At 47.2% G+C, this 221,385-nt stretch overlaps 2 protein-coding genes across 2 annotated transcripts; one reads left to right on the top strand and one right to left on the bottom strand.

Moving 5' to 3' along the window:
- Window positions 1–42,512: 42,512 nt before the first annotated feature.
- Window positions 42,513–45,137, top strand: MIEN1 (migration and invasion enhancer 1). Its single transcript, XM_075347667.1, has 4 exons — window positions 42,513–42,619; window positions 42,948–43,045; window positions 43,230–43,306; window positions 44,403–45,137. Exons 1-4 carry the CDS (start codon window positions 42,585–42,587, stop codon window positions 44,484–44,486), a joined length of 294 nt encoding a protein of 97 aa, XP_075203782.1. The 5' UTR covers window positions 42,513–42,584; the 3' UTR covers window positions 44,487–45,137.
- A 9,736-nt stretch (window positions 45,138–54,873) lies between these two features.
- Window positions 54,874–202,814, bottom strand: ERBB2 (erb-b2 receptor tyrosine kinase 2). The gene is made up of 27 exons (XM_075350132.1): window positions 202,542–202,814; window positions 108,333–108,484; window positions 100,273–100,459; window positions 97,233–97,367; window positions 95,310–95,396; window positions 89,976–90,088; window positions 88,073–88,214; window positions 87,688–87,801; window positions 83,426–83,552; window positions 82,676–82,746; window positions 80,364–80,454; window positions 79,774–79,973; window positions 79,414–79,546; window positions 79,242–79,332; window positions 78,984–79,141; window positions 78,792–78,839; window positions 78,568–78,706; window positions 78,356–78,478; window positions 78,178–78,276; window positions 74,038–74,223; window positions 69,859–70,014; window positions 69,414–69,489; window positions 69,182–69,328; window positions 68,999–69,096; window positions 68,736–68,912; window positions 67,360–67,636; window positions 54,874–62,525 (listed from the first exon to the last, which is right to left on the bottom strand). Exons 1-27 carry the CDS (start codon window positions 202,606–202,608, stop codon window positions 62,167–62,169), a joined length of 3,753 nt encoding a protein of 1,250 aa, XP_075206247.1. The 5' UTR covers window positions 202,609–202,814; the 3' UTR covers window positions 54,874–62,166.
- Window positions 202,815–221,385: the final 18,571 nt, after the last annotated feature.

Raw genomic sequence — 221,385 nt, 5'->3', positions numbered from 1 at the left:
CGACGCTTTTGCGCTCGTTAATCGTATCAAAAATGCTTTACACACTACGATATCGCTTGCGACGCCGGATGTGCGTCACTTCCAATTTGACCCCACCGATATCGCACCTGCGATGTTGTAGTGTGCAAACTGCATCTAACGCTGTGTCCGCACTTTGTGTTTTCACCTGCTTTTTACCTGCTTTTCAGCAGCGTTTTGAACTGCAGCGTTTTCATGCCAAAATGCATGCGTTTTGATTTTCCAGCAAAGTGTATGGGAATTGGTGATTTCTTGTCCGCACTTTGCGTTTGCAAACGCAGCGTTTAATTTGCAAAATTTTGGGCAAAAACTCAGCGTTCAAAGAAGCAGCATGTCAATTGTTTTTGCCATTTGGGCTGCGTTTTGCTAACATTGAAGTCAATGAGAATTTGTAAAAAGCAAGAAATATCAAAATTCTAGCATTTTACCTGCTGCTTTTTAATTGCAGAAAGCATGCGTTTTGGACTACATAAACGCATGCATTTCAGACATCAAAATAATGAAATATGTCCCTTTACACACACACATAGTCCGACAATTAAATTAATGAAAAATATTAATTTATTGCTATTTTAGCGATAAATAGTATAAAACCGCTATAATTATATGAAATATAACTATTTTCGTTATTATTTCAATAATTATATATATTATATCCATCCTGCTCATATACCCCCATCCATCCTGCTCATATACCAGCATCCTGCTCATATACCCCCATCTTGCTCATATACCCCTATCCATCCTGCTCATATACCCCCCATCCTGCTATATACCCCCCATCCTGCTCATATACCCCATCCTGCCTGCTCATATAACCCCATCCTGCTCATATACCCCCATTCATCCTGCTCATATACCCCCATTCATCCTGCTATATACCCCCCATCTTGCTCATATACCCCATCCTGCTCATAATATACCCCCATCCTGCTCATAAAATACCCCCATCCTGGTATATGGCCTGTATCCTATGACACAGAAAGAAAAATAAACATTTATACTCACCTTTCCTCACTCCCTGCAGTATCGATCATCTTCCTCTCTGTCTCAGCTGCAGCGCCGCTGAGTGGAGCCGTCACCATTGTCTGCAGTATCGCGATGTCTTCCTGTCTGTGTCGGTCAGCTGATCTGTGTGGACACTAGCAGCGCGCACAGCGATGACATCATCGCTGTGCTCACCGCTCTCTACACAGATCAGCTGACCGGCACAGACAAGAAGACAACGCGATGCTGCAGGGGGATGGCCCCACACATGGTTACGGGTGAGTACACTGATTCACTGCACCCCGCGCTGATAATGATGCACGGGGACAGTGAATACAGCCGCACATGATCACTCCAGGCTGCAGTTGCCAGGGGTGATCATGCGTGCCGGCTGTTAATTATTCGCGCACCCCCCCTCCATCCCCGCTGATCCCCCCGCCCATCTGTCAGCGCCGGCTTCACCGCTGAGAGATGGTCGGGAGGATGGGCGTGCATATGTAATGAGCGGGCCCACGTGGTCACGGCAGGCTGCTACAGCCTGCTCGTGCCCCCAATGACCCGCTCCACCGCAGCACCCTCATTCCCTGCAGCCACATTCAGACCATAAGACTCACCCCCCACTTTCCCCCAACATTTGGGGGGAAAAAAAGTGCGTCTTATGGTCCGAAAAATACGGTACTTACATACGAGTGCTATATCTGCCATTTTCATGCCAGGGGAATAATTCTATACATAGTGCACATTTTGTACTAACTTTATATGTTATTCTGTGATCTATTTGGTTTAATGGTGTGACCTAACATGTGACTAGTGGTTGAATCGGGAGCACATGAAAATGTGAGGAAAGCGTCACCGGGTCAATGTCTAGTCAGGTTATAATTAGCGGGCTGCATTTTAATCTTTATATTGCAGATTTTCTGCAGGTGATCTAATAAACGTGCAATATTATGTAAATCTGATGTCATGAGAATAAAATTTCCTGAATACCTTTCTGTTGATGTGTGCATTGATGGACATATTTTCTACATATATTTAGCAACAGACACTAAAGGGTGCTTTACACGCTGTGACATCGCTAACGATATATCGTCGGGGTCACTGTGTTTGTGACGCACATCCGGCGTCGTTAGCGACATCGCAGCGTGTGACAGCTAGGAGCAACAATCAACGATCGCAAAAACGTCAAAAATCGTTGACACATCGCTCCATTTCATAATATCGTTGGTGGTGCATGCCGCTGGTTGTTCGTCGTTCCTGCGACATCACACCGCTATGTGTGACACTGCAGGAACGACGAATATCTCCTTACCTGAGTCCACCAGCAATGAGGAAGGAAGGAGGTGGGCGGCATGTTCCGGCCGCTCAGCTCCTCCCCTCCTCTTCTATCGGGCGGCCGTTTTGTGACGTCGCTGTGACGCCGAACGCACCTCCCCCTTGAAGTAGGGATTGCTCGGCACTAACAGCGACGTCGCTGAACAGGTATGTGCGTTTGACGCTGCAGTAGAGATATTATTCGCTACGGCAGCGATCACCACATATTGCACAAATGATGGGGGGCGGGTGCTATCGCTAGCGATGTCGCAGCGTGTAACGCACCCATAAGTCTTTAAAGAAATTGTCCAGTTACCAAAACTGATTTTTTTTTCCTCATAAATCTTGCTAATATGTGCCTCTCCACACATCTATTATGTTATTTCAGCAATATTACCTTATATTGTACTCTAGCAGCACATCCTCATTTCTGGCTCTAGCTCTGATGGGGTTAATTTCTCTCCTGACTTCCTGGGTTCAGTTACTACAACTCCCATAATTCTTAGGACTGTATCTAACACACCCACTCAGCTCTCCACCCAAAGGCTCCATCCTGCCTCTTCCCTGTGGATGCACTGACAGAAATCACAACAGAGACAGCAAGGACAGATCCGTTGTGCTACTGAGCATGCTCAGTAGAAAAAAACGGAATTAGTCGCTGTATGCCGCATTACAATGGATCCGGTGCCCATAGGCTTTCATTGTACATGACGCCAGACGGTCCTTTTTTTGCCGCTGACAAAAAACGTTGCATGCTGCCTCCTTTCTGGCAGCTGGACACACAAATTTCACTGGATCCGTGCACGACGAATGCAATGCAAGAACATCAGGCACAATCCGGCGCTAATACAATTCAATGAGGAAAAAAACGGATCCGACTTTATCCATTTTTTGCTGGATTGTGCCTAATGGCAAAAAACTGATGTATGAAAGCAGCTTGCCGGTGCAACATGTGAAAAAAAAAATATTTGGAGATAAAAAATAATGATGGGGTCATGAGATTGCTTTTTTCCCTCTTGCCTAGTCTCTGTGTCGTCCGTATCATCCGTGTGACATGCATTTTGCAGGCTACTTACACATCAGCATATAACCGTATCCTGTGGATTAAATGTGCAACGCATGCAACCGCAATTGTTATTTTACTGGATCCTTCTGCAGCGGGACACAGAATTTATCAGCCAATGGATGCAGGTTAACAGCAGTCACTGCATGCTGCCGATCACATACAGTGCCTACAAGTAATATTCAACCCCCTGCAGATTTAGCAGGTTTGATAAGATGCAAATAAGTTAGAGCCTGCAAACTTCAAACAAGAGCAGGATTTATTAACAGATGCATAAATCTTACAAACCAACAAGTTATGTTGCTCAGTTAAATTTTAATAAATTTTCAACATAAAAGTGTGGGTCAATTATTATTCAACCCCTAGGTTTAATATTTTGTGGAATAACCCTTGTTTGCAATTACAGCTAATAATCGTCTTTTATAAGACCTGATCAGGCCGGCACAGGTCTCTGGAGTTATCTTGGCCCACTCCTCCATGCAGATCTTCTCCAAGTTATCTAGGTTCTTTGGGTGTCTCATGTGGACTTTAATCTTGAGCTCCTTCCACAAGTTTTCAATTGGGTTAAGGTCAGGAGACTGACTAGGCCACTGCAACACCTTGATTTTTTCCCTCTTGAACCAGGCCTTGGTTTTCTTGGCTGTGTGCTTTGGGTCGTTGTTTTGTTGGAAGATGAAATGACGACCCATCTTAAGATCCTTGATGGAGGAGCGGAGGTTCTTGGCCAAAATCTCCAGGTAGGCTGTGCTATCCATCTTCCCATGGATGCGGACCAGATGGCCAGGCCCCTTGGCTGAGAAAAAGCACCACAGCATGATGCTGCCACCACCATGCTTGACTGTAGGGATGGTATTCTTGGGGTCGTATGCAGTACCATCCAGTCTCCAAACGTCACGTGTGTGGTTGGCACCAAAGATCTTGATCTTGGTCTCATCAGACCAGAGAACCTTGAACCAGTCTGTCTCAGAGTCCTCCAAGTGATCATGAGCAAACTGTAGACGAGCCTTGACATGACGCTTTGAAAGTAAAGGTACCTTACGGGCTCGTCTGGAACGGAGACCATTGCGGTGGAGTACGTTACTTATGGTATTGACTGAAACCAATGTCCCCACTGCCATGAGATCTTCCCGGAGCTCCTTCCTTGTTGTCCTTGGGTTAGCCTTGACTCTTCGGAAGATAGAGATAATTAAAGAGATAATTAATCCAAACATGTGAAGTTTATTGTTCTTTGTGCCTGAAATACTTCTTAATACTTTAGGGGAACCAAACAGAATTCTTGTGGTTTGAGGGGTTGAATAATAAATGACCCTCTGAATAAACTTTTCACAATTTAAAAAAAAAATTAAAAAAGAAATAACATTCTTTTTTGCTGCAGTGCATTTCACACTTCCAGGCTGATCTACAGTCCAAATGTCACAATGCCAAGTTAATTCCGAATGTGTAAACCAGCTAAATCTGCAGGGGGTTGAATACTACTTGTAGGCACTGTATGATCATGTGTTCAGATCAGCTGACTCCAGTGTCGGCCGATTACTTGTACTGTGTCCCGCTGCATCCAACGCAGCGTGTGCGGGCTGGAGTTCAGATCAGCTGACTCCAGTGCCGGACTGAACTGAGATGACCTTACAGCCCGCACACGCTGCAATGGATGCAGGGGGACACAGAACAAGTAATCGGCCAACACTGGAGTCATCTGATTACTTGTTCTGCTGGCTCTGTGGTCAGGAGTAGGGATGAGTGAGTAGTAAAATGCTCTGGAGCTCGATGCGCGAAGCCCATGTCGATTTTTTTTTTTAAATTCATTAAAAAATTAAAAGAAAACCCAAACGTATAACCCCAACCCTAGGGTTGGGGGTAAAAAAAATGTGTGGTCTCCTGCTGCATTTTCTATTGGTAAGGGTAACCCAAGCAGCTACTGGCTGCTAACCCCCACTGCTTGGTGTTACCTTCACTGGCAATGGAAAATCCAGGGAAGCCCTTTTTTAAAAAATGTTTTGCCTAAAAACTAAATATAAAAAAAATGACGTGGGCTTCGCCATATTTTTGTATGCTAGCCAGGTACAGCAGCCAGGTACGAGCTACCAGCAACCCCCAGCTGCCTATTTGTACCCGGCTGGGAACTACAAATATAGGGAAGCCCTTTTTTTACTTAATTCATGAATTTTATTAAATAATTAAAAAAAAAATCAAACGACGTGAGCTTCGCCCCATTTTTGTGTCCAACCAGATACAACTAGGCAGCTGGGGATTGGAATCCGCAATGCAGGGTGGCCTAAGCTTTCTGGGCCCTCCAGCTGCAAATTTTCAGTCCACAGCCGCCCCAGAAAATGGCGCTTTCAAAGACTCGCCATCTTCTAGCGCTGTATCCAACTCTTCAGTGGCCCTGGTGCCAGGTGGCATGCTGGGTAATAAGGGGTTAATACCAGGTTTGTTTTACCAGCTGGTATAAAGCCCGAGCTTCTTAATGTCAGGTAAAGTTTGACCCGGCCATTAAGAATCTCCAATAAAGGGTTAAAAAAAGACATTACACAGAGAAAAATACTTTATTAGAAATAAATACACAGACACATTAGGGACTCCTTGTTTATTACTCTCTCTCACACCTCTACGATAGAGAGAGAGATTTCTGTACTGACCATGCCAGTAGAGAGGGAAAAGAGAGGAAAAAGAAAGAGAGGTGCTCTGTCTCATGCTGTGCTGCTTGTCACCAACTTGCTCCACTCTGTGACTTGTTGTGCAGGTGACAGAGTGAAGAAAGTTGGTCCCATGCAGCACAAGTCCCAGTGTGCAGTAACTAACTTGGTGACATGCAGCACGCTAGGTGACAGAGCAGAGCATGTGCTGCATGTCACCAAGTTGTCAGTCTCTAGCTGCCTCCGGTCACCTGTACTGCAAGTGGGAGTACAGTGGGATCACACTGCCTGACACCGCACGCTCTCTTGACAGATGAGCAGAGCGGGCGGCTGGATAGTGAGATCAGATATTTACCTGACAGGGGGGGTTTCAGCTGAAGAAACCCCCCTGTACTCCACACTGGCGCCCTGTACCTCACAAATCTGCCGGATGGTAAGCGCTCTTCACTGATCCACACTGGCGCCTTCCGGATCCTCCCCTCGATGCTGGGCTGTGACGTGTGGTAGTCACTGCCCACAGCCCAATCAGTGTGAGTGGCGCTGACAAAACCCTGATGTAACGTCAAGTCTGAGAGCTCGGAACTTGACGTGACGTCAGAGGATATTAGCGGCCACAGCACCAGGGAGTCATGTGACAGGCACTGAGCGTGCAGGATAGCGCCGCTCAGTGCCAGAACTGCAAATAGAAGCCAATGAGGAAAACACCTAAAATAGTAAGTTGCACTCATATAGAAAATTAAAAAAATAGGTGAACCACCCCTTTAATCCGTAAAGAGAACCAGCAGCTAATATACTGGTGCATCCCAATAAAATAGAAGATCATCAAAAAGGGAAACACATACTGTATATTATATAGAGTCATTACACACAGTAATCTATTTCAAGTGTTTATCTCTGTTAATGTTGATGATTATGGCTTACAGCCGATAAAAACTCAAAAGTCATTATCTCCGACAAGTAGAATAACTACTACAAAACATTTGCAAAAGCGACCTAAGCGTTTAAAATAGTCCCTTAGTCTGGTTCAGGCCACACAATCATGGTGAAGACTGCTGACTTGACAGATGTCCAGAAGGCAGTCATTGACACACTCCACAAGGAGGGTAAGCCACAAAAGGTCATTGCTAAAGAAGCTGGCTGTTCACAGAGTGGTATATCAAAGTATATTAATGGAAGGTTGAGTGGAAGGAAAAAGTGTGGTAGAAAAAGTTGCACAAGCAACCGGGATAACCGCAGTCTTGCATATGGTCTGTGTATATACATGGGACATTGTAACCTAAGGTATACCCACCACCAGTACTGACCGCACTAAGGTATAACCACCACCAGTACTGACCAAATTAGGGTAAAACCACCACCAGTACTGACCGCACTAAGATATAACTGTGGCGCCCTGGACAAGCCAGGGGCCACAGGTAACAACACCCCCCCCCCCACCCCCAGCAGTTCACAGCAGACATCCCCAGTGAGACCTGGTTTCTTCCTCAGGTTCAGACAGACACACCAGGTGGGCGGAGTCAGGCAGATGGGCACGCCCACTGAGGAGTTTAGCTGGCCTGAGGCAGGAAGCAGGTCCAGACAAGTCCAGGCAGAGAAAGAGAGAGGAGGTCTGCAGAGAGGCAGACGCAGACTGGGGCCTAGGTTGGAGCCTAGGACCCTCGTGCAGCAGTCAGGCAGACGGTAGTGGCCGTCTGCGAGAGCCGGGAAGACAATCTGGTGGAACCGTAGGTAGCCGGGGCTGGGCGGTGGCCCACCGGTACCGAACCGGGGAGCCAGCTGGAAACCGGAGCGCAGGAGGAGCGTACGGAAGGTGCAGGAAAGGACTTACAGTACCAACCTGGGGTCAGGGGAAAAACACCGCAGCCATCTGTGGGACCCGCCCATCCAGCCGTTTGTTTGACCAGAGACTCTGTGTGAATTACTGGCTGAGTGAGTACCACCGTGCCGTGCGGCACAGCGCTGCCCCCACGACCCTGCACCTCACCAGGCCCCGTAACCCGCCTGCCATCCATCCCTACCCCATCACCGGGCCCCGGAACAACCGACCCCCTACCCACGGAAGGGAGAACTAACATCCAAGCTGCTCCCTGTCATCGCTCCCGGGATCCCCGTCCAGAGCAGCGGTGGTGTCACCAATCTCACCACAACCGTGGGTGGCGTCACGGACAATCACCCAAATCCCCCACCATCCAATCAATCTCCCTTTTCACTCACGGGCGAGGAACGCCGCTCGAGTCCCCGGGATCCGGCCCACCGCTCGAGCCACCACCGAGCAGCAGCAGCCGCAGCAGCAGCGGCGGCTGGACCCGAGCAGTGGGAGAGCGCAGCGTCCCCTCCTCCGCCCGCGACATAACCACCACCAGTATGGACTGTACTAAGGTATAACCACCAGTACTGACCGCACTAAGGCATAACCACCACCAATGCTGACTGCACTAAGGCATAACCACCACCAATGCTGACTTCACTAAGGTATAACCACCACCAATGCTGATTGCACTAAGTTATAGCTGCCACCAATGCTGACCACACTAAGGTATAACCACCACCAGTGCTGACCGCCCTAAAGTATAACCACCACCAGTTCTGACCAAACTAAGGTATAACCACCACCAATGCTGACTGCACTAAGTTATAGCTACCACCAATGCTGACCGCACTAAGGTATAACCACCACCAATGCTGACCGCTCTAAGGTATAATATGATACCCCAAGGCTGTGGGGTACTCAGTTCCGGGCGCGTGTTGCGCAGTCGGGGACAGTCGTGGTCGTGGCCGATGCCAGGTTCCATGACCCTGGGGGTCGGTCCGATAAAAAAGGGGTGAAAAATGGGAGAAAAATAAAAGAAAATAAAAGAGTTTTTGAACTACGCCACTTGCGGTTTGCGGCCAGGTTATTGAAGCCGCCGCTGCAGGGTCCTGCTAGGGCTGGTGGAGTAATGCAGCTTAGGTGTTTTGGGCCCTCCGCAAGCAGGGTTAGGCCCCAGCAGTAGTTGATGTGGATTATAGTAAGAAACAGTCAGCTTATGTGTACGGAGACGAGAAGGAAACAGTCCACACTGGTATTGCAGTTTCAACTTGCCTTTTACTTTGGGCTTTGTGGCCCACTGGTGCCGGTTTCAGATTGGGTGGTAACTAGCCAATAAGCACCCATCCCTTTTACCTGTTGTTAGGCAGTCCTCCAGTGTGGAATTGGGGTTATGTATGTGGCCTGAGGGTGCTGGTGTGTTGACTGGCACGGATATTCCGGGGTTTGAGTTTCCACGTGCACATTTTGTGGCACCTGATACCGCAGGGGTGTTACATTCTCCCTTGGTTAACACCAACATGTCCGTGGGATGTAGAGATGACAAGGTACATTTTTTTTAAAGTTTTATAAACAATAAGCATTAAAGATATTAACATTCTTCCCACGCAGGGGAGGCAGTTCCTTAAACCACCACCCAAAGGTCCTGGTCCCAAAACCCCTAGGAGGAAGGTCACCGGTTTCCATGGTGACCGGGTCTCGGCCGCCTCTGCCGCAGACCCTTCCTGCAACCATCCTCTCCTTGGTGGCGGTGTCAATTAGGGGCCTTTGGTAAGGTTGTACTCTGGTATTGGCACAACAGTGCAACTATATACAAGGCCATTTCTTGTCACAACCAGTCCTGTGACTGTGGTCCATGTTTATCAAACTGGCAGTATTATGCAAACATTATTAACTGAACAACAACAAAACTGGGTAGCCTGGTTCAGCTACCACAGAGTAGGGGGACTGGAAAATGGGGCAGGAGTGGAGGAAGCGGGGGCTGGCAGTACGGCAACCTTCTGCATATCCGAGGCATACCAGCCCCGCTCCCCATGATGCCGAGTATATGTGACCATGTCACCCGGGTGCAGATCACGGTCGGGATGTCCCTTCTGCAGGTAGTCCAGCACATCCCAGCAGGAGACAAAGACCCCAGCATGCAATCTGGGCTCAGAGATGAACCCCCACCCCCGTTTCTGGTCAAACCGGTCCACGGTACCCTGGTACCCGACCCCGTGGGCCACTCAGTTGGCTTGGGCCACCCGGTTGGCTCAGCGCAGGCTTTGCTTCTCTTGGAGATTGTGGGCCTCTACCTGCTTTCTCCGGGTCGCCCGCTCCTTCTGCTCCCGAGCCAGCTGACAAATGGTGGCTTGGCAGGCTTCGTGGACCTCCTCATCCACGACAGCCCGTTGCCCAGCTGTTGCCGCGCCCCATGCCGGCTCAAAGATTAGGCTCGCCGAACCCGAACATTCCGCTTCCGGATCCCCGTCCATGGGTGCACACCCAGCCTGGTCACCGGCAACTCCTCTGTAGGTCGTCGGGTCTCCCAGGGCTGAATCTGGTGACACGGCTTGGTCTGGTTGAGCTTGGTCCTTCTCCTCCGGAGAAGATGATGCAGCCTGGTTCGATCTGGCCTTGGACGGAGGCGTTGTGGCCTGGTCTGGTCGGGATGGATGAGACGCTTGGATCCTTCTCCTCCAGAGAAGGTGATGCGGCCTGGTTCGGTCTGGCCATGGACGGAGGTGTTGTGGCCTGGTCCGCAGATGGGGAAGGAACTGGTGGTGCTGCTGTACCACCCCGCGGCCTTGGCCGTGGCCGCCGAGCCGCTCGGATCCGTTCTCGCGTTCTATGGATGGTGGCTCGAGCCTCTCACGGACCCGGGGGTCACGTCGCTCTGCAAGGGGGGGTAGCGTTACACATGGGGGATGCGGGTATTTGGTTTGGGGATGATCGTTCGTGACACCACCCACGGGTTGTGGTGATGGAGGACATCACCGCTGCGGTGAAGGTACGGGGACTCCCGGGAGCAGTGTAGTGGCGCAGCTAGGTGTTGACCCCTCCGTGGGTAGGGGATGTTGGTCCCGGGGCCCGGTCGGGCTATGGTCAGGGGTGCAGGGCGCGGTGTTGCTGTGCAGCGCGGTGCGGTGCCTGATGGCACTGTTGTACTCACAATTAAACCACACAGAGTCACTGGTAAACCAAACGGAGGAATGAACGGGGCCCGCAGCCAGCTGCAGTTTCCTAGTCGGGTTGGCAATGTCCGCCTTTCTCCTGCAGCTGTGTTTGTAGTGTGACCACTGTTCCTGGGCACTGGTAGTCTGCTCCCTGGCGTGTATGTGTCATAGGAGCCCCTGTTGCCCGCAGACGCTGGCCCTTGGATCTCTGACCTCTGGCGGTGGCTACTATCCGGACGGGTTGGGCTGTTGCCTTCAAATGGGACTTTGGTAGGAATGAACCCCTGAGGTCCAGACCGCAATCAGTTAATCTGACTATGGTGGTGGCATATAGCCTAGTCGGGGTCTGAGTACCCTGCCTGGTGCTCCGGTATCCATTTAGCTCCCCGGTTTGGTTCCGGCGGGCCACTACCCTGTCCCGGTCCCTTACGGTTCCGCTGGTCGTATTCCCGGTCTCCTGCAGGCGGCCACTGCCATCTGCCTGCCTGACTGTTTGAACCGTCTGTCTGCACTGACTGTCTGAACTAAGTGTGTAGCTGTCTTCCTGCCTCAGGCCAGCAGACTCCTCGGGGGGCGTGTCTTTCTGCCTGACTCTGCCCACCTGCTGCGCCTGTCTAACACTGAGGGAGGCAATCAGGTCTTTGTGGTTGACTGATGGTACCTTTCTAGTGTGGGGGTGTATGTGGTGAGTGTTGTGACCTGTGACCCCTGGGGTGTCCAGGGCGTCGCACTGCCTGGTCAGCGCCCGGGGATGGAGGTGGTATCGCGGCCCGGTCAGCGGCCGGGGATGGTACAAGTTCTGCTACCGGGGGAGTTGGTGGGGCCATGGAGGTTTATGCCCCTGGCGCTGCTCCTCATGCAAGGCCTGCTTTTCTTGGGCCTGCACTGCCGCTACCATCCTTCACATCTCATCTCTCCATTCAGCCGTTTGACAGAGGAACTGGGCCCGCATCCGGATACAGAGTAGGTCCAGCTCTTCCTACAGCTAGGCAGCAGTCCCCACTTCTGGACGGTCTGGTGCTCTGTTCCCTGGGGAAGCCATGTTGTTGCTCTGCTGTCCCGGGAACTTTCTGCAGCAGGGTTCCGGTGTCCCTGCATTGGTTTCGTTTTACATGGTTCAGGCACTCCCAGGTGGCGGGGTCTCTGTTTTTCGCGCCCTTTGCAGCTTGTGGCACATTTATTTTTAAAATCCAAAATGGCGTAAATTTTGGAAGTTTTAGTCACAGTTCAGTTTGTAAGGCACGCTTGTCACCCAGTTTTATGGGTCTAGTCAGAATCCTGCCGACTACGCCAAGTTCGGGGTCTGACGCCCCAGGGCTGTGGGGTACTCGGTCTCGGGTGTGTGGTGCGCAGTGGGGGACAGTCATTCTCGCGGGTGTTGCATGGTTCCATGACCCTGGCGGTCGGTCCGATGAAAAGGGGGTGAAAAGTGGGGGAAAAATAAAAGAAAATAAAATAAAAGCGTTTTTCGACTACGAAAGGTCCTGCTAGGGCTGGTGGAATAATGCAGCTTAGGTATTTTGGGCCCTCCACAAGCAGGGCTAGGCCGCAACAGTGGATGATGGGGGTTATAGTAATAAACAGTCAGCAAATGTGTACAGAGGCGAGAAGGAAACAGTCTACACCGGTTTTGCAGTTTCAATTTGCCTTTTACTTTGGGCTTTGTACCTTGACCCGCTGGTACCGGTTTCAGGTGTTCCCGCTCCCCTTGTTCTCCATGCCAGCTGAGACCTGTGGCAGCTGTCCTCCATGCACTCTCATTGGTATTGGGCACCCGTGGCTTAGAACTTCTGGGGGAGCCCCTCTGTTTCAGTCTTGGTCCTATTTAAGGGGTTCAATCCCCGGTCCACTCTTTGCTGCTGATGCTTCAGACTCTTTGGTTGGTGAGGGACCCTGGAGATCCCCTCACCTGGCAGATTTAACAGTTGACCATAAAGTGTCCTGCTGTCCTAGGGTCTGCACCCCACCTCGTGCTGAGTCCTGTGAGCCTTCCACAGGCACCCCGCGGTTCCTGGAGTATTACACTTTCACAGGTAACCCACGGTTCCTGGAGTCTTGGTTCCTTACTCCACAGTCCCTCACTCCTGTTACAGCATTCCATTGTTACTTCAGGTCTTTACACTTTTCCTTTCTTTACTTCACTCCTCACTCTTTCACTTCCAACTCTATCCTTTCCTCCCTTCTTTCACCGACTACTTCCTCCCGCCAACTTCCTACTGACCACTCGCCCCTCCCCTTGCTGGGTCTCTCCCTACAGATTGGGTGGTAACTAGCTAATAAGCGTCCATCCCTTTTACCTGTTGCTAGGCAGTCTCCCAGTCTGGAATTGGGGTTATGTATGTGGCCTGAGGGTGCTGGTGTGTTGCCTGGCACAGGTATTCCGGTGCTTGGGTTTCCACGTTTACATTTTGTGGCACCTGATACCTCAGGGGTGCTACAATAACTACCACCAGTGTTGACCGCACTAAGGAAAAAACATCACCAGTGCTGACCGCACTAAGATATAACCACCACCAGTGCTGACTGCACTAAGATATAACCACCACCAATACTGACCGCACTAAGGTATAACCACCACCAGTTCTGACTACACTGAGGTATAACCACCACCAGTACTGACCACATGTGACGCCCCTGACCCTATCAGGGTGTCACAGGGAACTGCACTCCTTTCTCTTATGCTGCAGAACTCATCCTCCCTGGTTCTGGGATCCTAACTCTGGAATTGTTTTCCATCAGCACACAAATCCTAAACACATCTCACACCACACCCTGTCAGGCACACCAGTGGGTAGTCTAGTTGGAATAGGGCCACTGGCCTAGGGGTCAGACAGATTGGTGGGAGGGAGGAAGTCAAAACAGTAGTAGCCCTCAGAGAGTGAGGAGCTGAGGGAGTTGTAGCTCCCTGGTAGACTTTGGTTAGGTCGAAGATGGTGATCTGGGACCGGAGGAGTCGGAGACCCGGTCGTAGGGTATTGGAGAAGGGTGCCCAGACTTAGTTTTGGAGAACGGTCAGCACCGGGAAGTCCAGTAACCAGACTGGTACCGAGCACGGCGGGGTACAGGACCCTAGATAAGGGAGTAGCTTCACGCAACCTGTTAATTCACCTGTGGGGTATAGTCTCTTTATGAACTTCCCCAAGAGCTCAGAGATCGAAGGCATCAACACAACGAGGGGGATAGGGCTTTCCAGCCTATGCAGCCCACTGAAATCCCAAGTGTCAGCCATCGAGAGCACAGCTTCCCTATTTAAATATAGGGAGCGGGACCCCGACCGCTTCAGGCAGAGGGGTCACTGAGAAAAATCTATCTACATGTGCATGGAGGCAGGCTTCAGACCACTAATCAATACCAGCAGGGACGGATTCCCGGACGAGCTCCCCAGAGTGGCAGCGGCACCCAGAGACTTGGTTTACTTCTGTGTCAGAGTCTGCTAAATGGTCGCACCAACATCCACACAGCCTGAGTGATTACACTGCTCTCCCTGCGTCCTGTCTGTCCACACAGCCCGCACCACATTATCCTCCACCTATTCTCTAGAGTCCCGGGGTCTCCCCTACCCGTAGAGGGAACATCATCTGGCTGCCCCGCTTCATCTCCCCCGGGTACTCCCATCGGCAGCGGCGGTACTCCCCTTACCGAGAACCACGGGTGGCGTCACGAACTCTCCCTTGTAAATATTCCCCTCCTTTACATTTCGAAGTGGCCGCAAGCCCCTGGGTCCAAAGACCCTCAAGCCACAGCGACCCCGGATCCGAGCAGTTTAACTGCTGCAGGGGTGCCACACCTCGAAAACTTTGGCGTCACGAATAGGATCGGACTGGACCCACTAACCTGGGTGACGTGCGCCTTGAAAAATACGAACTGCAGTGCTGAAAGACTGTTCCCGCCATTTTCCGCCATTTTGGCGCCTAAAAAGGACAACTATGCCATCTTCCCTGCCAAAAGAGCGTGAAACTGAAGCTCTGCCCCTCGTCAAGAGAGCGCAGCCGGAAGCTGGAGAGCTGGCTGCCGAAAACCAAGGGGGCATAACGGGATGTAACAGCGGAAGTGGCGCAGGGACACCAGGACTCTGCCCATAAAGTTCCTGGAACCCGCAGAGACGAGATGTCGGAGCAACGTGACTGGTTGACAGAAGGTGCTGCACCCGGGACGGCTGCCTGGATTGAGATGAGGAGCATTGCCGCAGCGGTGCGGGCCCGCAAAATGGAAGCCCTGCGTGTGGAGCGGGTAAGCAGAAGCCTAGTTCCGGTTGACCCGGCCTACTCGGCCGTGGAACCCTGTCTGCCCCTGGCCATCGCCACAATCATACCACCTCTGTCCTCGACTGCAGCTGCCACCGAGACACTGCCCGCAACACCAGCACCGGACCCCTCGGCTCCTGCGGAGAATGACCAGGCCGCGGACGCAGATCAAGTTGTTCCGGTTCCTATAGCATCAGATATGGAGGAGATGGAGAAAGAGATGGATTTGGGTTCCGGTACACCGGAAGCCGCCTGGGTTCCGCGCTTTGGGGGAAACGGCTACCGAGTCTCCCTGTCAGCATGGTCGGTGCCGGAGATACTGGTGATGGAGGTGGACGAGGAATCCACCTCAGATGACGAGACCCCGGCTGATACTATTGATGTTGTGGTGCCCATATGTCGCCGCTGCAGCCTGCCAGGGCACCTTGCTAGAGTGTGCCCGGGAGATGCCCGACACTAAGGAACCGGTTCTCAAGAGCAGCAGTGGTAGCTGAACCGGGATAGCTACCCACAAGTTTGTTTAAAAGTTTGAAGAATGACTGTGTGGACCTGTCCCCTTTGTTGAACAATCTCCAGTGTTAAGTTTGAGTGGAGAAGGCCGTCGGGGATTGGTTGAGGGGTCCTTGGTGGAAGGTGACAGGAGAGTTAACGCTCCAGTATAGACTGTGTCATCCTTGTTGAACCTTTTTCCCATGCGCCGGTGAATGTAAAAAGGCCATCAGGGTCTTGAACAGTGTGGTGCTGGTAGACGGCACTAGGGCCCTTGATGGAGGTTGGCGCAAAGGGTAACGGCTACCAGGTTACTCAGGACGGTTACCAGAGTCCTCTTTTACACCTTCAGGACTTCAATGCTGTTGCCAGGGACTGCCAAGGTGCCTAGAAAAAGGGGTGCCCACCAGGATTAGAGGTGGCAGCAAGGATCCAGGTTGTTTGGGTGGTGGGTTGAAGGGAGAGGGACAATGGAAATGGACTGTGGCAGGAAGGGGCTGCAGCAGAGTAGGCTGAGCCACCGACTACCGCTACAACCGATGGCATTCCACGGTGTTCTAGTAAATTAACTCTGAGAGTTTAGTAACGTTTAAGAATATTGCCTCCCCTATGTGGGATAAATATTTATGTTTAACCTGTTATTCTTTTTCAGTTAAAACAAAAATAAATCCTCTGGGTGTCCTGTAGCTTGGGGACGAGCTATGTTTAACCAAGGGGGAATGTGATGCCCCTGACCCTATCAGGGTGTCACACGGAACTGCACTCCTTTCTCTTATGGTGCAGAACTCATCCTCCATGGTTCTGGGATCCTAACTCTGGTGTTGTTTTCCATCAGAACACAAATCCTAACCACACCTCACACCACACCCTGTCAGGCACACCAGTGGGTGGTCTAGCTGGAATAGGGCCACCCACCTAGGGGTCAGACAGATTGGTGGGAGGGAGGAAGTCAGAACAGTAGTAACCCTCAGAGAGTGAGGAGCTGAGGGAGTTGTAACTCCCTGGGAGACTTTGGTTAGGTCGCAGACGGTGGTCTGGGACCGGAGGAGTCGGAGACCCGGTCGTAGGGTATTGGAGAAGGGTGTTAGTTAGTGAAGGACTTAGTTTTGGAGACCGGTCGGCACCGGAAAGTCCAGTACCGAGCACGGCGGCGTACAAGATCCTAGATCAGGGAGTAGCTTTGCGCAACCTGTTAATTCCTAACTCCCCAAGAGCTCAGAGATTGAAGGCATCAACACAACGAGGGGGATAGGGCTTTCCAGTCTATGCGGCCCACTGAAATCCCAAGTGTCAGCCATCGAGAGCACAGCTTCCCTATTTAAATATAGGGAGTGGGATTCCGACCGCTTCAGGCCGCGGGGTCACTCAGAAACATCTATCTACATGTGCATGGAGGCAGGCTCCAGTCCACCAAACAATACCAGCGGGGATGGATTCTTGGACGAGCTCCCCAGAGTGGCAGCTGCACCCAAAGACTTGGTTTACTTCTGTGTCAGAGTCTGTTTAATGGTCGCACCAACTTCCACACCGCCTGAGTGAGTACACTGCTCTCCCTGCGTCCTGCCTGCCCACGCAGCCTGCACCACATTATCCTCCACCTATTCTCTAGAGTCCCGGGGTCTCCCCTACCCGTGGAGGGAACATCATCTGGCTGCCCCACTCCATCTCCCCCGGGTACTCCCATTGGCAGCGGCAGTACTCCCCTTACCGCAAACCACGGGTGGCATCACAAACTCTCCCTTGTAAATATTCCCCTTCTTTACATTTCGAAGTGGCCGCAAGCCCCCGGGTCTGGAGACCCTCAAGACACAACGACCCTGGATAAGAACATTTTGAATGCTGCAGGGGCGGCACACACATACCAGTGCTGACCACACTAAGGTATGACCACCACTGATACTGACCGCACTAAGTTATAACCACCACCAGTGCTGACCCCACTAAGGTATAACCACCACCAATGCTGACCGCACTAAGGTATAACCATAGCTCCCAACTTTTTAAGAAGGAAAGAGGGACAAAGTATAAGGTGCGCCGCGGCAAATTTTGGCCACGCCCCTAGCCACACCCCTAGCCACACCCATTTGCAGTAAGGGTCATTCAGCAGATGCACTGGACTGTTCATTCATATTCCTAGCAGTCAGAATTTTCTTATATTTCTATGTGTCACTATTAGTGATGAGCGAGTACTAAAAAGCTCGGGTGCTCGAAGCTCGGGCCGAGCCTCCCAAGATACTCGTGTACTCGGCCCGAGCACCGAGCCCAATGTTATCCTATGGGAGACCCGAGTATTTTTGTGAAATGACCCCCCGGCAGCATGGAGAAACCCTAAAAATGTCACAAAAGTCTCAGAAGAGTGCTCAAATGACATGGCAACAGCATGGGGAAGACCCCTTGAAGCATTTATCACTCAAAAGTCACAGCTGTGAACAATTTTGTCCGCGTTTCACGCCATTTTTACGGACTCACCAGAAAACCTTCCAAAATGACACCAAAATGAATTTTCATGGCGGAAATGTTAAGGGCACATACTCAATAGTGAGATAGAGCTGGTGTATGTTACTTTTTGAGATTAATACATGAAAGATTTTACATGAAAACCTTGTGTGGCACTCCGATGTCCAAAACGCACGTTTTGTGCTTTTTACTAGCGATGTCGGTCATTTTTTTTTTTTTATTCTATCTCCCTCAGTCCGTCGGTCTGTCTCTCTCTGTCTTGTCTGTCCCCCTCTCACAGTCTGTCGGTCAGTTCCCCCCCCTCTCTCTTACTTACCGTTCCCCGATCACTGCCGCGGCGCTGCACAGCTGTTCAAACTCCGGTGGCTTTTCCTCTTTTGAAAAAGCCGGCCGCTCATTAATCAATCTCCTATTCCCTGCTGTCCTGCTTTTCGGCGCCTATGATTGGTTGCAGTGAGACACGCTCCCACACTGAGTGACAGCTGTCTCACTGCAACCAATCACAGCAGCCGGTGTGTGTATACTGTGCAGTGAAATAAATAATTAAATAATTAAAAAAAACGGCGTGCGGTCCCCCCAATTTTAATACCAGCCAGATAAAGCCATACGGCTGAAGGCTGGTATTCTCAGGATGGGGAGCTCCACGTTATGGGGAGCCCCCCACCCTAACAATATCAGTCAGCAGCCGCCCAGAATTGCCGCATACATTAGATGCGACAGTTCTGGGGCTGTACCCGGCTCTTCCCGATTTACCCTGGTGCGTTGGCAAATCGGGGTAATAAGGAGTTAATGGCAGCCCATAGCTGCCACTAAATCCTAGATTAATCATGTCAGGCGTCTCCCCGAGATTCCTTCCATGATTAATCTGTAAATTACAGTTAAAAAACACACACACCCGAAAAATCCTTTATTAGAAATAAAAAACACTAACAAAGTCCCTCATTACCAATTTATTAACCCCGACAAACCCTCCATGTCCGGCGTACTCCACAGTCCTCCAGCGTCGCGTCCAGCTCTGCTGCATGGAAGTGACAGGAGCTGCAGAAGACACCGCCGCTCCGGTCACCTCCACGCAGCTAATGAGATGAGTATAGCGATCAGCTGAGCTGTCACTGAGGTTACCTGGATCCAGCGGTGGATGCAGCGGTGGCCGCGGGTAACCTCAGTGACAGCTCAGCTGATCGCGCTACTCACCGCCGCTCCAGTCAGCTCCATGCACCAACTGAGGTGAGTAGAGCGATCAGCTGCTGTCACTGAGGTTACCTGGATCCAGCGGTGGATGCAGCGGTGGCCGCGGGTAACCTCAGTGACAGCTCAGCTGATCGCGCTACTCACCGCCGCTCCAGTCAGCTCCATGCAGCAACTGAGGTGAGTAGAGCGATCAGCTGCTGTCACTGAGGTTAATCGCGGCACCGCTGGATCCAGCGGTGGCCGGGAGTTACCTGACTGACAGCAGCTGATCGCGCTATTCCCTTCATTAGCTGCGTGGAGGTGACCGGCGGCTTTTACTATTTTGAAAAAGCCGGCCGCTCATTAAACAATCTCCTATTCCCTGCTTTCCCCGCCCACCGGTGCCTATGATTGGTTGCAGTGAGACACGCCCCCACGCTGAGTGACAGGTGTCACACTGCACCCAATCACAGCAGCCGGTGGGCGTGTCTATACTGTGCAGTAAAATAAATTAATAAATAATTAAAAAAAAACGGCGTGCGGTCCCCCCCATTTTAATGCCAGCCAGATAAAGCCATACGGCTGAAGGCTGGTATTCTCAGGATGGGGAGCTCCACGTTATGGGGAGCCCCCCAGCCTAACAATATCAGTCAGCAGCCGCCCAGAATTGCCGCATACATTATATGCGACAGTTCTGGGGCTGTACCCGGCTCTTCCCGATTTGCCCTGGTGCTTTGGCAAATCGGGGTAATAAGGAGTTAATGGCAGCCCATAGCTGCCACTAAATCCTAGATTAATCATGTCAGGCGTCTATGAGACACCCTCCATGATTAATCTGTAAGTTACAGTAAATAAACACACACACCCGAAAAATCCTTTATTAGAAATAAAAAACACACACACATTCCCTGGTTCACCACTTTAATCAGCCCCAAAAAGCCCTCCATGTCCGGCGTCATCCAGGATGTTCCAGCGTCGCATCCTGCGCTGCTGCATAGAGGTGACCGGAGCTGCAGAAGACACCGCCGCTCCGGTCACTTCCACGCAGCAAATGAGGTGAGTAGCGCGATCAGCTGAGCTGTCACTGAGGTTACCCGCCGTCACTGGATCCAGTGACAGCGGGTAACCTCAGTGACAGCTCAGCTGATCGCACGGCTGTCTTCATTAGCTGCGTGGAGGTGACCGGAGCGGCGGTGTCTTCTGCAGCTCCTGTCACTTCCATGCAGCAGAGCTGGACGCGACGCCGGAGTCCGTGGAGTACGCCGGACATGGAGGGTTTGTCGGGGTTAATAAATTGGTAATGAGGGACTTTGTTAGTGTTTTTTATTTCTAATAAAGGATTTTTCGGGTGTGTGTGTTTTTTAACTGTAATTTACAGATTAATCATGGAAGGAATCTCGGGGAGACGCCTGACATGATTAATCTAGGATTTAGTGGCAGCTATGGGCTGCCATTAACTCCTTATTACCCCGATTTGCCAACGCACCAGGGTAAATCGGGAAGAGCCGGGTACAGTCCCAGAACTGTCGCATATAATGTATGCGGCAATTCTGGGCAGCTGTTGGCTGATATTGTTAGGGTGGGGGGCTCCCCATAACGTGGAGCTCCCCATCCTGAGAATACCAGCCTTCAGCCGTATGGCTTTATCTGGCTGGTTTTAAAAATGGGGGGAACCGCACGCCTTTTTTTTAATTATTTAATAAATAATTAAAATTAATAATTAAAATTAATAAATAATTAAAAAAAACGGCGTGCGGTTCCCCCCATTTTTAAAACCAGCCAGATAAAGCCATACGGCTGAAGGCTGGTATTCTCAGGATGGGGAGCTCCACGTTATGGGGAGCCCCCCACCCTAACAATATCAGCCAACAGCCGCCCAGAATTGCCGCATACATTATATGCGACAGTTCTGGGACTGTACCCGGCTCTTCCCGATTTGCCCTGGTGCGTTGGCAAATCGGGGTAATAAGGAGTTATTGGCAGCCCATAGCTGCCAATAAGTCCTAGATTAATCATGTCAGGCGTCTATGAGACACCCTCCATGATTAATCTGTAAGTTACAGTAAATAAACACACACACACACCAGAAAAAATCCTTTATTAGAAATAAAAACACACACATATACCCTGGTTCACCACTTTAATCAGCCCGAAAAAGCCCTCCATGTCCGGCGTAATCCAGGATGATCCAGCGTCGCATCCAGCGCTGCTGCATGGAGGTGACCGGAGCCGCAGCACACACAGCCGCTCCGGTCACCTCCACACAGCAAATGAACACAGCCGCGCGATCAGCTGCTGTCACTGAGGTTACCCGCGGCCACCGGTGGATGCAGCGGTGACAGCGGGTAACCTCAGTGACAGCAGCTGATCGCGCGGCTGTGTTCATTTGCTGTGTGGAGGTGACCGGAGCGGCTGTGTCTGCTGCAGCTCCGGTCACCTCCATGCAGCAGCGCTGGATGCGACGCTGGATCATCCTGGATTACGCCGGACAAGGAGGGCTTTTTCGGGCTGATTAAAGTGGGGAACCAGGGTATATGTGTGTGTTTTTTATTTCTAATAAAGGATTTTTTCTGGTGTGTGTGTTTATTTACTGTAACTTACAGATTAATCATGGAGGGTGTCTCATAGACGCATGACATGATTAATCTAGGACTTATTGGCAGCTATGGGCTGCCAATAACTCCTTATTACCCCGATTTGCCAACGCACCAGGGTAAATCGGGAAGAGCCGGGTACAGTCCCAGAACTGTCGCATCTAATGTATGCGGCAATTCTGGCCAGCTGCTGACTGATATTGTTAGGGTGGGGGGCTCCCCATAACGTGGGGCTCCCCATCCTGAGAATACCAGCCTTCAGCTGTATGGCTTTATCTGGCTGGTATTAAAATTGGGGGGAACCGCACGCCGTTTTTTTAATTATTTATTTATTTATTTTACTGCACAGTATAGACACGCCCACCGGCTGCTGTGATTGGGTGCAGTGTGACACCTGTCACTCAGCGTGGGGGTGTGTCTCACTGCAACCAATCATAGGCGCCTGTGGGCGTGGAAAGCAGGGAATATGAGATGGCTGTGTACAGAGCACAGCGCGCCGGCCGGTATAAAGGCTCGGTCACGCTGTGCAGGCCGGCCAATCACTGCAATTCCACAACTAACAGGGCTGTGGCATTGCAGTGGTCTGCCAGCCAATCCCTGCATGAGGGCTGGCTCTCAAAAGAGCGCCAACATGCAGAAATGAAGACCACGAGTAAAGCACGAGTATTGCAAAATTACTCGGTACCCGCCGAGTAGCCCGAGTACAGTGATACTCGTGCGAGTACCGAGTAGTTACAAGCATGCTCGCTCATCACTAGTCACTATATGACATGTTGCTTATTTGTGCCTATAAGGCCGTGTTCACACGTTGCATAAATTCTGTGTCCTTTTGTTTCTGCCGCTGTCTGCACCAAACTACACAATAACAATCTTCTCCGATTGTTCCATTTTTGCTTCATTTTTTCTGCCTTTTCTTCATTATTTAATGTGTTTTTGGTTCAGATGTGAATCTGCGTTTTTAAGTGTTTTTATTTTACAGAGAAGCTTTTTCCTGCATTTTTTTAAGCTCCACATAGAAATCTCTAAAGAAAAAAAAAACGAAAACCGCAGATTTCGGCGGCGTTTTCTCATGGAATCACATCCACTTTGCTTGGATAATTATTAAACACAGCAAAATATATGTGCAAAAAACAGCAGAAAAAAATGCAGCCTTTACACTACATGTGAACACGGACTAATTGTCCAAGCAAAGTGGATGAGATGATATGAAATCTCCGCCCCTGGTGAGTCTAAAGATGCCGCTGAACTGTGCGGATTTGGTGTTGTTTTTTTTCCTTTATAAGCTTCAGGATTCACATCTGTAACAAACGTATCAAATAAGGGGACAATGCATAAAAAATACCGCAAACACGCAATAATCAGAGAAGAATGTTATTGCACTTGTGCGAATCCTGCAGGAAAAACGCAGCATTTACGCTCCGTGTGAACACGGCCTCAGTGATACATTTTTATTACATTTTTTATGGGTTTTAATAAAGAAAAATAATATAAATTGCGCAATTTTTTTCCCGCCATTTACCAATCCCCATAAATAATCTGATGGCTGTGTTGTTCAGGTCATTACGATTACAGGGACACCAAATATGTTCATGTTATTTGCTGATTTGTGATGTTTATTATTTTATAAAAAAAAGTGTCATAAAATTACATTATTCTATTTTTTTTATTAATTTTAGTAATTTTATTAGAAGAAAAAAAAACAAAACTTTTTCTCTCCCTCTAGAATACAGGAGATAGAGATGCTGCTCTGTACAATGGAGCTCTGTGTCCTGTGTAATCAGGGCTTCATTGTAGGTTCATTTATGTAAAATCCTCCCTCTGACAGCATCAATTCCCAGTAGCTCGACAGCTTAGATCAGGTAGAAAGTCTAGGAGGCTGCTGGACACAAGTTTTGAAAGTTGCCAGTTTGAATCCAAGGTGGTGAAGATAAAAAAAAAAATAAATTGTATTTGTATTTTTTTTTCCTCATTTCTTTATAGTAGTTTTATGGGAACAAATGAATCTGACTCTTCACCTACAAAGAGATGCAGTATTTATCTATCTATATATCTATCTGTCTGTCTGTCTGTCTGTCTCTGTCTGTCTGTCTGTCTCTCTATGGGGTGCTTCACACATAGCGAGATCGCTGCTGAGTCACGTTTTTTGTGACCTCATTAGCGATCTCGCTGTGTGTGACACTGAGCAGCGATATGGCCCCTGCTGTGAGATCGCTGCTCTTTACACACAGCCCTGGTTCGTTTTTTTATTGTTGCTCTCCCGCTGTGACGCACACATCGCTGTGTGTGATAGCGAGAGAGCGACAAAATGAAGCGAGCAGGGAGCAGGAGCCGGCATCTGGCAGCTGTGGTAAGCTGTAACCAGGGTAAACAACGGGTAACCAAGGTGGTTACCCGATATTTACCTTCGTTACCAGCCTCCGCCGCTCTCATGCTGCCAGTGCCGGCTCCTGCTCTCTGCACATGTAGCTGCAGTACACATCGGGTTAATTAACCCGATGTGTACTGTAGCTAGGAGTGCAGGGAGCCAGCGCAAAGCAGTGTGCGCTGCTCCCTGCTCTCTACACATGTAGCGACGTTATTGTGTCGCCCGGGGACCAGGGGTACTCAGATCCGGGCCACAGAGTCACTTCTGTGGGTATCACGGTGGCGTGACCCGGTCTGTGATCCCAGGCTCCACAGTAAAAGGGGATTTGGTAAGGGAGATTGTCTGTGACGCCACCTACGGTTGTGGTGAGGTTGGAACACCACCGCTGCTCTGGACGGGGATCCCGGGAGCGATGGTATGTAGCAGCTAGATGTTATTTCTCCCCTCCGTGGGTAGGGGGTTGGCTGTCCCGGGGCCCGGTGATGGGGTAAGCAGGGAGCAGGGCGCAGTGCTGCGGTGCGGTGCCTGAGGGCACGGGCGTACTCACAAGTATTGCACACAGAGTCACTGGTAAACTAGGATTGCCGGTGTCCGCAGCCTTCGGTACGGGGCTGTTAAGTGTCCCACACACGGTGCAGCAGCTCCTGTTGTTCTTTCCCTGCAGCCAAGTGCCTTTCTCCCCACTCTCTTCCTCTTTCTCCTCAGCCGGGAACGGGGAATACACTCCCCTGCAGTGATCCGGGTCACCCAGGTACCGGGGGGCCACTACCCTGCCCGGCTACCTCTGGCCCCTTCCTCACTCGCAGCCTGTCCCGGCCCTCTCGGAGCATGCTTCACCATCAGCCTGGGAGCTACAACTCCAGACTTCTCTTCTCTCTGTCTCTCCAAACACTCTCCTCCAGCCCCTCCCCTCTGCTCTCCTTTTCTCTTACACTGGGGGCTGTGGTTTGTCTTGCTGCACCGGTGTGGGATCAGATTACCAAGGAGGATTAACTCTTTCTGTGACAACCTGGCTTTGCCAGGGCATCACACACCCCCTTGGTAAAACACGGCCCGTCCTCGGGCCGTCTAGGCACCAACATTTATTAAAACTGGAAAAAGGAAAAATAAACACATTACAATCATACATCTTCCCACATCGGGAGGTACGTTTTCTAAAACTTTAAACCGTTCTGCCACCCCACACCTGCGGAGCAGATGGCCTCCTCCTGAACTTGAGGGCGTTCAACAGGGGTGACAGTCCATAAAACAGTCAACTTTTTAACTTGTGGGTAGCCGTCCATGCTCCACTACCGCTGCCGCCACTCCCAGTACGGGGCACGGGTTCCGTGCTCTGCCTCCTGCTCAGAAGCCAGGCCCACTTGGATGCCCTCGGCGCCGGCTACAACCGGCCTCGCTAACTGCCGAGGGCTCCATCTCTCACTGGCCTGCTCCTCCTCTCTGCAGGTGCACTCCGGCTGCTCCACAGCCGTGACGGGGTACCTGGGAGCGGCTGGCGCCACATCTGGGGCAGACTTCCAATCGGGTGCCATTGCGGTCGGGCGGACTGCCGGAGCCGACGTCATCACCGTGGCGGCTGGGCGGACTGCCGGAGGCGGGTAAGATGTCATCGGGGTTGCGGCTACTGCTTGTCCAGGAACGGAATTAGGCAAAGTCCTGGCGTCCCTGCCTTTACAGTCCCGGTCACATGAACTGCGGTTCCTTCTTCCTGCTCCCCCTTGGTACTCGGGAGCAGTCCTTCTAGCAACTTTTAAAGTTTCCCTTTCGCTTCCGGTCCTCCGGAGCTCCACTTCCGCCCGCGTTCTCAGGGGGAGGAGCCTCTTTTTCGCGCCCACCGCTTGGGGAAGAAGGTGCTGGGCGGGAGATTTTCGCGCCCAAAATGGTGGCAAAGATGGCGACTTTCAAAATTTTTGCAACGGATCACCGCTGACAGTCCAGAATAAGGCGCACTTCCTCCAGGTAACTGGATGGGTTCGATCCTGTTCGTGACGCCAAATGTGTCGCCCGGGGACCAGGGGGTACTCAGATCCGGGCCACGAGGTCACTTCTGTGGGTATCACGGTGGCGTGACCCGGTCTGTGATCCCAGGCTCCACAGTAAAAGGGGTTTATTAAGGGAGATTGTCCGTGACGCCACCCACGGTTGTGGTGATTGTGGACACCACCGCTGCTCTTTATGGGGATCCCGAGCGGTGACAGGGAGCAGCTTGGTTGTTATTTCTCCCCTCCGTGGGTAGGGGGGTTGGTTGTCCCGGGGCCCGGTGATGAGGTGGGAGATGCAGGGCTTGGTGGGCGCAGGGACGCAGGGGCAGCGCTGTGCCTTGCGGCACTGTGGTACTCACTCAGCCTGAGACGATGACACAGTTCTCAGTAAAACACACGGCTGGAAAGACGGTTCCCACGGACGGCTGCACTTGCTTTCCCCAGTAGGTGACGGTGATGTCCCTTTTCCTGCACCTAATGTTGTTGATGGTCTCGATGGGTTCCCACCGGTAACCCGCTCCCCGGCTTCAAGCTGGACCGGAGGAGCTCTACTCTTTGCCCGCAGGCGCTGGCCCCCAGAAACTGGTGCCCTGGCGGTGGCGGTGTCTCTACTTTACTGGTTGGACTGTTGCCTTCAATCGGGACCCGGCTGTTGGGAGACAGACGTCCCCTTCACTGACGGATTTGGCAAATTATGGCGACTCCTAGCCTTGCCGGGGTCCGAGAGGCCCCTGCCCTGGTGCTGACTGTTCTTTGTACACTGCTCCAGACCGCCGGGTCACCACCCGTCCGCGGTCCTTCCAGGAACTCTCGAGCAGTCACCCCTGCGGACAATCACCGCCGTCTGCTGACCTTGCTGTCTCAGTCCGGGGCACACACCCGGACCAGCTTCAGGCTTTCTTACTGTCACTTTTACTCCTTTACTCCAGTTTTCTCCTTTGCTCCTCTACCACTTCACTTCCTTCTACTTCCACTTCCTTAACTCATCTTCGCTGTTTACTCCTTCACTTCCCTAGCTTATCTGCCTGGTTCTTCCCGCCTCCAGAGCTGTGAACTCCTCGGTGGGCGGAGCCAACCGCCTGGCCCACCCCCTGGTGTGAATATCACCCTCTGGAGGAAGGCAACAAGGATCTTTGGGTTAGCTGGTGTGCCTAGCTGGGGTGTAGGGTGTGGTGGTGTGATGACCTGTGATCCCTGGCTTGCCCAGGGCTTCACATTATGATCGCTGCTGCGTCGCTGTGTTTGACAGCTAAGCAGCGATCATAACAGCGACATACAAGGTCGCTGTTGCGTCACAGAAAATGGTGACGTAACAGCGACGTCGTTGTCGCTGTCACTATGTGTGAACCCAGCCTATCTCTATGATTCTATCTATCTATCCCTCTATCTATCTATCTATCTATCTAGCTATGATTCTATCTATTCATCTATCTATCCTATATATGATTCTATCTATGATTCTATCTATCTATCTATCTATCTATCTATGATTCTATCTATGAATCTATCTATCTATCTATGATTCTACCTATCTATCTATCTATCTATCTATGATTCTACCTATCTATCTATCTATCCCGCTATCTATCTATCTATCCCTCTATGATTCTATCTATCTATCATGTATGTATCCAGGGCCAGATTAAGGTTGGTGGGGGCCCCTGGGCAGAAAATCTGGTGGGGGCCCCATAACGTTAACATTTTTAGCCGTAACAGTAGAGCGTGAACTGTAGCATTTAGATATAAATCCACTGAGCATGGATCGTATCCTGTTCTGCCACATTCAGATTTACACTTATACACAGAAAATAAAGTTACTCACATTTTTTTATTGATCCCAATGTTAAGACAGCCAAGTAATAGTAAAGATAAAGAAAGGGAAAGTTCTCACTGGCAGCAATGGTTGCTGAAAATCACAATGTGCTCTCTATTGTATTGTCTCCGGAGTAGTACATAGCAGCTGATGTCTGTACACGGTATGCCATACACTGTATCAGAGGTGGATCTAGGTTTTCCTGTCCATGGAGTAGGAGTTCAGTTTGGCGCTCCCTTCTATACACGGCTTATGCGGTTTGAGTAGTTGTCATGTAACCGCTCATACGCCATTTTCACACGTGCCGATGAGCTGCTCTTCCTAATTCTCTCGATGTTCAGTGAAATACTACAGCCCATAAAGAGAAGCAGGAAGAGAAGCTAATTGTGACTCAAAGTATTAAAATGACCTGGAAGTGTTCATGTGACCACTTCTAAAATTAGCAAGCAGAGCTGAATCCTTACATTGAGTATATTACAGGTTGTTGGATTGGGCATGCTACGGGGCTTACTTTTATTATTAAAGGGGTTGTCCAGCTCGACAAGGAAAATTTGTAGTTATATGACTGCAGACTTCTGAATTCTCACAGCTTGCGGACTGCACACTGTCATGATTTTCCCGTGCCATAAGCAAGTAGTCATGGGACTGCAAGTATGCGATTTGCTTACTTCCGGCCACATTCAAATTAGACGTCTGCAGCCTCACTCAATAGTTACATGCCCTCAAGCTCTCACTGCTGGCATCGGAGAGTCCTGACAGTGTGCAGTGTGCACACTGAGGATTCAGAAGTCTGCAGTCACATAGAAACTTTCATCACAAACCTGGACAACCCCTTTAATGCTACTAACATAATGTAGAAACCCTTGCGGTCATGTAATTTTACAAATCATGGCTTGCTACATGTGTACAGGATCAGAATCAGTAAAATGTACATAAATACACTGTGTGCAGAATTATTAGACAAATGAGTATTTTGCTCACATGATACTTTTATACATGTTGTCCTACTCCAAGCTGTATAGGCTGAGAGCCAACTACCAATTAAGTAAATCCGGTGATGTGCATCTCTGTAATGAGGAGGGGTGCGGTGTAATGACATCAACACCCTATATAAGGTGTGCTTAATTATTAGGCAACTTCTTTTTCCTTTGGCAGAATGGGTCAAAAGAGAGATGTGACGGGCTCTGAAAAGTCCAAAATTGTGCGATGTCTTGCAGAGGGATGCAGCAGTCTTGAAATTGCCAAACTTTTGAAGCATGATCACCGAACAATCAAGCATTTCATGGCAAATAGCCAACAGGGTCGCAAGAAGTGTGTTGGGCAAAAAAGGCGCAAAATAACTGCCCATAAACTGAGAAAAATCAAGCATGAAGCTGCCAAGATGCCATTTGCCACCAGTTTGGCCATATTTCAGAGCTGCAACATTACTAGAGTATCAAAAAGCACAAGGTGTGCCATACTCAGGGACATGGCCAAGGTAAGGAAGGCGGAAAACCACCACCTCTGACAAAGAAACATAAGATAAAACCTCAAGACTGGGCCAAGAAATATCTGAAGACTGATGTTTCAAAGGTTTTATGGACTGATGAAATGAGAGTGACTCTTGATGGGCCAGATGGATGGGCCAGAGGCTGGATCAGTAAAGGGCAGAGAGCTCCACTCCGACTCAGATGCCAGCAAGGTGGAGGTGGGCACTGGTATGGGCTGGGATCAGCAAAGATCAACTTGTGGGACCTTTTCTGGTTGAGGATGGAGTGAAGCTCAACTCCCAGACCTACTTCCAGTTTCTGGAAGACAACTTCTTCAAGCAGTGGTACAGGAAGAAGTCGGTATCGTTCAAGAAAAACATGATTTTCATGCAGGACAATGCTCCATCACATTAATCCAACTACTCCACAGCGTGGCTGGCCAGTAAAGGTCTAAAAGATGAAAAAATAATCACATGGCCCCCTTGTTCACCTGATCTGAACCCCATAGAGAACCTGTGGTCCCTCATAAAATGTGAGATCTACAGGGAAGGAAAACAGTCCACCTCTGGGAGCAGTGTCTGGAGGCTGCGGTGGCTGCTGCACGCAATGTGGATCGTAAACAGATCAAGCACTGACAGAATCTATGGATGGTCGGCTGCTGAGTGTCATCAGAAAGAAAGGGGGCGATATTGGGCACTCATTTTTTGGGGTTTTGTTTTTGCATGTCAGAAATGTTTATTTCTAAATTTTGTGCAGTTATATTGGTTTACCTGGTGAAAATAAACAAGTGAGATGGGAATATATTTGCTTTTTATTAAGTTGCCTAATAATTCTGCACAGTAATAGTTACCTGCACAGACAGATATCCTCCTAAGATAGCCAAATCTAAAAAAAACCCACTCCAGCTTCCAAAAATATTAAGATTTGATATTTATGAGTCTTTTGGGCTAATTGAGAACATAGTTGTTGATCAATAATAAAAAAAATCCTCTAAAATACAAAATGCCTAATAATTCTGCACACGGTGTACAGCACCAGAACCAAAAGCAATACCAAAATACATCACTAGCACCCTCATCAGTAAACGAATATATCATCAGAACCACCAATACATGACTACAGTACCAAATTTACTACAACAATATATTGTAATGTCACATCCCCATATACATTTGTATCACATGAATTAACAACTCCCAGTATGTCCTTAACAATTGTAAGAAAATGCTAGGAATTGTTATCAGTATTCATCAGACTTTGAACCATACAGGAACCACAGTCCTGATGAGAAGCTTTGAGTATCACACACATACAGTTACATCCAGGTACCTTGTAGGTGACATCTTCCCTGATCGGAGTCATCTTATTCTTTCTTCTCCATCTTGTCCAGACGTCATGATGACTATTCACATCCACAGCTCCTCTCTGCAGACCTCCCGGGCCTTCTGCAGCACATCTCGACATTATGCCCTTAAAATAAATAGCAGAATGATTATAATGCTCCTAAATATAAATATATGACCTACGCTGTGCACCTGAATAAATAATTGCCCCTCACTGTGCTCCCTGCACAAAATGACCCACACAATGTCATTCTTATGGTACATGGCCTCTTCTTTCAGTACTGGGCCCCCTCTTCACACCGTCCTCTACATTGTGTACCCACTATACTTCCAAATGTCTATACTGTGCCCCCTCCTCACACTCCCCCTCCTGAGCTGTGCCCTCACAATGTCCCCCATGCTATCTCCTTTCTATACTGCCCTCACCCTCAGTACCAAAATCACTGAAAGTGCAACTCAATCTCACATTACCCCTCTTCAGCATACTGTGCCCTCCATACTGTGCCCTCACACTGGCCACCGTGCTGCCCCTTCTCTATACTGCCTACCTCCTTCACTATACAGTCACTATACTGCACCTCAGTCTCACATTCCCTCTCCTCAGCATACTGTGCCTCCATACTGTGCCCTCACACTGGCCACCATGCCGCCCCTTCTCTATACTGCCTACCTCCTTCACTATACAGTCACTATACCGCACCTCAGTCTCACATTCCCCCTCCTCAGCATACTGTGCCCTCCATACTGTGCCCTCACACTGGCCACCATGCTGACCCTTCTCTATACTGCCTACCTCCTTCACTATACAGTCACTATACCGCACCTCAGTCTCACATTCCCCCTCTTCAGCATACTGTGCCCTCCATACTGTGCCCTCACACTGGCCACCATGCTGACCCTTCTCTATACTGCCTACCTCCTTCACTATACAGTCACTATACCGCACCTCAGTCTCACATTCCCCCTCCTCAGCATACTGTGTCCTCACACTGGCCACCATGCTGCCCCTTCTCTATACTGCTTATGTTCCCCACTACCCAGGCTCTATACTATGCCCCTCACACTTTTCTCCACCAATACTGTCCACTTACAATTTTCTCTCACCATACTGCTGCCTCACACTTTTTAATGGTGCCCCCCTGATTGCCGTGCAGGGGAACATATGCCGCATGCCCCCCAAAGGTACACCCCTGTACAGTGTACAGGAGAATACATGACTGTTACACAATATACTGTGATACAGACATCAGAGGTTATACAATATACACATTATTATATACCATCTGATGTGTGTACACAGTGTATCACACTACTCTCTCTGTACGCTGGATGTGGTATACCATGTGCACAGATATACAATCCCCTGCACTGATCATGTGGCGCCCCAGGACCTGGTCGCCACAACAGCATTGCCCTCCCAAAGGGTTAATGCTGAGCCTGGAGGTAATGGGGAGGTCCATTGGCCAGCAAGTTTAACATCCAACACAGTTCTCCCTCCGGCCAGCAGGGGGAGCTCTGAACCTGGAATTCCAGGGAGCCTTCCTCAAGTCTGACCTGAGGGAGGAAGTAGCAGTCAGTCTGTAGAGAGAAGTGATAGTGAGCAGACGCAGAGTGTGCTGTCCTGTGGATTTGGGGCCTAGAGCTAGAGTAGGTTGGCCCAGGGAAGCAGGAGTAGCAGAGAGGCAGCGAAGAGACTCGGACATCGGAGTCTGTGGCCACCAGGGCTTAAAATACTCCCTGGTAGCCGAATCCGAAGGGCAGGAGAGCTGCAAGCACCTGGCCCATAAACATCCCGAACGTACAGCTGCAGCATCAGGGCCCGGTGTGGACTCCAGCAGAGAAGCACCAGAGAGGGCCTGCGCAGCCTGCTACAGAGAGAAAGGGACGTACCATCGGTCCCAGCAGCAAAGAGGGCCATTGCTGGATTCAGAGAAGCAGGGTCCTATCATAACAAAGAAAAGCACAGGAGTAGGCCTCATACTCAGCTGGCCAGAAAGATCACCCCAAGTACTTCCAGGCCGACCGGATCCCCATCACCACCTGTAACGGTCTCCCAGGACTGGACTGTTCCCAAAGTAAAAGAGGAAAAGGTAAAGAGACTGTTGTTTGTGCCTGGTTCTTTCATTGCCTGTCGGCCCTGCACCGTGTTAGCCACACAACACCATAGACTTTCACGAGCACTAACAGTGTCCCCGGGGCTCCGCCTGACACCCACCAGGGCCACGGAGCCGGGCCCAGCCACCACTGACTATCACCGGACTAGTCCGGCCCGGCACTGGGTGTCCCATAGCCCTGGGGTGGGCGAGTCAACTTTGGCGTCACAAACAGGATTTCGTGCCCGGTCCCACCGGGTACTGTGCGCCTGCAGAAACTGTGCTTAAAAGACTGTGTTACTGTTTGCAAACTGCCGCCGCCATTAGCCTCGCCGAGCGCAGGAAGAAGGGGGGCGTGCCTGACAAAGAGCGCGAAGGGAGCGCGCCATCAGAGTAGAGCGCTGTTAACCCCGCGCGACCCAGAAGGGAATTTGAAAAGTGAACAGAGCCTGGTAAGGTTCACTAGGGGGGAGGAAGATGTCCGACTCGGAGGGAGCGCAGGTGGCTGCCATAGCCCGAGACGCCGCGGCACCAGCCGAAGCAATCCCAGTCGCCGTTGCCCCAGCCCCCGCTGTAGCGCCGGTAATGCCGATCACAATGCCGTACATCCCGGGAGCGGAATGGCTGCCGCAGTACTCCGGGGAGTCCCATACCTTGAGCGACTTCAGAGAAAGTCTGCACAGCTTGTTCCGGGTGTATCCGCTGGCTGAGAGCCAGAAGGTGGGCATATTAATGGGGCAGCTAGCCGGCGCGGCCCAGCGTGAAGTGAAGTCCTGGCCTGATACAGATAAAGGGACAGCAACCCAGATACTGGCCAAGCTAAAGAGTACTTTTGACACCCGCACCGCAGCAGAAATAAAGATGAGATTCTTTGGGTGCAAACAACGGGCCACAGACAGCATACGGGACTATGCCTTAAACTTGCAGGAGGCCCTGAAAGCAGTTAAACAGGTGGACCCAGAGAGTGTACGTGAAGAAGACAAACTCCTAACTGAGCAGTTCATAGAGGGGCTCCTGTCAGATGCCCACAGGACCCAGCTGCGTATCATGGTCCTGCAGAACCCTGCTCTGGACTTTGCAAAGTTTAAGGACCAGGCCATCCGGGTACTGAGAGAATCTACACCAAATGACCCAGTACCCCTCCGGCCTCTTGCTATCACGTACCCCGGGGTGGTGCCTGCAACACGAGCCGCTGCAGGGGCTGAGGCGCAGTCCCTGGATAAGGATCCCACTGCAGAGCTCAGACAGCAGGTCCAGGAGCTCACCAAGACTGTAGCTGCCCTTGCCAAGACCGTGCAGTCTCTACAAGTGACCCCATCGCCTGCAAGAATCGAGTTGGCCTCCAGCCCAGATGACGTCCCATGGATGCGACAGAGGAGGATTCCGCCGACCCGAGGAAAAGATACAGACCGGTATGATTCAACAGGACAACCGATCTGCCGCCGCTGCAGCCAGGCGGGCCACATTGCACGACACTGTCCTTTAAATGGGCCGAGCCTGGGGCCAGGAGCCAACCCCCAGGTGTAAGGAAGCCCGGCTCAACCCCCAGCCGCAGCAAGTATGTGGGAGGACGACCGGTCCTTCCAATTGTGCTGGATGGGATCCCTTTGAATGCCCTCCTGGATACGGGGTCCCAGGTAACAACCATCCCTTATAAACTGTACAAAAGATATTGGGCTGATTCAGACATTGACCATGGCCCAGATGATGATTTAACAATTGTGGCCAGTAATGGTCAGCCCTTACCTCAAATTGGGTATAAAGAAGTAACCATTAAAGTGGGGCGGGTAGAATTGCCATGTCAGGGGATGATAATTGTAGATATTGATCGCAAAGAATCTGACCCACTGCTAACCATTGGTACAAATGTGATAAAAAATTGTATTGCCGAAGTGATAATTTTGTTGCAACAGGCGTCTGAAACTGCCAGCTCCGGGCAGCAGCGTGCTCTACAGAGGGAGATCAGAGCCCTGATGAGGAGGCAGCAAGTAGAGCTGGCCGGAGTAGAAATTGGCAGTGTGAGGGTAAGTGACCCCCTCCCCATTGCAATACCCCCAAGAAGTGAAATGTTGATATGGTGTCGGGCAGCAATAGGCCTCAAGGGTCAGGATTACCAGGCCCTGGTGGAACCTGTGTATTCAGAAAGTAGGCCTGGTGTCCTGATAGCCAGAGGGGTAGCAGACGTTCACAAGGGGAGAGTGCCCGTCCGTGTCCTGAATTGTGGGGAGGAGGAAGCCAAATTGCCCCGGTACGCCACTGTAGCAAAACTGTACACTGTCAGCAACAATACCATCAAAGCAGTGGAACCCTTGATCCCGTCCGACCAGGCGAAAGACAATGGCTCCAAGGGGCAGCTGGAAGACTGGTGCCAAAAATTACATGTGGGCACCGACTCCACCCCCTCACACCAAAAGCATGGGGTTTACCGGGTGGTACAGGAGTACGAGCGGGTCTTCAGCAAACACCCCCTAGATTTTGGGCAGGTGAAAGGGGTTAAACATCAAATCCCCACGGGTGATCATCATCCCATCAAAGAGAGATGCCGCCCTGTACCCCCCGCACAGTATCAGCGTGCCAAAGAGATGTTACGGGAAATGAAGGAGGCTGGGGTTATCAGAGATAGTTGTAGCCCCTGGGCAGCTCCACTGGTGCTCGTAAAGAAAAAAGATGGTACAATGAGAATGTGCGTAGATTACAGGCAAATTAACCGCATTACACATAAAGATGCTTATCCACTACCCAGAATAGAGGAGTCGCTAACAGCCTTAAAGTCAGCTAAATATTTCTCCACCTTGGATCTCACCAGTGGGTATTGGCAGGTTCCCGTGGCAGAGGCGGACAAGGAGAAGACTGCATTCACGACACCAATGGGCCTCTGCGAGTTCAACTGTATGCCATTCGGGCTCTGCAACGCCCCAGGGACATTCCAAAGGTTGATGGAGTGCTGCTTGGGCTACCACAACTTTGAAACCGTGCTGTTGTACCTGGATGACGTCATAGTCTACTCCAAGACTTATGAAGACCACGTGAGGCACTTAGCAGAAGTGTTTGAGTCCTTGTCGAAATATGGCCTGAAGATAAAGCCGTCCAAATGTCACCTCTTGAAGCCAAAGGTACAGTACCTGGGTCATGTGGTCAGCGCAGAAGGTGTGGCACCTGATCCGGAGAAAGTCACCGTAATCAAGGACTGGCTAAGACCCACCATGGTAAAGGAGGTCCGGCAGTTCCTTGGGCTGGTGGGCTACTACCGAAGGTTCATTGATGGTTTCACAAAGATAGCAGCGCCCCTTCAAGATCTCCTGGTGGGCCAGCCAAAGCAGGCTAAGAAGCAGAGCCCTCCATTTGAATGGAGCAGCCAAATAGAAACATCCTTTGTCCGGCTGAAAGGGGCTCTCACGGGAGAAGAAATTCTGGCCTACCCTGACTACAGCCAGCCGTTTGTACTGTATACAGACGCCAGCAACGTGGGACTGGGAGCAGTTCTGTCCCAGGTGCAGGGAGTCAGAGAGAAGGTGATAGCTTACGCCAGTAGGAAGCTTCGGCCCACAGAAAGGAATCCAGAAAACTACAGTTCCTTCAAGCTGGAGTTCCTCGCTATTGTTTGGGCAGTGACTGAACGCTTAAAGCACTATCTGGCATCGGCCAAGTTCACCATCTTCTCGGACAACAATCCGTTGACACATCTGGCAACAGCCAAGTTAGGTGCGTTGGAACAGCGATGGATGGCCCGGCTGTCTAACTTTGACTTTACCATCAAGTACAGGGCTGGCAAGAAGAATAACAATGCTGATGCGCTGTCCAGAATGCCTCACTTACCCGAGTCTGGAGAAGACCTGGATGAACTCGAAGAGATAGAGTTACCGGCTTTCCATCACCAAGGTGTTTCCCAGTGTGAGCATGCTGTAGGAGTGAAGCGCTCGAGCCAGCACGAGGTCTCGGTCAACCCATTACTCCACCATAATTGGGAAGAGACACAGAACGGTGACCCGGCCGTGCGATTGGTCAAAGAAAAGCTAGCACAAGCTGAGACCCATCTTGGCCCAGATGCTCCAGAAGAAGCCCAGCAGCTGTGGAAGGAGAGGGGATGACTGTTCACATACCAAGGCAAGCTCTGCAAGAGATATGTCAACTGGCGAACGAATGAACTCGTCTGGCAGATAGTGGTCCCACAGAGAGATGCTCCAATGGTCCTAGCAGCTTATCATGATAACGCAGGACACTTCGGGTGGAAGAAGTTGGAGACCCTACTCCGTGATCGGTTCTACTGGGTGCACATGAGAAAGACAGTCGAGAAGTGGTGCCGAGACTGTGGTCCGTGTAACCTGAGGCGGAAAGATGATGCCAGCCAGAGGTCTCCCCTACAGCCAATTGTCACGAAGCAGCCCCTGGAGTTGGTGGCCCTGGACCACGTGAAGTTAACACCAAGCCGGTCAGGCTATGTGTACGCCCTCACCATTGTGGACCATTACTCTTGTTTCCTGGTAGTAGTGCCCGTGAAGGACCAGACAGCCAGAACAGCCGCTAGAGCATTTCAGGCATACTTTTGTCGACCTCACGGTTACCCTGAAAGGGTACTGACTGATCAAGGTCCTGCATTCGAGGCAGAAGTGTTCCAAGAGTTCTGTAACATGTACGGCTGTAAGAAAATCAGAACCACACCGTACCACCCCCAAACCAATGGATTGTGCGAGAAGATGAACCATGTGGTTATTGATATGCTCAAGACTCTACCTCTGGAAGAAAGAAACCAATGGCCAGAGAAGTTACCAGATCTGGTAGACCTGTACAACCATATCCCAGTAAATTCGACCAACTGCAGCCCTGCTTACCTGATGCGAGCAAGACCTGGCAAGTTACCTGTAGACTTTGAGATGGGGACTGTGTCACCTGAAGCGGTTCAGGAGATAGAAGATTGGGATACAGAGCGACAACAGCAGTACCGCAAGGTCCAGGAATGCGTAGAAAGGAGCCTGTCTCAAGCAAGAACGAGACAAGAGCAGCATTACAATCAAACAGCTCCAGCAACTCCCTTAGCACCTGGAGAACAGGTCCTCAAGAAAAAGCGGAGGGCGCATAAATTAGATGATCAGTGGGAGAATGAACCCTACACCATTATCCCCTCCAACTTTGACAATAGTAAGGTATGCCTCATAAGCAAAGATGAAGGCAAGACCTATCAAGCAGTTTCTCGAGACCGCCTGAAAGCATGCCCCGAACGGTGCAGAATCCAAAAAGAAGTAGAAGAAGTACAAGAAAGTCCCCAAAGTCCAGAAAAAAAGGAAGAGATGATCCAAACAATCCTTTGAAAATTCCCCAAAACTTGGACCCGAATAAACAATGCCATAGTGGTACCAGTGTTGACGTTCCCGCAGTTGGGCGAGCCAGAAACAGAAGAGGTTCCAGATCCACTTAAAGAACCGTCCGCTCCAACACGAGATGACACGCCAGCAGTGGAACAGGAGAATCAACCCCCTGTCAGTGGTGAACCTGTCATACCCTTGGCAACTCTTAGACCACATAGGCAATCATCACGCTTACCTATCAGGGTTAGACCTACCTGTAGTGCTGAGGTAGAAGACACACCAAGTAGTCAGGGACAAACACCAGAGCTACGCAGGTCTCAACGCAGCACTCGGGGACAGCCCCCTCCAAGGTATAGAGAGTAAAAAGAAAGAGTACTTATTAGAATGTAAATAGTTATGTGAAAAGTCTGTAATGTTTATAAAATGTTTTTCTTTTTTGATTGAGAAAATAGACAATTGGGCCACTGGACTATGGGTGGCCAACACCTAGCTGTACATAGTTAGCACCAGTGTGCTCAGCACCCCTGAAGAAAAACCCGTCCGGCGTGCATAGAGTGGGGTCATCAATGCTCTGACGCACGCCCAGAGCCTACGTTGGGTGTTTTATCGCGGCGGGTCCCCCATGGAGCAGTGTAATGGACACCCGGCAGGGAGCCACACTGGACTCTTATAGTTGTTTAAGGTTGTAACATGTATGTCTTGTTTTGTTTTCTACAGTCCGGGAGTACTGAATTTAACTAAGGGGGAGTGTGGCGCCCCAGGACCTGGTCGCCACAACAGCATTGCCCTCCCAAAGGGTTAATGCTGAGCCTGGAGGTAATTGGGAGGTCCATTGGCCAGCAAGTTTAACATCCAACGCAGTTCTCCCTCCGGCCAGCAGGGGGAGCTCTGAACCTGGAATTCCAGGGAGCCTTCCTCAAGTCTGACATGAGGGAGGAAGTAGCAGTCAGTCTGTAGAGAGAAGTGATAGTGAGCAGACGCAGAGTGTGCTGTCCTGTGGATCTGGGGCCTAGAGCTAGAGTAGCTTGGCCCAGGGAAGCAGGAGTAGCAGAGAGGCAGCGAAGAGACTCGGACATCGGAGTCTGTGGCCACCAGGGCTTAAAATACTCCCTGGTAGCCGAATCCGAAGGGCAGGAGAGCTGCAAGCACCTGGCCCATAAACATCCCGAAGGTACAGCTGCAGCATCAGGGCCCGGTGTGGACTCCAGCAGAGAAGCACCAGAGAGGGCCTGCGCAGCCTGCTACAGAGGGAAAGGGACGTACCATCTGTCCCAGCAGCAAAGAGGACCATTGCTGGATTCAGAGAAGCAGGGTCCTATCATAACAAAGAAAAGCACAGGAGTAGGCCTCATACTCAGCTGGCCAGAAAGATCACCCCAAGTACTTCCAGGCCGACCGGATCCCCATCACTACCTGTAACGGTCTCCCAGGACTGGACTGTTCCCAAAGTAAAAGAGGAAAAGGTAAAGAGACTGTTGTTTGTGCCTGGTTCTTTCATTGCCTGTCGGCCCTGCACCGTGTTAGCCACACAACACCATAGACTTTCACGAGCACTAACAGTGTCCCCGGGGCTCCGCTCCACCTGTGGGGAGCAGTACCACCATTGCTGCTATATCATCACCCCGGAGGCCTCACACAGCAGCGGCGGCTTAATAGCCACAGACCACAGGTGGCGTCACGAACACAAACTTTATTCATCAAGCCACATATTCTACTGACACCCACCAGGGCCACGGAGCCGGGCCCAGCCACCACTGACTACCACCGGACTAGTCCGGCCCGGCACCGGGTGTCCCATAGCCCTGGGGTGGGCGAGTCAATCACACCTGGGCCTACAGGACAGGATGTAACATATTCTATATGTAATATGGGCCATATAGTGTAATGTGTGCTGCAGGCTCAGATGTGATCAGTGCAGGATTCTGTGTAGTGATGTTTGTGCTGGAGATCAGTGTGTGTTACTGCAGGGGAGGGATGAGGCCGATGACCCGGCACTGACAGCCCGACCTGATCTGCAGCACCTCACACTCCCGCAATAACTCACACTGATAGCAGAGTGGCCGCTGACACTATGGAACCGGTCTGGAGTTATCAGCGGCGTGCTGCTCCCTCCTCACTGCAGTCTCCTGCCCGGCCGGCACCATGATTAATGACCTCATACTTACCGGGATAAACTGAGACCTCCGGTCCTCCCACAAGCTCCTCTACGGCAGGAAGAAACAGCAGCGCGGTGACGTCATCCTGGCAGACGCAGCCCACACAGCGTGCAGTGGGCGTGTCTGCAGTACAGTGATGGCCGGGATTGAAATACCTTAAAGGTTCAGTGCGGACTTGAACCACTGCGACATTAATAAAATGGCGGACACACAGATGGTGGTGGGGGCCCCCTCAGAGGCTCTTGTGGTGGGGGCCCCTGGGCTGAAGCCCCGTCTGCCCCGCCTTTAATCCGGCCCTGTATGTATCTATCTATTATCTGTCATGTATCTATCTATCCCTCTATCATCCATCCATCCCACTATCATCCATCCATCCCTCTATCATCCATTCATCCCTCTATCATTCATCCATCCCTCTATCATCCATCCATCTGTAACGGGGTGCCAGGGGCGCCTCCGGGCTTGTAGTCGTGGCCCTTACTATCAGGCTTACCCCTGGCTCCGCCGTCACTATCGGGACAGGAGATGTCATGGTGGGGCAGAGTGTGGTGGTGCAGATGTCGTCCGACGTATAAACACTCCAGGCGTGCTTTGGTACAAATAAAAGACATTCTTTATTTTCCAAAATAAACCGGCAGTTGCAGATGACATTCACGTTTTTCCTTAGCTGGGGGAAGCCTGCCCTGACGTCCTCTCCAGTGGGGATGTGCCCGGCTACTCTGCTTCACCCGGCTCCCACTATGGCTACCCACAAACCGGACCCACACCGGTCTGCTTCGCTCTTGAGATTCCGCCCGCTCCTGTTCTCTCCGGCTTCCCTATTCTTCCAGCTCCCACACTCTGCCCCGGCTCTGCTTTCTTTCTCCCGTCCCGGACACACTGTCTTCTAACTCGCACTTTTTCTAACAACTGTACTCCTCCCTCCCCTTTCTGCTGCCGGCTCCTCCTCTCCACTGTGGGGACAGCCGTCCCACCCGGCCACTAGGGGGACCCACTAACACAATACAATAATAATAAAAACATTTTTATTAATAACAGCATTCCGGGTAGACTATGCTTCCTTTGTAAGGGGTCTGCCCACCCCTTACACATCCCTCCCTCTATCCATCCCTCCCTCCATCCATCCCTCTATCCATCCCTCCCTCCATCCATCACTCTATCCATCCCTCCCTCCATCCATCCCTCTATCCCTCCCTCCATCTATCCCTCCCTCCATCCATCCCTCCCTCCATCCATCCCTCCCTCCATTCATCCATCCCTCCATTCATCCATCCCTCCATCCATTTTTGCAGCTGAATAATCTGCTTCTGATTTCTCACCAGCAATATAGAGGTCAAGATAACCAAATCTTCCTATCCTTTTCAATACAGGTAGTGGCTCAGTGGTAGTGCTGCTGCCTATGGAATCAATAAGGTTCACGGGACCCGGCCGCCCCGATAATCCAGACCTGATGAGAATTTAATTTAATTTATTCACTGCACTGAGGGGTAATCCAGACCTGATGAGAATTTAATTTATTCACTGCACTGAGGGGAGGAGCTGGGACATCAGCTGTGAGCCGCGGGACAGACCTTTAACACTGGAACTACTGAGGTAGTCATTTTGACTACTTTGCACCATGTATTTCTATATAGGTGTCACGAGTCCAGTAGTTCTAGTGTTAAAATCGGGGCAGTATACCGCACTAAGGTATAACCACCACTGCCTTACTGCACTATGGTATAACCCACACCTTGTGGCCAGCCGAAACCACAATCTCATATGCAATATACAGGTGTTGGAGTGCACATACTTTTAGTCACATGCTACTGTATGACACGATGCAGTCTTTTCATGCTGCTGATAATTTTATAGGTGCTTCTTGTATTTAAGCAACTGCTGTCTGCAGTATATGAACGGCCAGCAGGGGGAGCAGCGTCCTCACTTTCACTATGTACAGTAATTAGCTTCTGCAGTGACGGCGGAATGTCCCCGGAAGTCATCTGCAGTGAGAGAGGACGTATGTAAATATGTTACCGGAAGTCATCTGCTGTAAGGGCGGAAGTTGGTCATCATGTCACCAGTAGTCATCTGCAGTGAGGGCGGAAGTTAACTATATAGAGAAGGTACAGAGCCTGTATTGAAGGCAAGCGATGACGGTCCCTGTGAGCATTGTGGTGGAGTACTGGTGAGGAGCAGCTGCTGGACAGTTATGATTACTGGTATTAGATTGGGATCTGTGGAGCAACAGGTTGCAGCTGGCACTGGTGCCCCCATAGCATGTGGACCCTGGTGGGCTGCAGTCTGCTCTGGGCAGGGTTGTAGAAGATAAACGTTGCAGTCAGACTTTTATTCTAATTTTGTGTCCTCAGGTTGTGTCTGTTACTGCTCTAATTGATTGCAGTGAATAGGACTGCAGTACCAGACACAGCCTGGGGATGGGTGGGGCATGATTTTGGGATGAGAGCAGCCATGATTAGTGTCTGTATTACCTGTCCGGTTTGTGTCCCATTTAGTGAGCCCTGTGGCTTTAAGTCTCACTATGAGGAGCTGGCCAGCGCTGTGCTGGAGGAGTTTCCTAACGTCAGCATGGACTCCCGTCCGGGGGGCACAGGTAAGAGCCTATTCCTCCTTTATATCACTGGTATCAAACCTACTGCTCTCCAGCAGGTGTGAAATGACAACTTCAGGCTTGCTGGGAGTTGGAGTTGCTCCTAGCTGGAGAGTCACCGGTTGGAGAACATTACTGTACAGGCTTCTTGTCACTATTAATCTCAGCTGTTCTTGGGTTTTTTTAGGAGCATTTGAGATTGAAATAAATGAAAAACTAGTGTTCTCCAAGCTGGAACTTGGCGGATTTCCCTGCGATAAGGATGTAAGTATTCCTGCTGCAAATCTGTAATGCTCATTATTCAGAGCTATAGAAGATCACTACAGAATGGGTGTGCTCAGCCAGAAATGGCTGACAACAGAAAACAATAAAATTTAGTGAATGGGGGGAAGCTAGATTTTAGGCTGAGGCTACAGTGATATGTCTCGCATGTCAGCAGTTCTCACAAGTCACATGACCAAAAACATTTGTGCTACTTATAGGCTATGTTCATACACTGCATCTTTTCATAAAATGTGTGTTTTAAAGCATTTTGCCCAACGTGTGTGGGTTTTTTTTTTTCTAAGTCAAATCTATTGACTGGAAGGGCTCAAAAACTCAAAGAATTGATATGTGGCATCTTCAAAAACGCAGCCAAGATGCAGTGAAAAAAAGATGCACAGTGTGGACATCAAAATGGAAATCTCATAGACTTTGCTGGGGAAAGGAAATGCATGCAATTAGGTGTATCTTTGTGACCTGAAAAACGCAGTAAAAGATGCAGTGTGTGAACATACCCATAGAGTTTAGGGCAGACAACTTGTATGGAGTGGCCATTAAAGTCTGGGACTGCTGTTTTCTGCCCTGTATATGGCTTAGGGCTGTTTCTCGCAGTAGAGCAATGCGAGAAACTCGCATTGGAATCGGACACATGTTAGTGAATGATTCAGCTCTCATCTGCTTTTTTTTTATATATATATATATATATATATATATATATATATATATATATATATATTATATATTTTACATTTTACACACGCACATATATATGTATGTATTCTCACCAATATCTATCACCTATCTAACGTGTATGAATGACACACACACACACACACACACACACACACACACACACACACACAATCACCCAAATGAAGGTTCTGTGTTCCCATGTCAATGATGGAGCTGTGATACATGCGCGCGCGCACATAGAAAATACACAGCAGAACAAATTCTCATAATCCAAGGGGGCTCAAGTGTTAGGATCCCCACAAATCATACATTTAACATCAATTCTATGGCGTTGTGATTAATGTTGATCATTGGATAGCCCCGTACTGTCAGTCATGCAGTAACATTATTTTCCTTTTCTGTTTAGTTGAAAGAAGCCATCCGAAAAGCTATGAATGGTGAACCAGTGGAGAAGATCACCAACAGCCGAGCACCTTGTGTCATCTTATAGGAGCTCCAATATCTTTACGTTCTGTGATCACCGTCTTGAGGGTGGGAGCCTTGTTCTAATTCATATTGAGCCCAATATTGGTGTCTCTGTATAACCACAATGCCGATAACAGTAACTGACTACTAGTAGGTGCTACAATAGTGGCTACTTCTATGCTAAGCACCATGCTAATATTTTAGTGCATTTTACTGGAAATAGCGTTCTCAGCGATTCTCTGTACTCCTCCTATCTGCGCCCAACACATCACTTGGGTACAAGATGGCACATCCTAATTTCTACTTGTGATGTTGAGAACTGAACATATGGATTTCATATGTAGCAATGTGAAGTGTACTTATATGGTTGAGCTCTATCTATATACTTGGGTAGTGCAGTACCAATAGTGCATCCTTTTATCAACCTACTGTTTGCAATTCCCAATAGCATGTACCTTCCCCCAACCCCCCCCAGGGATTTTATGAGATTAGAGAATAGTGCCATCCTCGTTCACCCGTATCAGACTAGAACTGTGCAGCAATGGCATATACATCCTATGAATAGGGCTATTTCTTGAAGGCTTGGAAGAAGATCTTGTTTTCTAATCTGATATGAACAATTTGTAGAAGGTCTCCCACTTTGTTACAGATTTCTGCCAATAAATGGATAGAATAACGTTGTTTTGGTTTTTTTTTTCTGTCTACTCTTGAAGCTGAAAGCGGTTTTCACTATGATGATAGTGATGACCTATCCTTGGGAGCAGAACTCTACAGCTCATTACACAGATTAATGGCCACTGCCAGGTTTTGCTGATAAGTTCTTATTAATGGCCAATCCCTATTCAAATAATATCACATTAGAAGAGAACTCCTTTCTAAGGATGTATGGCAACAGCTTTGGCTCTGCTGAAGTGTCGGCAGCACTAGATAGGACGGTATGCGGAGCAATTTATGGGGTTTTCTTCCATGATAGATACTGATTGCTGTGGATTTGCCTAATAGGACCCCCAGGGATCTCTAAAAGCAGGGTTCTGCAGAGTCCCATCTGAATGGAGTAAAGGTCCAACTTGAGCACCTTTGCACCATTTATGGTGTATAAGAGAGCAGAAGATGCTTTTTCTGGCAGTCCCATAAACAATGAATTACCGAAATATGCTGGGGAATAAAAAGCACATTAGGGTTTTAAGTTGGAGACTGACAGGTTCACTTTAAGGGCTGGTTCACACTAAGCGACAACGAGGTCGCTGTTACGTCACCATTTTTTGTGACGTAACAGCGCCCTTGTAAGTCGCTGTTATGATCGCTGCTTAGCTGTCAAACACAGCAGCCGAAGCAGCGATCATAACCGCGAGAGCAGGGAGCCGCGCACACTGCTTAGCGCTGGCTCCTTGCTCTCCTAGCTACAGTACACATCGGGTTAATTATGTGTGAAGCACCCCTTACCACCTCGCTATGTGTGAAGCAGCCCTTAGTCCGGTCCAATATGCACCCAGAACAATGAAGAGTTCTGGGTGCATATTGCTAATCCCTGCCTAATCATCCCTGTATATATTAGCATAGATAAAGAGCTCTTTCGAAAAAGTATTTCTAAAGATCTTATATTGTATGCTAATGAGCGAGGGCTCTAGTCCCCTTGGCTAGTCGGCCCCCTTAGCATGTTAGTACGTCCCTGTGGGTGTGCTAACATGCTAATGAATGTGCAGCGTCACAGGATTGCTGCCTGACAGTTTCGATCATGCGCATGATGAAGGCAGGTGTACGAGTCCTGGCTTCAAACTGAAGAAGTATGCATGACTGGATGTCCGGGGTAATGTGCACTACAAAAAAAACAACAAAACGTCACAGCATGTTCTATTGTGGTAGGATGTGCCGACATCTCTCTGAGCACATGGAACCACTCACAATCTCAACTTGCAGCCATGATTGGACCATTTTTTTTTTTTTCCATATGGCTCTCTCAGCCTGGCCTTTGGGATTGGCCTAGTCGCTCTTACAAGAGGTAAATAAACCACAAGACATAACATTTTCACATTCATGCTGCTTCAATGACAAAATCTATTTCTAATTGCCTCTCCTGTCAAGTGCAAGGTTAAAATTGCTAACACATTCCCTTTAATAGTTCCTTGACTACAGACTGTCTAAACTCTAAAGGGTACTTTACACCGTGTGATATCGCTAACAATTTATCGTCGGGGTCACTGTGTTTGTGCCGCACATCTGGCGTCGTTCGAGACATCGCAGCGTGTGACGAACGTACGAGCGACCTTAAACGATCACAAGAGACAAAAATCGTTGGTCTTAGAGAGGTCGTCCAAAAATCGTCTCGTACGTAGCGATGTTGTTCCTGCGGCATCACACATCGCTATGTATGACACCGCAGGAGCGACGAACATCTCCTTCCTTCCTCATTGCCGGTGGACGGAGGTAAGGAGGTGGGCGGCATGTTCTGGCTGCTCATCTCCGCCCCTCGGCTTCTATTGGCCGGCCGCTTAGTGACGTCGCTATGACGCCGAACGCACCTCCCCCTTGAAGGAGAGATTGTTCGGCGGTCACAGCGACGTCGCTGACAAGGTACGTGCGTGTGACGCTGCTGTAGCGATAATGTTCACTATGGCAGCGATCACCAAATGTCGCACGTACGATGGGGGCGGGTGCTATCGCGCTCGACATCGCTAGCAATTGTTAGCGATGTCTCAGCGTGTAAAGCACCCTTTAGTCTTTTATTTTTCCTGCATTATTGCATTTCCCTTGTCAATACAGCGTGTCCTTACACACTCTAACCCTATAGAGCCCAAGCAGGCTACATTATAGGTTGCTAAAACTGACATTTTCTGTGGGACCTGCCAGCTATCTAAGGGCATATCCACACTACAGTAGTTCTTGTTTTAAAAATGTACAGGGTTTGAGTCAATATACTATAAAAGAACTATTCACACTTTCTTTTTTACTAATCTGTATGTCTATTCCATTATATTCCTTATACTTTCTATCATTTTGGTTAATCAAGGCTTGGAATCTCTTAATAAAGGTTACATAGAAAAGCCATTTGTTTCTAAAGATGGAAAACCGAAGACGTCTTTGTTTCCTAACGTGTATTAATGCTTCCATAAGTCTGTTGAAAACACATGAAAGATCAGCCAGCTCAAACAGTCCTGTACATAGTGAACTCTCCCATCTAGATTATATGGGCACCCTATACTGGCAGTGTCAGTGGCTTATTAAAGGCTAGGGCATATCCTATCATAGTGCTGACAAGTTACAACCAACACCACTTGCAGCTTTAAAGGGAACCTGTCATCAGAAATTTACCTGTAAACCTAAAAGTTCCCCCTCTGCAGCTCCTGGGCTGCATTCTAGCAAGCTTCCTATAGTTTTTGTGGCCCCTTTTATACCAAAATAAATACTTTATAAACTTGTACCTTTTCGTATGCAAATTTTGAAAATTATCCATGGGGGTGGGCTGCCTGATGTCCGTTGTTGTCCTCCTGCCGATTTACGCCTCTCCCGAACGCTGAATTTCAAACCTCAGGACGCCGCCCCTGGGCGCCCGTGGTCCCGCGCATGCGCTGTGCGACTGTAACGGTGCCGTGCACTGTGTGCACGTGTGACCGCTGGTGACGCTTTGCGCGGGCACGAGGTTATGGGCGGCGCTGTGAGTGTCATCAGCAAGTGCCGCCCATAACCTCGTGACCGCACTTTCCCCTTTGCCTCCTGCGTTCTGCGCAAGCGTCTCCTCGTAACCTGTGGTGGCCTGATCCGCTCCTCCCATCTATTTCTTGCTGCAGGGCAAGATGGGAAAGGTGACGTCGGATCATTTGGCCAGCGCTTGCGCAGAACGCAGGAGGCAAAGGGGAGAGCGCGGCCACGGTATTATGGGCGGGCACTTGTGATGCATTCACAGCGCCGCCCATAATATCGTGCCTGCGACCACGTCACCAGCAGTCCTCGCGTGCACGGGACCTCGGGCGCAGTGGGCGGCGTCCTGATCTATGAAATGAAGCAAAGGGGGACTGCGTAAACCAGAAGGAGGGACAGTAACGGACGCAACAGAGACCGCCCCCATGGACAATTTACAAGAATTGCAGACAAAAAAAATACAACTTTATAAAGTGTTTAATTTGGTTTAAAAGGGGCCACAAGAAGTACAGGAACCTTGCTAGAATGCAGCCCAGGAGCTGCAGAGGGGGAAACTTTTAGGTTTAAAGCTCAATTTCTGATGACAGGTTCCCTTTAAATGTAAATAGGGAGGACAATATGATGTCAGGTCCATACAAGTTAGCACAAAGATTAAAATCAGTATGATTTAAAGAGAGAAGGGAATAAGTTACCCATCAGACAGGGGCCAGGATCCTGTGGGATCAAAGGGTCCGATACATACTGTATATTTCTGACTATAAGATGCGCTTTTTATCAAGATAAGTTTAACGCTTTGCAAAAACTGTATGTGCATCTTATAGTCTGCAGTCAGTAAGGACAGCAGGGCCAGATGACCTTGACTTCTTCCTTAACACTAGAACTACTGAGGTAGTCATTTTGACTTCTTTGCACCATGTGTTTCTATATAGGTGTCACGAGTCCAGTAGTTCTAGTGTTAAATCACAGGATAGAGCATTCATAAGAATTGTGCTTGTTTTGCTGAGATAACGACCGTATTTTTTTGTCTTATAAGACGCACTGGATTATAAGACGCACCCCAAATTTAGAGGATAATAGGAAAAAACACATTTTTAATGTTAAAAAGAGGGTCTGTCTGATATTTCTAGTGTGTCTTATATTAGCTCACCAGGGGGGAGTGGCGATGGTGGAGCAGCTCAGGAGGGTCACAGAAGGCAGGGTCGGCGATGCTGCGGGGGTTTGTGGACACCATTGATCTGCTTGCAGGCTCCATTGAACTTCCTGCAGTTTATGCGATGGACTTCAAGAAAATGGCCGCGGCGTGTGCACAAATTAGCCTCCGTGGCCATCTTCTTGAAGTTCATCAAGTCAACTGCCGTCAGTTTAATGGAGCATGCCACCGCGACACCCCGAAGCCTGCAGTATCTCTGACCCTCCATCCATGGACCCTCCTGAGCCACTCCACAGCAGTGACGATGTGAAGCCCCACAGGTGTTGTGTCGGTGCATTACCTTCAGGGACTCCACTCGGCTGGATCTGTCACAGGTAGGAGATCTTCTTCTTGTCGTGACGCCACTCTCAGTATTGCGGTCAGTGGGGGGGACCGCCACTGCAGGTTGAGGGGCGCCTGGGGCTGATGGTGAGTGCAGTTAGTTGGAATAGCCCCCTGAGAGTGAGGCAAGCCCCAGGGCCCTGTGTAGATGTGTAGAACTACAAGGCGCAGAATGACTCAACACAGGCAGGATGTCTTTCAGGGTTTTTACTCACAGTTGATGGCAGGGTGAGTGACCCGGGCGTAGCTAGGATGAACCAAGTGGGAACCAGGTGTCCTTCAGGCTGACTTGTGAGGGTGACTACTAACTCGCCTTCCTTAGCCCTTGGTGGTTTGGGGTAACCCCGACTTTGAGTCCCTATGGGGGTCACCCAGGGAAGATGCTGAAGCCTCTCTCCCCTTCGTTTGCCGTGTGCTTGTCGCCTGGGCCAGGCCACTCCAGCTGCTTGCCTCCTGTGACCTGTGGGCCCTAACTGTGGCTACGTGGCTGCGGCTTTTTGTGGTGTTGTGGCGTGGGCTTTGAGAGCCCCACACCGGCAGGTTTAGCAAAAGAAAGCTGGATCTATCTCCGCTTCGGGATCTGCCGCCCGTTTGGGCCTGGTACTCTCTAGCAGTCTCCTTACTTCCCACTCCGTGCTCTCTCTTTAGCTGAAGATGGATTTCGGGTAGCCCTCCTAGTTGACCGTTCTCCCCCGTCAGTAGCCACTGCGCGGGCGCTGTCAGACTGCACAGCCCCAGGGATCTGCTCCTCACTCGAGCTCCCTGGACTCTACACTGCTCTGGCTCACTGCCCCTCCTCTCCTGTTCTTGCCTACGCCACCTAGCAACCAGACTCTCTTACCACACCCTTTGAGAGGAGATGGAGGCTTTTGGCCCCCTCCACTATTCCAGTGAAGGTGAAGGCTTTTCCCCCTCCTGGGATCCCCAGGGGTCCTCTCATGGGTACATGTGTGAGACCTGATCACTATGCGCCTGTGTTCCACACCCCGGTCAGCCTTCTGGATTACCTGTGTTGTACTGTCCCCAGCATGGGTGCAGTACTCAGTGGTGCCTGACCAGGTCAGGGGCGCCACATTCCCCCTTAGTTATCACCAGCACGTCCTCGGGCTGCAAGACAACAATTTAAAATGCATAAAACATTAAAACATGTAAAACATTTTTAAAAGCACCAGGTACCATACATCACCACCCTCCACCCACAAGTCCGTTAACCCACCCAAAACCCTTTCACGTTGGCCGCGACTTCAGCCACTTCTGGCAGGATGTAGAGGCGGCTTTCATGGGCTGGTGGTTTCAGGGTATACCTGGCCTGGTGGATCCGCGCCTTCAGCCTCTTCTGGCAGGATGCAGAGGCGGCCTCCACAGTTGGTGCTGACCAGGTACCCTCTTTGTGGTGGAGAGCCAGGCCCCATAAACAGGCATGCTCTCTGGTCGCAGGCGAGCCAAGGCCCTATATACGGACGGGCTCCTCCTGGTTGCAGACGAGCCAAGCCCCTAAACAGGCTGACTCTGGTGGTGGTGGTGCCCTTTTGGTGTAACTATTTACACTGCGAGAGTTTGTGGCTATAGCCAGTTCATAGCCTTAAGGTTTATTTCTCACAATAGTTTATGTGGGCACATACTTGAACTTTAAAACGTTGCAAAACAAACTTTCCAAACTGGTCAAAACTTGCTGTACTTTACTTAACTTATGCAGACTCCTCTTCACCAGGGCTTGGGCCTGTAGGGCTGCGGCACCTGTTGGTTTCTTGACCTTTTTCCTCATCTGTAGTGGTCTCATCATTAGGTCTTTGGTCTTTTCTTTCTTCTTCTTTGGGACATGGCACTACATCTAGCGCATACCACCCTCTTTCGCCTTGATGCAGGGTAAACTGTACGGAGTCTCCCATTTTTAAGTTTCTGCCAGGGTGTCCTCTGGGCAGATTAGCTCTGACGTCTCTCCTATTGACAAAAATGCCTTCTTTGATACCAGGTGCTACGATGAACCCGTATCCTGACTTGAGGCTAAAGTCCTCCACTACTCCTCTGCAAAGGGGTCCTCGGACCTGTGCTTTGGCTCTTCTCAGGAACCTTTTTTCTTGTAGGTCTCTGGCCGTGATGTCATCTCTCTGCTCTGGGGATGGCGGTGCAGGGGAAAACTGAGTTCTGCTGCGGCGCTGTGTCTTGCGGGCTGGATTCTGCGAAGTGCAGCTTACAAGCTCCCAGGTAGGGCGGTTGGGCAGGTCTTCTTCAGCAGGAGGTGTCAGGTCTTCCTCGTCCCAGCGGGAATATGGCAGCATCTCCGGCTCTGGGACTAGCACTGCTGCTGGCTCCGGGGGCAACTCCTCAGCTTCTTGCCCTCCTCTCCCCCTTAGTTCTTCGCTGCACTCTGGTCGTGGCAGCGCCGGGGATGAGTGTTCCTCAGCTGGCCCAGGCGGTGGACTCTTCAGCGTGGTTGCTGCAGGGGTTGCCTTAGGGGTGTGCGGAGGGAGCATGTATCGGTCCACCATCTCCTGTGGGAACTTGGCCTCCAGGTCAGCCTTCAGCTGCCAGTATGCGGAGTCTTCACCTATCAGGGATTTCCTAGTAGGGACTTCCTTAGGCTGGGGAGCGGTGTCTGCTCTGGCCTTGCAGGCCGGGGTAAGTGGTGATGCAATCTCTTGGCGGGCCGCGCCCTGTATGGCGGCGGCCTGGTCTTGGCGGGCCGCGCCCTGTATGGCGGCGGCCTGGATCGGCGTCGCAGCTGCGATGGGATCTGTGCAGGCTGGGCTGGGCGTCGCTGCAGGGACCGGGTCTTGGTGGGCCGAGCAGGGCATCGCTGCGGCGGCCGCGGTCTGAATTGGCGTCGCATCCTCGATGGGGTCCGTGCAGGTGGAGCTGGGCATCGCTGCAGTGATCGGGGCTTGACGGGCCGCACCTGGCGGGGCTGCGGCCTGGTTCAGCATCTCACTTGCGGCTCGGACGAGCGTCGCTGCTGCGGTGGGGTCTTGGCGGACTGGGCTCAGCAGGGTGGCAGCCTGGGTCAGCGTCACACCTGCGGCACGGATGAGTATCGCCGTGGCAGTCGGACCTTTGCGGGCCAGGCGGGGTGTCGCTGCGGCAGCCTGGATTTGGCGGGCCGCACCTAGCGTGGCTGCGGCCTCGCTCAGCGTCGCCGCGCCAGGCGCCTCTTCTGGGACCGCGGTCGTAGCAGCAGGGGTCGGAGCACTTGCGCTGGCCGGGGCAACTCTGGACTCACCCATCGGTGGCACCATCGGGATCTGAGTCGTCGCCGCTCGATCTGGCAGACGTCGCGCGGCTCCCTCCTCGTAGGTCCGAACCGCCGCAGCCATCTCCAGAAGCTCCATGCGTTCCTCTCTGAGCTGTCGCATAATCCTGGCCTCCAGCTGATCGCAGAAGATAGCAAGCTCCCGGCACCACCAGGCAGCAGAGCCTGGTTCTGGGTATCCACGTCCGGACTCCATTTCTTCTCTCTGCAGCAGCAGGCTTGTGGCTCTCTTTCCTTCCCGCCGTCTCTGGACGCTTCCGCTCTCTTCACAAGCGAGGTCAGAACTCTGCAGGGGATCTCTGGGTAGCCACACCTCTTCGTGGGCGGTAACTTCTCCCAGCGCGGGCTGCTGTTGTTTTTCAGCGCGCTTTTCATGGTGGCAATATGGCGGCGCTTCCAATTTTTCAAGCGGACCGCCCAGGCACATGGTCACCTGTCTGAACAGGTCTAGTCCTTATCCTGTTCGTGACGCCAGATGTGAAGCCCCACAGGTGTTGTGTCGGTGCATTACCTTCAGGGACTCCACTCGGCTGGATCTGTCACAGGTAGGAGATCTTCTTCTTGTCGTGACGCCACTCTCAGTATTGCGGTCAGTGGGGGGGACCGCCACTGCAGGTTGAGGGGCGCCTGGGGCTGATGGTGAGTGCAGTTAGTTGGAATAGCCCCCTGAGAGTGAGGCAAGCCCCAGGGCCCTGTGTAGATGTGTAGAACTACAAGGCGCAGAATGACTCAACACAGGCAGGATGTCTTTCAGGGTTTTTACTCACAGTTGATGGCAGGGTGAGTGACCCGGGCGTAGCTAGGATGAACCAAGTGGGAACCAGGTGTCCTTCAGGCTGACTTGTGAGGGTGACTACTAACTCGCCTTCCTTAGCCCTTGGTGGTTTGGGGTAACCCCGACTTTGAGTCCCTATGGGGGTCACCCAGGGAAGATGCTGAAGCCTCTCTCCCCTTCGTTTGCCGTGTGCTTGTCGCCTGGGCCAGGCCACTCCAGCTGCTTGCCTCCTGTGACCTGTGGGCCCTAACTGTGGCTACGTGGCTGCGGCTTTTTGTGGTGTTGTGGCGTGGGCTTTGAGAGCCCCACACCGGCAGGTTTAGCAAAAGAAAGCTGGATCTATCTCCGCTTCGGGATCTGCCGCCCGTTTGGGCCTGGTACTCTCTAGCAGTCTCCTTACTTCCCACTCCGTGCTCTCTCTTTAGCTGAAGATGGATTTCGGGTAGCCCTCCTAGTTGACCGTTCTCCCCCGTCAGTAGCCACTGCGCGGGCGCTGTCAGACTGCACAGCCCCAGGGATCTGCTCCTCACTCGAGCTCCCTGGACTCTACACTGCTCTGGCTCACTGCCCCTCCTCTCCTGTTCTTGCCTACGCCACCTAGCAACCAGACTCTCTTACCACACCCCTTGAGAGGAGATGGAGGCTTTTGGCCCCCTCCACTATTCCAGTGAAGGTGAAGGCTTTTCCCCCTCCTGGGATCCCCAGGGGTCCTCTCATGGGTACATGTGTGAGACCTGATCACTATGCGCCTGTGTTCCACACCCCGGTCAGCCTTCTGGATTACCTGTGTTGTACTGTCCCCAGCATGGGTGCAGTACTCAGTGGTGCCTGACCAGGTCAGGGGCGCCACAACACCCCCTCCTCCGAGCCCTCAGTATCACCAACCCTGCCTCCTTTGACCCCGCTCCACCACCGTGGCCCCAGTTAGCCATATCCAGATTACAAGAAGCACCCCCATTTCCCCCCCAGTTTTTGGGGAAAAAAGTGCGTTTTATATTCCAGAAAATACAGTATAGTAAAATGGATGTTTGGTGTACCAGCTGAAGAAAAATAAATCTGTCACATGTAGATAACAAGTTGATTTATACTTAGCAGTCTCCCAAACAAAAGACGATCTCCTGCATTTCCTTTCTCTGTCTGTACAACATATAGAATTTACAGGAGTTTAAGTGGCAACAATGAACGACAGTAAACATGGAACACACCAGGCACGTGGCCGATTCCACAATAAATGGACTTCTGCTCTTTATGAAGTTTAGTACAAAACAAAGTAGTGTATTGGGACCTTGTTATATCACTGCTGGAGACAGTATATAATGCCCTTTATTTGTTGGTACAACCCTCTTAATATACTTTTACCACTTTAAGAATAAATCATTACCCCCTTCCTAGATTACCAACAAACGAGCACAACTGTAGATGACCAATATTATTCCCTCCAGATCCTTATATCACCTGAGTAGTTTTATTAACTTTTTTTCCTATTTTCTGTTGTCCAAACCTGTTTGCATCTTATAGTCAGGTGCGTCTTATAGTCCCAAAAATACTGTATTTGTATTATTTCTGAATATCTTTCTTAATATGTACCTGTCCTTTAAAAACATATATGCCATAGATTGCATGACGGATTCTGTATCTCCATGGAGCGTGGGGTTAGCGGTATACTTTCTATAACCCATGCCTAAAGAATAGTCTGACGGGAGACAAAAATGCAGATAGGAGCCTGTCAATAAGGGTCTGAGAATCTAGATCAGGGGTATCAAACTTGGCTGAGTATAAGGGCCACACATAGAAAAAAAAATTATTTGGGGGGACGCATTCTTTGCTGGACCCAGTGACATTTTTAGTGATCACTTATTTTTTTCTATACACCTTTTGGATCACGTTTTTTGAACATTTTTCACTCGTTTTATTATAACAAATGTGCACTTTTTATTTCAGTTTATATATAAAAGTGTTTTTAATGGGAAAAAAAATCATTCTTTATTTTTTAAAATATATTTTTTTTTTACATTTTATCCCCTTCATATAAGTAATATTGTTTTACAATTACCACCATATAGTAATTTTGGACAACATTTTGAAGTAACATTTTCATCCTGGTCCTCATCTTTTAGTAATGTCCCCATTCTGTAATAATGTGCCCCAACCTTGGCCTCATCCTGTGGTAATGTTCCCATATTGCCTCCTTGTGGTACTGTGCCCATATTGTCCCCTTGTAGTATTGTGCCCATTTTGTCCCCCTTTGGTAATGTGCCCATATTGCCCCATTGTAGTAATGTGCCCATATTGTCCCCTGTGGTAATGTGCCCATATTGCCCCCTTGAGGTAATGTGCCCATATTTCCCCTTGTGCTAATGTGCCCATACTGCCCCCTTGTAGTAATGTGCCCATATTGCTCCCTGTGGTAATGTGCCCATATTGTCCCCTTGTAGTAAAGTGCCAATATTATCACCTGTGGTAAAGTGCCAATATTGTCACCTGTGGTAATGTGTCCATATTGTCCCCTGTAGTAATGTGCCCATGTTGTCCCCTGTGGTAATGCACCCATATTGTCCCCTTGTAATATTGTGCCCATATTGTCCCCTTGTAGTAATGTGCCCACATTGTCCCCTTGAAGTAATGTGCCCATATTGCCTCCTTGTAGTAATGTGCCCATATTGTCCCCTGTGGTATTGTGCCCATATTGTCACATGTGGTAATGTGGCCATATTGTCTCCTTGTACCGTGTTTTTCCAAAAATAAGACACTGTCTTATATTTTTTTTGCCCCCCAAAAAAGCACTAGGCTTATTTTTGGAGGAGGTCTTATTCTTGGAGAAACACGGTTGGGGGTAAGTTTACCCCCCAAAAAAGCAGACACCCCCCCCACTTCCCAGTAGACTTATACTCACCAGACCAGGACGTCTGCGTGGTTCCAAGGTCCTCCTGTGATCTCTGGTTGGTGCTGCACGCCGTTCTCCCCTGCTGCTAACTGACACGCATACACACACACAGCAGATCGCAGGCACACAGCAGATCACACACACAGCAGATCACTCACACACACACACACAGCAGATCGCAGATATACACAGCAGATCACACACAGGAGATCACAGGCACACACAGCAGATTGCAGGCACACACAGCCGATCACTCACACACACACACACACACACACACACACAGACAGCAGATCGCAGATATACACAGCAGATCACACACATAGCAGATCTCAGGCACACACAGCAGATCGCAGGCACACACAGCCGATCACAGATACACACAGCCGATCACAGACACACACACACACACACACACACACAGCAGATCACAGGCACACACAGCCATCACAGATACACACATCCGATCGTAGGCACACACAGCCGATCACAGATACACACATCCGATCGCAGGCACACACAGCCGATCACAGATACACACATTCGATCGCAGACACACACAGCCGATCACAGATACACACCTCCGATCACAGGCACACACAGCCGATCACAGATACACACATCCGATCACAGGCATACACAGCCGATCACAGATACACACATCCGATCACAGATACACACAACCGATCACAGGCACACACAGCCGATCACAGATACACACATCCGATCACAGGCATACACAGCCGGTCACAGATACACACAGCCGAACGAACGCACACACACTCAGCCGATCGCAGACACACACACAGCCGATTGCAGACACACACAGCAGATCACACACATCACATCCAGCACTTACGGCAGCAGGGAATAAAGCAAGTCACGTGTCCGGCCGCAGGTCCTGTTCGTCGCGCTGCACTGCACTGCCTCTCAGGATTTTCCCGGCAAGAAGAGATCGGTGTCGCTGGATGAGGTGAGTGTGTATGCGATCCGATGTGTGTGCGATCCGATGTTTGTGTGTGTGTGTGATTTGATGTTTGCGTGTGATCCGATGTTTGTGTGTGCGATCTGTGTGTGAGATCTGGGGTGTGTGTGAGATCTGATTGTGTGTGTGTGTGTGTGTGTGTGTGAGATCTGATGAGTGCGGGTGTGTGATCACTGCAGGTCCTGCCGCTCAGTGTCGGGTGAGTGTAATTGCCGGGTGCCGCTGTGTATAATGAAGTGTCCTGCAGTATCTGTATCTTTTTTAGCTGCACGGACACTTCATTATAGATCCACGACTAGGGCTTATTTTCGGGGGAGGGCTTATATTTAAGCCTTTCTCCGAAAATGCTGAAAATCCCTGCTAGGGCTTATTTTTGGGGGAGGTCTTATTTTTGGAAAAACACGGTAGTATTATGCCCATATAGTCCCTTGTGGTAATGTGTCCATATTGTCCCCTTGTAGTAATGTGCTCATATTGTCCCCCTTCTAGTAATATGCTCATATTGTTCCCTGTAGTAATGTGCCCATATTGTTCCCTGCAGTAATATGCCCATATTGTTCTCTTCTAGTAATGTGCCCATATTGTTCTCTTGTAGTAATGTGCCCATATTGTTCCCTTGAAGTAATGTGCCCATATTGCCTCCTTGTAGTAATGTACCCATATTGTCCCCTGTGGTATTGTGCCCATATTGTCCCCTGTGGTAATGTGCCCATATTGTCCCCTGTGGTAATGTGCCCATATTGTCCCCTTGTAGTAATGTGCCAATATTGCCCCCCTTGTAGTATTGTGTCCACATTGTTCCCTGCAGTAATGTGCCCATATTGTCCCCTTGTAGTAATGTGCCCATATTGCCCCCTTGTAGTAATATGCACATATTGCCCCCTGTGGTAATGTGCCCATATTGTCTCCTTGTAGTAATGTGCATATATTGTCCCCTTGTAGTAATGTGCCCATATTGTTCCCTTGTAGTGCCCATCCTGTAGTAATATCCCCTGTTATGATGTTGTTCACTTACAACAAAAAAAAAGATTCTTGTCACCTTTCCTCTGTTCCCTCGGTGTCCTCTAACGTTCATATTGCAGGTACCTAGACCCCATGACGATTGCTGTCCGGTACACGGGGCCATCAGCGATTTCCTTCTGGTGAACAATTTGCAGCACTGCTCTCCTCACATCCTTACTAACGGCAGCTGCCGGGCAATCAGAACACACCCACGTTAACTGCTGGCCTCTGATTTGCCGGCAGCTTTGAAGTAGTAAAGATGTGTAGAGACGTGCTTCTCTGCGCAGTGCCGCAAATTATGTTCACCTGGAGGAAAGTGCTGACCGGACCGTAATCGTCACGGGGTCTAGGTGTGTGCAGGCCGCAAGAAGCAGCCTCAAGAGCCGCTCTGATCTAGACCACCATAAGACTTTAAAAAAAAAATAGTAGGTACAATTTAAGGTCACCTGATGAGATGTGCATCCGATATAGCAGAAAAACCCCTACACAACATTAAGCTATAGGTCTCTTTAGTGTTTTAAAAGCATTTACAAAAGTTGTGGTAGTCGCCTTACATGAAATTTCAAATGTGCCACGGTGAGGAAACTAGAACTTTTCTACAAAGCAGAGCAGACGTATAAAACACATTCTCCAAATATAAAATCTAAAATATACAAACTTCATACAAAACAATACACTTCACATAGTAAAAGTTCAAAAAACATCTCATGGTATTTTGAAACAGGGTTGAATTTAAAGTGATTGTGGGTAAAGGAGGGGCTGTGCCCAAAGTTTCTACTGCAGTGGGCAGAGTCAATGTGATGGGCAGGAATAAGGATGGTGGTGAAAATGTGACAGACTGTTGATGACAAGTTTTAAGGCATCAATTCCATTGCCATTTCTGATTCCTGGATTTACTCATATATATTTGCCAACAGTCCAGAAAAACAGATTTTTACAGGAGAAAGGAAACCTTCCACAAACTTGGGATCCATCTTGACGTTTGGCAGAAAAACTATCTAAGGTAACTTTGTCCTTAAGTATGGCTGTGGTATTGAGCTCATAGAGTGGTACCTGCTTACCAAATTAATTTCATCCAGTGATATATTGTTGGCTATTAACGGAGTTGTAGAAGGCTAGAACAATATGGTGGCTTTCTCCTAAGAACGGAGCTGCTGCTTAGTTTTCGTGTGTGGCATTGAAGTTTAGTCTAAGGTCGACATCACCACTCTACAATTTGTGGTCTGGAAATGATCGCGAGTTTCCGGACATAAAATAATAGCCTCCTATATTCCTATGCAGCTATTAGCTCCGATCGGGAGATCCGCGATCGGTTGAGAAATTGCCGTCCATACACGACTCTGAAATGTTGATGTGTGAGCCTGGTCTAATTTAATGGAGCGGAGCTGCAATATGAAACATGAGCCATGAACAAGTATGGTGCCTTCACTTCAAAAAAGCAGTCATATTTTTCTAATCCTAGCCATGCCCTTTAATTCAGATCACTTGTCACTGTTGACTGAACTATCCTCCTAGTTGTAATCTAAAATCTTTTTAAAGTTTTTATACCATGACTTGTTTTTTATTGGTGACATGCCTACTAAACACAACAACCTAAAGCTTAGGCTGGTTAGAGGCATCTGGGTTGATGGCCGGGTCTCCAGACATGGGATAACTGGCCCATAGTCATATATGAAGCAGTTAGATTAGGTCATGAGACCCGGGGTTGGCTTGGGTCTTCCAATCAGAGTATGGTCGTTTGTCCTAGACATGTGAAATTGGCCTTACTACACAGCGGAATGCAAGCAACACATATAGAGTTAACTTGTGCAAATAAAAAAACATTGAAAAGAGGTTCTTATCATTTGGAAAAATCTGATTAATACTGCAGGGTTGTCAGAAACAAATGGGTTGCTCAAGATACAGCAACCGATACTACAATCCCTGGCAAATAGTTGTCTGATATCTCAATTTACACTCCTTGCTTCTCTTCCTGTACTATTATTCAGATTTTTTATATAAAAATATACAAATATATATAAAATAGTGGTGGAGATCCTGTATAAAAGTTGTTCCAAGGAAATTTCCATAACCATTGCGCATTAGAATTTCTACTTTGTGTCAACAATATATAATTCTGACCCATGTGTCTAATGCAGGATCCACAAATGCAGCCTTATCCTGTGCTCTGGCCTCCTATTATTGGCTTGCATTCAGAAAAATGGTCGATTTGTAACTGGTTGTGACTGTCACTGGTTTTATCTTGCCATGCAGATTTCTAGTGTAGACAAAAAAAAGCAATCTTTGAAAATTTTGTAAGAGTGATGCAGTGAGGAGGCTACAGAATTAGTAAGACAATCATTGTCATAATGAAGATTATAGCCATGTTAATAGATGTCCTCTCGAAAATATGTCATCACCCAGATCATGAAGTTCCAGTACAGTGACAGAAAACTCAAACAATTAGTTCCCTGACACTAGATGTGTACAACACAGGGCTCCATTGGAGCAGTTTGTCGTGAAAACACCGGGACAGGAAGGAGCTATGAGATGTCTCCCCTGCCTTTCCCTATATACAGATCACTGGTAACAGTGATTATATGAACAGCTACCTTACCCACTCTCCTTCCTTGGAAAGATCACACATGTATATGTGACATAAATTTTACCTTCCAAATTATTTTTTTGTTATCACTAAATATAGAATTTGATCTTTGTGAAAAAAACATAGCTCTGACATTCTTGTGTGAGTGTGAACCTTTAGGAATTTCTGAAGGCCATGAATTTGCAGATCCGTCTTTTGGACCCCTTAGCCTTCTACGGGCTGTCATATGGGGCGTGTGATGTTTTCTGCACTGAATGCAATGTTGTAAGAATAGACCTTCTGTGCCCACAAAGGTATTATATTGGCTAGAAGCAATGGACCCCTGCTACATGGATCCAAAGGCGCATGTATGCCCCTAAGGGCTGTAATGCTGACATTGATCCCAGTGCTCTAAATGTTTAGATGGCCGATTTTGGCACTGTTTAGTCCATGACACCAGAGTACTGGACAGCGTCTAAGGTGCTAATCTTGACTATTCTTCTATGAGAAATACTGTGTAATTAGCTAACCAAGGCTGCACAACAGCTTACTGTATACTTACAAGGACGGTTCAGGTTAACAATTGTTTAGCTTGCTACAGATCTATCTCCATTAGTGCTCTTAACATGGATATACAACATTAGGATTTAGTAAAAAAAATATAGTTGTCGAAGTTGTTTAACAAGTTACGTCCTACTTTGGAACCTCTTAAACATCAACCGAATTTAGTTCATTTTAATATATTCATCCTGTAAGTGTCTCTGGTGTATTCACAGTTCATTTCTTAGTTGCCTTGCATTAAACACCTCTCCAGATCTGTTCAATCTCCAGATTAGGTGCTGCATGTAGTGTAATGTACAGTTTATTAAATTGTTGAAACAATCCAACAGTGGGCTTCTACCAACCCACCAATGGCATCAACGTTCTCATGTGCCTAAATTCAGTCTGTTGATGATCACCCCAAAACACATATGTCATCCATGATTGTGCAGACCACAGCAGGTGCTGAATTGTACGTTGTTTTTTTATGATTGTTCCTTGAAAAACAGCTGCCTCGATCTGGGTAACGTAAGCCAACTCATTTATGCAGTCACATCCCAAGGCCTTATCATTGCCTCATCTAGTCCCAGGTACTCTGGGTTTTCTGCAGTTGGTGTGGTAAATCCATTTTGTGTAGGGTTAGGTTCACTTTCTGCTTTGAGTTCGTGATTCCAGTAATAAGGATTGTCAAAGGCTTGAGGGAAAGAGTTTGGCAAGTGCATTCCCGGAGGGGGAAGATAGTCTGGGTTTTCCACAGCAGCCATTGCTGTAGGACTTCTGGGATCCCTTATCATACCATTTCGGCACAGCTGTCCCTTCTGCCTCTCCAGAGTGGACACTGATGTTCTCGGTGTCTTCACAGGTGAACGACTTCTGCTTGGTTCTTTCTGGTTTACATATTCTGCATGAAAAAAATAATTTTGATGAGAAAAGACAAAGTTAGGTAGAATAAAGGATTCTATACTAATAATTATTACAGATGGTTTCTCAGATCAGGATTTTCACATGCTGATCTGAGTAGAGTGGTTCCAAAGAGCATCTCTCATTATGAAGGACCTGTCCTGTACAGCAGTGTACTAAAAGCCCATTGATTCAGATAGATATTGTTTAATACTTAAAAGGGGTGGTCCGAAAGCAAAGCATTTTTCTCCTAACTTCCTATTTATTTAGTCCCATAATAGAAGCCATTGTCTAATACACTTGCTTTAAAAATTTCTCATGTTTCATATTGTTAAAAAAAAAAAATTCAATAAAACATTTTGAAACTAAAACTTCCCCACTTTTCCCTAACTACAACCCCTGGCAAAAATTATGGACTCACCTGGCTGTTCATTCAGTTGTTTACTTTTGTTTAAAAAAAGCAGATCACAGACATGGAACCAAACTAAAGTCATTTCAAATGGCAACTTTCTGGCTTTAAGAAACACTAAAAAAAAATCATGAAAACATAATGTGCAGCCAATAACGGCTACTTTTCAAGACCAAACACGGGGAAAAATTATTGAATCAGTTAATTATGAGGTAAAAATTATGGAATCACTCTGTAAATTTTCATTCCCAAAACTAAACCCTGCATCAAATAAGATCTGCTCATTAGTCTGCATCTAAAAAGGAGTGATCACACCTTGGAGGGCTGTTGCACCAAGTGGACTGACATGAATCATAGCTCCAACACGAGAGATGTCAATTGAAACAAAAGAGATGATTACAGTATCAAACTCTTAAAAAAGGGTAAATCATCACGCAATGTTGCAAAAGATGTTGGTTGTTAACAGCAGGGCTGTCAGCACCCGGCAAACACGGTCAAATGCTCGGGCCCTGGGCTTCCGGGGGGCCCACTCGCATTGGCAAGACAAGTCACCGCTACTCAGGGGGGCCTTCCCCCCCCCGCCGAGGATCGCACTTTCAATTGTATCGGCATCTTAGTTGCCAATACAATTGAAAGCAATAATGATGATATGGAGCGGCGCGCTCCCTCTCTCATCATTCTCCCTCTGGGTCTGTCGGCGCTCTGACAGCTCAGCGGCGGAGCGCGATGATGTCAACACTGCGTGCTTGCAGTGGACGCGCTGAGGAGACCAGAGCAGTGGGGGAAAGAGGAGGAGTGAGTATGTATTCAATCACTGTGGCCAGAAAACTATGGGGGCTGTATAATTATGAAGGTGCCTAATGCTATCTGGGTCTGCATTGAGCGATATACGGGCTGTATACTACATGAAGGTGCCTAATGCTATCTGGGTCTGCACTGTGCTATATATGGGCTGTACACTACATGAGGATGCCTAATGCTATCTAGGTCTGCACTGTGCTATATGGGGCCTGTATACTACATGAAGATGCCTAATGCTAGCTGGATCTGCATTGCGCGATATACGGGCTGTATACTACATGAAGGTGCCTTATGCTACCTGGGTCTTCATTGTGTTATATACCGACTGTATACTACATGAAGATGCCTAATGCTATATGGGTCTGCATTGTGCTATATGGGGGCTGTATACTACATGAGGGTGCCTAATGCTATATGGGTCTGCATTGTGCTATATGGGGGCTGTATACTACATGAGGGTACCTAATGTTATATGGGTCTGCATTGTGCTTGTATACTACATGAGGGTGCCTAATGCTATCTGGGTCTGCATTGTGCTATATGGGGGGCTGCATAGTGCCATATGGGGGGCTGCATAGTGCCATATGGGGGCTGCATAACACTATATGGAGGACTATGGAGGCTTCATAACACTATATGGAGGAATATGGAGGCTGTATACTACTATACCCCCAGAGTTGTATGTCACCCCCCACCCCAGAGCTGTATACCACCAGAGCTGCATGTCACCCACCACCTCAGAGCTGTTTGTCCCCTCCACCCCAGAGCCACTGCCCCCCTCTAGAGCTGTATGCCCCACTATGGAGCTGTATGCCCCCCGCATTGCTGTATACTTCTTTCCTCAGTGATATGTATGCCCCAAGTAATGTATATGTCCCCAGCCTCTCTTGTGATGTATATACAGCAGTGTCAGCGTGCTCTATGTGTGGCCATGTCTGTTAGTGACGGCCACCAATCAGCGTGGCACTGACACATGCCCAGGAGGAGCTGGATGGAGACAAGTGGGGGATGTGAATAAGGCTGTTGCCGGCTTCCCAATATTAGAAATATCTCTAATGTGTCTGTGTGTGCATGTATGATGTGTATCTATGTATGTCAGTGTATATAACTGTGTCTAGATTTATGTCTATTTATATGTGTTTTTGTGAATTCTCTTTAAATATGTATGTGTACGTATGCATGTACGTGTATATATCTGTGCATGTCTATGTGTGGATGGGGCCCACTGAGACTCATTCGCCCAGGGCCCACAAAAACCTGGAGCCGGCCCTGGTTAACAGTCAGCTGTGTTTAAAATCTGGACCAAATACAAACAACATGGGAAGGTTGTTAAAGGAAAACATACTGGTAGACCAAGGAAGACATCAAATCGTCAAACTAGGAAAGTTAAAGCAATATGTCTCCAAAACAGGAAATGCACAACAAAACCAATGAGAAACAAATGAGAGGAAACTGGAGTTAATGTCTGTTACCGAACTGTAAGAAACCGCCTAAAGGAAATGGGATTTACATACAGAAAAGCTAAATAATAAAAAGATGACTGCCCAAAGAGAAAATGTAAATTTCCACAGTCATTGATGATATGGGGCTGCATGTCAGGTAAAGGCACTGGGGAGATGGCTGTCATTACATCTTCAATAAATGCCCAAGTTTACCTTGAAATTTTGGACAGTTTTCTTATCCCATCAATTGAAAGGATGTTTGGGGATCATGAAATCATTTATCAAGATGATAATGCATCCTGCCACAGAGCAAAAACTGTGAAAATATTCCTTGAAAGAAGACACATAAGGTCAATGTCTTGGCCTGCAAATAGTCCGGATTTCAATCCAATTGAAAATCTTTGGTGGAAGTTGAAGAAAATGGTCCATGACAAAGAAAGCTCCAACCTGCAAAGTTGATCTGGCAACAGCAATCAGAGAAAGTTGGAGCCAGATTGATGAAGAGTACAGTTTGTCACTCATTCATTAAGTCCATGCCTCAGAGACTGCAAGCTGTTATTGAAGCCAAAGGTGGTGCAACAAAATACTAGCTATGTATTTGAGTGTTCTTTTGTTTGTTTTTCATGATTCAATAATTTTTACCTAAGAATTGAGTGATTCCATAATTTGTCACCCTGTGTGGTCTAGTTACTGGCTAGCACATTATGTTTTCATGAATTTTTTTTAGTGTTTCTTAAAGCCAGAAAGTTGCCATTTGAAATTACTTCAGTTTTGTGCCATGTCTATGATTGCTTTTTTTAAACAAAAGTAAACAACTGAATGAATATCCTCAGAGCCAGGTGAGTCCATAATTTTTGCCAGGGGTTGTATACTAACAGTCACTGTGTTTTATTTTTTATTTCCTGCCTGATGACGATTTGTTTGAGTACCCCAGTGCATGCTGGGATATACAAATTATCAACAGGGGGCAGGGGCTGCAATCACTGTCACAGCTTCTGCCCCTCCCTGAAATGAAACATCAGTGACGCTCTTTTCAGTTGTCACTGTTGCGTCCCTGAGTGTCTTCCTAGTACAGTGTCTCAATCCTCATCCATGTGCACTGTTGTCCCGCACTCCATAAAGAAAATGCGCTGTCTTCACCCTATCCCTTCCTTGTGCAGTATCTCCCTCCAAGACAACACATGGGGATTGAGACATTCAGACACAGCAGTGACAGTATCGCCCCTGAAACGACCGTCCCCAATGACGCTTCGTTTCCAGGAGTGGCAGAGGCTGTGACTCTGAATATCCCAGCATGCACTGGGATACTCAAACTGTTAGATAATATAGTTAGGTAATATGGTAGGGAATTTTTAAATTGGTATATTAGAAAATAGCTTAGATTATGAGACTAAATAGGAAGTTAGGAGAAAATGCTTTGCTTTCAAACCACTCCTTTAATTTCTCCTATGCTTTCACTGTAGGCCTTTCCAGAGATTACTGCTGATCGGTGGGGTACCTGCAGGGGAGCACTTTGTAATCATCTTCCTGTCAAGGCAGAAGTAGGGTTTTCTTCCTGTTGTATACACATGCATGTCTCTGAGATGGCTGTGCATATTTGACTAAATGTTTAGTAGATACATATACACAAGGATTCCTTGGGCTCACCATGGAAAATATATTCGAAGACGCATCCTGCACCTATCCTTATCCATCATTAATAAAATCTTCTAGGTTGCTTGTGATAAATTCATTAAAAATAGACTATAGTGGTAAGAGGCTATCTCCGAATTCAGTTCCAAATTACATTTTCATCTACTGGATCTTTGGGGTCTATTAATGTATCAGAATCTGAGCCCAGCAGAGGATCATCTTCTTTCTGGTAGGTTAATCTGAACATAATTCTGGTATTAAAAAAGTCGTATATCAAGACCATATCTCTTACCACTTAGATCCACTTAAAATACTTAAAATGTATTATAACTTTGATATTCAATATATTCATTCATTGGGAATGAATGCTCCACTATTTATGCATGACTGACATAAAGGTAGCCCTTAAAGAGGTAGTCAAGATAAAGAAAAGGCTTAGTTTTTTTTCCCAAAATAGAGCCACTTCTGTGAGTCTTGAAAAAGTATTTCTAGAGGAAGCAATAGCCCTGAAAGTTACTGTTAATATTCTGGAAGTACTTTACAGTTCTTACCTGGAGGGTATGCAGAATATCCTGGTGAGATGAGGCCATCTGTCTCCAGTCCCCTTCCATCCACTGTGTCTCTTACTCCAGGAAATGTGGGGTCTTCACAATACCTGTGCCTAAGGCTGTTTTCTTTGGGGTGTGGAGGATCAAACACATAGTCCCCTTCGCTTAGATCATCAGACTCGCTGGCATCTGACGTGTGTGATAAAGTTTGAGACAAAAGAGTTTCCGCATGGCCGGGATCAGCCATCAATATCTGGTCTATCTGTGTCTCTGCTTGACTCTAATGAGAAAAATGTGTAACACAGAGTGAAGAACATTCATTTACCAGACGCAGAATTTCATTAACAGCTTTTTTTTTACTTTTGACCACTATATTTAAAGGGCTTTTCAGCTTTTGAAATCACATGCCCCAATGCTTGTCATTGAAAGAAGTTTACAGCCGAGAATTATGTTCCTCAATGGGAACAGATAACAATCTGATGTGCAAGAAGTGACCCTGTTGAAGGATCAATCATTTTAAAGGGGCTGTCCCACAATGTAAATTTTAATTAATAGATCTTGGAATTAAAAAAATTCAACAATTGGATGTGTTGAAAAAAAAATTGTTCCTGTGCTGACATAGTCTTCTAAATGTGCCCCTACTGTGGACTGTATAATAGCTCTATCTGATGGTGCAGGAACATGGTCTGAACATACCACATCACATGGGCCGGGGAAAAAGCAAAAGAGTATACAGACAAGACAGTATGGGATTGCAGTTGATTCTGTCTGTGAGGTAACACATTTTTAAAGAGTGAAATGTTTTACATCACAGAAAGCAGGATCTGTGATCCAATGCTGTGCTATCCGTATACTCTTTTTTGCTTTCTCCCATGTCCAGAAGCTGTTGTACAATCAGACCATGTCTCTGTACGGCCAGGAAAGGCCATTACACAATACAAAGCAAAAGCACATTTATAAGATTATCTCAGCACAGAATTTCTTTTTTTTTAACACATGCAAGTGTGGAAGTTATTTTTATTCTAAAATCTATAGGTAAATGCCCAATCCTTTTGTTCTTAGTGGTGATGAACCGGTGTCATAGCTTTCACCCCTCTCCCCACTGAAAACACATAAAGGCTCTGTCATTATGGAGTAGTTGCGGACCTGTTGGATAAATGCTCAACTATCTTTTGTATGGCCACCACATACATTGTATAACTGAGTATTCATCATCTCATGTTTATTTTAACGGCCAACACATAAAACTGACCAACTTTAATAACCAGCTTTAGTTGGTTACTACTATTTGTACAGTAATTGATTTTATCAGCAGGTGACTGTTACACTGAAAGAAAGGATTTGCACACTTATATGAAGGTTAAAAAGTGCCCTCATACCTGGGTAGATGATATTCGACTGCGACGTTCCATTGTTGCATCATCACATCCAAAAAATCCCTGGTGAGGAACCAGATACTCCTCAGCATCCACCAAATTCTCCATGGCTGCATCTTGCAACAGACTACTGTAGAACTGAGTAGTCAGAGGGCTGGACTGGGCCATGAGCTCTTCATCCTGCAAGTCACTATAGGTTAGAAGGCTCTAGTTGACATAGCTTAAGCTTAATATATAGCACTTTAAGCACATCTTCATGTATATACCTCAATGACCACAAAGCGGCTCGGATCTCGAGCCATGCGGGAAAATTCTGTGACTAGCTCCCGAAACTTGGGTCGGAACTCTGAATCAATCATCCAGCCTGGTGAGAAAGGACAGAGGGTGTAAGGATAGAATTGTATTATTTGGAATGAAGAGATTGCAAGCTGGAGACCACCATAACTTACATTTCACCATGATCATATATACATCTATGGTACACACAGGAGGTTGAGGGAGTCTTTCTCCTTTCTCCAGGAGATCTGGAATCTCTCGTGCTGGGATCCCATCATAAGGCTTAGCCCCAAAGGTCATCAGTTCCCACACAGTAACTCCTATAATGTAAAAGAGACAGATGATGATGTGCTTGTAACCTTGCTTGTAAGGCTCCTGAATATGGATTATAATGACTCTGCTCACCATAGCTCCATACATCACTCTGATGGGTGAACTTCCGATGCAGAATGGATTCCAAGGCCATCCATTTAATGGGAACCTAGAGAACCGAAAGATACAGAAATAAGTCCATTGATGGTTTTAAGAATGGAAGATATTGAAAGGTGCCGAAGAAAAGTCAAATGCGACCAATGTGCATAGAATACTAAAGGGGTGTATCAAATTAAAAATACATCTTTGTCCTAGAAATAGCCCCACTCTTGTCCATGGGAAGAGGGTGAAATGTGTTGCAAAAAATTAACAAAATCTCCATGTAACACATGCTATGTGTACTACGTGAGGCCTTTACTGGGTATGTTGATCAATTATGTTCTTTGGAGCCTGGAGCATACAGTTTTTGGGTGACTGTGCTCCAAGCCCAATTCTCAGAACACGTGTCATTAAGCTTTGAGACATCACGACTTGTTACCTTTCCTCCATCTGCATGATACTCCGTTTCATCCACGTCCAGCAATCTTGCAAGTCCAAAGTCTGTGATTTTCACATGAGTTGGGTTTCTCACCAGAACATTCCTTGCAGCCAGATCCCTGTGCACTAAGCGGATGTCCTCTAGATATGTCATGCCCTGAGATGAGTAAACATAAATTTTTTAATCCAGTCATTTTTATTGTTTTTCAACAAGAAGAAAAAGTAAACTATAAAACCCTGTCATTTAACCCCTTTAGGCCTCTTTCACACGTTCGTGAAAAACCAAGCACGTTTTTCACGGATGTGTCAGAGGTGCGTATTGCCCTCCGCGAGCTGTGTTTATGGCCTACGTGTGTTCTCCGTGTGTTATCTGTGATAACACACGGAGAACGGGAAGTTTCTGCTCACTTGTCCCTGGCGTCGCTGTCCGTGGTGCTGATCTTCGTTCTCCGGTCCTGCCGCCTCCCCGCTGCTTCCGCCGCAGTGAAGTGAATATGCAATGAGCATAATGAGCGGCAGTCGGGAGCAAGTGACAGCAACGGCAGAGACAGGAGGGCTGGAGAAGGTGAGTAATGTTTTTTTTTAATTTTCTAAAACACGTGTGTTTTCTCCAGCGCGTGTCACACGGAACACCTCCGTGTGGTCCGTTTACGTTCCGTGTGACACCCGTGATGCCGGAGAAAAACGGACATGTTAACGTGTGGAGCACACGGACACATGGTCCATGGCAGAACACGCACGTGAGCGCAGACCCATTGATTTTAATGGGTCTACGTGTGCCCGTGTCTCCGGTACGTGAGGAAAAGAACCAAACACGTACCGGAGACACGGACGTGTGAAAGAGGCCTTAAAGAGAACCTGTCACTTTCCATAAATATATTTTTTTTTACTTGGCGTAAATGTAGCTGTTTTCATGAATCTAGAGCTGTTGTTTGGTTCCTGAGCCTCTTTATTCCTGATATGCCACTCTCTTCCCTGTATGGATATTGAGTCTTTATAAACAAGTGGGCATGTCTTCCCTATTGGTGTCTTATTGTAAACCACACCCACTTGGCTAAAATAGAGAGATGAGATTTATATACAGGGAAGAGAAATGGAGAGGCACAGAAACAAAAAATATACACCAGATTTAGAAAAAAAGCAGCACTTACACCAGAAAATTACTTATTAATGGCAAATGGCAGGTCGTCTTTTAAGGGGCTATCCAAGCTTGGGGTGGACTTCTGATTCCTCACAGTGCATAGTGTGCACACTGTTAGGATTGTCAGGTGTCAGCGCCGGGAGCAGGCGGGTGCATGATTGCAAGTATGCAATTTGCCAATTAGACTTGTGCGGTCTCACTCAATACAAGTGAATTGAGCTAGACTGGAAACGCCTAGTCAAATTGTGGCTGTAAGTATGCAAATCTCATACTTACGATCACATGATTGCCCGCTCCATACACCGGTGAATCCTGACACTGCGCTGTGAGGATTCACATGACTGCAGTCACAGTCACATAGAGTAAAGCGGGCTTTCCACGCAAGCGATCGTACCCGCCCCCATCGGTTGTGCGTCACGGGCAAATCGCTGCCCGTGCCGCACAACCTCGCTTAACCCCATCACACGGACTTACCTGCCCTGTGACGTCGCTCTGGTCGGCGAACCGCCTCCTTTCTAAAGGGGCGGTTCATGCAGCGTCACAGCGACGTCACAGCAGGCGTCCAATAGAAGCGGAGGGGCGGAGATAAGCGGCTGGAACATCCCGCCTACCTCCTTCCTTCCGCATTGCCAGTGGAGGCAGGTAAGGAGATGTTCGTCGCTCCTGCGGTGTCTCACACAGCAATGTGTGGTGCCGCAGGAACGAGGAACAACATCGCTAATAAGCAGAAAACGATTTTTGGTTACAGGACGACCTCTCCGCAGCAAACGATTTTGACCGCTTTTGCGATCGTTTAAGGTCGCTCATAAGTGTCACACACTGAGATATCGTTAATGACGCTGGATGTGTGTCACAAACACCGTGACCCCGACGATAATTCATTAACGATATTGTAGTCTGTAAAGCCCGCTCAAGTGTAGACTTTCCCTGGACAAACCCTTTAAGCTCTCCCAGATAGCCATTTCAGTTGTATTTTTACACAACAATTTAACAATAAAAGTATATAATGAGATTTTGATGCGTTTTGTTTGCCAGAAGATGCAGATTTGGTGCAGACAATTTCTGCACCAAATACTCAAGGTGCGCACATACCCTTACTGTGAAAAAGAGTTCACATATTCAGATCCAAAGTTCATTTTATAGAACAAGAGTTGATGCTTTTTCCAGTAATATAACCATGCTATATAAAATATAGTATTCATTAAATAACCGTCATCAGCTGTTACAAGGCGCGCAGATACCGCACAAGGCCTTTTATAATGTTTGAGGTCTGCTTGTTGGCAGTGCCCTATCTAATTAATAGTCGGTCTCTAATTAGGTATAGTGGTGCCACACTGGGAAAGCTCAGCCCGCTGTTCCAGATCTTTTCATATTTATGTATTGAGTTTCTTTTCTTATATACCAGAATACAATTTTCCAGAGTATTCTAGGTATCTTGGGTATGTATTCCCTAAATATAGTGGGGATGACTTCATTAAGCCACAGTTGTTGAGTTTAATAGCCATTTATAGCATCCGGCTACTGCTAACTTATTATACAGATATCTTCGGTGAGGAGTTGCATTGTGAGAATAATATCTAGTACCTCCGAACAGAATTTCTCCAGAATCAGACATGGGCACAGACAGAATGGGATACACAATGAAGGCATAAGGGAGAATCAGAAACCCCAGTTTTGTAGAGGAATTCCGGAGTCCTAAGTGTTCTGTGCAACATGAATATATATGTATATGATGTTTGTGGACTTAGTTATAGTGTTTGCAACCATTGATCAGCTTCAGTGCGTCCCATGTCTGCTTCCCACTTATATTTTAGATCCAAAGGAAATTTCTCCATGTACAGCATATGATAAGTAGTTGCATACGGTAGATATGATCCCTTTTGTCGAATCTCCCTTAATATATCAAATATTGGGAATATTGTAATATTCATAGGTGTTCATTATGTGTATTACAGCACCATTCTGGCAGGGTGGGGGGGGGTTTCAGCGCTGGATTGGTGCTTCAAAGTCCCCTGCCCCTGGTCTTAAGGCCGCTTTACACGCTGCGACATCGCTCAAACGATCTTGTTGGGGTCACAGAATTTGTGACGTACATCCGGCCACTTTAGAGATGTTGTTGCGTGTGACACCTAAGAGCGATTTTAAATCGTCGCAAAAACGTTCAAAGTCGCTCATCGTGACATGCCCCCGTATTAGATTATCGCTGCTGCAGCTAGCGATGTAGTTCCTCGTTGCTGCGTGTGACACCGCAGGAACGAGGAACCCCACCTTCCCTGTGCCCGCTGGCAATGAGGAAGGAAGGAGGTGGGCGGGATGTTATGTCCCACTCATCTTCGCCCCTCCGCTTCTATTGGGTGGCCGCTTAGTGACGTCGCTGTGACGCCGAACGAACCGCCCCCTTACAAAGGAGGCGGTTCGCTGGTCACAGCGAAGTCGCTAGGCAGGTAAGTAGTGTGACGGGACTGAGCGATGTTGTGCGCCACTGGCAGCGATTTGCCCGTGTCACACAACCGATGGGGGTGGGTACGCACGCTAGCGATATCGGTTACGATATCGCAGCGTGTAAAGCGGCCTTTATACACCCTTCAAGGTTTTAATCTTTTTTCTGCATCGCTTTGGTCCCACAACACCATCTTGTGCCTGTAACTTCTGAATGGCCAGAAATCAGAGGATACATCTCAAGGACTCAATATAGATCTATGAGAGCCAGAACGAGATCAGAACAAGGCTATCATAGACCTGTATTGCATTGTGATCTCCGGCACGCTCCATGAAAAACTGGTGCTGTCGGCAGATCGCAAACTGACAGACACAGAAAGGAGCGAAACGGAAAACAGATGAAGATGCCGGAGGGTGAGTATAAAACAAGGGGCAGGGGACATAGACTTGAAGCACTGCTCCAGTTATAAAATAAAAAAATTAATGCTGGAGTGGGGCTTTAAACATATTAAATAGTCAGTGGTACATTTGTGTTACACTACGACATATTAAAACTGTAATCCTCTGCAATGCTTTAGCTTACAGCTTCTTATAGCATACCTTGGCAATTTGGACACACCAGTTGAGAAGATCTCTGGAGTGAATACGATCCTTGTTCTCCCGTACATATTCCAGCAGACAGCCATATGGCATTAGCTGAGTAACCAGTTGTACCGTGGTGGTCAGACAGATCCCCAGCAGGCGGCACACATAAGGGCTGGCCACCCCTGCCATTACATATGCTTCCTGGAACAAGCCAAAGAGAAAAGTATTTTGATTTATATTTTTTGTGAGCATATACACGTTGTAGGGATACATTTGTTATCTGATTTTTTTTTTTAATTATACAGATATGGTACTTTTTCCAGTCTCGTGCTAACATACTGTAAATTTGAAGATCTCTGCTTTTTGTCAGCGATGGAGAAATAGTGTATGAGGGGCTGTTGATAAGTGTTTGCTTTTACCCAGAAAGAAACGAGATAGGATGATGAAACTACATTTATTCCACATACTCTCCACAGATGTCAACACACTTCTTACATCGGTATTCCAAGTTCTGTAAGCCTAGCAAAAAGAAGGATTTTTGTTGTGCCTCAAACCAGGCATCCGTAGCTGCCATGGCATCAGAAATGGTGGGAAATTTAGTACCCTTGAGATGTTTCTTCAGGTTTGGAAACAGATGATAGTTGGAGGAAGCTAGATCTGGTGAATAAGATGGGTAGTCAACCAGCTGGAAGCCCAGCTCTGCCAGTTTTGATGTGCTCACATGTGCAATGTAAGCGAAGGCGTTGTCTTGCAGGAACAAAATTCCTTTGGACAGCTTGACGCTCCTTTTGGCCTTCACAGCTGCCCTCAATTGGTTCAAAAGTTCAATGTAATACCTTGCATTGATGGTGGAGCATTTTTTTAGGTAGTCCACTAGCAGCACACCCTCCTTATCCCAGAACACAGACGCCATCACCTTGGTGGCTGATTTTTGCACCCTGAACTTCTTTGGATGAGGAGAACCACTGTGCCTCCACTATTTAGACTGCTCCTTGTTTTCAGGGTCATACAAAGAAATCCAGGTCTCATCTATAGTGACTAGTCAATGCAGGAAGTTCTTATCAGTCAGAAAATGCTGACAAATGGACCGGGAAGTTTTCCCTCGCATGCTTCTCTGATCTGTTGTCAAACATTTGGGGACCCACTTTGCAGATAGCTTCCTCATGTCCAAATGTTCATGGATAATGACACAAACACGTTCACGGGAAATCCCCATGATGTCTGCTATTGCTTTAGCTGAAATTTGTCAATTCTCCAGAATGAGGTTGTGCCCAGCATCGACGATCTCACAACAGCAACCACTCTCGGTCGTCCAGGACATTCCTCATCATTGGTGCTGAAGTGGCCTTTTTTAAATTTGGCAACCCAGTTCCTAACTGTGGAATATGAAGGATATTGATCCCCCAATGTCTGCGATATATAACCATGAATATCCTTTGCGGACTTTCTTACAAGAATTTTATCACTCCTCTGCTCTCAGTTGCTGGGAATATCGCATTAGACTCTGCCATTTTGTTTTCCCGCGTGCATAGAACACTGTTGCCATAAGCAACAAACACAAAATTTTGAAAACATATACAGTTAGGTCCAGAAATATTTGGACAGTGACACAATTTACGCGAGTTGGGCTCTGCATGCCACCACATTGGATTTGAAATGAAACCTCTACAACATAATTCAAGTGAAGATTGTAACGTTTAATTTGAAGGTTTGAACAAAAATATCTGATAGAAATTGTAGGAATTGTACACATTTCTTTACAAACACTCCACATTTTAGGAGGTCAAAAGTAATTGGACAAATAAACCAAACCCAAAAAAAAAATTTTTATTTTCAATATTTTGTTGCCAATCCTTTGGAGGCAATCACTGGAACCCATGGACATCACCAAACGCTGGGTTTCCTCCTTCTTAATGCTTTGCCAGGCCTTTACAACCGCAGCCTTCAGGTCTTGCTTGTTTGTGGGTCTTTCCGTCTTAAGTCTGGATTTGAGCAAGTGAAATGCATGCTCAATTGGGTTAAGATCTGGTGATTGACTTGGCCATTGCAGAATGTTCCACTTTTTTGCACTCATGAACTCCTGGGTAGCTTTGGCTGTATGCTTGGGGTCATTGTCCATCTGTACTATGAAGCGCCGTCCGATCAACTTTGCGGCATTTAGCTGAATCTGGGCTGAAAGTATATCCCGGTACACTTCAGAATTCATCCGGCTACTCTTGTCTGCTGTTATGTCATCAATAAACACAAGTGACCCAGTGCCATTGAAAGCCATGCATGCCCATGCCATCACGTTGCCTCCACCATGTTTTACAGAGGATGTGGTGTGCCTTGGATCATGTGCCGTTCCCTTTCTTCTCCAAACTTTTTTCTTCCCATCATTCTGGTACAGGTTGATCTTGGTCTCATCTGTCCATAGAATACTTTTCCAGAACTGAGCTGGCTTCATGAGGTGTTTTTCAGCAAATTTAACTCTGGCCTGTCTATTTTTGGAATTGATGAATGGTTTGCATCTAGATGTGAACCCTTTGTATTTACTTTCATGGAGTCTTCTCTTTACTGTTGACTTAGAGACAGTTACACCTACTTCACTGAGAGTGTTCTGGACTTCAGTTGATGTTGTGAACGGGTTCTTCTTCACCAAAGAAAGTATGCGGCGATCATCCACCACTGTTGTCATCCGTGGACGCCCAGGCCTTTTTGAGTTCCCAAGCTCATCAGTCAATTCCTTTTTTCTCAGAATGTACCCGACTGTTGATTTTGCTACTCCAAGCATGTCTGCTATCTCTCTGATGGATTTTTTCTTTTTTTTCAGCCTCAGGATGTTCTGCTTCACCTCAATTGAGAGTTCCTTAGACCACATGTTGTCTGGTCACAGCAACAGCTTCCAAATGCAAAACCACACACCTGTAATCAACCCCAGACCTTTTAACTACTTCATTGATTACAGGTTAACGAGGGAGACGCCTTCAGAGTTAATTGCAGCCCTTAGAGTCCCTTGTCCAATTACTTTTGGTCCCTTGAAAAAGAGGAGGCTATGCATTACAGAGCTATGATTCCTAAACCCTTTCTCTGATTTGGATGTGAAAACTCTCATATTGCAGCTGGGAGTGTGCACTTTCAGCCCATATTATATATATAATTGTATTTCTGAACATGTTTTTGTAAACAGCTAAAATAACAAAACTTGTGTCACTGTCCAAATATTTCTGGACCTAACTGTATTAGACACATAAGGCTTTCATGTGATCTAACATTCGTTACCATAGAAACAAAAAAACATCTCAAAGACTTATCAGCAGCCCCTCGTACACTGAAGAGAATAACAAAAGTGTTTATAGTCAGTGTTTTTAAATACATCATGTTACACCAATATAAAGTGCATATTTATCCATATATGTCAAGGACTATATTAGGGCAAAAATCGCATAACTAAGAGGCAAAAAAGAAGAAAAAAAGCGATCAAAAGAGCCTATTATGCAACAACTATTATGCATCATAATTATGATGCATAATAGTTGTCCCTTAACAAATTCTTGTAATAAATATATGTGCAAATAAAATTAATTTTTGATACAATTTATCTCTTCATGATTGGGCTCTTTTGATCGCTTTTTTTCTTCTTTTTTGCCACTGAAGAGAATAAGTAAAGTTTATCAGCATTGGGGCTACTTAGCTGACATAGATTATCCAGCCTGGGTTGAAGTAAACTTCTGAGGATTGAATGTGGTAATCCATGTCCTCAAATTAAATAAGCTGCCAGTCCCTCCACTGAGCAGCCACCCCACTGAGGTCATGATCAAGGTCCAGGAGGACTGAAACATTGGCCACCTTGTAAAGGAAGGTACCCTTGACATGATGATAGATCTATAAAACGGTCACTGCAACTAAAGAGTGCCATGGTCTCTTGTACTTTATTATTTAAATCATTTTGTAATGGGGATAAAATTGTCTCATCTGGGACAAAAATTCCCTGTATTGCAGATGGGTGCATGTAACAGATGTGAGACACCCTTTGGTCAGCAAGTTATCGGTTATCCTGTGGATAGAAGAGAACATGTGTTCACTGGACAACCCCATTAAAGTATAACTGGAATTAAGGAGTAACAGATCAATGGAAATTACGGCCATCCATATATACCAGCTAGTATTACTCACATCCAGGATTTCCTTGTTAGCCTTTGGAGATGTGTTCTCTCGCAAAACCTTGATTGCCACCTGGATTTTTACATTCTCGCCATCTGGGATCCATATGCCCTGAAAAAATTGTAGTTTGACATTCAAAAGTGTGTTTCTAGAAGGGGTGAAAAATGTTTTTCAATGTAACCATCCCTACCTTATACACTGTGCCAAATGCACCGGACCCCAAAATCTTCATCTTCTTCAACTCTGTTTCCTTGAGGATCCTCATTTGAGCCTGGTTCGGCACTGCTCCACTGGGAGTCAAAGGTTCCACCAGCTAGATCAAAAGCAAAATGAGTGAGAAGGCAGACATGGCTAACATATATCAGTATTATTCCAGACCACATCGAGACCTAACCCTTGTACCTCATGTTCCTGGAGTATGCGCTTTAAGGTATGTTTTTTCTTCAATTGCTTCCTTCTCCTGATGACCAATATAAAGACGACTGCTGCTGTCAGTAGGAGTAAGACGCTGCCAACCACTGCTACTATCATATAGGTTTGACTGTGGGGAAAGCAATATATGATAAGAGAGTAGGAAACAGTGACCCAAAGAAATCTCCTAAACAATGCCCTACAAAGGATCTCACCTGTTATTCACATTGATGGGGCATCCCTTGTCGTCTAGGTTATCACACCTATGACAAAAAAATGAAACCTTAGTAAGTAACCTGGTGGAAAATGTATCAAAATTGGGGCAAAGGGTAGTAGAGGAGAAATGTAAAGTTTAAATCATAGTTTTTCATGTGGTTATTGCAAATGTAGACTAAAGCTTTACTTACACATTGGAGCAGTTAACAGGGCACATCTGGCAGATGCCATCTTTATCTGCATATTTCCAAATGGGCACAAAGGAGTCTACTTTTTTCCCACTTGGACATTGGTTAACACAAGTGTCTCCATCCTTGTAATGTGCACATTCCATACAATGATCTGCCTCCTGCAAGGAAATGTCAGGGCTTAGGGTATAATGTCTAAAATATCTAACAATGTCACTGTGCTGTAAAACATAGGTGACTTATACAATAGGTTGCACTCACCGGGCCAATACATGAAATAGATGCATTTTGCGGCATGCATTCGGTGTGACATGTTATACATCGGTTGCCATTGTTCATTTCTCTTGGCTCCCTACAAAGATAAACAGTGAATGTAATAAATGCAGCTATTATGAATATAATTTCAGTGTGATCTCGAGCAGATCACACTTACCCCTCCTCAATATTGCAAGACTTCACACAGTCAAGCCCACGCAGCAGACCATCACACTGGATACACTGGGAGGCTTCACTACCCCAGCATTCAGCATTGGCGCAAAGATGAAAACATACATGTCCATCTGCCTCTGGGAAGTACAAAGAGATAATACATCAACAACACATTCCACATTAAGGTCTAGGAAACTTAAGAAAATGTGGTGGCACTCAAGACTAGAAGTACTGTACTACTTAGTGCTTCTTGACTCCACTCCCACGAATGGCGTGAAGTCATGTAGATTCAATAGGCACTGTAATGTTAGAATTATGTCCCCTGCAATGAATGAATGGTCCTCTTGGGTGTAAAAAGACTTACCACATGTAGACTGTGGTTTGTTGGCAGTCATCAGAATAGTCTGTCTCGAATTCCTAAACAAAGTTGACCATGGGACAGTGTCCAAAAAGCATAGCTTAGGGTTTCCCTCAATCAGAGCAAGTCCACTATTGATCACTTTCAAGGACCGCAGGCCAAGAGATGAGATGGAAAGATTGCGGATAACCAGGGAATATGCTCCACTGCAAAGGAATATGAGTTATATTACTAACAGGAGCATTCGCATATAAGGATGGTTGACAATAGGATATATCACAATGCTATCAACATCCATAACATAAATCAAAATCTCACCACCATTCTTCTTCTTGCCTATACTTCAAAAACTAATTGTGGGACAGGGCAATCAACATTTATTTGCCCTTCTTCTTTAAACCACATAGATCCTAAACTCTGCTTCATTCGCAAAGTTAGTTCCCTTCCACTTTCCTTGTCAAACATGTAGTGCGTTCAAGAGGTTGGGTGGTGAAGTGGTTCTCACAAGCTTTTAGAAAAGGGTGACTGTGCCAAAGAATGCTTGAATCCACTCAGTCAAACACACATTCATTAAGAATTCAATGTAGTGTACTTACTTATATTGCTGCCTTCCCCAAATTACTCGCAAGTTCTCAAACACTTGTAGACTATCCAGTGCATCTGACCATGTGTCGATGTATATATATCCTGAAGCACAAAGAAGTGGAATGGAGGAATAACTTTACAACATCCTATGGTTACAGCTTATCACATATAATGGAGATAATGGGTGAAATGATAATTGTGAGCGAAATCTGGTTCAATTGGTGCAAAGACTTATCATAATTGTTTGAAAAAGTTAAGATACATTTTCTCTTAATTTTTTTTCTTATCATAGGAGATACGTTTTTGGCATATATACTATATGAACAAAAGTATTGTTCCCTCTCCATATTATATCTCTAGGAGCTTTAATGACCTCCCATTCTATATGCATGGTCTTTAATCTTGCGTATAATCACCCTAATACAGCTTCCACTCTCCTGGGAAGGCTTTCTATTCATCCAGAACAGCATTTGTGAAGTCAGACACTGATGTTGGACGATGGGGGGTCTCTCTTGTGATCTTCAATTTAGTTCATCCTTAAGAATTCGATGGGGCCACCCAACCATGTGTTTATTGACCTTACTTTGTGCACTTGGGCACAGTCATACTAGAACGGAAAAGGACGTTCCAAAAACTGTTCCTGGAAGGTTTGAAGCTACAATTGTTCAAATTGTCTTGTATGCTAAAACATGAAGATTCCTCATCATGTGAACCAGGTTTATGCATTCCTATATGAAGGCTTTATAAAGTAGTGACAGAGAGCCTGATTTTATTGCTCCATCACTTACTTTTTTTTTGCGGTACTTTTATTAAACCACTTTTTATTAGCTGCAGTGTGAGCTTGAGTCCTCCCTAAGGCTATGTGCACATGTTGCGTATCTGCATGCATCCTGCGTCCCAAACACAATCTATGAAGATTGTAAATAATCCATGTGCACGTTGTGTTTTAGAATGCAGCGATTTACATGCTGCAAAATCACTGCATTCTAAAAAGCAACATGTCACTTATTCCATGCGCTTTGGATGCAGCCCCCGCTCTGTCTATGGTAAAGGCTGCATCCAGAGCGCATGAAATCGGCTTTTCATTACGCAGTGTTTCTGCAGCGATTTGAAGCGCATGTTCAAATCGCTGCAGAAATTTCTGCAGGGACAACGCAACGTGGGCACATAGCCTTACATGCGCATCACGATATTCATGAGCTGCTGGCTCATTTGCCCACCCACCACTAATTGACAGCCTTATAACTATACATAATAAAGGGAGAAAGCTGTCAATCAGCAAGAAAAGAGTGGAGCTAGCCCCATCAGTGTACATATAAATCCCAGGACCCCATTGCAAAGGTCTGAAAAGGTATCCCCACGGGGTGCACAGCTTTCATGACAACAAAACTGAGGGTGACAGAAAGGGCCTTCTCTGCCGAACCATTGACTGTAGATGCTATAGTCACATCTAAGTGGATAAATTGCTAGCTTCAATTGCAGTAGTTAACAATTGGCATCTGCTGTGTAAATGTCACGCTTGGACAAGGGGAGAGTCCGGTGTGAGGCCAAAAACACAACTAAACGAGAAATACAACGACAAACAAGGGGTACACTGGGGACACTTTAACAAAGGTGGGCCCTAGCGCTAGTGAGAGGGAAGATGGACACCTCCTCAGTTACGTACCATTGTACCCTGCACTCCTAGCCAGTCCCTATACAGTTTGCTCACCTGTCGCCGAGTAGCAACCTGAAGCCCTGAGATGACTATAGAATAGTCCCTGACTAAGGTATGGGCAGGTGATGGATGCTAGCCTCACTGCTTCACTGAAACAACACTCTGGGAGAGGAATACAGACAGGGGGAAACCACTACAACAGACTGCTGCAGTCAGCACCAGGACTGCAGCCACACCAGCAACTCCAAGACAGGTTTCAGCAGCTCCTTCTTCCTCCAAGACCAGAATCCAAATGAATCAAGAATAACCGGCACCCTCTGCTGGTAGCAAAGAGTATAAAGGGGACTGGGAGTGGTGCAAACCAAAAACACCTGATCAAGAGTCTGGGGCTGCTGCAAATCAAACTGACATTAACCCTCTCTAACGGCATTGGGCTCCAGTAAATTATGCCTGCCATAGTGATTGCATGATCTGGCACCATCTGTGGTACCTCACTGGCTAGACTAATGTTCATGAATAGGAGAACTCGCCTCCTGCTGCAGCTAATAAACAATGATTTCATGAAGGGTACTGCAAGAAAATGTGACCCTGCAACAGAATCAGGGTCTCTGTCACTACTTTATGCTTTTATGGTGACAGATTCAATTTGAAGACATTCAAAGGTACCTGTAATTTCTTCAAGAGATCTGAACACATCCAAGTCTTCCAAAGTCAGCTGGGTACTGTTATCTGATCCCCTGCAAAATCAGTGAATTACATGAATTAAAATAGTCCTTAACAGAATGGCTAAATCTCCAAATTTCAAAGCAGGGCTGTTATCGTATAGCAAAACTACTCCAGCACCCATTGAACTTCAATGTCAATGTCATCTTTAACAACTTTTAATGGGGGGGGGTCTGTTGGATTCCACCAAGGTGATCATCAAATTTGATGGAATCTGTGGAGGGTACGTAAGGAGTACCGATTCTTAGTTTAATACATATACAGTACAGAACTATAAGTAATTCATATTATTAGGCACTATGCAGTCCTGTTCCTGATACTTTTTTAAAGTGAACTAATTTTAAGATTAAATAAATATCTAGGAACAAGACTGTTTAGTACTTTACTGAGGGCCAGAGTGATTATTGAACCACAATATATGCCACATACCAGACGATTGGTTGAAGTGTAGCTGAGAAGTTAGACTATCTACATAAAGAAGCCTGTCTATTGTGACCCAAGGTTTATAACCCAAATGTAAAGTGTGTATAGAATACCTATGATGTGTAGATAACAATTAACTGCTGGTAGTTCCAGCCTTATTACGACATGTACACCTTACATCTATGAAACATAGCCCTTCCATAGTTTGGGATTGCCTATCATATGTATATATACTCCATAGTATGTATCATTAGCAAGGTTTCCACAAACCTCTGGAAGGATTCAGAAAGGAAAACGAGGTTCCCAACTATTTTCTTGCATCCTCGAAAATGCTGGATATTGGTAGAATTAATGGCTTGGGTTGTCTTCAAGAAGTCCACACCAAGTCCATAACAAACTGAAGGAAAAAAGAGTCAGAAAAATTGGTGCACACCTAAGAAATGTTTCTTATTAAAGCTTTTATAACAAGCCTATCTCATGGAGAGGCTGCACAATCATGCTCATCACATCATTACAATGCCCAGACATTCACAGCATTTGGAGCTCATGGACTCCCATCACTGCTACTATCTGCCGTGTAGGAATACGATGATTGAAGATACTATATCGGAAAGTCCTCTTCAAGTATGTTAACCTAATCCACATGTTGGGTCAGCCATATTTACATGAGTACTGACGAGTGACTCTACTTAGCCTAGACGCCCCAAGTATATATGTAGACTTTAGGCTATGTTGACACCTATGTTTCTTAGTTCCATTAGAGCAGAACAAAATTAATGGTTTTGCCGGACTTCAGTTGTGCTCAGTGAACTTGGGTGACTAAAATGCCATCCATCAGGTTTTTGCCATGGTGTTCTTCATTTCACAAGACAAAATACCACAGCATGGTATGATACTTTGACATTTTTTATGGAATTTGCGATTTATATTCACAACATTGTATGTTTGTATAAATATTGGCAGGGCATATAATTAGTAAAAACTAAGCTACTAAGCTAAGTTATGGTTAGGTAGAAAATCAGTTCATTGTAAAAGTACATGCACCTAGGATGTGCTAGGACCCAGAACAGCAGCACAAAGAGACCCTACTGGTCCATATTACCATATTATGAGCCTATAGTCTACATTCCTGTCCTATGATGTGAATGGGAGGTACCAAATTTTACAAATAAAGCAGTGACATTTGTTTTACCATAGATGCATTTGGAAACTATTGTTAAAAAAGGATGGTATCAAGCATACAGTTAGGTCCAGAAATATTTGGACAGTGACACAATTTTCGCGAGTTGGGCTCTGCATGCCACCACATTGGATTTGAAATGAAACCTCTACAACAGAATTCAAGTGCAGATTGTAACGTTTAATTTGAAGGTTTCAACAAAAATATCTGATAGAAATTGTAGGAATTGTACACATTTCTTTACAAACACTCCACATTTTAGGAGGTCAAAAGTAATTGGACAAATAAACCAAACCCAAACAAAATATTTTTATTTTCAATATTTTGTTGCGAATCCTTTGGAGGCAATCACTGCCTTAAGTCTGGAACCCATGGACATCACCAAACGCTGGGTTTCCTCCTTCTTAATGCTTTGCCAGGCCTTTACAGCCGCAGCCTTCAGGTCTTGCTTGTTTGTGGGTCTTTCCGTCTTAAGTCTGGATTTGAGCAAGTGAAATGCATGCTCAATTGGGTTAAGATCTGGTGATTGACTTGGCCATTGCAGAATGTTCCACTTTTTTGCACTCATGAACTCCTGGGTAGCTTTGGCTGTATGCTTGGGGTCATTGTCCATCTGTACTATGAAGCGCCGTCCAATCAACTTTGCGGCATTTGGCAGAATCTGGGCTGAAAGTATATCCCGGTACACTTCAGAATTCATCCGGCTACTCTTGTCTGCTGTTATGTCATCAATAAACACAAGTGACCCAGTGCCATTGAAAGCCATGCATGCCCATGCCATCACGTTGCCTCCACCATGTTTTACAGAGGATGTGGTGTGCCTTGGATCATGTGCCGTTCCCTTTCTTCTCCAAACTTTTTTCTTCCCATCATTCTGGTACAGGTTGATCTTTGTCTCATCTGTCCATAGAATACTTTTCCAGAACTGAGCTGGCTTCATGAGGTGTTATTCAGCAAATTTAACTCTGGCCTGTCTATTTTTGGAATTGATGAATGGTTTGCATCTAGATGTGAACACTTTGTATTTACTTTCATGGAGTCTTCTCTTTACTGTTGACTTAGAGACAGATACACCTAATTCACTGAGAGTGTTCTGGACTTCAGTTGATGTTGTGAATGGGTTCTTCTTCACCAAAGAAAGTATGCGGCGATCATCCACCACTGTTGTCATCCGTGGACGCCCAGGCCTTTTTGAGTTCCCAAGCTCACCAGTCAATTCCTTTTTTCTCAGAATGTACCTGACTGTTGATTTTGCTACTCCAAGCATGTCTGCTATCTCTCTGATGGATTTTTTCTTTTTTTTCAGCCTCTGGATGTTCTGCTTCACCTCAAGTGAGAGTTCCTTAGACCGCATGTTGTCTGGTCACAGCAACAGCTTCCAAATGCAAAACCACACACCTGTAATCAACCCCAGACCTTTTAACTACTTCATTGATTACAGGTTAACGAGGGAGACACCTTCAGAGTTAATTGCAGCACTTAGAGTCCCTTGTCCAATTACTTTTGGTCCCTTGAAAAAGAGGAGGCTATGCATTACAGAGCTATGATTCCTAAACCCTTTCCCCGATTTGGATGTGAAAACTCTCATATTGCAGCTGGGAATGTGCACTTTCAGCGCATATTATATATATAATTGTATTTCTGTGAACATGTTTTTGTAAACAGCTAAAATAACAAAACTTGTGTCACTGTCCAAATATTTCTGGACCTAGCGGTATAAGTTATTTCCTATTAATAAGATACAAGAAAAGTTATTGATTGTTGGAGGTCTAACCACTGGGACCTCCACCCATCCCAACAGAGCATCAAGCATTAATCCTCTATGGCAGAGGTCTCAAACACATGGCCCATGGGCTGCATTCGACCCCTCAGGCTATTCTCGTGGTCCACAGGCACATCTACCTGGTAATGATCGCGGCCGGTTCAGGGGCCACAGCTATCAGTGCTTTATTTCAGATGAATGTTTGGCAGGTGCTGCAGAGAGTCAAGCTCTCTCTGTACAACTATTCCCAAAGACAGCCGCCAGCCAATCAGAGGCAAGCAACTGACGCACATTACCTCTGCTGCTTGCCTCTGTCTGGCCAGCGGCTGCCATTCAAATAGCTCTGCAGAGAGAGCTTGACTCTGTTCATCTGCGGCAAAACGTTCATCTGAATTTCAGATGAAGCGCTGACAGTGACTGCGATTGTTACCGGGTCCATGTGCCTGTGGACAGCATGAAGCATGAAAGAGGATGCTGAGGGAACAGAGGACAGGTGAGAATAATGTTTTGGGGTTTGTGTGTGTGTATGTTAAGAAAGGCACAATAGGGGACCAGGATAGGATATTACTACAAGAAGAGGACCAGCAAAGGGGACATTACTACAAGAAGAGGACCTGCATGGGCACACTAGTAAAAGGGGACATTACTACAGAATGACCACATTACTACAAGAAGTGGACAATGATGGGGACAAGGATGGGGCGCATTACTTCAAGATGGAGACAAGGATGGGCACATTACTACAAAATGGAGGCAAGGATGGAGCACATTTCTACAGGATGGGGCACATTTCTACAGGATGGAGACAAGGATGGGCACATTACTACAGGATGGGGAGAAGGTTGGGGACAAGGATGGGTATATTACTACAGGATGGGGACAAGGATGGGACATTACTACAAGAAGGGGAACAGTATGGGGGACATTATTAAAAGATGAGGACCAGGATGGGAACATTACTACAAGATGTTGGACAAAATTACTATATGTTGCTAATTGTAAAACTATATTACTTACAAAAAACAAAAAAAAAGAAAAAAAAAAAAATCAAAATAAAAGCGCAAAATTACTTTTACCATCAAAAATGTTTGTTTTTTATATTTAAAGAAAATTGTGCACATTTATTATAATAAACAAATGAAACATGTTCAAAAATATGTGTTAAAGGTGTATACAAAGAAAAATAGGGTACCAATAAAAATGTCACTTTGCAGCCCCCTAAATTCCTTTTTTTTTCTCTATATGCGCGGCCCTTTTACCCAGCCGAATTTGAGACCCCCTGCTCTATAGTATAGTGGGAAATTGCCAAGCATAGTATTTCTTGAAATCTCACACAGAATGAATAGAGATAATTTGCTCTGCATAGTGCTTTCCCTGAGATCAGTGAGTGTCCCAGCAGTCGGATTCTATTCGATCAATAGGTTATCCTTTATTCTATAATAGAGGAAAACCTATATACTTGGTACAACACCTTTAACAATCAAAAGCATACAAAGGAACAGTGTAGCTTAATATTATGCAACACAAACACATAATAAAGCAATGTCCATGAGGACTTCTGAATGGTAGAAGAAAACACCAGTTAATCACCTTTCGCACACTTGTCACATTTCTCACACTTCTGCACGTCTCCTACTTTGATCTCTTCAGTTTCTTTTGGGCAAAGAAGAGTGCAAGACCCAACGTCTGAGGCCAAGTAGTTGTCTAAGTAGCAAAAATGACGTCTTATGTTAGATTGTAGCATATACCTCAAAATCTATTTACAATTTTATGTTACTTTTTAAATTATTATGGAAAAATGAGTGATCGTCCCTATAGGGGCTATAATAATCCCCAAGAAGTCCAACTGTTTTTCAAAGATATTTATGAGGTCATATTTTGTAATACAATTTACAAATGGAAATATTGTGCTGTATGGATAGTGGAGGTACAACTGATACTTTCCCCAATAAAAAAATCAAAGAAGCCATCTTACAAGGACAATTGATCACACAGGTTGCTCCAAAGGTGTATCTTGCGTTGGGGTTGACTACTGTCTGGAAGGTCTGTGAATTATATATGGTAGGGAGAGGACAGTGCAGCTCACAAATGCCACTGTTATTAAAATTCAGACATGCCTGGAAGAAAAGCAATAATATTTAAGTCGCCTGCAAGTAAAGAATAAAGGCACAGAAAGTTAAAGTGGATCTCTTGCTACAATTTCTTCTATGAAATAGTCATAAGGTGATGTACATGTTGCAATGTGTTGCAGGCTGAGCAGCAGACATGTAATCAGGTAATTAACAGCATGACATCCACAAGAAACAGAAGAGAAATGAATGCATATGATATGTTGGCTCTTCAATTCTTCCTGGTCAATGGCGCCTTAAAGAGATTGGACCATAAACATTTATTGACCATCCACAGGATAGGTAAAGTGTCTGGTCACTGGGGTCCATCGGCTAAAACAACCACAGATCAACCTGTTTCCCTCATTTGAAAGGCATGGTGGTCAGGTACGTGCACTGTTGTCTACTCATTTTCTAGGGAATTGACAAGATAATCAAGTACAGTGGTGGGACCCCCTGAATTGTACATATATATCCTGTGGTTAGGTGTCCCGAGTAGGGGACCCCATCTATAAAATTCAAAAGCTTTAATAGGCCATTATGTCTTATAATCTAATATATAAAGCTGAGTGTATTTATGTGTGTGTATGTGTGTATGTGTGTGTATGTGTGTATGTGTGTGTGTGTGTGTGTGTATGTATGTCCGCTAAAGGAATCTGCACCGTCACATTTCAAATCACAAAATTTTGCACAATGAACATCGTAGACTATTTTTTGAGGGATAAATTAAACTCCGTGCTTTACAGTTATTCACCAAAAAACCTGTTTTCATTCCAGTCCATGGCGCTGGGAACTACAGGTCATTTATAGGAGCTCTGATTGGTTGCTATAGGCAACGAAGGACATTCTTAGTATAAGAAGCTTATGTGTGAGGTAATATGATTTCGGTTGAGAGACGGATCGAGAGAGACAGAGAGACACAGAGAGATAGAGAAAGACAGACAGAGAGAGGCGGGTAGGGAGAGAGACAGACAAAGAGACCAACAGAGAGAGACAGACAGATAGAGAGACAGAGAAACAAACAGAGAGACAGACAGACAGAGAGAGAAACAGAGAGACAGAAAGACAGAGACAGACAGAGAAAGAGACAAACAGAGAAAGTCAGAGAGAGACAGACAGAGAGATAGAGAAAGACAGACAGAGAGAGGCAGGTAGGGAGCGAGACAGACAAAGAGACAAACAGAGAGAGACAGAGAGAGAAATAGAGAGACAGGCATATAGACAGAGAAACAAACAAACAGACAGACGGAGAGAGAGACAGAAAGACAGAGACAGACAAAGAGACAGACAGACAAACAAACAGACAGAGAAAGACATAGAGAGAAAGACAGGGAGAGACAGACAGAGAAAGAAAGAGAGAGAGAGAGAAACAGAGATAGAGAGGCAGGTAAAGAGAGAGACAGACAAAGAGAGAGACACAGAGAGAGACAGACAGACAGCCAGAGAAAGACAGAGACAGACCAAGAGAGAGACAGACAAAAACAGACACAGACAAACAGAAGCAGACAGAGACACACCAAGACAGACCGAGAGAGAAAGACAGACAGAGACAGAGAGAGACAAAGACAGACAGAGCTACAGAAAGAGACAGACAGAGACAGAGAGGGAGACAGACAGGGAGAGAGGGAGAGTGATAGACAGAAAGACACTTAGTTACTATCCTGGGCAACGCCGTGTACTACAGCTAGTACAATATAAGCACAAATGAAAAAATGATACAAAAGTAATGAAGATGAATATCAACAAGTAAGAGCTTCTACATAGTCTCACCAGGCAGTCAGTATTTTTGGGTCCAGTACATCCAGCCGCGCACTGGCCATGGCAGCAGTGATTGGTAGAGTTCCCTTTACACCTCGGGCAACTCTGGCAAATAATGTTGGTCACTATCACAGAGAACACATCAGGAGTCACAAACCAGGGCTGTTACAGCATTTTATATCACAATGCTAGAATTTTAGGATATTTGTTTACAGAAAATACAACCATTCTCCTCAAAGTTTAACTGAAGAAAGTCTACAAGGTAATAGACCTTAAACAATAACCAAACTTTTTTTCTTTCAATGTCATCCAGGTAATGCAAAGCTTTAAACATTTGTAATCAAGTTAATTTCCTTATTTTGCTTCTTTCTTGTCCAAACACTATGCTGCAGAGCTCTTTCAATGCTCCTTTCACCTGCTGTTTGGCAAAATCCATACACTACATTTCAACAATCTGTGCATGGACTTCCCATGTCTCAGTATGGGAGTGGGGAACATAGAGGCTCAGACAGGGAAAGCTCCATACGCTGATGCTTTCATGAAAGCAAAGTTTAGGATCTCTGCAGAAATTAGCAAGTAAAACTGAAAAAAGAAATGTAGGAAAAGCTACATATGAATATAGTATAAGGACATTGCCAAACAGCAGTTGAAAGACGCTTCAAAAGGAGTATAAATGTTGTCCAGTCTACAGAACCACATCGTTATGGAAGGATGCCAAGAGCCAAAGTTGAGTTTTGCTTCCTCTCTGGCCCAGGAGATGAGGTATGATCAGACCATGTCCCTGTACGGTCAGACACGGCCATTACACAGCACATAGCAGGAGCACATTTTTAAGATTATATCAGCACAGGAATATTTTTTGAAACACATGTCCAAGTTATACGCTAGTGTGAGTGAGCCCAAATAGTGCTCTTTTAAATTGGAAAATATACGACATTAGTAATAGGGATACTACTGTAGTATGGGTTACGGCATGGGACAATATAGGATTTTTTCATAGTACATGAGTAGAGATTGAGCCAATGACATCTATAGTATTTTAAAAAATTAATTTAAACTACTTTATTACAAAGCCACATACGGTTTATGTAGGAACAAAAGATTCCTCACATGAAGGAATAAGGGTGGCTTTACACGCTACGAGATCGCTCCAGCGATCTCGTTGGAGTCACAGATTTTGTGACGCACATCCGGCCGCTGTAGCGATCTCGTTGTGTGTGACTCCTAGGAGCGATTTTGGATTGTTGCAAAAACGTCCAAAATCGCTCCTCATTGACATAGGGGTCCTCTCCCAATTATCGCTGCTGTTGCTTGGGCAAAGTTGATCCTCGTCCCTGTGGTAGCACACATCGCTACGTGTTACGCCGCAGGAACGAGGAACCTCTCCTTACCTGCCGCACGCCAGCAATGAGGAAGTAAGAAGGTGGGCGGGGTGTTCATCCCGCTTATCTCCACCCCTCCGCTTTGATTGGGCGGCCGCTTAGTGACGTCGCTGTGACGCCGAGCGAACCGCTCCCTTAGAAAGGAGGCGGTTCGCCGGTCACAGCGACATCGCCGAGCAGGTAAGTACGTGTGACGCTGCCGTAGCGATAATGTTCGCTACGGCAGCGATCTTCACATATCAGCATAACGATAGGGGCGGGTGCTATCCCGCTCACCATCGGCTAGCGATATCGCAGCGTGTAAAGCCCGCAACGATATATACTGCTCAAAAAAATAAAGGGAACACCAAAATACAAAATCCTTGTTTAAGTGTTCCCTTTATTTTTTTTGAGCAGTATACATACATCTTTTCCAGTAAGACTATTTTTCTTGCATTTGGGTATACAGAGGCATGTAAAAGTTTGGGCACCCCTACTCAAAATTACTGTTATTGGGAAGATTTGAGCAAGGTGAAGATTAAATGATCTCTAAAAGGCATAAAGTTAAAGATGACATATTTCCTTGTACTTAAGGCAAACAAAAATTATTTTCACATCTTTTACATTTTAACATTAACAAAACATGACAATGCACTGATTCAAATGTTTGGGCACCCTGCATGGTTAGTATCTAGTTGCACCTACTTTGGCAAGTATCACTAAGCTTGTAAATGCTTTTGGTAGCCAGCCAAGAGTCTTTCAATTCTTTTGTGAGGGATTTCCATTCATTCTTCCTTGAAAACGTCTTCCAGTTCTGTGAGATACCTGAGTTGCATGTACTGCTCTTTTGAGGTATAGGTATATATGTTCAGGTCAGGGGACTATGAGGAGCCATTGTAAAACCTTTAGCTTGCACCTTTTGAGGTAGTCTATTATGGATTTAGACATGTGTTTAGGATCATTCCCATTTGTAGAAACCATCCTCTTTTCAACCTCAGCTATTTTACACATGGTGTTTTGTTTGCATCAATAATTTGTTGAAGTTTCATGGAATTCATTTTTCCTTCTATCTGAGAAATGTTCCCCATGCAATTGACTGCAACACAACCCTAAAGCATTATTGAGCCACCCCCATACTTAATGGTTGGCGATAAGTTCTTTTTTTGTAATTCTGTGCCCTTTTTTCACTCTACATGTCTTTGATTATTGTGGCCAAAAAGTTCTAATTTAACCTCATTGGTCCACAGGAATTGTTTCCAAAATGCATCAGGCTTGTTTAGAGGTTCTTTTGTATACCTCTGACACTGAATTACAAGGTGAGGATGCAGGAGAGGTTTTCTTCTGATAACTTTTCCACATAGGCCATATTTGTGCAGTAGAATTATGTATCAGAATCTGCTAAATTTTCCTGAAGGTCTTTGCAGTCAAAGTTGCGATTTGCCTCTCTAGCAATCCTATGAACAGCTATCACAGAAATGTTGCTTGGTCTTCCAGACCTTATCTTGACCTTCACTATTCCTGTTAACTGACATATCTTAATTACATTTCGCACTGAGAAAAGGGCAACATGAAACCACTTTGCTATCTTCTTATAGCTTTCTCCTGCTTTATGGATCTCCCCCATTTTCATTTTCACAGTGTTAAGCCCCCGTCACATTTAGCGACTTACCAGAGATCCCGAAAACGATGCGACCTGATAAGGATCGCTGGTAAGTCGCTGGGAGGTCGCTGGTGAGATGTCACACAGTCAGACCTTACTAACGAGTCAGTAACGATACAGGTCGCAGTAGCGACCTGTATAATGATCTCTGCTGTCATTGGGACCCTGTCACACAGTGTCAAACATAGCGATGCGTCCTGCCCAGCAGGACATCGCCTTTGAAGAAAATGGTCCAGGACATTCAGCAATGACCGGCTACTTCACAGCAGGGGCCAGGTCGTTGCTGGATGTCACACACAGAGACATCGCTAGCAAGATCGCTGTTGCGTCACAAAACCGTGAGTCAGCAGCGATGTCGCTAGCGATGTCGCTTAGTGAGACGTGGCCTTATGGCAGCTGTTTAGCAGAACCTATGCCTGCTGTATTTGGTAGAAGGTTAGGGAGGCTGGGTTTTTATAAAGCTCTGAAATTTGGATCGTTTGGCCTTTCCTAACAAACCAGCCATATCCCTAACAGGCTACTTAAAGCCTGAGCCTGAAACCTTGGTCAAAGTTATCTGAGCACACAAATCTCCAAGGGTGCACAAACTTTTGCATCAACCCATTTTCCTTTTTTGTAATTTGAAAAATATAAAAGATGTAAATATATTTCTTTTTTTTTTTATAAAATACAAAGGAAGTCTGTCATCTTTAACTTTTTCTGAGATCATTTCATCTTTAACTTGCTTAACTGTTCACAATAACAGTAATATTGACCAGGGGTACCCAAACGTTTACTTGCCACTGTATAAAAGTCTTGTCCTTTAAAAACAATGTCAAGCGATCTTAATCCAGCATCACATGGCTGAGTCTTACATAGCATGTGATCTCTTACCATGTGATCAGCGCACATTACCACATTGAGTGACTGTCTAGCATAGGTGTGCAGCGTCACTTACATTGGGAGTGGCCACATGATTGACATATGCCATTTTCCCTCCCTGATATGACAGCCAGTGAAGGGAGGACACAGTGTGGCATCAGATGTTGTCACATGATCATCGTATAGGCGGGCTACACCTACATGACGCACTGGGGATGTGGAGTCAATTTGGCCACATGACGCTCTGCCACATGACCACCGGATGGGTGGTCCCCACCCACATGATGTGCTGAGGGTGTGCATCTGGGAGCATCTACCATGAAGTGACATTCAGTTGTGTGGTCGCACCCGGCCCACACAGCTGCTTTAAGAGGATCTGTGAACTCCAGAACCAGCATACCTGTATACTATTCCCCAAAGCCCAGTTTACTTACATGGGAGATAATTCTCAAGTTTAAAGGGGGCTTTACATGGAGCGGCATCTCTAGCGATGGAACCCGCCCCCGCCATTTGTGCGTCATGGGCAAATCGCTGCCCGTAGCACACAATCTCGCTTGTCCGTGTCACACGTACAGCCCTCCCTAACGATGTCGCTGTGGGCGGTGAACAACCTCCCCTGAAAGGTTCGTTCGGTGTCACAGTGACGTCACAGAGCGGGCCGCCAATAGAAGCGGAGGGGCGGAGAGCAGCCGCATCTCCGTCACTCCCACCTCGGTGCTCGTTGAGGACACAGGTACGCTGTAGTTCGTCGTTCCCGAGGTGTCACACATAGCGATGTGTACTGCCTCGGGAACGACGAACAACCTGCGTCCTCAACAACCAATGATTTTTGTAAAATGAACGACGTGTCAACGATGGACGATTCAGTGAATATTTTCCATCATTAACGGCCGCTCGTTGGTGCCACACGCAATGACATCGCTAACGATGCCGGATGTGTGTCACGGAATCCATAACCCCGGCGATATATCGTTAGATACGTCGTTGCGTGTAACGGGGCCTTAAGAGATCTACTCTGATTGATGTTCTTATAATGGGAGGGTTTCCTCCCTAAATCACAAGATCAGCACAATATAACAGTAAGATATGATCACTAACATCATTATTAGATGGAATGGCACTTCACATCACAGACGGGCTCCCCGCTCTGCCATATCACGGAATATGAGTTTTTTTTAAATGATACTTTATCTGCCATTTGCTTATGCTTGACAAACGCCGTCTGTTGGCCGAAAAGTTGCTGTGATGTTGCATGTTAGATAATAAAAAAAATAAATTACAATTCTTTTGCCTTGAAAATACTTGGTCCTGTAAAAGAGTTCCACCATCCTAGAGTCGCAGCTGGCATCATAGTCCGAGATTTCAATATTATCAAATAAGGGAGCAGAATTGATTATTATGGTAACTTCTTGAGTTTCTTCACTCGGCATCACAAAGGTTATGCAGATCATAGGAGATACTTACAAATCTGACAGTTGTCGGTGCCCTCTCCCCAGCAAGACCCAGCTCTGCTTGAGGGTAAGGAGCCACAGCTGCTTGAGCATTTAGGACCTTACAAAAGAAAAAAGAAGCAAAAAGAGTCAACAACGAATTTCATCTTTTGTCATGCATAAGGAAACTAAAAGGTCTATGTATGGCAGAAATACCAGCATAAGGAGCAGCGGTGATGAGCATGTGTGGCTCTATTACACAATACATCAGATAAAGGCTTTATTTTGGGTTTGTTCCGATGAACAATTGAATTATCATGCCAACAATTTGCAGATAGATGTAGAAACTTGGCACTCAAGATAAATGTGAATAGTGGTCGTTTATTGACAAGAACTTGTAGGACCAGCACAAACACATACGTTTCGGTCAAAGACCTTCATCAGTCTGCGTGCAGGGGTCCTCAGAAGGTATAGCAACTGGCGTAATCAGGAATGACGCGGTGTCCTCCGTTGTCTATGTGGTAATGCGTAATACCTGATTACGCCAGTTGCTATGCCTTCTGAGGACCCCTGCACGCACACTGATAAAGGTCTTTGACCGAAACGTATGTGTTTGTGCTGGTCCTACAAGTTCTTGTCAATAAAAGACCACTATTCACATTTATCTTGAGTGCCAAGTTTCTACATCTACTTGAGAAGGTTTTGGACCCTACTTGAGCACCACCCTAGAAGTGCCGTGTGTATCAACTCAACAATTTGCAGATATAACTGGTTCCAAGTGCAACTATATCCGGATATCAATGCCTGAATCTTGTCCATGCCTAATTGCCTGAATATTGGTCATTGCTAATTTAAAAGCCTCCTGTAAGCTGTTAGCTTTGATTGTGTAGACCCAAAAGCTACTATGAGCATGACAGCATGCACTATGACTTATTAGAAGAGCAGAGTAGGACATCATGCCAAACTCTCCGACATGGCGTTGCTGGAGTTATCTGAAAAAGACAGACCAGTGGAGGTTGCTGTATGTCTGGAGTGCTTTGCTAGAGTGTCTCATGCGGGACCGGAGGATGCTTCTCTTGACTCGGAGGAACAGCCAAGATAGCACATTTCACAGAAAATGTTTCTAAGATGGCATCGTTCTCCTCCACTAATGTCCATACTGAGAAAATAGACTATGGAGGACAACTTACAATTGCTTGGGGTTCCAGAAAGAGAGGAGGGAGGGGATGTCATGTATTTTTTTTTTTTGAAAAGTGGCTCTTAAACTACTTGGAAAAGACACTGTTTCACTTCTAGTCACCAACGTGAAAGCCCACAGGGTTCTGATGCGCCCACTACCTCCAAGGCACCACCTCGCTCTGTGCTGATTAAGCTGCTTCACTTTAACACTAGAAGTCCCAGGAATTTCGAGCTCCATAGGGCTCCAATGGTAAAAATGTCAAATGACCCCTCTCTGGGACTTCTAGTGCTGGATCTGGAGATTATCTTACGAAAACCCAGTGATCACCCTATTCTCATTATTGAGAAGAGAAAATATTTGTGTTTCCAGATTGGTCCATGGTGGTTCAGAAAAAGAAAGCACACATTATGGATATAAAGAAATGTCTAAGAGCCTTGCGCATCTTCTACGCAATGCTGTATCCTACTCAATTGCGAGTTATAGTTCTTGCCAAAGTCTAGATATTCGAATCCTCCAAGGAAGTTACTCAGAGGAATGGACTTCAACGAAGGGCAGATATGACAAAACATGCAGTGATACAGGAAATACAGCATGCTGGAAGCCACTGATATGGAAAAGTGCCTTTGATTTTTTACTGCTGATGTAACTTAGGTTGATATATTTTAATCAAATCAATCTAATAAGCAATAATCATGAAAACCAGCTGAAAACTACAGATCAGTGTAATGTTGTATTGATTGACCAGCTTAACTACTGATGCCCCTCAAACATGCTTACATAGACGTTTTCCACTCTGTAGAACCACATCCTTTTGGAAAGCGTTACTCTTGCTCTGCACGTCCTGCCATTGGATGCCTTCATGAAAGCAAAGTTGGGTATTATTCTGTATGATCACCCCTCCATTTAGAATCTCTGGAGAAAAGATCAAGGGAAAGAAATAAAATAAAATTAGAAAAGGTTATATATGAGTAAACATCAAAGATATGAAGGCTCAATTTTGAAGAAAATTAAACCATTATTCTTATCTTCAGGGTGGATATGGCCAGATGCTGCTTGTAAAAAGATGATAGATAGATACTATAAAGATGATAGAAACTCATTAGAAAAGGACCTGTAAGCAGTGGGTAAGTCCTGTTGTCTAGCAGCAGTGGTCGTCGGTTTCCAAGACAAGCGGTAAACAAAAGGAAAATGCTACTACGGTATCTCATAAATGGCTAAAAATGTTAATAAGCAGTAAACTGCAAAATTACTTGTATTAACAAGCACTATCTAATAATATTATTTATCAAGATGGAAATAACCCTTTAAAGGGAACCTGTTAGGTGCAATGTGCACCCAGAATCACAAGCAGTTCTGGGTGCATATTGCTAATCCCTGCCTAACCGTCCCTGTATACACTAGCATAGATAAAGAGATCTTTAGAAAAAAGTATTTCTAAAGATCCTTTATAATATGCTAATGAGGCCAGGGACTATTCGCAAGGGTGTGCTGACATGCTAATAAATGTGCAGCGTCAGAGACATGGTCACTCTCACCTCTGCTGCCACCATGGTTTTCGGTTTAGTGCACTCGATACACTGATTCACTATGTTGCTTACTGTACAGGGCATTGCAGGACCTTAGGTATCCTAAAGGCCGCTTTACACGCTGCGATATCGATACCGATATCGCTAGCGTGGGTACCCGCCCCCATCTGTTGTGCAACATGGGCAAATCGCTGCCCGTGCCGCACAACATCGCCTAGACCCGTCACACTACTTACCTGCCTGGCGACGTCGCTGTGACCGGCGAACCGCCTCCTTTCTAAGGGAGCGGTTCGTTCAGCGTCACAACTGCGTCACTGAACCGCCACCCAATAGAAGCGGAGGGGCGGAGATGAGCGGGACGTAACATCCCGCCCACTTCCTTCCTTCCGCATAGTGGCCGGGAGGCAGGTAAGGAGAGGTTCCTTGTTCCTGCGGTGTCACACGGAGCGATGTGTGCTGCCGCAGGAACGAGGAACAACTTCGTTACTGCTGCAGTAACGATTTTTGAGAATGGACCCTCATGTCACCGATGAGCGATTTTGCATGTTTTTGCAACGATGCAAAATCGCTCATAGGTGTCATACGCAACGGCATCGCTAATGCGTCCGGATGTGCGTCACCAATTCCGTGACCCCAACGAGTTCGCATTAGCGATGTCACAGCGTGTAAAGCCCCCTTTAGTTACAGCCATGCATATAGTGTCAGTTAGTTGCTAGTGGTTCTAACCATGGATAGCTAAGGTCTTGCAATGCCCTGCACATGAGGTAAGCAACATAGTGAATTTGAAGAACTATATTAGATTTCTCATTGGAGCTATTTGCGAATATTATTAATATTTCACCTACTATATATTGGGATAGGATCTTGGAGATGGGAATAAACCATTAAATAAAAAAAATATATAATATATATATTTGGTATTACGAACTCGTACTGACCTGGGGAATCATATTGCGAGGTCAGTTTTACCATATAGTGAATATGGTAAATAAAAAACAAAACAAAATCGAGGATTTGCCCTTTTTTTTAATTTCACTACATTTTTTTCCCGTTTTCCAGTACAATATGGGGCAGAATGAATGATGTCATATTGCTGGAAAAATAAAACAGTTATAACTCTCAGAAAAAAGGGAGGAAAAAAAGGAAAACCTGAAAATTGCTGGGTGAGGAAGGGGTTAAAGAGCTTTTGAAATAATTGTCCAATTACCTTTGGTCCATTAACAAAGAGGCAGCTACATATTAAAGAGTTGTAATTCCTAAACCCTTACTACAATCAATTTAGGGGCAGAGTCACACTTGCGTATAGCTTCTGATGTGAGAACATCAGATGTGATATGCTAATTACCCTCGGCTCCTGCTCTGCTGCGAGAGTGGTCCGGGTGTCATGCAACTGTGACCCGATCCTGAGATCAGATCACAGCTGCGGAGGATAAGGTGGGATTAATTCCCCCACTTCCCCCATTGTCAGCCTTGACTTGTATGGGTGCGAGTGACACAGCTCTCGCTGACAATCGTAACATACTGTGATTTTTTTTCCTCAATACGTTTAAGGTTGAGAAAAAAACTTGCAGATGTGAGCTGCAACATTGTGTTACATGGGGCCAAGTGTAATGCGAGATTTTCTTGCATTGCACTAGTGCGAGTCATACGCAAGTGTGACTCTGCCCTAAGGCTATGTGCCCATGCTGCGGAAAATTCAGGTCAGAACTCACTGCATCCGGTACGCAGTGGGTCCTGATTGTGAGCACGTACCCTTGCAGGATCCATAGGACATGTTATTAGCCAGCCAGGAGTTCAGCACATATATATATATATATATATATATATTATTCTTTGCACAGTGATATCATTAGTAACTAAAAGAACATTTGTGTAGACACCGCTCTACAAAAGTAGAGACATTCAGAAAGGAATAACAATTCCTTGCTCAACAGCTGCATTCACTGCAGATACTTTATTCAAATTAAATCTTTTACTCCTATTCTCAAATATTTTTCCACTTTTGGAGAAAAAGTGCCTATAGCTTATTGGGCAAACCAGTGAGTTGAAGGTAAGGCCAACAGCAGTAGTAATGTATACTACATCCAAGTGCCTCATGGTGCCAAGTGCAGTCAGATATAATGCCTTTCTTCTCTACCTCTAGATTGGGCCACAGTGGCTTAATCCCCAATGTGTAGACTTTATATGTAGAGCGCCTTTGTACTTACCAACATAACTGGCTATACATGAATATTTAAGTCCTGTCCCCAGTCTAAGTTAGAAACGTTCTCAAGTTTGCTGGCATGGCTCACCTGTCAGACTCCTCATCCGCAGTTCTCGTAAACCCGCAGGTCCTTCAGATTGTGAATTGGACAGCACTGCAAGGGCATAACGATCCTGGTAGAGCTGAGTTCCACGAATAATGCGTAGTTTCTCCAGGGGAATATAATTCATCAGATTGTGGGCTATTAAAACATAGCCTTGCACCTCCTTAATGTCCTGAAACAGAAATTGTGAGTTATATCACACACAGTGCCATTCAGATCTATTGCTGTTGCATTGCCAATGTAGGCACCCTCATATGGCTGCAAAATAACGACAATGCTGTAATTAGAATTAAATTAGTGGAGTGGAGATCAAATCCATAAAATAGCATGAAGATCCAACGAGCCGTATCACCGAGCACTACATGGGTCCTCTACATGACTACTAGCCCTGGGGGTCTACACCATGCAGTCTTCAGAAGGTCTTATTACACATGGATGGTGCTGCTGTCTGGTGCTTGTGGTCTAGACCAGATAATACAGGTAATATGTAAGCTGTCATCAGAATTTCTGCAATCATGAACGTCGTCTGGGGCTATCAGACAAGAAAATGGGAATTAGCAAGCAAGAGCCCAGACCTGAATCCTATTGAAAATCTCTGAGTGACCTGAAGAGATAGGGAGGGAGATTTACATGGGAGATACCGTCAAAATCTGACATATTTGGAGACCTGCTGCACTGAAGAGTGGGCAAAGATTGCTTCTAAATGTGCCATGCTGATAGACTCCTGCCCAAGAAGACTGAATACTGTCATAAAGTCAAAGGATTATTCAACAAAGCATTAGTATAGGATTACGCATATTTATGCAGCTACATTATTTTAGTACTATCTTGTTTTCCCACCCGAAAAGATTTCAGTTTGCTTTTCATTTGAATTGTACAGATCATAGGTGACATTAAATGTGTAAAACGTTTTATTTATTTATTTCTTATGCAAGGTTTATAGAGCGCCATCATATTCCACAGCGCTTTACAGACAGGATCATCACTGTCCCCACTGGGGCTCACAATCTACATTCCCTATCAGTATGTCTTTGGAGTGTGGGAGGAAACCGGAGAACCTGGAGGAAACCCACGCAAACACTGGGAGAACATACAAACTCCTTGCAGATGTTGTTCTTCTGAAATTATTAAACCTGGCATTTTAGCAGGAGTGTGTAGACTAGATTTTTTATATACTCATTGTATGTGTACATATATTAAAGGGAACCTATCATCAGATTTGACCCCTATAAGCTGCAGCCATCACCAGTGATCTCTGATATGCTGCGTTCTAGAGTACTGTATATAAGAGCCCAGGCCACTGTGTAAAACTTAAAAAACACTTTTATTATACTCACCTAGGGGGCGATTCAGTCCGATGGGCATCGCTGCTCTCCAGTCCGGTGCCTTCTCTCTGCAGCAACCGTCTTTCTTATTCGCAGGCCCGTGTGCATGACGCATCCTACGTCATCCACACAGGCCGGCATTGCGGTCCTGTGCAGGCGCACCTTGATCTGCCCTGTTAAGGGCAGATCAAAGTATTGTAGTGCGCATGTGCAGACGGTCTTTCACCTTTCCTCGCGCCTACGGATTACAGTACTTTGATCTGCTTTCAGCAGGACAGATCAAAGTACCCTGCGCAGGACTGCAGTGTCAGCCTGTGTGGATGATGTAGGACGCGTCATCCACACTGGGCTGAGTAGGAGGATGGCTTTCACAGCAGAGAGGAGGTGCCAGAAAGGAGACCGGACTGCCCTCTAGGTGAGTATTATAAAGATGTTTTTTACGTTATACAGAGTGGCCTGGACTCATATACAGTATTCTAGAATGCTGTATATAAGAGCCCACTGGTGGTGGCCGCAGCTTATAGTCGCCAAATCTGGTGACAGGTTCCCTTTAATAATATGTTTACAGACTATTGCATATGTACATATGTCCAATACATGCAAATGTAGACTTAATAATAATAATAATAATAATAATTATAATAATAATGATAATTATAATAATCATTTTTATCTACATACAGCCAACATATTCTGCAGCACTTTACAAGTCAGCGAGGACAAGTACATACAATAAAGACATTACAGATGCCCTGCTCGACAGCTTACAATCTTATACTGAGATATATTTTCATATATTGATGTCAATCATGTTTACAGGTTGTTATATCCGTGCTTGTAAAAAGGCCCCTCCTGAAAATGTCTGAATTGAGATAATAAACCACATTTTTTATCTTATTATGGTGAACCCATTGTTTTGTTCATTTTGAGATATGCTTCGGGTCGTTGTGATGTTGAAAGGTTCTTCTTCATCGTTAGTTTTCTAGCAGAGGCTAGATTGCAAAATTTGCTATTTAAAACTATATTGATTTCTCTTCACCTTGACTAAAGCCCATTTCAGCTGCAAAAAGACAGCAATGCTGCCTACACCATGCTTAACTGTGGGTATGATGTTCTTTTGGTGGTGCACAATGTTTACTTTGCGCCAAACATACGTTTTGGAAGAACTTTGGACAGAAAGTTCAACCTTGGCCTCATCAGACCATAATGCATTTCCTACATGCTTTTTGTAAACTTTATATAGGCCTTTGGCAAAACATAGCAGAGCTTGGATGATTTTTTGTAAGAAAGACCTTCCATCTTGCCACCCTACCCCACATGCCAAACATATGAAGAATATGGGAGATTGGATTGTTGTCACAAACAGTACACAATCAATATTTGCCAGAAATTCCTGCATCTCTATCAATGTTGCTGTAGGCCTCTTGTCAGCCTTCCAAACCAAGTTTTATCTTGTCTTTCCATCAATTTTTGAAGGACACCCAGTCCTCAGTAATGTCACTGTGGAGTCAAATTTAAGCTACTTCTTGGTGATGGTATTCACTGTGCTCCATGGTATATCTAATGCCTTGAAAAAAAATTGGGCCCTTCTCCTAACTGATAACTGTCAATAAGATCCCCTTGCTGTGTTGTAAGCTGTTCACGGATCCTATTAGCAAAGCTAAACTTTATATGGGGCTAATCAGAATTACTGTAAATGATGGCAGCTGTGTACTGACTATGTAACATGAGTGTAAATGTTTTTGATATTTAATGTGAAAGCAGCATAATATAGGACAAGTGATCTTGAATCCAAGAATCAGTTACTTATTAGGCTGTTTCAATCCAACCAATGTTCTATCAGCAGGAGATTATCGCTGCCTGAATAGGTCACTCGTGCAGGCAAGATAAAGACAGATGGCACATCCTACCTTTCTAATATGAACAGGTGCAAACTGAAAATGAAACAGTAACAAAAGGGAGATATCTAAGGCTCTGTGCGCACTGGGAAATGGAATTTTCTTGTGAAAATTCCGCATCCTCTCAAAGATTACCGCACCCGCGGTAAAAAACCGCGGGAAACCGCACCCGAAAACCGCATGCGGTTTGCCGCGGTTTTACCGCGGTATTATTCGCGGTATTGCCGCGGTTTTGCCGCGTGCGGGTTCGGATGTGCTTTATTGCATTCAATGCAATAAAGCACATTGAAGAAAAAAAAAAAAAAAGTCATTTAATTCTGAGATAGTAGATAGATAGATAGATAGATAAAGAGACAGAAGAATAGATAGAGGGATAGATAGAGGGATAGATAGATGACAGATCGCTGTATTTCCCACGGTCGGCAGTGAGTTCACATTACCGGCCGTGGGAAATGACCGGTAATTACCTCTGCTGTCTGCTGCATTCAGCCTGTGTCTGTGACAGTCGCGGCTGGATGTCAGCAGTGCAGGACGCCGGAGCTGTGTGGATTACGCCGGAGCTTTGTTTGGGGGGGGTTAATAAAATGGTGAACGAGGCTTGTTGGTTTTATTTAAAATAAAGGATTTTTCGGTGTCTGTGCTTTATTCACTTTACTTACGGGTTGATCATGTCAGCTGTCACATAGACGCTGCCATGATCAAGCCTGGGGTTAATGGCGGTGGTCCCCCATCACCATTAACCCCTTGTTATATTACCCTGACCGCCACTGCTACACGGCGGCAGGAAGAGCCGAGGACACGCCGGTATTGTCGCATAATGCATGCGACAGTGCCGGGGCAGCTGCGGCTGATATTCTCGGGGGGGTGAGGCGGGGGACATTAACCCTGCCCCTCTCCCTCCCCAGCCTGAGAATACCGGGCCGCCGCTGTGTGCTTACCTCGGCTGGAAGGTAAATATGCAGCGGAGCCCACGTTCTTTTTTTCCTATATTTCCGTTTTCTTTCTATGTGTGTTCTATGTGTCTGTGTCTATGTGTTCTATGTCTGTGATGTCTGTGTGTGTGATGTGTGTGTGATGTCTGTGTGTCTGTGATCTGTGTTTGTGTTTACTCTCTGCACGGCTTCCTCTTCCTGTAATGACATCACTTCCCTGCAAAACCGCAAGCAAGTGATGCACATTACCGGAGGTAAACCGCGAAATACCGCAGGGAATAACGCAGGAAAACGCAGTGAACCGCACAGAATTTGCTGCCTGCGTTATTCCCTGCGGGATTTCATGATTAACATTGAGTCAATGGAGTGAAATCCCGCAGCGATGTGCGGAAAAGAAGTGACATGCACTTGTTTTTGCTGCGGGATTCCCGCAGCAAAACATGCAGCTGTCAAATTCCGCCCAGTGCGCACAGGATTTTTTTTCTCCATAGGATTTGCTGGTGATTCACTGCAGAGATGTTATGAACATTTTCTGCAGCGAAACATGCAGCAAATCCGCGGAAAATCCGCGGGAAAATTCGGTAAGTGCGCACATAGCCTTAGCACTCTGCAGTGCTAAGATATGTGGAACAATGAATATGGGAATATAGACATACATTACTGCTATGAAAAAGCATGTGAAAACTAAGATACTTAGCACACAGGAATGGCCATTGTTATGTGAGCCCAACAGCCTACGGCAAGAGAGGCATTAGCTTGATAGGGACCCAGGAAAAATGAGGTCAGCGTGCCGCTGGCTGTTGGGCTCACGTAAAACTGGCTAATTTTGTGTGCTATGTATTGTAATTTTTACATGTTTTTTCATAGCAGTAATGCATGTCTATATTCCCATATTCATTGTTCCACATGTTCCACATACAGCGGCGGTGCATTCTGCAGCTTCTGTCACCTGCATGCAGCAGAGCTGGATGCGACGCTGGAGGACTGTGGAGTACGCCAGACATGGAGGCTTTGTCGGGGTTAATAAATTGGTGATGAAGGACTTTGTTATTGTTTTTTATTTCTAATAAAGGATTTTTCGGGGGTGTGTGTGTGTTTTTTAACTGTAATTTACAGATTAATCATGGAAGGAATCTCGGGGAGACGCCTGACATGATTAATCTAGGATTTAGTGGCAGCTATGGGCTGCCATTAACTCCTTATTACCCCGATTTGCCAATGCACTAGGGTAAATCGGGAAGAGCTGGGTACAGTCCCAGAACTGTCGCATCTAATGTATGCGGCAATTCTGGGCGGCTGCTGACTGATATTGTTAGGCTGGGGGGCTCCCCATAACGTGGGGCTCCCCATCCTGAGAATACCAGCCTTCAGCTGTATGGGTTTATCTGGCTGGTATTAACATTGGGGGGGACCGCACGCCGTTTTTTTTAATTATTTATTTATTTATTTTACTGCACAGTATAGACCCGCCCACCGGCTGCTGTGATTGGGTGCAGTGAGACACCTGTCACTCAGCGTGGGGGCGTGTCTCACTGCAACCAATCATAGGCGCCTGTGGGCGGGGAAAGCAGGGAATATGAGATGGCTGTGTGCAGAGCACAGCACGCCCGCCGGTATAAAGGCTCGGTCACGCTGTGCGGGCCGGCCAATCACTGCAATTCCACAACTAACAGGGCTGTGGCATTGCAGTGGTCTGCCAGCCAATCCCTGCATGAGGGCTGGCTCTCAAAAGAGCGCCAACATGCAGGGATGAAGACCACGAGTACAGCACGAGTATCGCGAAATTACTCGATACCCGCCGAGTAGCCCGAGTACAGTGATACTCGTGCGAGTACCGAGTAGTAACAAGCATACTCGCTCATCACTAATTACCATGTTCCACATATCTTAGCGCTACAGAGTGCAACTGTCTCCTTTTTGTTACTCGTGCAGAGCAGTTAGACTAATCTCTGTAACATGCCCTCACCACTGATTAGCAGCTTGCTGGATATACAGTGTACACAATAAGCTCCCAATCAGTGGTGTACACAATAAGCTGCCAATCAGTGGTGTGCACAGGTTATACACACTTTAGCAATCTGACCACTGTTAAACAGAAAAAGAAGAATAGTCCAGTAAGTGATACATCACTGGAAACAAGTAGTCCAGTAAGTGATACATCACTGGAATCAAGTAGTCCAGTAAGTGATACATCACTGGAATCAAGTAATCCAGTAAGTGCTACATCACTGGAATCAAGTAGTCCAGTAAGTGATACATCACTGGAATCAAGTAGTCCAGTAAGTGATACATCACTGGAATCAAGTAGTCCAGTAAGTGCTACATCACTGGAATCAACTAGTCCAGCAAGTGATACATCACTGGAATCAAGTAGTCCAGTAAGTGATACATCACTGGAATCAAGTAGTCCAGTAAGTGATACATCACTGGAATCAAGTAGTCCAGCAAGTGATACATCACTGGAATCAAGTAGTCCAGCAAGTGATACATCACTGGAATAAAGTAGTCCAGCAAGTGATACATCACTGGAATCAAGTAGTCCAGCAAGTGATACATCACTGGAATCAAGTAGTCCCGTAAGTGATACATCACTGGAATCAAGTAGTCCAGTAAGTGATACATCACTGGAATCAAGTAGTCCAGTAAGTGATACATCACTGGAATCAAGTAGTCCAGTAAGTGATACATCACTGGAATCAAGTAGTCCAGTAAGTGATACATCACTGGAATCAAGTAGTCCCGTAAGTGATACATCACTGGAATCAAGTAGTCCAGTAAGTGATACATCACTGGAATCAAGTAGTCCAGTAAGTGCTACATCACTGGAATCAACTAGTCCAGCAAGTGATACATCACTGGAATCAAGTAGTCCAGTAAGTGATACATCACTGGAATCAAGTAGTCCAGCAAGTGATACATCACTGGAATCAAGTAGTCCAGTAAGTGATACATCACTGGAATCAAGTAGTCCAGCAAGTGATACATCACTGGAATCAAGTAGTCCAGTAAGTGATACATCACTGGGATCAAGTAGTCCAGCAAGTGATACATCACTGGAATCAAGTAGTCCAGCAAGTGATACATCACTGGAATCAAGTAGTCCAGTAAGTGATACATCACTGGAATCAAGTAGTCCAGTAAGTGATACATCACTGGAATCAAGTAGTCCAGTAAGTGATACATCACTGGAATCAAGTAGTCCAGCAAGTGATACATCACTGGAATCAAGTAGTCCAGTAAGTGATACATCACTGGGATCAAGTAGTCCAGTAAGTGATACATCACTGGAATCAAGTAGTCCAGCAAGTGATACATCACTGGAATCAAGTAGTCCAGTAAGTGATACATCACTGGGATCAAGTAGTCCAGCAAGTGATACATCACTGGAATCAAGTAGTCCAGCAAGTGATACATCACTGGAATCAAGTAGTCCAGTAAGTGATACATCACTGGAATCAAGTAGTCCAGCAAGTGATACATCACTGGAATCAAGTAGTCCAGTAAGTGATACATCACTGGAATCAAGTAGTCCAGCAAGTGATACATCACTGGAATCAAGTAGTCCAGTAAGTGATACATCACTGGAATCAAGTAGTCCCGTAGGTGATACATCACTGGAATCAAGTAGTCCAGTAAGTGATACATCACTGGAATCAGATTATCTTGCCCTATTTTAGTCCATGTGTACACATTAAGTATTTGGTGAGGGGTTTTTTTACCTCAGTATTTATAAGCCAAATCCAGAAGTGGGACAATGAGAGGAAAAGTATAATGGAAACAAGTGCAAACTCACCAAATACTCAACATGTGCACGTGGCTTTATGCTGCTCTCAGATTACATAGCAAAAACCTGCTGAGCAATTCCCTTTAAGAGGTCCAGTAAAACTCACCTTGAGAAAAGACACATCATCATTCTCGTTTAGGTAGGTGATCTCTAAATTCCCCAGGATAATCTGACAATCCTGATAGATAGTCCGCAATGTCTTGTAATGATTCTGATAGCTGTAAGGGCGAAGCAGTTTCATGTCCGTTCCAGTGCAGACTGTGAAATGAGATGGGATAATTAATATTACTGCATTAACAATCAGACGTAATGTCAGATTTCACATGCGATTTCTATCTATTGTCAGTAAGAATTATGTCATTTTCCAACCCATTTTCCAGGAAAACCTGCATGAACACTTGAAAATGGCTGAGTCTGAATATAAAAGTAACCACGGGTACACAGCTCATTGTTAGTGCAGTCACTCTCCATTTATTGCACTGGAGTGACGAGTTTCCATCTTAACATAAGCATTAAAGGGTAATTATAGGCTCCTGCTGGGAACACAGACATAAGGGGCAGCCCAGCTTTATGTTTGAGCATAGCAGATCACACAGGGATGTGCCCCTGGTGGATGAATATGGTACTGCACTCAGTGCAGCACACTACTGCAGTCTGCTCCCGGTTGTGTGTACCCAGTCTCCACTTTCACAACAAATGCTATGTGGCCTCCTTTTCACATAGACTTGTATGGGTGATTTTCATCAGTGATGCTGATAACTGACATGTCACTGCGATTTTTTTACAGACACATGCACAGCGGAAAATAACGGATATGAGAACAGCCTCATAGACTTTATTGGGTACATGATCTATCCGTGAACACATGAATAAAAGACGTACATGAAAAACAGACCTCTGAACGGAGGTCCAAAAAAGTTCACAGCACATTTATTATCAAAGATTTCACATCCCCTTCCCACCCCTATTATTACACTGGACTCTGGCTGACAGCTTTACCTTTTATTTTGCACCAGAATATGTCACAGTTATATTGCTATAGAAATTACACGCACAGCTCCAACTGATCAACAGCATTATGCAAGAGTGAAAAATTAGCGATATTGTGCAAAGTTGCATCAATTTGGCTTAAAGTGAACCTGTCAGGTGCAATATGCACGAACCACGAGCAGTTCTGGGTGTGTGACGCCCTGGACTAGCCAGGTAGTCACAGACATACCAACATATACACCCCCCCACCCTAGACAGCAACAACAATCAACCAAAAACCCTTGTTGCCTCCCTACAGGGTCTGATGTCCACACCAGGTGGGGCGGAGCCAGGTGGTTGGCCCCACCCACCGAGGAGTTCACAGGCCTGGAGGCGGGAAAAGCAGTAGATGAGTTCAGGAGGTGAAAGTGAGAGGTCAGAAACTGCAAGTGTCTGGGTCGGAGCCCAGGCACTGACAGCAAGGTTGGCAGACGGTGGTGGCCGTCTGCAGGAGTTAGCGGAACTCTGCAGAGCCGTAGGACCGGGGCTGGGCGGTGGCCCACCGGTACCGAACTGAGGAGCGGAGTGAAGCTAAGCACACAGGCAGGGCCATCGGACCCCGACCAGGCTTGGAGCCGCCGACAATAGTCAAATCCGAGTGTGACAGGAAGCCCAGGGGTTTCCCAACAACCAAGACCCGACAGAAGGCAAAAGTCCACACCGTGAGGATATACAGCCACCGCCACAGGCTAGAAATCCAAGGGCCAGAGCCTGCGGGCAAAACGGGCTCCTACGGCACCTATACGCCGGGGAGCGGACTACCGGTGGGCAACCACAGGAGTCAGAACATTCTAAAAGGTGCAGGGAAAGACAGCCACCATCACACTGTCCGGGGAGAGTACAAACACTGCAGCTGGCTGCAGGACCCGTCTATCCGGCCGTTTGGTTTACGAGAGACTCTGTCATTGATTGTCTGAGTGAGTACACCAGTGCCGTCCGGCACCGCGCCGCGCTGTCCCTGCAACCCTGCACCCCAGCCATCCAGCCTCCCCGTTACACCACCGGGCCCCGGGATCACCAACCCCCTACCCACAGAGGGGACAACATCCTAGCTGCTCCCTACCATCTCTCCCGGGATCCCCGTCACCAGCAGCGGTGGTGCCATCATCACCACGTCCCGTGGGTGGCGTCACAAACTATCTCCCTAAACAAACCATCCCCTTTTTACTCACGGGTGAGGAGCGCTGCTCGAGTCCCCGGGTCCGGCCCACCGCTCGAGCCACCGAGCAGCAGCAGCAGAAGCCCCGGACCCGAGCGTGGCGAGCGCGTCCCCTCCGCCCGCGACAGGTGCATATTGCTTATCCCTGCCTAACTGTCCCTGTATACACTAGCAAAGATAAAGAGATCTTTAGAAAAAGTATTTCTAAAGATCCTTTCAAATATGCTAATGAGCACAGGGACTAGTCGCATGAGCGTTAGTTCCCTTGGCTAGTCGGCCCCCTTGGCATGTAAGCACGCCCCTGTGGGTGTGCCATCATGCTAATAAATGTGCAGCATCAGAGGCATGGTCGATCTCACCGCTCTCTGCTGCCACCGCGCACGACGCTGGATTTCGGCTCAGTGCACATGATGAGAAGTCCCGAACTTCCAGTCATGTGCACTATGAAGCTGGGTGTACACGTCCTGGCTTCAAACTAATGTAGTGCTCATGACTGAAAGTCCGGGGGCGTTCTGATCGAAAAGCAGCAGAAGTGAGAGCGACCACAGGGGCGTGCTAACATGCTAAGGGGTCCGACTAGTCAAGGGAACTAATGGCCTTGCGACTACTCCCTGGTCTGATTAGCATACTATAAAGGATCTTTGGAAATACTTTTCCTAAAGATCTCTTTCTCTATGCTACTAGATACAGGGACGGTTAGGCAGGGATTAGCAATATGCACCCAGAACTGCTCGTGGTTCAGGGTGCGTATTGCACCTGACAGGTTCCCTTTAGGTTACCTTAAAGGCAGTCCAAAGTCTTGAAGGTATAATCCAAATTTGGTCTCTGCATAGCATATTGATCAGGGTCCAGAAGCTATTGACAGCAGACGTCCAGAACTGGGAGTCAGGTTCCAATTTAAAGGACGACCTGCTACTTCTCCTAACAGCTCTGTTTTAGTCCATACTTACTGTATATTCACCATTAAATTTAGTTATAACTCTGTGTTATACCGTTCCTCTGATATTCCTCCTATTAGCTTACAAATAAAGTAACAACTGGGCATTTCTTTTTGCCTTGTGAAAAGGGTGTGTCCCGCCCTAGTCTGAAACCTGCAGCTGTGATTGGTCAGTGTCACGCTGTGCAGGTACACACCCCCTGTTAGTAACACCCAATTGTCAATTCCTCCATAAATGTCAAGTAGGAGGTAACAGAGGAACAGCACAATGAAGAGTTAGGAAAAGATGCTCAAGAATTGTAATTTAATGGCAAATTTAAGTACCGTATTTACTAAAACAGACAAGTAAGAAGAGGTAACAGGTCTTTAAAAGCGTTGTCCACTACCTACATTACTGAAGACCTATCATTAGGGTGCACTCAAGAGTCCATATAAATCAGTCCGAGAGTGGGCCGTAATGCCCAGACTGGCCGGTGGGTCTCTCGACTTGAGAGTGACAACTTTATAGAAATATATAAAGCTGTCATGCTTGGGTCAGAAGAGCCGCTGACCAGTCCTGGGCATTGCGGACCAATCTCAGACCATTTTTGCTACGTTTTTGCAGCATCTTTGGGGAATTAAACTAAATTTAATAAACATGTACTATATATAAACTACACATAATCCACAAAAAAATAGCGCCCAAAAAAAGCAATAGGGCAGGAAAAAATTGTTTTTTTGCAACCAGATTCTTTCACTGTCAAGATAGGAGGATATTGCCTGAAAAAAAAAAATACAACTTGCAAAAATGCCATGTGTGAACAATACCTATTACTGTATCCATTGCCACTTTTTGCTATTTAGAGCTATTTATTGGTACACTGCTGCCCCTGAGTGCTCCTCCTTGCGTGTGTCCCCCAACACCACCACCACCGATCTGGAATTGATGACCTATCCTAAGTAGTGAAAACCCCCACTTTAAGCAATAATTCTTGAAAATCAAGGTAGTATTATTAGTTCTCTGTTGACCCACAAGTTTATAACCATGTTTATAGCTCATGACTTCATTTTATGGGCTAGTTCGTGCTCCAACACATCAGAAATTAAGTAGAGCTGTACATGCACATAGGTTGTTTTGAGTCACTTTGTATATCCATTGCATGGCGTTTGTACTGATCCTGGGTACACCACATCTTATGGTCCAAAGGTGCTGGTTTGCTATTGGATACAGATGAAAATTTAGTGACCTAATAAAACCCTAACTGCCCCCATCCACAATAGGAAAATGTTGGCGTACGCCAGGGGTCACAAACACGCGGCCCGCGGGCCGCATGCGGCCCTTCAGGTGGCTTCGTGCGGCCCGCTGGCCCGTGGACCCGGTAAAGATGGCGACCGGTGCAAGAGCCCGCAGCCTCCAGCTATCTATTTCAGTTTACAGTTTTGCCTTTGCCGGGCACAGTAAAGTTCTCGCTGCAAAACACAATAACAGCCGCCTGCCAATCAGAGGCAAGCACCTGCTCCATATGACCTCAGATGCTTACCTGTGATTGGCCAGTGGCTGTTGTGCAGTGAGAACTGCTCTGAGTGCTCTGCACGCGCCGGCAGAAAGTTCAGCAGTGACAGGCAGGAGCTGTGATCATTATCAGGTCCACATGCCTGCGTGCTGCTGAGCCGACGGAGGATAGGTGAGCAGAATGTTTTTGTGTGTTTCTGCCGCTGGCTGAGCCTGCGCAGGGTGTGTGTGTGTGTGTGTGTGTGTGTGTGTGTCAGCTGAGGCTGCACAGGGTGTGTGTGTGTGTGTGTGAGTGTGTGTGTTTCTGCTGCTGGCTGAGGCTGCACAGGGTGTGTGTGTGTGTGTGTGTGTGTGTGTGTGTCCGCTGAAGCTGCACAGGGTGTGAGTGTGTGTTTCTGCTGCTGGCTGAGGCTGCACAGGGTGTGTGTGTGTGTGTGTGTGTGTGTGTGTGTGTCAGCTGAGGCTGCACAGGGGGTGTGTGTGTGTTTCTGCTGCTGGCGGAGGCTGCACAGTGTGTGTGTGTGTGTTAGCTGAGGCTGCACAGGGTGTGTGTGTGTGTGTGTGTGTTGAGGCTGCACAGGGTGTGTGTGTGTCTATTAGCTGAGGCTGCACAGGGTGTGTGTGTGTGTGTGTGTGTGTGTGTGTGTGTGTGTGTGTGTGTCTGTTAGCTGAGGCTGCACAGGGTTTGTGTGTGTGTGTCTGTTAGCTGAGGCTGCACAGGGTGTGTGTGTGTGTGTGTCTGTTAGCTGAGGCTGCACAGGGTTTGTGTGTGTGTGTGTGTGTGTGTGTGTGTCTGTTAGCTGAGGCTGCACAGGGTGTGTGTGTGTGTGTGTGTGTGTGTGTGTCTGTTAGCTGAGGCTGCACAGGGTGTGTGTGTGTGTGTGTGTGTGTCTGTTAGCTGAGGCTGCACAGGGTGTGTGTGTGTGTGTGTCTGTTAGCTGAGGCTGCACAGGGTTTGTGTGTGTGTGTGTGTGTGTCTGTTAGCTGAGGCTGCACAGGGTGTGTGTGTGTGTCTTAGCTGAGGCTGCACAGGGTGTGTGTGTGTGTCTTAGCTGAGGCTGCACAGGGTGTGTGTGTGTGTCTGTTAGCTGAGGCTGCACAGGGTTTGTGTGTGTGTGTGTGTGTGTGTGTCTGTTAGCTGAGGCTGCACAGGGTTTGTGTGTGTGTGTCTGTTAGCTGAGGCTGCACAGGGTTTGTGTGTGTGTGTGTGTCTGTTAGCTGAGGCTGCACAGGGTGTGTGTGTGTGTCTGTCTGTCTGTTAGCTGAGGCTGCACAGGGTTTGTGTGTGTGTCTGTTAGCTGAGGCTGCACAGGGTGTGTGTGTGTGTGTGTGGGTGTGTCTGTTAGCTGAGGCTGCACAGGGTGTGTGTGTGTGTCTTAGCTGAGGCTGCACAGGGTGTGTGTGCGTGTGTGTGTGTCTGTTAGCTGAGGCTGCACAGGGTTTGTGTGTGTGTGTGTCAGCTGAGTCTGCACAGGGTGTGTGTGTGTGTGTCTTAGCTGAGGCTGCACAGGGTGTGTGTGTGTGTCTTAGCTGAGGCTGCACAGGGTGTGTGTGTGTCTGTTAGCTGAGGCTGCACAGGGTTTGTGTGTGTGTGTGTCTGTTAGCTGAGGCTGCACAGGGTTTGTGTGTGTGTGTGTGTCTGTTAGCTGAGGCTGCACAGGGTTTGTGTGTGTGTGTGTCTGTTAGCTGAGGCTGCACAGGGTGTGTGTGTGTGTGTGTGTGTGTCTGTTAGCTGAGGCTGCACAGGGTTTGTGTGTGTGTCTGTTAGCTGAGGCTGCACAGGGTTTGTGTGTGTGTCTGTTAGCTGAGGCTGCACAGGGTGTGTGTGTGTGTGTGGGTGTGTCTGTTAGCTGAGGCTGCACAGGGTGTGTGTGTGTCTTAGCTGAGGCTGCACAGGGTGTGTGTGCGTGTGTGTGTCTGTTAGCTGAGGCTGCACAGGGTTTGTTTGTGTGTGTGTCAGCTGAGTCTGCACAGGGTGTGTGTGTGTGTCTTAGCTGAGGCTGCACAGGGTGTGTGTGTGTCTTAGCTGAGGCTGCACAGGGTGTGTGTGTGTCTGTTAGCTGAGGCTGCACAGGGTTTGTGTGTGTGTGTGTCTGTTAGCTGAGGCTGCACAGGGTTTGTGTGTGTGTGTGTCTGTTAGCTGAGGCTGCACAGGGTTTGTGTGTGTGTGTGTCTGTTAGCTGAGGCTGCACAGGGTGTGTGTGTGTGTGTGTGTCTGTTAGCTGAGGCTGCACAGGGTTTGTGTGTGTGTCTGTTAGCTGAGGCTGCACAGGGTGTGTGTGTGTGTGTGGGTGTGTCTGTTAGCTGAGGCTGCACAGGGTGTGTGTGTGTGTCTTAGCTGAGGCTGCACAGGGTGTGTGTGCGTGTGTGTGTCTGTTAGCTGAGGCTGCACAGGGTTTGTGTGTGTGTGTGTGTCAGCTGAGTCTGCACAGGGTGTGTGTGTGTGTGTGTGTGTGTGTGTGTGTGTTAGCTGAGGCTGCACAGGGTGTGTGTGTGTGTGTGTGTGTTAGCTGAGGCTGCACAGGGTGTGTGTGTGTGTGTGTGTGTGTGTGTGTGTGTGTGTGTGTGTCTGTTAACTGAGGCTGCACAGGGTTTGTGTGTGTGTCTGTTAGCTGAGGCTGCACAGGGTGTGTGTGTGTGTGTGTGGGTGTGTCTGTTAGCTGAGGCTGCACAGGGTGTGTGTGTGTGTCTTAGCTGAGGCTGCACAGGGTTTGTGTGTGTTAGCTGAGGCTGCACAGGGTGTGTGTGTGTGTGTGTGTCTGTTAGCTGAGGCTGCACAGGGTTTGTGTGTGTGTCTGTTAGCTGAGGCTGCACAGGGTGTGTGTGTGTGTGTGTGGGTGTGTCTGTTAGCTGAGGCTGCACAGGGTGTGTGTGTGTGTCTTAGCTGAGGCTGCACAGGGTGTGTGTGCGTGTGTGTGTCTGTTAGCTGAGGCTGCACAGGGTTTGTGTGTGTGTGTGTGTCAGCTGAGTCTGCACAGGGTGTGTGTGTGTGTCTTAGCTGAGGCTGCACAGGGTGTGTGTGTGTGTCTTAGCTGAGGCTGCACAGGGTGTGTGTGTGTCTGTTAGCTGAGGCTGCACAGGGTTTGTGTGTGTGTGTGTCTGTTAGCTGAGGCTGCACAGGGTTTGTGTGTGTGTGTGTGTGTCTGTTAGCTGAGGCTGCACAGGGTTTGTGTGTGTGTGTGTGTGTGTCTGTTAGCTGAGGCTGCACAGGGTGTGTGTGTGGGTGTGTCTGTTAGCTGAGGCTGCACAGGGTGTGTGTGTGTGTGTCTTAGCTGAGGCTGCACAGGGTGTGTGTGCGTGTGTGTGTCTGTTAGCTGAGGCTGCACAGGGTTTGTGTGTGTGTGTGTGTGTCAGCTGAGTCTGCACAGGGTGTGTGTGTGTGTGTGTGTGTGTTAGCTGAGGCTGCACAGGGTGTGTGTGTGTGTGTGTGTGTGTGTGTGTTAGCTGAGGCTGCACAGGGTGTGTGTGTGTGTGTGTGTGTGTGTGTGTGTGTGTCTGTTAGCTGAGGCTGCACAGGGTGTGTGTGTGTGTGTGTGTGTGTGTGTCTGTTAGCTGAGGCTGCACAGGGTGTGTGTGTGTGTGTGTGTTAGCTGAGGCTTGACCACTGAGGAAGGATTTTCCAGTCGTGATGGTTACTATACCCCTTAAAACTTAACCTAAAAATAATACACCGACTGCATGCGACTTGGTTAAACAAATTGGCCACAGCAGCCTTTATTACCTATTATTAACATACTACCACAAAGGGGGCGCCGTCCAACGGGCGACCCCAAACACAGAATAATAGGTAACACATAATAATAAACTGTACATGAAACCCTATGTAGGCCCGGTCCAGAAACCCTTTCCTACACCAATATCCCTGGCCGCAACACTCCGACCCAGAGATGAGGTATTAATCACCCCACGGATTAATACCCCCCAAACTTTGCAGAACCCCGTGCCTGCAATTTCCCGGAACCCAGAGACACCATACCAAGACAGTGCCTCTCGGTCCAGCTACAAATCCCTTCCAACCGCTTCTGGACCAGACCTACCCCCGCTGCTGCGACAAAACATACATCCCCTTTATAATAATTCCTTGTTGTCTTCTTGTTTTTTTTTTTGAACATAGTTAAACAACTCACAAACACAAAAAGGGAGGGTGGGCGGGAATCTGTCGCCGTCCGGAGTCCAAAAGGGGAGGTAAGACCCTCCCTCATCGCTTTTATACTCCCCCCCTCCCCTACAGGGATCCTTTCTCCACCAATCCCCTATACCTTCCCATAATGCCCCTCATTATAACTTTATTAACCCCTCACTCCCTCCCTTCCCTCTGGTCATGTCGCCCCTCCCCCCTATGGGGTCCATGGCTTTCTTGACCACTGAGGAAGGATTTTCCGGTCGTGATGGTTACTATACCCCTTAAAACTTAACCTAAAAATAATACACCGACTGCATGCGACTTGGTTAAACAAATTGGCCACAGCAGCCTTTATTACCTATTATTAACATACTACCACAAAGGGGGCGCCGTCCAACGGGCGACCCCAAACACAGAATAATAGGTAACACATAATAATAAACTGTACATGAAACCCTATGTAGGCCCGGTCCAGAAACCCTTTCCTACACCAATATCCCTGGCCGCAACACTCCGACCCAGAGATGAGGTATTAATCACCCCACGGATTAATACCCCCCAAACTTTGCAGAACCCCGTGCCTGCAATTTCCCGGAACCCAGAGACACCATACCAAGACAGTGCCTCTCGGTCCAGCTACAAATCCCTTCCAACCGCTTCTGAACCAGACCTACCCCCGCCACAGGACAGGACACGTGACACCTTACGTGGCCTGGACCCGCCACACGCCCAAGGCTTGCTCCACACCATCCCGCAAACCCAGGGCCCATAAATCAGAACCAATGTCATTAAGATGAACCCCATCACCTCTCCGAAACTGCCACTTCACCGATTCCAGGTCCACATGCCTCACCACCACGCCGCCGTTTCTCCGCACGAAACGCGCCACCACCCTGTTCACTTGTGCCCGGGCGCGATTAATCTTCTCAACCGACCGGGCCCCCCTCCACCATAATCTGGCCACAATATCCGACCACACCACTATCAGGCCCGGATACCTTGCCCATAACCGCAGTAGGTCGATCTTAATGTCCCGAATCAGATCGCGGGATGCCCGCGAACCCAGGTCATTCCCCCCCACGTGCAAAACCAACACGTTCGGGGGTCTGTCCATCCTGCAATAGTACTCGAATTCCGGCACGACCCTGCTCCATTCCATGCCCCGCACTCCAATCCACTTGACCGATGCCAGCGACCTGTCCAGACCCAACTGCCGACCATTCGGGCGAGCGTCGGCCCGACGGGCCCCCCAAAAAACACGAACGAGTGCCCCAGGATCCAGATCAGACACACTCCTACAATAAAGGAAACAATTTTAACAACAACACCAGCATTCCAGATCGCAACAAAGAACAAGAAAAACCTAACGGCAGAACAAACAACTCCCCACCAGAGCCCTCAACGAGATAATAACTGCGGGCGCACATAACCACGAAAACGAGAGGACTCCCACCGACCAATCCGTCTCACCATGTCATCTCCAAGACCCCAACGAGAAGCCTCGGTAGCCGCCCCAATCCTGAACAAATGGGACCCGTAATCCTCTGGGCGCTCACCCGCCCAGCGCAAACAACTCCTCAGCACTGCCACAAACTGATAACGAGACAACCAAGCCCCGTCCTCGTGACGTAGCAACGGGCCCGGAAGACCGCCCCGCAGACCACAAAACTGACTCACCACCTGCACCGGGCACAAGCCATCCCCCTGCACCGCATACAACACTACCAACCTGCCCCGACCCATCTGGTCCGTCTTGGACCGCCGAAGCCGACACTCCACTCTCCGTCCCACTACCGACACATCCTCGAATAGCAAACCACCCCCACTCACCCTTGACGGGCTCACCAATTCTCCTATCCGAAAAGCCCCGAAAAAAGCCAACACGAAAGCAGTTTTAAACAACGCCGTCTCATACGCTGAGACACAAATGCCCTGCAAACCATCCACCAAATGCCGTAACAAGTCCAACGAAATGGGCCGCCTAGTGTCCCGCACCTTCACCCCTTTCCGAAAACCTTTCAATGCTTGCCGTACCCGAAAGTCCCGTGAAACGTCCTGCTCACCCCTAACCTTTAACCAGAAGGCCACGGCCGCCACCCTAAGCGCCACTGCCGACGCTGACCTCCCAGCCCTAAAATCCTCACTCACCAATGCCAAGAGCGCCAGTAAATAATCCACTCGCCCGTTACCAAACATCTCACCCAGCACTGCCTGCCACTCAACCCACACCTTAGCATAACGGCACCAAGTCACCTCAGTCACCGAATTCCTAATCAAACCCGCAATCACTGCCTCACCAGGCTCCACAATTCCTCTGGGCACACCGCTCCGACCTCGTCCGCCCCCGGCAGTAACTCCCGAAACCTGTGGAACTGAAAACGAGATAAAGCGTCAGCCACCCCGTTATCCACCCCCGGCACATGTTTTGCAACCACATGAATATTCCACAGCAAACACTTGAGCACCAAATGCCGCAAATATGCCACTACAGGTCCAGATTTCATCGACAAGCTGTTTATTGCATGTACAACTGCCTGATTATCGCAATGGAAGCACACCTTACGTCCCGAAAATTGCGACCCCCACAACTCCACCGCCACCACGATTGGAAACAACTCGAGCAGGGCCAGATTTTTGACAAGGCCACCCTGTCGCCAATCCTCGGGCCACCTTCCCACACACCAATGACCCTGAAAAATGGCGCCGAAACCCGCCGACCCGGCCGCATCCGTATATAGTTCCAGAGCATCATTGGGCACCACCTTCTTCAACCACAAAGTGCGGCCGTTAAAATGTCGCAAGAAGACGTCCCAAACCAACAAGTCTGCCTTGATCTCCCGCGTGACCCGCACGAAATGCGCTGATGACCGTACGCCTGCCGTAGCTGCCGCCAACCTCCTGGCGAAAACACGCCCCATCGGCATAATCCTGCATGCAAAATTCAGCTTTCCAAGCAAAGACTGTACCACCTTAAGCCGCACTTTTTTTTTGCTGCCAGCATTGCTGCAACCGCACTCCGCAAATCCACAATCTTGTCCTCTGGCAACCTACATTCCATGGCCAGCGAGTCGATTTCAATCCCCAGGAACCGCATAACCGGCGCCGGCCCCTCCGTTTTTTCCTGCGCCAAAGGGATCCCGAACCGATCCGCCACTCTCTGCAAGGCGAACAACAAACCAGCGCAAACCATGGAACCCGCCGGACCAACACACAGAAAATCATCCAAATAATGAATAATGGACGACAAGCCGGACACGTCCCGCACCACCCACTCAACAAAGGAGCTAAACGCCTCAAAATATGAACAAGAAATCGAACAGCCCATGGGCAAACAACGATCAACATAAAACTTCCCGTTCCACCAGCAACCCAAAAGGTGCTGACTCTCCGGATGCACCGGCAACAAACGAAACGCCGATTCTACATCCGCCTTTGCCATCAATGCACCGCGTCCTGCCGCCCGTACCAAGTCCAACGCTTTGTCAAACGAGACGTAGTACACCGCCGACAATTCCGGCGCAATGCCGTCATTCACAGACGACCCCTCCGGAAATGAAAGATGATGAATGAGCCGAAATTTATTCGGCTCCTTCTTTGGCACCACCCCCAGCGGGGACACCACCAAATTACTGCACGGAGGGCTCTCAAATGGCCCCCCCATCCTGCCCAGCTCAACCTCTTTACCCAACTTCTCACCCACAACCATAGGGTGGTCCCTTGCCGACCGTAAGTTGCGACAAACCGGAGGCAATGCCTCAACCGCCGACGGAATCCGAAAACCGTACAAAAAACCAAACCGCAAAAGCGACGCCGCTGCCCCGTCCGGGTACCTACTTAAAAACGGCGCCATCGCCTCTATTTTCACCGGCGTCCTCCCTTTTTCCAGACCCGTCCCCAGCCTTGCCTCTCCCTTTTTTAAAGCATTTGGACAAGCTATGTCCCCCCCGCAGCCGGAGCACTCATGCTTGAACCTACACGCTGCGCCAAATTTGCACTGGCCTTCGTTAAATTGCCAGCACAATCCCTTTTTCTGAATCCCCGAGGGCCCGGCTCCCGGTCCCCCGGCACCGCCACGAAAGGGCTGGCTCGGGGCCGCCATTAAGCGCATCCATAAGGAAATGTCCTTATGGTCCCACCGCATGCCGGGCCGCAACGCCTTCCGCTGCCTAAACTGCTCATCATACCGCAGCCATGCCAAACCCCCGTACGTGCGATACGCCTCCCCGATTGCATCCATATAGCCGAATAGAGCCGAGCAGTGCTCCGGCTCCTTTTCCCCCACCACGCTAGCCAAAATTGCGAACGCCTGCAACCAATTGGAAAAGGAACGAGGAATGAGCCTATAACGGCGTTTTTCTTCCTCCTCCTTTTCCTTCTTGGAATCGCTCGGCTTCACCTTGTCTAGGTTAAATTTTTCCAGGGGCAGCAGGGAAAATATCTCCACATACTCCCCTTTCCAAATTTTTTCCCTCACCTCTTTTTTGAGGTGCGCCCCTAGCGGTCCCTCAAAGCACACATACACCTCGCTCTTAGCCCTATCATCCAGCCACACCACCTCATCTTCCTTTTCCTTCTCCTTTTCCTTTTCTCCCGCTTTATCGCCTGCAGTCTCCACTACTCCGCTACCTACACCCGCCCCCACCGGCTCCTTCTCGCCGCTAGCCGCCGCCGCGCCATCCACCGCCGACCCTGTCCAGGCCGTCGCCGCCGCCGGCGCTCGCGCTAAACCCTGCAAAAGCCCCAGCAACTGGCTAAGTAAAACTGACCCCTCTGGCGCTGCCGTGCCCGCAGCCACCTCCCCAGCACCCGCACCCCGCGCCGCAAGCAATGCCGAATCCACGGCTAGCTCACCCGACCGTGACGCGGAGACGGAATTCGATACTGCGATGTCGTCCGCCAGCGGCTCCTCTAATTCATCCCCCGACCTGAGGGCTCCTTCTTCCTCTTCGCTGTAGCCGTCCTCCACCGTCCCAGCTCCAGAGGACGCAGCCGATGCGTCCCCTCCACCACAGCCACCCTCCTGGGCAGCCGCGTGGGCACTGGCGGTGGGCGTCCGCTGCTTTCTTTGCGGCGACAGCCCACAAGACCGTCCTGTCCCCTGGGCCGCCGCCGACCGAGTCCTCTTCCTGGAGGAGCCTCTCCCCGAGCTCAGGCGGCTCCCCACCGCCGGCTCCCGCCCTCCCGGGCCTCCGACCGAGACCTCCCGCTGGGTCCTCCCCCCCCCGAGGGAGACCGCGTCCGCCGGGCGCAGAGCTGATGACCTGAGGGACCTGGCGCGACCAGCGGGGGTCCCACCGTCCCTCCTCTCCTCCGCAGCCGTGCAGGTATCCGGGTGGCGCCTGCCCACGCCGGTCCCCCTGCTGGCTGCCTGCGCCCGGCCCCCCCAACGTCCCCGGGGGGTATCGCTGGCCTCCATCACAAGCCGGGCACGCTCCTGGTCAGAAGCAGCCGCCGGGACGTGCCCCACCGCCGGGGGCCGGCGTCCAGAGCAGGCCCCAGGCTGGACACGCCCCCTCTCCGTGCCTCCGATTCATGCTGGGCTCGGCCCGGTCCCCGGGCTGCCGCCGGCCTGTTAACTCGAGCCCGCGGCCTGGGACCGGAAGTAGGCCCCAGGCCGGGCCCGCCTCCATCCAGGCCACCGCTGGCCTCATTCCATCGCCGGGCTCGCTCCCGGCCGGGAGACGCCGCTGGGCTCTGCACTCCAGCCCGAGGCCTGATACAGGAAGAAGGCCCCGGGCTGGCCACGCCCCCTTCTCGGCCGTCGCGGCCGCGTCGGAGATTCCTCCCGGCGGCCGGAGCGGACGCAGGGAGCTGCCGCTGCCCGCCCCGCCGCGGAGGGTCCCGGGGGGGGCTCTCACTTGGCCTCCTTGCTCCCCCCGCACCCGGAGAGTACCGGACAGGGGGCCTGGAACGCCGCCCACGGCGAGGGGGGGAACAAGGGGCAGGTGCCGACAGGGACACACAGGCAGCCCTGACGTGGGATTGCACTGCCTGGGCCCCGTGCACCGCCATCGCCGCTCTAATCAGCCGATTCAGCTCCTGGAGGTCCGCCATGCTGGTCCTTGTGGTCCTGGTCCTGGGTCTCTAATCTGTCGCCGTCCGGAGTCCAAAAGGGGAGGTAAGACCCTCCCTCATCGCTTTTATACTCTCCCCCCCTCCCCTACAGGGATCCTTTCTCCACCAATCCCCTATACCTTCCCATAATGCCCCTCATTATAACTTTAGTAACCCCTCACTCCCTCCCTTCCCTCTGGTCATGTTGCCCCTCCCCCCTATGGGGTCCATGGCTTTCTGCACAGGGTGTGTGTGTTAGCTGAGGCTGCACAGGGTGTGTGTGTGTGTGTGTGTGTGTGTGTTAGCTGAGGCTGCACAGGGTGTGTGTGTGTGTGTGTGTGTGTGTGTGTTAGCTGAGGCTGCACAGGGCTTGTGTGTGTGTGTGTCTGTTAGCTGAGGCTGCACAGGGTTTGTGTGTGTGTGTGTGTGTGTGTGTGTGTGTGTGTGTGTGTGTGTGTGTGATTACTACAAGAAGACATGCATGGGGCACATTAATACAAGAAAGGGACCTGCATGAAGCACATTACTATAGGAAGGGGACCTGCATATGGGGCACATTACCACAAGAAGGGGACCTGCATGGGGGCACATTATTATAAGAAGGGGACCTGCATGGGGCACATTGCTACAAGGGGGCAAGGATGCGCACATTTTTACAGAATGGGGAACAGGATGGGGCATATTACTACAAGATGTTGGCCAAAATTACTATGCAGTGCTTATTGTAAATAAAACTGTATTACTTACAAAAAAAATGTGTGCGTTATATATATGGTACCACTACCAATGTCACTTTGTCCTGAAAAGAATGCGGCCCCTCAAATTATTTTTTTTCTGTGTGCGGCCCATACACCCAGCTGAGTTTGAGACCCCTGGCGTACGCACTGATTTCTGCAGTGTTAGCCAATCCTTTAATTTGTATGGGTACTGCAAGTGTCACAGGTGACAGACAGTCCTGTGGTTTCCGGCTATGGAAGGTCACAGCATTTGGCTGTGCAAACTGCTCCCTGACCTTTTATGATTTCTGCTTGGTTTTCATCCCTATCCTTTAGGAACCTGCGGATTTCCTCAGCCTGTTAGCTGCTGTTCATCAGTACTTCCCTTATCTTTATATACCTTCACTTCCTATTACTCAGTGCTGGTGATATTTCATATATCTTTATGAAGCCTTCAGTGCTAGCAGTCAGTTTGCATACATCTGGAGACTCTTGATGGTTGTTGCAGTTTCTCTACCTGAGTCAACTGGAGATAAGTTGTTTTCCCTTGTTTGTTATCCCTGTGTGTCCTTTCGCGCCTAGTGGGGTTGACGAAGAGCTCATCCTATTCGCTCTCTACCTAGGGCACAAATCAGAGTCTGCCTAGGGCCAGGTATCCTGCTCGGCACATAGGTGCAGAACCTATCTAGGGCGGTGAGGCAACCGAGGGCCCAGCGGTAGGCTTAGTCAGGGGTCACCATCTTCCCCTTCCCTAGACACAGGATTTCCCTTCCCTTTAGCTGTTCACTTGGTACTTCCCTGTACCTAGCTTGACAGTAAGGCTGTCCACCAATAGATGATGCTGGAAACAGACTGATGAGGCAGGTTACATTTCAACGACCTTTGTGTTTCCTTGGAAATAAGCCATCGCCAGAGAAATCTGGCAGCAATTTATACAGCGTGCATGCAGGGAAGTGGAGAGATAGAGCTTTCAGTCCAATTAGTGTTTGACCAATTGCTAATTATAGGGAATTTGTCAGCAGTTTTCTGCAATGTAATCTGAAGACAGCATTTCGAAGGGTTTAACACAGATTTCAGCAATGCCTCTTTGATCACACTGTGTGCTGTTGCTTACCTGCAATATTTGTTTTAGCTTCAGGGGATTATCGTTGTTGACTAGGTCAGCTAGAGCTCAGCTAGTTCAACATGCACCCTGCTGTGATTAGTAGCTCACTGTGTCTAGACAAAGTACATACTGAGCCTGGTGTGGGTAAACACTAAAGGCCGCTTTACACGCTACGACATTGCTAATGCAATGTCGTTGGGGTCACGGAATTTGTGACGCACATCCGGCCGCATTAGCGATGTCGTTGTGTGTGACACCCATGAGCGATTTTAAATTGTCTCAAAAACGTTCAAAATCGCTCATCGGTGACAAGGGGGTCCCTTCTCAAATATCGCTGCTGCAGCGTGTACAATGTAGTTCGTCGCTCCTGCGGCAGCACACATCGCTCCGTGTGACGCCGCAGGAACGAGGAACCTCACCTTACCTGCCGCCGCACGCAATGCAGCAGGAAGAAGGTGGGCAGGATGTTACGTCCCGCTCATCTCCGCCCCTCCGCTTCTATTGGGCGGCCACTTAGTGACGTCGCTGTGACGCCGCACTGACCGCCCCCTTAGAAAGGAGGCGGTTCGCCGGTCACAGCGACGTCGCAGAGCAGGTAAGTATGTGTGACGGGTCAGGGCAATGTTGTGCGCCACGGGCAGCGATTTGCCCGTGTCGCACAACCGATGGGGGCGGGTACCCATGCTAGCGATATCAGTACCGATATCGCAGCGTGTAAAGTGACCTTAAGTGTTATATTGTTGGAATCAGGATATTTTTGCCTACAACATACTGCTCTCAGATGAGGTAGCAAGAACCTGCTGACAGATTCCCTTTAAGGTTTATGGGCACCTACTCAAATTTGCTGTCCCAAGGTGAACATATGCATTCTTAGCGAACAACAGCTTCATACCTACTCCTGCCGGGTACTAATGTGTGGCATAAGAAACTATCTACCTCTAATCTTATAAAGGAGAACTGGCTTACAGGCACATACTTGCATGATAACGATATGTATTGTTTCTCTGACTGGTTTCTGGAGGGGTTAATCAAATCTGGCCTCTTCCGCCATGTATCAGCTCGTGTCCAGCACGCTGTCAGGAAACTCTGTGGCTTTCTCCCGGAAATATTTTTAGTGACCTATATGACATCTGCTTCACTTTGTCCCCAACAACTTCCCGCTGGCTTCCTGTATGACTGCCAAGTCACCAGCATAATGTTTCTCTAGGGATCTCGGACCCTCTCCATTGCGAACCTGAATGGCCACTATCTGTGCCAGAAATGAGTTTATAGAAGTGATCTCAGAGACTTATCCTGAACAGGATGAACAACAAACATGAGCCAGATGGACTGAAAGCAAAAAAATCAGAAAATCCAGTTATAACATCATGTACTGAACAGATAAGTGATCCATCCAGGAAGCAATCGTCCCGTATACAGGCATTCTCTGTATTACTATGCTTGGAGAGAACCTTTCTAAAGTGCCCAGGTTTGCTTTTATTTTACACCTGTTTTTGTTCTTTTTTATGTTAAATTTACCATATGGTTAAACTGACATGGGATATTTTGTGATTTTTACAAGGGGGCGTGGCTGATAGGATTCTCCGAGGGCGTGTTTTTAAGTTTTATTTCCCTGTGCGCCACATTCCCCTGTAAAAAATAAAACTAAAAAAAAAAATATATAAAATTTGCACTAAATAAAAAGGCCCATCTCTCTGGAGCCAAATTGCGGATAAAACCCTCTCCTAGTGTACTCAGTCTCAGGATTAGTGATGAGCAGACTTGGAGATAACCGGGACCGGCGGGTCCATGTAATCTGGTTTTTAAAATCTTAATCCGGACCGGATTCTGGTCCCCATGTTTTAACTGCTTCCAGGCAGCTCAGTCAATTCAGGGGCCGCTCATTATGTTCATTGCATGTGCACTGCTTTCCCTGCCCACTGCCCGTCGCATGTGGTACTTCCTATTTTTATACACAGCCAAGATAAGTGCATGTGACTCGCCCATCCCAGGGCCTTAGGTGACTCGGTATCGGCCCGGACTAGTCCGGGGTAGTCAGCGGTGGCGGGGTCCGATTCCGTGACCCTGGTGGAGTCAGTTAATGTGGCGGTATTATTGGGGGGTGATGATAGTGTTAAAGTTTATATAAGATTTGTGACGCCATCTGTGTTAATTTGCAGCTATGGAGCCACAGCTGCTGGAAGGGACCTCCAGGGCTGATGTTATGGCAGCTAAGGTGTTTCTTGCTCTCCACAGGTAGAGCGGGTACCCCGGGGCAACCTTTGGTGCTTGGTAAAGTCTATGGTGTTTGTGGACGAGGTGCAGTATAAAGCAGACGACACAGGGCTTGCAGTTTAGATGTTTTTCTCACTGTTCAGTTCAATTCGGCCGCGGACCGGTTGCCCACGGAGTGCCAGGATCCGCTGTCAGGGGCTGCCGCCGATCCTGGGTGGTTCAGAGGTCGATACCGGTGCACCCCTCCTGTGTCTCTTTCCTGACTGACTTCTTAGCTTTGACTCTATTAGCTGAACTGGTCTCGGCCTCCACCACAGGGCCTGTACAAAGGGGGCAAACTGTAGTTGTATCTTGCTCCCTTCACCGGGGATCTGTGCTGGGTTGTGGCTCTGGGCACTTGCAACCAACCCAGGCCTTTGGTGTTACTTTTGAGGAATTGTCTTTCTTCCCTCTGTCTGGGGACCGTCCCCGAATGCAGCCAGATCCCTCCACCCGATCTTCCTGTGGACAAGGCCACGAGCCAATATGCCCTTCCGTGGCCCTGGAATCCTTTCTTTCTTTCTTTAGGTGTCACCTGGGCCTAACTAGACCCCAGGATCTCCACCAGGAACGTCTTTAGACTTCTCTCCTTCACTCTCCTGAGGTAACTAACTACCTCCCTCTCCTCCTCCCTCTCACAGACCGCTCTTTTCTCTAACTGAACTTGAACTTCCTGGTTGCCTTGTCTACTCACACTTTCTGACTCCTCCCACACACCCACTGACTAGGCTCCACCCACACTATTGGGACCAGAAATGGGACTTATGGCCCCATGAATACATCTATGGGGGTTGCTGCCACTATCCCTGACCCAGTGTATGCATACCAATTGGTGTGTGCAAGTTTAGTCTGTGGACCGGTATGTTACCTCATTCTTACCCAGGATGGGACATCACACCTCTGGGTGAGGTGCAATATCTCTGTGGCGACGGAAGCCTCAGGGGCGCCACACATGGCTGGGGGCTGCAACCTGTTGCCGTTTGCATTATCTGTGCTGGGTATAATAATATAGGGGGACGCTATGCCAAATATTTTATTTATTTGTACTGTACTATATAGACCTGCAGACAGCGTCTGTGATTGTGATGCTGTCACACAGGCTGGGGGCTCGTCTGACTGCAACCAATCACAGACGCCAGCACGGCAGGTGGGTGGGGAAAGCAGGTAAAGAAGTGCATATGGATGAGCAACAATGAGCAGCCCTGGAAGCAAAGGAGAGGCCATGAAAGCACTGTACAGCCAAGCTGGACCTTGGTAATTATGAAGCGCTTGCTTCATTCTTATTTTCTTTATTTTACCTTTAATTTTTTTTATTCACCGAGTTGCCTTATCCAGATCAAGAGGGAAGGGGATCATTCTCTGCTTCTGTATGTCACAGTACAATATGGCATTTATGGTTCCCTCAATGAACTGTAGCTCCCCACAGCTGGCAACACCAATGCTGCCCCAACCTATGACATTCTCACCACCATGCTTCACTGTAAGGTACCGTCACACTAAGCGACGCTCCAGTGATCCCACCAGCAACCTGACCTGGCAGGGATTGCTGGAGCGTCGCTACATGGGTTGCTGGTGAGCTGTCACACAGGCAGATCTCACCAGCAACCAGTGACCAGCCCCCAGCCACACGTGGAAGCGATGCTGCGCTTGGTAACTAAGGTAAATATTGGGAAACCAACCCGATATTTACCTTGGTAACCAGCGCACACCGCTTAGCGCTGGCTCCCTGCACTCCTAGCCAGAGTACACATCGGGTTAATTACCCGATGTGTAGTCTGGCTATGTGTGCAGGGAGCAGGGAGCAGGGAGCCGGCACTGGCAGCGTGAGAGCGGCGGATGCTGGTAACGAAGGTAAATATCGGGTAACCAAGGAAAGGGCTTCTTGGTTACCCGATATTTACATTGGTTACCAGCGTCCGCAGAAGCCGGCTCCCTGCTCACTGCACATTCAGTTGTTGCTCTGTCGCTGTCACACACAGCGATCTGTGCTTCACAGCGGGAGAGGAACAACTAAAAAATGGTCCAGGACATTCAGTAACAACCAGCGACCTCACAGCAAGGGCCAGGTTGTTGCTGGATGTCACACACAGCAACATCGCTAGCAAGTCGTGCCTCGGCAGCGATGTTGCTAGTGATGTTGCTTAGTGTGACGGTACCTTTAGGCAAGACACACTTTGTCTTTGTCCTCCTCGTCTGGTTGCTGCCACACACACTTGACACCATCTGAGCTAAATAAGTTTATCTTGATCTCATCAGACCACAGGACATAATTCCAGTTTCCTATCTCCTTAGTCTGCTTGTCTTCAGCAAACTGCAGGCTTTCTTGTGCATCAGCTTTAGAAGAGGCTTCCTTCTGAGACAACAGCCATGCAGAACAATTTGATGCAGTGTGCGGTGTAAGGTCTGAGCACTGACAAGCTGACCTCCCCACCCCTTTAACCTCTGCAGCAATGCTGGCAACACTCATACGTCTATTTTGAAAAGACAACCTCTGGATATGACACTGAGCACGTGCTCTCAAGGTCTTTGTTCGACCATGGTGAGGCCTTTTTTGAGTGGAATCTGTCTTGTTAAACTGCTGTATGGTCTTGGCCACTGACTATCAGATCCTCAGAGAATTCTTTGTCATGAGGTGCCATGTTGAACTTCCAGTGACCAGTATCAGAGAGTGTAAGCGATAGCACCAAATTTAACACACCTGCTCTCCATTCACACCTAAGATCTTGTAACAACAATGAGTCACATGACACAAGGGAGGGAAAATGGCTAATTGGGCACAATTTGTCTATTTTCACTTATGAGTGTACTCACTTTTGTTGCCAGCGGTGTAAACATTAATAGCTGTGTGTTGAGTTATTTAGAGGGCACACCAAATTTACACTATTATACAAGCTGTACACTACTTTACATTGTATCAAAGTGTCAAATCTTCAGTGTTGTCCCATGAAAAGATATAATAAAATATTTAGGAAAATTCAAGGGGTGTACTCATACTGTATGTGAAAATAAATGAAAAAAAAAACCCCAAAACATTATATATATATGTATATATATATATATATATATATTGTAATTATATATATTGTTTCATTGCAGCCATTTGGTAAAAAAGATCCTTTTTTTTCTTATTAATGTACATTCTGCACCCCATATTGACAGAAAAAAACAGAAATGTAAACATTTTTGCAAATGTATTATACAAGAAAAACGGACATATCACATGGTCATAAGTATTCAGACCCTTTGCTCCGTATTGAGTAGACGCACCCTTTTGAGCTACAGCCATGAGTTTCTTGGGAATGATGCAACAAGTTTTTCACACCTGGATTTGGGGATCCTCTGCCATTCTTCCCTGCAGATCCTCCCCAGTTCCGTCAGGTTGGATGGTGAACGTTGGTGGACAGCCCTTTTCAGGTCTCTTCAGAGATGCTCAATTGGGTTTAGGTCAGGGCTCTGGCTGGGCCAGTCAAGAAAGGTCACAGAGTTGTTCTGAAGCCACTCCTTTGTTATTTTAGCTGTGTGCTTAAGGTCATTGTTGGAAGGTGAACCTTCTACCAAGTCTGAGGTCAAGAGCACTCTGGAAGAGGTTTTCTTTCATATATCTGTGTACTTGGCTGCATTCATCTTTCCTTCAATTGCAACCAGTCGTCCTCTCCTTGCAGCTGAAAAACACCCCCCTAGTATAATACTGCCACCACCATTGTGTTGGAGCCATGATTCATGTCAGTCCACTTGGTGCAACAGCTCTCTAAGGTGTGATCACTCCTTTTTAGATGCAGACTAACGAGCAGATCTTATTTGATGCAGATGTTAGTTTTGGGAATGAAAATTTACAGGATGATTCCATATTTTTTTTTCTCATAATTGAATGATCCCATAATTTTTTTCCCCGTGTTTGGTCTTGAAAAGTAACCGTTACAGGCTAGCACATTATGTTTTCATACATTTTTTTAGTGTTTCTTAAAGCCAGAAAGTTGCCATTTGAAATTACTTTTGTTTAAAGTAAGCAGATCACAGACATGGCACAAAACTAAAGTAAACAACTGAATGAACATCCTCAGAGCCAGGTGAGTCCATAATGTTTGCCAGGGGTTGTAGAATTGTAACCAAAAAAATTCTATCTTCGTCTCATCAGATCAGAGAATCTAAAGGCCCTGTCACACACAGAGATAAATCTTTGGCAGATCTGTGGTTGCAGTGAAATCATGGACATATTGTTCCATTTGTTCACAGCCACAAACCTGGCACTGATTGTCCACAATTTCACTGCAACCACAGATCTGCCGCAGATTTATCTGTGTGTGTGACAGGGCCTTTATTTTTCATAGTCTGGGAGTCCTTCGTGTGTTTTTTTGCAGACTCTATGCGGGCTTTCATATGTCTTGCACTGAGAAGAGGCTTCTGTTGGGCCACTCTGTCATAAAGGTCTGACTGGTGAAGGGCTGTAGTGATAGTTGACTTTCTGGAACTTTCTCCCATCTCCCTACTGCATCTCTGGAGCTCGGCCACAGTGATCTTGGAGTTCTCCTTTACGTTTCTCACCAGCCCTCTTCTCCCACGATTGCTCAGTTTGGCTGGACGGCCAAGTCTAGGAAGAGTTCTGGTGGTCCCAAACTTATTCCATTTAAGGATTATGGAGGCCACTGTGCTCTTAGGAACCTTGAGTACTGCAGAAATTCTTTTGTAACCTTGGCCAGATCTGTGCCTTGCCACAATTCAGTCTCTGAGCTCCTTGGGCAGTTCCTTTGACCTCATGATTCTCATTTGGTCTGACATGCATTGTGAGCTGTGAAGTCTTATATAGACAGGTGTTCGCCTTTCCAAATCAAGTCCTATCAGTTTAATGAAACACAGCTGGACTCCAATGAAGGAGTAGAACAATCTCAAGGAGCATCACAAGGAAATGGACAGCATGTGACTTATATATGAGTGTCTGAGCAAAGGGTCTGAATACTTATGACCATGTGATATTTCCGTTTTTCTTGTTTAATAAATTTGCAAGAATTTCTACATTTCTGTTTTTTCTGTCAAGATGTGGTGCAGAGTGTACATTAATGAGAAAAAAAAGAACTTTTTCGAATTTAACAAATGGCTGCAATGAAACAAAGAGTGAAAAATACTGAATACTTTCCGGCCCACTGTATGTATATGTATATATATATATATATATATATATATATATATATATATATATATATATATATATATATATATATAACACTAAATAAAATAAATTTAGAATAAAAACCTGATCTAACATTGTGTTTTTTTCTTTAATAACATGCCAAATCTTAGGTGTTTTTCAGCCAACCTTTATTATGGTTAATAAATGGGGATCCATCCTGGAGCACAGACCATATATGCAATCTGTGACTCTCAGGATGAGGGTATGTACACACATCAGGTTTTTGCTGTGCGGCACAATCCGGAGCTTTTCTGAAAAACCGGATGCGGCGACAGCTTAGACTTTCATTAGCGCTGGATTGTGCCGCATGGCCGTGCGTTCTCTCCAGTTTTTGCCAGATCCGGCGTAATTGTCTGATGCGATGGCCGGAAAAAACGCAGACCTATACGTTTTTTGTGTCATGAGAAAAATCGCATCCCGCCGGATCCGGCGCGATGCGGCGTAATGTATAATGGCTGTCTGTGGATGCCGGATCCGGCGCGATGCGGCGTAATGTATAATGGCTGTCTGTGGATGCCGGATCTGGCGGGATGCGGCAAAAACCGGATTACATGGACAGATCAGTTTTTTTAAACTGAGCATGCTCAAACTGGCACAACACAGCTATATAAAGTTATGTAGCTCCTCCATTGCAGAAAAAAAAAGAGATTACAAATAGAAAGATTAAACTTGTTCCAAAACCTTTGTATTTGGTGTGTCGTTTTAAGGTAACTTTACATGATTGGGTTATTTCTCAAAGTAAAGCACCTATGGTACTTTGGGGGTCTTTAAAAAAATGTTTAAAAAAACATGGTGTATACAAATGGGGAAAAATCTTTTTTTTTTTTTTTTCTTTTAAATTAAGGGTTTTTCAAACCTTATATATGTGTTATATATGTAATAAAAGGGGGGATTGAGGGATTTAACCCCTTCACAACCGGCAGATTTTTCGCTTTCCGTTTTTTTTGCCATTCTTCTTCTAAGAGACGTAACTTTTGTATTTTTCAGTCAATTCTGTCATGTGAGGGCTCATTTGTTTGTGGAACGAGCTGTACTTTTAAATGAAACCATAAGTTTTAACATATAGTGTACTGGAAAACTGCAAAAAAATTCCAAATGCAGAAAAATTGCAAAAAAAAGTTCAATAGCATTTTTGTTTTTGAGCTATTTTATTCACTGTGTTCACTATATGGTAAAATGGATGTGTGGGTGGGATGCCTCAGGTCAGTGCGAGTTCGTAGACACCAAATATGAATAGGTTAAAAAAAAAATCACCAAAAAAATGGATCCGGCAAAAAACGGACAGAAAACCGGATGCGCTGGATGAAAAAACAGATGCACCTGATCCGTTTTTTGCCGGATCCGTTTTTCGCAATTTTTTCCGGATCCGTTGCAGGACACAAATGCCGGATTCAGCCTAATGGAAAACTTAGCCTAACAAGCATCTATCTGCACCTACAGGACTTTGATGCTGCTTATCTTCACACAGTGCATGTGAACCAGAGAATACAAGCAATTCTCTAATCTGTGTATTATGCATCCGATAAGCCACCTACTTACTAAACACAGCCTCAAACCTGTGGCCCTAGGAGTGCCCTTTTGTGTATTTAGCACAAATCAAGCTGTTGCCTGACATCACTGGCTGTCGCTTACCGTCTGACACAACAAAGGGTCAGGCATTTTGTAATCCAAAAGCAGCATCTGCAAGGAGTTTGTATGTTCTCCCCATGTCTACGTGGGTTCCATCGGGTTCTTCGGTTTCCTCCCACACTCCAAAGACATTCTGATAGGAATATGAGCTCCAATGGGGACAGTGATGAGGATGTCCCTAGGGGACAGTCAGGAGGCTACCTAAAACATTAAAGTGTTGCAAGCTCATTACTATTTTTTTTTTTTTGTTGCCTCATGGTCTAAATCAATTATTCAATTGCTGTGATTTTTATTGTTTTATTATTTTAGGGTAAAATGCTTTATAAAAGGACAATTTTCTTTGTTAGCGATAAGCTTATCTATTTATTTATTATTTATATTCACTTATTTAGCGCCAATAATTCCAGAGAGCTTTACAGACATCATCACTGTCCCCAGGGCCGGCGTCAGCACCCGGCATACCCGAGCAAATGCCGGGGCCCTGGAGAGCTGGGGGGGCCCACTCGACCTTGTCACTTCAGCTGCCCCCGGGCCCTGCCCACTCTCCTTCAGTTCTGCTGCTCCCGGGGACGCAGTCCTCGGCAGGAAACTGTGGCTGCTGTCCCTTAGCTAGTTTCACACTTGCGTTGCAAAAAGTGTGATAATAAAGGCCACGGATTCCAGTGAAATAACGCGTTGCGTTAAGTTTTCTTTAGCCGAGAGAGAGAGCCCTCATCATCACCGCACACATCCCGACACCACCGCACACATCCCGACATCACCGCACACATCCCGACATCACCGCACACATCCCGACATCACCGCACACATCCCGACATCACCGCACACATCCCGACATCACCGCACACATCCCGACATCACCGCACACATCCCGACATCACCGCACACATCCAGACATCACCGCACACATCCAGACATCACCGCACACATCCCGACATCACCGCACACATGCCGACATTACCGCACACACCCTGACATCACCGCACACATCCCGACATTACCACACACATCTTCACCGCACACATCCCGACATCACCGCACACATCCCGACATCACCGCACACACCCCGACATCACCGCACTCATCCCGACATCAACGCACACATCCCGACATCACCGCACACATCCCGACATTACCGCACACATCCCGACATTTCCGCACACATCCCGACATTACCGCCCTCATCTTCACCGCACACATCCAGACATCACCGCACACATCCAGACATCACCGCACACATCCCGACATTACCGCACACATCCCGACATTTCCGCACACATCCCGACATTACCGCCCTCATCTTCACCGCACACATCCAGACATCACCGCACACATCCCGACATTTCTGCACACATCCCGACATTACCGCCCTCATCTTCACCGCACACATCCAGACATCACCGCACACATCCAGACATCACCGCACACATCCCGACATCACCGCACACATGCCGACATTACCGCACACACCCTGACATCACCGCACACATCCCGACATTACCACACACATCTTCACCGCACACATCCCGACATCACCGCACACATCCCGACATCACCGCACACACCCCGACATCACCGCACTCATCCCGACATCACCGCACACATCCCGACATCACCGCACACATCCCGACATTACCGCACACATCCCGACATTTCCGCACACATCCCGACATTACCGCCCTCATCTTCACTGCACACATCCCGACATTACCGCCCACATCTTTACCGCACACATCCCGACATTACCGCCCACATCTTCACCGCACACATCCCGACATTACCACCCACATCTTCACCGCACACATCCCGACATTACCGCCCACATCTTCACCGAACACACACCGGCACTACCGCACCCATCCTCACCGCACACACACACCGGCATTACCTCAGTGACGTCCCCGCTGACAGCGCGATTCACTTCAGTTGCTGCGTGGAGCTCACAGGAGAGGCGGTGTTCTACTGCCGCTCCTGTCAGCTTCATGTAGCAGAGCTGGATGCGGGATCTCGTGTGGATTATGCCGGACCTGGAGGGGTATTTGGGGATTTTAATAAAGTGGTGAAAGAGGGTGGGTTTTTTTGTCTTTTATTCCAAATAAAGTATATTTTCAGGTGTATGTGTTTATTTACTTTCACTTACAGGTTAATCATGGAAGGTATCTCGGGGAGACGCCTGCCATGATTAAACCTAGGACTTAGTGGCAGCTATGGGCTGCTGCCATTAACTCCTTATTACCTCGATTGCCACCGCACCAGGGCAATTCGGGATGAGCCGGGTTGAGTCCCGGGACTGTCGCATCTAATGGATACGGCAATTCCGGGCGGCTGCTGGCTGATATTTTTAGGCTGGGGGGCTCCCCATAACGTGGGGCTCCCCATCCTGAGAATACCAGCCTTCAGCCGTGTGGCTTTACCTTGGCTGGTATCAAAATTGGGGGAGACCGCACGCCGTTTTTTTTTTAAATTATTTATTTATTTATTGTACTGCATGATATAGACCCGCCCACCGGCGTCTGTGATTGGTTGCAGTGAGACAGCTGTAACTCAGCGTGGGGACGGGTCTGACTGCAACCAATCATAGGCGCCGGTGGGCGGGGGAAGAAGTGAATATGAGATTGAATAATGGGCATCCGGTTTTTTCAAAAGAGGAAAAATCGCCGGAGCAGTGTAAATGTGTCTGTATGTATGCAGCAGAGCAGTGTGTGTCTGTATGTATGCAGCAGAGCTGTGTGTGTGTCTGTATGTATGCAGCAGAGCTGTGTGTGTGTCTATATATGCAGCAGAGCTGTGTGTGTGTCTGTATGTATGTATGCAGCAGAGTAGTATGTGTGTGTCTGTATGTATGTATGCAGCAGAGCAGTGTGTGTGTCTCTGTATGTATGCAGAGCAGTGTGTGTGTCTGTATGCAGCAGAGCTGTGTGTGTCTGTCTGTAGGCATGTATGATGTGTATCTATGTATGTCAGTGTATATGACTGTATAGATTTGTCTGTTTATATGTATTTTGTGAGTTTGTCTTTAAATATGTATATGTACGTATCTGTGTATGTGTGTGTGTCTGCGTGTTTATGAGGCCCACTGGGACTCTTCCGCCCGGGGCCCACAAAAACCTGGAGCCGGCCCTGACTGTTCCCAATGGGGCTCAGAATCTAAAAATCTTTCTTATTGCTGTAATCTCCAGTGATCAGCTGAAATACGTAGAACTGTGGTGGCGCTGCATATTCCTGCAGTGCCACCACAGGAGGAATAAAGAATTACATGGTTCTCAGGAATGTAGTAGGGATGTCCATGTAATGCATAAGGCTGAGTTCACATGTCCAAAACTCACCCGTTAGGCCTCGGTTCCACCTGCGCAGAGCTTCTGATGAGAGAGCATTGGAAGCGATATACTAATGATCCTCTGCTGCGAGAGTGAGCTGAGTGTCATGCGGTTCACGCGAGGGTCAAGCAGAAAAGAGGGGGGAATACTTTCTCCCTCTCCTCCGCTGCCGGTCTCTGCGTACATCGCACTGCAGTCGAATGACATGAGTGCAGTGCGATGTTTCACCCGCTCCTATAGACTTGTATGGGGGTGCGTGAGCTGAGAATCGCTGCCAAACGCAGCATGCTGCGATAAATTGCTCAGGCCGATATGGCATGAGAAATCAATAGCAGATGGACACTGCCCCCATAGTTTTGCACTGGTGTGAGTGCAATCTGATATTTTATCAGATGGCACTCGCCTCTGCAAAACGCAACTGGAACCGAGGCCTTAAGCCTGCTTTACACGCTGCAATGTATCTTACAATGTGTCGGCGGGGTCACGTCGTAAGTGACGCACATCCGGCATCGTAAGGTACATTGCAGTGTGTAACAGGTACGTGCGATTGCGTTTGAACGTCAAAACGTTCATCGCATACACATCGTACCTTTCTCTAGAATTGCACGTCAGATTGTTCATCGTACCCGGGGTAGCACACATCGCAGTGTGTGACACCCCGGGAACGATGAACAGATCTTACCTACGTACTGCGGCTCCCGGCCCACAATGCGGAGGTGGGCGGGATGTTTATGTCCCGCTCAGCTCCGCTCCTCCGCTTCTATTGGCCGGCTGCTGCGTGACGTCGATGTGACGCCGAACGTCCCTCCCACTCCAGGAAGTGGACGTTCGCCGCCCACATCGAGGTCGTATGGAAGGTAAGTACGTGTGACGGGGGTTAATCGTTTGTGCGGCACGTTCAACAAATTGAACGTGCCACCATACGATGGGGGCGTTGCAAATTGCATACGATATCGTATGCGAAATTGCAACGTGTAAAGCAGGCTTTAGGCTATGTGCGCACGCTGCGTATTTGCATGCAGTTATGCTGTGACCTACACCACAGCGTAACTGCATGCGTCCTGCATCCCCAGCATAATCTAAAAAAAATTGTTTAAAAGAACAGAGAGTCCTCAGTGGTTGATACCTTTTAATGGCTAACTGAAAAGATGGTAATAATTGCAAGCTTTCGAGACTACTCAGGTCTCTTCATCAGGCATGGTATAACACAATACCATGCCTGATGAAGAGACCTGAGTAGTCTCGAAAGCTTGCAATTATTACCATCTTTTCAGTTAGCCATTAAAAGGTATCAACCACTGAGGACTCTCTGTTCTTTTAAACAATTTTTTTTATCTCTACTGGCTAACACGGTACAAAGATATATTTTACTTGCAGCATAATCTATGAAGATTATGCAGGAGACGTGTGCACGTGGCGTATTAGAGCGCAGCGCTTCAGCTGCTGCCCAAAGCGCGCGTTCTAAGAAGTGACATGTCACTTATTCTGTGCGCTCTGCATGCATCCCCCGCTCTGTCTATGCCCTCCCATGCTGCACTTAGAGCGCATGGAATCGGCTTTTTTTTTTTTTCATTACGGACTCTTTCTGCAGCGATTTGAAGCGCACGTGTGCTGTTCAAATCGCTGCAGAAATTTCTGCAGGGCAGAACGCTACGTGCGCACATAGCCTTAGAATGGATCCTGCAGAGATCCGTTGGGAAAAACGTTCTGAAAACACAACTTTTTTGTCTGTTGTGGAATAACTGATTTATGCAGGATCCGTTTTTAACATTATAGTCTATGGAGAATGGATCCATTAATGGATTACTGTTTAGTCATCCATTATTCTTGCATTTACAAGGGATATGTTTTTATCTTACAGGATTCATTACAAATGGAAGATTAATAGCGATCCATTAACGGATCCGTTGTCCATAGACTCCAATGTCAAAAAAAAAATGATCCGGCAGAAATCATTTTGCCAACGGATCTCTGCAAGATCCGTTCTAACAGATGATTACAGGACATTTGTGAACTCAGCCTAAGGACAAATCAGCATGAGAAAAAGAAGCAATGGTCTATAGTATAACATTGGGGAACGTGCTATACAACAAAACATCGGCTAGCACTCGGCTGTTTTATACGCTCGTGTGAGTGAACCCTAAAGATGGACTCACTTCTATCAGCTCTAAATTCCCTAACATATTGTGAAAATATTTGACAGCCCCTCTTAGACACTGTGCACACGCTGCATTTTTGAGGCTTTTTTTTTTTTTCTTTTTTTTAAATTTGCATACCTCTCCTGAAACCAGCTGAGTCTATGTGATTTTGGATTTACTGTGCACATGGTGTGCGTTTTTTTTCCTTGTGATTTTGGTGCATATTTTGATGCAGAAAAAAATCTGCGGCATGTCAATTATTGATCCGGTTTAGCAGCGTTTTTTCCACTTTTTCACCCATTGACATAAAAAACTGCACCAAAACCGCATCCGGCTTTTGACGCTTTTTTTTTTGCCACAACGTGAAGATTTGGTGCTGAAAATTTCTACACCAAATCTGCAGCGAGTGCACATAGCCTAACATTCAGACACAGGCCTCTACTCGTATATGCACAGGGATGTTATTAGATGTTATTACTGATAATTTGAGGCATTTACACTATGTTTTGTACACAGTCCTGTTGCAAAAGAGGCAGCACTATAAATTCTATTTGTATTGCATGGGTCACTGCCTTGTATGCTACTAGGCACCGCAGTGTGTGTGTGTCACACCTATTATTTGCCTTGGTTTCTTTCAATTTTTAACCAAACTGCTTTTTCCACTCCTGAGTGAACAAACATTTGGAAGGTGCAAAACAAGATTCCTTTACCCTACGTCATTCTATTCTACAACACTCTCACTACAGAAATCTCATCATGGAACGAGTATGACAATCTTAACTTTCTGCATAGTATCATGTAGGCTGAATACGGGCTATATTTACATGATCCCATGTCACCTCTCACCAGAGTTCTCATTTCAAGGCCTCAATGCAAAATCCTTAGGCCCAGTGCCCACGCTGTGTAGTTTTGACGCGTATTTTCAGAAAATGTTTCCCTTGCGTATTTGGTGCAGATTTGGTGCAGAAAAAAAAATCTGCACCAAATACGCAAGGGAAAAATACTCAGTGTGGGCACAGCACTGCTGAATTCTCATAGACTTTGCTGGCTTCACAATGGACATGCAGATGTTGCTGCAGATTTCTGAAAATCTGCGTCAAAATACACAGCATGGACACTGTGCCTTAAAGAGAACGCTTGAAAAACGTGTCTCTTTAGATATCCAGAAAAAACAGTGTTTGAACTTGTCCTAAGGGTTGAAAAGTAGTAGTTGTGCCGTGCACTGGTGTCCGAGGGGCCCAAAAACCACATATACAGATATCAGTATTGGCACACAGTAAATGGTGGGCACTTCTACCCCCTTCCCGACCAGGCAATTTTCTGAGGAAATAGGGGGACACGAAAGGTAAATGGTGAAAAGTTCTTGTCTTGTACAGTAAATACCAAAAGTTTGGACACACCTTCTCATTCAAAGAGTTTTCTTTATTTTCATGACTCTGAAAATTGTAGATTCACATTGAAGGCATAAAAACTATGAATTAACACATGTGGAATGAAATACTTTACAAAAAAGTGTGAAACAACTGATAATATGTGTTATATTCTAGGTTCTTCAAAGTAGCCACCTTTTGCTTTGATTACTGCTTTGCACACTCTTGGCATTCTCTTCAAGAGGTAGTCACCGGAAATGGTCTTCCAACAGTCTTGAAGGAGTTCCCAGAGATGCTTAGCACTTGTTGGCCCCTTTGCCTTCACTCTGCGGTCCAGCTAACTCTAAACCATTTCGATTGGGTTCAGGTCTGGTGACAGCAAGGTCATCTGGCGTAGCACCCCATCACTCTCCTTCTTAGTTAAATAGCCCTTACACAACCTGGAGGTTTGTTTGGGGTCATTGTCTTGTTGAAAAATAAATGATGGTCCAATTAAACTACAACCGGATGGAATAGCATGCCACTGCAAGATGCTGTGGTAGCCATGCTGGTTCAGTATACCTTCAATTTTTAATTAATCCCCAACAGTGTCACCAGCAAAGCACCCCCACACCATCACACCTCCTCCTCCATGTTTCACGGTGGGAACCAGGCATGTAAAGTCCATCCGTTTATCTTTTCTGCGTTGCATAAAGACACGGTGGTTGGATCCAAAGATCTCAAATTTGGACTCATCAGACCAAAGCATAGATTTCCACTGGTCTAATGTCCATTCCTTGTGTTCTTTAGCCCAAACAAGTCTCTTCTGCTTGTTGTCTTTCCTTAGCAGTGGTTTCCTAGCAACTGTTTTACCATGAAGGCCTGCTGCACAAAGTCTCCTCTTAACAGTTGTTCTAGAGATGTGTCTGCTGCTAGAACTCTGTGTGGCATAGACCTGGTCTCTAATCTGAGCTGCTGTTAACCTGCGATTTCTGAGGCTGGTGACTCTGATAAACTTATCCTCCACAGCACAGGTGACTCTTGGTCTTCCTTTCCTGGGGCGGTCCTCATGTGAGCCAGTTTCTTTGTAGCGTTTGATGGTTTTTGCCACTGCACTTGGGGACACTTTCAAAGTTTTCCCAATTTTTCGGACTGACTGACCTTCATTTCTTAAAGTAATGATGGCCACTCGTTGTTCTTTACTTAGCTGCTTTTTTCTTGCCATAATACAAATTCTAACAGTCTATTCCGGAGGACTATCAGATGTGTATCCACCAGACTTCTGCACAACACAACTGATGGTCCCAACCCCATTTATAAGGCAAGAAATCCCACTTATTAAACCTGACAGGGCACACATGTGAAGTGAAAACCATTTCCAGTGACTACCTCGTGAAGCTCATCAAGAGTGTGCAAAGCAGTAATCAAAGCAAAAGGTGGCTACTTTGAAGAACCTAGAATATAAGACATATTTTCAGTTGTTTCACACTTTTTTGGTAAGTATTTCATTCCACATGTGTTAACTCATAGTTTTGATGCCTTCAATGTGAATCTACAATTTTAAGTCATGAAAATAAAGAAAACTCTTTGAATGAGAAGGTGTGTCCAAACCTTTGGTCTGTACTGTATGTTCCGGCCATCAATATAATAAATAGGGAATTCACATATCGCTGCATGAATCACCAGCCAGTATGTACAAGTACAGATACAGAGGGCTATTAAGTGCATGGCGGGGGTCTACGCAAATTATGTAAAGGACCAGATTTGGAAGAAAATTTTGTAAGGGAAAAACAAGAATTGTTAGATAAATGAGGTGAGGTGATAGGCCAGTCTAAAGAAATGTCTCTTTATGGCTTAAAATTGTAGATATTGGGAATAACTGAATTGTCCTAGATAGTGCATTCCAGAGAATTAGCGCAGGTTGTGAGAAGTCTTAGAGACTGGAGTGGGAGGTTTGGATTATTGAGGATGTTAGTCTTAGGTCATTAGCGAATAGGAGGGCATGGGTGGGGTGATAGAGATGAGGGAGGAAGATGTAGGGCGGTGCAGAACTTTGGAGGGTTTTGTGGGTGAGACTAGAAAGGCAACCAGTGCAATGACTGGCACAGAGCAGAGGCCTCAGTGCAGCGGTTGGGCAAAAATACAATCATGGCTGCAGAATTCAGGATGGATTGTAGGGGTCGGAGAGTTTAGTAAGAAGGAGGCCGATTAGTAGAGAGTTGCAATAGTCTGGACGAGATGCGGAAAATTCACAGTTAAAAAAATGCATATGCGCTTTTAATGTTTCTGCTGTGGAAGCACAACAAAAACACATGCACTACGAACATGACTGTATCAGTAAAGTTTCATCAAAGCAAAATACCAGGAATTATCTAAGGCTATGTGTCCACGTTGCTTTTTACCTGCTTTTTTGCTGCTTTTTCAACTGCAGCGTTTAATGCCAAAATGGTTGTGTTCTGCTTTTCAAGCAAAGTCTATGGGAATTTGGGTTTCTTGTGCCCACTATGCAGTTCAAACTGCAGCCTTTTTCTGGCAAATTTCTGCCAGAAAAAGGCTTCAGTTTGAACTGCATAGTGCGGACAAGAAACCCAAATTCCCATAGACTTTGCTTGAAAAGCAGAACACATCCATTTTGGCATTAAACGCTTCAGTTGAAAAAGCAGCAAAAAGGCAGGTAAAAAGCAGGTAAAAAGCAACGTGGACACATAGCCTTAAACAAAGCAGCTAAATTTAAAGAATAGCATACCAAAATGAGACAAAAACCGCAGCATCAAAAACGCAATATAAAAGCATGTAAAAATATGTACTCAAAAACACAAGTATCTTAAAGGGGTGGTTCACTACACAGCATAGTGGCCACATCCATGTAAAACTCATAGGGAAGGCTTTTCTCAAATACCTTTTGTAGTAAATTCTGCCTCTGAGTGGCGCCATTGCAATCCGCTCATTCCCATCAAGTGACCCCTGGGTTCCGTGACCTCTGAGATCTGGTGATGTCACATCAACTTCCAGTTGACCTGACATCACCGTGACTGGCCCCAGTCTCCATGAGTGACTGAGCTGTGGGTGGAGTTCCGCTGTTCATCACAGCCCCGCATTGCTCCTGCTTGCGACGCTCTGCAGCGGAGAGAGCGCGCGAGATAGTGGGCTGTGACGCTGGGCTGTGATTGGTGGTGAAATTCGGCACACAGCCCAGTCACTCAGGAAGACTGGGGCCGGCCCCGGGGATGTTGAGTCAACTGGAAGTTGACATGACACCACTGGATCTCAGAGGTCACTGATCCCGGGGGTCATGTAATGGGGATGAGCGGACCGCATGGTTTTACAAGGATGTGGCCACTAATGCTGACTAGTAAAACACCCCATTTAATTTACATAATAGGTGCAAAAAATTCTGCAACACCAAAAACTCACCAAATACTCATCATGGGAACCTAGCTTTAGGCCACGTGCACTCATTGAGTATTTGGTGATTTTTTTTTACCTCAGTATTTGTAGCCAAAATCAGGAGTGGAACAATCAGGGGATAAGTATGTAGAAACAAGTCACCACTTCTGGATTTTTTACCCACTCCTGGTTATGACAAAGGTACAAAAACAAACCTCATCGAATACTCAAAGTGTGCACATGGCCTTGTATTTTTTTTTCCTGACGTGTTCTTACAGCTTTTTAATTTGACGATGCTTATTATGGAACTTATTACATTAAGATCCTCTTCAAAGAAGTGAATATTTTCTTTATTTTCACAAAATGTTTTTCAAACCCTCTTCAGGAAAACAAAATACTCAAATAACTACTCGTATGAACAGCAAAGTGGATTTCTCGTGGAAATTAAAAGGAAGATTTTTCCCAAAGTTTTTGAAGCAGTTTTTGAAGAGGATTTTCGAGTGGATCTTACAAAAAAAAAATTCTGTCTGAACACAGTCTTATAGCTACACCCCTACATGTCACGTTGATCCGAAGGGCTGACAATTCATAGGCTTTCATCTACTATATAATAATGGAGGGGGGAACAGGTGCCCTAATCATGAGAGAATATCTAATATAAGTTTAACCCCTAACATTATAAGGCTTACGATGCTTAAACTTATGTATAGGAAATTACAGTTATGGAAATCAAAATTCTATAGACATTCAAATTCATTATACAATAGTGTTGAATTAGCAAAATGATAGCAACGTCTAAACAACAATATACTTTCTCCTATTGTAATGTTGTCAGGGAGCTGGCGGCAGCAAGAGGAAATTAGGACATGTGTGAGCTCATGTTTATAATTGCGAGTCCGCATTACCTGTCACATTACATCGGTAAAACCGGTTTACAAGTTTAAAAGGCTGAGCCACTCCCTAATTCAATGGAGGGTTTACTCACTTCCTCGTAGATGTAGACGATTGTATTTACGGGCAAGAGTGCCAGCAATAGTGCCACACACAGGTCTGCCCAACAGTAGTAAGCTGGCAGGGTCTACGCCCTTGATCCACAACAACCAAAGGCCACATTGAAATAATTCTGCTGTCAGAATGGAAAACCTACAACGGCAGCACTCTAGAAGAAATGAGAAATCTTCTATTTATAATTACCAAAGCCACCGACTAATTGGCACCTCTTCCGGAATTGTATATCCCCACGCTGAATGCGTCGGTACAACTACCGTATATACTGTCCTGTTTATTATGAAGGTATCTCAGTTAGAAATGGAAGGAGTATCATTACACTGCGCTTTATATAGATTCAAAAAGTGCTGCTTTTTGGGTGCATTCATAAAAATATGGAAATTCCTATATAGTAATTGCATATATAGCAATTCTCTAATATGTTAATAGTAAAAATCTGTCTCATCGGACATAAATATGGTTTACGGACTGTAAAAGGCTGCAGTTGGCAAGCTGAAACATTGCATTTAGATGGGTTAATAAGAGTCCATGTTATTTTTATTTTGACCTCTTAAATGCTGTCTCTATTTTACCTCTTCTGTATACTCCAAAGACTTTCTTGGCTACTGCCCTAGGAGGGATTGTAGCATTAAAGCGGTTGTCGACTACTATTCACATTGATGGTCTATCCTTAGGATAGGTCATCAATGTCTGATAGGTCTGGGTCCATCATGCGTCATCCCTACTGATCAGCTGTTCTTGATGCCGGTGGCGGAAGCAGTCAGCTTGGTACCGGAGCTGCCCCATCTTCTGATATCAGACCGGTACTGCCGGGCCAGGTACTCTGAAAAGCCACTGACAAAAGGTACTTATCTTCCTAAGAACAAATGGATTAGGCAAAATAATCGAAACCTTATTTCCCCTAGACATAAAGAGAGTAAGGAGGCTTCCATATACTCAAGATGGTTGGCCAGCCCTGCCACATTCAACAGGTTCAGTTGACAAAAATCTTTAATGTATGACCAGCTGAACAGTATTGCTAGTAAACAAAGGCAAGAGGAATCGGCCAGAGGATCGTGAAGGCTGTATGGAAACATGCACCAGGCCATTTTTTTTACTGGGTGGCAAAACAAGTTACGGTATTATGATGATGTATCCATATTGATCTTTGGTATGGGGCTCCCTCATCTATGCACATAACTGATTGATGGGGGGCAGATTACAGAAACCCCACCAATCCCAAAGATAGGATTTATGTATATGGATACCCTTCATTAAACTGAATGTAAAATAATGCAACATGCTCACACTAGAGGGTTGTAATACTCTGAGTGCCATGAATATTCGGGTTCTGTTGGCCAAACTTGCCTGTGGGTAGCAGCCATGAGACAGACACTTATACATTGATGGTGTATGTTATTAATAATATATTATGCAGAAAAGAGACCATAAGGCTATGTGCCCACGCTGCGGATTTACCGCGGATTTTGCGCGGATTTTGCCGCGGATTTCCCGAAAATCTGCAGCAGCGGCACTTCCAAGCCATTTCAATGGCATTTTGGAAATGCTGTGTCCATGCTGCGGATTTTTCCGCTGCGGATTTGCCGCGGATTTTGATCCGGAAAAATCTGCAGCATGTCAATTGTTTGGTGCAGATTTGGTCCGGATTTTTGGTTTTGAATGGGGGAAAAAAAAAAAATGAAATCCGCATCAAAATCCGCGGCAAATCCGCGGTAAATCCGCGGTAAATTCGCGGCAAATCCGCGGGTGCGGATTTGCCGCGAAAGTCGCGGATTTTCAGGCAGAAAAATCCGCAGGGACATTCTAGCGTGGGCACATAGCCTTAGGCATTTTGTAGCATATAGTCACATTTTCTCCATATACTGAAAAAAAATTATAAAGGCAACACTTTTGTTTTTCTCCCATTTTCATGAGCTGAACTCAAAGATGTAAGGCTTTTTCTATGTACACAAAATACATTTTTCTCTCAAATATTGTTCACAAATTTGTCTGAATCTGTTAGTGATCGCTTCTCATTTGCCGAGATAATCCCTCCACCTCACATTTGTGGCATATCACCATGCCGATTAGAGAGCATAATTATTGCACAGGTGTGCCTTAGACTGGCCACAATAAAAAGCCATGAAAAACGTGCAGTTTTTCAGTATTGATCCGGGAGGGGGGTCCAAACCAGTCAATATCTGTTGTGACCACCATTTGCCAGTCTGCCATTTGTCCTGTACATTGAAAATCGTGATTTATTCGTGAAGAGAACATGTCTCAGCGTGTCAGATGCCATAGAATGTGAGCATTTGCCCATTCAAGTCGGGTACGATGACGAACTACAGTCAGGTGGAGACCTTGAGGAGGATGATGAGCATGTAGATTGTAATGCCGGTGCCAGTGTTCCCACACTATGGGGAGATAAGGTATGCACACCAGTGACTATGGAAGGGGAATACATGGAATAGCAGAAACTGCTGTGTGAATACTGACATGAAAAATTCAATAGCTATTTGTAAGAATGAAATGTGAAAAATGGAACCTGCATTACTGCCATGAATATATTCATGGCAGTAATGCAGGTTCCATTTTTCACATTTCATTCTTACAAATAGCTATTGAATTTTTCATGTCAGTATTCACACAGCAGTTTCTGCTATTCCATGTATTCCCCTTCCATAGTCACTGGTGTGCATACCTTATCTCCCCATAGTGATGTTTTTTAGGTTTTTTGCACCCAGTTCAGACATAGAATGGAGTTCCAAACGTTATTCCTTAGTGTTCCCACACTGTCCTGCTTCCTCCTCCCGACAGAGACACCAGCACATATACCCTCCGGGCTGCGCTGCGCAGCGGTGGCGTCTTCTCCTGCCACCATCTCCCTGGGCCTGTGCACACCGCACAGGTCTCCCAGGAGCGCATACATCCCTGCTCTTCAAGGGTCAGCATGCCCTAACCCCGAAGTGCCTCTCAGCCTATGGCTGAGAGGCACAAGTATTTAAGGTATCTTCCTCCTATAGGAGGTGACGGAGCAATGTGGTTTTACTGGTAGACACATGCTGATAGTTGTCAGGTCCCGTTTCTCGTATCCTTTACCCATTACCTGTGAACTCTGTTCTAGTACCTGCCTAAACTTGACGAACCCCTCAGTTATTTTCTATACCCGCTGCATCAGCGGTACCTGCTGTGTCAGTCGTGCCAGCTCTATCTGCCGTACCTGCTGTACCTGTAGACAGTGCTGTATCTGCTGTATCAGCCCTGCCTGCTCTACCTGCCACACCTGCTGTACCAGCAAAGCCCGCTGTACCCACTGTATCAGCCATGCCCGCCATACCTGCTCTTCCTGCTGTACCTGCTGTGCCCGCTGTACCTGCCGTACAAGCTATATCAGCTGTGTCCGCCGAACCTGCAATACCAGCCGTACCTGCCGTGCCTGCTGTACCTGCCGTACAGACTCTATCAGCTGTGCCCGCCGTCCTGCCTGCAGTTCGTTCCTGCATCTCCGATCCATGGAGTCAGCTGCCACAGTGCCGAGTTATCCCCTGGAGTAGCACCTGGCGGCTACCTTCCAACACCATCCTAGTCTTAGGGGTACTTCACACACAGCGAGATCGCTACTGAGATCGCTGCTGAGTCACGTTTTTTGTGACGCAGCAGTGACCTCATTAGCGATCTCGCTGTGTGTGACACTGAGCAGCGATCTGGCCCCTGCTGTGAGATCGCTGCTCGTTACACACAGGGCTGGTTCGTTTTTTTATTGTTGCTCTCCCGCTGATAAGCACACATCGCTGTGTGTGACAGCGAGAGAGCAACAATCCTGAATGTGCAGGGAGCAGGAGCCGGCGTCTGACAGCCTGCGGTAAGCTGTAACCAAGGTAAACATCGGGTAACCAAGGTGGTTACCCGATATTTACCTTCGTTACCAGCCTCCGCAGCTCTCACGCTGCCAGTGCCGGCTCCTGCTCCCTGCACACGCTAAGCTAAGCGGTGTGCGCTGGTAACTAAGGTAAATATCGGGAAACCATGCGGTTTTTGCCACTGCGCATGCTCAGTAGCATGCCGGAAGCGGCAAAAAACGGACGGGCCGCATGGGAAAAACTAATGCAAAGGATGCGGTGTTTTCACCGCATCCGTTGCATAGCTTGCACAGCCGGATTGAGCCGCACAGCTCAAGCCGGATGTGTGAAAGCAGCCTAAGGTGTCCAGCCTAAGCGTGCGTACCCACAATCAGTGTTTGCAGCATTTTGGATGCAGCATGTTTTCGCTGCGTCCAAAACGCTGCGTTGTACAGTACAAGCACAGTGATTGGGAAATCCCATGCCCACTGTGTGTGTCAGGGCTGCAACAAAAACTGACCTGCGGTGCGGCTTTCTGAGCCGCAAGCACGTCAATTCTTTCATGCGAAGTTGCAAGCGTTCTCCTTACGGAGAACACACGCGAGAGACCATAGCGCCCCGAACCCTGATCATGGTCACGGGTAGCTGCGGTCTCCTGTGGAGGAGACTCGCAGCTCTGCAGGTCAGGACCCACCGCGTCCATGATGCAGCAGGTCCTGATCATGGCCACCTACCTTAAGGCACACCTGTACAATAATCATGCTGTTTAATCAGCTGCTTGATATGCCACACCTGTGAGGTGGTTGGATTATTGGTTGGATTACGTTTCTGCAGACGGACACCCGAACGTAGAGGAGTACGTTCGGGTGTCCGTCTGCAGAAACGTATATGTGCAACAAATGGCACAAAACAGAGCACACGCTAACGCAGTGCGCTCCATAACAGTGAATGGCCCTGTCGGGCGCATGCGTCCGGAGCACGCTTTGCAGAGTGGGGGAGGGGCGGCCCGGATGGATGCCCCGACGGGACCTGTGGACGTAGAAAAAAACGCAATGTGAAAGGGGCCTTAGGCTGTGTGCGCACTTTGCGTTGAGTTAGTTGCAGTTCCAAACGCATCCTCTGGCAGAAATTGTCTTTGTCAAATTTGGTTTTGACCACAAAAACGCTAAAAATATACCGCGTTTTGGCCGCGTTTTTACCGCGTTTTACATGCTTTTTCATTGCTTAAAGTCAGATGTGTTTTGAATACAAATACACTACTAAATAAAGTTTAAACATTCAAATACTATGAAAAAAAAGGAAAAAAATAATAACAAATATGTTTAAAATCATACACCAAAAAGCTAATTTTATTAAAATAACTGTGTTCTAATATTTATGTATAAAATAACGATAAATTATTAATTTTCATTAATTTAATTGTCGGACTATGTGTGTGTGTGTAAAGGGACAGATCATGCCATTAATATAATGTCAAAAACGCATGCTTTCTGCATCAAAAAAGCTAAAACGCTAGGATTTTGATTTAGGATGCGTTTAGAAACTTCTCATTGACTCTAATGTTAGCAAAACGCTGCCAAAATGGCAAAAACAGTTGACATGCTGCTTCTTTAAACGCTGAGTTTTTGCCAAATTTTCTGCAACTGAAACGCTGCGTTTTTCACAGCATTGTGCGCACAAGAAATCACTATTTCCCATAGACTTTGCTTGAAAATCAACAAGCATGCATTTTTGCATTAAAACGCTGCAGTTGAAAACGCTGCGTAAACGCATGAAAAAACGCTAAGGCTATGTGCCCACATTGCGTCGAGGTAGTTGCAGTTCTAAGGCTATGTGCCCACGCTGCGGAAAATGCGCGGAATTTGCCGCGGATTTTCACGGAAATTCCGCGGATTTTTCAAAAATCTGCAGCACAGCTACTCCCCAGCCATTTCTATGCCATTTGGGAACTGCTGTGCCCACGCTGCGGATTTTTCCGCAGCGGAAATAATACAGATTTCCCTGCGGAAAAATCAGCAGCATGTCAATTATTCCTGCGGATTTCTCCGCAGGGTCCCATATACTTACCTGCCTTGATAGCAGACACCCGAGTCACTTTCTCCGTCCGGTGTACCGGAGCGCGGTGGATCCAGGTACAAGAAGGAAGAGGTGGGCGGGGCCTGCACGAGCTCCGGTCATGTGACAGCCGGAGCTAGTTCAGGCCCGTCCACCTTCTCCTGCAGACGCTGACAGAGGGACCCGGCCGCCGGAAAGCGAGGTGCTGCGTGATGGAGGTGAGTATGAACTCCCGATCACTGCAGCACTTGTTCTGCATTGAGGATGCAGTGCCGAAGCCATGGTACTGTATCCTCAATGCAGAATGCCCGCACCATATCCGCAGGACATTCTGCAATAAAACCGCAGCATGTAAACAGACAAAGTTTTGCTGCGGTTTTCTGGGAGCTCCTGTGGAATGTCCTGCGGATATATCCGCAGGACACTGTCCCCGTGGGCACATAGCCTAAACGCACCCTTTGGCAGAAATGGTATTTGCCAAAGTTGCTTTTGACCACAAAAACGCTATAAATACGCTTGCGTTTTTGCCACGTTTTTACTGCGATTTACATGCTTTTTCATTGCTTAAAGTCAGATGCGTTTTGATGACAAATACACTACTAAATAAAGTTTTAACATACAAACACTATGAAAAAAAGGGAAAAAAATGATAACAAATATCAAGATAAATGTTTGTTAATATTTACAGTATGTATAAAATAACGTTAAATTAATGTTTTTCTTAAGTTTAATTGTTGGACTGTGTGTGTGTAAAGGGACATATCGTGCCCTTAATATAATGTCAAAAACGCAGGCAATTAAATTGTCAAAAACGCATGTTTTCTGCGTCCAAAAAGCATGTAAAACGCTAGGGTTTTGATGTAGAATGCGTTTTGCATCTTCTCATTGAATCTAATGTTATCAAAACGCTGCCAAAATGGCAAAAACAATTGACATGCTGCTTCTTTAAACGCTGAGTTTTTGCCCAAAAATATGCTAATTAAAAGCAACGTTTTGAACAACATTGTGCGCACAAGAAATCCCTATTTCTCATAGACTTTTCTTGGAAATCAAAACGCATGCCTTTTGGCATTAAAACGCTGCGGAAACGCATGTAAAAACGCAACGTGGGCAAATAGCCTAAGGATATATGCACACGATCCGCACACGCTGCGTTTTGGAAGCAGTATGTCCTCTGCGGAGACGCAAGTATTCTCCCCATGAGAATGGCAGGGGTGTGTGCCCACGATCATTTTAAATTTTAGCATTAAAAAAAGCACAGTGGACATGGGATTTCTATAAATCCCATCCACTGTGCTTGTACTGTACAATGCAGCGTTTTGGATGCAGCTGAAACACACACCATCCAAAGCGCTGCTTTTCCTATTTGTGGGCACGTCCCCTTTGATCTTTGAGTTCAGCTCAAAAACAAAAGTGTTGTGTTTATATTTTTGTCCAGTACGGATTCATATTTATCAACCATAGAACACAGTGTAATATAGGTTTAGGTGGAGCGGCATAATAATAGGAATTAAACAATACTTTAGTTCCTTTGAAAACGTTACAGATCAGAAATAGATGTCTGACCTCTACTTCGATCTCCCACAGGGATCTGTAACCTTCCCACACCCTCTTGTGGAGTTTAAGCCCCTCAAGGCATTGAGTACGTTAGTAGGAGTGGGGGGCTTAATGCAGCTGCTCCGAGCAGACATTTCCTGCATGTCTGTGGAAGGGTCTCCTAGCAACGGCCTTCTGAGATCGGGCCTACGCAGTATGGATGAAAAGACAAGCCTGGCTGAATCTGCAGAAGTCGCTGAAAACAACATACCTTGTTTTTGTGCCATGACACAAGAAGTATGACTTGGTACGGAACCAAAGGGGGAATTGACATATATTCTATATTCTACTGCTAATAAACATATTTTAAAGAAGAGTCTTTTTTTTTTTTACTATAGAATGATAATTGTTACTTTTCCTTAGGACGAGTTCAGACCTTAACAAATCTAACACAAAATTTCCACACAAAGACATTACATTATGAAGCCACAGAATGTCAATTCTTTCTCAGATATTACCTATTATAATGCACATTAAAATCCACGGTAAATCAGCTATAAAATTCCATAACAGAGTCCACAGTGGGTTTTTTTCAGAAGCAAGGACTACTCGAAACTATAGAAATTGGCTAAAAGATAGGAAACAAAGAGTAGTCATAAATGGTATATTCTCTAAATGGGCTATAGTCAGCAGTGGGGTGCCGCAGGGATCTGTGCTAGGACCGATTCTTTTTAATCTCTTTATTAATGACCTTATGGATGGTATTGAGAGTAAAATATCAGTCTTTGCTGATGACACCAAACTATGTAGGATAAAAACTGACCTTGATAGTACAATATTACAAAACGATCTGGATAAGATGGTTGAATGGGCAGACACTTAGCGAATAAGATTTAATGTTGATAAATGTAAAGTAATGCACCTAGGACGGAGTAATTCTATTTCTGCATATTAAATGGAAGTTAAATTCGGGACTACAGAAGAGGAGAAGGACTTGGGTATCCTGGTTACAAATAAACTGAGCAGCAGCACTCAATGTCAGGCAGCAGCTACAAAAGCAAACAAGATTTTAGGTTGTATAAAAACAGAGATTAGATCCCATGATCTCAACGTATTATTACCCTTCTATAAGTCACTTGTAAGGCCAAATCTAGAATATAGGATCAAGTTTTGATCTCCACATTTTAAAAAGGATATTCAGAAAGTAGATGATTATAAGGGATGGAAGGCCTCCCATATGATGAAAGGTTGGAAAAGGTGGGATTGTTTAGATTAGAAAAGAGATGTCTCAGACAAGATCTAATTTATATGTACAAATACATGTGTGGTCAATACAAAGGACTGGCACATGACTTATTCCTACCAGAGACAATACTAAGGACTCAGGGGTGCACGCACTGCAGGTGGAAGAAATGTGAATCCAGCAGCTAAATAGGAAAGGGTTCTTTACAGTTAGAGCAGCCAGACTATAGAATGCCCTACCACAAGAGGTAGTAATGGCAGACACTATAACAACTTTTAATAAAGGGCTGGATGATTTCTTCAGTACACATAATATTGTTGGTTGTAGATGATTTAGTGACAAATGTATCATTGATGGAGGAAGGTTGAACCAGTAGACCACTGCGCAACCAGCTCTGTCCTCACCTATTGTACCATCACCCATTCCCTGTAGACTGTGAGCCCTCGCGGGCAGGGTCCTCTCTCCTCCTATACCAGTCTGTTTTGTACTGTTAATGATTGTTGTACGTATACCCTCTTTCACTTGTAAAGCGCCATGGAATAAATGGCGCTATAATAATAAATAATAATAATAATAATAATAACTAGATGGACCTAGGTCTTTTTTCAACCTATGTAACTATGTAACATGGCTAACATTTAAATCCACCTTCCCACCTGTTTTTTTCTATCTATCTCCTCCTTCTCTGACTCTATGAAGCCAGTGCCATCAATCAAAGAAAAGGGGAGGGTGGAGATAGAGGGAAAGCAAGCAGGGGTATAGGTGTATTTAAATGTTTGGCCACGCCATGATACACGTGAGCCTGTACTTGGTTTGAACAGTCATTCTGTGCTGACAGAGTCCGTTTAAGTACACCTGTACACCTACTTGTTTTCCATCTATTTCTGTCCTTGTCTTACTTTATGGAGGCAGAGCTCTCAATCAAAGAAGAGTGCGGGAGATAGAGGTAAAACAAGTAAGTGAAAGGTGCATTTAAATGTGTGGTTTGAACAGTCATTGTGTGCTGACAAAGTCCCTTTAATGTGGTGATAGTCTGTATTTTTTTACTGCAAAAATAGCATCTAAAGGGCCATTTACACGCTGCGACATTGCTAACGATATATCGTCGGGGTCACGGTGTTTGTGACGCACATCTGGCGTCGTTAGCGACATCGCTGCGTGTGACACCAAGGAGCGACCTTAAAACGATCGCAAAAGAGACAAAAAATCGTTGGTAAATGAGAGGTCGTTAATTTACCAAAAATCGTCTGGTAAGTAGCGATAATGTTCCTCGTTCCTGTGGCATCACATATCGCTATGTGTGACACCGCAGGAGCGACGAACATTTCCTTACCTGCGTCCACCGGCAATGAGGAAGGAAGAATGTGGGCGGCATGTTCTGGTCGCTCATCTCCGCCCCTCCTCTGCTAGTGGACGGCTGCCGTGTGACGTCGCTGTGACGCCGCACGAACCGCCCCCTTAGAAAGGAGGTGGTTTGCCAGCCAGAGCGACGTCGCAGGGCAGGTAAGTCCGTGTCACGGGTGTAAGCGAGGTTGTGCGCCACGGGCAGCGATTTGCCCGTGTCGCACAATTGACGGAGGCGGGTACGCTTGCTTGCGATATCGGTACCGATATTGCAGCGTGTAAAGTACCCTTTAGACTCCAAGGTCACTTTGGAGTATGGCATCTAGGGAGTTGAAATGTGGTGACTATAAACTTCTACACCAAAATGGCGTATATTTACATTATATGAACGGGTTTATGTGCACTACACCTTAATCAATTTGTAGTGGCTGAGCCACAAGCTGGTCTTCCTCTGGAGGGGTGTTACTAAGTACCTAAAGCTACCTAAAGGTACATTAGAGCCTCTGATGGTAAGGATCTTCACCAGGTACCACCCCAGGGTAGACCCCGAGTCTGCGTCAACTGACTAGAGGGTCAGACACTCAGGTACTAGGTACAAGTGGGTGAAGACAAAGACGTAGTCCAACATTCTGAGGTCAAAGCAGGCAGCACAGGGTCAGAATACAGAGCCAAGGTCAGGAGCAGAGAGGTTAGATGAAACGAGGATACAAGCCAGGTTAAAACTTGGTGAGACAATATGGACAAAAACCAGGATGGAACTCAAGAGATATGAAACCAGTAGGAACCTACGTTCAGGAGAGGAGTGGTGGGAGTAGTTGCCTGATAAATCCCCTGTTGCCTAGGGATTGGTTGAGGAAGTCAAAACCTGCAGGAATGTGGCCATGCCTCCCTATTGCCAGGTGGAGACAGCAGGGATATGCAGCAGAGTTGGGAAAGCTGCATGGGGACTCAGTGTGGCAGCATGACACGGGAAGGAGCAGAACTGCAAATGCAAGGAGTAGCACGTTGCCAGAGACGCAGCACGTTACCGCCATGACACAATCAATGGTTGCCAGACACACTAGGTACAGTTGTGCTCAAAAGTTTACATACCCCGGCAGATTTTTTTGCTTTCTCGGACTTTTTTCAGAAAATATGAATGATAACACAAAATCTTTTTTTCCACTCATGGTTAGTGATTGGATGAAGCCATTTATTGGCAAACTACTGTGTTTTCTCTTTTTAAATCATAACCAAAAACATTCAAATGACCCTGATCAAAAGTTTACATACCCCAGTTCTTAATACCGTGTATTGCACCCTTAAACATCAATGACAAGTCTTTTGTGGTAGTTGTTGATGAAGCTCTTTATTATTGAATGATAACATAAAATCTTTTTTTTCCACTCATGGTTAATGGTTGGGTGAAGTCATTTATTGTCAAACTACTGTGTTTTCTCTTTTAAATCATAATGACAACATGAACATTTTTCTTCATGTTGAATGAGCTGTAGAACAAAACTGCAGATCAGCACCGATTTTTTTATCGGCTTGCACTAGTTGTATTTATAAGCGACTGTGAGCAAACTCTTAAGCGGGCTTTACACGCTACGATATCGTTAATGATTTATCATTGGGGTCACGTTGTTTGTGACGCACATCCAGCGTCATTAACGATATCGCAGTGTGTGACACTTATGTGCGACCTAAAACGATCGCAAAAGCGACCAAAATCGTTTGCCGCGGAGAGGTCGTCCTAAAACAAAAAATCGTTCTCTTCTAATTAGCGATGTTGTTCCTCGTTCCTGCGGCAGCACACATCGCTATGTGTGACACCGCAGGAGCGAGGAACATCTCCTTACCTGCGTCCACCGGCAATGCGAAAGGAATGAGGTGGGCGGGATGTTTATGTCCCGCTCATCTCCGCCCCTCTGCTTCTATTGGACGGCTGCCGTGTGACATCGCTGTAACGCCGCACAACCCGCCCCCTTAGAAAGGAGGCGGATCACCGGCCAGAACGACGCCGCAGGGCAGGTAAGTGCGTGTGACGGGTGTAAGCAATGTTGTGCGCCACGGGCAACGATTTGCCCGTGGCGCACAACCGACAGGGGCGGGTACGATCGCTTGCGATCTCACTAGCGAGATCGCAGCGTATAAAGCCCACTTTAGTGTCACCTAAAATGTAAGGATTTCTAAGCTGTAATAATAACGCACACCTACCAATACTACGTAGGAAAATAGCATGCATGACCTTTATTGTAAAGTACACCAGAGTCTGTCTTGGTCTTGGTGATATAGTGTGTAGTTTTGCTGGCTAGAAAACAATGGAATCCAATAAATGGCACTTTCTCATGTCTTTCAGGCAATGATATGTAGTAAAAACAAGTGTCACAGACTCGATCAAAGGTTGATTAACTGGTTGGAATGTAACCAAAACTGTGTAGATGTGAGTTCTGCTCCAAATAATTGGAATGTAGGCTAACCTAAAGTAAAGATGTCTACAAAGACAAAGGAGTTATCGAGCTATAGGTTTATATATAGGTTACTCACTGAAGGTGTTGTCGTGGAAAACTGAACAAAAAATAGAAGAACATGTCTGCTGTCTTCTTATTCATCTAACAGAGCTGTGATATCTAACAATAGACATGGAAAACTGCAGTGCAATATCTAGAAGAAGGCAGCTTTGGTTGTCTAATCATTGAAAACCAAAACAAGTGATGGCTCCCATGAACTAAAAACTGAAATTACATATCCACCAATTTAGTTAGTAAAACCCAAACTAGCTGATAAATAAGCCATACAAATATACAAAAGCCTTCTGTAATGTTTCCCTATCTCCCAGAACAACATGGGATTTCTATAATCTGGTGTAATATCTTGATTTTATAAATGGCCAGAAGGTTACTTGAGAGATGAGGAAATGAGCAAAGTTCAGCAAACATAAGAATGCCCATTTAAAATACCAACTTAGCAGGAATTAACTAGTCTTAAGGCCCAGTCACACACAACGACTTACCAGCGATCCCGAAAACAATGCGACCTGATAGGGATCGCAGATAAGTCGCTGGGAGGTCGCAGGTGAGATGTCACACAGTCAGATCTTACCAGCGATGCAGAAACGATACAGGTTGCAGTAGTGACCTGTATAACGATCTCAGCAGTCACTGTGACCCTGTCACACAGTGTCAAACACAGCGATGTGTCCTGCCCAGCAGGACATCGCCTTTGAAGAAAATGGCCTGGACCATTCTGCAACGATTAGGCTATGTGCGCACGTTGCGCAAATACATGCAGTTACGCTGCGCTTTGTAGCGCAGCGTAACTGCATGCGTCCTGCGTCCCCTGCACAGTCTATGGAGATTGTGGAGGGGCCGTGCGCACATGGCGCTTTAGAGCGCAGCGCTTCGGCTACTGCCGAAGCGCTGCGTAAAATGAAGTGACATGTCACTTCTTTCCTGCGCTTTGCCGGCAGCTCCTGCTCTGTCTATGGCAGGAGCTGCAGGCAGAGCGCATGGAATCGGCTTCACTACGGACATTTTCTGCAGCGATTAGAAGCGCACATGTGCTCTTCAGATCGCTGCAGAAATTTCTGCAGTGAACTGTACGCAACGTGCGCACATAGCCTTAGCGATCTCACAGCAGGGGCCTGATCGCTGGTAGGTGTCACACATAACAAGATCGCTAACGGGATCCCTACTGCGTCACAGAAATCGTGACTCAGCAGCGATCCCGCTAGCGATCTCGTTATGTGTGACGGTACCTTAACACTAATTGGGATTCTAAGAAGACAAGTCCACCATAAACAGACTCACCCATTGGAAGCCAATATAGCCCTGCCATAAGCAGGGGCATAACAATAGCGATCGCAGAAATCGCCCCTGTGACTGGGCCCAGCAGGTTTCAGGGCCCGGCACCCGCCCTGCAGGGAAGTAGCCGGCACCTCTCTGTGGGCCGCTTTGAGGCCCATGAGTCATGGGCCACTTTGAGGCCCATGAGTCAGGGGGACCCGATGCCAGTGGCAGCACCAAGCCGCCCTCGCCTGTCATCGCACAAAGCAATGATGAATGATGGAGTGGAGCGTTCTGCTCCATCCTTCTTCATTCTCCTCCTGTGCCTGCGCTCGATGTGTCAGTGCAGCAGAGCGCGGTGACGTCACCACTGTGTGCTGCTGTGCTGAGACTGCAGAGGACGGGAGAACACTCTGACCGGAGCAGCAGGGGAACAAGGAGAGGTGAGGACTTGTGTCACAAACCACCGGGGGGGTCACTCAGAAATCCCCCGCGCTGGCTACCAGTACGTCACAATCGGGGGGTAACAAGTGGGGGTCACCCCTCCTTTATACCTCCCGACCGACAGACAGAGCACGTGACGCGCTCTCTAGCGCCCCTCTTATAGTCAGGCCAATTATGGAATTGCCCGACAATAAGCAAGGAGGCCGCTATACTACTTATGCCGATTATTGAAGGGTCCCCGGTGAGAGTAGGGTATATATTCCCCCGACCTCCGCGGGCGGAATATATAAAATCTCCCCGAATCTCACTGGCCTCCCCACAATAATCCTTGGCACAAACTCGCTGCCACCAACCGCTTCACGGTAACTATTAGCCGAACACACAGACGTGGGATTCAAGATCGAGATAACAGAACAGCCCAAGATTAATTATATAATTTAATCAGCCTAAAGCACACTAGAAACTGCAATATATACAATAGGGAATCTACAGAATATACATATGTCAGAGTACAGTTACAATCAAAGCATGGGTTACAAACAGGCATACACAGTTCAATCAGTTACCTTGTGCGTCTGGCCACAGGGGGGCACTGTAGGCCAGGTTTCTAGGATCCTTCCCACAGATGTTTCCTACACGTGCCCCCAGCGAAAAGAACCCTGGAAAATGGCCGAAGTAGGGTTATCAACCTGGGCAAATCCAGTTCCCCTCCTACCTTCGTGACCTCACAGGGAGCACTGCTCCACCCCTGGCTTGAGTTATGGACAATATCCCAACATGGAATATGGGCCATAACTTTGCCTGGGAGCGTCGTAGGCGGACGCCAATGCTCTCATTGTGACAGTTATGAATTTAGCTACAGAACGAGGGGACTCATGACCTGTCTGCCAGTTCCCCATTGGCTGATATCACGCCTGGGGCATTTCCCAATGTCCTGCTCCCATAAAAAGGGTGTGCCGGCATCGTCCGCATGCAGAGACACCATTTTTATGGTTGCCATATTTATCGGAAATATGGCTTGCGAGATATGAACCATTTTTTTACTGGAGTCGTTCTGTCTGGCTATTCCATAGCCTTGCTAATGAGATACAACTCTTGTTACAGGGTGACGGCAGGGAGTCATCCTGTGTCCATTGTTCCCACACCACCTCATTTCCATATCACAGGACATGGCCATGGAGGTGTAAGTGGAACACTGAGAACAAGAAGGGAGGGGGCACTGCCAGGGAGTGATGAGGGATTATGACTGGAGTCATAATTCATCTTCATATCCCGGGATTTGCCTCACACCTCCCCCCTTTTGAGGGCGCTAGGGGGCAGCACACTCCGGTGTTCCCCCGTGCGCCCGTCCGCGACCTCTCCTTGTCGGGACAGCCCGTCTGCGTTACCGTGGTCACGGCCCCTTTTGTGGCGAATGGTGAAGTTGTATTGCTGGAGCGCAAGGCTCCATCGCAACAATCGCCCATTCGTCCCAGAGACGGTGTGCAACCAGCTGAGGGGATTGTGGTCCGTCTCCACGATGAAGTGGCGCCCGTATAGATAGGGTTGCAGACGCTGCAGGGCCCACACTATGGCCAGGCACTCCTTCTCCATCGTGGAATAGGCAACTTCCCTTGGTAACAGCTTCCTGCTCAGGTACAAGACTGGGTGCTCTTGGCTCGCAGAGTCCACCTGGCTGAGCACCGCACCGAGGCCGAAGTCACTGGCGTCGGTCTGTACTACAAACGGCCGCGTGAAGTCGGCTGCCTGTAGCACGGGCGGGCTGGACAGGGCGTCCTTTAGGGCCCGGAAGGCTGTCTCGCAGTCCATTGTCCAATCGACTGCAGAGGGCAGCTTCTTCTTGGTGAGGTCCGTCAAGGGCTTTGCCAGGCTACTATAGCATGGAACAAACCTCCTATAGTACCCAGCGGTCCCCAAGAAGGACATCACCTGCTTCTTGGTCCTGGGGGTGGGCCAGGATGCGATGGCTTCCACTTTCTCAGGCTCGGGCTTCAGTGTTCTCCCACCTACCCGGTGACCGAGGTACTGGACCTCGCTCATGGCCAGCTGACACTTTCCCGGCTTGATGGTCAAACCTGCCCGGTGGATCCGCCTGAGCACCTGTGCTAGATGCTCTAGGTGGTCCTCCCAGGTGGGACTGAAGACGGCAATGTCATCCAGGTACGCGGCCGCGTACCCTTCAAGTCCCTTGAGCAGGGTGTTGACCATCCGCTGGAAAGTGGCAGGGGCATTCCTCATCCCGAATGGCATCACCGTGGACTCGTACAGTCCAAATGGGGTAATAAAGGCAGAGCGTTCCCTGGCCTTGCGAGTCAGGGGGATCTGCCAATATCCCCGGCTCAGATCCATGATGGTCAGGTACTGAGCCCCGGCCAACTGATCGAGCAGGTCATCGATGCGTGGCATTGGGTACGCATCGGCGACCGTGACCGCATTGAGCCCCCTGTAGTCCACGCAGAACCGAGTGGTTCGGTCCTTCTTAGGGACGAGGACTACAGGCGAGGCCCAAGCGCTGTTGGATGCCTGGATCACCCCCAGCTTCAGCATCTCGTCAATCTCCTGGCGCATGTGTTGCTGCACCTCCAGGGAGACCCGATATGCTGAACGCCGGATCGGGGGATGATCCCCAGTGTCCACGTGATGGACAGCCAAGTCAGTCCTTCCGGGCTGGTTGGTAAACAACCCCCGGAAGGGGAGGAGGGTGGCCCACAGCTGGGACCGTTGGTCTTCCAAGAGCTGGTGGCCAACCTCCACATCCTCAATGGATCCGCCTGCCCTAACCTGGGCTAGCATATCCAAGAGGGTTTCCGCTTCTCCCTCCTCGGGCAGGTTGCACACGGGGAGCGCACATGCCTCCCGCTCATGATGTGCCTTCATCATGTTCACATGGAAGGGCTTCCGCCTTCCACGGGCAGGGTCCAGGGTGACCAGGTACGTTACAGGGTTGAGCTGCTGGTACACGAGGTATGGGCCTTCCCAGGCTGCCTGAAGCTTGTCCTGTGGTACGGGGACCAGTACCCACACCTTTTGACCCACTTGGTAGGTCCTCTCACAAGCGTTCTGGTCGTACCAACGCTTCTGATCGGCCTGGGCTTGAGCCATATTGTCGTGTACCAGTTGCGTCAAGGCCTGCATTTTGTCCCGGAAGCGCATGACATACTCGATAACCGACACTCCAGGGGTGGCCAAATCCCCTTCCCAAGCCTCTTTCACCAGAGCCAGGGGGCCCCGCACACGTCGCCCGTACAGGAGCTCAAACGGGGAGAATCCTGTTGAGGCCTGTGGAACCTCCCGGTAAGCAAATAACAGGTGTGGGAGATACCGCTCCCAGTCACGCCCATGGGAGTCGACCAACATCTTAAGCATCTGCTTTAAGGTGCCATTGAACCGCTCGCACAGGCCATTAGTCTGTGGATGGTACGGGCTGGCCACCAGATGTCGCACCTGGACTTGCTTACAGAGGGCCTCCATCAGCTGGGACATGAATTGGGTCCCCCGGTCAGTGAGCATTTCCTGGGGAAAACCCACTCGGGAGAAAATCTCCAGCAATGCGGTGGCCACCTTGTCAGCCCGAATGGACGACAAGGCCACTGCTTCTGGGTACCGGGTGGCATAGTCCACTACCGTCAGTATGAAGCGTTTCCCGGAGCTGCTGGGGATGGCCAGCGGGCCGACCAGATCCACAGCCACCCTCCTGAAAGGCTCATCGATGATTGGCAGAGATACTAGTGGGGCTTTGGGGTGTGGCCCCGCCTCCCCCACTCTCTGACAGGTTTCACACGAACGGCAGTAGGCAGCCACATCGGCCCCCATTTTTGGCCAGTAGAAATGCTGGTTTAACCTGGCCTTGGTCTTAGCGATCCCTAGGTGTCCGGCCATCGGAATCTCATGTGCGATCCGCAACAACTCCGTCCGGAACGGATAGGGTACCACCAACTGTCGGTCCCTGGGCCACGCCTCCGGTGAACCCTGCTGGACCGTGGCCCGGTACAGCCGTCCTTGGTCCCAGACCACTCGCTCCGGGTCCGAGTCCGAGGGAGGCTGTGCCGCCTGCTCCTTAAGAGCTTTCAGGCTGTCGTCAGCTTCTAACGCTGCCTGAAACCCCTGACTAGATGCGGCCAGAATCGACGAGACTGTCACATCTTCGGTCAGTACCCCGGGACCTGTGTCCTGGCCTCCACCTGACTCGGCTGCCACTTGGTCAGAAGGGGAAGAGCTATCGGACCTCCGGGAGGCCCCTTGGCTTCCAGCACTCCCACTGCGGGTGACAGCGGCCACAGCCGCTGCGACCGTGGGTCGTGCCTGCTCCTCCTCCGTTCCTGACCAAGTCGCCGGTTCAGGCAGACCTACCTGGCTTCCTGACACCCCGGTTGTGGGGGAACCATGCACCGAGATCTTACCTGGGAGCACTTCCGCTCCTGGACCGGCCCCAATCTCACCTGCCTGTTCCCCTCCTGCAGCAACAGAACCCCGCTGTGAAATCTCTGGGGACCCCACATTTGCTGTGGTAGCCCCCACCCCACACACTGGTCCTCCCCCTGCAGCACCCTGCTCTCTGCTTATCCCTGCAGAGGGCAACAGATCCCAGCTCACAGGCTGATTACTTGTAGAGGCATTGTCACACCTTTCTCTGACCCCCTCCCCTGTCACAGCTGCAGCTGTGTGTGTGTCTATGGTGTCTGTGCAAGCAGAAATATCAGAGTTCACTCCCTCCTCCCTTACATCATTCATAGATAACACATTAACATTGTCCGGAGGCATGTCAGTACTGGCTGAAGGTTCAGCCCTTGGTTGGGGCCCAAACTGGGAGGTTATCTGCCCCAAATCTGTCCCAAGTAGCACGTTTGCAGGGATCCGATCAGTTACCCCCACCTCCCTCACCCCTCGCCCTGCGCCCCAGTCCACATAAATGTCAGCAACAGGCAGCGCCGGGTCAGTGCCTCCAATCCCGGAGACAGCGAGGGTTTTTCCAGGGATCAAGTCTTGGGGGGACACCATCTCAGGCCGCACCAGAGTCACCTCCGAGGCGCTGTCTCGCAGTCCTATGGTCACAGACCGGCCGACGGTGACAGGTTGGAAGCTGTCCAGGGACCTACCACCACCCCCACCCACACAATACACCTTGGGCGGCCCTTGGGACGGGGACGGAGCCGGGGCCTTGGGACGCTGAGGGCACATGGCCTTGAAGTGTCCAGGTAGGTTGCACTGGTGGCACCGTCTTGGTTCTGCCACGGGCCTGGAGAGGGGAGTTGAGGGGGACACCCCCTGCAGTCTAAGGGCAGGTGGGGCAGTCGCAGAATTCATCTTACCCCCTCTCCAGGTGCTGCTGGTGGCCGCTCTCCTGGCCTCAGGGGCCCGGTTGTTGGTGTAGTCATCGGCAAGGGCAGCTGTAGCCGTGGACCCCTTTGGCTTCTGGTCTCGGATGAACTGGCGGAGATCCTCAGGGCAGTTCCACAAGAGTTGCTCCGTGATGAACAAGTCCAGGATCTCCGGTCCGGTGGAAAGCTGCAGGCCTTGGGTCCAGTGGTCGGCAGCTCGGGCAAGTGCCCGCCGGTGGTCAGCCCAGGAGTCCTTTGGTCCCTTCTGCAGGGTCCGGAACTTCTTGCGGTAGGACTCCGGAGTGAGGTTGTACTGTTGGATCAGGGCCCGCTTGATGGTGTCGTAGCCCTGATCTGCCTCAGCAGGCAAGTCCCCAAGGATATCCAGGGCCTTACCCCTTAAACGGGGGGTCAGGTATTTGGCCCACTGCTCCTTGTCCAGATGGTGCTGCAGGCAAGTCCGTTCAAAAGCAGTCAAGAAAGAGTCCAAGTCTCCATCCTTCTCCAGCACTGGGAAGTCCTCAACACGGACCTTTGGAAGTTTGGTGTCTTGAAGGTCACGTGTGGCTGATGAGGGCCGGAGCTGAGCTAGCTGCAGCTGGTAGTCACGGTCTGCCTGTCGCTCTCGCTCTCGCTCTTCACGCGCTGCCTGCCGCTCTCGCTCCGCAGCCTCACGCTCTGCGTGCCGCTCCGCAGCCTCAGCGTCACGCGCTGCCTGCCGCTCTGCCCTGCGCTCTGCCAGGAGTTCCTTGTAGCCCTTCTGGTCTCCAGCCTGGAGAAGGGCCATAGCCATTTGAAGAAGGCTATCCGAGCCTCCCAGGCTCGGTGGAATGGCACGTGGTGATCTGCGGCACGCTGCAGAGCTAGGCGATTCACTGTCCCTTTCAGAGCGGAGGGCTGGCATCTGGCTCGTTGAGGAACCTTGGGTGAGCTCCTCCTCATCTTGTCCAGCAGTGCCAGGTTGTGCAATGTCCTCGGCAGAACGGTTTTCTGGCGTCGAGCTCCTGGAGGACTCGTGGGCAACCTCCTCATTGCTGTCCACAGCACCGTCCTCCCTCTCTTCGGCTCCTGCCTTAGCATTGGCCAGTTGCATAGCTCTGCTCCTGGTGCCATCAGCCATTCTTGCAGACTTTTGGTCACTGACACAGAACTGACACCTGATGCCTCCACACACCTTACAGTATCTGCACTCTGACACTCTAGTGTTGAGCTAGTCTGAAGACCCCAGCAGCCACAGCTGCTGCAGGCAGTCTTTAGTGTCTGGGAGTATGGGTCTCACACTCACACACACTATTATCTCGATCCCACCGCTATGCCACCAATATGTCACAAACCACCGGGGGGGTCACTCAGAAATCCCCCGCGCTGGCTACCAGTACGTCACAATCGGGGGGTAACAAGTGGGGGTCACCCCTCCTTTATACCTCCCGACCGACAGACAGAGCACGTGACGCGCTCTCTAGCGCCCCTCTTATAGTCAGGCCAATTATGGAATTGCCCGACAATAAGCAAGGAGGCCGCTATACTACTTATGCCGATTATTGAAGGGTCCCCGGTGAGAGTAGGGTATATATTCCCCCGACCTCCGCGGGCGGAATATATAAAATCTCCCCGAATCTCACTGGCCTCCCCACAATAATCCTTGGCACAAACTCGCTGCCACCAACCGCTTCACGGTAACTATTAGCCGAACACACAGACGTGGGATTCAAGATCGAGATAACAGAACAGCCCAAGATTAATTATATAATTTAATCAGCCTAAAGCACACTAGAAACTGCAATATATACAATAGGGAATCTACAGAATATACATATGTCAGAGTACAGTTACAATCAAAGCATGGGTTACAAACAGGCATACACAGTTCAATCAGTTACCTTGTGCGTCTGGCCACAGGGGGGCACTGTAGGCCAGGTTTCTAGGATCCTTCCCACAGATGTTTCCTACACGTGCCCCCAGCGAAAAGAACACTGGAAAATGGCCGAAGTAGGGTTATCAACCTGGGCAAATCCAGTTCCCCTCCTACCTTCGTGACCTCACAGGGAGCACTGCTCCACCCCTGGCTTGAGTTATGGACAATATCCCAACATGGAATATGGGCCATAACTTTGCCTGGGAGCGTCGTAGGCGGACGCCAATGCTCTCATTGTGACAGTTATGAATTTAGCTACAGAACGAGGGGACTCATGACCTGTCTGCCAGTTCCCCATTGGCTGATATCACGCCTGGGGCATTTCCCAATGTCCTGCTCCCATAAAAAGGGTGTGCCGGCATCGTCCGCATGCAGAGACACCATTTTTATGGTTGCCATATTTATCGGAAATATGGCTTGCGAGATATGAACCATTTTTTTACTGGAGTCGTTCTGTCTGGCTATTCCATAGCCTTGCTAATGAGATACAACTCTTGTTACAGGGTGACGGCAGGGAGTCATCCTGTGTCCATTGTTCCCACACCACCTCATTTCCATATCACAGGACATGGCCATGGAGGTGTAAGTGGAACACTGAGAACAAGAAGGGAGGGGGCACTGCCAGGGAGTGATGAGGGATTATGACTGGAGTCATAATTCATCTTCATATCCCGGGATTTGCCTCACAACTTGTTTATTATTTTTTAATCGGTGAGTATACGGTGGCCAGAGGCCTATGGGGGAGCATTAAATGGTATGGGGGCTGCATAATAGAATATGAAGGACTATGGGACTGTGTTATAAAACATGGAAGACTATGGGGCTGCATTAAATGGTATGGGGGCTGCATAATATAATATAGAAGACTATGGCGCCGCATTATAAAACATGGAGGACTATGGGGTGCATTAAATGGTATGGGGGCTGCATAACATAATATGAAGGACTATGGGGCTGCATTATAAAACATGGAGGACTATGGGGGTGCATTAAATGGTATGCGGGCTGCATAACACAATATGAAGTACACCTTATACATGTACTGACTATGGGGGTTCATTATAATACATGGAGGCCTATTGGGTGCATTAACTGGTATGGGGGCAGCATAATATAATATGAAGGACTATGTGGCTGCATTATAAACCATGAAGGACTATGGGGCTGCATTATAATATATGGAGACCTATGGGTGTGCATTAAACAGTATATCGGCTGCATAATACAATATGAAGGACTATGGGGGCTGCATTATAATATATGAAGGGTTATGTGGGACCCATTATACTATATGGAAGGCTATGTTTGGGCTAATTTAGTATTTGGAGAGCTATATACGAGGGGCGACAAAGATAAAAGCATTGGATGGGAAAGTTATGTGCTGAGGTAAAGAGGCTCTTTCCCATGCTCTGCTATACATCTTTCTTTCACCACCCAACTTTCCCATGCTCTGATATCATGGGAAAGTTGGGTGCTAAGGGGATAAGATGTATATCAGAGCATGAGAAAGCCGCGTGCTGAGGGAAAGAGGTATAGCAGAGCATGTGGAAGGTGCGTGCTGAAGACAAGATGGATATCAGAACATAGGAAAGCTGGGTGCTGATAGAAAGAGGGATTTCAGATCATGGGAAACTTGAGTGCTGAAGGAAGGAGCCAACTGTCAGCGACACTATTATGTACACCGACGTCATTATCGACGTCATTATCCCGTACCCCGAGTGTCGGTTTACAGTTGGGGAGGGGGTGGGGCCTGGTCCAAACTTTGCACTGGGGCCCATCAAACTCTAGTTACGCCATGGCTATAAATATTGACCTACCAGGACAGGAGGCTGAATGGATCACCTGTGATTTTTGTCCTGATGGAGAGTTATCTCAGAAACGGGTTGACAAATAAAGATCACCATTCCTACTATCCGAGATTGATGATACTTTCACAGTAGCAAGGCCATCACCAATTCATCCCCCTGTCCTAGTAGCTACAATAGGGATGCTGTGGCAGACATGTTTTGTGTGCATAGTAGTTGTGACTCTCACAACTACATGAGGTGAGCCTTTTAAATCCAATTGGATTTGCCTTTATACCACGCTTTTTTGTCTTTTCCAGCTATAAAATGTTGACCTAAGCATAGTCTATACAAAGTGGCACAGACACGAAGCATGATTTTGCAGCTGTTCTATCAAGTATCTTAGACATCAGAACTTTCGCAAATGTTCTCATAATCAGAGAGACATGGATTAAATCTAATGTATTAAGACATTCCTGGGCTCCAATGTCCAATGCAAAATCTGTAACAGAGCCCCCAAAATGCCACACACACTTTAGAGTACTTGTCTGAATTAGTGAACAGCAATATTTTGGGCAACTTAAGCTTCGGGAGGTGCAACCGGAACCTCTGTGGTAGCTTCAGCAATATCTCTGTAATGAAGGGATACAATCTTGCATATTGATGTGTAAGTGGTCTAGACATTTACCACAAATTCTACATTACTGTATAGTCATAGTACTCTATAGAAAGTCTGTGACTAATGCCAAGATTAGGCCGACTGCTTCACTCATCAGAAACCAGTCTCAAATGAAGCCTTGGTCAGAGAAACACCAATGAATCATAACCACACAACATCCCCTTTGAAGTCCAATGAAAAATACACATCAGACTGTCTGTATAATAAATGATTGACAGATGAATAGGGATTAAATTGTACTCTTGATAACCTCAGACCTGTGCATCATGTGATGGAGACAGTAGTCAACAAATGGACAAAATGGTATTGAAAGCTTCATAGGAACATTTGTGGCTTCAGATAGTTACTTTGTACGATGGTGGCACCATTTCAGAACTCAAAACAGATTTTTTGAGATGTCAGATAATCAAAAATCAACTCCTATAATGAATACTAGTCTTTAAACTTGACTACTATACCAATAGAAAGGACGTCTCCCTTTAATCTTGCCCCATCATCTACGTTCCCACGGCTATTTCACCATCTTCTGGCAGGGGTCAAATTTGGCATTAGTGGAAAATTCTGTGCCCATTTAAATACTTTGTCTTCATTTCTTTTGGCCACTTTAAAAGTCAACACAGAAGGTCAAATGGTATAAGTATCATTACATACTCAAATTAACCTTAGGCCTTTATAGACTGTGGCTCCTTTACTCTGCAAGAGACATTGCTTTTCCTTGTTGTGATAGAGGTCCATCATATTTTTCCCTTGAAAACTCGTTTAGATGGCAGTACTTATACTGAAAGCACAGGAAGTCGGATTTGAGAAAGAAAATCTGTTTTTTAACTTAGAATTCTTTGAACTTACATTTTTTCTTAAGGCTGCATATCTCATTGTGATTCTGAAGTTTCACGGCTTCATGGAAGACTAAACTACGCACATGAGTAGGCTCTGATTACTTTGTAAATCCTTTTTCCGTTCTGTATGCGGAGTCCATAGCATTAATTTCTACACTCAAATAGCAGAAGATATTTCAGGCTCTGTTTCTGTTCACATTTGTGTTAGAAGCTATCAGCCTACATAGGAAATTTCATCAGATTTAGCGGGACAAATATCACCCCATGCTGTGTTATTATTCACATCACAACGAGAGACACCCAATGCACTGGCGGACACAAGGCCTCTGTGCTAGAACAGTTTGTGGGCCCTTTACAGTCTAATAGCTTAACATAAAGCACTATTATACCTGCTTTGGTGGTAGAAGTGGGCCGCCTTACCTCTTGGGCCACTGTGTGGCCACACAGGTGGCACCAACATGTCTGCCCCTAACCCAATGGACCCTATGATAAAACATTACGATCCATCAAATATGGGAGGTTTTAGTCGTACGACAAATCTGCCAGTATGTTGTGCCAAATCTGTTGTATGGCAGATAAAACTGGTATGTGACAAACAAGTGTGGAAAGTACTTTGGATAAACGCATGGATGTAACAGTGGAGAAAGACACAAATGGGAAGGGATTTGATGTCACATAAGAAATGGGTGATAGGTGATGTGGCATTCATAACTTGAGCTGTCTTAAAATGGGCCTGATAAATGCAGACCACCAGAAGAGAATGTACATAAGAAATAATCTATATAGACAAAGTATAGTCCAAAAACTTCAAAAGTTTTTGAAGTTCTGAATAGTTATAAGGTTATTCCGAAAAACACAAGGTATTGGCGGCTGATAAGAGAGTGAATAACTTACCGATCGCTAGGGGTTGAACAGCTAGGAGGCCCAGTGATCCGCACATCAGGTCTTGTAGCACTGTCTCGAATGGAGCAGATGTGGCATACTCTGCTTATACACCATTCATTGACAATAAAACTATAGAAAGCCGAGAATAGCGCTTAGCATACCCCGGCATAGCCATAGACAAGGAATGGAGAAGTTGGTGAGAATGTGCACCTATGAACCATTCTGATGGGGCTGAAGACCCCTTCTAGTGGTTCCAAAACATCAAACTCCTGATCGCTGGGGATACCAGGGGCTTTCACTGCCAACAGTCAGCAAGTTGTACTTGCTGTTGATAGAGGATAACTTGTGTTTTGGGTTATAATCCTTTAATTGTTAAACCTCAGGTTAAACAAGATGGGAAGGAGAAAGCTAGAAAGGAATGTGACAGATGAGAAATAAGAGCTACGTATATAATGCAAAAATGACCTGAATTTTACTATACATAGATGGAAGATAACAGGTTTTTACTCTTGAGGATAGTAAGCGTGAAATACATAAAGATTAGACCAACTTTGAGATTGGGTATATGTTACTGAAAACCCAGTGATGCATTTATGATGCATTTAAATGCGTTGTTTGAGGATCCTATCTTCAAGAACGTACCACTCCCCTTCCTCCCAGCTTCCTGCCTTCCAAGGAAATGGTGTTTTCTCGATGTTTGACACTTCAGGCCTGCGCTACAACTGTGCGACATCAAGGTGCAGCACAGTGACTTTGTCGTTAGCACTCTTAAGAGTGCTGTACACGAGACGAGCCATCGTGCGATGCATCGTCGGGGTCACGGTTTTCGTGACGCACATACGGCATTGTACACGATGTCGTCTCGTGTGACACCTCCTAGCGACACAGTATCGCTCACAAATCGTGAGTCGTGTACTCGTCGCTAGGTTTCATAAAATTGTTCAATTAAAATGGCGCCAGTTGTTCATTGTTTCCATGGCATCACACGTTGCTCCATGTGACACCACGGGAACGATGAACACAGCTTACCTGCGTCCCGCGGCACCCGCCGGCTATGTGGAAGGAAGGAGGTGAGCGGGATGTTAACATCCTGCTCATCTCCGTCCCTCCGCTTCTATTATCCGGCTGCCGTTTGACGTCGCTGTGACGCCGAACGTCCCTCCCACTTCAGGAAATGGACGTTCGTCGCCCACAGAGAGGTCGTCCAGAAAGTAAGTGCGTGTGACGGGGGTTAAACGAGTTTGTGCGCCATGGGCAGCGATTTGCCCGTGACGCAAAAACGACGGGGGCGGGCATGATCGCTCGTGCTATCGCACGATAGATCGACTCGTGTAAAGCAGGCTTAACTTTGCAGTTCTTTAGTCCTGGATTCAAATTCCCCCAGGACGACATCTGCAAGGAGTTTGTATGTTCTTCCAATGTTTGTGTGGGTTTTCATCCTCACTCTAAAGACACTGATAGGGAATTTATATTGTGAGCCCAAATGGGGATAGTTATATTAAAGAGATTGTCCACTACTTTTACATTGATGGCCTATCCTTAAAGCCTGCTTTACACGTTACAATTAATCGTGCGATCGCATTTGCGATTGCACCCGCCCCCATCGTTTGTGCGGCACGGGCAATTTGTTGCCCGTGTCGCACAATGATGTAACCCCCCGTCACACGTACTTACCTCCCGAACGACCTCACTGTGGGTGGCGAACATCCACTTCCTGAAGGGGGAGGGACGTTCGGAGTCACAACGACGTCACACAGTGGCCGCCCAATAGAAGCGGAGCGGCGGAGATGAGCGGGACATAAACATCCTGCCCACCTCCTTCCTTCCACGTTGGCGGCGGCCGCAGGTAAGCTGCAGTTCATCGTTCCTGTGGTGTCACACGGAGCGATGTGTGCTGCCTTGGGTACATTGAACAACCAGACGTTCGATTTTTAGAAAATGAGCGACGTGTCAACGATGAACGAGAAGGTGAGTATTTCTGCTCATTCATAGCTGTCACACGCTACGATATCACTAACGATGCCGAATGTGCGTCACCTACGACGTGACCTCGCCGACATCTCGTTAGATACATCATAGCGTGTAAAGCCCGCTTAAGGCCCCGTCACACACGAGATCACTAACGAGATCATTGCTGCGTCACCGTTTCTGTGACGCAGCAGCAATCTCGTTATGTGTGACACCTACCAACGATCAGGCCCCTGCTGTGAGATCGCTAGTCGTTGCTGAATGGTTGGGACCATTTTCTTCAAAGGTGATGTCCTGCTGGGCAGGACGCATCGCTGTGTTTGACGCCTACCAACGACCTCCTAACACAGTCACCACGCCCGCCGAGATCATTATACAGGTTGCTGATCGTTACTGCGTCGTTGGTAAGATCTGACTGTGTGACATCTCACCAGCGACCTCCCAGCGACTTACCAGCGATCCTTATCAGGTCACATCGTTTTCGGGATCGCTGGTAAGTCGTTAAATGTGACGGGGGCTTTAGGATAGATCATCAATATCCGACACCCGGCACCCCTACCGATTAGCTGTTCTCGGTGACAGCTGCGGTAGCAGGCGGCTGGAAATGCTCAGTTCCGAAGCTGTCCCATCTTGTGATAGTGGCCGTGGCCGGTTACTGCACATCCGCCTACCATTCAAATCAATATACTGTATAACTTTTATAGTATGCTCCAAATTTTGTATGTGCTTTTCTTTTGGTTGGACATATTATCATGGTCTGACTGTCTGAGTTTTGATACAAACGCCAGTCAAAAATATAGACGAGGGTGGGGGAACGAAAATTATTAACTTTAAATTAATGTCATACTATAAGCATTCACATATGAATGCATTCTGGAATTCTCTATAAGACGCCCAGTACAATGGGTGGATTAATGTGACAGATAATTCATTCCAACAACAAAAAAAAAAACCTAAAAAGTGAATTTGTAGCAGCGTACATTCCACAGAATTCATTTCAGATCCAGAAAGCATTGCTAGATTTGCTGCTGCATTTTTCTACTACTGCAAATTGTTGTGAGGAGGTTGTGGGGGGGGGTTGCCGGAGAGAAAGAGCTGGGAGGGACAGGAGTACACAATAGCAGCCTTGTACTGAAGGAGGAGGCCGCGAGAACTCTTCTCACCCCTTCACTGTAAACTTCTTTGCTTGGCTCATGAGAATCTCTTTTAAAGCAATGCACCATATTTTTTTACAATGTGGTGGCTTGAGATGTTATATATGTATAATATTGCTGCAATACACTAAGAGACGGTATAATTATCATTACCAATAATTCTGTGCTTATGGGGCACAGCCTCTTAAACTTCCGATGATATGCAAACACGAAACCAATCGGTGGTTGTTTAACATTGGGTCTACATTATATAATCAATGTCGTTAAAAGCCCGCTTTATACGCTGCAATGTATCTTACAATGTGTCGGCGGGGTCACGTCTTAAGTGACGCACATCCGGCATCGTAAGGTACATTGGAGTGTGTGACAGGTACGTGCGATTGTGATTGAACGTTAAAACGTTCATCGCATACACATCGTACCTTTCTCTAGAATTGCACGTCAGATTGTTCATCGTACCCTGGGTAGCACACATTGCAGTGTGTGACACCCCGGGAACGATGAACAGATCTTACCTACGTCCTGCGGCTCCTGGCCCACAATGCGGAAGGAAGGTGTGGGCGGGATGTTTATGTCCCGCTCAGCTCCGCCCCTCCGCTTCTATTGGCCGGCTGCCGCGTGACGTCGATGTGTCGCCGAACGTCCCTCCCACTCCAGGAAGTGGACGTTTGCCGCCCACATCGAGGTCGTATGGACGGGTAAGTACGTGTGACGGGGGTTATTCGTTTGTGCGGCACGTTCAACAAATTGAACGTGCCATACATACGATGGGGGCGTTGCAAATCACATACGATATCGTATGCGAAATTGCAACGTTTTAAAGCAGGCTAAACAACTGCTGATTGACAGTCAATTAGCCAGTAAGGGGTACTTTGCACGCTGCTCCATCGCTAGCCAATTGTACTGATGCCGAGCGCGATAGTCCCCGCCCCCGTCGCACATGCGATATCTTGTGATAGCTGCCGTAGCGAACATTATCGCTAAGGCAGCTTCACACGCACTTACCTGCCCTAAGACGTCGCTCTGGCCGGCAACTCACCTCCTTCCTAAGGGGGCAGGTTGTGCGGCGTCACAGAGACGTCACACGGCAGGCGGCCAATAGAAGCGGAGGGGCGGAGATGAGCGAGACGTAAACATCCCGCCCACCTCCTTCCTTCCTCATTGCAGGCGGGACGCAGGTAAGGAGAAGTTCCTTGCTCCTGCGGCTTTATACACAGCGATGTGTGCTGCCGCAGGAACGAGGAACAACATCGTACCTCTCGTTGCTGCAAAATTATGGAAATGACCGACACTACACAGATCACTGATTTTCGACGCTTTTGCGATCGTTTATCGGTGCTTCTAGGCTTTACATGTTGCAACGTCGTTACCGTGTGCGTCACTTTCGATTTGACCCCGACGATATCGCAGTAGCGATGTCGCAACGTGCATGTCGCAACGTGCAACGTACCCTTTAGAGTCCGCTTGCACGGAACCTAAAGCAATACTACTGTGGATTTGGATTTGTAAACTTTTATAATGTGCTGCCGAGAATGATAATTCGTATGCAAGTTTAAAGAGGGCCTTTCAACAGTTTGAGCATATTAAACTGGCCATGTCATGAAATAGAGCCTGCAGAGTTGAGTAAAATGTAGTTTTTATTTTTTTCATTTTTCTGTTGCGAATATATTAACTTGTAAAGTTTAAAGTTTAAGTTATAATTTATCTTACAGATCAATTGAGTATTACCAGAGATTTGTCTCTGGAGTGTATACTTTATCTCCGGCATGAGATATAGTATACAGCAGGCAGCGTCACGTAGAGGAGAAAGGGATAAAATAATATGCCCTCCCCTTTTCTCTGATGTCGGCAGCTACTGTAGAGATACAGGAGAGCTGAGTTACGTATCATTACAAGTACTTGCATATTTCATCTCACAGCAGTCAGTGTGGGCAGAGGGTGAAAGCAGACAACACAGGGAGAGGAGATTGCATGTGTTTATAATGATACAAAACTCTGCAGCTACTATGTAGAGATACAGCAGAGCTAAGTTATGTATAATTACAAACAATTCCAAATCTCCTCTCATGGCAGTAAGTGTGGGGAAGGGGGAGAGCTCACAGTACAGAGAGATAAGTTCTGGATATATTTGTAATGATACATAACTCAACTCTGCTGTATTTCTACAGAATAGCTGCAGAGATCAGTGAATAGAGGAGAGCATGTTCTCTTCTCACCTGCATGATGCTGTGTCAACCTCATCCAAGAGCCGATGGTCATAGGGTGAGGTGATTAGTCTTTCGTTCGGTGATTAGCAGCTTGCTTAAACTGGCCAATTATCAGGAAAGCATGTTCCTGATAATCGGTGAAGTTAAATGCATTCTAAATGAGATGCTTTGTTTCTTGAAATGTAGGAGGTGTGGGAGAAGAGGGATAAATGTATTTAAAACTGTGCTTTTGATGTGGATACTAATAAGTCATAAATTTAAATCTGTAAGGTTTCACATGCTGAAATACCTACTGACTGCTAAAACGAGAGAGCAGAATCGCTTAGCAGTGACTGAATAGCATACTCTGTAGATGTCCTCTCCATCAGAACCTGTCAGTAGGATTTAGTACTATAGAATAAAGCCTGGCAATAATGGCAATTTGATGCTAATTAAATGGATACCTGCAGTGAAGGACTCCGATCTGTGGTTGTTGGGTAATCATTTTGTAAAGTTTTCATCTAATGACGTCTTCTGTGCATTGGTGTGCATTGAGGCGGGACTTATGCGGGCTTCACACGGTACGATCTATCGTGCGATTGCACGAGCGATCGTACCCGCACCCGTTGTTTTTGTGCGTCACGGGCAATTAGTTGCCCGTGGCGCACAAAGTCGTTAAACCCCCATCACACGTACTTACCTGCTGAGCGACCTCGCTGTGGGCGGCGAACATCCACTTCCTGAAGGGGGAGGGATGTTCGGCGTCACAGCGATGTCACACAGCAGCTGGCCAATAGAAGCAGAGGGGCGGAGATGAGCGGGACATAAACATCCCGCCCACCTCCTTCCTTCCGCATAGCTGGCGGGAGCCACGGGACGCAGGTAAGCTGTGTTCATCGTTCCCAGGGTGTCACACGGAGCGATGTGTGCTGCCCCGGGTACGATGAACAACCGGCGCTATTAAAAATAAACAATTTTTTAAAAATAAGCGACAAGTACACGACTCACGATTTGTGAGCGATTCTGCGTCGCTTGGAGGTGTCACACGAAACGACGTCACAAGTGATGCCGGATGTGCGTCACAAAAACCATGACCCCGTCACGAAAACCATGACCCCGACGATGCATCGCGCGATAGCTCGTCTCGTGTGACGCCCGCATTAGGATCTTCTTCTACTTCCCTGGTCCTCTACCTGCCTCCTCTGTTTCTTTTACAGGTCACTTATTATTGAAATTCAACGCTGCCGCCATCATTACAGTAGCAATTGTGTGCTCAGTTTGATTCTATGGCTGGTCTGCAGGTCTTCAACAAAATGTTGCCAGAGGCAGCGCTCGAGCAGATTGAGATTTAAGTTCAATGACCCCTTCATTAAGCCAAAAACTTGATCTGCGCCTATGTCGCCTCTGGCAACATTTTATTGAAGACTGTGCAGTGTGATTCTACAGACTGTCTTCAATAAAATGGCGCAGAAGACTGCACAGGTGCAGATAGAGATTTCGGCTTAATTAAGTTAAAATCTTGATCTGTGCATACGCCGCCTTCTGCTTCATTTTATTGAAGACCTGCAGATTGGCTGCAGAATCACACTGAGCATGCGCCGCCCACTGCAATGATGGCGGCAAGGAATTTCAAAAGGGAGGCAGGTCACTCAGTAATCAGTGACCTGTATAAGAAACACAGGAGGCAGGCAGAGGGGCAGAGAAGCAGAGAACCCTACCCCAAATCCTGCCCCGAAACATACCAAGCACAGAAGATATCATTAGATGAACATTTTTCAGGATGATTATTCAACAACCACAGATCTGATTCTTTCTCTGCAGGTATCCATTTAACCACCATCACAGCGCTTTTATAGCCTTGGCTTTACTTTATAGTGCTAAATCCTGCAAATAGGTTCTCTTTGTAAGAGAGCAACACTTAGCCTCCGTATTACCGATCATGAGAGGCTTCCTAATCAAACACCAATTAATCACAACTTATTTCTTTATGAAGATTTCTCAAAGTACCGTTACTCTACACAAAGTGGTAGAGGCTATTACAGATAACAATTTTATAATACCTCCTGTTTCCAATGTTAACTCTATGAATCTATGTACAAGCAAAATATAAAGTGTATCCAAAAACCACAGTTGTAGCTAAGCTTTCCTACATACAGGGTGTTACGCTCCTCCCCGGTTCGTCGCACTCGAGCGTGTGAGTGAACATGGTCCCATTGGACCACAGGAGGAGCTGGGCTTACCTTGACGTGGGAGGTGTGTAACTAAGCGCCTTCTGGGTATTCACCAGAGCGCCTGATGGTAAGGTTGGGCAGTGTCAAAGATATTTATGGTAGCTGAGTGGAGCTGGATGATAACAAGACAGGAATGGAGCCACAGACAGGACGAGTACTAGGACTCAGGGCAGACACAGGAACACAGACAGGACTGGAACAGATAAGCTGGAAGGACACAGGAGACACCAAACTGTAGATACACCAGACTCTGGATACACCAGTCTGTGAATATGCCAGACCTTGGATATGCCGGACCCTGGATACACCGGAAGGAGGATACGTCGGATTCTGGCAGGAAACTGGACTCAGGTCGGACACCAGAACACAGATACAGATACGGATACAGGAACACAGGCTGGACGGGTCCAGGAACATGGACAGGTCAAGTACAGGAACAAAGGCTGAACAGGTTCAGGAGCATGAAGAGGTAAAGTACAGGAACACAGGCTGGACGGGTCCAGGAAGAAGCACAGGTAAGGAATAGCAACAAAGGCTGGATGGATCAAGAAACATGGACACGTCAGGTACAGGAACACAGCAGGAACACAGCAGGAACAGAACTGATTACAGGCAAGACTCATGCTGGATGCAAGCATACCGGAGCAACAAGCCCTACTCCAAAAATAATCCCTAGTTACAGGTAATAAAAAAAGTCAATTTAAAGTGTCCAAGCAGCTATACATGTAAAAAGGTAAAATCTATTGGCAATAGACTGTAGCAGGACAGATTGACACTTCACTCTAAGGAAATCAGACACCCCCAAAAGAATATCACTCAAAAGACCCCACGAGGCCTAAAACAATAAAGGTTGGCAAGAGCCTGGCTTTCATGCACCGATCGGGTAGTCCCAGTCAACTCTCGAACCCATTATATTAGAGCGTTGAGACTGCTTCTGTTCACCAGGGGGAGCCAACCATTACACTTGGCTGCAGTGGAACGTGGAAGAATGCAACTGAAAGGCCAAGGGACCTGACGACACGTAACGTGCCTGTGACATAAGTGATGCCAGCAGGACAACTCAATCTGTGTGTGAGAGCCTTCCACTTGCCAACACTTATTGTTTTACGTCTTGTGGGGTCTTTAGAGTGTGATTCTTTTGGGCGTGTCTGCTTTTCTTGGTGAAGGATCTATCCACCATATAATATGGTACTGTACTGTATATAAACAGATCAACAAGAAATATACCGTACTAGTATTTTGAGCCCCCAGACAACATGAGTGCAAAAAAAAGAGATATTCTGTCGAGTACAAGGAAGGAATCGTGGATGACTCTCAGGACAAAAAATCTTACTGCTTTCTGCAAAGAGAAGGTGTTGGATATCCAAATGGTTAAAATATGGCAAGCAAACAACGATAACTTCAGACACGTTACAAGGCAGATGCCAAGAAGTGCAAGTGTGGATCGGGTCGGCAACACATATTTTCTGAGCTGGAAGACGTGATCTGTGATTGGGGTGCTGACAGGATAGCAAAGGCTTTGGTCACAACTATATTTGAATAAATGTTGATTTATTTTTTTTTGTTCAAGAATAAAGGTAGATTGTTGTTCATGGAAAAATAAGACATTCCCTCCCCTAACACATCTTTTGGTGCAAAAACAAAATAATATAAGACCCTGTCTTATTTTCGGGAAAACACGGTACAAGTGAGACTACATTAAGAGCAGAATCTATCAATAGTCAAACTGGAGCCAATGTTGTCATGCAGTGGACGAATGAGCATATTGAATTCATAACTTTATCATGTTAAGAGAATGGCAAAAAAAAATAAAAAAAAACAAAATAAACAATACACTTTTTTCTGGATTTGTTAACTATTGAATACACCTACCCAAATAATGTCATCAACTGCTAAATGCTTCAAATGTCCCAATTTGCCTTTCCTTTGCTGTTTTCGGGAATAGAAATATATTTTGATTTGAAAAGTTAGTTCTTGTTACTGTTCCTTTCAAAGCCGACACTATAACACCCCCCTGCCTTTTGCTTCAGACATCAGAATTTGGTTGGCACACTTGAATGGATGGCAATATGCCACACAGTGTCTGCGCAAGTGGCTGCCCTGGGGACACAGAAAAGTGTACAGCCAAATCCAGACCACCACTAAAATGTGAGTCTTTATCTCCATCTATTACCATGGAGACAGCAAAAAGTTATCAGTGAAAGCCTCAACGAAAATATAGAAATGCGAAAAGTCTATAGACGTGTAAGTATACTAAAAACAATCAAAAGAGAATGCATAGATGCTGATGCACATAAACTGATTATTGAGGGTTACATTACAATTTCAATGTTAAACTGCCTTGATTTTGGTAGGGCTAGCTGTGGAGACACGGGGCTCAGTGGGTGCTGTCGTCCGCTAAGACCCGACGCCTTTAGAAAGACAGAGTGGCTCAGGGCTCATCCCAACTGAATGCCGGCCTCCTTAACCGTGGGCGGAACACTACTCAGACAACACAGGGTGAGGGAACCACAATAATTAGACTTTATTGGATCCCCAAACAATGAGCGGCACATAACACATAACCAGCAAAACACACAAATGTAACAGGCAACAGAGTCTTACCCTTCCGCTGGCTCACCAGGGATTTAGAATGTCCATGCCTCAGAGGTTCCAGGGTTATTTACTCCAATCCAGCAGCACCCCACTTTTGGCGGGCACCCACCGAGAAAGGAATAATGCCAGATTTAGGAAGCTGTCTGAGGTCTGCAAAGTCTGTAACAGGTGACTGAACTGTCCCAACCTGAGTGTCCTCCTTAGGTAGTCCTGGTATGATGATTCAATCCTGGCAGCCGGAGTCGAAATCCCTAGGCTGTGGATATGGTCTCCAACCGGAACCGCAGTCCCTAGATTGAAGCCATAAGATATCCTGATCCTCTAGTCTGCTCCTAAGAGCTTAGACTGGATCCATCAGCATCCATCAACAACAACCTGGTGGCTTAAAGAAATCCCTTTTATAGCCACAGCCTTCCACTTGGATACACTGTGTCCTCATCGATTGGTTGGAAAAGATCGCCTCTCCCATTGGATGAATCTCAAGCTGCATGGACAATGTTCATCCAAATGATGTCTACAGAAAGACTGAGGGTATACATGTAGTCTGAAATGCACAGACTAGATAATGGCTACTAAGGTAATCACATTAGCAATACACAACTACAATACAATGATTACTGGAAGAGTCTGGAGAAACAATACATCTGGCTTTCAGTGGCCAACACAATTATATGAGTCAACAAGAGTCTTGTAAAAACAATGAGGGACTTATCCCCCGTCTATAAACAATCTATCATCCTGTCTGGCTGAATTTTTAGAAACTTTAACCCATGAGAGGCATTGGGTGTCCATGTCGTCACACTAGCCAACCATCTAATGTCTATAGAGGCCTCCTGATTCTCACCCAATGGCAGATGTCAAGGGATCATGTGGATCAGGCAGTTGGATTTCCACTCCCAATCCTGTTCTTCTTAGGTAAATAAGGCTGCTTTCACACATCCGGTTTTTCCTGTGCGGCACAATCCGGCGCTTTGCAGAAAAAACGCAACCGTTTTTTTTTTGCCGCCGGTTGCGTTTTTTTTGCATAGACTTACATTAGCACCGTATTGTGCCACATGGGCTTGCGTTCCGTCCGTTTTTTGCCACATACGGCACATTTAGCCGATGCGGCGGCCGGATGGAACGTTGCCTGGCATGTTTTTTTGTCTGGCAAAAAAAAACCACATGCGGCGCGATTTGCAATGCATGCCTATGGACGCCGCATGCAGCGTCCTGCGGCAAACACTGCATCCGGCCACCGCATGCGTTTTTTTCCACTGTGCATGCTCAGTAGCCTGCCGCAAGCGGCAAAAAACGGACGGGCCACATGTAAAAAACTTATGCAAAGGATGCGGTTTTTGTCGCCGCATCCGTTGCATAGGTTTTAGAGCCGGATTGGCCGGCTCTGCTAAAACCGGAGGTGTGAAAGCAGCCTAAGGCCTTGTGCGCACTAGGCGTTTTTGCCGCGTTTTTAGCGGCGTTTTTTACCGCGTTTTTGTGCTGTAAACGCAGTGACATTGCTTCCCCAGCAATGTCTATGGGTTTTCAGAAGTGCTGTCCTCACACAGCGTTTTTTTGTAGCTGCGTTTTTGTGGTGACCACAAAAATGCAGCATGTCAATTATTTCTGCGTTTTTCACTGCGTTTTTCACCCATTGAGTTCAATGAGATGTTCAACAACGCAATGAAAAACGCATATAGCTGCGTTTCTATGACTAAAAACGCAGCTATAAACGCAATGGGTGGGCAGTACAGTGACGTGTACAGGAAGAGGATTCCTTCTGTTGGTAAACACAGAAGCATGAATCCTCCTGGTACCGTCACCGCTGCCTCCACCTCCCGTCCTGTGCATGTCAGCTCCGTGCGGCGCCATGTCTGGGCGGGAGGTGGAGGCAGCGGCGAAAACCAAAGTGAACAGTAGAAAAAAAAAAAATGTCATATATACTCACCTGTCTGCAGTGTCCCGGTGCCATGCCCGCTCCCAGCCCCTGTCTCGGTACCGCCGCTCTGGCTGTGTGCAGTCTCCCCGGGGCAGGACCTTGCTTGCAGGACCTGGCGGTGGATCACCTGATGCAGTCACCTGACGCATCAGCTGATCGTAGTCTCGCCGGCTTTTTCGCGCCCGGCCGGCTATCAGCTGATCCTGCCGTCAGGGGACTTCATCAGCTGATTACCGGCAGCTGCTGCAGCGATCGGACGGGATCAGACTCCTGTCCAATCGATCGCTCCAGGAGCTGCCGGTAATCAGCACAGCACATAAGTGAGTATTATTATTTTTTTTTTGCACTGATGCATCTGCTGATTGTATAATCGGCTTTTATACAATCAGCTGATGTGTGATGGGATTCAGGCACTTGATCCTGACACATCATCTGATCACTTTGCCTTCCAGCAAACCGATCAGATGATATTGGATCCGGATTGGACGGCGCGGGACCCTGACCCAGGATTACTGCGGAGGGGGGTTTATTTCAATAAAGATGGAGTCACTAATTGTGTTGTGTTTTTATTTCTAATAAAAATATTTTTCTGTGCGTTGTGGTTTTTTTTTATCATTACTAGAAATTCATGGTGGCCATGTCTAATATTGGCGTGACACCATGAATTTCGGGCTTAGGGCCAGCTGATAATATACAGCTAGCCCTAACTCCATTATTACCTAGCTAGCCACCCGGCATCAGGGCAGCTAGAAGAGTTGGATACAGCGCCAGAAGATGGCGCTTCTATGAAAGCGCCATTTTCTGGGGTAGCTGCGGACTGCAATTCGCAGTGGGGGTGCCCAGAAAGCTTGGGCACCCTTCACTGTGGATTCCAATCCCCAGCTGCCTAGTTGTACCCGGCTGGACTCAAAAATTAGGCGAAGCTCACGTCTTTTTTTTTTTTTTAATTATTTCATGAAATTCATGAAATAATTAAAAAAAAAGGGCTTCTCTATATTTTTGGTTCCCAGCCGGGTACAAATAGGCAGCTGGGGGTTGGGGGCAGCCCGTACCTGCCTGCTGTACCCGGCTAGCATATAAAAATATGGCGAAGCTCACGTCATTTTTTTTTTTTAATTATTTCATGAAATTTATGAAATAAAAAAAAAGGGCTTCTCTATATTTTTGGTTCCCAGCCGGGTACAAAAATGCAGCTGGGGGTTGGGGGCAGCCCGTACCTGCCTGTTGTACCCGGCTAGCATACAAAAATATGGCGAAGCCCATGTCATTTTTTTTTTCTTTTTGGGCAAAAAACTGCATACAGTCCTGGATGGAGGATGCTGAGCCTTGTAGTTCTGCAGCTGCTGTCTGCTCTCCTGCATACACTAGTGAATGGAGGATGCTGAGCCTTGTAGTTCTCCAGCTGCTGTCTGCTCTCCTGCATACACTAGTTCTGCAGCTGTCTGTCTGCTCTCCTGCTTACAATGAACATTTTGAAGAAGGAAATGACATCAGACCTTTTTTTTTTTTTTTTCATCAACAATCTTTAATGGCATTGTGCACTGATTAAAAACGCAGTGAGCAAAAACGCAGCAAAAAACGCACCAAATCGCGGCAAAAACGCATGCGTTTTTGTCGCGTTTTTTAGCCGCGGGTGCGTTTTTTCAGACAAAAATGCACATAAAAACGCAGCGTGAAAAAAACGCCTAGTGCGCACATACCCTAAGCCATCACAGGAGGAGTTTGTCAGTAGTGTACTCCCCACTTTTTACACTGGAAACAAACACACTTGGCAGAGCCAGGATATACTAGCCAGCCTTAAATTCACTGAAAAAATGTGCCCAAATTTGTAGTACTCTGTATTAATCTTGCCTTCTCTTAACATCATGTACATATGAAAACTGCTTGTATGTACACTGAAGAGCAAAAGTAATGTCATTTGGAAGATAAGACTTACCATGAAAATAACCATTATTTTTTCAGGATTTTGAGGATGCTCGAAATATAAACCCTACTCCAAAAATAAGCCCTAGTTACAGGTAATGAAAAAGTCAATTTAAATAGGTAAAATCTATTGGCAATAGATATTTTGAACTTTTGACTTTCAAGATGGTTAGCTCGCCATCCTCTACAGCTTCAAACGTGAGACTAGCTTCATTTTATATACAACCATCTTGGCTATCTCATACATAAATTTTAATTGCAACTATTTAGCATATGATTAGTTATATTGTCATGTTACTGCATTGTTACCGTTTTGCTCCTAAAAAACCTAAATTTTAATTTTTATTATTTTGTTAGTATTTTTTAAATCCACCTTTGGCTTTCAACACTGCCTGAATCCTTCTGGGCATGTTCGCGATCATATTCAAGCATGTCTCAACCAAAATCTAATCACAGGTCTCTTCTACATGTTTCCAATGTTGATGCATGTTGTTCGACTCACTTGGGTATGTGTACAGCTTTTTCTTCAACTCTACCACAAGTGTTCAATTTGGTTGACGTCTGGAGACTGTGGGGGTCAATCCAGCTCCTCTATTTCATTGTCATTGAACCATTTCTTCCCTCTTCAATTTTGAAGTATGCTTCTGGTCGTTGTCCTGCTGGAACATTATTTTCTCCTTTTCATACTCATACTACTCAAGTACTCAAATGTATGAAGTAACTCTCTTGTAGGATACTCACATATAGCTCTGCATTAAGATTACCATTGAACCTGATCACGTATCCAACGCCTTAAGGCCGCTTTACACACTGCGATATCGGTACCGATATTGCCAGCGTGCATACCCGCCCCCATCGGTTGTGCGACACGGGCAAATCTCTGCCCGTGTCGCACAACATCGCCCGGACCCGTCACACGGACTTACCTTCCCTGCAACGTCGCTGTGACCGGCGAACCGCCTCCTTTCTAAGGGGACGGTTCGTTCAGCGTCACAGCGACGTCACAGCAGCGTCATCTCCGCCCCTCCTTCCTTCCGCATTGTGGCCGGGAGGCAGGTAAGGAGAGCTTCCTCGTTCCTGCGGTGTCACACGGAGCGATGTGTGCTGCCGCAGGAACGATATTTGAGAATGGACCCCCATGTCACCGATGAGCGATTTTGCACGTTTTTTCGATGATGCAAAATTGCTCATAGGTGACACACGCAGCGGCATCGCTAATGCGGCCGGATGTGCGTCACCAAATCCGTGACCCCAACGAGATCACTTGAGCGATGTCGTAGCGTGTAAAGCCCGCTTTAGGCTCTGAAACAACCTCCATATCATCAAACTTCCTCCACCGAACTTGACAGCTCCTTCAACTTCTTGATTCGTTAGCCCCTTCTTCCTTATTTCTTCCAGACCCATTTGCACCCGTGAGAGCCTAGTCTATTGACTTTCGTTTCATTACTGCAAATCATCCGTTTCCAATCTTCTATTGTCCACTTTTTGCGCAGTTTTGCAAACTCGAACCGACGCTTCTTATTAGAGATGAGCGAACCTTTGGAGGTTCAGCTTGCTTGCAGCAAACGAACCGAACCTCCACTGACCCGAACTTCGCCTGAGGCGGTTCGGAATCACTGTTTGGCAGCTTGTGTCTCTGCCCACATACAACCAGCCATAAGCAGATCACTTCTGGGGGAGGGTGAATGGGCTTTTTCAAAAAAATGTTTGTTACACACAACATCTAATCAGGCTGTTGTTACCCCCAGTGGGAAAACATATTGGGGTACACAAACTTCAATTGGGTGATCTACAGCAGGTCATTCTATTACCAGGTAATTAATCTCTGCCGTTACTGCACGCTGTCACCCACCCAAGTATATTATAGTTACTGGTACTCTCTGGTTAATAGCTAACTGCAGGCTGATTGTGTACTAAGCACGTAGGTCAGTGCGGGAAAAACACACTCCATTAAAGAGGTACTAACCCTTTCCACAATAGTTATTTATTGAGTAGGCAAGAACAAATATAGCACATTATATGTGACACATCTGGATTTATTACTAAAGTGGCTGCCAGGGTGAATATAGGACATGGAAAGACTGACATTTAGGTCGCGGCTACCTCACCTGTCCTCACAATGCCTTCACACTAATAGTATTGTTTACTCACTGGAGCACTGTGCCATGTTGTTATTATGGCAGAATGAAGCTGCTATGAGGAACTGGTACATTAGCGTAACCACCCACGGAGGTTAGGAAGATACCACACATTGATCTATTTTAGCTCATCCGTGTTGCACCTAGCTCATGAAAAGGTCATTACATTCATGAATGTCTAACAAATATGTGATGGTTCAACGGTCAAGCATTGTAGTACTCCCTCCCATTTAGGGATGTAAAACAGAGTTATTTCTGTTGGGGACAAACACCAGAAAAGAATAAAGACTTGTCTACATGCTATAATTATAGTGTTTCCCTGTAAACAGATGTCCTATACCTCTAGAAGACCATGATCTTAAAAAGAATATAATTGCTGTCTCTTGTGACAAACAATGCATTTTCTTAAAGTGCACGAATCACCAGGATTTTTCTACATAACCTAAAGCCAGTGCTATACTGGCACTATCATGCTGATTCTAGACATACCTTTAGTTGTCAGCTAGGATGTATAGGTTTTGAAATCCAAACAAGTACAGTTTGTAAAATCAGCAGCTTTTTCAATGGCAGCAGCTGCCAATCAGCTGATAACTGAAGTTGGTATTCATAGTGATTGCCTGTCTGTCTGTCCTCCTCCAATCTGTTATTTATGCTAGTTCTATGATAGAATCGTTTTACTAAGTGGCTAGAAGGACCTGTGCTGATGTCATACACATGTGACCAAAAGGGGCAGGGCCTCAGCCAAGAGGGAAAAAAAATGTTGCTTCCTCGTATCAGCTATGTTGGCTGAGGTACCGCCCCTTCTGGTCACATGGGTATGACCTCATCACAGATCCTTCTAGCCACTTAGTAAAATGATTCTATAACAGAATTAGTATAAATAACAGATAGGGTTAGGATGGACAGGCATTGGGTCGGGAGTCACTTTCAAAACCCACCCCAGCTATCAGCTGATTGATAGCTGCTGCCACTCAAAAAGCTGCTCATTTTACAAACTTTACTTGCTTGTGTTTCAAAACCTATACATCCTAGCTGACCACTAAAGGTATGTATAGAATCAGCATAATAGTCCCAGTATAGCACTAGCTTTAGGTTATATAGAAAAATCCTGGTGATTGGTACGCTTTAAGCAGGAAAGCACCAAGACAGGCTGTAAAGGAGTAGAGAAATATGGCTGCTCTTTTTCACACACAGCACCACATCTGTTCATGAGTTGTGTCTGATATTGTAGCTCCAGTTGAGATACTGAAAACAATATGTCTGTAGAGTACCGTTGTTTTGGGAAGAAAGGAACTCATTTTTCCTATTCCCTCAACCAAGAAGTAAAGTAAGGTTCTGATCACCTATCCTTTCTGAAATCCACTTGTCTGTTCGGTTTTAGGAACAGAAACGTAGAAAGTGATTTGTTGCATCAGTCATGCCGGCAGAAGCAGGCTTGAGAAGAAGAAGGCTCCACTTTATTATGGACTCTGTGCCGGTTACCTTTTTTAGAACAAAAGAAAATGTTCTATGGAATGTTTTTTTCATCATAAAAAATGGACACCAAACAGACCCCATAATAATTGGGCCCCTCTGGCACATTTGCATAACTGATGTGTCGCGGGCGGCGGGGCGCTGCACTCGCTAACGCTCGGGACCCGGCGCTGCTGCTGCTGCTCGGTGGCTCGAGCGGTGGGCCGGATCCGGGGACTCGAGCGGCGTTCCTCGCCCGTGAGTGAAAGGGGGTGGTTTGGTTTGGGGATTTGGTCCGTGACGCCACCCACGGGTTGTGGTGAAGGTGAGCACCACCGCTGCTGATGACGGGGATCCCGGGAGCGATGGTGTCACGCTCCCCGGGTCCCCTGCCTTGCTTCCCGGCTCCCCTGCCTCGCTCCCCGGCTCACCTGCCACGCTCCGCGGCTTCCCTGCCTCGCTCCCCGGCTCCTCTGTCAGGCGTCCCCCGCTCCACAGCCTCCAGCCCCCATCACCTGCGGTCCCCAGGCGGCTCGGTCCCCGCTCCCGGCGCCCGTCGGCAGCTCTGCTCCAGGCCGGCTCCCCTGCCTCCTGTTCACCGCTCCCTGCCCTGGCTTCTGGCACCCGGGCCTCGCGCATGCGCATTAGGGCGCGCGCGCGGTCATTGCCCCTTTCTTAAAGGGCCAGTGTCCTCCAACAGGATATTGAAGGATCAGGTACTGGGTATATAGGGGGATCCTTTCCAAGTGGGCGGGGCCTGTTCTTCGTGTTTTCTAAGCTAGGAGTCAGGTCTCCTTGTGTCTGTGATATACTCACCTATCTCTCTCGTAGAGCCGCTCCTGCCTCGCCAACCGGTCCTGACGATACCCGAACCCCGAACGGTGACGGCCTGCCATCCCGTCAGTTCCTGCCATCTCCGATCCCTGTGGTGACCCGTCTTCTCGCTCCATTGGTTCCGGACTCTGCCTGACGACATCTCGGCCTCCGAACCTGAGCTCCGTCACCCGGACTACCATCAGAGACCCCGTGGTCCCAGGGACTTCTTTTCTCCACTCCTCTAACCGGACTGTCCTGCTAGTGCTCCGGCTACCGGGCACCTTGCCCTCGGTGAGGTGTTCAGCCCAGTGGATCCACCTCCTGGGTCTGCCCGTCCACCTGGCCCTAACAGATGGTAGGGAGCAGCAGGGATGTTGTTTCCCCCCTCCGTGGGTAGGGGTTGATGGTCCCGGGGCCTGGTGTTGTGACAGGGAGGCAGGGTTGGCGGGGTGCAGGGTCGCAGGGACAGCGCAGCGAGGTGCCAGATGGCACTGGTGTACTCACTCAGCAACAGATGCACACAAAGTCTCTGGTAAACCAAACGGCTGGATGAACGGGTCCCGCAGCGGCTGCTGTGGCTTCTCCCGGACAGTTGGCAGTGGCTGTCTTTCCCTGCACCTTTATGTATGTTAGCTCCGATGGCTTCCCACCGGTAACCCGCTCCCCAGCGTATATGTGCCAGAGGAGCCCTTTTGCCCGCAGGCTCTGGCCCTTTGGAGCTCCAAGCCTGGTCGGGGTCCGCAGGCCCTGCCTGTGTGTGCTGGCTTCACTTCGCTCCCCGGTTCGGTACCGGCGGGCCACCGCCCGACCCCGGGCCTACAGTTCCGCGTTGATTTGCCTCTCATGCAGACGGCTACCACCATCTGCCAACCTTGCTGTCAGTGCCTGGGCCACACACCCAGACACAGCCAGTCCAGCTCCTCCATTTCACTCCTCTCTCCTCCACTTCCCTGACTGAACTCTCTTCCTTTTCCCGCCTGCAGGCCTGTGAACTCCTCAGTGGGCGGGGCCAACGGCCTGGCTCCGCCCCACCTGGTGTGGACATCAGACCCTGGAGGGAGGCAACAAGGATTTTGTGTTTGGCTGTTGTGCCTGTCTCGGGGTGGGGGTGTGTGTGTTGTAGTACCTGTGACGACCTGGCTACTCCAGGGCGCCACAGATGCACCAGATCACTTATTCCATTTGCCCGTTTCTAAAGCGGGACAGAGAAAGGGAGTGTCTGAAAGGACATGTGGAACCAGGGAAGCATGGCCACCAGAGTGGTAGGGGATTGGAACGGTATTACTACTTTTTGATATTTTTTACAATAGTAAAAATTTAAAAAACCTTTTTAAACCTTAATGTTTCTATTTACTTAAAGCAAGCAGAGATTGTTTAATTGGTGAGAAACTGAAAATGGTAGAACTTTTATAACACAGTAATTAAGCTTTATTTACACACTGGGATCTGTTTACCTGCAACGAATCTGACCGTTATTGATATATCGTTAAGTCTTGCCATTTCCAAGACCTGTGGACTCGGATATCATCTTCTTTTATCTGTGCTCAAAGTCTACCAGGCTGGTATCTACAGCACAAAAATATGGATTCCCTTGTATACAGCAACTAGACAAAAAAAGCAGCATTTGGGCAAGTTCTCACAGTGCGTTTTTCGCGGCGTTTTTCGGGTGCGTTTTTGCTCAGAAAACTGCATGACTTTGCTTCACCAGCAAAGTCTATGAGTTTTCATTTTTGCTGTCTGCACACAGCGTTTTTTTTTTTAAGCTGCGTTTTTGTGGTGCCCACAAAAACGCAGCATGTCAATTATTTTTGCGTTTTTCACTGCGTTTTCCACCCATTGAGTTCAATGAGATGTTCAAAAACGCAATGAAAAACGCAAATTGCAAATATAGCTGCGTTTTAGTGCATTTCTATGACTAAAAACGCAGTTCTAAACGCAAGGGGTGGGTAGTAAAGTGACACGTACAGGAAGAGGATTCCTTCTGTCAGTAAACACAGAAGCGTGAATCCTCCCGGTACCACCACCGCTGCCTCCACCTCCCGTCCGGTGCCATGTCCGCTCCCGTGCGGCGCCATGTCCGGGCAGGAGATGGAAGCAGCTGCAAAATCAAAAGGGAACAGTAGAAAAAAAAATGTCATACTTAACTGTTTGTCTGCAGACTCCTGGTGCCATGTCCGCTCCCAGATCCTCTCCCAGTACCGCCGCTCCGGCTGTGTGCAGACTTCCGATAGCTGCAGGACCTTGCGGTGATCACATGATGCGGTCACCTGATGTGGCACCTGACGCATCAGCTGATCGTAATTAGTCTCGCGGTGACGCCGGCTTTTTACCAGCCGGCAGGCTTAAACTATCAGCTGATGCCGTCAGGAGACCGCTTCACTGATTACCGGCAGCTCCTGCAGCGATCGGACGGGAGTCATCACAGACGTGTGTATTTTTTTTTTTTTGCACCGATGCATCAGCTGATTGTATAAACAACTTTCATACAATCAGCTGATGTGTGATGTGATTCACATCCTTGAACCTGACACATCATCTGTTCGCTTTGCCTTCCAGCAAACCGATCAGATGATATTGAATCCGGATTGGACGGCACGGGACCCTTGACCCAGATTACTGCGGAGGGGGGTTCTTTATTTCAATAAAGATGGAGTCACTAATTGTGTTGTGTTTTATTTCTAATAAAAATATTTTTCTGTGTGTTGTGTTTTTTTTTATTTTTACTAGAAATTCATGGTGGCCAGGTCTAATATTGGCGTGACACCATGAATTTTGGGCTTAGGGCCAGTTGATAATATACAGCTAGCCCTAACCCCATCATTACCCAGCGAGCCACCCGTCACCAGGGCAGCTGAAAGAGTTAGAAACAGCGCCAGAAGAGGGCGCTTCTATGAAATCGCCATTTTCTGGACTGCAATTCGCAGCGGGGGTGCCCAGAAAGCTTGGGCACTCTGAACTGCGGATTCCAATCCCCAGCTGCCTAGTTGTACCTGGCTGGACTCAAAAATTGGGCAAAGCCCATGTCCATTTTTTTTTTAAAAAAACGCATAAAAACGCAGTGAGCAAAAATGCAGCAAAACGCTGCAAAAAACACACCAAAACGCGGTGAAAACGCATGCGTTTTTTTAAGCAAAAAACGCACAAAAACGCAGCGTCAAAAGAACGCAGTGTGTGAACTTAGCCTTATAGTAATCACATTACTAGGGAGATTTGTAACTTTTATAGGAGTCTGAAAAATCCATTTGAGTATGTGTGCAAGCTGCGTAAAATTTCTGCACCTAAAAACTGCACCTTGTGGTCAAAAAATGCACTAAAAAAAGCATTATTTTTATGCATTTTTCATGTGGGTTTTTTTGGTGCGTTTTTGTGCCATGCGTTTTTTAGTGTATTCAATTACTGGAACAAAAACACACCAAGAATTGACATGCTGCTTCTTTTTTTCTGAACCCAAAACTGCAAGGAAAAAAGAAGCAATATGCGCACAGCATTTCTGAATTCTCATAGAGTTTGCTGGGAGAAGGAGAGACATGCAGTGTTGGTCAACAAACTGCACCAAAAATGCGTCAAAAAAACCCGCAGCATGCGCACAAGGTTTGTCAGGGTCCTCCAGTTCTCCTTAGGCCATCAACATCAGATCAGTGAAGGGTCTCACTTTTATCAGTCAGCTGACGTATGACTATCTCTAGGGTCAGACATCACTAACCTGATATTATAGATACACCATCATTCTTTTTGTGCTGGAGAAACCTGGAGACAGCTTTTAAATTAATTTTCTTCTGGTATTTTTTTTTTAAGTTAACATAAGGAAGTCATTCTTATAACAGAAAAAGGCATGTTTACAGCTGGAATCTGCCCATGCTAGAATAGTGCCACTCCGACAGTCCCCATTGAACCAGTAGTTCTAACGTCCCACTAATTATCTTAGACTGCAGCTAATCAGTAGACTAACAGGGTAGTTCACCTCTTGTTGTGATGTTATTACTTTTGTTATAGTGGAGACCACCAAATGGGAAACCCTAGAACAAAGTATTATAGAATCGGTTTACTTTGTGACTAGAAGGACCTGTGCTGATGTCAAACCCATGTGACCAGAAAGGGCAGAGCCTCAACCAACAGAAAAATAATGTTGCCCTGGTATCAGCTATGTTGGCCTGAGGCCCTGCCCCTTCTAGTCACATGGATATGACATCAGCACAGGTCCTTCTAGTCACAAAGAAAAACGATTCTATAATAGAATTAGCATAAATAACAGGGGGAGGGGATAACTATGAATACCCACCCCAGCTATCAGCTGATCGGCAGCTGCTGTCATTCAAAAAGCTGCTCAGTTTACAAACTTTACTTGCTTGTGTAGCAAAACCTATGCATCCTAGCTGACAACTAAAGATATGTAGAGAATCAGCATGATAGTGCCTGTATAGTACTGGCTTTAGGTTACCTAGGAAAATCCTGGTGATTGGTGCGCTTTAAAAGCTATTAAAAAAATACCCTTTTAAGTGTTTTAACCACTTGTCTTATAGGGGTTCTAATCTAATATTGATGACCCATGCATAGGGTAGGTCATCAATATCAGATTGGTGTAGCTCAGACAACAATCCTCTCTCATTAGCTCTGGTAATGCACAGGAGTAAACATTGAACAGAGCCAAAAAGGACAGCTTAGATCCATGTGTTGCACCTACTGCTGAGAACAGCACATCAAATCCTATTCTCTAACCAGACCGCCACTGATTCACTGATCCGATACTGATGATAGGACATCAATATTAGATGACCAGACAACCCGTTTAAGATTACTTGAGTTCCTCAACATCTTTAAAACACTCTGATGCACGAAAAGACACCATAGAAAGGAAAATCACATACGGTGCTATTCAGAGCCCTAAGTGCCACACAACGCCCAAGTAACACCATAGAGTGTTCAAAGTTTACCAACCTACAAACATAATCAATGCAATTCATATCGTTTTGAACAGAATCAACATATTGTAAATCAGTCACAAACACAGCTCTGTATACACCAGAAGTCCTAGATTACTCCCTAAATGCCTAATTTTATGGAGAAACATGTAGGAATTTGCAGAGGAGCAGAGGTTTACATTAGTGAAAATGTTACTGGAGCTCAGAGGTTTCTTGCAAAGCAAGAAGAAAACACTGTCCTGGAGGTTTGGAAAATTAGATATCATGGAGTAAGACAACTCAGATACGAAAGGGGTGGAGACGCTACATTTTGTTAGCATTTCTACTCATGTGATAGATCCTATGTACCATCACTGACTTATGGAACACGGATCACAGATATAGGTTGTAAGTAAAAGCGTAGTATGTGACTGTTGTGGTGCCCCAGATGAGAGGGGGCATTATCTAGTTTGTATTATTCACATTTCAATTGGTGATAAGAACTTGCCCAGTAACATGGCCTCCTCAGGTGCTGTAAATGGTAGAAAATACAGAAGTGCAAAATGTATGCCGCAAAATGTGTAGGAGAACTAGAACATCATGCTGGAGGAAGCACAAAAAAAGGGACCAATATTTATCCTTGGTACCTTACTTGGCCTTGGTACAACAGACAGTATGGACTCACTGCCTATCCTACTTTATACAAATCTCCATTAGGCCTCTGAAGCCTAGTGGGTTTGGGCATCAGCCTCCGATCTCCAATTCAGGACATGAATTCTGACCGAAACACATCAGAGGTAATATGCAACAAACTTGTTTTCGATTTCTGAGTTCAGAAAATCGGGAGCCCTTCTAGAAAAATTGGCAAACCTCCTAGGCCCTGACAAATCTTTCTGGAAATGAGCAATTCAGGAATTTTCTTGTGGTCTCAAAAAGGTGTTAATTGAGGCACAGAAGGGAGACACAAAAGAAGCACATTGGGGTAGGGAATAGGCATAAAGAGGCAGGGAATGAATATTAAGGGGACATTCTACAAGGAGGTGTAACTACAGACTCTATGATGTCACCCTCTAAAACATGCTACGTATGCACTTTGCACATAGGGCATTTTAAGCAGTGTAACAAAAACCGGCACTGCAACTCATCCCATAGAATTGAGGAGCTGCAGTACCAGGTTCATTTGCCTGTGCCAGATAACTGCATAATGAACACAGAGTTCAATGGTGAATGGCTACCCTATTGTGCTAATGATCAAGAGATTTGGGGTCAAACACCCACCAATCAAAAATTGATGGTCTCTCCTAAGTCCTGGAGAACTCATTTTGGAGTATACCTAAAATATACCCCAATTGAGCATATTGTGTTGCATTCTAATGAAACAGTATACAATTAAAAGGTACCCATTAGTAAGAATTTCCCCAGGAAATCTATGTACTACAGTGTAGGACAGGGTAACAGATTTCCAAAGATACCTACGCTGTCATCATCCAGTGCTTTATTTCGCCGAAATTCGTTTTTACTCAACTAGGCTTGAAAGTGCACTGGTGGGTGTATCAGCATAATTGCAATCCTCGGTTCCTCTCTGCTTCTCCCCTCCGATGCTGCACCCACTTGATTGACAGAGGAAACTGAGGCTCTGCTGCACAATGTCAGCTCTGCTATCCACCGTCAATCAAGAAGTGGTGGGAGGAATTCTTACTGACAGCTTCAATTTAAAGGGGTTATCCCATAAACAACATATATTACCTATACACAGGATAGGTGATAAATGTATGTGCACTGAGTGTCCAACTGCTGGTAACGCTGTTGATCACGGTTCCAAAGACTATAGGGCTGGTGATTGCACATGCTCACTGTTGCTTCATTTACAATGGAGACTTTGGGCTTCCTGTTGTCAAGATAAAAAAAAAATATGGAGAAAGTCTTAGCAGCCAGACACCATTCAATCATACCTTTATCATCCGTCCTGTGGACAATAATGTTAATTCTTGCCTACTGTGGAAAGCTTCAAAAGGAACCTGAAGACCCACCTCTTCCGACAAGCCTACAACCTACAATAATACAATAACTCTCAGACCAGTACACCACTGCGCAACCAGCTCTGTCCTCACCTACTGTCCCCTCTCTCATTCCCTGTAGACTGTGAGCCCTCGCGGGCAGGGTCCTCTATCCTCCTATACCAGTCTGTTTTTGTAATGTTCATGATTGTTGTACTTGTTTTTTACGTATACCCTTTTCACTTGTAAAGCACCATGGAATAAATGGTGCTATAATAATAATAATAATTATTATTATTATTATTATTATTATTAAAGGGATTTTTCACTTTTAGAAAAGCAGTCCTTAAACAATCAAATACTCATTAAAAGAGAACACAGATAGTACTTGCCCTTCCCGGGTCCAGTATTTGCTTCCTGCTGTTGCTCCTAACTCTTTGTTAGCTACAGTGGTGATGTCAAGTGGACAGTGCATATCACCACTGCATCCAAACACAAAGCTTGGAGGCCTACAATGGCAAAGACGCTGAGCTCAGGGATTGACTACAGCAGTGATGAGCCCTGTTGATGTGACATGACCGCTGCAGACAAAAACACAGAGATGGGAGCAGCGATGGGGATGTGGAACCGGACCTGAGGAGGCTGAGAATTATTTGTCTTTGATTACCCCACTGAGCTTTCAGGTTTCTAGTTCTGGTCAGGTTGGGTGGTGGTGTGGGGTTTGGCAACCTTGATTTACCTAAAGACATTGTTGTAGAAAATTTTCTTCCTAAAGCAGTTTTTCTGGATTCTCTTAAATTGAAACTAGAACATGTTAATATATTTGTCACCTGAAGGAAAATCCAATCATATGTTGCCGAAGACACTGAAATACTGGCTTTATCTAGCCCCAGTAACAAGCATTCAATTGCTGTAGATCCATCTAATTATGATGATTTTCACAAGAGAAGAGTTCTCAGTAATCTAAAATCTGGCCTGGTGGAATTGTCTTTAGGGCATATCCATTCTATTCAAATAGATCTATCTCCTCAGAAGACTACTGCCAGGGTGAAAGCCTGCTGTGACTGCTGGAGGCACTGCGGCTAACGCTGAGGACATCATGGTAGTCTCTTGTAGAGTGAAGGGTGGCCATGGCTGAGGGCAATGTGGCAGGTACTGGAGGCTGGTGACTTATGGTTATGGGGAAATCAAATTAAACCTGGGGGAATTGTGGCTCTCATTGTTTTGGGGACATTACACTCACCAATGGGGGCATTATGGCTGTTATTGTTTAGAAGGACATTACATCTGACACTACCGGCATTGTGTTTGCCATTAGTTTGGGGGCATTACAGCAGACATGAGGGGCATGGTGACTAAGAGGGAATTGCTGCATTAGAGCATTTTGAATGTTATGGAGACTTTACAGCTAACAAGGGGGGCTTTATGACAGTTATTGTTTTAGGGGCATTATAGCTGACATTGTGGCTTTAACTGATACGTGAGAACCACGCCTGACACTGGGGGCACTGTGGCTTTTATTGATTTGGGGGCACAACTGTTGACGCTTGAGCCATTGTGGCTGCCATGATTTTGAGGGCTGACACTGGGGCATTGCAGTATTAAAGTAGAAATTTTGGAAACTGTGGTTGACATTGCTTTGGGGGAATTGCAGCTGTCACTTGGGGTACTGGGGCTGATATTATTATGGAGGCAATACAGCTGACACTGAGTGTAGGGTTGTCATTGTTTGGTGTACTACAGGTAACAATGGGGGTATTACAGCTGACTCTGAGCCTTGCGACCATCATGTTATTAAGGAATTATGACTGATACTGATCCCTTGTGGTAGTAGGCACATTGTGCATTTTTATGGGGGTATCGTGGTTGTTGTAAGGGAATTTTGGAGCCACTGTTGATGAACAGCATGAGACTAAGAAAATGGCTGCAACTTTCAATGGTCATCATAGATGTAGGACTCCGATAATAATAAGTGGAACTGCAATAACCTACTTAGAAATATAATGTCCCACCAAACACATCATCGAAAACTTCCAAATTCTAATTTAAATGCCTATTTTCATTTTACTAATGATAAATAAGGCACAAATTGCATTTCAGGCCATACGTTTTCACCAACGTCAGTTATAGTCCATATCAGACACATCGGAAGAATGCATACGGTATAGTGACTGCATCTGATGTCTTAGTCACTGCCAATGAAGACAGGAGCAGCTGCTGCCGAGATTAGGAGTCTCTATGACATCTACATCTTGTGGCTGTATAACAAGAGGTTTATTAAAACTCCTTCAATATGGATGAGCCCGTTACAAATCAGCATCTACGTCTTACGTCTCTGCTCTGAAGAGTCCACATTGGGCCGCAGACCGGTCCGTCAGACTCCTCACAGATTATGGTGAGGTAAAATAATACTGTATTTAATTTTTCTGCTACAATAAACCAGTGATTCTGGAGTTCAGACATTATTCAGGATGACAAGAGAAGGAGCCAAAATGGAAAAAGTGAAGTTTCAGCTTTTAGGACATTCCTGCAACTTTGCCCAAAATGTGTGATATAAATAACCGGCATAGGTGGGCTTTTCTATATTAAACATAGTTTAGGTTACTGCCCTATGCCTGCGTCTAATCACCCATAAGCAGTGTGGCCTACTGACACCCCCTATTTGGTTTAAAGTAAAGGCCCATTCACAAGAAGCCAACATCCAAACCAGTGCGCTGGTTCCCAATCACTTGCCCGTGAAAACATGGCACCAATCAGCAGACCTATGAGCAAATGCTGCTCACACCTTGTATATTAGCTACTGGCTGACAAAAAAGTGAATATTTGTCAGCAGAACGTCTCCCTGACAATATGCAAACTGCATAGGACAGAACGATTGTATTTAGTTACATAGTTACTTAGGTTGAAAAAAGACCTAGGTCCATCTAGTTCAACCTTCCTCCACCAGTTCTACATTTAGTCACTAAGTCATTTATAACCAACAATGTTTTGTGTACTGAGGAAATCATCCAGCCCTTTTTTAAAAGCTGTTATAGTATCTGCCATTACTACCTCTTGTGGTAGTGTATTCCACAGTCTGACCGCTCTAACTGTAAAGAACCCTTTCCTATTTAGGTGTCGGAATCGCTTTTCTTCCACTCGCAGTGAGTGCCCCCTGGTCCTTAGTACTGTCTTTGGAAGAAATAAGTCATGTGCCAGTCCTTTATATTGACCACACATGTATTTATACATATAAATGAGATCTCCTCTGAGACGTCTTTTTTCTAAGCTAAACATATCTAACTTTTTCAACCTCTCATCATATGGGAGGCCTTCCATTCCTTGTAGTGGTCTAGTTGCCCGCCTTTGAACTGACTCTAACTTCTGAATGTCCTTTTTAAAATGTGGAGCCCAAAACTGGATCCCGTATTACCAATGCGGTTTGCATCGGCACCGTGTAATAGTCATTTTAAAGAGCATTGATTGATTTTACTCAAGAAGAGAGATGAGCGGACCAGTGGAGGTTTAGCCGGACTTTACATAAAGTTCTGTTCAGGACCCAGACTTAACCTGAACTATATCCCGAAGCCTAAACCCTTTAGAAGTCACTGACTGGGCAGTTTGGCTCTCTGCCTAGGTACAGCCAGCCGTAAACAGAGCATTTTCAAGGAAAGGAGGGCAGGTTTGAGGTTTTTTAGACACAGTATCCGAAAACGTTGCTGTTACCCCCAGTGCGAGCCATTCAGAGACTGCAAGTGGCTCTCACTAGGCCAAGCACCAAGCGTACCCGAGCACAGCAGTGCTCAATGGAGTGGTTAGCACAAGAAGAGCACCCAAATTCTCTGAACTCAGAAACTGAGTTTTAAGTCCTTGTTCAGTTCAAACACCAAACTTTACAGTTTGGGTTCACTCATCAAGCACTGATTGATTATTGTCTGGTGATTCCACCCTTCCCCCAAATCTGCAGGCAAAGAGGCTGGGACATCAACATTTCTCCATAGAGACCAATCACACATTTGCGAAAAATTGAATGGGCAAGTGTAATGCGCAAATATGACCAAACTCAGACACGCCTTTATCTTTTTTTGTGGACCAACACTCAGCAAGAAAAAAATAAAAGGAAACCGGCAACGCCGGTTACTACAGCTAGTATTTTATGTATATATATATATATATATATATATATATGTACATATATAATTAATCCTATAAGGCTACACTTAAAATGGCCTAACATGAATTTTGTGTACTCTCATACCTTACCCACCAAAAAGGATCTAATGCTATTGGCCAGCGTTAGGGTATGTTCACAGATACGTTCTGTATTTTCCATACACATTTTTGGGTTAAAAATCTGTAGATTATTACAATAGCAGCAAAGTAGATGAAATTTTACCAAATCTCATCCACACATCGTGGGAATATCCTCAGTTAAAATTGACCTGGAATGTAAATTAACCAAATCATGCCAAGATCTCATTGGAGCCACAGTATAGATATTTATTGTATGAGTATATCAAATTAATATATTGAAACTTGCCACATTTCATTTTTCTTTGTGCTATACATCAAATATCTAATGTACAGGACACAACCTTTGAAATCTCCAAATCCCATCAGATTTGTAGACCCACACACCATTACCCCTGTGCAACCTCTGATTGTCTTTTTCGTGACAAAAGTATCGGTCAACTCAGATTTTGCCTATCCAATTGAGACTTGCCTCATTTCATTTTTCTTTGTGGTATACATCAAATATCTAATGTATAGAACACAGCTTGTGAGATCTCCAAATCCCATGAGATTTGTAGAAACATACCCAACAAGTTTACCCCTGTGGAACCATTAACTGGCCTTTTCGTGATAACAAAGTACCAGTCAACTCAGATTTTACCTATCCAGTTGTATATTTCCCAAGAAAGGTGTCCAGCAGCTGCAGGGGGGCTGGCGATCAGTGGTGGGTCACTATACCTATTGTAGGTGTATGAGCCGCTTTACACTGATGTCCCAATGGGTAATAATCTAATGACGTAATCTGCATATGTAGTCATCAACTCATTACAGCCAGGAGTTAGACCAACAGGATGACAATGTGCGTGCAATAGGGAGAGCCTGACATGTGTTTATATCTGGCAAGTATATCCACAGAAGAGCTTGTAAATTGAGCTGGGGTGGAGGTGGGTCCTCAATGATTTACTTTCAGTGTCAGTGTGCACAGGAAGTTTGTGAGCACGTTTTATGGTGCAAAAGTCAGCAAGGCCAATCATTTGGGATACAAAAGGCAGAAATACATAAATAATACACTGGAAATTCCACGTTATCCTAATACAGCGATATCACCAGACTTGGAATTTACATGATACATATTTAGGATTCCAACCTCTCACTTCCTTCATGCACACAGATATCTGGTGTTCTGTCCGTTGGCATTCCAACTCCCACAGGAACCGTAGTGGACTGGGGTACTATGGGAATGATTTGGGGTGGCCCACCCTAAAAGCAGAGGTATAGCTGTAGGGAGATATAGTCTAGTCTAGTGGAGCATGTTCCTCTATATCTTGTGAAGGGTGTTTAGATACAGGACTATGAGCTGACCCCCATGACCTCACGGAACAGGGTTTCAGAATTGTTATGCACATTATATGTATATATATATATATATATATATATATATATATATGTGTGCATATGTGTGGGGTGTGTGTGTGTGTATATATATATATATATATATATATATATACATATATACACTGTACCTATATACTGGATAGATATATATATATATATATATATATATATATATATATATATATATATATTCACGCGGATAATACTAGGCAGGCCGAACAGCAGTCCCCTAATGGAATCTAATATTCCAAGAAAGAACAAACACATTTTCTGCCTATTGTTACATTTAACTCATAATTGAGATGTCAGGATCCTGAACCAACAGACAATGGTCTACTATTTCCACGTTGCATGTAGTGATTCTTCATTTTTCATGTCGGCAGGCGGCACAGCTGTCCACTGACTGCCACAGGTGGCTGCACCACAATGCCAAACTGGACACAGCAACAAGAAGCCATCATAAAACATACTGCTTGTTACATGTGACTTTTATGATTTCCCATGAAAATAACAAGGTTCTATTGCATAATAAAAATGTCATCTATATATCCTTTGCCTATATAAGAGCTTGGGTCATCTCATAAAGACATCTGCGCTCCCATTTCTCCTAATTCACCAACTTGAGCACATTTTGGGTTGTATTTAGTGATTTACACACCCCAGATTACAGGGAGCACCACTCCTCCCCACCAACCACATGTATCACTCACTTCCTTGTAATATACCTATACAGACTTCCTTGGAAGACTCCGATCTCATACTTGGCACATCTCCCCCCTTTCAGTATGTACAATATACATCCTCTCTCTGCCTTATTAGGTCTCATCAGCGAAAATAAGAAAATCACAGCAGATCCAAACAAATCTCCACAAGCAGCGACATTCAGAGCCTAAGCCCCTGAGCCAGGACACCCTAAATATGGCTCACCTTCTGCACAGAGACCCCCCTGCAGGAACAGGGCACAGAGCCCCAGGATCCATGGGTGCAGGTCCATCCCTCAGCGCCCTGCAGGCAGCACCATACTGCACAGCTCCCCCTTAGTCCAAGCACTTTTGTCAGCTTTTCCTCCTTGTTTCTGTAGCAGTAAACTTCCAGTAAGTTGACGATCTGCTCTACTTCATTCCTTCACAAGACTTCCTGCAGGGAGGGGAGAGGCGGGGGCCATTACACATGCCCTACATAGGAGTGGCACTTGGGATCCCAGCACATAGGAGGCTGCACTGCAGGCAGCAGTCATTGCACTGCAGAGCTGTCAGCAGGAAGGCAGCACACCAGAAATGACCCATCTAGGCTGGGGTCACTTATATACTCCCAATATTCAAGACTGAAACACTATCTCTGTAGCCAGTTTATGAGTATTGCATTAATAGGAATCCCCCAACATGAAATTACTAATATTTAACATGATAAATGCAAATAGTCCAAACCACAGGGAATTCTGCATCTATGATTAAATCTACTTAATTTATAATAAGAATAATTTTATATCTATATTGCCAACATATTCCGTAGCACTTAACAATTCAGAACATTACATATGGAAGTTATTCGTGTAATTCCCCAATCTGTTCTTTCGGTACAATGGTTGGTAACACAGGCAGAGAAGCAGTTTTGGCACCACCTACTGCGAACAATATAAGCTGATCCCCCCAAATAACAGTGCAGCGAGTGTAGGGTGCGGGCCCATGATCAGTGTTTGCATCATTTTGGATGTAGCGTGCTTCAGCTGCGTCCAAAACGGTGTGTTGTACAGTAGAAGCACAGTGAATGGGATTTGTAGAAATCTGCCCACTGTGCATGTAAGGCCGCAGCAAAAACTGACCTGCGGTGCGACTTTCCGAGCATGTAAATTCTTTGATGCATACTCGCAAGCCTTCTCCTCAGGGAGAAAATAGCAATAGACCACAGTACCCCGAACCCTGATCGTGGGCACAAGCAGCTGCGGTCTCCTGTGGAAAAGAATTGCGGCCGCGCAGGTCAGGACCTGCCGTGTCCAGGGCGCACCCTTAGGGTACGTTCACACAAACCTTTTTTTCAGTCCAAACGCTGTCTGTGAAAACATGGACTGCACACAGACCAATGTTATTCAATGGGGCAGTGCAAAATAGCGTTTTAATTTTTCACAGACTGAATCAGCATGTGAAAAGCATTAGTTTCTTCCGTAAATCAGATGAGACTCGCCCAGTCAAGTCTGTGGGTGCACAAAAAAATCTGAATACAGAGCCACCGTAAAGCATCCATATTTTGGAAATCTAGATTCAGTTTTGTAACGTTTTAATAACCGATGTTGTCTAAAAAAGGATTGTATATGGATGACAAATGAGGAAAAAATCGCCCCGAGTTTTCTGGATGAAGCTCAGATGAATTTTTTTATACACTCTGTGAATCCGGACATAGAGTGCTTTCACACTGTGCTCCTCCCCGCGTTCAGTGGTCCCGTCGTGTTCCTCCCTGTGTTCAGTGGTCCCGTCGTGTTCCTCCCCGTGTTCAGTGGTCCCATCATGTTCCTCCCCGCGTTCAGTGATTCCGTCGTGTTCCTCCCCACGTTCAGTGGTCCCGTCGTGTTCCTCGCCATGTTCAGTGGTCCCGTCGTGTTCCTCCCCACGTTCAGTGGTCCCGTCGTGTTCCTCGCCATGTTCAGTGGTCCCGTCGTGTTCCTCCCCATGTTCAGTGGTCCCATCGTGTTCCTCCCCACGTTCAGTGGTCCCATCGTGTTCCTTCTCATGTTCAGTGGTCCTGTCGTGTTCCTCCCCACGTTCAGTGGTCCCGTCGTGTTCCTCCCCATGTTCAGTGGTCCCGTCGTGTTCCTCCCCACGTTCAGTGGTCCCGTTGTGTTCCTCCTCACGTTCAGTGGTCCTATCGTGTTCCTCCTCACGTTCAGTATTCCCGTCATGTTCCTCCCCACGTTCAGTGGTCCCGTCGTGTTACTCCCCATGTTCAGTGGTCCCGTTGTGTTCCTCCTCACGTTCAGTGGTCCCATCGTGTTCCTCCTCACGTTCAGTATTCCTGTCATGTTCCTCCCCACGTTCAGTGGTCCCGTCGTGTTCCTCCCCATGTTCAGTGGTCCCGTCATGTTCCTCCCCACGTTCAGTGGTCCCATCGTGTTCCTCCCCACGTTCAGTGGTCCCGTCGTGTTCCTCCCCACGTTCAGTGGTCCCGTCGGATCTTACATCCGAATCCCATTTTACCAGACATCTGTCCACCTCCAATAGATGTATACGCTTGAAAACGATGCACGACAGAGCACATGGTGACTCCATCTGCACCATTATATTCAATGGCCCCATCGGCACATAAGTCCAAACCCCTTTTTGGGGAGTTCAGACGTAGGTTCCAATGAGACCACTGAACGTGGGGAAGAACGCAGTGTGAAAGGGCCCTGACAGTTTAGACCTTAATGCCATGCATACGTTATTGGTAGCCAAAGGGAAACACATGATTTCCTGCGTGAAAAATAATTTTTTATGCTTTCCTAACGTTAATATTTTTCATTTATGCTCCACTACAAAAATTATCTGATAAAAGAAATGTCATCAAATTGTGAGATTATAGGTGATTGTTTTTGTCTATTATGTAATTAGAAGCAAACACTTTCTGGAGTATTATAGTGTATAAATCTTTTTTCCCTGGTTATATTGGGTTAAATATTCCACTGAATGTCAGGAGCTAGCTCTTGATATCTGAGGTCGTCAGATAAGGACGCTGCTTCTATTTATAACAGTACATTGCAGAAATGTGTTGTGGCAACAAGTGACTCTCCAAGGCACTGTGCATGATGGGCTGCGGTGTCCGAGAAAGACCACTCATCTGCGACCTGCATCCTCCCATAGGTCTATTTTAGGCACTTGGGGACTATGTGTATAATTATTTATTATTTAGTTTACTATTAGGCTTATTGAATGCAGCATTGCTTGGTTCGGGTCTTCCCTGGTTTGGGTGGATTTCCCCAAGAGAAGGCTGTGGCATTATGTTACCAAAAAGCTGCAATAGTTCGAAATCTTTCCTTTACTGTTCTAATCTCTGTGTACAGACTATTTTTAAAGTGCACCAATCACCAGGATTTTCGTATATAACCTAAAGCCAGTGCTATACTGGCACTATCAGGCTGATTCTATACATACCTTTAGTGGTCAGCTCGGATGTATAGGTTTTGAAACACAAGCATGGTTGGAAAATGAGCAGCTTTTTGAATGACAGCAGCTGCCGATCAGCTGATAGCTGGGGTGGGTATTCATAGTGATTCCCGCCCTCTGCCTGTCCGCCCTCCCTGTTATTTAGGCTACTTCTCTTATACAATTTTTTTACTATCTGACTAGAAGGACCTGTGCTGATGTCATACACATGTGACCAGAAGGGGCGGGGCCTCAGCCAACAGAATAATAATGTTGCTTCTTGGTATCAGCTATGTTGGCTGAGGCTCCGCCCCTTCTGGTCACATGGATATGACATCAGCACAGGTCCTTCTAGTCAGATAGTAAAATGATTCTATAATAGAATTAGCATAAGTAACAGGGGGAGGAGCAATAGGCAGGGGAGCGGGAATCACTATGAAAACCCACCCCAGCTATCAGCTGATCGGCAGCTGCTGTCACTCAAAAAGCTACTCATTTTACAAACTTTACTTGCTTCTGTTTCAAAACCTATACATCCAAGCTGACAATTAAAGGTATGTATAGAATTAGCATGATAGTGCCAGTATAGCACTGGCTTTAGTTTATTTAGGAAAATCCTCGTGATTGGTGCGCTTTAATGCCCACAGTATGCTCAATAAAATAAGACCACTCCTGTTCTGATTGATGTGACCCCCCGGTGATCAGGGGACATTGTTTGTCAGGTGACCGCTGCAACCTATAAGACAGAGCAGTAGGCACACTGGGTCATACAGAAGAGTTGGTCAATAATGGGCAACTCCTTTAATGAACTGCATTCAACCTATATCTTAAAATCCCAAGCCAGGAAAAGTAAATTGTTGGCAATGGCAAATGGCCCAACGACACCGTTTCTGATGGAGTTATGTTAGTGCAAGACCCAAGAAGTGTTTCATGACACAGGAATTCACACAGAGAGTCCCTGCGTCATGCATTGCCCCCTCATGCGTAACACAGAGGAGTATCCCAGTGTATTATTTATCTGGAGTATATCTTTTATTTTTCAATATTTTATTTTTATATATTTCCAGGAAACACACTACATTATGTTTTATAATACTTAAAGGGTTCTTTTCATCTCCAAGATCCTATTCCAGTATGTAGTAGGCAAAATAATATTAATATTAGCAAATATCTCCAATTAGAAATGTAGTATAGTTCTGATATAGCCATATCTCTTACCCCATGTGCAGAGCATTACAGCTTAGGTATCCATTTGTACCATGGATACATAAGCTGCAATGCCCTGCACATGAGGTAAGAGATATGGCTATATCAGGAGAATTATGCTACATTTGTAATTGGAGGGATTTGCTAATATTAATAATATTATTACTTCTACTACATATTGGGATAGGATCTTGGAGATGAGAATACCCCTTTAAGTACTAGTTCAGTCGAGAATATTAAAGGCGTGGTAGTGTGATGTAGGCAGAAGAGTAGGATTTGCTGAGACACAGTACAAGATGGAAGGGTAATTATGCTCCCTGACTGGTTGGGTCAGTCAGATTATTGTCTATTGTCTACTCCCGGTGATTAAACTGTAAACATGTCAGAAAGTAGAAAACTGTGTCTACATATGTTGCCTCATCTGGTGTCTTGTAAAACTGAATAGTGACACTGCAGGCGAGAATATTCTGTGTCAACGCTTTGCAAAAAAAGAAGAATCAAGTTTATAAAATAGCTAAAACATTAGCATTAGAAGAGGACAAAATAAAGGGGGCTTTACACGCTACGACATCGCTAATGCGAACTCGTTGGGGTCACGGAATTTGTGACGCACTTCCGGCCGCATTAGCGATGCCGTTACGTGTGACACCGATGAGCGATTTTGCATCGTTGCAAAAACGTGCAAAATCGCTCATCGGCGACATGGGGGTCCATTCTCAAAAATCGTTACTGCAGCAGTAACGAGGTTGTCCCTCGTTCCTGCGGCAGCACACATCGCTCCGTGTGACATCGCAGGAACGAGGAACCTCTCCTTACCTGCCTCCCGGCCGCTATGCAGAAGGAAGGAGGTGGGCGGGATGTTACGTCCCGCTCAGCTCCGCCCCTCCGCTGCTATTGGGCGGCCACTCAGTGACGTCGCTGTGACGCCGCACGGACCGCCCCCTTAGAAAGGAGGCGGTTCGCCGGTCACAGCGACGTCGCCGGGCAGGTAAGTATGTGTGACGGGTCTGGCCGATGTTGTGCAGCACGGGCAGCGATTTGCCCGTGTCGCGCAACAGATGGGGGCGGGTACCCACACTAGCGATATCAGGACCGATATCGCAGTGTGTAAAGCCCGCTTAAGACAGAAAGTATAAAAAGAAGAAATAGAAATAGACTAAAAGTAATGAATCTGCTCTAGACTTCATTAAACATACTGGAATATGGATCCATTTTGTGTGAATCTGGAATATGGCCCTATACCTGCCTGTGACCTATACTGTACCTCTCCACATCCAATATTACATAACGGCACGCAGAGCTTTTCACTGTGCGTTATAGCATGTTGTATTCTGAAAGCACAATATGGTGGGAAATAGTATGTTTATGGGTCTGTAAAACAGATCTACATTATATCGAACCAAGGGTCATGCATGCAGCAATGCTAGTAGTGCCTTGAAAAAGTATACATACCCTGTGAACTTTTCCACATTCCATCCACAACAGCGGCGGACATATCTTTGGTGCAGCCTGTGCAGCCGAACAGGGGCCCAAGAGGTTGGGGGGCCCATTCCGACCTCCAAAGCTGGTGGAGTTGTGCATTTTGATGAGCGGTTGGGCTTCAAAGGACCCATATAGTGTTCATACACAGGGGCCCTTTTCTGTCTGTGTCCGCCAGTGACCCACAAGTCTAAATTTATTTTATTGGTGTTTTATGTGATACACCAACACTAATGGCCCCGTCACACTAAGCAACATCGCTAGCAACATCGCTGGTAACGAACAACTTTTGTGACGTTGCTAGCGATGTTGCTGTGTGTGACATCCAGCAACAACCTGGCCCCTGCTGTGAGGTCGTTGGTTGTTGCTGAATGTCCTGGGCCATTTTTTAGTTGTTGCTGTCCCGCTGTGAAGCACAGATCGCTGTGTGTGACAGCGAGACAGCAACAACTAATGTGCAGTGAGCAGGGAGCCAGCTTCTGCGGAGGCTGGTAACCAATGTAAACATCGGGTAACCAAGAAGCCCTGTCCTTGGTTACCCGATATTTACCTTTGATACCAGCCTCCGCCGCTCTCACTGTCAGTGCCGGCTCCTGCTCTGTGCACATGTAGCTGCAGGACACATCAGGTAATTAACCCGATGTGTGCTGTAGCTAGGAGAGCAAGGAGCCAGCACTAAGTAGTGTGCGCTGCTCCCTGCTCTCTGCACATGTAGCTGCAGCACACATCAGGTAATTAACCCCATGTGTGCTGTAACTAGGAGAGCAAGGAGCCAGCGCTAAGCATTGTGCGCTGCTCCCTGCTCTGTGCACATTTAGCTGCAGCACACATTGGGTTAATTAACCCGATGTGTGCTGTAACTAGGAGACTGGGGGCTGGTCACTGGTTGCTGGTGAGCTCACCAGCAACTCGTGTAGCCACGCTCCAGCGATCCCTGCCAGGTCAGGTTGCTGGTGGGATCGCTGGAGCGTCGCAGTGTGACATCTCACCAGCAACCTCCTAGCAACTTACCAGCGATCCCTATCGTTGTTGGGATCGCTGGTAAGTTGCTTAGTGTGACTGGACCTTAAGTAGCAAGTATTTGTGAAGTGTAAACAAAATGATACAGTTTTCTAAATATTTTAAAAATATACCGTAAATCTGAAAATTGTGAGTCAATACTTTGTAGGACCACCTTTCGCTGCAATTACTGCTGCAGGTCTTTGGGGTTTGTCTCTACCAGCTTTCAACATCTAGAGACTGAATTTTTTTCCACATTCTTCCTTGCAAACTAAAGCCTGCTTTACACCATACGATCCAGCATACGATATCGTATGCGATCGTACCCGCCCCCATCGTATGTGCGGCACGTTCAATTTGTTGAACGTGTTGCACAAACGAATAACCCCCTGTCACACGTACTTACCCGTCCATACGACCTCGATGTGGGCGGCGAACATCCACTTTCTGGAGTGGGAGGGACGTTCGGCGTCACAGCGACGTCTCACGGCAGCCGGCCAATAAAAGCGGAGGGGCGGAGCTGAGCGGGACGTAAACATCCCGCCCACCTCTTCCTTCCGCATTGCCGGCGGGAGCCGCAGGACGCTGGTAAGATCTGTTCATTGTTCCCGGGGTGTCACACACTGCGATGTGCGCTACCCTGAGTACGATGAACAACCTGACGTTCAATTTTTAGGGATTGAACGATGTGCATGCGATGAACGTTTTACCGTTCAAACGCAATCGCACGTAGCTGTTACATGCTACAATGTAACTTACGATGCCGGATGTGCGTCACTTACGACGTGACCCCGCAGACACATCATAAGATATATTGTAGCGTGTAAAGCGCCCTTAACTCTAGCTCAGTGAGATTGGATGGAGGCGTCTATAAACATTAGTTTTCAAGTCTTGTCACAGATTGTCAATGGGATTTAGGTCTGGACTATGACTGGGCCATTCATACAAATGAATATGCTTTCATCTAAACCATCCATTGTAGCTCTAGCAGTATGTTTATGGCTGTTGTCCTGCTGGAAGGTGAACCTACAGACCAGTCTCGAGTCTTTTGCATCTCTATCAGGTTTTCTGCCAGGACTGCGCTGTAATTAGCTCCATCCATCTTCCCATCATCTCTGATCAGCTTCCCTGCCCCTACTGAAGAAAATCATCCCCACAGCATGATGCTGTCACCACCATGTTTGATGGTGGGGATGGTGTTTTCAGTGTGATGTGCAGGGTTTGTTTTCCGCCGCACCTAACATTTTGCATTTAGCCCAAAAAGTTCTACTTGCCAGAGCACCTTCTCCACATGCTAGCTGTGTCCCCTACACGGCTTTTTGCAAACTGGAAACAGAACTTCTTATGTCGGCTTGCTTTTAAATGGCTTTTTTATTCTCCCAGCACTGGTCTCATGCATACCTGCTGCTCCTTTTCGAGAAGGGCATGTCATACATAATCTCATCTAATGAAGCATCTCCACAGTCTTAGAAACACCAAGATCTACTAGAGACTGTCAGGCTGTAGACTATTTCCACGATATGTCATAGAATAGCAATTTTTGCACAAATTTAAAGAGAACCTGATAGTATCCGCAGGAACTCAAAACCACCTCCATGTTTTTATTGCTATCTTTATACCCTTCCTAATTAGTCTTTTTTTTTTGTCTTATTGATTACTGTATGTGCCAAAAAAACTATTTTATCACTGTGGTGGTGATGTGTTTATTAGTGGGTGACTAGTCGTGGGGTGTTGTTTTCCCCAGACTAGTCATCCCATTACTCATGTTATCATGCTCCTGAGGGCGAGAGTAACATGATTTTGCAAGAGCACCCTTGATTCAACAGCGCACTATGCATACCGATGGAGGTAGCGGAGACATAGGACACAGGCAGCTGTGCCGCCCGGTGTTAGTCGGGCTGCTCGGATCCATGACCGGGGCTCGAGGGGGTCCGGACCCGGCTTGGCGGACACTTTGATTCGTATAAAGGGGGTATTTACAGGGAATAAGTTTGTGACGCCACCTGTGGGTTGCGGTATTGGGAGTACCGCCGCTGCTGTAGGGAGTACCGGGGCAGATGGAGTTAAGCAACCAGATGTTAGTCCCTCCACAGGTAGGGAAGGCCCCGGACTCAGGGTGTTGGTGGTTATTTGGGAGAGCAGGGTGCAGGGGACCAGGGAACTCACAGTGGGTAGTCGTGGTGCTGGATGAGGTTTATAAAGGAAACACACACGCTGTAGATAAACCAAATTCTCTGTGTGCCGCTGCCACTGCGGGGAGCCTGTCCAAGTACTCACTCTCACCGGTGACACATAGTAATCCGGAGCCTGCCTCCATGCACAGTTTCGTGTCCGTGTGGGTCCCTATAGCTTGAACCTGTAAGGTCCCGTTCTTCAGTTTTTAAGTGAAGACTTGCTCCCAAGGGCTGGCCCTTGGGACTTTAGTGGGTTGCTTTCTCTGGAAAACCCTGTCCCCCGCGGTGTGCTAATGCCCTCAGTCTCTGAGCTCTCTGGGAAGGTCCCTGAAGGTCCCCTTCCTCTGCAGGTCAATTGTCAGGACGTTGAATCGGCTAGTGACCTAGGGTCCTGTACCCCGTCGTGCTCGGTATCGGCAGTTCTTTTGGGCTTTCTGGTGCTGACAGTCCTCCAAGACTATGTCCGTCGCAACTTTATTCAATGTCACTGCTACCGGTCCCCGACTCCTCTGGTCCCGGACCACTGTCTGAGACCCATCCTCGGTCCTTCTAGCTACCCGGGAGCTCACACTCCTCAGCTCCTCTCACTTTGAAGGCTCTAACTAGACTTTCCTTTCTCCCCCCACCAGTCTGCCTGACCCCTAGGTGGGTGGCCCTGTTCCAGCTAGACCAACCCACTGGTGTGTCTGACAGGTCATGATGTGAGGTGTTGAGTGGGATTTGTGGTGCTGATGTAGGTGACACCGATTTCTGGGAATTTGGAACCATGGGGGGTAGGTCCTGCAAGAAGAATGTAGTTCCCTGTAGCACCCTGATATATTCAGGGGCACTACACAGCCATGAGAACCAGCTGCATCAATGACAATGTGCAGAAAGCCTGGTGTATGTACCTCGGCTTCATCAGTGCCTTGCACATTCTCGGGGACGTAAAAGTGTAGCAGGACTCAATCAGCAATTACCACTGGCTCTCATGGCTGGCTGTGTTCTACATCTTTGTGTCACGGGGGTGTCACTTGTGACAACAGTCATGTGGTGTCTGGCAATAGAAGGTCACAGCGTTTGGCTGTGCAAAATCTTCCCTGACGTTCTGTTGTTCCTGCTGTTAATCATAATTGTACTAAGTAGCTTTGCTGCTGAATTTCTATATATTCTCCTTTAAGACCCAGGGGAGCTCTCCTTACGACCAGCGAATGATTATCAGTATTCCCCTTCTGATTAAACACTCCCGTCTTCCCTCTTCCCTGGACTTGTGCTGGTGATATTATTCAGTTCATTCAGCTCTTGTTGCAAGCAAGAGGCTAGTACCTCTGTGCCGTTGTTGCTGTAACTTTGATGAACTTCTAGTGGTCTCATCTGTGGATAAGTAGTTCATGCATTTTCTCCCGTGTTTCCCCCTTGCGTCTTCTATAGTTGTTTAGTGGGGTTGACGAAGAGCTCATCCCACCCATTCCCTATTTAGGGCCCAGCACTAGGGATAAGTAGGGTCAGGTGTCCGGCTTGGAACATAAGTTCAGAACATATCTAGGGTGGTGAGGAACCCCAGAGACCCACGGTAGGTTTGGTCAGGGGTCACCATCCTCCTCTTCCGTAGACACAGGGTTCCCCTTCCCTTCCGCCGTTTGCTTGGTACTTCCCTGTATCTAGCGTGACACTTTGCTTCCCCCCTTGGCATGCACAGTGTGCCTATGAAGCCAGGGTGCATACACCTGGCTTAAGCCATGTGCACTCATTGAATATTTGGTGATTTTTTTACCTCAGTATTTGTAGCCAAAACCAGGAGGGGGACAATCAGAGGAACTCCTAGTTTTGGCCTACAAATTCTGAGGTAAAAAGCTTACCAAATACTCAATGTGTGCATGGGGCCTTACTGTACATTGTCAGGGAGGCAGAAATATGCAAAAGGCCGGCAGTGACATCACACTTGCAAACCAAGTTACTCAAGCCTACAGGGGTGTGTGGACTCGATTTGTGGGATGCTTAGTATAGGGAGAACAAGACTTCCACAACTAGTAACCCACTAATTAGCACATCGCCACAATTGTTTTTTGGGGCATATGCAGACATCAATAAGACAATAAAAGGGGCCCCTTAGGAAGGGAATAAGGATAGCAATAAATACATGGTGGGGGTTTAGGAAAGATGTCCCTTTAATATGTGCCTTAAGGCTACTTTACACACTGCGATATCGGTCCCGATATCGCTAGTGTGCGTACCCGCCCCCATCTGTTGCGCGAGACGGGCATATCGCTGCCCGTGGCGCACAACATCGCCCAGAGCCGTCACACATACTTACCTGTCCGGCGACGTCGCTGTGACCGGCGAACCGCCTCCTTTCTAAGGGGGCGGTCCGTGCGGCGTCACAGCGACGTCACTGAACCGCCGCCCAATCGCAGCGGAGGGGCGGAGATGAGCGGGACGTAACATCCCGCCCACCTCCTTCCTTCCGCATAGCGGCCGGGAGGCAGGTAGGGAGACGTTCCTCGCTCCTGCGGCGTCACACGCAGCGATGTGTGATGCCGCAGGAACGAGGAACAACCTCGTTACTGCTGAAGTAACGATAATTGGGAATGGACCCCCGTGTCGCCGATTAGCGATTTTTCACTGTTTTGCAACGATGCAAAATCGCTAATCGATGTCACACGCAACGGCATCGCTAATGCGGCCGGATGTGCGTCACGAATTCCGTGACCCCAACGACTCCGCATTAGCGATGTCGTAGCGTGTAAAGCCCGCTTTAGACCCATTCCTGACATGCATTACACCTTACATTTGTGGGGAAAGAAAAATCACAACTACACCATTAAAGGCCTTTTATAAACTTTATCATTTCAGATCGTGCTGTATGATGCTTGTCTGTGATTCCATGGAAAGAAATAAAAAAGTTTCGTATACAAACATAGACCCTGGCCTGCAGATATAAAGCCAGGCCTCGTAACTAGCTAATGTGTAGCCACTGAAATGTCTGCTGGTTACTCTGTAACTGAAATGTTGCTACCTTGAAGTAACCTAGAATGCCCATTAAGGACCTGTTTGCTAAGCATCATACGGATATGTCCTCTTAAGCCTGCTTTACACGCTGCAATGTATCTTACAATGTGTCGGCGGGGTCACGTCTTAAGTGACGCACATCCGGCATCGTAAGGTACATTTCAGTGTGTAACAGGTACGTGCGATTGCAATTGAACGGTAAAACGTTCATCGCATACACATCGTACCTTTCTTTAGAATTGAACGTCAGGTTGTTCATCGTTCCCGGGGTAGCGCAAATCGCAGTGTGTGACACCCCGGGAACGATGAACAGATCTTACCTACGTCCTGCGGCTCCCGGCCCACAATGCGGAAGGAAGGAGGTGGGCGGGATGTTTACGTCCCACTCAGCTCCGCCCCCCCGCTTCTATTGGCCAGCTGCCGCGTGACGTCGATGTGACGCCGAACGTCCCTCCCACTCCAGGAAGTGGACGTTCGCCGCCCACATCGAGGTCGTATGGAAGGTAAGTACGTGTGACGGGGGTTAATCGTTTGTGCGGCATGTTCAACAAATTGAACGTGCCACACATACGATGGGGGCGTTGCAAATCGCATGCGATATTGTATGCGAAATTGCAACGTGTAAAGCAGGCTTTAGGAGCAATGTTTGTATAGCTGCTCGTGTCTCACTATTACCTAATGAAATCATTCCTGCTCATAATGGAGAATACATAAACCTTTATAAGATTTGTGATCCTCCAAACATATTACATACAAGGTCCAAAAATAACTTTTGATATCATAATTGTTATTATAATTGTTTTCGCAATGGCCCAATTGCTCGGTTCCCCTGCTGTGATCAAGATCCTGGTCAGTCTCACAGGAGGTTTAGATGAATGACAAAATATGTCACTGTCATACGAGTACTAAGATGAGTCTAACACTGACGAACAGGGACAAAGCTGCCTCATCAGTCATGGTTCACTGAATAGTGTGCCACTGTCTGCCCTCTTCTGCCCTAAGGAGAAAGAACAATTGCCAGAAGGATGTGGCTGATTGAATCTGTTTCTGAGCTTCATTCTGTTGACATGATCAGAGCTCTTCCCTTCTTAGTAAATAAAGTGTAATTACGATATAAACATTTTTTTTTACAATTTCCTTTTAGAATTTGATTTGTATTTCAATTATTCTCACTATTTCGATACTTTTTTTTAATGTTAGTGAATGAGAATAGCTTAGTTTACATTCAGAGACAACAAACGTGAATGTTCCCACTGTAGCTCTGCTCATAGCTAAGCAGTGAATACTCCAGTTTTATCAATGCTGATAAACAGCCTGGATTTAAGTAATAATTAATCTATATATATAATTGCCTTATTCTGTCTGTCTGTCTGTCTGTCTGTCATGCTCCAAAATTGTGTCCTTACGGTGACACAAAGCTGATTGGCCGCTGGGCTCGCCATGGCCCCGCCCCCCCCACGGATTGGCCTTTCGCCCCGGCTCTCTGCAGGCCCCGCCCCCCTCACGCAATGCACGCTCGCTCTGGCCCAACTGACACGGAGCTCCGACTCCCAGGTGAGTACACACACACACATCAGATCACACTCACTCTCACACACACCTCACACATCACATCCACACACTCACAACATCCTGGGATATCGCAGACATAACCTTGCGATCCTGGGATCTTGACGGAGCCCGTGAACGCTGGTAAACATTATACACATCGGGTAACTAAGGTCCCTTGGTTACCCGATGTGTATCATAGTTACCAGTGTACACCGGCTCCGTCACGATCCCAGCAGCGCCAGACATAACCTTGCGATGCTTGGATCTTGACGGAGCCCGTGAACGCTGGTAACCATTATACACATCGGGTAACTAAGGTCCTTTAGTTACCCGATGTGTATCATAGTTACCAGCGTACACCGGCTCCCGGTACACATGTGCAGGGAGCCGGCATTATACTCCTCTCCCCCCAGGACTACTCCTCCTATTACAGTCCTCCTATTATACTCCTCTCTGAGTATAATAGGAGAACTATTATAGCATGGGGGATGTAGCACGATGGGGGGTGCGCAGCATGGGGGATGTAGCACGATGGAGAGTGCGCAGCATGGGGTATGTAGCACGATGGGGAGTGCGCAGCATGGGAGATGTAGCACGATGGGGAGTGCGCAGCATGGCGGATGTAGCACGATGGGGAGTGCACAGCATGGGGGATGGAGCACGAAGGCGGGTGCGCAGAATGGGGGATGTAGCACGATGGGGGATGTAGGACGATGTGGGATGTAGCACGATGGGGGGTGCGCAGCATGGGGGATGTAGCACGATGGGGAGTGCGCAGCATGGGGGATGTAGCACGATGGGGAGTGCGCAGCATGGGGGATGTAGCACGATGGGGAGTGCGCAGCATGGCGGATGTAGCACGATGGGGAGTGCACAGCATGGGGGATGGAGCACGATGGCGGGTGCGCAGCATGGGGGATGTAGCACGATGGGGGATGTAGCACGATGTGGGATGTAGCACGATGGGGGGTGCGCAGCATGGGGGATGTAGCACGATGGGGAGTGCGCACATGGGGGATGTAGCACGATGGGGAGTGCGCAGCATGGGGGATGTAGAACGATGGGGAGGTGCGCAGCATGGGGGATGTAGCACGATGGGGAGTGCGCTGCATGGGGGATGTAGCACGATGGGGAGTGCGCAGCATGGCGGATGGAGCACAATGGCGGGTGCGCAGCATGGGGGATGTAGCACGATGGGGAGTGCGCAGCATGGGGGATGTAGCACGATGGGGGATGTAGCACGATGGGGGATGTAGAACGATGGGGGGTGCGCAGCATGGGGGATGTAGCACGATGGGGGATGTAGCACGATGGGGGATGTAGCACGATGGGGGGTGCGCAGCATGGGGGATGTAGCACGATGGGGAGTGCGCAGCATGGGGGATGTAGCACGATGGGGAGTGCGCAGCATGGGAGATGTAGCACGATGGGGAGTGCGCAGCATGGCGGATGTAGCACGATGGGGAGTGCACAGCATGGGGGATGGAGCACGATGGCGGGTGCGCAGCATGGGGGATGTAGCACGATGGGGGATGTAGGACGATGTGGGATGTAGCACGATGGGGGGTGCGCAGCATGGGGGATGTAGCACGATGGGGAGTGCGCAGCATGGGGGATGTAGCACGATGGGGAGTGCGCAGCATGGGGGATGTAGCACGATGGGGAGTGCGCAGCATGGCGGATGTAGCACGATGGGGAGTGCACAGCATGGGGGATGGAGCACGATGGCGGGTGCGCAGCATGGGGGATGTAGCACGATGGGGGATGTAGCACGATGTGGGATGTAGCACGATGGGGGGTGCGCAGCATGGGGGATGTAGCACGATGGGGAGTGCGCACATGGGGGATGTAGCACGATGGGGAGTGCGCAGCATGGGGGATGTAGAACGATGGGGAGGTGCGCAGCATGGGGGATGTAGCACGATGGGGAGTGCGCTGCATGGGGGATGTAGCACGATGGGGAGTGCGCAGCATGGCGGATGGAGCACAATGGCGGGTGCGCAGCATGGGGGATGTAGCACGATGGGGAGTGCGCAGCATGGGGGATGTAGCACGATGGGGGATGTAGCACGATGGGGGATGTAGAACGATGGGGGGTGCGCAGCATGGGGGATGTAGCACGATGGGGGATGTAGCACGATGGGGGATGTAGCACGATGGGGGGTGCGCAGCATGGGGGATGTAGCACGATGGGGAATGCGCAGCATGGGGGATGTAGCACGATGGGGAGTGCGCAGCATGGGGGATGTAGCACGATGGGGAGTGCGCAGCATGGGGGATGTAGCACGATGGGGAGTGCGCAGCATGGCGGATGTAGCACGATGGGGAGTGCGCAGCATGGGGGATGGAGCACGATGGCGGGTGCGCAGCATGGGGGATGTAGCACGATGGGGGATGTAGCACGATGGGGGATGTAGCACGATGGGGAGTGCGCAGCATGGAGGATGGAGCACGATGGGGAGTGCGCAGCATGCGGGATGTAGCACGATGGGGAGTGCGCAGCATGGCGGATGGAGCACGATGGGTGGTGCGCAGCATGGGGGATGTAGCACGATGGGGGGTGCGTAGCATGGGGGATGGAGCACGATGGGGAGTGCGCAGCATGGAGGATGGAGCACGATGGGGAGTGCGCAGCATGGAGGATGGAGCACGATGGGGAGTGCGCAGCATGGGGGATGGAGCACGATGGGGGGTGCGCAGCATGGGGGATGGAGCACGATGGGGAATGCGCAGCATAGGAGATGGGGCATGATGGGGGGTGCGCAGCATGGGGGATGGAGCACGATGGGAGGTGCACACCTCCCCCAACACACACACACACAGACACACACACACACACAGGGAACCACCAACACCACCATACACAGACACCCACACACACAGACAACGCTGCACACACACAACACCCAACACACAAACACCGCGGCACACATAAATATACGCACATACCGCACAACACACACATTGCACAAAACATACCTTCCCCCAAAACACACCACACCCACACAAACCGCGCAACACACACACACACAACGCGACAGACACACAGCGCTCCACAAACAACGCAACACACATACAACACCGCTCTCACCCCCCGCCACACCCAGACAACACCCAGAACATGTACAGCGCCCTACACAAACACTTGGTAACTACACACAACAACATCTATATATATATATATATATATATATATCTATATCTATAACAAAAATCATACATGAACTACACAATACGTAAATTCTAGAATACCCGATGCGTAGAATCGGGCCACCTTCTAGTATGTAATAAGAGCTTGGATGCTGGATGGAGAGTGAAGCTCAACTTGTCTCTTCAGAATTCCCCATTGGTGTTCGGTTGGGTTCAGATCAGAAGACATGCTTGGCCACTGAATCACTTTCACCCTGTTCTTATTCAGAAATGCATCAGATATGAGTTTTGCATCATTGTCATGTTGGAAAGTGCACGTCTACCAAGGGCATGGAGTGATGGGAGCATTTCTTTCTATAAAGAGCAGTAGATCGGTGAATTCATGTAGCTAGATATCCCTGATGAAGACAGGCTGCCGCCTTCAAAACGCGTAGGATCTTAGTACCTCAGTGTCTTGACAGTTCCCTGCCCACACCACAGCTAGGGACGTCACTCAGCTCTGGTGTGGAGGTTCACTGAAGGAGCAGCCTCTGGCAGGGACTCTCCGTCATTTAACAACCGCCTCTTGCCACGCCGCTGCACACATGCGTCCCGAATTGGCGTTCCTGACAGATCGCAGGGAACAGCTGATCATTCTCCCAGACCTGTTGTCCCATGCTTACCATCAACGTTCACCATTAAAGGTAAGTGCCAAATGCACATATTTTTCTTCACTTCCCCCCTTCTCTCTAGACCAATCAGGATGTTTTTTCTGCTGAACAAATACATTGTTATTTCTGGTTAACTTACAGAATGCCTAAAGCCACCTCATACCCTTGATATACGCTCCCATTTGTCTCTGTCCCTACAGACAGGGCATTCTTAGCAAGTCTTTTCATGGTACCACAGTTAGTGCTGATTTTATCAACTCCTTTATCCTTTTTTGCCCTTCACTTATAGTGTTTTACACATCTCTTTAACTTAATTTCCCCTACCTTTGTCCATATAGCAATTTGTGCTATATTACACCCTACATACTACAACCAGGCTGCAGCCCACAGGGTGTCCTGGAACCTTCCTCCACCAGGCTAGGTATGCTGTCACATAGGTTTACTCATTGTTCATAAGTTTATAAGATTAACAATTATTGTGTAATTGATGTGTACCGCCCCGCGCTCGGCTGGCAGCCGAGCCGCTCGGATCCGGGCTCGTCGGTGGGTGGCTCGAGCGCCTCCGGACCCGGGGGTCACGTCGCTCTGAAGGGAGGCTGGCGCTACGTGAGGGGTTTCGGTGGGGAGGTTCACGGCCGGGGCCGTGGTGTTTAGGGATTTAAGTTTGTGACACCACCCACGGGTTGTGGTGAATGTGGACACCACCGCTGCCATTAACTAGGCTCCCGGGGACAGTGTTGTGCAGCCTGGTGTTGACCCCTTAGTGGGCAGGAGGTGATGGTCCCAGGGCCCGGTGGTTGTGAGGTGCGGGCATGTTAGTGCGGTGCGGTGCGCGGCCCGAAGCCACTGTTGTACTCACTATGACAGATACACCAGAGTCTCTGGTAAACCAAAAAGATGGTGGTCGGTGCCCGCAGCCAGCTGCATCTGGTCCCCCACTCGGTTCGGTGGTTCCCGCCTTTCTCCTGCACCTCGTTTTGTAGAATTTGACTGCCTATGCTTCAGCGACGGTAGTCCGCTCCCCAGCTTGGTGTGTGCCGGGAGAGCCCGTTTGCCCGCAGACGCTGGCCCGTGGGATCTCTCTGCCTGAGCGGTGGCTTTCTATCCCCCTCGTTTGGCTGTTGTCTTCAGTTGGAACTTGGGTGGGAAAGAACCTAAGGTCCAGACCCCAATCAGTGAATTTGACTCAGTCCAGTGGTTTCTGGGCCTCGTTCTGGGTCTGAGTACCCCTCCTGGTGCTCCGGTTTCCAGTCGGTTCCCCGATTCGGTACCGGCGGGCCACTACCCAGTCCTGGTCCCTTACGGTTCCACCAGCCGTCTTCCCACCTCCTGCAGGTGGCAACCACCGTCTGCCTCCTGGCCACAGGGTATCTGGGCTACGACCCAGATCCCTGACAGACTTTTACTCTTTGCTGCCATAGCTGCCAATAACTCCTAGATTAATCATGTCAGGCGTCTATGA

This window comes from Anomaloglossus baeobatrachus, chromosome 5 (genome assembly GCF_048569485.1).
Source record: "Anomaloglossus baeobatrachus isolate aAnoBae1 chromosome 5, aAnoBae1.hap1, whole genome shotgun sequence".
Taxonomy (NCBI): Eukaryota; Metazoa; Chordata; class Amphibia; order Anura; family Aromobatidae; genus Anomaloglossus; species Anomaloglossus baeobatrachus.
The sequence above is the reverse complement of the archived record's forward strand: the minus strand, read 5'-3'. Positions and strand labels throughout refer to the sequence as shown.

Coding starts and splice junctions, on each gene's coding strand:
- MIEN1 (XM_075347667.1), top strand. CDS start 42,585: ATGACGGTCCCTGTGAGCATTGTGGTGGAGTACTG. Junction 43,046..43,229: donor CTCCCGTCCGGGGGGCACAG/GTAAGAGCCTAT, acceptor GGGTTTTTTTAG/GAGCATTTGAGATTGAAATA. Junction 43,307..44,402: donor GATTTCCCTGCGATAAGGAT/GTAAGTATTCCT, acceptor TTTTCTGTTTAG/TTGAAAGAAGCCATCCGAAA.
- ERBB2 (XM_075350132.1), bottom strand. CDS start 202,608: ATGGACCTGCACCCATGGATCCTGGGGCTCTGTGCCCTGTTCCTGCAG. Junction 79,142..79,241: donor CTATTTCATGTATTGGCCCG/GTGAGTGCAACC, acceptor ATTTCCTTGCAG/GAGGCAGATCATTGTATGGA. Junction 78,277..78,355: donor CATTTGGCACAGTGTATAAG/GTAGGGATGGTT, acceptor CAATTTTTTCAG/GGCATATGGATCCCAGATGG.